This window comes from Actinia tenebrosa, unplaced genomic scaffold (assembly GCF_029948245.1).
Source record: "Actinia tenebrosa isolate PJP-AT-01 unplaced genomic scaffold, QUT_ActTen_1.0 PGA_scaffold0__85_contigs__length_37466705, whole genome shotgun sequence".
In the NCBI taxonomy this organism is placed as follows: Eukaryota; Metazoa; Cnidaria; class Anthozoa; order Actiniaria; family Actiniidae; genus Actinia; species Actinia tenebrosa.
The window spans coordinates 28,092,281-28,380,638 of NW_028292569.1; the positions used below are offsets into that span (position 1 = coordinate 28,092,281).

Consider the following 288,358-nt stretch of genomic DNA (forward strand, 5'->3'; position numbering starts at 1 on the left):
AAGAGCGGCTCCTCACGCACATGCAAGTTCATTGAAAAAATTAAAGGAAAAGTAAATATAACTATAAGGTTTCGCTTTTGAAGAAAAAAATTAGAAAAAGAATGTAAAGAGACGTGTCAAACCAATGGAGCATATGCATGTTACGTTATAACCACCATCTTGGTTGACGATAACAAAGCATTCAGCCATTAACATATCTCAAGGGATTTTTCGTCATTTTTTTTTTATGTATAAGGATAATATTTGATGTGACCAAGAAAGGGTAGGAAAGGAAGGAAAGTAGGGTAGGAAAGAAAGAGAACGACTGAAGGAAAGAAGAAGCTTAGCCTAATAAAAACCAATATATGAAGTATGACACTTTCACAATACATCCTCTTCTCTTATTGATTCAGTACTTTGTCTTTGTTTGTTTGTCGTCGTTTTTTTTCTATTCCATCTGCTAGCTACAACTGTACTCTTGTTTAGTTTATTCAGTACCGTATTTACTCGTTTAAGCGCCTAGTCTCCTTTGCAGCCGTTCTTATTGTCGGGAAGGGATGCGTTCAGAGCGAACGTCTGCAAAGGAGACTAAAGAGCGCCGCACCGGCAACCGGTCATTTAGCCATTCCTATATGAAAACACACGGCTGCAACTATATGGTAAATACATTTTTTAAACAAGCGCCAACCTTGAATAAACGGTATAAACGCCGAAATATACGCTGCCCCCGAATCAACGCCGCATATGAAACCCAAAAAATTTAATAAGCGCTTAAACGAGTTAATACGGCATTTCACCAGAACACGAGGGGATGAGATTAAGATTTATTTCGAATGCGAATGCATATTGATGAATGTCACGTAAGATGAGGCCGGAACGAACGGTGGTATTCGGGGAATGAAGAAAAGTGAGCTACTGCAAGAAAATAGCAGTTCTTATTAATCTTCCTATCTAGTGAACGTTAGGGAAGGAGTTTCTTTCGTTGTTGTTGCAGCAGCAATTCCAGGTGGTCAGCTCGCTTCATTGCAGCCTGGGAACAAAAATGACAAAGATTGGTTAATGGGCAAGTGGCACTTAAACACAGGCTTCGATGAGGATGAACTATGGCTACTTTTGGTCGAGAGATAATAAGGTAACTACGACGTTTTCTCCGCCAAACAAATTGGGATAGTCGCTCCGAGGGTGATGAAAAGACTGGGCCAACTTGACATTGCAATGCATTGTAGGACTATTTATTCTTTTATTGTTTCATATTTCCAAGACGGCGTCTATTTCGTTCCCTAAGAACAGTTCCAAAATACATTGCAATGCCAACTGTATCCAGTCTTTTATTCAACCTAGGAATCAATAATAGTCCCCTTCACAGTTCCCAGCGCCATCTTGAAAGGTAACCGTACTTGTGCATCGAAAAACCAAAAAAAAAAAAAAAAAAAATCGAGCACATCTTTAAAGATTGAAAAAAAAATCCTGCACAAAATAAATTGCCCGACCCTCCCCCCCTCAAAAATCTAATGGTCCGTCCCTTAGACAAGAAAATTCTAGAATAAGATGGCAAAAGAAACCTGCTGCTGTTCCTGTAAAGCCTTGACTGTTTCATCCTTTCGAGAGATAGCTTGTTTTACTCTGAAATCAAGACAACGAGATATCAAGGTATTAGCCAAAACCAAAGCATTATGGTGGTCGGTGTATCAGTTTCAACCTTCCATCGTGTATTATGACCCCTTTAATGCATAGTGCTGCATAGCCAGTTGACCTGAGATAAAAATTTTAGCCAATCAAAATCGAGAAATTTTGTAAAACTGAGGTGTCACTTTTCCTCTTGAATTTTTGGAATAGTCTCCTTCACAGTTCCCTGCGCCATCTTGAAAGGTAGCCGTGCCTTTGCATGATAGCGAGACGAACGGTGAGCTTGCAATGATAGAGACCTGTGAATAATTGTCTAAAGTGTTAAAAAAGGTCTCTATCAATGCAAGCTCACCGTTTGGTCTCGCTTCGATGCAAAGGCACGGCTACCTTTCAAGATGGCGCAGGGAACCGTGAAGGGGACTATTCCAGGCCACCAAATATGTGTTTTTATTTTTCGCTGGTCAATTTTGGCAGTGTGCATACCAGTTAAATTGACTGCATTCCCCAAAAGGTATTCTGGGTGTTCTGAAGGTCAACTGAGCTGGTAGTGAAGCCAGTTAGTAAAACCGGTACTCGTATGGTAATGAATATAAAAGATGGTGGAGAACCGGGGAATTCAGGTGCAGCAATAAATACATTGTCTACTCCAATCTCATTTCAGGGACTTTAAGATTTCCGGCGACGTGAACCGGAAGTGTAAATTACTGCACTTTGGGGTTTGATCGAGTCTTCAAAATCTGTCTTCCCTGTGGATGGGTTGACTTTACTAACAGTGTTTTGAATGAAATCTTCAATGAACAGAACCCCAAAAAGAAAATATTTGCATTTCCGGTTGACTTCGCCGTCGTAAATTTTAAAAATCTTAAAGTGCCTATCAACCGTACGAGGATGGGTAAGAATGGTATGACGTGATTTGGTTGATACATATCACTTTAGAAGGGACGAGGTGTCGAGTGATTTTGTATACCTTTGATGTAACTGCTCCATCTCCTGTTCTTTTTCTCTTGTGATGCGATCAGTATCCAGTCGATGCCTGGCTCGCATCTCACTGACCTCGGTTTTCAATCTCTTGTTATCTTCTTCTGTCGTGATTAGTCTAATAATATCAAAAGTATTAATGCACAGTCAATAGACATAAGTATTCGTTACTTTTGCAAAATGTGCGCGAAATTTGAAGACGCGTCTGCCCATTCAGCGCGGGAAAACTTGCAAATACAAAGCACAATATTAGTACCAATTTATTTGAATTGTAAAAGCAAAGAGTGGTATCACATGGTCTGAGATGCGCAGGTCTGAAAGCTGAACAGATCTATTGGTCTAAGACTGATCAATTCCAATCTTCTGCGCGTGGTCTGGTTCAAACATCTTTTGTCGGTTACAGATAAAAACATAAAATAAAAATAAAAAAATCTTTCATTTAAGTGTCTAGTTGTTCTAGCGCTTTCGCACTAATTGGGGACACTTTTCGCTCACACGCACTACCACTACATTCAATATTCTATGCACACAACGCTCAGCTCACATGTTGATTTTTACGGAGGGAGGAAACCGGTGAACCCGGAGAAAACCCTCGTAGCATAGGAGAGAACAGCACATAAAACAAACTCAATTCACACGTGACGTTAACTGAAAAATTGTATGGTATAATGACTGGTACCTGTCTGCGAACTCCTGCCGGATGATGTCGGCTACTTTTCCTCGCTCTTCTTGTAGTTTAGACAGCACTTTTTCCACGTCTTCTTTTTGATGAGTTATTTGTTTATGCTGACTTCGAAGCCTTGTAACTTCGCCTTCAGCTTCAAGTAGTTGTTCCTTGGAAGTAGATATATGGGACAAGGTCAAAATATTGGTCCAAAAAGGGAACCTATTTTATTGATTTATGTGGTGGGTACTACTACTAGCCTATACAAACATAATAAATAGTGGACCTACCTTGAGGGAATTACATTTCTGCTGCATGTTTGATTCTGATCTCTCGAGCTCTTTCATTTCGGATTCGTATTTATTTCTTATCCGCCTGATAAAGAACAGTTAAGATCATCATTATAATGTGCAGTGTGGACGAGAAGAAAATGACGAATAACAAACGAATGTTAAAGAGAGAGGTGGGATGGATGAAATATGAAATAAAAAGAGAATAAAACACTAACTTGATTCTATTTTCAGCAGCTCTCTCACATTCTTCCCTCGATGCAGCAGTCTCTTCCTCCAGTCGGGTAATCACCATCTCAATCTCCTGCAAAACAAAAAAAGTGAACGTTAAGCATGAAGCCCTGTGAAACGAATGGCCATACTTTAGTCTCCTTACCCTATCTCTTGCTTCTCTCACGCCTTCTTTCAGTTCTCTTTCTTTAGTCAGAAGAACCGCATCCTGAAACATCAAAGAAGAATCACGTGATATTGTCTTCCGCATGTCCTTGCAGCACACTTACGCATGAGAAACGGTACATCGGTTGTCTCGTTTCTACGGCCCATAACTTTTAGGAATGAGGAAGGAAGTAAAAAACTTACGAGAGAGGCAGGAAGACTCGAAGGAAGGAAGGAAGAAAGGGAGGAAGGAAGGAAGGAAGGAAGGAAGGAAGGAAGGAAGGAAGGGAGGAAGGAGGGGAGGAAGGAAGGAAGGAAGGAAGGAAGGAAGGAAGGAAGGAAGGAAGGAAGGAAGGAAGGAAGGAAGGAAGGAAGGAAGGAAGGAAGGGAGGGAGGGAGGGAGGGAGGGAGGGAGGGAGCGAGGGAGCGAGGGAGGGAGGAAAGACTTTTGAAAGGCAGGGAGGTAGAAACAAACGATGCAAAAAAGACTAAAAAAGTTGGTAGGGCTGCTCGCAGGGGTAGGGCTAGTACCTTAGTTATCATTATTCACTATCTCTCACCTGCTTTTTCATGTAGTTTTCTATCCACGCTTGTTTCTCTATTTCAAGTTTTTCTTTCAAGTCTCTCATTTCAAACTTATTCAAAAGAAGATGTCAATGTTAAAAAGTAGGATGGCTTGGTTTCACTGGACATCATTTCCTGTCTCGTGGGGAATGTTCATCAGCTGAATCACAAGTTTTCAATAGAATTCTTTCTGTCTGACAGCACATGGTTGTCAGTATTTGACCACCATTTGGAGCAGATAGTGAGATTCAAATATTTTTATCACCTGATTGAAAACTATTAATCATACACAGAAAATTATCGATCCAAAAAAATAGAAAAGTAAACCTTCTCTTTTACCTGGTGTTTGTTTTCAATATCGGCTATAGCTTTTTCGTGTGATCGTTGCAGCTCTGCTAGGACTGTTTTATGAGACTCCTACAAGATAACATTGGTATTACAATTTAAAAAAATCCCAGAATCCTTTTTTTCGCCTTTATCGTCAAATTTATTCTTTTGAAAATTAATTATCTTTTTAAATTGAAAAGAATAAATTTAAAGATTTGATTTGCGTTTCTTCAAGCATATATTTCTTGGGGGAAAATGTGTTTGAAGAAACACAAGTCCAATCTTAAAGAATTAATGGCTGTTGTACAAAGCTAAAATATTGTTATTCAGAAAGTTTAACTTGTTTGGAAGTGGAGATGACCGATGAACGTGGAATCAAAGTGTTAACCCAAAGCAAAAATTTTATTCGAAAATGAGGTATAGGCCTTCATTTGCTTATTTCCCATTATTTTCTATTTCACAAGCTTTTTGTGCTTTTTGCCATTATTGCTCATTATTGAAAAAAATTTCCTCTTAATACTGATAAGAATGAATTTGACGACAAAAGCGATAAATAAAGCATTGTGTTTCCAAAGATTGAACTGAACCGTGAACAGAACTTGATATAATATCGATTGCTACGTCGCTGGACTGCTATAGCAAATAGCCCGATCTCGAGTGTAATTTGGAATTGATGGTTTCAACCATTCCCAAGAGAATTAAATAACAAAAAACACGACGGCCATGTTGGACGATATAACAAAAGAATTCATTGACAATTCGTTTGTTAAATTCATCCAACATGGCCGACGTGAAAACCATCAATTGATCGGTAAGAGTGATGTTTTGAAAGTTTTAAAAAACTGGACGAGCCTTTATGCGAATTGTACGCGAAGATCATGCATTTTTTTGTTTATAATAACTCAATTGTACTCCTCTTGTCCAATCAGAATCGAGTAATATCGTTGAGTGCGTATTACAAATTGATTAATGATGGTAATTGAACTGAGTGGAGTGCAATTTGGTCTGAAATCAAACGCGCGATTACAAAATTGCACGACCGCGTAGCGGGAGTGCGATTTGTAATTGCAAGTTTGATTTCAGACCAAAATTGCACGACACGAAGTTCAGTTACCACTTAATCATATCCTTTTTGTAATCATGCACAAGAAAAAGACACAATAAAGAGTGCAGTCAATTCAATGTAGAAGAAGAACTAAATGCGAACAAAAAAAAACATCTAAAAAAATTTTTTTTTGATTTTTTTGTTTTATTTTGCTTTATTTTATTGTTAAAATTTTTTTTTTTAAAGATGCGATTAAGAGCTCCTAAGGATGCGATTTGGGAATTAATCGCACTCCTTTGAACCAATCAGATTGCAGGATTTGGTAGCGATTACAAAAAGGATATGATTAAGTAATGAATTATTTTTAGATTTTTTGGTTAAAATCTAACCTGTAACTCTGCTACGGTCTCATCCAGTTCTTGTCGCTGTCGTTGAGCCTGTGCTGCCATTCTCTCCTTTTCTTCCTGGAGATCTGAGTAAAGTCGTCGTCTTTGTTGTTGATATGCTTGCTCTTCTTGTTCCATTTGTTTCTCTAGTCTTTTATGTGATAAATTATCCAATCAGAATGGGTTCTTAGTTTCCAAAAAATCCCGATGGGTTTCCTGTGGTTTTGGCGGGAACTTCAAAACGCGTGCGCTGAAGGTGTCTTGCCAAGCTACTGTTTTCTCTAAATTATCTTCATTTAAAATTCGATAATAATTTTTCCGTGGCAAGAAAAAAATAGGGGGAAAAGATGCCACACTGAACGCTCATTAATAAATAAAACGAAGAATTCGAGTTTTAACCAACCTTTGTTGAGCCAATTCCCGTTCTTTCGTGCATGCATTTTCTTTCTCTCTTTCGAGTTGTTCTCGTAGTTCTTCTATCTGTTGAATGTACCGTCTACCTGCGCGTTCGTCTGCTTCAAGAAGCTCAGCCTGTCAATAAAAGACCACATAACGTATTGAACTTCTTCAAAGTTATTGTGTGCTTGCCTTTTACATCTCGGGTCTCTTCCTATACTCGCTATCACATGTGAGTTGAGTTTGTTAGGTTTCGTCTTTGATTTGAGGGTTTTTCTTCGTGTTCTTCGGTTTTCTTCCCTCCTCAAAATCTAAGGCCCTGGCTAAACGAGGAAACATGTTTTCTTAAATGTTTCCAAAGGTGGCAAAACTGCTATGGAACATCGGGAAACATGTTTACTCAATATCGGTTAGCGCATGCGCACTTTCAAGAGAGAGCTAACGTTGCTAAGAAACGAACTTTTTGAATGTTGACTTTCGTGGCTAAACGAGGAAACATTGGGAAACATTGTTTCCATGCGTCTTGGAAGCATGAAATGTTTCTGGCGCACAATAAAAACACTTTTGCGTCTTGGAAGCAAAATTTGTTGTTGTTTGTATTGATAAAAATAAATCCAAAAAAAAAAAAAAATTATTTGCAATATCGAAGGGATTGAATATTATTCTTTGGTTCTAGTTTACCTGGTGTGAAGATCTTAGTTTCTTGAGTTCAGCTTTATGTTTGGCAATGAGCTTCTGGATATCAGGCTCTAGTCCCTTTACTGTCACTTCCTTCAGACATGAAAATACTAAGAAGTCAGTTAAACAAAGAAGGGAGGTAGTACAGTGTACATGATTGTACATCAGACCTCTTTACCTTGACGCATTGTTTTCTCATTCCAGACCACGTGTCATTCTCTTGAGAATAATATTTATTATTGTTGCGTCTTTTTACGCGCAACCGTCAAACAAAGAAATAATACTCTAGAAAATGACACGAGGTCTGAAATGGGAAACTTGTAAAATGGTTTATAGAGAGTGACCTCTTTACCTTGGGAGTAAAGTTCTCCCATTTCAGATCACGTGTCATCCCTTGAGTATCATTTCTTTGTTGTAGTATCCGTATTCATGTATCCCTTAGGGAATGACAGGTGGTCTGAAATGGTGGTCCTCTTACATCCTACCTTAATCTGCTGCGTCTTCTCCGCTATCCATTTCTCACGACGTAGTTTCTCTGCTGCCATTATTACTTCTTTCTGCTTTTTCATCTCTACAGCATGGCTGAATATGCAATGAAGAGGGAACGGGGATATTTTATTTCAACCACAGGAAACATTCAAAGACGATATTTAAAGGTTGAAATGCAAGTTGAAATGCAAGTTGAAATGCAAAATCAGATCAAAATCAAGAACACTAGCAACTAGTTCATACAGTCAATTCAAAAAAACGTTGTCGTCGACCGGCTCAAGCCTACGCGACTGGACCGAAAGGCTAGGAATATGGGTAAGAATCACAAGCGGTTAAATATTCGTTCTGAACCAATTATTCCCGCTAGTAGTAAAGATAATAATGGCTAGAAACAATCCACTAAATGCATGTCTTTGGGCTTAGGGAGAGAAAAACAAAGTAGTTATGATTTAGTTCACAATTTCGAAAATATGAAGGCATTAAAAATACGTCTAATTCAACACTTCCCGCTCGCCTATGAAGGTTCGTGCTGCAAACCATAACTAGTCGAATAAAATTACTGCAGTCAACTCGGCTTCAATGATTACTATCCAGAGTTCCTTTCGGTCCAGTCGCGTAGGCTTGAGTTGGTCGACGACAACATTTTTTGAATTGACTGTATACAATCCTGATTGCGTCCAAAGACGAAAATACTCAAGTCCTCGAGCTGTCGAAATGTAAACACAAAATACAGTGGATGTAGCGAGTTTTAGAGCAATAAGAAAAATATATGTCTAAAAAGAATTCCGTTGCAGAAAATTTCGATTCTAGTAAAGAACTGGACAAAAAAGAAACGTAGATAGAAAAAAACTAATAGGATTTTTCTAAAGATCCTCAAAATAAAGCGATTATGAAATCCATGGCGGCTTGGGCTTCCTGTGATGCAAACGCCGGGAAGAAATGGAAAACACTCACGTCATTCTCTTGAAGGGCACCTGTGACAAAAAGATACTAAAGTAGAAACACCGTATCGTATATTTATTACACCCTTACTTTTCTTCCAGGGTTTTTATCTTGTCTGTGTACTTCTTATCAACAGTTTTCATCTTACTCAGCAGTTCTTCACATCTTTCTCCCAAGATTTTCTTATCGTCAATCAGTTGGTCGATAAACGTCAAGTGTCTTTGTATGGTCGCTTCGTATTCTTGTTTTTGAATGGCTAGCCTTTGTTTGGCGTCCTTTTCTGATTCTTTTCCTTGACGCAGAGAAAAGTCTCGCTGCTGGTTCTACAAATTAATTATCAGGAAAATAAAACTATAACAGCAGCACTAGCAACAACAACAGCAACAACAGCAACAATAGCAGCAGCAGCAACAGCAACAGCAGCAACAGTTGGAAACAACAAAAGCAGTAGCAACAACAATGATAACGAGCACCAACAACGACAGCATCAGCAGCAATAACAAGAGCAGCAACAGCAGGATGAAAAGCAGCAACGACAAAAGCAACAACAACAGCAGCAGCATCAACAGCAACAGCAACACAATAGCAGCAGCAACAAAAGCAAATACAACAGCAGCAGCAGCAATAACAGCAGCAACACACTGGCAGCAATAACAGCAGCAATAACAACAATAACAGCAACAACAACAGCAGCAGCAGAAGCGTCAGCAGCATCATAAACAAAAGCAATGACAGCAAAATCAGAATCAACAGCAGCAGTAGCAACAACAGTAGCAACGCCAGCAGCAACAACAGTAACAACAACGACAACAGCAACAACAACGACAACAACAACGACAACAGCAGCAAAAGTAGAAACGGGAGCACCTCAAGCAACAACAACAACAGCAACAACAACAAATCATCAGCGACAACAAACAAACGTAAAAAAGTAAACTGTTTGCATCATCCTTACCAGTGCTCGCTGCAGAAGTTCATTGGTTCTTTTTTTCTCTTCTAGTTCAATCTTCATCGCCATCATAGCATTAGTAACATCAGCAGCATTAGCCGACATTGATTCCAAGGCAGCCATTTCTTTCTTGACTAGTTCGGATCTCGCTTCCTCTCTTCTGGAAATTAAATAACAAAGAATATGATTATCCCACACATAACTTATAGCTAAAACTTGTTTTCTGGAGAGAAATAGCATTAAGTAACGATGCCGTTTAGAACGATAGCACCCAACGGCAAGGCATGTGCAGTGAAGATTTCTATAATTGGCTTAAATAATTATATCCAAGCTCTCTGATTGGCCGAAAAAACAGTCATTGTATTTTTTACGGAAAAACGCCGAAATAGTATCGAATTGTCATTCCATTTACCAAAGATACATCGGAGCTATTGTCCGAATTTTTTTTAGACCAATCATATGTGAGGAACACTCGGAAATCGTTCCCCACATACAATTTGTTCCAAACTCGCCTATGTTATCAATCGTTGTTTAACAAGTCTGCTCGCCAATTTACGGCAACTATACCGGACTTGTATAAGAACAAGAACGAAAATAAGTTTGAATTTGGCGCTTTTCGAATTTAAGCCAATAAGATTGAAAAATACAATTTAATTAACACTGCCGTAATCCAAATCGTAAACGGCTGCCCATGCCGCGGGCCTATTGTTCTCGATATCGTTCTAAACGGCATCGTTACTTAAAAAGATTGAATATTTTATGAAGATTTGTATGGAAAAACCTGTGGGGGCTCAAGCTCTTACAAGCTAACACTTTTCTCATACAAATCCTTTTAAAATGTACCATTTCTCCTATAGTCAACATTCAGAAACTTCACTTCCTGAACAGTATTTTACGGGATTGGCCACGTGACCTCTTGGTGCAAACAGCCTAATTGATTTAAAGCCCTACCCCCCCCCCCCCCCCCCCCACAAGTCGAGAAAAATACAAACGCAGTCATGACCTCATTCACAATGTTACTCCAAGGAAAGATCAATATTTAACTAACAAATAAAAAAAAACATGGTGTCCACGTTAGCACGAGTACCTCGGTAAACAGTCAGACAAAGCTCTCAAACATGGAAAGTATGGACCAAATTCACTTGGGCGTAATGTTTTGCCCATTTCAGACCACGTGTCATTCTCTCGAGAAAAAGATTCTTTGTCTGAGTTATATCCATATTCATGTGTCTTCTCATGCGCAACCGTTAAACAAAGAAATGACACTCTAGGGAATGACACGAGGTCTGAAATGGGAAAATAGTGGATTACATTTATTATACTTACTCTTTCTGTTTTGCTTCATCGATATTAGCACTGGGTGACGTCAGTCCTCTGGAAATGGCCTCTTCTCTCGACTAAAATTATGCAAAATAATATCACAGATGTACGAACGTCAGTAAAAATATTTAATATTCGAAATTCTGGGGAAAAAACTATTTAGTTTTAGAACCAATCTATAGCACTGTGTCCGGGTGTACGAAGCCTATCAAGCGGATAAATCCTTATCCAGTGGATAAGGTCGATGCTGTGATCCACTGGATAAGATTTATCCGTTGGATAGCGCTATCCAGGCTTCGTACAGCCTGGCCCTGACCCCTAACCGAATCTAAAGTTTCGTGTAGCTAACCTGATGGATTTCACTTAGTGTAATCTCTTCTGCCTTTTCAACCTCGTCCAGGAAGTTAATGATAGTTCTGGAGAAAGTCAAACAAAATTAAGGTGGTGTTACCCGGAGTCACTTTTTATCGCGCAACAAACTTGTGAAAAATGTTGCCAGGAACATTGCCTGGTCTAACATCACCTTCAGTGGACCATCCCTAGACGGTCGTATTGTATTGTTTTAATATGAGTAATTACCAAGCGACCGGTATATCGAGGATCTACTGGTCGTTTAAGAGAGGTTCTTACTAAGGTATGACTCCAGGTAATTACCAAGCGACCGGTATATCGAGGTTCTACTGGTCGTTTAAGAAAGGTTCTTACTAAAGTATAACTCCAGGTAGTTACCAAGCGACCGGTAAATAGAGGTTCTACTGGTCGTTTAAGAGAGGTTCTTACTACTGTATAAGTAAACTTACTGTAGTTTTTCCGCTGAAAGTGCTGCTCCATTCTCACTACAAAACAAAGTTTACACAATATTACAAAGTTATCGGAGCCATAGAAGATATGTCATTCTACAATAAAAGAATAGCTGGAATGACTTGCGTTTCTTATTATTATTCTCGTCAAGTAATGATAAAAGGGTAAATTTTACACCGTGAAAAGATGAAAAAACTTACTAAGGTGTAATCCTCTTTCTCTTTTACTCCGACGAAGGACTAGCGTCCGAAACGTCAGTATTTTTTTTCATCTTTTCACGGTGTATCATTTACCCTTTTATCAATACTGTTTCATTAGAAACACCGACGCAGCTCACACTAGTGTTTCGCTAGTTATCTCTTATTATTCTCGTCAAGTACATGGAGAATCCAGTATTTCACTGTCTCCTACCCTGTTTTAGGGGACAAGATAGGCTAAGTCTCCTAGAACAGCCCCACAATGCACTGCAGTGCCAACTCGACCAAGTTTTCTCCTCAACTTCGGATTAGCTAAAAGACTTACGTGTCTGTCTTGTTTTGTGATAGCTGGTCCAAATTCTCGGCGGAAAGATAGCGTTGCTGAAAAAGAAATATTTAAGGATGATATTTGGTCAGATTTATGAATTGTAATCTCTACAGAGATTGATCAAGAATGTTTTAGCTTAGATTGGGAAACCTATTGTTCTAGGTTTTTGTTCGACTTTATCCATTGTTATATGACTTTGACCCTGCACAGAGAAGGAAAAGTTGTTCCGTTTGTTCACAGTACTGGGAAATTAATCCTATATGATTCATATTAATTGTTTACTGAGGAAGAAATTGCCGTTGACCCTGCACAGAGAAGGAAACGTTGTTCCGTTTGTTCACAGTACTGGGAAATTAATCCTATATGATTCATATTAATTGTTTACTGATGAGGAAATTGCCTTTTTTAGTGCTTTTTTATTTATCATTCAGTAGCTTAACTGTTTCGCCGTGGAAATATTTATCCGCATGGTTTGTGGTCATCTAATGAAAGTTTTTACTTTCAAAGTGTTCATGGATGAAAATAATAAGGAAATGAGTATTTTCAGCCATACTTGCTTTGGTTCATGTGCAGGGTCAGTATCACGTAATGGTACGGTTCAACCTCAAACGCGAAACAACAGCTTTGTTCTGTGGAGTGTCCAAACCATTCCGCTCCATTAACTATGGCGGAAATTAAAAAGGGGGGTATGAAAATGGCCGCCATGCAGAAAAAGCTGGCTTCACAAAAGGGGGGTTCCAATTTCATTCAATTGAACGTAAAGAACATGATTGGCTTCACCAAAAGGAGCCCAATTTAGATAAAGGTGAATGGCGAAAATAAAATCAGAAAAAAAAAATTCATTACGTTTTAAATTCGAGGTCAAGATAATGTCCTCCGTAATGCGAAAGAGTAAAAAAATCGATAAAAAATGTTCTAGCGCCTTTGTTTTTCCTATATTAATTATATAATTATAATAGGGGAATAAAAAGTAATGAATTATTTATTTTTCCGATTTTATTTTCACCATTCACTTTTTTTTTTTTTTTTTTTTTTTTTTTTTGAACGTTTCAATTTCTGATTTTCGCTTCGTTTGATTTTTGTTTGTTTGTTTGTTTGTTTGTTTTTTCTTCTATAGCTCATAAAGACCAGATACAACTCGCAGTTTTTTTGATTTTCAAGCAATCGGACGTACAGTGAAATAAATCAAACAAAATATAACAACAAAAATCCCCCCACCGGGGAGGTTAGGAATAAAGGTCTCTTTTTATTCGTAGAAACAAAATCCAAAGTAACCATGCATAATACAGTGACCCCTGGCCGTAATGTCGACGCTTTATTGGTGGAACGAGAAACTTAATATGCGTTTATACTTGTCTGCACTCGTCTCATCTTTGGACTTGTAGACATACACTTCTTAAAGGACTCATCTGGCAACGATTTTTTCGATAGCAAATATGAAAGATAAGACACTACATCCAAGATCAGCCATGTCCACTGTCACTACTGTTTGCTCCATATGTTTTGTGCTGTTGAGCTGTGGTGAGTTTATGCGTATCGAACTCGTTATGAGACAGCAAAACACAAGAATAAACCAGTTGGAGAAGAAGATGACCCGTGCGTTTAATGACAAGATCTTCGTCAATGCCGAAGAAAGAGGTGATCATATTTACTTCGCGAGAATGGAAGACCATCGCAAATCGAATAGACGTTTTGTTCGTAGTGTGCCGAATAACAAGGAAGCAAACGAAACGACGTATAAAACTATAGACGCAAAATTAACAAAGATGATTGAAGGTAAGATAAATAAAGCCATTTCTGCGAAGAACTTCATCGCTATTCAAGGTAGAAGAGGTAGAAGAGGGCCCAGAGGACCACCAGGACCCATGGGTAAACCAGGTAGAATAGGAAAGCAAGGGATGCCTGGTTTAAAAGGCGATCCAGGACAAAATGGAGCTCCTGGTCCTCGAGGCATGCAGGGTCCCAAAGGGGACCGCGGTCCTTCGTTAGAACCTCCATCAGTCGTGATTTCACCGCCTCATTTGATCGTCAATGAAAGCAACTCCGCCATTTTTCATTGTTCTGCAAGTGGTTATCCACGGCCTGAGATTGTTTGGACTAAAGTCAACCGTCTTTTAGCAGGAAATAGGTCAGTTGTCGACAGCACTGGAAAGATACAGATAATGAACGTGTTGCCCAATGACACGGGAATTTACCAGTGTCAGGCTTCTAGCATTCTTGGTAAAGTACGAGATACAGCACGACTTGTGGTAAACTTCAGCCCGAGAATTCTTCTCGCAAACGGACCAGTCCGCGTAAAGATTGGAAACAATGCAACTTTTCCGAAGTGTCACGTGACTGGCTATCCCACACCAAAAGTCACGTGGTCCAAGTCAGTTGGTTCATTACCACGATCACGTGCTACAATGAATAATGATCAGCTTAGTCTATTAAATTCACGAATGGACGATTCTGGTGCATATTTGTGTACTGCTGAAAATGTCCTTGGAAATGCCGTTGGTGAGTCAATATTAATTGTTGTACCACTTCCTGTATTTACAATAAAGCCAGCCCCGAGCTATTATAACTTAGCTGGAACACAACTGGCCTTTAACTGCTCAGCAATTGGAAATCCTAAACCTGTTATTTCATGGCGAAAAGAAAATGGTGTTCTCCCTGTAGGACGACATGAAATAAAACAAGATGGTTCTCTTGTTATTAAAAATTTGGTTAAATCAGATTCCGGTGTGTACATTTGCACGGCTACGAGCGCTGATGTAGCTGATGTACAAGCTAGAACATTGTTAAGAGATCCATATATAGATTGCTCTGGTGTGTTGAGATCGAGTAACACAAATAGTAGTGGAGTGTATGAAATAAAACTTAACAGTCAGAGAGTCTTTCGAGTCTACTGTGACTTGACAACTGACGGAGGGGGGTGGACATTGATCGCACGGTTTTCTAACAATGATACAAAGAACTGGATGCGAGACGACGGTCTGTGGTGGTACGACCTCATGACGGGCAAAGGAAACACCACGAATACATCTGAGAACAAGGATATGATATCGCCGGCATTCTGGTCAGTTAGAGGAAGAGAGATTAAGATCACACGATCTGACGACCCTTTACACACTGCTCTACTACGAACTACAACGAACTGTCTAGGCTCTCGCACGTTTCGAGCAAAAATATCGAGTTACGGAATCTTTAAGAGAAAAGCAGTATGGTCAAATGATAAATGCCTTGGCAGATGTGATGTTGTTTATGGTGGATACTATCAAACTACCAGTGGGTTCAACCAGGCTCAGTGTTCAAGTAACCTACAGTCTAGCAATAAGATAGGATTCTGGTGTAACTGGAGACAGGGGGATGGATCAGTCATGATGATTGGTGGAGGTGGGAATTCTTGTGGGCGTGCTGATCACGGGATTGGAATAACAGAATGTAATAAGGGCTCATTTGAAGAGTGGAGTGACAAGGGTGAGTTCGATTTTGGAAATGATGCAACAGTTTCTAAAACTACTTCCCGTTCAGCAACATATTCTCTCAACTTATGGATCAAATAAACTTTTTTTCTTGGACCATTGATGTCTTATAACTAGAAATATAAAGCGAAACATTTTTTTAACATGAGGGGCACCTAGTAAACTCCACCCCTGGAAGTGAAATCCTGGATTTTTCCTCACATATCTCCAAAGGTAAATCGCAGGCATGAATAATTCAGGGTTCCCAGACATTTTGAAAATAAAAATTCCCTGTCTTTCCCCTGACTGAATAACAGTTTTCACTGACCTTGTTGAGCCGCATGGGCGAGCATGGGCCACATGCATAACTTTTACCTAGGCCCCGCTCTTATCATATTACACAGGATACCCAACATAATTAAACTGTCCGGCATAAATGATACTAAATACTTATCAGTCTATTCGAAAATTGCAAACAGTATGAGTATCACACGGATATTCATAGCTAACTTTTAAAAAAATTCCCTGACTTTTTCCTGACTTTTCCCTGACCCCTGGGAACCCTGAATATACTAGCTGTTTCTATGTATGACTATCTATTTTTGGAATATTGTTTTGACCTTGTTCATTATATCAACACCAATTACTGACCGGAAAACTCCTGCGTTGTCTGAAGACCAGTCAGTAATACTTTGATACTATAGAAGTTTCTGGTAGAAATCTTACAACATCAATAAAATACCATAGATTCCACTTAACGACTGTCTCTAAGGGACGGACCATTAGATAGTTGATGGGGGGTTGCGTAATTCCCCCCAAAAAAAATCGGGCAAGCACTTAAACCTTTAAAAAAATATCGTGCAACCTCTTCTGCTAGAAGAAAAATATCTAACTGTACGTAAAAAAATATCGTGTAACCTCTTCTGCTAGAAGAAAAATATCTAACTGTACGTAAAAAAATATCGTGCAACCTCTCCTGCTAGAAGAAAAATATCTAACTGTACGCAAAAAAATAACGTGCAACCTCTCCTGCTAGAAGAAAAATATCTAACTGTACGTAAAAAAATATCGTGCAACCTCTTCTGCTAGAAGAAAAATATCTAACTGTACGCAAAAAAATAACGTGCAACCTCTTCTGCTAGAAGAAAAATATCTAACTGTACGTAAAAAAATAACGTGCAACCTCTTCTGCTAGAAGAAAAATATCTAACTGTACGTAAAAAAATATCGTGCAACCTCTTCTGCTAGAAGAAAAATATCTAACTGTACGCAAACAAATATCGTGCAACCTCTTCTGCTAGAAGAAAAATATCTAACTGTACGTAAAAAAATATCGTGCAACCTCTTCTGCTAGAAGAAAAATATCTAACTGTACGTAAAAAAATATCGTGCAACCTCTTCTGCTAGAAGAAAAATATCTAACTGTACGCAAACAAATATCGTGCAACCTCTTCTGCTAGAAGAAAAATATCTAACTGTACGTAAAAAAATATCGTGCAACCTCTTCTGCTAGAAGAAAAATATCTAACTGTACGCAAACAAATATCGTGCAACCTCTTCTGCTAGAAGAAAAATATCTAACTGTACGTAAAAAAATATCGTGCAACCTCTTCTGCTAGAAGAAAAATATCTAACTGTACGTAAAAAAAATAACGTGCAACCTCTTCTGCTAGAAGAAAAATATCTAACTGTACGTAAAAAAATAACGTGCAACCTCTTCTGCTAGAAGAAAAATATCTAACTGTACGCAAAAAAATAACGTGCAACCTCTTCTGCTAGAAGAAAAATATCTAACTGTACGCAAAAAAATAACGTGCAACCTCTTCTGCTAGAAGAAAAATATCTAACTGTACGTAAAAAAATATCGTGCAACCTCTTCTGCTAGAAGAAAAATATCTAACTGTACGCAAACAAATATCGTGCAACCTCTTCTGCTAGAAGAAAAATATCTAACTGTACGTAAAAAAATATCGTGCAACCTCTTCTGCTAGAAGAAAAATATCTAACTGTACGTAAACAAATATCGTGCAACCTCTTCTGCTAGAAGAAAAATATCTAACTGTACGCAAACAAATATCGTGCAACCTCTTCTGCTAGAAGAAAAATATCTAACTGTACGTAAACAAATATCGTGCAACCTCTTCTGCTAGAAGAAAAATATCTAACTGTACGCAAACAAATATCGTGCAACCTCTTCTGCTAGAAGAAAAATATCTAACTGTACGTAAAAAAATATCGTGCAACCTCTTCTGCTAGAAGAAAAATATCTAACTGTACGTAAAAAAAATAACGTGCAACCTCTTCTGCTAGAAGAAAAATATCTAACTGTACGTAAAAAAATAACGTGCAACCTCTTCTGCTAGAAGAAAAATATCTAACTGTACGTAAAAAAATAACGTGCAACCTCTTCTGCTAGAAGAAAAATATCTAACTGTACGCAAAAAAATAACGTGCAACCTCTTCTGCTAGAAGAAAAATATCTAACTGTACGTAAAAAAATAACGTGCAACCTCTTCTGCTAGAAGAAAAATATCTAACTGTACGCAAACAAATATCGTGCAACCTCTTCTGCTAGAAGAAAAATATCTAACTGTACGCAAACAAATATCGTGCAACCTCTTCTGCTAGAAGAAAAATATCTAACTGTACGTAAAAAAATAACGTGCAACCTCTTCTGCTAGAAGAAAAATATCTAACTGTACGTAAAAAAATATCGTGCAACCTCTTCTGCTAGAAGAAAAATATCTAACTGTACGCAAAAAAATAACGTGCAACCTCTTCTGCTAGAAGAAAAATATCTAACTGTACGTAAAAAAATATCGTGCAACCTCTTCTGCTAGAAGAAAAATATCTAACTGTACGCAAAAAATAACGTGCAACCTCTTCTGCTAGAAGAAAAATATCTAACTGTACGTAAAAAAATATCGTGCAACCTCTTCTGCTAGAAGAAAAATATCTAACTGTACGTAAAAAAATAACGTGCAACCTCTCCTGCTAGAAGAAAAATATCTAACTGTACGTAAAAAAATATCGTGCAACCTCTTCTGCTAGAAGAAAAATATCTAACTGTACGTAAAAAAATATCGTGCAACCTCTTCTGCTAGAAGAAAAATATCTAACTGTACGCAAAAAAATAACGTGCAACCTCTTCTGCTAGAAGAAAAATATCTCACTGTACGCAAAAAAATATCGTACAACCTCTTCTGCTAGAAGAAAAATATCTAACTGTACGTAAAAAAATATCGTGCAACCTCTCCTGCTAGAAGAAAAATATCTAACTGTACGTAAAAAAATAACGTGCAACCTCTTCTGCTAGAAGAAAAATATCTCACTGTACGCAAAAACTAACGTGCAAGGGTTGAGCCAAAGAAATTAATATCATGCAACCAAAATTCCTGCAACCCCCCCATCAATCATCTAATCAGGTTCATCCCTAATCTAGCTTAGCAAGTTGTGGTACAATGTGTCGCAGACACGTTAACCAATAAAACATAGATTCATGCGCAAATACAAGTAACTTTTCTAACAATGTGTTACTAAACATTACTAAGTTTCACCATTAGAAACAGATTTGCCGAATTTTAAAATTTTATAAATTAAGACCGTTATATATACATGTAGGACCGGCCATTTTTTTTATCGCCAGTGGGAGGGGGGGAAGGGGGGGGGGGGGGTGGAGATTTATGTGTTTTAATACTCAGATGCGTTACTACGCGTTACTATTAGTTTCACCTTTAGGAACAGATTTAACGAAATTCAATATTATATAAATAAAAACCATTATATATACATGTAGGACCGGCCATTTTTTTATCGTCAGGGAGCTCGGAGGTTAAAAGGCGCTATAGCAAGTCAATTAAATTTAGGGGGGTAATAAGGTAATAAGGTAAAGCTAATTTTTTACTTCGACAACGAGGGTAGTGTTTGCCCAATTCTCCCGAGACAGGAACCCATATATAAAGCGGCGAGGGTGCGCACTTTATCCCCACAGACTATCAGTGCTCCTATTGCGAGTACTTAAATCTAAAGCTACACAGAACAGAGAGAAGTCGAAACAGACGTGGAGATCCTGAGAATTGAACTATCGATCTCTATCTCTGAAAGCCGCACACTAACATCAAAAATCCTTTTTGTATCTACACATACCATGTAAATAGAAAAATGTATCATCTACCTAATTGCTATTACAATTTAAATCTATGTACTAAGTAGCTACCTATCTAGTCTAACTTTTAAGTTATCATAGGCAGCTTGTACTTTTATGTATGTCATATTTCTCACAAATGTAAATATTTAAATATTGTGTTATATTAATAAGTACTGAACAAAATATTGATTGATTAATTGATTGATTGAAATCAAAAATACTGACCTTATTGCCATCATCCATGCGTGCAGTTAGCTGTTCCACTAAGAAAAACAGGTACCAGAGAAATAATTAGAATTCTGTACCAAACTCGTGTTTCATGAATGTGTGCAACGAAGCCACTTATGAAAATTATAGAATCACTCTTGAAACCTTTTTTTGTGTGTGGAAAGTTCAGTATGGGTGGAGTGCTCTGCTAATGTACCGATGTACCGCCTCTCATCATTGTGCCCATGGGTTCTATCCCTGGACTTGCTTTCGTATGCAAGTAGAGTTAACAAATAGACATCAGGGGTGCTTATCATTTAAACCAATCCATCCAGAAATTCATTCGCCAATGGTAATAAAAGAGCGGGAAACTTTGACTTTCGAAAAATGGTACACGCGTCTACCGAAAAAAACGAAAAGAGCGGGAAACTTTGACTTTCGAAAAATGGTACACGCGTCTGCCGGAAGAACCGAAAAGAGCGGGAAACTTTGACTTTCGAAAAATGGTACACGCGTCTACTGAAAGAACCGAAAAGAGCGGGAAAAGTGGATTACCTCAATCTGAAGACCGAGTTTTCAGGAACTCTCCGAAAGGAATGATACATACCATTTATTTTCCAACCGGAATTTCCGGTTTTTCTGGGTGTAAATGGTAAGCACCTCAGTTTTTTTATGTGCCTGTCTTCTTATTGACGATAAATTGCGTCATCACATTGTCAAAGTAGTATGAATAGTAGTGTGATCCGCATACTTCTTTGACAATGTGATGACGCAATTTATCGTCAATAAGAGGACAGACACATAAAAAAACTGATGTCTATTTGTTTTTTACAATAAAAAAAAAAAGACAAAACTTCTCATTTTTTTGCGATCAAGACAACCAACGGAAAGAGCGCGCGCTCGTTGACGTCAGCTTTATCTGTCTGTCCCCTTATTGAAGATAAAAAATAACCAATCAGCGTGCGAAAAATTTGTAAGCTATTGTAAAATTGCTTGTTGTTTTTCTCCAGTGCTTTGAGATATTTTCCTCCTTGTTGTTGTTGTTGTTTTCGTCGTTGTTGTTGTCGTTGTTATTATTGTCATTGGTGTAGTTTTCCTCCCTCCCGCAAAAACCAACCTCTGAAACAAGGTTCGCAAAGTTCTATCTTACCCCATTCATCATACTTGGATCCAGAATCAGCAGCTGACGGGTTTTCAGGTTGCTGTTCAAGCTGTTTAAGAGACTCTAACAGATCCTCAAAGGTGGATTTGCTGGCTCCCTCTGACTTGACACTAGAAAATTAACACCAATAGGCATTCACTTAAACTTGCTTGGCGTTTGTTTTATCAGATGTGTATGTTCTTAGGATGCATGTGACCTTGTAGCCGCCATGTTGGTTGACTTGAACAAAAGATTTGGTCTTGGTTTCTCTTGTTATGTCAACCAACATGGCGACCATGTCTTTTGTTATTGTGCATGTGACGTCATAGCCACCATGTTGGTTGACTTGAACAAAAGATTTGGTCTTGGTTTCTCTTGTTATGTCAACCAACATGGCGACCATGTCTTTTGTTATTGTGCATGTGACGTCATAGCCACCATGTTGGTTGACTTGAACAAAAGATTCGCTCTTGGGGTCTTTTGTTATGTCACCCAACATGGTGGCCACCTCTTTTGTCCTTTTATTCTCATGGGAAGAGATGCACGCCAGCAATAGACAAAGCATATTAATAATCAATTTTCATATTTACTTCTGAATTGTGCTTTCTGTTCGGTCTGTTTCTGGAGTATCCTCTGTGATAGCAGTACTTTTGGCTACCTGGATTGTTCGAACATCCTCCTGGAAAAGGGTCAACAAAAATCACCAGTAAAGAAATCAAGTCAGTAATACTCTTATATACAGAGTTTCATTGGACATGCAAATGACAGCCCTGGGTGAGTCTAGTAGTGGTTGATCAAATCAAGGGTGGTGGCAGTAGGGTGTTGGTAGGTTTCTAGACAGGTTATTGGTGGTCGAGGATGTCAGAAGATGTTGGTAAGGTGTCAGTAGGGTGTTTGTAGGGTGTTAGTAGGGTGTTAGCAAGGTGTAAGTAGTATATTGGTAGGGCGTCAGTAGGGCGTTGGTAAGGTGTCAGTAGGGCATTTGTCAGTTGTCAGTAGGCTGTTGGTAGTTTGTCAGTAGAGTGTTGGTAGGTTGTCAGTAAGGTGTTGTTACAGTGTCAGTAGGCTGTCAGTAGGATGTTGGTGGTATAATCTTCTGGTTGACCTTCTCCTGAATGCTCCCTAAAGGCGCTATAATATGAGACACAAAAACGTCCAACTTGTTGCGCAACATTGTTGGGGTGCAAGTTCGAAAACAATGTTGCTCGTTTTACATCCTATCTATCCAACTTGTCACGCAACAATATCTTTTGTTGCAAGTTGGGAAAACTTGTTGCGAAAAGTAGAACGTAGATCAACTTTCTGCAACAAATTTGTGATTAACTGCTTGTTTTTCATCACTCGTCCAACTTGTGACGCAACATTTTATGTGCAGAAGCGACCGCCATCTTGAATTATGTAGCTTGTAACAAATCAGCGTGCAAAATATCACCGTGATAGTCCCAACTTGCAACATTAGATTTCGTTGCGTGACAAGTTGGATAGATAGGATGTAAAACGAGCAACATTGTTTTCAAACTTGCACCGCAAGATTGTTGCAAGACAAGTTGGACGTTTTTGTGTCTCGTATTTCAGCCCCTTAAGGGAAAAAATCATTTAATCTATTGCACCTGAAACAGCTCATCTAGTTTCCGTGCAGTGCTGCTCCCGGTAGCTGGTCTGTTATCGTCCTTTTCCCTGCGACCAGCAGCAGTGGATACTCCAGGAGAATTATTTAATGCAGACTGGTTGTTATTTCTCTTAGTGCCAGTTGCTTTTGGTTTCTGTTTCGTGCTGCTCTTTTTCTTTGAAATTACTCCACTTGATTGAAGGAAAACCTAAAAAGAAAAGAAAAGAAAAACTATGAGAAATGGTAAATTATAATAATGTTCTGTTTCTACACATTTACAAGAGTCATAAGTTATTGAATGTAAGATTATGGATAAAACGTGTAGATTTTTTAAGAACATGATGTTTCAGCTATAACTAGTGACAGCCTTCATCAGAATGATGATGAAAATGTGTGAAGAGCATACATGTAAACAAAGCGTGGAAAGAGGCAATGTAATAGTGACATCTGTAATCTTACATTCTATATAATGTCTAAATGCGAAAGCCTCAAAGATACATGTACAGTCATAAGTTAGTTAACTGTAAGGTTAGTTAGCATGCTACCCTCATAGATAAAGGGTTATGATGATGTTGATGATGTTGAAGATGATGATGATGATGATGATGGTGATGATGTTGATGTTGAAGATGATGATGATGATGGTGATGATGATGGTGATGATGGTGATGATGTTGATGATGATGATGATGATGTTGATGATGATGATGATGGTGGTGATGATGGTGATGATGATGGTAATGATGATGGTGATGATGATGGTCTTGATGTCATGGTGATTCTAATGATGATGATGGTGATGATGTTGATGGTGATTCTGATGATGATGATGTTGATAATGTTGAAGATGATGATGATGATGTTGATGATGTTGAAGATGATGATGTTGATGATGTTGAAGATGATGATGATGGTGATGATGATGATGATTATTATTATCAACTTACTATTTCTTCCTCTGCTTTTCTTTGGTTTTCTTGTCTTTTTTCTTCTCTTTTGTTTTGTAGTTCTTTGATAGCTGCTTGTCTTGCTAATCTTGCTTTTTCTTCACGTCTTTTGGCTTTCTCTGCTTCTTTTGCTTCCTAGCAAATACCGCAAACATTCATTTGTAAGACAAGTTATAGAGTATGCTGCTAAGGCATCATCCTCTCAACAATTCAAGGCTTTGGTGCAAGGGGTCATGGACAATTATTCCCCTCTGGCTAAGTGATTACGGTGAATATTTACCTTGCCACTCAAAGACTTGCGGCTCAGGAAATATTCACTGATAATCCCTTTGCCTTCAGGAAATAATTGTTAAATATTATTATTATAAAATTTATTGAGATATATCCTCTTTTTTCAATTCTTACCATTGAGCCTAAATGATCAAAAGACTGTCTTTCCTTTTGAACCTTTTTTTGACCCAAAATACGTTTAACAGCAGATTTCCCTGTCTTCCGTCGGACACTCCAACCGCGGTACCATTTCTGTATCATTATTGCTGCGGCATTTTGCTTAACGCTACCGGAATCATCCTCAGATAAGTTACCAAACTTTAGCTTGGGTACTGGGCTTTCCTTCGATTCCCCTTCAATAATCCCATGGTCATTTTTATTCCCTTCGTTGGCAGGAGAATTAAGCATGTCATTTAGAGCATCAACAAGAGGATCGTGTTGCATATCTTTTGGCCAATGATTTTGGGCCGCATCATGTGGTTGATCGTCATTTAAGTTATCCCACCAATTGTAGTCTTTTTCTTCAGATGGAGAGATAAGATTATGTAAAGGAGGGACTTTTGGAACATGATTAGATCCTGGCCACCAGTCATCAATATCCTCTGTAGGTAGTTGGTCACTCTCTGGTCTACATGAGTCAAGATCAGGTGGTTTATTCTAATTTAATCAACAAAAAAACACTGTTTAGTTTTTATAAACATGTGAATAATGTTTTGATAAGGAATTTTTTCTTTTCTTTTTCTTTTAGTTTTGAGCACAAGAAGTATTTGTAGACTTTCTAAAAGTCCTTGGACCTCACTTTATTAATTGAAGTAAAATGTGTTTTTTTTGTGGGGTGGGGGGGGGGGGGGGAGGGGGGTTGGAGCATCTTCTTATCCTTGTGAATGGAGCTTTAAGTGTGACATATTGAATAGTCCAGTTTCGAATTCCAAAAAAACCACTGTCTTTCTTGATTACAGACTCATTTACTCAGGCTTAGCCTCGAATCAGTGTCTAATTACTCGCAAATACCAATGGTAAAGTAAAGAGTGCACAACTTCAACAATACAAACACTTTGAAACTTGACGGACCTTGACTGGAAAACGTGAATATTCTTCACAAAATCGAGGCTTAGCCTGAGTAAATGAGTCTGTAATCAAGAAACACAGGGGTAATTTGGAACTCAAAAAGGGTCTTTTGAAAAGCAGTTTCATAAAGATTTTTCTAATGTTTTCTTTGACAGGTTTTGGTGCCCAAAGTTATCGGTGTTTCAGGTTATATCATTGACCGATAAAAATTTCTGCCTTAGTATTTTAGTGTTTTTTGTGAGCAGTTAGACCTGGAAATATTATGTCACAACTCATAAAAGCTCTACATGTTAAAATAATTCCTACCTTTACATTGTATTGTAATACAGTAATTGTATAATCATATTGAAAAGCTCTTTTGCACTTTTACCTTAAAGACTGAAGCTAAATCTCTCTTGTGTTTTGACCTTGGTCTTCCAGAAGAGGTTTTCCCTTCTGAATACCTTGTAAATAATGGAAGAAATATAACAATATTTTTTTCCACACCAATACCAATATTCTTTGCAAATTTTCTTTCTTATTCAAATTAATATCTTTGATAAGAGTAAGACAACTTGTAATGACTGTATTGATGTCTAAGGGATTCTGATTCTTGGGGAGTCAGAATGGTGGGGTGGTAAAATGCTTGCCTCTGAGGTCCGGGGCTTGAATCCCAGCCACCCCATGTGAGCTGAGTTGGTTGGTTCTCTTTCTGACTCCAAGGGTTTTTCCGGTCCTTTGGTTTTTCCTCCCTCGTCTCAAAATCAACCCTAACTACATGTAATTCAAACTGGTTAGAGCTGTGCTCTGGGGTCATACATGGACTGTATGCATGTAGCGGCTGCCAGAGGTGCCTTCACATGCTTTCAGTTTGACCCCGTTGAACTGCACCACTGCTGTACTTGCGTTGGTGATAAGCAATGACAAGTTTGTTTTTTAAAGTTTTTTTTTTTTTTTGGTAGTGATATCATCGTATTGCACACATTGTAAAGTAATATATAAACAATTGTGCTAGATGCTTTGCCAAAAAAATAATCAAAAAAGACATTTCAATCATTCAAAATCCAAGATTTGTATAAGATCCTCTTAACATGAACTTGATAAATTCTTATTCATGGCACTGACACGAGTTAAAAATGTCTGCGCATGCTCTGAATCCGTATGCAAATTAGTCAAAACATAAGTACATGTAAATTTGACTTTCAAACATGTCTGATAATTGCCCTACTTCACTATGACGTCACATCAAAACAATATTCAACAATCTATTGTTTAAACGCAAAGGATCGTGGTCGTCTGCCGGGGTCAAATCAACGCAAACTAACTGAAAATTGTTCTAAATCCCGTATCATTCCACGAAGTGAAGTAGAATAGCCAGCAAACACTCAGAATATTTTTTAGTATATATTAACACATATTATATCTGAAAACCAGGCCATTTTAGATTAAACTGTTTTGCTAGGAGTAAATTTAGTTGAATTTTCTATTGGATTTGGCGATTCTATCCCTGACATAAACAAGCAGTGACGTCATAGTGAATTAGGTCAATTGGACTTCACAAAATGCCAAAACTTAGTGTCCATGCTTGAAACTTAAGACTAATTCTTTCATATTGTGTTTGTTAATACAGTATCTTGGTCCGACAAAAGTATACTCTCGAACTTTTTTGTATACTTGGAGAAAACAATCATTTATTTTCTTGCTCAAACTCTTCAAAATTCTTAGAAAACGTGCTGAAATGAACGCATGCGCAAATGTTTTTCTCTAGTGTCTATGGCACTTGCTATAAATGTTACCTCATGTTTCCTTGTTCATTCACATTGTACGTCTTACTTCTTGCTCCTGAGCTGCTGGTAGTTCTGTCGCTATCACTGCCAGCCATATCAGATAATGGTCTACCAGGTACACTAGATCTTACATCTATACGACAAGAACAATAGAATGTTTTCTCATTAGACCACATGTCATTCTCTAGAGTATCATTGCTTTGTTTATTAGTTTTGTATGAGAAGACACATGAATATGGATACAACTCAAAAAAAGAATGCGTAGTTACAGAATTTATCCATACCCCCTCATTCCCAATTTTTCTTTCTCTGACCCCCACTCCTAAGAAATTCCAAATGCCTCTGGGGGAGGGTAATTTCTGGAACCATACAATGTTATTCTCAGGAGAATATGTGGTACTGTATGAAAAGGGAGAACATTTATGCCCAAGCAAAAGTACATCTACACTGTATAGCACTATCGGTGACATAAGCTATTGTTGTTACTATGCCAAGCACCTATTCACTGATAACACAAAGCAACTTGACAAGATCTATTGGTGGTTTTCAACCATTCCCAATAGGATCAAAAGAAAAAGACATGCTGGCCATGCTGGTGGACTGGTACAAAAATCCCTAATGAGAAATCTTTTGTTAAAGTCCACCAGATGAGGTAATGTGAAAACAAAGAATTGTGATAATTCTTTGCACGTTACGTCATCGCGGCCATGTTGGTACCATTTAACAAAAGATTTCTCATTAGCATCCATTGTTAACGGTACCACAATGACCACCATGCTTTTGCCTTTTAACTCTCTTGGGAATGCTTGTAACCCATCAATATAGTAGGCAAATTAACATGATAATGCTAATGCACGTTATGTCATCGCGGCCATGTTGGTACCATTTAAAAAAAGATTTCTCATTAGCATCCATTGTTAACAGTACCACAATGGCTGCCATGTTTTTGTCTTTTAACTCTCTTGGGAATGCTTGCAACCCATCAATATAGTAGGCAAATTAACATGATAATGCTAATTTTTGTATACAACAACTAGCACTATTGTACTGTACATACCATTCCTGTGTTGTTCTGTTTTCTTGGCTACCTTCTTTTGGCTTCCAGTAATCGATAAGTCACTAAACTCTGAGTCCTACATAAAACAGATCAAAAAAATACAATAGATTTTAACTATTAACTTTAAATAAAACAACTTATAATAAGTCTGTCTAGCTAGAGAGCAAACAATTAATCTGTGAAACACTAATTACTAAATAGTACAAAATAGTGCTAATTGAACAATAGAAAACAATGGAATTTGCATGAAATTGTGCTATTAATTAGTATTACTAATGTTTCATGGTTATATCGTTTGCACTCTAACTAAGTAACTAACTAAAATTAGCTAAAAGCTTGTATGAAAAAAAAAACGAGAAATATTTTTAAAGTAACTTTATCTTAAAATATAAATAGTTAATTATTTTATCGTAAGCTTGATTAAGTCTATAAAATTTTAAATAGCGTTCTCAAAACATATGAAACACTTGGTTTAATAATTAAACTGTTCCCCCTATACTTTTCATGACACAATTATTATTTTCAAATTAATTTATTTTATTCTTAAAAGAGGAGAACTAAAGGAACAAACAGGTTTCCCTTAGGCTTCAAAATACAAGTTCAAAAAATTATTACACAAAGTTCGCTATTTTTCTTCTAAATTTTTTATATGTCACGTACAAATACAACCTAAACTCCGCATAAGAACATCAAATATTTATCTAACCATGGTATTTTACTCACAGCATTGCTAATATTAGAACGTGAAGATAATTTTCCCTTCGTCCCACTTGTTCGAGTTCCTTTAGCTGATGTTGGTCGAGTATTCCCAAGCGATCCAGTAGAAAAACTCTTTTTCGACGCCATTTCTCCGATACACAGTGGAAAAAAGAATAATAAGAGGATCTGTTCGAGGTATTTTTGATAAGATGTGAGGCTTTTTTAGGTTAGAAATAATAATTTAAAGTCTAAATAGTGATTTTGTTGTTTTTGGACGCCATTACTAAGGGTTACTCTGGCGCCTAGTACCCGGCGCTACGCTACCGGATTAATCCACAGGGAACCCAAGAGATAAGAAATATTGCTGGGTTTGAAATCGGCTAGCGAGCTCGCTAATCAATAGCTGCCCTATTTGCCCTAAATGTTGGCCAAACACTGACGATATCGATCATGTGCACGTAAAGTCAGCCAAAAATAATTCTGTTGAAAACTTGTAATTCCAAAGACGGTGGAACGCAGTTTTTAAAATTGTGGGGGGGAGGGGGGGGGACTGCAGTCCTGTCCTCCCCTCCCTATCCCATACACCGACCCAAAAATTAGACAAAATAAAAATGTAATTCCCGTAAGAACCGTGTACAGGCCAAACAAGCGACATTAATTCATTTAAAAATATGTTTAAATGGTTTTTTTCGCTAACCGTTCTGAAGTTCTCGATCTCTCCATTATTGATTATATTCTTCAAATATTGTCTTTTTAAATATCCAAACCAGTGAAGTAAAACTGTGAAACTCGGTTAGTAAATGGATTCAAATAATTACCAGCTCTAATTGATTACCGCGTAAAATTTGACGATATATTCATGTATATATCTTATTAACTAAAAAGACTGAAAGTCGTATTTTCCTTTAGGCTCTACTGACTCACGCGATTGAAGCCCGAATACTGCCCACTGAGTAGCTGTAAAGATACTAATAAATATCTGAATTACAATCCTAGAAACTCTTCTTCAAGCTGCGTATTTTTCCATTCCTTCTTTTCTTACTTTCCTTTCATTAGTTGTGCTAATGATTCTTTTAAAAAAAACACCAACATCATGCAAGTTTTAGAAGACACATCTTTTATTACGCTAACGCTGGGGTTTAGATATCTATTTAGATGAAATTTATATAAAATTTATTCGAGGCGGCCTTCAAACACCATCTATGCCAATCATGGTCATAAAACTACACTATTTTCATTTCATTGGAAGAGATTCGTGAAAATAGCATCCAAAACTATCCTCCATGATTGCGACATTGTACTTTGGTACAATGGTACCCTGCGTTCTAAGGCCTCGTTTTTTTCCCTTGCCTTCACTCCCATCCCATTTTACTATTTCATTTTTATAGCGCCAAGATATATTACTATTTACAACTGTGAAAATAAGTGGTTTTTCCATGTCCGTCTTATGAGTATCTACAAAAAAGCGTATTTTTAACGGAAGTTAATATATCTAAGTCCTCAGTTTTACAATGAAAAAAAAAATTGTATTTTATGAAAGTGAGGGTCTGTGTCTTTGAATTAATAATAATATTATGACAACTTGTTTGAATGAATAATACAAATATTATGACGATAAGAACATGTTAATGAACAAGGCATACCACACCCACGTTGTCACTGGCGGACTGCACCTAAAGATAAACAAATAAGTGAAATCAATAGATATATAATAATTATTAAGATGGTGATGATGATGACAATGATTAGGATGAGATATGATTAGGGTGATTAGGACAGATAATGACGATGAAAATGATAATAATTATGTTGATAATAATGATGGTGATGATGATGATGAGCTGATGATGGTGATGATGATAATGATGGTGATGATGATGGTGATGATGATGATGTGATGATGACGATGATGATGGTAGTGATGGTGGTGACGATGATGTTGATGGTTGTGATGATGATGGTGATAGTGATGATTGTGATGCTGATGATGATGACGTTGATAATTCTTAAAAATCAACATGTGAGTTGAGCATTGTGTGCATAGAATATTAAATGTAGTGGTAGTGAGAGTGAGCGAAAAGTGTCCCCAATTAATGCGAAAGCGCTAGAACGACTAGATACTTGAATGAAAATGATTGTGATGATAATGATGATAATGATAATTTCCATGAAAATGATAATAAAGATATCAAGAAGACAGATTTTTTTGTGATGAAAAAGTTGTTAATGATAATGATAATCAAAAATTTGCATAGGTGAAGAATACTTACTATTGTCTCCTGACTAATGGAATCTAGTAGTAGTCCTACACGAACCCATCCTTGAGTAAGGCCTCTGGACAGACTGAGTGCTATGATACCATTTTTTGAAATCGTTGTAGAAATGCCAAGTATTCCTAAGCCTTTCTGAGTTATCCAGGGAACTCTGTAAGACCTATGAACAATATATGAAACACAAGGATTACTATTTCTACCAATTATAAGAAAAGTGCATATGATATGACAGAGCACGGCAGGAGAGGGTATGACAAGACAGGGCGTTGCAGACAGATGGCAGTGAGGTTTTTTCTTCGGAAAGAAAGAAAGAAAGAAAGAAAGAAAAGATTCAAAAACCTATAAGATTACCACACGCCGCACAGTCCTTCCATCTCGTTCGTTCATTCATTCTTTTTTTCTTTCTTTCTTCCTCCTTTCCACCATAATTAAGTAAGCGTTACAGCCATTCTTCATACCAAGGACCCATCATTTCTAGCTAGACTTATCAAGGTTTTGAAACTGAGATCAAAAAACACTGAATAAATGCAAAAGACCTTTAAACACAACAGAGAAACGCGCAACAAAGGAAAAATCTGATAAAAAGGAAAGAATTTTTTTTTTTGCATGAGCAACTTACCTCAATACCCTGAGTGTTCTCAAAGCTCTGCGTCTGGCAGTCGTTCATCTTCCCTTCTTGCTCTTTGATCTTGTTCTCTAGTCGCTCCATCTCTATTTTATGCCTCGCAACAAACAACTGAAATGCATCCATAGTGCTGGCAAGACTTTCCTTCTCTTCTTGCAGACAAAGAACCTGTCCCCTTAGCTCTTCGCTGCCTTTCTTAAGCTTCTCTATTTGTTCGTCATCTTTGTTTACTTTTCCCTTGGAAAGACGGTAAAGATTCGCTATCTCTGATTTCTGGCTTTCAGTTTTTTGGTTGATTTCGGCTGTTTTTCCTTTCAAAGTTTTGATCTCATTTTCCAAGACAGACGTGCTCTTTAGATCAAGGTGAAGTTCTTTGCGAAGTTCATCTATCTTTGCGTTGGCTCTTTTGCATTCAGAGACAGCCTCTTGTTGTCGTCTTTCATGTTCAGCATCGCTCTGGACCTAAAACGCGTGACGAAACATAAATTGACTAAATAATTGCATGTAACTAAGGTTACATTTTTGTTGACAACAAGAACGATTCTGTGACACGCTCATTTCAGAGCGACCGCAAGCCTGCGGCAACCGTGATGGTTTCTAAAATATTGATTGACAATATATTTGTTTCGCTTTCGTGCCGCAAACTTTTCATAGTCCAGGGTCCTACAGAGTGCTATTCCCATTTCCAGCCCCAATTTGGACCAAATCTCATAGTCTTAGTCTATGTTTTGTTAAAATCTCAATCCCATTCCCATTTTTGATTGTTGTTTTGTTTGTGAATTCCATTCCAAGAACATAAAATCCCACTTTCCTAGACCAAAAAAGGCGAAGCGAAGCTCCCATTTTACCTCTCCAGGACCCTCACAGTCATACAGACACGGTGGACCCCGTTCTAAATGCTTTGACGTTTTCCTACCTTGAAATCCTCAAGCACTGAAATCCTAACTTGTGACTCCACCAACTCATTCTTTTGATAATTGATTTGAGTTTCTAGGCTCTCAATATGAACCTTCAGACGTCGAATATTGCTCTCATATTCGGCTTTTTCTTCCTCTTGCATGTGTTTCACCTCTAGCAAGCGGGTGATTTCTAGGCTCAATTCGTTCACTTGAGATGTAAGATCGTCTTTCATACGTTGCTCGTGTTCTTTTTGCTTCTTGAGTTTTCGCAGGGATTTTTCAAGGTACTCTTTTTGTTTCATTATCCTTCCTTCGCAGTCAGATATTTCCTGTTCATGTCTACGTTTTTCCTCGAGGAAGCAAGATTCCTTCGACTTTATTTCGTTCACCATGGTCTGGAGGTTCTCATTGTTGTCATTTTGATTCTTCAGGTCTTCTTGCAGTCTTGTAATTGTGTCCCTCGATGTTTGCGCACTTCTTGCTGCTTCAGATTGCAAGTCGCTGCGTTCTTCTCTTAGCCTTCGGCATTCCTCTGCAAGGCAAAAGTACATCGAATCACAATTTATGGGTGCATGGCAGTGTCAGATTCAGGACTTTTAAAAAGTGAGTTCCAAAATAGCCGCTGCACATTAAAAGCTGCCGTGATTGGCTTCACGAAATGAGGTTTCCAATTTAATTTTACTGGGTGTAAAATTACATAATCGTCTTCACGAGATCTTACAAAGGGGGTTCAATGGAACCATGCCCACCCGTGGATCTGCCATTGCATGGAAAGGGTGGCACATTGAAGGCTACGTCAAGTCTCTGGTTCAATAGAGCAGTTTTCGTATAACTGTGAAAAGCTCACGGCACGAACACGGACGTGACACGGCAAGGGATACGCCAGACCAATCACATCATTATTGCATCCAATAAAATACCCAGAACACGGTATAAACACGGCACGGACACGGTCACGCCAAGGTCATCGCACTTTCAGACCAATCACATTGCGCGAGAAAAAAAATCAGCCAATTAAAACATCACGGTAACGCACGGTACGCTTACGGCACTGGGCTTTTCACAGTCATGCGAAAACTGCTCTATAAGTGGACGCCACATTGCATGTGAATAAAGTGCGACTAATAGAAGCTTTCGCCATCACAAGACGATAGCCATGACAGGAGGAATAACAATAGTCTTTTCCCTCTGCGGGAAACTGAATTTTTTCTCAAGTAAATCAGATTAGACCAAATTCAATTGTTCCTGCCTCCTGTCAAGGCTGCCATCACGGGATGTTGCAAAGCCTCTATTTGCATTCAGAAGTGGAGCATGCGCAGACGTTTTTCACTCGTGCCTACGTAACCAATCGAAATGCAGAATGTAATCAGCTATAATTTTTTAAAAAACGTAATTTTTTCCTACCTTCAATAGTCTTGATAATTGACTTCAGTCGATCTACTTCCGTTTTAATGTCATCCTGTAACTTGAGTTCTTCTAAAACTTTCGCTTTTTCCTCACGAAGTGCCGCCTCATTTTTCACTTGATACTCCAGTTCGGTTTCCAATTTTAGCATCTTGGTCTTCAAATTTTCTAGCACCGCATTATTCTCTGATTTTAACCTCTTGATTTCAGTCTCTTTCTCTTCTTTAAGTTCTGTCTCGCGTTGCGATAACTTTTCCAGCTCTTTCGTCAACTTGGATTCCATTTTTGTCACATTTTCAGACAAAATCTTTCGTTCACCTTTTAGATTCTCAATCTCCTTCTCCTTCTCTTCCTGCAGCTTTATTTCCTTCTTGAGCTCGGTTTTTGTGTTTGTGATTTCATCTTCAAGATCATCCAATTGCTCTCTTAGCTTCGCTTCACGTTTAGATCTAAGCACGAGCTCCATGTTTAAGTTCTCTACGGCCTTTCTATATTCTTCAATGGACGCTTCCTTCTCTTGTTGCATGGTAGCAATTTGACTATTTAATTTATCGATCGCTTGCCGAAGCTCGCTCTCTGTGTCTGCGTGCTTCTGTTCAATGGCATTCGATACGAAGCTGATCTTATCCATGTAACTATTACTTGCATCTTGTCTCTCTAGACGTTCTTGCCTCAGCTGTTTTTTCAAAACATGCTTATCTTCCTTCAACTGTTCGAGGATGTTTTCCGCATGAGATAATCTCTGTAGAAGATCCTGCTCACTTTGGATGATCTTATTTACCTCTTCCTCGCGTTCCTAGGAAGTTTAGAAATAATTTCGTTCAAATTTGAAAAAGATATTTTCTAAAGGCATAACATAGCATCGCGTTTCTCTGGCGCGTTTGACGTTAAACAGTGTTGATCTGTCAAAACATTGCAAAATAAGCCAATCAACGATAAGTTCCACTACATCGCAACGACCCGCGAGAAAAGACAAGGAATAGCAGTATAAGCACGTGACTGATTGGAGCAAACAGCCTCTTTGGTTCCGCTGTAAAGGTAGGTAAGTTGGCCACCTTTCCTTTCTCTTCCCTTCCCTTCCTTTCCCTTCCCTTCCTTTCCTTTCCCTTCTCTGTCCTTTCCAACTCTTCCCTTCTCTTAGCTTCATAATTCTCATTTTTGCATCTCTAGTGAAACAAGCAACATACATACCTCAGACACCTTGCCGTGCTTCTCCAGCTTTTCTTGAAGATCTTTCTTCTCTTCTTCCATGACCGTAAGATTTGCTTTCAACTTTTCAATTTCTCCCACTAAACTCTTCAATGTTTCATTCTTTTCCCTTAAGCACTCTTCAAAGTCACGTGACTGTCTTTCGGCATCCTTTACCCGTAACTCTAGTTCCATCTCTTTAGTTTTCAGACTCTTCTCGGCTTCTTCTTTTTCTTTCTGACATTGTCCAAACTGTTGTTCTTTTGATTGCAGTAGTTCTATTAAAGAGGCCACCGATTTGACTTCTTGGCGATCTAAATTCAACGCTCTTCCACTGTTTGAATTTAACTCTGTTTCAATTCTTTCTTGTTCTTTCAAACAGTTTTCAAGTTTTTCACGTCTTTGTAAAGATGCTAGCATAGTCTGAAGGATTTTGTCAGCCTGGTATTTCTCGCCTTCAAAGCGTGCAAGTTCTTGCCTCATTAGCTCAAGTCGTTCCTTGAGATCTTTCTCTGACTCCAAACGTTCCTTCAAAGTTTGTTCCAAAAGCGAGATTTTTTCATCTGACTGTGTTTGTAACATTTCCGCATCCAAAGCGATCGCAACTCGAATATTCTCAGACGTATGAAGCTCTTGTTCAACCAATTCTTTTTCAGCTTTAAGTCTTTGCACCGTGTCTATTATCTCATCCATCTGTTTCACCACCTTCTTATCTGCTTCTCTCGTTGCTTCGACACAATATTCAATCTTTTCCTTCGCTTCCATAGAATTCAACAACGCTGTAAGCACGCTTTCAAATTCTCCTTTCTCGACTTCTAAGTTAGAAATCTTAGCCTGAAGTGTTTGTTGAGTTTGGATCAACTCAACATCCGATGTTCCAAGGCTACTCCTTAGGTCTTCGATGTTTTCACTCAAATCAACCTCATCGAATTCCTCTCCTTGTTCTTCGCATCCATAAATAAAGGCCTGTAACTCTTCTACACGTTCATTATACCTGTAGATATCTTCTGTTAGTTTCTTGACATGACGGCGCGATTCTTCGTACTCATCCTTGTACTTTTGCTTCAGATCCACATCACAATCATGCTTGCTTTTTTCTTTCCTAAGCTTGTTGACTATCGTCTCCATCTCATCGAGTTTGATATTGTAATTTTTCTCTGCATCGTCTCTGGCTTTGACGGCCTCACACAATTCTTTCTTTGCCTTTAGACTCGATACAATCGAAGAAATACTCCTACTATGCTGAACCCTTTCGCCTTCTAATAACAAAATCTTATGCTCAAGCAAGCGCTGTTTCTCTTGGAGCTCTACCTCTGAGAGACTCTTGCATTTCAGCTGATTTTCCAAGTCCTCAATCTTTGCGTCTGAAGTCTTCATTACCAACAGACTTTGCGATTCCCCTTCGTGTAACATTTTTTCTGCTTTGATCTTTTCGTCTGAGAGCTTTTTAATCTGATTCTTGAGCTCTGTTTCTCGTTTAGCACTCTCTTCAAAACGTGGGTCATCTTTGATATTCTGGCTTTGCTCTGGAGATGTGAACTGGCTTAACAATTGACGTTCCAAGTCCTCTTTTGCAAATTTCAACCTAGATAATTCACTTTTCATCTCCTCCATTTTCTGGAGAAGCTGCTTCTCCACTTCATCGTTCTTTTGAACATCTTCTTCTAGGTTCTTCTTAGCATTTAGAGCTTCTAACAAGGTTTTCATTTTGTTTTCTCTCTGAGCCTTTTCCGCATTCAACTCTGACATCCTGAGGTCCAGCGAGGAGATCTTGTTATGCATCATTGCCTCTGATTCACTGCGACCTTCAAGCTCTTTCTCCAAAGAGAGGACTTTCTCATTTGACTCCTTCAAAACAAGCATCATATCACCTTGTCTTAGCTCTTCGCTGTTCTTAATTTCTGTCAAATGATTACCAATGTCTTCCTTAGCATTCAAAGACTGCATCAGTGCTTCGATCTTCTTAACACTCTCACATTTCTCTGCTTCAAGTTGCGCGACCCTTTGGCTTAAAAATGTCGCCTTCTCTTGCATCTCCAAAGCAAAATCCTGTCTATCTTTGAGCTGCTTTTCCAAGTCATTGATAATTTCGGATGAGCTTTCTCGAATGAACTTAACCTCTGTTCTTTTCTCCTTGATTTCTTCTTTCATCTTGCGTTTTTCCTGGGTCACATATTCCAACTCCTTCTTCTGTTCCAAGTGCAAATCCTTCAGACAGGCCAATTCTTCCTGTAGAGCGTAACGGTCCTTCAGGCACTTGTCAAACTCTTTCATGCGAATTTCGAATTTTTCTGTGACCTTGGTCAATAGTTCCTTCTGTGCATCTGTTTTCTCAGACCTTGGTTCAGAAATCGATTTTCGCAGTTCCAGTTCTTGTTCTTTACATTCCTTTTTGCGTTCTTCCAATTCATTCTCTCCTTGAATTCCCTCTATTATTCCTTTCATTTGCTTTATACTTTCAGCTTTTTCATCTTCAAGTGTTGCAATCTTCTCCTCTAACAGCTTCATTGTCTTTTGAAGTTCATTCTCTGACAGATCTTTGCCCTCCAGCTCTTGTTTAAGCTTGGCTATTTGCTCATCAGAACTCTTTCTCATCATCTTTACATTTTGTCTCGACTCTTTTAAGGCCTTTAAATAATCCATTTTTTCTGTCTTGACTTGTGCCAAGAATGTTTCACACACTTCTAGCTTTTCTTTTAACTCGTCATTTTGTACTTGTGAATCGTTTGTTTTGTCAGAAGAACCAGCCATTGCACAATTGCAAAGCGGTTGACTATCCGCTTCGCCAGTACATACCGGTTTAACCAGTTTTGTATCAATAGCTTCGTTATCTACGTTTTGTCCACTGAATTTCTGTTTAAGATCTTCTTTCTCATCATTTACTGCCTTTAACTTAATAGTCAAAGATTCGATCTTTAGTTGGTGCTCAGACAACTCTTTTTTCTGTTTCTCAACTTTTTGTTGAAATGTTTGTCTCTCTGCTGTGACTTCCTGAATTTTCTTTCTCACGGTTTCGTGTTTTGCCATGTGCTCCAACACCTCCTTTACTTTCGCTTGTACTTTCTGTTGAAGCGCTTCTTTTCCAAGCTGCAAATCCTCCACCTCATTTTTCAGAGCCTGGTTATTTTCTTTACGATCCAATAAATTTTCGTTTAGAGTTTTTATTTGGACTTTCTGCTCGTCATTCTCCTCTTGCAGAACCTTGATACGATTGAGGTGTCCGCTAAGTTGAAGTTGATGAACTTCTGCATCTTTTGCCGCTAATTCCTTAACATCACCCAATAGCTGTGATAGGGAAGTATTATCGGATTGCAGTGTGGATATTTGTTGCTCCAATTCACTTAACTGTGTCTCTCTTTCATCTCTTTCATCAGCCTTTCCTGTGTCTTCTCTGCACCCTGTATTCAACTTCATCTCAAATCTTTTCTTATCAGATTTAAGATTTTTGACCTCTTGTCTCAGACCTTCAATCATTATTTCTAGTTGTCGTCGTTCCTTTGTTTCTTGTAAAACTGCTTCACTTATCTCGTTGCCACTTGGCAAATCAGGACATCCAATAGCCTTCATCAACCCAGAAACATCATAAAGTATCTTAATACCCTTTTCAATCGCTCCCATACAAGGATGGTCCGGTAATGGCTCATCACCAGCATAGAAATTATCTATACTGCTAAGAACGTCAACCAACTCATCAATCTTGTCCTGCAGTGCGGATTCTATGCGTGCAACTTCCATGGAATGTGCTGCTATTCGTTGGTCGTTCGCACGTTGATAGTTTTTCAGGTTGTTCCTTTCTTTGCTAACTTGTTGTAACAACTTTTCATTTTCTGTAGTCAATTCGTCAACCATGTTTTCCAGTTCGGTCTCTCTCCTTTCTCTGAAACGAATTCTGCTGTTGAGCGAATCTATCACAGATTTCAGTGCTGAGTTTCCTTCTGACAGCAAATGCAATTCCCGTACCAACTCGTCCACTTTATTACCATTTAACTCCATGTTATTTCTGATGTTAACTAACTCACGGTTTTTGTAAGTTATAGTCTCCTTCAGACGGCCTTCAGCCCTGGCAACATCTATTTCTAGATCTGCTACCCGATCACGAAGCTTCTTATTTTCTTCGGTTCTGTTTTTACAGATGTTTTCAAATATTTCGAATTTGGTACGTTCTTCGACTAACTGTTCCTGAAGGTCAGCTATCTCCTCACGAAGTTCTCTTAATTTCTCACCATCCATATCTTCAAGCTCATTAAGACTACTGTTGGAATAAGCCTTAGCAAGCTTGGTTTTACTCTTGGTGATCTGATCTCTGAGTTCTTCTGTCATAGCTGAGATAGAATGCATCAATGTTACTATTTCATTGGTCTCGTCCACTTTAGGTTGTTGACTAAAAACATCCACCTCTGCAAGCTCCACTGACAATGGACTCGACGTAGGCCCTCTAAGCTCACTTTCCAAAACTTCTTCTGAGGCAAGTTCTTTCGATGCCTCGGATATTTCAGAGTGTAACTTCCTCAATTCTTTCAGTATTTCCTCATTTGTCAAGTCCTTGTATTCTTGCGTGAGTTCGTTCTTTTCTCCTTCAAGGAGCTCCAGATCTACTTCCATTGTGGAGATCACATTTTTGTAGGTTCTATTTTTGTCCCGGGTCTCCATGACCTCTTTTGTCTTCTGATTAACTTCAGACTTCAATTTTAAAAGTTCCTTCTTGAGAAGAGTGTTTTCATTGGTCAAAACATGGATCATTGCTCCATCGTTCTCCATATTTGCTAATGTGCAGCTGTCCCAATTATGCTCTTCATCAGCTTGAACACAGCTCACTTCTGACAAGTTACCTTTTCTTGAAGGCAATGTTTCATCAAACGTTTCCAGAGTTCCTACTGCTTCTATGCTTTGCCGTCGCGTGAAGAGAGTTTCGCTTAAACTCTGAAATTCATTCTGCAGAAGACCATCCGTTATCCCCATCATCTGATTGATCAATTCCTTCTTTGCAGCTCTACGTCTTTGTTCCTCTGTGTCTTCATCTTTCATATCATCGGGTTCTTTCTGCAGTTGAGGTCTCTTATTGGGATCATTCGGATCGTCATCACCAGATTCTCCTGCTGTGGCATTTCGACTGCCGCTCATACCAGACGTGGTCAAACTATTTCCTCTGCGTCCAGCAGCCTGAGCGCTTTCTCTTCTAGAAGTCGCACTCGTGCTCACTGTCGCTTCTTGCTTGCTTGACTCATTGGAAGCCTGAGCGCTTTCTGTTTTAGAAGTCGCACTTGTGCTCGCTGTCGCTTCTTGCTTGCTTAACTCATTGGAAGCCTTAAGTATTCCTTCAAAAGTTTGTTTAACTTTTTTTCTCAACAGAAGGTCGGCATTGGTGTCGCCTGATGAACAAACGTCCTCTACGCTTTTCTCAGGCTTTGCTGTTGAGCTATCCTTCGTAGAACATCCTTTTGTCTGTTCTGAATCTTTTTCACCAACTCCATCAAACTTTAAAAAGCTGTCTAGTTCATTGCTTTGTCCTAAGACTCTTTCTTTCGGGTGCTGTTTTGGAGCAATAGGTGGTTTATAAGGGACATATTCTTCCTTAATTAGCGATGTAATCTTTTTTGCTACGTTCGAAGTATTGCTAGCTTGGCATTTTCTGGTATCTTCGTCAATATCAGTCTCAGCCGATAAAAGCAGCTTCTCCAGTTCAGTTACAAAAGGGTCTTCCTCTACCGATAGAAGCTTTTTTTTATCTTTATCATTTTCATATGGTATCTGCTCAAAGCCAACAAGCATTCTGCGATTCTGAATAACTTCGAATTTCGTGTTGCCTTTGTTTTGTATCTTGCCCTCATCATTCTCATTGACACTTTCGGGATCTTGTGAAAGACCAGCACAGATTTCATCCTTTATAGCGTTCAGGATATACGATTTATTTCCGTTGGATTCGCAATTATTTGCTAGGTAATCGCCATCATAATCACCTTGTAGATCTTTTCTTTCGATGTCAAAGGTATTATCTTTTGGCTCCATGTCCTCTGCCTTGTACGTCGCACTTTGTCCTGTAGTATTTCTAACATAAAACTTTGCAACGTTTATGCCAAAGAAGGAATCGTCTGAATCTTCACTTTGGTTTTTGTCAGAAACCGTGTCCTTGCCATCGCCTTCATGTGACAGGGGCAATAAGGACTTTCCTATCACTTCACTTGAAGTTTTCTGTTTGGCAGCTTGCCCACTTTCTTTTGCAGCTTTCAATGATGTTTTGACATGATTCTGCAAGACATTCTCTTCTGTGTTATTTGCTATCTCTGTGGTTGACCTGTCACTAAGGTTGTTGTTCTGTTTTGAAGAACAATCTTGTTGCTCGATGTCACTATCTTCAGCAATGCTTTCTATTTCGCAATCAGTCAAAGCAAGTTCTTCTTCTGCGTCATGCAAAGATTGGTCTTTTTTGTCGGACGATTGCGCAGGAAAATCCGCTTTTTTCTCTTCCTCTTTTTCTTCACATCGCTCCTTGCTACTTTCGCTGTAGTGACTTGATGTGAATTCATCAGATTCAGTTTCATATACAAAGTTGATATGTATCTTTGAGTTATCACTAAAGCCTCGAATACATGAAGGACCTCTCGTCTCAGTCTCATTTGGCTCGCATTTAACGACTTTACGCTCAGAACCATCCAACTCTTTTTCTTTCGATGAGTATTTTGCTCCACCATCGGCTTGTTCAGGGACACATTGAAGTCCATGGTCATTGTCGTGGACACTATCGACAATTTCTTGTTTTTCGTTCCCTTTGTCTGTCTGGCTCTGATCCTCTTTAAGGACACACTCGGGGTCAGAGTCACTTGCGGGTAGCTCGTCTGTTTCAGCTTCATACTCAGAACTTTGTGGTTCTGATCCTAAACTATTATCGCTTAGTGAACTATCAGACTCCTCCTCTTCCTCCTACGAGTAATAGTTAGGTAAATCACGCATACAACGTATTTCTAGCAAGATGGAATGCACACTAGGATGTTGTGTTGTTAAAGTGCTATCACGGCTCAAGGGGAGGGTTTAGTTATATGTATAGAGGTTTTGCACCATCACGTGCCCACGCCTATAATACAGCTTGGGCTGCCTGTGGTTAGATGGCAGAACAATAAAATTCCTTTGCTCTTGGAAAAAAATTTTGTGTGTGTGTAAAATCGATTGTATTTTTCCTGCCGTCGAATGTGGCTGCCGTCACGCGACGGAGCAAAACCTCTATTGAGAACTCTTAAAACTCCAGTATATTGGAGGAAAAAGAAGCAGAAACAAGAATAACAAAACAAGCAACTCCTGCATTCGAGGCTAGGCTAAGCCCGCATACGATGGAGTCGTCAATATATAAGATTCAGTCAGTTATTTAGCAAAAGATAGAACAAAACAGAGCAGAGCAGAGCAGAGCAGAGCAGAGCAGAGCAGAGCAGAGCAGAGTAGAATAAATATAATAAAAATCAAAAGCAATATATTGCATTTTACATACCTTTTTGACAGCCACATCAGATTTAAGCTTCTTGGGTGTTTTATTGTCGACTCTTTCCCTGATAATATATAAAAAATGCATTTCATATTCACAATATTAATGAATAAAATTACACATTACACATTACAATGTTGAAAGACATTCGAAAAAAGTTATAACGCAGTTTTAGTTATGAGAGAATTTAACTTAGTAGGAAAAAATTAAAACTCAGTAAACTTAAGAATTGAAAATATAAGAAATGCATAATATTAAGATTTGAATTAAGCTATAAATTAAGTGCAGAAGATAATTGAGCCATAACACTTACCGAGGAGGAGTTATAGTTTTCTTTTTTGATGCTGATGCGGTATTTTGTCTTTTCTTTAAAATAAATAAGAATAAAACTGTTAATAAACAAACTTGATCCGCTTCTACATTAATATTTTTAAGAATTGTAAGCTTATTTTTTCTGAAATGGTCATCACAAATTACACTTTATATTAACAATTTTGAAACGAAAAAAGCGTTTGGGCCCCTTCTCTACCTACCTTAGTGTAGTTCTGATTAAATAAAAATGTTTTAAATAAACTATTCGTTTTATAAAGTAAAGAAATAAGTCGGTTTTTCAAAACTTTTCTATCCGATCTGTATGTTTGAACAAGATGACCGCTGGTCCATTTCGTAGAGTTTCGCGTAAGCTTTCGGAAACCTTCGTTAATCTTTCGGGATAACGAACTAGGTCGACACCAAATCGATGCCTGTCGACGCTTACGTCGGTCGACGCCGATGTTCGCCGATGCTTTCTCGCTATCATATGCCAATCAAAAGTGAAATAGCCAATCAGTAATAACGGCAAACTAATTTAACCAATCAGGAGCCATGACTGAAAGGTGTGTCAATCAAACACTGGTAACCAATCAAAACCATAAAAGTTTAATGTGTCAATCAAATTATTACAACCAATGAGAAGAAATTACAAAATAAAATGACCAATCAGGAAACGCTTTGCTGCTGATGACTTAGCAACCATGATTCCTAGTTCGCTGTCTTAGCAACGGAGGCTTCATGCAGGGCGATCGATAAAAGAACTTTTATATTTCTCAATATATTTTTTATTTTTGGAAGGGAAAAACGCTTAATCTAGTCTACAAGGCCTTTATATCATTTTTTAAAATAAAGATATTGTTGAAATTAAAGTTAGTTTTGAAATCAAAAGCATTTTCTAGTCAATATTGAATTAATCCTCATAACGTTCATACAAAGCAATCGCGACTTAAAACATTTCGTTTAAAAAATATTTCTTTTATCGACTTAAAAATATCTTTAAAAAAAATTATTTGGTTGTGATTTTAATGCTTAGAATTTATTTCGAACAAAATAATTCTTAACATTTTTAGTAGCTATAGTTCTTACGTACCTTCGATGTCACTTTTTCATTGTTTACTTTGCCAAATACAGGATGCTTCGATGCCGATGTTTTGGGTGTTGTTCCTCGTCTTGGTTTTTCCTGCTCTTCCTCAGGTAAACCACTTCCCTTCTTTGCCTTTTCTCCTGTTGTTGGTGTTACTTTTGAAGTCTTGGTCGACTTCTTTTGAATGCCCCAAGACATTCGTCGTGTTCCCGATGTGCGCGTGTTGCTTCGGGCTGCGTTAAAACTGGGCGACTCTTTAATAAGTTCTTTGCGCTTCAATCCTCCTTGCAGCTTTGCTATCTCTTCTTTACCTGACGCCTTTGCTCCTGCAACTTTAGGATTGGCGCTTGAATTCTTTGAAGTAGATGATAGTTTTTGTTGCAATCCACTTCTTTGGGGTTTTTCCTCGAGTGTTCTATGTTCGGTAGAGCAGGTAACATTCTTTACCGGTACAGCTCTCGGTATTTTGCTTTTACCATATCTTTTGGCTTTCAAACTTGATTTGGCTCCATCGTCGGAATCGTCACTTGCAGAGCCACTAGAGGTGTCACTGCGGACTGGAATCTTCGACGGTCTGCCGTGGGCCGAGCTCGACGGAAGCGTCCGTCCGGCCGGTCGGGTTTCCGACTTTGCAAGTGCAGATGCCATGCCTTCAAGGCACTACATCAGTGACTCGTAGACTAAATTTTAAATTTTCAATGCTCAACTCGGCTTTTTGTCAATTATTTTCTCTATCGCATGAAATTAGCTCCTATCTCTTCCAACACAACTTTCCAACAGGTTCGAAAATCAAATTATCCTTTGTTTATGTCATCGATTACGTAACAATCGCTCGCTCTAATTAGACCATATATGGATATTCCTTACCAGTCTCTCTCAATTTCAATTTTTTCCTTTAAATAATTAATGGTAATTATTTTCAACACTGATTCATAGGCAAATCATCAAAAGATTAATTTCACGATAATGTGCTGATTTTTTATAATAGTAGTGTTTGTATGGAAATTTGCGCCATAAAAATAATAAAGCATTTTATTATATAATTACCAATGAAATATCTATTTTTCTCTATTTCGAAAAATCGATATCTTCACACGTGAAAATAACATGTTATTTTCACGCGTGAAAATAACACCATTGCGATGGCTATTCAAAAATACACGGAAAGAATTGCCTGAAAAAGCCAAAACATACTTCATTGATAATTATATAATAAACAAAATATTACATGGCCGCTTAGAGATACGAAACTTATCTTCTCGTGTTGAAAATCTCTCACTCGTTCGCTGCGCTCACTTGTGAGAGATCTTTTCAACACTCGAAGATAAATTTCGTATCTCCGCGCGCCCATGTAATATCCTCTATATCAAATCTTATGAATAGATATTCATGTACCCAGAACGAAATCTTCGATCTTTTGCAAGTAGTAACCTAGCTACGCCCAAGTTTATAGTTTCAGGGCTTTTTTCTTGTGCTGCTCCCAACCAGCCTCTTATTTCAGCGCTATATAACTATACCAAACTATTACTATCAGGGGCGCAATTACACGGAGCGATTTTCTCTGCAACTTGTCTTGCAAAGGCGTTGCGCCACAAGTTGTATGGAGCATTGCAGAGTGTAACCTACAGCGCAATTTGAAAAAACAATGTTGCGAGATAACTTGAAGGGGATCGTTGCCGAAAGTAGAATTCGTTTCTAATTTTGGCAACGATTGCGTCTTCGTTGCACCGTTTAAACCCTTTTGCAACTTGTGTCGAAACGCTGTTGGAAGAAGTGGCATGGGAATGCGTTTTTGAGATTATACAATTGCTGTTAAGAATAAATATCTATAAATTAATTAATTAATTAATTAATTATAATAAATGATCATGTTGAGCTACTACGTTGCATATTGATGGGTTGCAAACATTCCCAAGAGTCAAAAGACAAAAAATGGCGGCCATTGTGGTGCCGTTAACAATGGATGCTAATGAGAAATCTTTTGTTAAATGGCACCAACATGGCCGCGATGACGTAACGTGCAATCGAAGAATTCTACTAATAACAATTGCTGGTTTTCACATGACGTCATCAAAACATCAAAATCTAAACTATAGATCGTATAAAGGAATTTCTCAAATATGTTTTAGAAATCAGTGTTATAAGTCACAAGAAAAAATCTCGAGTCATTTCGATGTGTGGTTCCCGAGTTATGAAGGTTGAGTTTGTGTCACGCAATACCGTCACGTCTATCTAAATAGCGATGAAAATATTAAAATAATTTACTCTAGTTGAAAGATTTTCCCTTAGACACGTTGTAAAGATCTATATAAAGTATATTTAATTGAAATATAGCCAAACATATGAAATATTCCATCATTTTAAGCCTTTGGAATTTCGTCCGCCATGATGGTGTACCAACTTGGAACACCAAGATGGCCGCTCCATACATTTTAACCAAGAATTGCGTCATGTTTACTTGCCTATAGTTCCGCAACGAAATGCTTTACAGCCTTAACATTTGGCCAGTATATGTAGTTTGGACCGCTTTGCAAGAATATAAATTTTTTATTTCATTATAATGCGAATTTACGCTTTTGAAATTCATGATGACGTAGGTGAAAACCAAGAATATATTAGAATTGGATGTCGATATTTAAATAAACATAAAACAATTCAATCCAGACTCCAAGAAAAACTCCAAACAGATAATAATTAATTTAATTGTGGTATATTTAAGAACAGGCTTTTTACATCTTTACATTCTTTGTAAACTCCTTGAATGTTCTCACAGGCTTGATAATATTTGATTATTTTTTTGCATGCGCTTTTAATTGAAACCCATGAGGGACTGTTCATTAATTATGCCTCAGGGGGGGGGGGGGGGGGCTGGAGGAAAAATCGAAAGAAACCTTGGAAGAATTCACAACCCCCCCAATTCTATCTAAAGAAAATTTTTTTGACCCCCCCTCCTTGTGACCTTTTAGACATACCTTACCTAAGTCAGCAAATACTATTAAAGCCCCCCCTTTGTTGTGTGATTTTTTTTCAAAGCCCTCCTACTTTTCCTCCAGCCCCCCCCCCTCCCAAGGCATAATTAATGAACAGTCCCTAAGATTTGATTGTCAGTCATTGAAGAGTCTTCTCAAAGTATTGTTGCTTTCCCATGATCGAGGATAGCTTTAGAAGGACATATATGTATGTACAATAACCAACACTAATACTATTCAAGATTGGTCTTCTTGTAGTAGTGAGTCCAGTTCTTTACTGCGTTTTTGGTCAATAACTTCTAGTTCTCTGATTTTCTGGCGGAAGAAGCAAAGTTTTTTCATTATTTCATATTGTAGTAAATGATAAAATATATATATCAAACTCATTAATAATTCATGAGGAAAACACAACAGAAATCACGACCGTGAAGAGTGTTGTAAATCTACTACCACCCCAACTTGGGTAGGGGTGTGCCGCCAGGACCTCAAAACCCTGACCCTATCCCAGACCTAAAATTTTTATTTTACATACCCTACCCCAGACTAAAACTAAGAATTGTACACCTTATCCAAGACTAAAAGATGGAAAATACGGTTTTACCATCGATTGCAATCAACATTTACTAACATTTTTATCGTTTTTGTGTCGGCAGAAAGCGCAGCCTATTCGCCAGACAAAAACGACCAAATCGTTAACCCTATTCCAGACTAAAATGACACCCTATCCCAGACAAAATGTCAAAAAATGATACCCTACCCCAGACCCAAAAGCCGAAAAACCATACCCTATAGGGCGGCACATACCCGTATAGCAAATATAGGGGAGTACCCCCCCCGGGTGTAAATCTGATACAAAACTGTGTTCATTTGCATAAACTTTAAGTTGGATTTTCTTGGCCAAATTCACTTTAATTTTTCAAAATTTTAGTGAAACAACAAAGGAACTAACCTAGACGTTTGATAAGTCATATACAGTATTCGTGTCCATGTTGTATCAGATATACAATCACTCGGCTACGCCTCGTGGTTGTATATTTGATGCAACACGGCCACTCAGACTGTATATATTACATAATAAATAAAAACTGGTTTGCAAATATTTCCAAGACAGTCTGAAGACAAAGATCTGGCCGACATGTTACTGATATGAACGATGAAAGCTAATTAGAAACCTTTTTTTAAATACCACATGAAGTTAGGTTTAAATGGACAATAATTAAGCCGATTAAAAACAATGGAATCTATATCTTGACTATGGATTAACAGGGGCTTGATAATGAGTTTATATCTATGAATACAGGCATTATAGGTGGGTTGAAAGTTTTACACACTAACAGGGATCATTTGAAGAAAGTTAGCCAATCACAACATAGAGTGAAAATGAAGAAATCAAATATAGTGTTAAACTTGAACCAATCAGGAGCAAGCAACAAAGCCAAGATATCTGAGAAAAGAATTAAGTTATCAACAACTGTGAAAATGAGAGAAGGTGATTGGCTGAGGTCAATATGATATTGATTTTGTTCTCTCCTGATTGGCTAAAGTTCTTTAAATCTTAACTTTTGTTCAAGTTGTTCTGGTTAGTGTGTCCTCACAGTAAATAGTCAACAACAACAAACAAAAACAAAACAAAAAAATCCTGACATACTTGTGATATTTCAGTGTTGATAATAGTTTTGTATTGGTCTCCCTTTCCTGCTGCTTCCATCTCCTCTAAAAACTGTTTTCGTTCCTCAATTTCTTGAAGCACTATGAACAAAAAAGAAACCCACTTATTGTACTCATCATCATCATATCATCATATGTTGCTGTCTTGGGTGAACCACATAGCGCCAACACCAATTTCGTCCAGTGTCCTCTGTCCTGGGCTCAAATTGCCTCATCAAGCTAAGTGGTTGTATCTCCAAGACCTTGAAACACTTCACAATATATTAACAATATCAGTTTTGTTTAAAGAGGTTAACACTTGACAATAATTCAACTGATAAGCTTGTGGTCCTCTTACATGTTCAGGCCTAACCCTTTAAATACAGTAATGTATATAATTACAAAGGTAGCACCTTCTCCTCAGTTAATTTAAAACACTGAGGTTTGGTTCAGAAAACCTCCCACTGGGTGGTGGTTGTACAATCTTAAATATACACCTTGGCGTTTTGCCTATAATTAGAAAGTTTTCCAGGTGTGTCACATAAGAATAGAGAAAATATAATATAGTGCATGGATCCAGAGGGGGGGGGGGTGGGGGTGGAGGAGAAAATGGGGGGGGGGGGCTCTCATTTTTTTTAGTGGAACATGGGGACCTTGAAAGGTCAAAAGGAGGATTGGGAGGATTTTTTAAATGATTGAAGGGAGGTACCCGAAAAACATGAATGCTTTTAGGTAGGGGCCTGGAAAATGCTTTGCATCAAAAACATTTTCTCCTAGTCCTCCCTCCCCCTTCTCCCCTCCGACTTAAATAATGACTGGTCCCTAAGCGTAGATTAGTCAGGAATGACCAAGGGGCGAGGAGGGGCAGAGGGTGTATTAATATGCAGTAGAGAAATTATACAGGCTGAACGCAGGTTATAGGAGTCAGGAGTTGTTGATTTTTTTTATTCACCAATGCCCTGACTACCCAACTCACCATATAGATTATAGTCATAATATAATAATAATAATAATAATAATAATAATAATAAATAATAATAATGAAAGCTTTATTGAGTTTTCCCCCGAAATACAATAATAATAATAATAATAATAATATTATTATTATTATGTCATTGGGTCTAAAACCAATCTCCCTCCGTAGGAAATGGAACGTGCTTAACAAATTAAACCTACTAGGAGTAGCAACTATAATATAAGTACCTTCATCAAATCTATCCACTTCTTTCTTGGGTATTGATTGTTTTTTGTTTTTACTTTTTATTTTTGGGTTAACTTCCATCTTTTTGCCATATTCTCCAAATGCCATTACATTTTGAAGTTTTCTTTTGTCACTATCTGTTATCAGTTCTAAAAATATAAGAAGAAAGTGTACTACTAAAATATTCTCTTTTTGTAAGTTTTAAGAGGAAAGAAATGCAAAAAGGAAGGAAGAAAGGAAGAAAGGAAGGAAGGAAGGAAGGAAGGAAGGAAGGAAGGAAGGAAGGAAGGAAGGAAGGAAGGAAGGAAGGAAGGAAGGACGTAAGGAGGGAAGGAGGGAAGGAGGAAGGAAGGAAGGAAGGAAGAAAGAAACACTATGAGCTAAAAGGTGCTCTTTTCATTTCTGATACTCATTTTGTTACCCACAGTAAGACAAACCCCACTGTAAAAAAACAACAACAACAAACATACAAATAAATTCATTGCCCACATACTCCCTGGCGACGGCTTGTAATCCTCTTTTGGTTGTTCATCCTGCAATTGATCAATAACTTCTTTGTTTCGTTTTCCTCCAGATAAATGCCTTGCATTTAATACCATTGGAAGAGGTTTTTGAACAGGTGAATGCTTTCTTGGCTGTTGAGTTCTACTGCTTGTTGGATTTACCGTTGTTGGTAGAGGTTGGCCGCCTGTAATCAACAGATACAATCATTAAAAAAACTTTTATCGATATCCTGAAACAGTTCTTTGGGCTGATCTAGCCTCCTACGCAGGCGTCTTTTTGCTTTTTCCTCTCTTTTCCTATTCTAGGTTTCCTGTGTTGGCTGAGAGTTGACCGAGCAGGACTAGTACTCCTTTCTTTCCCTCCCTCGCTCGCCTTAGTATTCCTCATTTTCACAACAGGATACCCATCCCTCTTGAACAGCAACAAAAACCAAACCAACAAAAACCTTAACGAGTAGCCTGCGGAGGAGACTAGGTCTGATCAAAGTCAAGGCACTATCAGCTAACTGACAGATCCATTTGGAATTTAGTATGTTTTGCTGAGGAAAGAAAACCAGAAAAACCATGAGAAAATCCTTGAATCGAGGGAAAGTGGCCTAACAAACTCTTCTCACATCTGATGCCAAGTCTGGGAATTGAAGCACTACTGTACCTTCCCTGCTAGCAGAGTCTCTCCTCTTTCTCTCCCTTCTTTCAGGCGGGGAGGAAGGAGACTCTGCCGATGTAGAGCGTTTCCTTTGATACACCGCCGTCCACGATCGTGGACAAACAAAACCAGTCTTAAAACTGGTTTTTAACCAGGTACATGTAGTGCGCATGTATTGAGCAAATGTAACACACCGTGGCACCAAACACCACTTCACAAGAGCGGCTGTCAAAATCATGACACGACAGAAATAACGTCAGAAATAACGACAGAAATAACGTCCTACATCGGCAGAGTCTATTTTTCTCTCTCAACCAAAACAAAAGGAAAATAGGCTCTGCTAGCAGGGAATACTGTACCACTATTCCACCTACATGTATGAGTCTCAATGCTGCCCATGATAGAGTTAAATAGCAGGGATTCCAAATTCTGAGAGGATTGACAAAACACAAGAGAAGCATCGTACATATCTATTTAAGTGTATCTATATAAAATTAAACATATATTTGTATGTCTGCCTATTTGTAGTTCCACTTCAAAAGGGTGTCTGCCTAGAGAGGGGTGGGGTGGGGTAGAGGAGAATGGGGAGTGAGTAGGGAGGGAGGGGTAAAGATGCTGTCGGCCACATGAGACCCCGATACTTTCTCCTTTCTCCACTGCAACATCAAAGTGTCTACAAAGAATGGATAGGCTTAAGAAAGTTAATCATATTGTTAAATTATACAGTAGTGTAGCTAGCTTACTTGACAATTTTTCATTGAGTTGTCTTCGTTGGAAATTTGTGAGCTTAGATTCTTCCATCATGACTATAGTTAAAACAATAGACACAAAAATTATTACTAATGGGCAAAACAATTATGTAGAATTTATTCCGATTCGTGAATGAGTTCAGTTCACATTTGTCAACCAAGTTGTTGCTACGACAATAATATCTGGGGAAAAAACAGCCCTAAAAATCCGTATATGAAGCAGAATATGTATAAATATATAATCCTTGAGATTGAATAATTTACCTTTAAGTAAGTTTTGAGTTTCTTTGCTTACAGGAGCAGCTTGTGTGCTCCATAATCCCCCCTTAGCAACTGGCTGTCGTTTGGCCGCCATTTTGTCGCGTCCAAAAACCAGAATATGAAGGTGTCCGAATCTCATCCGAAAGCTTATGATAAAAACCCGATCACTTCCGAAGAAATTTCGAGTGAACCAAAGTATGGCGCATAATGATAAAACTCTCATATTTTTGCATGTAAAACATTATTATGTCATTTTCTTTAATAATAAAAAAATGAAGTCGAAAAGTTTTCTTACTGCTGCAAAATATTTTTTTTGACAAATTTTATTTACTGTAAAATTTCTCCGACTGATGGAAGATAAATATCCGAGGTTTTTCCGAATTTCAAGCTCACTCGAGCGCATGCGCACATTAACCTTAATGGCGATTTTGAAAAATATGGCGGTAAAAATTGTGTTCAGTAAATAAATAATTTTTCATGTCTTCAAAACGTGAGTATTACAGAATTTTTATCAAACATTTTAAACGTAGGAAGGCAACCTTGCATAGGACATTGTAATTTTACCCATTTGATTTTTCTTTGTTCACAAATTTACGAGGAAACCTTTTTGAAAAGTTGAAAGTTCTGTTGACATATTTGAGAATTTGAAGATAAAAAAATAATTTTTGTTGTTTTTTTTTGGACAGTTTGGCAACATCCTTTTGTCAACGTGCTGAAGCACTTTGGGGTCGGTGAGTGGAAAAAATGTACCAAGGAAGGAGATGTCAGTCCAATAATGGTAATATTTACGATACGTACATATCATGGCCGCCTTGTTGGTTGACGATAACAAAGAATTCCTCATTAGCTTCTCTTGCTAGATCAACCAACATGGCGGTTGTTTGAATGGTATCCTGCTATCCTTGGAGTGCATGTTAACTACATCATAGCTGATATGTTGGTTGGCAATAACAAAGCATTCCTCATTAGCTTCTCTTGCTAGATCAACCAACATGGCGGCTGTTTCATTGCTATTTTTTTCTCAAGGGATTTTGAGTCATCAGTTGCTTCTCAAAAATCCTTGGGGTGCATGTTACATCAAAGCCGCTATGTTGATTGACGGTACAAAGCATTCCTCATTAGCTTCTCTGATAGATCAACCAAGATGGTGGCTGTTTCATTGTTATTTATATTTCAAGGGATTTTGAGTCATGTGGTTGCACCCCGAGTAGTAGAGATGTTCTGATAATTCCCTGCTAGCAGAGTCTCTTCTCTTTCTCTCCCTTCTTTCAGGCGGGGAGGAAGGAGACTCTGCCGATGTAGAGCGTTTCCTTTGATACACCGCTGTCCAAGATTGTGGACGAACGAAACCAGTTTTAAAACCATTTTTTAACAGGGTTCATGTAGTGTGCATGAGCAAATGTAACACACCAAGGTGCCAAACATTGTTTGACGAGAGCGCCTGTCAAAATCATGACAGCGTTGCTAGGTTACGCCTTGCACGTGCGACAAGTATAACTTCCTACATCAGCACAGTCTATTTTTCTCACTGATCCACCAAAACAAAAGGAAAATAGGCTCGGCTAGTGGGGAATTCTGATAATTACATGTAGATTTGTTTTCAGGAGCATAATGATTGTTGATTCACCATTTTCAACAGGACAAGCAAATGAAAGGAACCATCTACAGAATCAGTGGATCAATTCCAGCCGGCAACTACATCCAGTTTCCTCGCACCACCACCCAAACTCTTGGTCTTACTGGACAATACCTTTACATCATGTTCAAGCCAATCCCTACCAAGTACTTTGTAGTTCACATAGATGTCGCTGCTAATGATGGCTCTGCCATCAGGATATCATTTTCTAACTTATTCAAAGAGTTCAAGTCTACTTCAACTTGGCTGCAGTTTCCTTTTGTGTCGAACCCGTCGCCGACTTCAGTAGAAGCAAAAACCACATCTGATATGCTTATTGCAAGTATGTGTGAATAATTTGCAGCATGTATATTAGAAAAGGAATGCCTGTATAAGTCAGTCAGACATGTGTATTTTAAAATTTGATTGACAGAAGTCTGGTAGCTCAGTGGTTAGACCATATGGCACCGGAATCACCAGGACATGGGTTCAAATCCACTTCAAGATTTTTTCTGAGTCTTTCAATTTGCAGCTGCACAAGTTGCTTCATATACTGCAAGGATCAGCTCAATTTGATAGAAATCTGGCATTCTGTCTCATTTACTAAGTTGCTTAATGCAAATGTAACCATAATAATAATGATGATGATAATAATAATGATAAAAATTCTTACAGTATAATAATTTAAGATTTATTTAATGATCCTTGTCTATTCTTAGATCTAGTTGGTACAGCCCCACAGTCAAGCCGCTGGTCTCTCCTTGTTCTAGACCTCCATTATATCCTTTCGGCTTACCTCAACCTGTCCTACGCCTACCTTAAGAACATTCGCCTTTGTGCCAATATGTTCCTCAAGGGTGTATTTACCAGTGATGTGGATTATCAACCTGGATTGACATCTTCTGAAGCAAGAAAGCTTGGTCTGATTGCTGAAGGTGTTATCCCTCTACCTAAAGAAATGGCTTTCCCTTTGCCTAAGGGAGCAGAATGGCAGACATTGTATGACTATGTAAGGTTCCCTCCAGCAAAAACTGGTACTCGCTTGGGCATTATTACCAATTTAAAAGAAAAGAAGACAGATATACATGTACACAGTAAGAGAAAACAAGCTGTTAAAGAAGATAAGAAAACTAAAGAGGGTGATGTCAAATCCAAGGTAAAATACTATTGCAAGGATTTAATTAAATTGTATTTTATCAGGGTTTAAAATAACGTTTGGTAGGTCCCTGGTCATGGTGACCAGCCAAAGTAGTTTTAACTCGGCCATACATCCTTTCTGGCTAAACGTTACTTAGTAGTCAAAATGACCATTAAGTCAAATACTTTACAAGTTCCAAATCTGGCCAGAAATTGTCCAATGTCTGGCCGTTTTTTTAAGCCATGTTTGATACCCTAAACAAAGTATCTCTCATCTCTCTTTGTGTTTGAATGTTTAGGTCTACAATCAGGATTCCAGGCCCCAAAAACTAAAGCACCCTAAAGAAACAGAGGTAATATCTGAACCATTCACAGACAGACATGTCTATGCAACTATCAAGCGACCCAGTGTCCGTAAGAAGATTCCTTCAAAGCTAGAGGTAAGTTGATGATGGAACAACACGCAAACCAATGTTCAGAGTGATTTACAATCAGGCTAACTCTGTTATGTACAGGAGTGGTATGCATGGGTTTTCAGTCAGGGAAATCTGCAGTAAGCAAGTCAAACAAAATGTTTTTTATATTAAATTTCTTCAACAAAAAAAAAAAAAAAAAAATGGAATGTCTGTGTATGTTGAATCATTGCTCCTATGTTAGGTACGTTATAGTGAATTTTTTTTGAAGGTTTTTTTTAATATCTTTTCCAGTCTTTCACATATCACCCATCCACTTTACCACAAAAACACACCACCGTTACTGCTGACTCACAGGTATGTACGTATAAATAAAATAACTATTACAAATCTCGCTGTGCTTCTCCTAACACTTCTCTCATGTTCTGCCAACCCCCGCTTGCTTTATAACTGCACACAGCATGCGTGGCGTTTTCTAATTCTTCAATACAGTAGCCCAGCCAATCAGAGCGCAGGATTTGTGATAGTCCATCAGTAGATTTATATATACTTGTCTACTAAATATAGACTATATAGTCTTGTTTCTTATTCCTGAATATCACCTGTCAATACAACTACTTCTCAATACCCAGTTGAAGAAGTTGGATGGATATCGGCAAAGCATATTGTAAATGTTATGATACTAAACTTGATTATTGCAAGACTTTCTCATTGTCGGCTCTAACTTTCAAATCATTATATTATTTCTATGGTTATCAGCAAACCATATTGTAAACATTGTGATACTAAACTTGATTATTGTAAGGCTTTCTCATTGTTGGCTTTAACTTTCAAATCATCTTATCATTTCTATTAGAGTCTTAAACCAGATCCTATTCTGTCCCTGAAGAAAATTATTGGTTTTGGGGGAGGAACTTATAAAGAGGTGAGTTGTGCTTCTCTTTGCGCTTCTTTCTTCCTTCTTTTATTTTCTTTCCTTCTGTCATTTCATGTGTGCTGTCATTAATACTGATTATAAAAAATTTGAGATATAACTTGCATGCTGATTGGTTTGCTAACTTGTTTATATCAGAGGACAGAGATATGCTTGTGCAAATTTTATAAAAGCAATATAAAATGGTTGCTTATGTCTCTGTACTGTGATATAAACACTCTGGGAGGTGAAATGTGATGTCTAGGTTTGCCGACTAGCATTTCAAAGAACATCAACCAAAGAACTGAATTAAAAGAAGAAAAAAACATGATATTTTGATGGAGATTTTGGACTGAATACTAGTAAAAGATTTTAGTTTTTAATTTAGTCCAAAATCTTACTCAAGATATTGTTTTTTATTGCAATTCTTTGATTGACGGCCGTTGAAATACCAGTCGGCAATTGAGACATGAAACTTTGCGGGTCGCACTTCAACTATGATTGTAGTTATAATCTCCTTTATAATTATAACTAGTGAATAAAACTTTTGAGACACTGAATAAAACTATTAAAGCACACCTTGAGCTTTTGATTCCACTGCAATCTTGATCACAATAAATCGCGAGTAGTTGTTACACTCTAAGAATTAATTTCCTTTATGTTGTCAGGGTCTGTGGAATGTTAATGGTACAAGTGTTCTATATCCTTGCCATGCTATCATTGTATCCATGGATATAGCTACTGGTCGACAAGAATTCTTTATGGGACACACCGACAAGGTAATGTATGTACAGTATTAAGGTTAGGGCCAAAAATAATGGCTGGTCAATGAACAATTATGTCTGGCCAAAAGTGGCACTTGTATGGCCAAATGCCCAGTCACATTGACTGGCCACATTGGCTGGTCACATTGACTGGTCACATTGACTGGACACATTGACTGGACACATTGACTGGTCACATTGACTGGTCACATTGACTGGTCACATTGACTGGACACATTGACTGGTCACATTGACTGGACACATGGACTGGTCACATTGACTGGTCACATTGACTGGACACATTGACTGGACACATTGACTGGTCACATTGACTGGACACATGGACTGGTCACATGGACTGGTCACATTGACTGGTCCCATTGACTGGTCACATGGACTGGTCACATTGACTGGTCCCATTGACTGGTCACATGGACTGGTCCCATTGACTGGTCACATGGACTGGTCACATTGACTGGTCCCATTGACTGGTCACATGGACTGGTCACATTGACTGATCACATTGACTGGACACATTGACTGGTCACATGGACTGGTCACATTGACTGGGCACATGGACTGGTCACATTGACTGGTCACATTGACTGGTCACATGGACTGGTCACATTGACTGGACACATTGACTGGTCACATTGACTGGTCCCATTGACTGGTCACATTGACTGGTCCCATTGACTGGTCACATTGACTGGACACATTGACTGGTCACATTGACTGGACACATTGACTGGACACATTGACTGGTCCCATTGACTGGTCACATTGACTGGACACATTGACTGGTCACATGGACTGGTCACATTGACTGGTCCCATTGACTGGTCACATTGACTGGTCCCATTGACTGGTCACATTGACTGGTCCCATTGACTGGTCACATGGACTGGTCACATTGACTGATCACATTGACTGGACACATTGACTGGTCACATGGACTGGTCACATTGACTGGACACATGGACTGGTCACATTGACTGGACATATTGACTGGACACATTGACTGGACACATTGACTGGTCACATGGACTGGTCACATTGACTGGACACATTGACTGGTCACATTGACTGGTCACATGGACTGGTCACATTGACTGGACACATTGACTGGTCACATTGACTGGTCCCATTGACTGGTCACATTGACTGGTCCCATTGACTGGTCACATTGACTGGACACATTGACTGGTCACATTGACTGGACACATTGACTGGACACATTGACTGGTCACATTGACTGGTCACATTGACTGGACACATTGACTGGTCACATTGACTGGTCCCATTGACTGGTCACATTGACTGGTCACATTGACTGGTCACATTGACTGGACACATTGACTGGACACATTGACTGGACACATTGACTGGACACATTGACTGGTCACATTGACTGGGCATATTGACTGGGCACATTGACTGGACACATTGACTGGACACATTGGCTGGTCACATTGACTGGGCATATTGACTGGGCACATTGACTGCACACATTAACTGGACACATGGTGATCAGTTAAATGTGGTTGGTCATCATGTTTGGCTATTGAGTAGCGACAACTTTTTGCTCTGAAGTTAGCCATGTCCATTAGACAAGTCAAGAGGTTGTTCCAGGGATCATTTTTAAAGTGGGGGGCAAATTCTAATTTGATCTTTGGGCTTTCACCTAGTTTGGAGACTAGCTCTATTGTGATTGTCCCATGCTGTGATACAACAGTGAAAGCTTTGTAGATTGTTTTTAGATTTTTTTTAGATTAACTCTCTGTTTTTCTACGTCACGGAACTCAGACTTCATTTAAGAGAAAATAGCGTGTCAATAATAAGTGGGGACCCCGACTCTGCCTTTCCTATACTAACATATCTTTTGATACTCCAGGTATCTGCTTTGGCTTTCGATGGTGCTGCTAACCTTCTAGCATCGGCTCAAGCTGGTACTCCATCCCTGATAAGAATCTGGAAATACCAGACCAGGAAATGTGCTGCTTTATTCAGAACACAAGTCTCTGATATACACTGCCTCAGGTTAGTGCACTACTCGCTGTACGATGATGAAGACATAGAATAGAGTGTATATATTATGCATATATATATACATATATATTTATGTACGTGTGTGTGTTTGTATGAATAATGTGGTTGGCAGAACACTCTAGAAGTATTGAAAAGCACTCCACCACGTATCATGCTTCTCCTAACACTTCTCTCGTGTTTTGCCAACCCCTGTGTGCTTCATAACTGCACACACCACGCGTGCACGTTTTCTATTTCTTCAATATTATTATTTATTAGTAATACTTTCCCATATCATGAGGGTTTTTCTCTGGGTTATATTTCAAATATTTATTTCATTATTTATTTGTATTCATTTTTTTGTAGTTTGTCTGTCAGTGGTAATATACTTTGTGCTGTGGGACGAGACTCGCATGGAAAACAGGTACACTAGACAGTTCTCTCAAGGTTGCGTGTGCATCCAACTTGACGGGCCACAAAATTGAAAAACGCAAATTCAGTAAAATTGAGAAGACAGTTTTGTATTTAAAAAGGAGAATAATCAATTTTTTCAATTCTTATCGAAAATCTCATAGGAATGCATAATAATACTCGTGTTCTGGTATCGTGGCCCGTCAAGTTCCTTAAATTTGGATGCGCGCGCAACCTTGAGAATACCGTCTATAGTTACATGTAAATCCTTAGATTCAATATCGTTTTCCACATATGTCGTCGCATTGTGCAACATGGGATGAAAATGCGGACAAGCCAAGCGCACAAGCTAACATACAGCTGTAAAGTTTTGTAGGACTTCTTGTTTTTTTTTCGATTCATTGAAGAACTATGGTTTTTCGATTTATATTATTTTTTCTTCCATTGTTCGCATTTCGATCCCACAAGGCTTTGCGATATCTATTGTGTTTCTCGTGTCTCGATACCTTAATGTCTTGTTTGCCTTCAAGTTTTTTTACTTCCAACTTTTTTTCAAGTTAGTTACTGTGTGGGACACGTCTCAAGCTGTCAGAGGGGGTCAAGTGTCCTTACTAGCCAAGGCTCACACAGATGTCCACATCAATCGCATGAGAATTGCTGACTTTGACGATAGCAGGTTTGAGGAGTAAACAACAACAACATGGCAAATACCAAATATGCGCTAATTAGCTTTCCTTAAATTGCTAAGAAAATCCCAAGATGCAAGATTTTCCTATTTCAGACTACGTGTCATTTCTCTATTTACTGCAATTTTTATAAACATACTCTGTGCCTGGGAGCTGCTCGCTGAAATTTAGTTTTTCGCTCCCGTCAATCAGTTGGTACCTTTCATATTTTTGACTGGGGGCAGCGAAAAAGCAAATTTCAGCGTGCAACGCGGAGAAAGAGAGTTCGCATGTCTATGGAAATTGCAGTAAATAGAGAAATGTTACTCAAGGGAATGACGCGTAGTCTGAAATAGGAAATACTTGTGCATGAGAAGCCACATGAATGTGCAATCGGCGAAAAAAATACCTTGAAACTGGATAACCCAGGAAGCCCAATTCTATTAGAAAGCAAATCTTCTCCTCCAACCCCTCCCCCTCCCCCTAAGCAATGTTGAATGTTCATGTATAACCGATCTTTAGAGGAAACGACATTGATAACGGGGAGAGAGGTTTTTAGTATCTTGGAATAAATGTTAAAATTACAAAGATTACTCCCGCATTTGAATCCTGTTTGCAAAGTTTAATGTCATTTTGCATTTACGTATGTTTTTTATTCCTAGAATGTTATCGTGTGGGAAAGAAAATATTCGCTTCTGGCGCCTGCGTAATGGCTCGTTACGATCCTGTCCGATTGAGCTTCGTCAACACTCTATGACCGAGTTCACCGACATCGTCTACGGCTTACGAGAAAGATCAAGTGCTACTCCCAACAAAATGTAAGCTCTCTCCCGCATTCCATTTTTCCTGACAGGTCCTGATCAAGAGAGCATAAATAGGAGAGGGAAACTTCTTAATAAAGCGCGCGCCATGTAAATTCAACTTGCGCGCGCGCGCTCTTTCCGTTTATTGTTTTGATCTCTAAAAACGAAATGGAAGGAGCACGCGCACAAGTTCATGACGCACGGGAGTAGGGTAAGGTGAAATTTAAACTGCATCCGGTTACTAAAAATAACACAACCGGGAATTTACATGGAGCGCGCGTTATCAAGAATTTTACCTCTCCTATTTATGCTCTCTTGTCCTGATATATTTCTGGCGATTTAAAAAAATCAGAATATGGGATAAGATTTAGGAATATCACCGCGTGACCGAAGTGCAGTCAAGTTTTTATCACGTAGTGTAAAAAAAACTTGTCCACGTGGTATGACATTGGCATCACGTGGTCCATTTGAGAGACACTACGAAGGCGATGAAAAATTATGACTGGCTCGGTCAGCTGGGAAGAGTATTAATTCAGTTGAGAACTTTATGGACTGCAACGCGGCTTACGATTATAATATCGTTGAGTTATCAACGTGACAATGTTTGGCCGCACGGCGCTGTTACGGTTCCGCAAAAACTAAAATCACTTTTATTTATTTAACTGTCTAGTCGTTCTAGCGCTTTCGCACTTATTGGGGACACTTTTCACTCACACACACTACCACTACATTAAATATTCTGTGCACACAACGCTCAACTCACATGCTGATTTTTACGGAGGGAGGAAACGGGAGAACCCGGAGAAAACCCTCGTAGCATAGGAGAGAGAACAACACATCAACAAACTCGATTCACATGTGGCGAACCAGGGCTCGAAGCAACGACCCGACCCGTTGGACTCACAGCGGTGTGAAGACGACGCGTTAGCCGCGAATGCCACCCATGCTGCCCAAATAAGAGCACGATCCCATCACAGTTTTCTTTTTTTTAAATTTCATCTAGATATTGTAGCACTACATCTGGAGCCATATACCAAATCGATTACCACAAGATAGTTCTTGACCGGGTTATCAAGCTGCTTCCTATTGGTGGTCACCATAGCAACAATCAGGTGTCAATCAATGTGTTGGTTGTCAATGAGATGTTTTGTGCTACAGGCTCGGATGATGGGTATTTGAGAATGTGGACTCCTGACTTTTCTAAGGTTTTACTCGAAGCAGGTTAGTAATAGCTGGTTGGGTCAGTGTGTTGTTGTTTTTTTGTGTGTTCTGACATTGTGTAATTATTCTTTACTTCCTTCTATTCTTTACTCATTTATTCACTCATTTCTTCAACATTCCCTCCCTTCCTTCCTTCCTTCCTTCCTTCTTTCCTCCCTCTCTCCCACCCTCCCTTCCTCCTTCATTCCTTTTTTGCTTCCCTCCTCCCTTCCTTCCCTTCTTCCTCCCTCCCTCCCTTCCTTCTTCCCTTCCTTCCTTCCTTCCTTCTCTCCTCCCTTCATTCTTTCCTTTCTTCCTTTTTCCATCCATCCTTTTTTCCATCCATCCATTCCATCCATTCACCCACCCATCCATCCATCCATCCATCCATCCATCCATTCATCCATCCATCCACCAACCCATCCATCCATCCATCCATCCATTCATCCATCCATCCATCCATCCATCCATCCATTTATCTATATCCTCATACCGTGCATCTTTTCCCAGAACACGAAGGACCTGTAACAGTTTTAAGTCCATCAAGGGACGGCAGTAATATTCTTGCCGGAACAAGCTTGGTGAGTAGTCCGATGGTTGCAAAAAATCTCAAAAATATTGTTTTATCAAATATGCAATTCACCATTTTCCATACATCGGTTCACTGGTTAAACACGAAGCATTCAGTCGAGGTTGCAAGGTACAAATTCGAATAATCCTTTAAAAGTACCTTGGCGCCTCGCTTGAGCGCTTTGTGTTTGACAAGTGAACCAATGCATGGAAAATGGTGAATTAACTGTGAAGAATAAAGTAAGAATTTATCAACCACTCCCCATGTTATCGAAGTAAAATAATTTACCTTTTTTCTCTTGATAGGGAAACTTGGGCATTCTCAACACCTACAACAAGTCATACAAGACAATCATGAGATCCCACACGGAAACCATCCACGCCATGAATATAGACCACACACGTCGGCGCATAGGAACTGTCTCAGCTGACTTCACTATACGCATCTGGGACATGGATACTTTAACTCAACTGTATGACTTCCAGGCGCCTAAAGAAGAACCCTGCGCAATCGCGTTCCATCCTTTTAATACTTGTTTTGCTTCTGGGTTCATCGATGGCACCGTGAGAGTATTCGATATACAGTCAACTAATCTTGTTGCAGAACATAAACAACACAGGGGGAGGGTGACAGGTCTTGTTTTTGCTCCTAATGGTGGTTTTCTGTTCAGTTCGGGATCACTAGGTAAGTGTGCTGTCATTTTTTATAGAAATGAGAGAAGGTGCAAATGTTGCGCGAACTGTGTCATTCCATATATTATGATTTCTTTGTTTAACGGTTGCACATAGGAAGCTGCACATGAATATGGATATAGCTCAAACAAAGAATAAGATTCTTTGGGCATGTTTTCCCATTTCAGACGTCATTCCCTAGAATATGATTTCTTTGTTTAACGGTTGCGCATGAGAAGACACATGAATATGGATACAACTCAAACAAAGAATAAGATTCTTCGGGCATGTTTTTCCATTATCAGACCACACGTTATTCCCTAGAATATGATTTCTTTGTTTAACGGTTGTAGATAAGAAGACACATGAATATGGATGCAACTCGAACAAAGAATCTTATTCTCAAGAGAATGACACGTGGTCTGAAATGGGGAATACATTAAACCGAAGCTGAATCTGCAGCTTTTCGCTGTTCAAAAGCCACCAGGAACGTCAAGAAATTGAATCGATTTCTGCTTCTGCAATGTCGTACGCGACAAATTTTATCATACGATTGCTACAACATTCCTGGCAGTTGTGGGAGGTTACTATTATTCGGAGATATTTGGTTAGCGTTCCCCTCAACCCCCATCTCAATTTTATTGATCCTAGTCAGAGTAAGGCTAACTCACAGATCGAATTAAGCGTAATGCGTTTTACCATGGGGAAAAACCCTTCAAAGTGATAGTTTTGTCGCAAGGAATCTGGTGTGTGACATTCCTGGAAAACTCTGTCTCCACCAAGTTGCGCGCAATTCTTACACCGTGCGTGTAAAAGAATACAACATATAGTAAAATAATAACTGCTGTTTATCTGTTTACAGGGGCGTACAATTCTTACACCGCGCGTGTAAAAGAATACAACATATAGTAAAATAAAAAATGCTGTATATCTGCTTACAGGGGCGTTAGCCATGTACTCTGCTGGTAACGACAGTTATGACTTGGTACGTATGCTACTGGACATGACACCAAGAAATGAGGACCTGGGACCCAATGCTCTGTCGGTCAGTCATGACAGCAAGAGACTGGCCTTTATTGGTCCTTCAGAGTACACTATTTGTGTTGTGGATGCGAGGTCATTAGATGAGGTAACTAATGTAATATTATCCTCGTTTACCTTTTTTTTTGATATTTTTTTTTTGAGGAAACGCATCATTATTTTAAGATAGTAGGTGGGTTGTACAGGGGGGTGCATTGGGTGCACGTGCACCCCCTGCAAAAACTGAAGGTCTTTTGACTCGCTCATTTCCTTTTTCCTTTTTTCATCTGCAAATAGTAGCAACGTAAAGTTATTGGATTGCTGTTTTTTTGTTCTGCAAATCTTTGGAATGTTGTACACTTCTCAAAGGAAAGGGGAGGGTTTTTTATGACCTTCTCTTAATCCATTAAGTGGTTTTATCATAAGGCAAGGTAATAGTCCCTTTCACAGTTCCCTGCGCCATTTTGAAAGGTAGCTGTGCCTTGCAATGGTAGAGACTTATGAATAATTGTCCAAGGTGTTGATAAAAAACAAGGTATCTATAATTGCAAACTCACAGTTCGTCTCGCTACGATGCAAAGGCACGGCTACCTTTCAAGATAACGCAGGGAATTGTGAAAGGAACTATTTCACGTGTGTTGATTTGTCAATTTGGGGTGCATAACTTACGGAACAGACCTTGCACTCGGTTAATAAGAGCTATATATGATCCCAACAGGTGCTGAGAGTCGATATCACTACAGTGGCATCACCAGGACGTGCTCATATAGACACAGCAACAATGGTTGCCTTCGCTACGCCAGAACTCAATCAACTGTTAGTCGTGACATCATCTAATAGGTTACTGAAGCTGAATGGTAGTAATGGACTGCTGTTGAGTGAAGTTAGTAAACATTGCAATCCGTCCGTTCATTTCATTCTTCCTTTTGTTTCTCCATCCGTCCGTACGTGTCTCATCATGTCTTCCCATTCTTCTGTCCACCCATCCTGTCATTTATCCATCCATGCATCCACCCTTTTACCTATCCATGCATTGATCCACTCACCTATCCATCCATCCATCCGTCCGTCCGTCCGTCCGTCCATCTATCCATGCATCCTTCCCTCCATCCATCCATGCATCCTTCCCTCCCTCCCTCCCTCCCTCTCTCTCTCCCTCCTTCCTTCCAATCATCCATCCCATCCATCCATCCATCCATCCCATCCATCCATCCATCCATCCATCCATCCATCCATCCATCCACCCTTTAATGTGAACCAATAATTTTCTCCACTTTCAGGTTTCTAACCTTCATCGTCATAGCTGTTCATGTTTAGACACTTCTCCTGATGGTCGTTACCTGGCAACGGCCGGGGACAATCTGATAAAAGTATGGGACTACCATATGAGACTTGATATTAACTTCCAGGTAATCTGTCAAAAGGATATGCATAAAAACTCTTTAGATTGTCTATAATAGTTATAGATGGTTTGCACCATCACGTGATGGCAGCCATGACAGGAGGCACAAGAATAGTCAAGAGTCTTTTTCTCTGGGGAGCTAGGGCTAGCCTCGATTTTGTATGGGACTATTTTGAATATTCATGTGTTCAAGTGAAGTTCCGTGGAATTTCAAAGAGTTTGTATTGTTAAAGTTGTGCATTCTTTACATTACCGTTGGTATATATTTGTGAATATTTGGACACTGAATTAAGGCTAATCCTATATAAATGACTCAACGAACACAGTGGTATTTGACTAATTCGAAAATGGTCTATTGTTTCTCATGTAAATCAGACTAGACCATTTTCAATAGATCGTTTTCTCAAGGTTGCGTGCGCATCCGAATTTAAGGAACTTGACGGGCCACGATACCAGAACACGAGTATTATCATGCATTTCTATGAATTTTTTTCCTGTAAGAATTCATAAAAAAGATTATTCTTCTCTTTAAATATAAAACTGTTTTCTCAATTTTACTGAATTTGCGTTTTTCAGTTTTTTGGCCCGTCAAGTTGGATGCGCACGCAACCTTAAAAAAAAGGCCTGTTGTTCTACCTTCTGCCATGGCTGCCATCACGTGAGGGTGCAAAGCCGCTCTTAAATGGTTTTCTATAGGCAATAGACTACCAAATAAATCGTAGATCAAATAAATCGTTAGAGTACGTTAAGGTACATGAGCACGATTTATTTGATTGACGTTGATTGATGGTAGTAATGCAAATTAACCTTCCACAACTTTTGTCTCGATCAGCACTCAGCAAAGCAGCAGCAGTAAGGGGGACTCGCGATCGATGCCGTATATTTGCGGGTTTAATCCGCGGAATTACGAAGGCGGGTACAGCAGATTTACGGGATTTCCCGCGGTGTGTCCTTACTGCTGCTGTGTTGGATACCGCAAACGGAGGTTAAAATATTTGTCGGATATACGATGCATGAATGTAAAAAGTTCACCAATGACTTCTGTATAATTTGTCTAAGATCCAAAGTTAACATACCTAAGCCCAAGGGTTTCTGGTGTTGTGGTAAGAAAATGCAAATAGAAGACGACACGTCAGCACAGTGTTACGAGTGTGGTAAGAATATTCGTAATGCCGTACCAAATGCTACCAGAGAGCAGTATTATACCAACGGAGGTCGTAAGAAAACACCTTATAAGAGAATAAAATACTTTAGAGACTGGATGAGTCATATCCAAGGTTTACACCCGGTATATTTAGACAACAAAGTAAAGAAGAAAATCATAGACCACTTAGAAGAGCCAACCCCACAAAGTCTACGAAAGACATTAAAAAAATTAAAGCTAGGGAAATATTACAAAGCTATTCCCTATTTTTTGTCTGAAATTACCGGTAAGCGTATTCCTGATGTCCCAGACATGCAGAGAGCTGAGTGGATGTTTTGTCGGCTGGATAAGGATATTCCCTATTACCCTGACGTAATCTATGAAATATTCCAGCAAATGGATCCCCAGCACCCGCTGTTAGAATGGATTCCTAGACGATGATATGTGCAGCTGAAATCCACCTACATTTCTTTGGAAGCAAATGTCTACTGAGCGAGTTTTCTTTGTAGCTCCTCTTTTGCCTCCTGGTAGATCTTTTTGCGAGATTCCTCGGAAAGATCTTTCACGATGGTTTTTTTATTGCCCGACTTTAATTCGCCGTATTTCTTTTCCTCCGCGAGGATCAAAGAGAACTCCGCGTCGTCTATGCGGCGGTCCAGCAGAGCTTGGGAGACTAAGTCGGCGATGGTGTTAGCCTTTGCTCTTGCTAGGGCTATGTGAGTGTCGTGCTTGGATATCTTACCGGACAATTGCTTTATAATGCCTGTCGTAACAGCGGAAACGATGCCGCAGACGGCCCCGACGCCGGCCAAAGGAACGCCAACGACTATTCCAGGCCCGGTGAGTGAGGTAGCAACGCCAGTGCCTGTTAACGCCACGGACATGGAGCCGGAAGTTATCGCGATTTTATGTAGTATGCTTCGGGCTCTAGCATACTTTTTCCTGACCTCCTCATAGTGTTTTGTCTGCCCCTCTAAGTAAGCCAGGATTAGATTTGCCTTATTCAAACGGAAGTTCTCGGCGTTTAATTCGTTAGGTTCCTTAGGAAGTTCAGGATAAAGTGGAGGTGCTGATGGTATGACATCCATTATATATACTAATGTACGACGCTTTTGGGAATGATATACAGGAGCAGGCACATCATGACAACAGGGATTATGCCAACTGGAGGGCCTTTAGGAAGATGTTTCCGCATGCAGACCCTAGTAAGTTCGAAAGAAGATCCGATGGGATTTACTTCAACGGCTCCAGGATGTACAGCAATGCAGACTTGGAGCAAGTAGGTGATCAGGTGCAGCAATTGACAATTGTACACCCCGTTCATAAACCAACAAAACCCGAGCATAAAGCACCCAATTTTCCTAGAAACTTATTGTTAACCACGGAAGATTACCCATTTTACGATGCTGAAGGTGGTGTAAACAACTTTGAAAAAATGGTAACGCATCTAGAGATTTTAGTGGGTAAGCAATCGTTTAACGTAGTAGTAAGGAATATCTTTAAAGAGACGATGTTGAAGCATACGTCAGGTAAAGAGGCCAGGGAATGGTTAGCAGGACCCAACATGCGGTATTGGCCACAGCAGTTAAACTTTGCTATTTGGGCTGCCACCAAAGGTTGTGGTGTTGCCGCGGACATGTTCCACATTTCATTTATGCGGTTTCACGTTGCCTTTACGGTAAGGAGGTTGTTGAAGGAGCTTAACGTACCCCTACCGGGAGATGGAGCATTTGATCCAATGAATAACCGCTACGACTCCGCAGCCCTGGAAAGGTTAATTAATGAGTTCAAACCACAGCAAAAAGATTTTCGTTATAATGAGGGTAAGACGCATGGGCTGGGTATAGTTTATGTTTGGGGTGTCAATGGTGAGAAGCCGGCCGACTACGGGCATCAGGAATATCCAAGTAATGAGTTAGAGTTCGGTGATATGGGTGGTGATAAGGGCAATAATTCATTAATTACTAGGATTCAAACAAACTACCCCGGCACTTGGGATCCGTTCGTGTTAATGAAAGGAAAAGGTCTAAGAAACCTAGCCAGGATTAACCGTAGCATAGAAGCATTCGTGTACTGCATCCTGGGAGCGCAGGTAAATACCCGCAACCCCATTGTTGGATCCCAAGGCGCTTCACAGGAAACGCAACAAGAATTCCTAACTTTATTTGAGTCTGCAATAATAGAAAATGACATATCTAAATCGGTGCAGAGATATCAATTAGCGGTGCAGCAATCTAAAGTGCGGCTGGATTACGCTTTGTCGCCTGGTTGTTGGTTAATGCCAAGTAATTTGGTTATTAACACCAATTCCGTTGTGGGTTATAACAACAAGCTGCAGCGAGCTACCAAGGACATGAAGTTTGGGGTGAACTCTGACATGACCAAGGGCATTACTCACTTCGTAGAGAAACCAAAAAAAGAGGTAGAAAAACCATTAAAAAAGGTGTACGTGCCACCAAAGAAACCAGTAAAGAAGGTTATGCCGCCTGAGGAATATGACCATAACCTACTAAAAGCCGGCTTAGCAGCTGCAAGCATTGGTCTGAGCTATTATATATGGCGATGAACAACCCCTACGTAGCTGGAGTAGATTGTGTCTATACGACTTACACAGGCGAGAAAAAATACAACCAAGCATCTTGGGTCGACGTTGAGGGCATGTCCGTGGATCTGAACTACTCAGGAAAGAAGTTAATCCTTTGCAGTATTTGCATTGGCACAGAGAGCCATGCCAACGTCGGCTTTAGGTTCCTGGATGAGAATGGCGTACTGCAGCCTATGAGAAATAAGACGAACAACAGGGAGCCTGTGCATTTCTCCGTAGAGCCGTACCCCGGCAGTGCTGAGAATCTTACGACTTGGACTTTACACATGGTTGCTGATTGCCATGGGAAGGTAAAGCTGCAAATGCGTGTAGACGATACTGGGCGCGTTTGCGTGAATAGCATAGAGGATCAAAGAGATAAGCCTTTTAACCACGCGACCATTAGCACTCTTACGGTGCTTAGTCTTTAAATATATGAACCCACACACGAAAGAGGACTGGTTTCTTCATTACCTAGAGGAAAAGGACTACACGGGCGACGAGTGGTACGACACCGGACTGTGGGTGGATGTTGGAGGGCTAGGATTAATCGTATGCACTATTAGTATGTCGGAGCGGTATTCATGTAATATTGGATTTAGGATTGTTGACGAGACCAACGCCCCGTTGTTGCCTTACAGGACGAAAAATAATAATAGGCACCCGGCCCATTTTTCATCCGAGATTAACCTATATAGCTTCGAAGACCTAGTACCATTAACTTTTCACATGATAGCCAATTGTCAATATGCAAAGCTTCAGATTCGCCCCAGCGATGCCACTGCCGTTGGCGCCAACCCCAGCATTGTCCGAATAAATGCTGCGGGTAAGGCAACCGAACCTCCGACGGATGCTACTTGGAATCATAAGCCCATTAGCACCATGAGCGTGCTGCCGCTAGTTCCGCATTATCAAGGTGGTGCGAATACCATCTTTACTTATCCGCGGTCAAGGATGCCTCGGGCGCCCGACGACGATAAGCCACCAGTAATACATAAGGATAAGATTAGCCCTTCATCTTCTTCAGGAATACCACTCCAATAGCGACGACTGATATCCAAATGTTATTCCCCACGAACTTCAACAGTTCTCCGCCGGTCTTCAGTACCAAACCTAAGGTGCTACCAAGCAAGCCCGGAATGCTTGCTGCAATTTTTTTACCCAGCGCCGTTAACCCCGCCGCAATTCCCGCGGTTGCCTTAGCCAACTCTGCGCCTATTTTCTTACTCACTTCCCCTATTTCTTTTTCTACCTTCTTACCCATTTCCCCCATTTCTTTTCCCACCTTTTTTCCCATTTTCCCTACCTTTTTTCCAAGCGCCTCTGCGCCTGAAGCCACGCCGTTAATTGCATTCATAATTCCAGCAATAGCGCCTGCGAGCGTTACGGCAAAGGCTAATGGAATGCCGTACCTCCGAAGGACCCTCAGTATTTTTTGTCTGGTGGTAAGCCCCAGCTCCCTTTCCAAGCCTTCCCTTTGCGCCTGCAACTCCGCAATCCTTTCCTCTAGGGACCCTACTTGCACCCGAGCTGCTTCTCTTTCCCCGTCGGCAAGTGTTTGATCGTCGATTATTTGCCGTTGCCGATCTATTTCATACTCCAGGTCCTCTATGGCTTGCTCTCTTTGTCTTAATTGCTCCCCCTTATTGATGATTTCCGTATTTAACCGCCGTTCTTGCATTACTGAGGCTTCCAGCTGTGCACCCAGACGTCTAAGTTCGGCGTCTCTGTCTCCAATGTCCATGACTGCGCGGTCGAATTTCCTTCTGGCAGCGTCCCTTTCTTGCAGCAACATGTTAACGCGGTGCTGAGTGTCTTCGTCTTGCGCTTCGTTGGTTTCTTGTATTTCCTGTATTGCTCTTATGTACGCCTCGTCTTTGGTATCCATATCTTGTTTTAGATCTTCGATGTATTCCGCCTGCTGCTGTAATTCAGCGTTCTTTTCCTCTAATTGCTCTGTAAGTTCGTCAAGTTGTTCTTTGTGTTTATTTATGAGTTCTTGCTGCGCATTTTCTTCCATGTCGAGTGATTCTAAAGACTGCTGCAGCTGCAGTGCGGCGCTGCTGCCCGACGGCGTACTCGTTAGCTTTTCCTCTACGTCTTCCTTGGTAGCTTGTATTTTTGCGAGCTTTCCTTGATCCTTATCCAGAATTCCGGAGATGGCATGCATTTGACTGGTAGCCTTGGGGGTCTTAAAAGCTTTGAAGAATCCCGAAGATAACCTCGTTGTTTCCTTATGTATTAAGCTGGACAGCACGGATAAGTCAGGCCTACCCAGTGCCGTCGTTATTTCCTTCGGTAAGGCATTGTTAAGTGCGTTAGACTTTTTGCTTTGATAAAAGTCATACCATTTTTCCCTGCCTATGTAACGGACTTGAATTTGACCCTTGTCACCGCGTTGGAATTCTAAGAGAGTCGAACTGGCGCTAGGATACCTCTTACGCACGTCAGCAAGTAGCTTTTGGGGTACCGTTTCGCCGATAGCTGCCATTAAAGTTGGAGGAATTCGGGGGTCGGTAAAGAACCTTCCTTTTCCATCGCGGATGACGTAAACCTTAGCGCCGCTTCTAGCAAGCCTACCCATAATTAATTCCCTGCCGTATTCGTCTTCTTCGAACATTAGCTGCGCCTTTTCAGGCATCCACTCGGGTAGTAGCTCCTGAAGCCTTTCAAAGTCGTCCGGGGGCTCTTCCATGGATTCGTCCATTTCTCGTTGGACTCTTTGCAACCATGCGTCACTGGGGGCTTCAGGAACTAATCCTAAGTCGCCCATTTGCATGTAAGATGGAAGAGATTTACCGGGGTTTTTTCCTTTGAACCTCTTTATGAGGCTACGTAAGGCATCGGGGGCATTTAGGCCGTACTTGCGACGTAGCTTTTCATAAAAGCCCGGCTTATCCGCCTCCGGCAGCAGGGTCTCATACTCATCGTCGTTAATGTCGACTTGACCTTCTTCGGTAAGGGGATCAAAATCCGTTCCTTCTACTTCCATTATATATGATAAGCTCAAAGTTAAATCCCAACGTATTACCTAAGCAGGTTGGCGGACTGAAAGCAGAACGCACCTTTCACCGGGTCACCTTTACGCCCAGCAGCGCAAAGCCGGGAGAAACGCTGTACGTAGGCGTGCCCCGCCTAACAGATAACCTAGTCTTAGTCCCTGGTACCTTGGCTTTAAGGTTTGACCTAGCGGTGCAGCCCAGCACTGTGGATGAAAGGATTATCGTTAACAACGTGGGTCGCAACATTGTTTCTAAGATGCGCGTAAAGTTCGCCGGGGAATCCTTGCTGGACTTAAATAGGTACGATCTGTATACCACGTACAAAGACTAATGGTTGACAGCCTTTGACCGCGCGCAAAGGATAGAACAAGGAATTGGTAGTGTCATTCTACGTAAGGTCCGCACACCTACGAAAACGCAACCTACTGACGGCAGCGGAGAAACCGCAGTGGCAGACGCAAAGCGAATAAAGACCGCCTATGGTAGCAAGTATGTCATACCATTAGACTTTGAAGTAATCACGAATCACGGTGTGTATTACCCAAGACAGTTATCCGAGCTACAGTTTGAAGTAACCTTAGCAGATGCTAATAACATCATTGGTGGGCTAAGCACTGCACTTACCACAACAACCCCATACTCTATTACCAACTTAGAGCTACAGTACGAAACGGTGTACAGCGAAGAGCTGGCCCGTAGCGCTGGCATGGAATATAGCGCCGGAAAGGCATTCTTATACGACCACGTAGTAATGTATAAGACGTTTAGCTTCTTGGATAAGACGGATGAGGTTATCAACCAAAGCATTAACCTCCCCCGAAGAAGTCTTACGGGGTTGATGTTGGTGTTTGCTAAGCCCTACGAGGCCGGTAAGCGTGACTCCGAAGACTTTCACAACCCCAACATTACTAACGTAGGGGTCAACATAAACGGCGTTCCAAACAAGGTCTACTCCCAGGGGATAAAGCCCGCAGACGTGTACAGAGAGGCCATGCGCAAGTTTGGCGACCAAATTAGCCCCGAGGAATTCTTTAAGGATAAGTACGCGCTGTGGATTGACATGCGCGCCATTAACGACGAAGACCTACATGGTCAGGGTTTACGTCTAGTAAATACGCAGGATGGCATAACATTGGAGATCAAACGCACCAAGAATGCCTCCGCGGGCGACGGTGATAAAATAAACTGCTACGTCTTCGTCGTCTCTGACGCGCAACTGAGCGTAGAAATGAATCAGCTAAAGAGCGTTGCCTACTAGGCTCGCGTTCCTTGAGCCAAGCGAAAGGATAAAAAATATCCCTTACGTATAATATGCTTCGCGTATTCGAAAACAACGAAACCAAACTGCAATGCATAGTGCAAGGCGAAACTTTATACTTCAAAGCAAAGGAAGTGGCTTTGGCGTTGGGCTATGAGCGCCCCAGAGATGCGATTAGAGCACATGTATCTGAGAAATACCAGAAAAAATGGGCTGATCTACAAGGGGCTGCGAATCACCGCTCCTTTACTACGCAACCAAATGCCGTGTTTATATCCGAACCTGGTCTGTACGAACTGACATTTAGCTCCAAACTACCCAAAGCCGTGGAGTTTCGCGATTGGGTCTTCGAAGAAGTCCTACCCGCGCTAAGGAAAGCGGGTAAGTATGCGATGGACAAGCGCTTCGACGGTCCAAACAAGTTAGTATTTAAGATCGAAAATGAAGCCGACCTACACGCGAAGGTAGTCGACTACATACGTAGGTTTTACCCCGATTTCATCATAGCGCCGGGTCTTGGCGAGCTTCAAGATTCAGACAGCAAGCGAATAACCTGCTGGCGAAAAGGCTACCAAGCCGGTCAACCCGACCTCTTAATCCTAAATGCGCATAAGGAATACCGCGGGTTGTGTATCGAGTTGAAAACCCCAAAAGGAAACGGCGTCTTATCCGCGAAGCAATCTAAGAAAATCTCGCAGCTTGACGTAAATGGTTACCTAACGATGGTTAGCAACGATTACGACGTTATCTGTCGTGCCTTAATAGGTTACGCGGATGGCATTCGTATTCCCTGTAGGGGCTGCGTGAAGCGGTTTAAGTCCTACGCCACTTTGAAAACGCATTTAAAGATATTCCATAGGTATAATGAAGCTCAGCTTGACTCACTGGCGTGATCTTGCCCACGGTAAAGCATACGAAATAAAAAATTACGTCGTCTTCGAAGACATCGACCGTTTACGGTTAGTCCTCAAAGACTTAGAAGGCAAGGAATATTCCCTTTGGGCGCCGGATTGCGTGCGGTACGTAATTCAGGGCGAGGAATTCACCCACTTACGCAGCTATGGTAAGGTAAATGGCCGATGGAAGTTTGACATTGAAAGAAGAGTCACTCCATCTCCTCTTTGTAGTTAAGCGCCCGCTGCGCTTTAGGATCCGCGGAGCACCAATGCCCCACAAAGGATCCTTCGGAGAATACCCTGTCGCAATGAAGGCAGGTGTATTTTTTACGCGGCTTACGAGGGGTAATGCAGTCGGCAGGTAGTTCGCAAGTAATACAGTCCATATATTGAAAGGGTGATTAGGAATCCTCCTAAGAAGGCGGCTGCGTAGGCTAGCATATACCTTTAAAAGGGGTCCTTATATTTATTAATGTTTCTTCTTTTCTTATTGAGTTCTGCATACCTTCTCCAAAAGGGGTCCTTATATTTATTAATGTATCTTCTTTTCTTCTTAATAAAGAATCAAGGAATATTAATAAATATAAGAGTGCATTTTGAGACTCTTTGCGCAAACCCTACTTTACTTACGGGCTTTCCTTACTTCCACGTTTTGAGCATGCCAATCATCAAAGCGATCCAAGTACTCCTTAAAACCACGTGGGCGATGCTGCGGGCACAAACACTGCCAGATATGATCATCTCCTTTCCTTAAGCCGCCACACGCGTCACAGGGCGCACTCCAATACTCTGCGTTCTCCCAGCGCGTACCTTCGGCGCGGTCGAACTCCGTAAAGCGTTGGTCTATTTCTTTCGAAGAGTTAACTTCCTTATGGTTTCCGCTGGGCAACATCTCGCAGCGATATCACCATGCTCCTCGCATACGACGTCCAAATCATAATTACCACGACATCTATGTTGATGCCATGCGTCCGTGAGACCTTCATCGCAGCACGCACACACATCCTTTAAACACACCCTATTTTCTTGGTGGTATTGCAACATTTGGGGCGTGCTAAAGAGCCGATTGCAATCAGCACAGCATCTTTCCTTAGACTTCAAACACACCCTTCCTTCCACGTGATATCGCAGCGCCTGTTTACTGCTAAACTGCCGGCTGCAAGTGCCACAGGTGGTGACGTTATCCACCTCTTTAAAACATACCTTCTTTTTTTGGTGATACTGCAAAGCCTGTTTGCTACTGAACTCCCTGTCGCAATCCTTACACTTCATTATATAATAAGAATTTATTAACCCTTATAAGGGATACCGCATGAAGTCCTTAACGGAATCTTTCGCCCAGCCCGCCATCGTCAAAAGCGCACCAAACCGTTCTGCGCGCTTCAGACCGCACATTTCATCGTACAATTCCTGCACGCGCTCCCGCAGCCGATCGATCTCCTCCCTTTGCATTTCTATGGTGTCTCTTTTATCTTTTGCGTCGCCGGCAATCCTTCTTACTGCGTCCACTGGGTCCATCGTATATATAATGAACCATATTCCCTGCAATGCTCTGATAGTAGGACCCACCGGCTGCGGCAAAACGCAGTTCGTCGTGGAGCAGCTATTAGGACCCTTTAGATACCGTTTCGACTACATCGTGTTATTATGTCCCACCTATGTGAATAACCGCACCTGGGAAGGCATAGGAGTGAAAGATGACGACTTCTTCGTAGATATCTTAGATCCTAATGAGTTATCCAGCCATTTGAAGTTTTGGCATAAGCAATTCCCTAAAGATACGCAAACCCTCCTCATACTGGACGACATTGCCTGCGGGGACGACGTAAAAAGGCGCACTTCGGAGTTGGTGAAGCTTGCCTTTAGCGGCAGACACGACAATATCAGCGTTTGGTTGCTCTCGCAGCAGCTTACCAGCGTCTCTAAACCCTTTAGGGAAAACATAGGTTCGCTTGTCGTATTTTATACTCCGAGCCGTAGTGATCTGGAAACCATTCTCTCTGACTACGGCGGTGAGATAAGCAAGGAACAGTTACACGAATACATGCGGCATTTAAAAACGCACCAACATTCCAAGATGATCTTCTCTTTGAGGTTTCCCTACACGGTTGGAATCTATGATTCCTAATGTATATGGACATTGAGCAGCTCTTAGATGAAGTCCCCACACAGCTAGATGAAAGTAACCTTAAGGAACAACTTAACGTCCTTGTGTCTTCTGGGAAGTGTAAAGAAATGATAGGCAAGGAACTTACCCATGAGCAAGTTAATAAGTTGTCAGAAGAGGAAGTCAAGAAGTTCCATAAGAGATACGAGGCTGCCCTTGCAAGTAAGACCACGGACGCCGTAGCAGACTCCGCTATCCGACTTGCGACTAAATTGCTTGGACTTGCACTGCCCATAGACGACGTGGAGCAACTGCGGAAGGACATAAGCGAGGACTATGTCATCGCCCAAGAACTTAAGATAACCTGCGGGTGGTTGTCTTTGAAGTGCGGTAAGTTAATGGCAGTCGCCTCCGCGGCACTTCACGTAGCTCAGCATGTCGACTTGAAGGAACTTGCGGGCACCTTTGGTGCCTCTTGGAAGGACTTCAAGAAGGACAGAGAAGTCGAAAAGGTCTTCCAGGCAGCACTTGCTGAGGTACCTAGTCAAGTACCTGCAAGTGACTTATCAAGTACTTAGTCAAGTCATTCGCGGGAATTACCCAGGTCGCCTCAAGTACCTAGTTAAGTCATCCTTAAGTACTTAGTCACTTATCAAGTCCTTCAAGTCCTTAGATATAAATGAGTGAAGCTGAATCGAAGGCGGAGGAAACCCCTCAAGTAGAAGATACCAAGATTACCAGGGCTAAATCTCCAGGCAGAGTCGCCGCGGGAAAGAAGCTCGCGGAGATGAACAAGAAGAACAAAGCAAAAAAAGAAGAAAAGGCGGAGGATGAAAGCGAATCCTTTTGGAATCCTGGGTACGTCATCGGCGCGATAGGAGTCGCTATAGCAGCAGGCAGCCTTTACTTTCAATGGCGGGCATCGAAAAAGGCGGAATTTAAGGCGCCTCCTGTCATACGCAGGGAGGAGCCCCCGGTAAGGAAATGTAGGATTCCAGAAATGGAGTAACCTTCTCTCTTTGTAATATAATGTCAACTAAATTGATTGACGCCGTCCAAGAAGCTGCTATCACAACCTCCATCATCGCCGGTATTGGCTGGGTAGGTAAGAAAGTCCTAAAGGAGGACCTTACTGAGGACCCAACTAAAAACCTGAGTAACTTTGCTAAGATGACCGCTGCCGTATGCGGGGCTATCATGCTAAGAAATTACCTGCAGAAGGAAAAATACCTACCTACGGTGTAATATATAATGGCTAGCGTGGTCGTAGGTGGAGTTATTGCAGCTTTAGCATTCACTGGAGCTAATTATGGTGGTCAATATTTGGATAGATTAGTTAGAGGCGACAAAAGCGGAGAATTAGCCGCTGAGAGGAAGAGACACGATTTGGCGCTGGAGAAATATCAAAGGGACGTGGCAGCTTGGAATGAAAAAAGACAAGCTTACAGGGATTGGTTGGACAAGAACTACCAAGACAAAATGCAGGCGGATAAGAACTTCGAAAACACAGACTACGCCTTTAAGCTCTATGCGCAGGCGCACCCCGACTTTAGGCTGAAAAGGCCTCAGTTCGAGAATTACTACCAGCCTTCTAAGAAACAAAAAGATAGCGAATTGGTCTTCGTTGGAGTCGCAGGGCTGGCGGGAGGCGTGGCCTTGGCGTATCTAATATAATGATCGTCTTTTTGGAAAGCGACAAGAATGACTTTACCACTTATCTGAATCCTCCCATCCGCGCGGAAAGGGTCCGGCTGGTTAGTTGCTCTTTGTACAATTCTTGGTATAATTTAGTCAATGGCATGGTCAACGTACTTAAGGCGCCCGGCAAATATCAAGGTGAAATGCTACCCGATGGACATTACACGCCAATCACCCTTGCTAAGGAGCTCGCCAAGCGCGGTTATACTCTCACCACGGGATTACCACACGAAATGACCTTCAAACATAATATGCCAAACTATTCAGTAACTTTTGGAAAGTCTGACCCATTGGGATCTTTATTATGTGCCTCAGGCAAAACAATTACCGACACAGCCATACCCGTGAAATGGAAAGTCGCATCCTCTTACGAAGTCTATTGCGACTTGGTCCATAGTTACAACAATGGAGAAAAGTCTTCTCTTATGTCCAAGTTTCCACCTAAGGGTAATCCATTTGACCTGGTAGAATACACTCCCATTTCTTTGAGCTATGACTTGTCTAATTTGGTAGAAAGTATAAACATCACCATTAAAGTGGACGGAGAGACGGTGGATTTTAACGGGCGAAAGATCAATCTTGTTTTGGAATTCATATAATGGGCCGCGTAGAGGATAAACTAAAAAGGATTTACTATGGGCCTGAAGGTTATTGGAAAGGAGCGTCGGCCATCAAGAAACTCGCGACCGCGGCCAGGGTATCAGAAGAAACGGCTAAGAACTGGTTAAAAAAACAAACCCTCTGGCAGGTTTATCTTCCCGTGCCTAAGTACATTCCCAGGCCCAGCTTTACCGTAAATACCCCTAATGAAGTTCATCAGGCGGATTTGCTCTTCTTACCGCACGACAAGGTGAGAAGAAAGACCTATAGATACGCTTTGACCGTAGTTGATATCGCAAGCAGATACAAGGACGCCGAACCCATAACCAGCAAGGATTTTGGGGAAGTCGCAGAAGCCCTAGGTAGGATTTATAAGCGCGTCTTGAAATGGCCTAAGCTGCTGCAAGTGGATGCGGGGACAGAGTTCATGGGCGTGGTTACTAAGACCCTGAAAGACCACGACACTAAGATTAGGAGAGCCGAAGCAGAGTACCACAGGGGTCAGAGCATCGTCGAAAGATTCAACAAGACCCTGGCCGAGCGTCTCTTTGGGTACCAGTATTGGAAAGAACTGGAAGATCCCTCCAAACGCAACAGGGAATGGACTCAGAGGCTCCCCCAGGTCGTCGCGGCTTTGAACAACGAGGCGGCCAGGGCTACGGGAATGAAACCCAAGGATGCCATAAAAAAGAAACACGTGGAGCACGAGTCCTACGTCAGAAGTTCAAGGGCGGTCGGACTGAAGGAAAAAAAGCTCCCCCGCGACATAGTGGTCCGATACCTCTATCAGCCGGGGGAACTCGAAGGTGGCAGTAAGAGAGCCACGGATCCTAACTGGTCTTTGGAAACGTATGAGATTTCAAAGTCCGTCACCAAGGAAGGGCAGCCCGTGTTGTATTACCTAGATGGCCCAAGTCGTGGATTTGTCATGGAAGAGCTGCTCATAGTTCCTAAAGACTCAGAGTAGCGCAGCACCGCGCGCCCGATTACACTCTAGGCATGTCAGCCTTACGTTGCCTCTGCAATGCCCGCGTTTATTATTTATGCGATCCACGGAGAACTGCTGATCGTCATTTGGGTCAAACCTCCATAGTAGTGGTATGTTACACTTGGCACACCTTGCCCCTTTCTTATAGACGTCGTCCACGCATAGGTCGAACGTCATATCTTTTTCTTCGTCGTGCCGCTTGTAGCGAAGGAGTTTCTTAGCAATGTTCTCTTTGGCTACGTCTTCTGGGGTCTTATCGTAGCGCAATTGCGGACCCCAGGCTCTTTTCAACTGTTTGGCATACTCCACGCGGCTTACGGCGGTGTAGATAAGGTTGCTCCAACACAGCCGCTGGTCTATGATCCATAAGGTTTCTTTTATGGTAAGCCCTTGCGCGCTGTGGACTGTCATGCAGTAACCCAAGCGCCAATCTGGATGGGAGGTAATTCTTTCCACCTTTTCTATGGGTACCCACGCTTTATCATGCGTTACTGCGTTCTGCAGTTGGATGTCGGTACCAGGTACCCAGACGTCTCTTTTTTGCATGCGGGTGTCACGCGGCTTATAGCAAACAGGTACGGGATGCGTAGGGAAGCGCTCTCGGTGTATATTTAGCAAATCCTTTTGTATGCGAGACTGTGCTGCGCGTTTGCTGCTCAGCACCAGATCCTTTGGATGCCATGCGTATAGAAAGTCCTCGTAGGACTTCGCTCGTACGCGTTTGCGCAGTGTCTTGCATTGCTCGGCGTCACTGAGGCCCCGAAGTTCTGCTTTCAGGTTTCTTACTTGATCCTTACTGCGGTAGTCGGCGTTAATTTCCTCCGCATGGTCTACCATTTCTTTTAACCATTCATGGGGCATTTCTCCGGCTATAGGAGGTGGTTGACATGGATCTCCGGCAAATACAACTTGGCACTTTCCGCGGAGGAATTCTACGAATTCTTTGAGGATTTCTAAAGGAACGGTACAAATCTCATCCCAAAGTATCACCGGAGGTATGTCGTGGATGGCTTCAGGTACCCACTTTTGGCCATTCCAACGGAAGAAGCTGTGGTACGTTTGAGCGTCGTGGCCCATTTCGCAGAGTTCTCTTTCCAAACGATGTGTTGGCGTTAGCACTTTTAAGGCCGGAAAGAGTTCCAAGACGCGCGTAGTCTTACCGCTGCCTCCCGTACCGTAAAGGTAAGAGAAGCGTTGGTAGGAAATGGGGTCCTTTACGGTTGGCATGGGCCTCATTGTGGGCATTACGACGCCCCAAGTATTTTCTCCGTGATATTCTACACGTTCTCTCCATGCTTTTATCTCCTCATCTTTAACGCGCCATTGACCACTTTCCGCCAACTCATCTTCGGTGTAGAATTCTTTCATCTTCTTTAACACTTCAGGCTTTACGTACAAGGAATCCGTAGCTACGCGCGGGATGTCCTCTTTGTCAAACCGCAGTAACATCGCAAGTAGGTTAATGTGCGCATAGGCTAACATGCTGGCACGCAGATGATAATACTGCGGTCGATGGTCTTGGTAGTAACACAAAGCATTCCATTTGTGTAGTTTATCATCTACGAGGTAATCCCATTTCTCCACGGATACCATCGTTCCTTCATCATGTGCACGCTTTATAAGGAAGCTTAGCTCTCCTTCGTCCGTTATTAAGCGTCGCTGCATATGTTTTTCACCTTCTTTTGCGCCCTGCGTGAATTTACCTATGACCACACGCGCCGTGGGGTTATGCTCTGGGAGCCATCGCGTAAAGGCGCTGTGACAAAGTATGGCTTCATGCGCTGTGTATTTTAAAAGTTTGCGCTCTTCAAAGAACTTCAATAGGGGCACCGGTATCCATTCTTTCTCCTGCAGGTGCTTCCCGTACCACGCATAGATTATTGGATGTAAGTCTTTAGCCAACTTCCAAGACGTTAACCGTACGAACCCCGTTGCTGGGGCGTCGTAGTGACCATCCAACGCAACACGAAAGAACTGCGAATCTGGATGTCCGTAACGGTCGTAATATTCCTTACAATCCCCTAGACCTTTGAAGCTTGCGGGGTAACAATGTTTCATATCCAGCGACACGTATTCGTCTTCGTCGTATTCCATGTTCCAAAGACCACCGTGACCATGCTCTACACAAGCTTTAGCTATATCTTTGAACTCCTCCGGCGTGGATTTCCAACCGTTTCTTTTCTTTGCGGCTAAGAAGTCCAAACTGCGACTGCTAAGCACTTCGTCAGAGAAGTCCTCACCAAGGGATTCACATGCACTTTGTATGCGCAGGTGTTCCATTTCCGGTCGGTATAAAGTACCATCTTGCGTCATAAATTGACACCCCTCCGCATCCATTAACCAAATAGAATTCTCGCGCATTAGTTCTGCAAGCGGTGACTTCTTGTAAACGCGCGTCTCCTTCTTTTTAGGAAACCTTAACTCTCTCCACGCATGTGCGTTGTGCTGGTAAATTACGATAGGAGCACCCCGGCCCCCATACTTGTGCGTCCCAGAGTAGATAAAACCGTCGGTGATATCCTTGACGTGTATGCGCCTTTCTAACGCGGTTTCCAACTTCTTGATGTTTTCAATGGTTCCTCCGGTTTTACGAGTAGCATGCTCCCATTTCCTGATGGCTTCTCTTCTCTTCAACGTAAGCTTACCACCGCGGGAGGAATCTTCGAAGAACTCTCTAACCAGCTTCCCTACGCAGTTACCTGGATGGCGCATTGGTTTTAACTTTTTAACATCCGGGTTCTTAATTTCATACGCACCGTAAATAACCACGGTAACCGGGTAAGCAACTTCGTAGAACAACATGTCGATGCCCTCAAGTGCTCCCGGTCGCGTGTCCTTGTTTAAAACAAACAGGTCCTTCCTGCCAGACGCCCTGATAGGATTCCTGCCCTTTTCTATTATCCACTCGCCGTCCAAATACTTTATAAACGTCAACTCCAAACGGTAGTCGCCTTCGGGTATCAAATTGATTATCCTTTCTGCTCTTTCCTCGTCCATCGTCTCGTCTGTATCTCCCTCCATAAATGTCGTGAAGGCAAAGTCGGCGTCTAAGCGGTCCAACACCTGAGTTCTGAGCTTGCGCACAGTTTTATTTCTAATGCTTTTGATGGTATCCATCTATATATAAAGGATATTTTAACCTCCGTTTGCGGTATCCAACACAGCAGCAGTAAGGACACACCGCGGGAAATCCCGTAAATCTGCTGTACCCGCCTTCGTAATTCCGCGGATTAAACCCGCAAATATACGGCATCGATCGCGAGTCCCCCTTACTGCTGCTCAGCAATGAAAACAGTGGTAATAATCGCTGACTATTTAACAAATAGACATCAGTTTTTTATGTGTCTGTCCTCTTATTGACGATAAATTGCGTCATCACATTGTCAAAGTAGTGTTGTGACAATGTGATGACGCAATGTGACAATGAGATTTATCGTCAATAAGAGGACAGACACATAAAAACTGAGGTCTATTTGTTTTTTACAAACAAACTCTCAAATAAAAACTCTTTATTTTTAGCGATCAAAATAACCAACGGAAAGAGAGCGCGCTCGTTGACGTCAGCTTTATCTGTCTGTCCTCTTATTGATGATAAAAGTAACCAATCAACGCGCGAGAAATTAAAAGACCCCTTGCATGTGATATCAAAGCAGTTCGATTTGGAGGACAAAACAAAAGAATTCCAATCTCCTAAGAATTGAAAGCCGATTGTTATTTCCTCCAAATGGAGCTGCATTCCAACGTGCCGCAAGAGGGGTCTATTGATTGGTGAAATGAAATTAATGCGGGTAATGTTTGGCTTGCTTCATTAACATACAGCTATTTCAAGAAAGGTTGAATACTAAATACTGCTTACTGAATAGTGCATTCCAAGACCAAAGGGCATTGTAGGTCATAGTGACATTGTCTAAAGTAGGATTAATAATGATTATTTATTCTATTTTTAGTGTATTCTATCTGAAACAATATACTAACTACATGTAGAGAGTTAATTGCTGTATATTTACTTTTTACTTTAAATTAATGAGACCCACAATGCCCTTTGGTCTTGAGATGCACTATTCAGTATGCAGTATTCAGTATTCAACCTTTCTTGACATAGCTGTATATAATAATTTAATGGTTCTCTATTGTGTTAAGGTATTCATTGGACATTGTGAACGTATCAAGCAGTTGCTATTCACACCCGGTAACCAGGATCTTATCAGTGCAGGAGAGGCCATCTTTATATGGGATTTCCATGGACGCAAAGCAAAGCTGCCTAAGAAACGGTAAACAATGTTGAAAGGATATTCAGAAATTTTTGACTATTTTGGGCCGTTTTGATTGAGCTTGATTAGTTTCAAAATTATTATTTAGTAATTGATGAAAGGAATGGGAGAAGGAAGGAAAAAAGAAGAAAGGAAGAAAGAAAGAAAGAAAGGAAGGAAGAAAGGAAAGAAGAAAGGAAGGGAGGGAGGGAGGGAGGGAAGGAGGGAGGGAGGAAGCAAGCAAGAAAGAAAGAAAGAAAGAAAAAAAAGAAAGAAAGAAAGAAAGGATAAAGAAAGAAGGAAAGAAAGAAAGAAAGAAAGAATAAAAAAAGAAGGAAAGAAAGAGGGAAAAAACAAAAACAAAGGTGAAATTTAATATATTGCTCTTTGCTATGGTTTTTCTCCTATATAGTTCACTTGGGACTGAAGAAAACAACATTCCCCTTTCAAAACAGCAAGGTAAGTGCTCTATCGGCTAAAACTTCACATCATATAACACGTTAATAACGCAGACACACGCTTGGTTTTAGCTACCGTTATATAGGTCTAGTAACACCCAAAGGACGCACCCAACTACAGATCTATCATCTGATACATCACTAACATCTCACGATAATCACACGATAATCACACGATAATCACACGGAAACACTGTCGTTTTTTGTTACTGTTATATAGGTCTAGGAACACCCCAAGGGGTGCACCCAACTACAGATCCAGGGTTCGTGCTACTCCTTAAATTCCTTGAAAACTCCTTGAATTTAATTCACGTTTTCAAGGGCACTTGAAAAGCTCTTGAATTTTATTAGGTTAGCGAAACTCCTTGAAAATTCCTTGGATTTTTGTTTTGATCATTACTTGCATGGTTCTGAAATAGATCTAGTCAGAAAGATTGGAAAATCTGAAAGTCGACCATGTGCAACCATCGTGCAAGACCTTGCCATATTTAACTGAACATACTCCTTGAAAATTCATTCCTTGAACATACCTTGGCACGAACCCAGAAAATCGAATGATTAAAATATCGAATAAAATGGGTCAAAATCGAATGGATTAAAATATCGAATAAAATGGGTCAAAATCGAATGAAATAAAATATCGAATAAAATGGGTCAAAATCGAATGGAATAAAATAACGAATAAAACGGGTCAAAATGGAATGAATCAAAATATCGAATAAAATGGGTCAAAATCGAATGGAATAGAATATCGAATAAAATGGGTCAAAATCGAATGGAATAAAATAACGAATAAAACGGGTCAAAATCGAATGGATGAAAATATCGAATAAAACGGGTCAAAATCGAATGGAATAAAATATCGAATAAAATGGGTCAAAATCGAATGGAATAAAATATCGAATAAAATGGGTCAAAATCGAATGGAATAAAATATCGAATAAAATGGGTCAAAATCGAATGGATTAAAATATCGAATAAAATGGGTCACAATCGAATGGAATAAAATAACGAATAAAACGGGTCAAAATCGAATGGAATAAAATATCGAATAAAACGGGTCAAAATGGAATGAATCAAAATATCGAATAAAATGGGTCAAAATCGAATGGAATAGAATATCGAATAAAATGGGTCAAAATCGAATGGAATAAAATAACGAATAAAACGGGTCAAAATCGAATGGATGAAAATATCGAATAAAATGGATCAAAATCGAAATGAATAAAATAACGAATAGAATGGGTCAAAATCGAATGGATCAAAATATCGAATAAAATGGGTCAAAATCGAATGGATCAAAATATCGAATAAAATGGGTCAAAATCGAATGGATTAAAATATCGAATAAAATGGGTCAAAATCGAATGGATGAAAATAACGAATAAAATGTGTCAAAATCGAATGGATGAAAATATCGAATAAAATGGGTCAAAATCGAATGGATGAAAATATCGAATAAAATGGGTCAAAATGGAATGGATGAAAATATCGAATAAAATGGGTCAAAATCGAATGGATTAAAATATCGAATAAAATGGGTCAAAATCGAATGGATTAAAATATCGAATAAAATAATAATTTGCATATTTAGCTGAACATACTCCTCGTAAATTCATTTTTGGGTCCTTGTATACTCCTTGAATAGTCCTTGAATTTTAAGTCGGTACCTCGTCACGAACCCTGAGATCTATCATCTGATACCTCACGATAATCTCACGATAATCTCACAATAATCAAACAGAAACACTGTCGTTTTTTGTTGCTGTTATATAGGTCTAGGAACACCCCAAGGGGTGCACCCAACTACAGATCTATCAACTGATACATCACGCATATCTCACGAAAATCACACGATAATCAAACGATAATCACGCAGAAACACTGTCGTTTTTTGTTGCTGTTATAAAGGTCTAGGAACACCCCAAAGGACGCTCCCAACTACAGATCTATCAACTGATACATCACTAACATCTCACGATAATCGCACGATAATCTCACGATAATCACGGTAATCACGATAATCACACGGTAATCACACGGAAACACTGTCCTTTTTGTTACTTGTTATATAGGTCTAGGAACACCCCAAAGGATGCACCCAACTACAGATCTATCAAACACATCAAAACCACGTGAAAGGCCTCCAGAACCTACAAGATACGAACCCCTTGATCTGGACATGAGCCCAGTGAGAGATTTGTCTAGGGATATGAGTCGTGAAGATGAAAGTCCCGAGGTTATTGCGATACCACGCCCTGAGAAAACAGACATGCATCAAGCAAAAGTTAATAAAGCACCACTCATGGAGACCTCCTTTGAACAACTTAAGGTTCAAGACAAGGTAAGACTCCGCTATGACAGAGCGGAAAAACCGGACGCATGCGCATTAGAGACTATTTTCATGAGCAATCCAATATGGCGGACGAAAGGGGGGAAAATCTGTCTCTTGGAAAATTGCTCTGAAAACGGACAAAAACGCAGCAATGACACTCAAAACTTTTCAAAACAACTCATAATTCGCCGGATCCCTTGATCTTGGTAGTTGTTTTGAAGCTTATTGTCGACTTGACGCCAAAATAATGAATTTTACGTCTTGATTCAGAAGGACTTCGATCGCATCTCCTAGTGTTCGATGACAAGTGGAAATTCTTAAAATATAAGGACAGACATGGATATATAAGCTTCATACTTCGGCAAAAGAACAATAAGTGAATGAACTTAAACATATCAAATAGCATCCGAAAAATTTTGAAACCATTTTTCAAACGAGGCATTTGAACTCGACGACACGTTGCTTTCGGCATCATCATCATCATCATCATCATCATCGACCTTTATAATCCAGCATTAAAAGTGCTAGACAGGGTCTGGACTTTGAGTAGCAGACGAGGATGGCATATGGGGCAGTTGCGAGGAGTGCGAGCAGGCATGCAGAGGACGTGGAAGAAATGCCTACAAGTCAGGGTTAGTGTGTTGTCGCCTTCGGTTCCGCTCTGCTAAATCACATGCTTTTTGTGAGTCGGTTCTCCTTCTCCCCAATCATATCCAAGTGGAAGACTTCTTTGGTCCACAGTAGCATCAAAGTAAGGTAAATAATATGGCTGTTAAAATTCATGTAAAATCAAACAATTTATCACAGTATACATAATTGTTTGTGTTCATCTGAGTTTGTAATTTAAATACTTAAACACAAATTCGTTTTACCTGGAATTTTTTTCTCCCTTGGTAGTTTTACTGTACCATCTCCACTGTTCCAAATATCCCTAAGCGGGTCAATGATGCACTCTGCAGCAAGGCAACAGAGAATAGTCCTTGTGCCTTTGTGTGAATGAATGAACTTAATTTACAAAAAAATAATACCTAAATTATAAAATATATATGGGTTCTGCTGAAACTAAAAAACTATCTTTGCTATCTTAGGTTTGGCCAAACAGCCCAGGAGCACATCGTACTGCAAACTTCTTTATTTCTTGTGTGTCATAAAGAGGATGGCCATTGTCATAATAATGCAAAGTCAGCTCTTAAAGAAATCGTCGGAACAGCTCCCTAAAGATTGGTGCTGTCACAAACATTTTTGATTTATTGAAACTGAAAGCTCAGTTGAGAAAATTCAATAAGGGTAAATATATGTATGTATATATATAGATAAAGCGATATGCAGAAATTCTGATCCAACCAAGTATGTAGTATATAACTATATAGGGGTAATAAGGGGTAATGCATTATGGGTAATAGACCAGCGGGTTCAAAGCTAAGTACCCCGGGTACCAAAGCGTTGGCTGGCCTACCGAGTGTGAACAGCGCTAAAGTCAAGAGGCTGGAACTTTGTGTTCATTTTTTAATACCTCTACACTATTAGGAAAAACTGTCATATTGTAAACGGTTTTATTGATGTAAAGTAAAACATTGGAAGTTTTGCAATGGTCGAGTTTAAAATCAGTTGTGAAATCGCTCTTCTTGGATGTGCCCTTCTAAAACAATCAAACACTCCGAGGACAGCAAAACCAAAACAGTCGGTAATATGACTTATGACAAAAGTGGTACAAAAATTGTTCATGAGCTACTCTGGATAGGATATTTTGCTTTATTCCTAGTCTACCATGTTATTGTTATTGAGCGTCAACTTAGTCAAATTTCAATTGATGAACAGGCTGAAAATAATTTCTAGATAAACGAAGGTTAATCTTACTTGAGAGAGGCATATTCTTCCACCTCACCTCTGATTACTTAGTGATTCTTTGTTGTTACTTTTTCTTTTGTTTCTCTCTCTCTCTCTCTCTTTTGGCTCAAGCTATTAAAAGCTTTGCATTTTATGCAAAATAGGTTCACTCACGAGATTGAAAGTTTGAATATTAATCATAATTGCATTAAAGCCGTTTGTATTAATTAAAATTACGTAAAATAAACAGCAGTTTATATTGAAAATAACGCCGACTGTCGAGTTATAGGCAGGGTGAAAATTCTTTTTCTGGTTGGAACAAGCGCAGTTTGTTTTGAAAGGTAACTTATCTTAAACAAAACGAGAGCCAACGCTTTGGTACTTTTAATCCCGCTTTGAATCCCGCGAGGCCATTACCCATAATGCACCCTGTGGGGATAACCAGAGGGTAAAAAACCCTCTTATTTTGCTGAAGGCTGATCAGACAATGTTGAAAATACCTTGTTTGGTATCCAAAGACAAAATGAAGAAATAAAAACCAGAAAAAGATAGAAGCTTAAATACATTTAAGGCAAATTTTAAACATTTTTTCATAAGTTGATACATTTTCTGTAAGACCAAAACTCTTCATGATCTGTACGTGCAAAAATGACTTGAATAAACTGAATAATGAAAAAATGAATAAACTGATAATCAGTATTGTACAGATAAAAGCAGGTATAGTATAAATTCAATTAAGAAACCTTCCAATTTGGGACAGTTTTTTGATTGGTTACCCCCCAAAAACACAAGGCATTATGGGGATGTGAAAGTCGAGGATTGTTTAAACACAAAGGATCTTGGTCATCGGAGGGGGTCAAATCAACACAAATTCACTGAAAATAATAATTGTTCTAAAACCCGTATCAGTCCACGAAGAGAAGTACAATAGCCAGCAAACGCTCAGAATATTTTAAGTACATATCATATCTCAAAACCAGGCCATTTTAGATTAAACTGTTTTGCTAGGAGCAAATTTTGTTGAATTTTCTATTGGATTTGGTGATTGTATCACCCACATAAAAGAGCAGTGACATCCTAGTGAAATAGGCCAATTGGAAAACCATTGTCAGGTTGGAAAGGTTGAGTGAAGCTAAGACTGAAGGGTGTTCTGGGTAGTCTATATCCTAGTTATTTGGAGCATGTTTGCATATACAGACATGTACACAAAGAGTAACAAAATTCTTTATTTGCTAACTTCAATTAGACTGTGTTCAAGAGCTGCAAACTTCAATATGCATAATATTAGCATCATTGATTGGTTACCCAGGACACCTTTCAGTCTTAGCTTAGATAATTTGACCGTTTCTGAACATGACAATTTTTTCAATTTGGTGTACCAGTATGTAAGGTCAATAAATGTATGTATGTGAATATGCATAAACATGTAAAAATTTAAATTGCCTTTAACACTATATTCTCAGTATTGATTCTGCATAAGGTGGGCTCTTTAATGGCCAAAAATAATCATATAGTTTCAGTGGTGCATTTTTGGATATATAAAAATAGGAATGCTTTCCAAATATAATTTATCTGTACTAGTGATATTTATCCTGACATCACAGTTACTGGAATATGACAAGGATAGACCTTCATTACTAAGTTCAAGACATCACTCAACTATATAATTTTTTGGGTGAACAGCTTACCTCTATATCAATATACTGAGAATATTATCAGATTGCATAGGCATTTCTCTGATTTGTTGAAGGTAAGCCTAAAAGGGGGATTTAAGTTTTTATTTCCTGTTTATTTTATTTTTACATGAGAGCTTTTGCTTCATCATGCTGTTTTCTTGTTGAAACTCCCCTACTTGATGTGCCAAATGAACATTTGCCCTTAGAAGTGAGTGGTTGTGCTCTTCCTAGTTCCGTTATCCTCTCCTGCATCTCTTTTTATCTCTCTTTTCCTGTGTCTGATTTGTTTCCTTTATTTTGCTAATCAATTTCCAAATTAATTATTTTCAGTTATATAACAATGTTCATTGCAGGTTCTATAAAAACTGTTTGAGATTAAAAGTCTTTAGGTCAATATATTATAGAAATGGTTTTACTGTAAATAAGAAAAAGCTGTCTTACTTGAGAACTTCAATAAAAGTAAAGCCCTTCAGTTTGTGTCTTTCTTTCTATTTTCTTATGTAATGGTGGTCAGGAACACATTGTCTAGACATGTTGCTGTTTTTTTACATAATTATAATAAGAAAGAAATATTAATGCTTTTCCCCATACCTTTCTCGTATTTCGTGGACAATACGAATCCATAGACGTGATGTGACTATTTTTATCGGCGTCACTCAGATGCCCAGAACATGTTTGTACCCCTTTTGGTTGGGCTTATCTCGTCAAACACTAATAGGCGCTGAGGGCAGGGACAAGTGAATCATTGCAGGTCTTTTCATGGACAAGATAACAACAGGTTTTGTTGTTTTTTTACGCTTCAAATGGTAAAAGAACACTGAAATAGAGTACTCGAAAGGACTATTAAAGGACTTGAAAAAAGGCGGGAATTTTAATGTCTTCAAGATAAATGAGGACGAATGGTCCAAGAAAATTGATGTTTATCATTAATAAAAGAACATTTCACGCTCATCAAACTCAAAATACAGTAATTTAATATTATTGAAGGGCAATAAAACAAGTTTTCCAATGGCAATGCTTGGCAAAGCAGTGTAGGTAAACTTACGTTTATTCGGCCCACGTGTCGTGAGTTCAAATGCCTCGTTTGAAAAATGGTATCAAAATTTTTAGGATGCTTTTTGATATGTTTAAGTTCATTCACGTATTGTTCTTTTGTCGAAGTATGAAGCTTATATATCCATGTCCGTCCTTATATTTGAAGATTTTCCACTTGTCATCGAACACTAGGAGATGCGATCGAAGTCCTTCTGAATCAAGTCGTAGAATTCCTTATTTTGGCGTCAAGTCGACAAAAAGCTTCAAAAAAACTACCAAGATCAAGGGCTCTGACGAATTATGAGTTGTTTTCTAAAGTTTTGAGTGTCATTGCTGCGTTTTTGTCCGTTTTCAGAGCAATTTTCCAAGAGACAGATTTTTACCGCCTCTCGTCCGCCATATTGGATTGCTCATGAAAATAGTCTCTAATGCGCATGCGTCCGGTTTTTCCGCTCTGTCCTCCGCTATGCTATCACGCGCCATATGCTACAGATAATACCGTCTTATAATATGCCATGCATGTCATACAATATTGTGCAATGTCTTTTCATACTATGCTATGCTATGCTATGCTATGCTATGCTATGCTATGCTATGCTATGCTATGCTATGCTATGCTATGCTATGCTATGCTATGCTATGCTATGCTATGCTATGCCATACTATGCTATGCTGTGCTGTGCAATGCCATGCAATACTTCACAATGTCAGGCTATGCTATACTATGCATATGTATATGCTATACTGTGCTGTGATGTACTTTGCTATGCTATGCTATACTATGTCGTGCTATACTATACTATGACATGCTATGCTATGATATACAATGCACTGCTGTGCCATGCCATGCTTTACTATGCATTGGCATACTATTCTATAAGACTTTTGCATAGTGTGTGTTGTATTTAAGTGTAAAGTTTGTAATGCAGCTTAATGGTGTTCAATGTAAAAATACAACTGATATAAATAACTCAATCTTAGGTTTCTTTCAAGGAAAGTCCAACAAAACCTCTACCATCTGTTCTTACTGACACAACCAACCCTCATAAACCTCCAAACGTATGCCGACATTTCAAAAGAAGTCCTGGTGAAGTCTCATTGATGGCCAAGTGTAGATACACAGCACTGCCTGAACAAGCTGGACTCCAACTCAAATCAGTTTTGGGTTACAATGGTGAAGGTAGAAAAAATATGGTATGGAAGTATGACACAGGTAAGTGTTAATGGTTGTTATGGAGACCTTAATTTTTATGTACCCCTGAAACAACCTCTGGGCTGATCTAAGTCAGGGCATGGCTAACTCACAGATAGAACCCTGAAACAACCTCTGGGCTGATCTAAGTCAGGGCATTACAGCCAACTCACAGATTAAACCCTGAAACAACCTCTTGGCTGATCTAAGTCAGGGCATGGCTAACTCACAGATAGAACCCTGAAACAACCTCTGGGATGATCTAAGTCAGGGCATGGCTCTCTCACAGATAGAACCCTGAAACAAACTCTGGCCTGATCTAAGTCAGGGTTTGGCTAACCCACAGATAGAACCCTGAAACAACCTCTGGGCTGATCTAAGTCAGGGCATGGCTAACTCACAGATGGAACCCTGAAACAACCTCTGGGCTGATCTAAGTCAGGGCATAATTAGCTAACAAACCCTTAAACAACAACTAAAACAGTAACTGGGCAGATCTAAATCAGAGCACAGCTAGCTCACATGTTGAATCAAAATGAGTGACGTAATAGTTCTAGTATGGGATATCATAGCGGTATGGTGCCATTATTTCCTTTTCCTAGGACTGTTTGCCTACAGCAGTGGATCGATCGTTGTAATAGAGGATTTACACACAGGCCTTCAACGTCATCTCATGGGCCACGTGGAAGAGATATCAACCATGACGTCACAGAATGATGGTCTAATACTGGCTTCAGCTTCTGGCTCATCTATCAATACCGGTAGTCAGATATGTATCTGGAATGTCAAGGATGGCTCTTGTCAAAAAGTAAAGCACAAAAAATGTTCTATTAATTTTCTTTCTCATTTAACCTTTGTTTTTTTCTTTACTTTACTTTCCCTGTTCCTTTCTCCGCCCCTTCCTCTGTCCCTTCCTCCGTCCCTTTCTCCATCCCTTCCTCCGCCCCTTCCTCGATCTCTTCCTCCACCCCTTCCTCCATCCCTTCCTCCGTCCCTTCCTCTGCTCCTTCCTCCACCCACCCACCCACCCACCCACCCATCCATAGAATCCATCGATCCATCCATCCATCCATCCACCCACCCTTACACCCATCCATCCATCCATCCACCCTTCCACCTATCCATCCATCCATCCATCCATCCCTCCCTCCCTCTCTCCCTCCCTCCATCCCTCCCTCCATCCCTCCCTCCATCCCTCCATCCACCCATCCACCATTTTATTCATTCATTTTCTCCATTCATTTTCCAGGTCTTGTCATATCACCAACACGAGGTCGTCTGTCTGTCCTACTCCAGAGATGACCGTTACCTGATATCCGTGGGTGATTACAGGGAATGTTCCATCATCGTATGGAGTGCTCAATCCTATGACCTTCTAACATCATCTTACACCAGTCAACCCATACATGAGTTAGTCTTCGATCCATTTAAGGTCAATGAGTTCGTTTCTGTCGGGCACAATGGCTCTGTTATCTTCTGGATGTTAGATGAATCGGCTTTTTCAGTAAATCTAAACGTAAGTACACTTGATTTTTGAAAGGAAGACTGTTATATAATTTTTTTTGGATCACCGGAAATAATTTTTTTGGCTTTTTCGTTCTCTTTAATTTTTCATTCTCTTTTCATTTTTTCTTTTATCTATCGTTCTTTCTATCCTTCCTTTCTTCTCTCCATTTTTTCTCATTTCCTTTTGTAATAGATTTTTTTCGGCTTGGGCAATGTTTTCCCGTTTCGGGAATATTGACTGTTTTATTTTATAAAGATATAACTAGCTAAAAACTAGTGTGAGCTGCGTCGGTGTTTCTAATGAAACAGTAATGATGAAAAGGTAAATTATACACCGTGAAAAGATGAAAAAACTTACTGACGTTTCGGACGCTAGTCCTTCGTCGGAGTAAAAGAGCAAAAGAGTAAAAGAGTGAAAGAGTGAAAGAGCTCTTTTACTCCGACGAAGGACTAGCGTCCGAAACGTCAGTAAGTTTTTTCATCTTTTCACGGTGTATAATTTACCTTTTCATCATTACTGTTTTATTTTATTCTCTTTTTATTTTTATATTTACTGTTCCATTACTCTCTTTTCGTTTTCTCTTCATCTTTCTGGGTTTTTTTTCAATCCTTCCTTTTTCCCCGTTTTTCATTTTATTTTGATTTAAAACTGTTTCAACTTTCCATTACTCTCTTTTCTCGTTTCCACCAATCTTTCTTCCATTATATCCATAATGGGATATCATCATTTATTTCCCATTTGGCGCCGATTTCGGGTCCTAGGGCGCTTCTGTCCGTGTATGGTAAAAAAAAAAAAAGAAAGAAAAAAAGAAAAGAAAAGAAAAACACTAACAACAACGACAATTAAAGTAAATGGTTTGACCCAGGCGTTGAAGTTTTGAAATGTGGTCGTCGCGTCTGGATGAGTGTAGTCTTGAGAAAAACCTGAGCGGAAGTCACCACCAACAACAGTCTTTCTCTAGACTACACTCACCCAGACGACCACATTTCACAACAAAAACAGTTAATATAGTCATGCTCATGCTTGTTGTATCGTAGATGCACGAGCCAGACGTTCCGTCAGATGTTTTCCATTCCAAGAGGGTAAGTACATGTTAGCTTGATCATTCAATTCGTAATATTTACAAAAGTCATTTTGTTATTATTTCTAGTAAATCCAGGTAAACGCATTGTTCTTTGTGTTTCGTGCAGGAAGACGAACCAGACCATTTCACAGCTGTCTGTTATGCTGATGATAACATTATGTACACAGGAACAAATGAAGGTAAATGAACCTGAAGAAGCGCCCCCGAGGTTGGGAAAAAAACTGGGCCAAGTTGGCATTGCAGTGCATTGTGAGGCTGTTTAAGGGGACGACGCCATCTTGGAAATATATATCCCACAATGCACTGCAATGCCAGCTCGACCCAGGTTTTCTCCCAACCTCGGAATGGCTAATAGAGGGTAAGACCTCTTTACTTTGAGGGTGATGTTTCCTATTTCAGACCACGTGCCATTCCCTAGAGTATCATTTCTTTGTTTAACGGTTGCACATGAGAAGACACATAAATATGGATACAACGAAAACAAAGAACCGTATTCTCTAGACGACACGTGGTCTGAAATTAATGGAAAACATAACGCCCAAAATAATAAGGTTTATAGAAATTTCTAGCGATCTTTAAAAAGTCCTTTTTTTTTTACACGAGGGTAGCACTTAATAGCCCGTGGCTAACAAACCTGTGGCCCTCATTCCGTGATCGAATTAGAATTTAGGAGTTGATTTTTGCGGAGGTAGGAAAACCGGAGAACCCGGAAAACCCTCGAAGCACAGGAAGAACCAACAAACAACTCTACTCATATACAACACCGAACCCGGCGGGACTCGAACTCGGGTCGCATTGATAAGAGGCAAGCGCCCACACCACTACGCCACCCGTGCTTCTTTGACCTTCGACCCGAATTTCGGGCTCCCTGTGTTAATATTACTACTCTCTTGTTCATCTTATGTCGTGTTTTCTCACAGGGGTTCTACTTGCTTGGGACACGCAACAGAACAAGTGCTTTATTCACTGGAAAGCTGATTCTGCTGAGATAGGTATTGATGTTGAACATTATATAAAAACTAAAGATGACAAAACGATATCTCATTTCCACAAGAAGAAAATCTCATTTCTTTTTGTTCGTTCGCTCGTTTGCTCGTTCGCTCGTTAGTTTATTTGGTTGTTTGTTTGCGCGCTTGAATTCCTTCAAAACGGAGCTATCTTCGTAAACGGAGAAGGTTTTTCTCGTCATCTGTGCGCAACAGCTTTCCCTCGCACTTTTTTCGTGCTTTCATTTAGTACTGTATCACCGAACGAAGTACGAAGTTCAGAAACGACCATCAATCTTTAAAATTCATCCAGAGCGCACTTAACATGAGCCTCGAAAATGGTGGCAAAATTTAATTCCTCTGTCTCGTCTGGAAAATGGTACTATGCGGTTATTTCAAAAAAAGATCGGCGAAGGTTTTGTTGCATGAAGAAATAGAAAACGCGCGCGTGTTGTGGGCAATTATAAAGCAGGCGGGGGTTTGCAGAACCCAAGAGAAGTGTTAGGAGAAGCACGACGCGTAGCGGAGAGCTTCTCACCACTTCATCAATAGTGTTCCACTTATCCCCAAGTGCTTGATAACTGCACTCAGTACAGCAAGCAAGTTTTATTTGTTTATTTTTGATGAAATACAAATTAGGATAACCGTTATTTTGGATACGAATGACAAAAACAGAAAGTGCGCGCGCGTGCTGTGTTCTCTTATAAATATTTGCTTTATTTCAATTTTTTTTTCCTTCATTAAAAATAATGGGCATCAGTGTTAAAAAAAATCCAAATGCGAGTTAATAATAAACAAAATGATTACAGGACTCGCAGAGAGACAGAGCGCGCGCTCTCTTTACTGAAATATGACGTCACTCAAACGGAAAATGACTTCCGGGATCACAATTAAATTAGAAGCAGGATTTTCACAGTTTGGCTTAATTTCTTTCCTTCTTACGTTGTTCGGTAGCAATAATTTCAATCCCAAATTCCAAATTTTTTACATCCATATTTCCATATTTTAATATCACGTCTTCTTTCGGATTCCCAGAATGCTTTGTTCTCCCACGTATTGTCCATTATGACGTCATTAATTAATTAAGTGACGCAATAAAAGCAGCTGATTCGATTAGTTAATCATTTTGAGTTTAGACAGTAAACATGGCGGAGCGACAAGAAACAAATTATTACAATATGAACAAACAATGCTTGATCAGTCAACTTAAGAGCTTCAAAAATGCGGTCAAGCAGAGCGTGAATGAACTCAAGCTAAAAAAGGAAGAAATCCAAGCCAAAAACCAAATGGTACGAGAGTTACAGCAAGAAAAACGGAGACTGAAGGAAGAAGTAGAAGAGCTAACACAAGCATATCACGATTTAAATGCAGAGATGTGCATAAAGAAGGTCGAAGAAAAATTGGTGAGCTATGGCTACGAGGAACTCAAGGAGGATAATGAAGAGATGAAGAATAAACTAGAATGCCAGAATGTCCAACAGAAAACACTTGAAGATGAGATCCGAATGTTGAAGGAAGAAGCTGAAAGCCAGCATGTGCAGATGGAGATAATGGTACAGGAGAACCGAAGCTTAATGCAAAAAGCCGACGACCAGGTGACCCAACGAGATTTACTAGACAAGGAGAACTAAACATTAAAGACTGAAGCGGAAAGCTTCAAAAGCCAGCATGTGCAGATGGAGATAATGGTACAGGAGAACCGAAGCTTAATGCAAAAAGCCGAAGACCAGAAGATCCAACGAGATTTACTGGACAAGGAGAACGAAACATTAAAGACCGAAGCAGAAAGCTTCAAAAACCAATGCGGAATTCTTCAAAAGGAAAAAGAAACTATAAAGAACGAGGCTGAGAGCAAAATCATCCAGCAAGAACAAACAATCAAAGAACTGACGGAGAAGCTTAACCTTCTGCAGAATGTAGAGAAGGTATCTGTGGAAGTACAAACGGTGGGAAAAGCAACAAATCCTTTCAGAAGATTCATAAGAAGGGTTCGACGAGTTCTTCGCATTAGATAAAAAAAACTGTGAAAATGGATTCCTCTGATTGGATGAATTTGTTCTGAACTAGAGACACTGAAATAGTGTTACAAATCAGCCAATCAGAGGCGATATTCCGAAGCATTTGGTAGAATTTCTTTGTAAGTTTACTTTATCCTTACAAAGATTACTGCGCTTGTAAATATTGTTACTTTTGTAAAATAATTAAATATATATATATTAAAATAATTGTAAGCATTTAGTGAATGAATAATATTAAAGTCGTTTAAAAAAAGGTTTTGCTTTGTTTTGGCGGTTTTTGTACACGGGAAGTACGTCACAACTTAAAAGCTCTATTGTTGTGTCCTTTGCTTATTTGCATTCACATCGCGTACAGTGCATTTCGGGCTTGGAATGCAACATTCAACTTAACCTTCACCAAACCAGTTTTTAAACCTGGGATGCTTACCATTCAAACCAATCCATCCGGTTGGATATTCACTCGCTAATGGAAAGAAAAGAGCGGGAAACTTTGACTTTCGAAATATGGTACACGCGTCTGCTGAAATGACCGAAAAGAGCGGGAAACTTTGACTTTCGAAAAATGGTACACGCGTCTACTGAAAGAACCGAATAGAGCGGGAAACTTTGACTTTATGAAAAAAATCAAAAAAACATGCTGTGCTGTGTGCAGTTATAAAGCACTTGTGGATTAGCAGAACACTTGAGAAGTGTTAAGACGCTCTCCGCTACGCGTCGTGCTCCTCCTAACACTTATCTCGTATTCTGCCAACCCCCGCATAACTACACACAGCACAGCAAGTCTTTTGATTTTTTGTTTTTATAAAATACAAATTAGGATAACCGTTATTTTGGATACGAATGCGAAAACAGAAAGTGCGCGCTCGTGCTGTTTTCCCTTATAAATATTTACTTTATTTCAATTTAATTTTTTTTCCTTCATTAAAAAAAACGGGCATCAGTGTTAAAAAAAACCCAAATGCGAGTTAAGGTGACTGCCTACCTTTTGGAAATTGATTTAAGCTTTTCTTAAAACTTCGATTTTCCGAATTGAAATTTAATGCTGATTCCAAATCTGTAAAGAAAAATAGGGTGTCCCGAACTCGTTTTCGAGATAATCGGCATTTAATGGGAGCCTACGCACGAGCTTTTGGAGTAAAAATTGCGGCACCGGAAGTGATTAGAAAAAAATTAAGATTAATAAGATAATAGTTATTTGCAGACTATATGATTGCACGAAGGAAAGCTAGTCAATCCTTCTACAATAATACATGGATATTTTCGGCAAAAAGACAAAGAGATACATTGATTTGTCATATTTTGTAGTTTCGGTGCTCTTAAAAAATCTCATAAAGTCGAACAAAAATCCCTACAAAAATCTATTTTTTCACGTGTTCCTGATTTAAACTTTTCCTAAAATGTTGATATAACCTAGATTTTTAGGAGTTTTTTCGAATGAGCTATCAAAAAATATAGAGTCCCGTGCACAATTTGAGGATTTTGCCCTGTTGAAGCTCAAAACGCGTATGGTTCTTCAATAAAATCTTGTAGATTTTTCAGCGGTTTTTGAGCGCGCGCACATCGTGGGCTCAAATCGAACGTTCAAAAGTAGGCAGCCACCTTAATAATAAACGAAATGATGACAGGACTCGCAGAGAGACAGAGCGCGCGCTCTCTTTACTAAAATATGACGTCACTCAAACGGAAAATGACTTCCGGGATCACTAATAAAATGGAAGCAGGATTTTCACAGTTTGGCTTAATTTCTTTCCTTCTTACGTTGTTCGGTAGCAATAATTTCAATCCCAAATTCCAAATGTTTACATCCATATTTTCAGATTTTAATATCACGTCTTCCTTTGGTTTCCCAGAATGCTTTGTTCTCCCACGTATTGTCCATTATGACGTCATTGATTAATTGAGTGACGCAATAAAAGCAGCTGATTCGATTAGTTAATCATTTTGAGTTTAGACAGCGAACATGGCGGAGCGACAAGAAACAAATTATTACAATATGAACAAACAATGCTTGATCAGTCAACTTAAGAGCTTCAAAAATGCGGTCAAGCAGAGCGTGAATGAACTCAAGCTAAAAAAGGAAGAAATCCAATCAAAAAACCAAATGGTACGAGAGTTACAGCAAGAAAAACGGAGACTGAAGGAAGAAGTAGAAGAGCTAACACAAGCATATCACGATCTAAATGCAGAGATATGCATAAAGAAGGTCGAAGAAAAATTGGTGAGCTATGGCTACGAGGAACTCAAGGAGGATAATGAAGAGATGAAGAATAAACTCGAATGCCAGAATATCCAACAGAAAACACTTGAAGATGAGATTCAAATGTTGAAGGAAGAAGCTGAAAGCCAGCATGTGCAGATGGAGATAATGGTACAGGAGAACCGAAGCTTAATGCAAAAGGGCGACGACCAGAAGATCCAACGAGATTTACTGGACAAGGAGAACCAAACATTAAAGACTGAAGCGGAAAGCTTCAAAAGCCAGCATGTGCAGATGGAGATAATGGTACAGGAGAACCGAAGCTTAATGCAAAAAGCCGAAGACCAGAAGATCCAACGAGATTTACTGGACAAGGAGAACCAAACACTAAAGAGCGAGGCAGAAAGCTTCAAAAACCAATGCGGAATTCTTCAAAAGGAAAAAGAAACTATAAAGAACGAGGCTGAGAGCAAAATCATCCAGCAAGAACAAACAATCAAAGAACTGACGGAGAAACTTTACCTTCTGCAGAACGTGGAGAAGGTATCTGTGGAAGTACAGACGGTGGGAAAAGCAACAAATCCTTTCAGAAGATTCATAAGAAGGGTTCGACGAGTTCTTCGCATTAGATAAAAAAACTGTGAAAATGGATTCCTCTGATTGGATGAATTTGTTCTGAACTAGAGACACTGAAACAGTGTTACAAATCAACCAATCAGAGGCGATATTCCGAAGCATTTGGTAGAATTTCTTTGTAAGTTCACTTTATCCTTACAAAGATTACTGCGCTTGTAAATATTGTTACTTTTGTAAAATAATTATAAATATATATATTAAAATAATTGTTAGCATTTAGTGAATAAATAATATTAAAGTCGTTTTAAAAAAAGATTTTGCTTTATTTTGGCGATTTTTGTACACGGAAGTACGTCACAACTTAAAAGCTCTATTGTTGTGACCTTTTGCTGATTTGCATTCACATCGCGCACAATGCATTTCGGGCTTGGAATGCAACATTCAACTTAACCTTCACCAACCCAGTTTTTTTAAGCCTGGGGTGCTAACCATTCAAACCAATCCAACCGGTTGGAAATGTATTCGCTAATGTAAAGAAAAGAGCGGGAAACTTTGACATCCGTTAAATGGTACACGCGTCTACTGAAAGGACCGATAAGAGCGGGAAACTTTGACTTTCGAAAAATGGTACACGCGTCTACCGAAAAAGCCGAAAGCAGCGGGAAAATAGATTAATTAAATCGGAAGACCGGTTTTCGCAACATTTCCGATAGGACTGATACATATAATACTTGTTTTCCAACAGGAATTTCCGGTTTTTCTAGGCCAACTGTCATTTTGAATTATTTTCTTATATCAATACTCCATTTGTATGCGTATTTATGTATATTTATATATTCTAGATGTATTAGTTTGTGGACAAGATCGTCTTATCACTGGTGGATATTCTGGTAGCCTAAAGCTATGGTCAGTGGCTGGGATACCAAACATTAAGAAACAAGGCGAAAACTACAGGTATAGTTTATACCAAATGGACTACATCGACGATACGGCACCCATGATACGGCAAACAAAACCAAGATGACAGAAAATATAGATTTTCGTGTGTTTGTCTCTCTTTTATGGGTAAAGGTGATCGATGTGCCGTCTTAATTCAACTCTTCGGTTTTACTCTCTTGTGGTGAACTGTATCAATCGATGTAATTACTGTAACAAAGCTTTATTTGCCTCCCTGGACGACCCATAACGCCTTGGGATCCAAGATGGCCAACGTATCGTTGAAGTAGTTCGTTGGAAAAGTCCCTTTTTTCATTCGGTAAATACCGCTGTGTTTTATAACCCAAGACTCATCTGCACAGGCTTGGCAAACCGATGTCCAAGAATCGAACCGGAAATAAGTTGCAGACCACAGGTAGCCCAGTGTCTAGTACTAAGGGTCTTGTTTTCTGTCCTCTATATTTTTTTCAGAATGAATAGCGATAGCCTTGTTATGGAGGATGAGATGACTGTCGATGGTGCCGTGGTTTCTGCCTGTTTTGATGACATATTACAAACGGTAATGGAACTCTTTAACTTGGGCTTAATGTTTCCCCATTTCAGACCACGTATCATTCTCCTGAGAATATTATCCGAGTTTTATTCGAGTGTCTTTTCATGCACAAACATCAAACAAAGAAATAATACTCTAGGGAATGACACGTGGTCTGAAATGGGATAACATGGCCAAGCCAAAAGGGTAAATTTATCCTATCTTACTTCACTTTGCTACACTTCTATCACTTTTAGCCTGGTCATAATAAGCTTGATTTATTGAATGACCTCTATATAACCTCTATATAATCTCTAATACACCTCTTTAGGTTTTACTGGTAAAGAAAAGTATCATGCTGAAGTGAATGAAATATGGCCAGAAATAGTCCATCCCTCCTTCCTCTGCTCTGCTCTGCTCTGCTCTGCTCTGCTCTCCTCTCCTCTCCTCTCCTCTCCTCTCCTCTCCTCTTCTCTCTCTCCTTGGCTAGTCTTGGATCTGGTCGCTTTTTACCACATTCCCCCTCACCATTATCATCGACAGCTAATTTCTTACATATCCTTATGGAATATCCTACTAGGATCAATCCCCTAGAAAAAAACGATATTTGCTTTACTTTTTCTTTTATATTTTACTGTAGGGCATCGTTGGTACTACTGTGGGTACCCTGTGGTATATCAACTGGAGTGAGAGGACTAGTATCAGACTGGTCAGCGGGCATACACAACAGGTAAACCAATATCAAGTTATCAAAGTTACGCTCTGTTCTGTTGCCTTCAAAAAATTGTTTCAATTCAAGGCATTTAGGTCAACAACAGACCTCTTTACCTTGTGCGTAATGTTTTCCCATTTCAGACCACGTGTCACTCTCTTGAGAATAAAATTCTTTGTATGAGTTGTATCCACATTCATGTGTCTTATTGTGTGCAACCGTTAAACAAAGAAATGATACTCTAGGGAATGACACGTGGTCTGAAATGGGAAAACATTACGCCCAAGGTAAAGAGGGTCTATGCAGTAAAAGTGTAGAAACCCAAATGCTACGAATTTTAGCCAATAGTTTGAAGGCAATAGAGCATAACTCTGATATCAGCTATTTCTATTTTACCATGGCAAAAGGTTGTATGTAAAAAATAAATAAGTAAATAAATAAAAAAAGCACGTTACAAAAAATTTTTGGGTCCCAAAAAGATATCTCTTTTGCTGTCTATTAACGTTTTTCACGCTGTCAGCACACTTAGATCAGTTTTCGTATGACTGAAAAGTTCACGGCACGAACACGGTCATGACACGGCAAGGGATACGCCAGACCTATCACAATGCACGATAATTCACTCTCCATCCAATCAAATACCCGGAACACCCGCTTGAACACGGCTTGGACACGGTCACACCAGGTAACGACACTGCCAGACCAATCACGAAAAAAATAAGCCAATTAAAATTCTAGAAAACGGCATGGTACGGCACGCGCACAGCATTTAGCTTATCACAGTCATGCAGAAGCTGCTCTACCAACCGGCCCACTTGCTCCTTCTTAGGTGATGTCTGTGGTGTTCAGTGCCACAGATGACAAGTACTTTGCTACATGTGGCTCTGATGGTGTACTTCATTTGTGGACTACAGATAATCTAGAACATCTGCAGTTCCAGGTCCTTGGGCAGGTAAGACAGATACTAACCCTTATCTATCCCATCATGCCTTGCGCAAGAACAGTAGTTTATTTGTGTTCTAAAAAAGTCTAATCGGATATTCCACTCCATGGTGGACGGAAAGCCTAACAGGTGATTGACATTATCATCATTGAAAACCTTACCCGGTGTCTGTGAATAGAGGTCTGTATAGAAGTCATGAAGCTGTCTTTTTTATGAAGAGTGTACGCTTAATAAGGGGTTCGCTAATTAGAGGTTTCCACTGAATTCAGGTTTGTTTTGTTGTAAATGTATGGGAAGAAAATTTTGGCATCCGTCCAGCTGTCCGATTATTAAAGGGTGCCCGCTTTATAAGGGTTTGCTTAGTAGAGGTGTCCGTTGAATAGAGCTTCGTATTATTACTGTAAATCTATGGAAAGAAAATTTTGGCACCCGTGCAGCTTTCTTTTGATTGGCTGTTCGCTTAATAGAAAAGTGCGATTAACAAAAGTGTCACTGTACCCGTATTTATTTATAGAGCTGTAACTGCATAGATTTTTGTCCGGTGCCGCAAATAATTTCAACTGATACGAAGTTTAACGTGTTACTGTACTCATTGCCATTGTATCCGTTTTTTATAGAGCTGTAATTGCATAGCTTTTTGTCCGGTGCCGCAAATAATTTCTTCTGATACAAAGTTTAACGTGTTACTGTACTCATTGTCATTGTATCCGTTTTTATAGAGCTGTAACTGCATAACTCCTTGTTCGGTCCGCAAATAATTTCTACAGATACAAAGTTTAACGTGTTACTGTACTTATTGTCATTGTATCAATGTTTTTATAGAGCTGTAACTGCATAGCTTTTTGTCCGGTGCCGCAAATAACAGCCACAACCAGCATCATCAACCAAGGCCAGACTGTAGCCACAGTACACCCACAGTCCACCCCTGACAAGCGTGATTTGATCAACCAAACACATTGCGTGGCTGGGTATAGTGATGGAACTGTCAGGATGTTTGATCTGGGTCGTGTAGAGATGATAATGAAGATGCAGCCACATGCTGCTTCTGTTGATCATATAGCATTCTCTCCTGATGGTAAGTATAGGCCCTTTGCAGCTAAGCAATCACGTGCTGATTAATTCACTGAGAGCAAATGAATGAACATTTTGATTCCCATGGGTGAAATTTACTGGAGAGCAAACAAATTTTCTGCACTGGCTACACATCGTTTCATTCAGTTCTTTACAAGTATCTAAAAAGAACCACCAATTTAATATAAAACATAAATTTTGCCCTCCAGTACAGACACGTGACCGTTAACTGCAAAGGGTCTATTCAGTTCTTGATATTTGACCCTTATAGAAGCTCTGCACCATTCCGTGCCGGCGCCCATAATACATCTTGGACTGCCGGTGATTAGATGGCAGAACAATAAAATCCATTTGCTCTTGGAAATTGAATTCTTTCTCATGTAAAACGATTGTATTGTTTCTGCCATCTAACGTGGCTGCTGCCACGTGATGGTGCAAAGCCTCTATAAACGCTCCTAATCTTTCTAACACTGTTAAGACGCAGACTCAGTGCAACATTACGCGCAATTTTGCATGCAGTGTTGCTGAAACCGGATCGTTTTCGACATCAGTAACATTGCGTGCAGCAAATTGCGTCGTGTGACATGGCTCGCAACACTGCGAGCAATGTTGCACCGTGTGGCCGTAACTTAGCTATGTCTTTGCGTAGTGAATTTCGGAGGATTTGGTAAGAACACTGAAAGGAAGCTCAATAATCTTATTCTTTGTTTGTTTGTTTTTGGTAGGTCGTGTAATACTCAGTGGTGCAAGTGATGGTATCATAGCAATAAGCAACCCATCTACTGGATTAACTGTACGATTACTAAATGATCATAAGGGTGCTCCTATCACTGATCTACATTCAACACTAAGGGTAAGGTCTAGAATACAAGTATACATTACCTTAACTCACCTTAACTAATCTCATCTCATCTTATCTCACTTTACCTCACCTCACCTCGCCCTACCTCATTAAAGCTTACTTGCCTTTCCTCAACTCATCTCACCTCACCTACCCATCTTATCTACCTTAACTCACCCCCTCGACTAATCTAATCTCATCTTATCTCACCTCACCTCACCTCACCTCACCTCACCTCATCTCACCCCACCTCATCTAACCTTACTTTCTTTGCTTTGCCTCAACTAAACTCATCTCAACTTTTCTCACCTTATCTACTTCACCTCAACTCCCTCCAACTTACTTCACCTGCCTTGCCTTGCCCTGCCTTGCCTTGCCCTGCCTTGCCTTGCCCTGCCTTGCCTTGCCTTGCCCTGCCCTGCCCTGCCTCACCTCACCTCTACTTGCCTTGCTCTTTCTTACATTATCTTATCGAGACTCGTGTTTTCGTAGGACCAACAGTATAGTTTTAGTGGTCCAATGTTGTGGATGGCCGCCAGTAAAGACAGTCGTGTTAGCATTTGGAGTGCCAAATGGTCTCAAGATTTCTGTGAACTGGTTGACTGGCTGTCATTCCCGACGCCTTCCATCGCACCAGACGGGAAGGCTCTCCGACGGGGAGACCCTGTAAGTAAAGTACCTCGCATTGCCATGAGAATATAATAGGCATTTGTGGGTCATAAGCAATTCCAAAATATTCGACGAAGTAATTGCCTATTTCACTATGACTACACTGCTTGTTTATGTGGGGGATAGAATCGCCAAATCCAATAGAAAATTCAACAAAATTAGCTCCTTAGCGAAACAGTTTAATCTAAAATGGCCTGGTTTTCAGATATAATATGTGTTAATATGTTCCAAAAAATTTTGTGAACCTTTGCTGGCTATTCTACTTCTCTGCGTGGATTGATGCGGGTTTTAGAACAATTTTCGGTGAATTTGCGTTGATTTGACCCCCTCCGACGACCATGATCCTTTGTATTTAAACAATAGATTGTTTTGATGTGACGTCATAGTGAAATAGGGCAATTAGCCATTCCGAATTTGAGAAAAAACCTGTGTTGAGTTAGCTTTGCAATGTATTGTGGGAATGTTTTAGTGGGCGAAATAGACGCCATCTTGAAAATATGTCCCCTAAACAGTCCCACAATGCACTGCGATGCGCAACTCGATGCAGTTTTTTCCTCGACCTCGAAATGACTAATTCCAAGCAATAGTTTTGAACTGCGCAAAGCAGTCGTCTCAGCCTTAAGTCGTATGGCTGACCTGGATCTTGCTATCATTCAAGATTTTTTAAAAACTTGTCGGAAAACGTCCAAGCTAAGTTTTATCTAAACTAGAAGCTCAGAGCGTTCACTCGTGCCTCCAAAAAATTGTTTACGGGCCCTGGTGTATTTCGCGAGTCTTTGATTTTAAGAGGTCAGCGGCAAAGCTATTTGGCGATATTCGACGGCAGAACTAGAATAGACCATTTAATACCGACCTCGTGCATTTCACAGGAAGCCCGAGAAATAAAGACAATTTCAAAGGATGTTCCAATATTCTCCATGGTTGTGATTTTTATCGTTTTAATCTCTTCTTTTGCCATTTATGGTGAAAATCCTCTAGAAGAGCGCACAAAAAACCTAGTTGAAAAACCTGATTTATGAATTCAATTTGTTCCAGGCGCAGTATGACAGATTGCCGCCCAGTCTGATTCGCTTCTCTCCTTCTGATCCAGACATCGTTATATTCACTGGATACGCAATGCAAAGAGCCGTGCAGTTCTACAGCTTATCTCAGAGAAAGGTATGGCTTGGTATCAATCAGCTGAATGTATCTGATAAATCTCTTTTCCAGCTTGCAATGGCAGGCGCGCAAACACTGCCAATCATGTGCTATCAACCAGAAAGTATTCTATTGCTTGGTATCATTCAGCTGAAAGAATCTCCTGAATCTCATTATCAGCCTACGATGACAGGCAAACACTGCCCGTCATGTGCTATCAACCAGAGAGTATTCTATTGCTAGGTATCAATCAGCTGAAAGAATCTCCTGAATCTCATTACCAGCCTACAATGACAGGCAAAGACTGTCCTCCATGCTCAATCATCACATAAAAACTTGCCATTCACCCGGTAAATATTTCAAACAAGACCGGAAATGACGTCTAGTGAAAGCAGACCTTATGTACTCTGTTCACACTTTGCCAACATTCTATTATACAAACTGATTGGTTTGTTTTAGGTTGTCCGCACAGCTGCACTGACGCAGTGGGCCACATCGATGGACATATCTCCAAAGGGTAACCTGATAGCACTTGGAACACAAGGTACTGTGCCTTGATGTTATTGGGTTGATTTGGTAGAAGTGGAGACGATACGCAGATTGTTAACCGTACATGCTGTAGGCATACGTACCCTACTTACATTATAAGATAATTCAAATAAAACGCGCGCTCTGATTGGCCAATTACGGTTGTATATTGCTGGTTTTCACGGCGGCCATGTTGGAGGAACTTAACGAAAGAATTGTTAATGAGTTCTTTTGTTATATCCTCCAACATGGCAGCCGTGTCTTTTGTTATTGAATTCTCTTGGGAATGGTTGAAAACCATCAATAACTCACCATTTACCGGGAGGGCAAGAAGAAAGAAGAAAACGCATGGATTTAAAAAAAGAAGAATGCCTGACGCGTGTGCATAAGATAAGGATGTTCGCCGGCATTGTTCGCGCGCATCCTTTCTACGCAAGCCAACGCAAGCGCAAGCGCAAGACTACACAACAAAAGCAAAGTCTTCTGTTTTCTTTCGCTTGCGTCGCTTCTTTTCACATTAAAAACATGGAGCTGCGTCTGCTTGTGTAGCTAGTTAGAACAAGACTAAATAAGTGAAAATTGGATATTGGTGAAGATGCTGGCCATGGCTCCCCCTTCTCTATCTGAGGTTTATAACGCACAACGAAGGCTGTGTGTGCTTATTTTGTTTGTTGTTGTTTTTCTTCTTTGTGCAGAGCGTCTGGTACAGTTGATGGATTACGATGAAGGAAGATTCCAGGATTTTATAGGCCATTGTGATAGTGTCAGCAGAGTGTGCTTCTCCCCATCTGGCAAGCTTCTGTACACAGCCAGTAATATGGCTGTACTAGCATGGAATGTGCTAGTCTAGAAGACAACACATAGATTCTGGTTATAAAGGAGTAAAGGATTTTATAGGCCATTGTGATAGTGTCAGCAGAGTGTGCTTCTCCCCATCTGGCAAGCTTCTGTACACAGCCAGTAATATGGCTGTACTTGCATGGAATGTGTTAGTCTAGAAGACAGCGGTAATTTGGAACTCGAAAAGGGTCTATTCCGAAGATGAGGAAAACGCTGGGTCGAGTTGGCATTGCAGTGCTTTTTGGGGTTGTTCTAGAGGAAAAAGCCGCCATATTGGAAATATGTCCAGTAAAACAGTCCCAGAATGCACTGCAAAGTTAACTCGTTCCAGTTTTTTCCTCGACCTCAGGATGGCTAATAAGGATAATCGCATACTTTTCTCAACATGGCTGCTCAGACGTCACGGCATTGAACTCGGGTGATGTAAGCCGCCACACACAGCTTTGTAAAAAAAGATTCTTGTAATAAAGATAGTTTATATATTTTAATTGTGTGTATGTGTATTTGCTTGTTTGTTTCCAACTCAACGGAAAACAATAAAAAAAGCATCTAATTCTTCAGTTTTTTTTTCTGCTTAAGGGGGGCTTCAGCCCCCTTTTGCTCCCCCTCCCCCCTCCCCCCCGATCCGCCCTTGTTAAAGGGAAACCCTCCAAAAAGACGCAAAGACGCTACAGTTGAAGGTATATGTAAAAAATATTTTTATTTCGTTTCGTTTCGTTCCGCAAAGTAACGTAAAGCTCGCATAACTCTAGTCTTAATCTCGTTTTTGCTCCAAATTTCAGTTTTGAAATCAGCAGTCTCTGATCGCCGGGGCAGCCACTTAGTCTGCGTTGCAGGCGAACAACCGCAGATTGCCGGCAACAGCAGGCTAGGCATCCATTTTGTTTCGATGGTCATCTGAACACAGGAAGCCCAAGCTTGGTTTCTGTGGTGTGTTATGGGGATTCTTCCAAAAATTTCAATAAAATCATTGAAACGTGAAATGAAGCCTCGAAATTTTACCCGATCATTGAGAAATAGCACTTCTTTCGCTCTGTGGTTATTTTTTTGAATCCCTTTTTTTATTGGTGGGGGAAAAAATCCTTAAAACGGGCTAAATTAAAAAAATAACCACGCAGAGCCAAGGAAGTGCTATTTCTCAATGATCGGGTAAAATTTCGAGGCTTTATTTCACGTTTCAATGATTTTATTGAAATTTTTGATGAATCTCCATACATTTCCTTATAACAGGATACCACAGAAACCAAGCTTTGGCTACCTGTGTGAAAAGCAGCCATTTTTAAGATATTTAAAATTTTTAAATTTAAGATCACGTGATACAAATCTCCAGAAAACGATTATTCAGCGTTATTGTCAAAGTGTTGTCGTTGAGTTCTCCTTGCTTTTCTCGCTCCAAGTAAATAAAATATTTCACTCCAGCTGTAATACCGATCAGGTAAGTGGATTTTAATAAATCTGTATCGAGAAAAGTAAGGTTTAATGATGGAAGAAGATCTACAAGAAAAATGCTTCGATCAAATATGAACGATTGCGAAGCTCTTGACAAACTGACTTAATATTCGCCACAAACAATTATTCTAGTAACCCCAGTGATTATAGATTGTAGATCTTTGTACAGCTAATATCTGCTGCCGGATCTGCCAGAAAATGACGAAATTATAGTACGAAACGTATTAACGAAGACAAGAAAGTGCAAGCCCAAAAATGCAGATTTTAAAACTACAGCCTGAGAAATTGCAGACTGCGAAAATTGCTTACTATCAATCACATGACTTTTTGTGGTTGACTTAGGGGCAACTAGTGGATGCTAAGTCAAAAAATACGTCAAAATAAGTCCTCAAACTATTGTATTTGACTATTTCTACGACTTGAAACCAAAAAACAAGAGATCAAAACAATCTCAGCTATTTCTGGAAGTGACGTCTATTGATACCAACTTATACAGACTGGGAAAATGCAGATTGCGAAATAAGGGAAAATGTAATATTTTTTCTTCTTTTTTCCCTTTTAGATCTTGTTTTAAACCTTGATGGATAATGGGAAGTGGAGAAGAAAGGTGGGTGTGCACAAAACTCAAGTTCTGAATTCCAATTCGATCTGGTTGTTTACAGTCTCCCCCACACCCGCTTTCTCCCCTGAGTAGCTGCTGCTTACCCGAGCACAACATTCCTTTCCTATTGTTGGTGTTCAACCGATCAGATAAGTGTCATTGTGTTTCAAGAACCAATCAAAATGTTTCGAATTTGACAGCTTGAAAACATTCGGGAGACAAATAATTCTAAGACGCATTTGAGTGGAAATTGGAGAAAATCTTTGGGAAATTAAAATTGAATTCGTTCTTGTTAAATGCTTAATGCCCAAAAAAAAAATTATTGGAGACGGAACTAAGTGTTTTCTTTGTTCATAAAGAAAGAAAAGATTTATATTTTTATAAGTTTAGCTATCGACATTGTTTAATCGACCGATAGTGAATTCGAGTTTGTACTTGCTATCGAGCTCGTACCAAAATATTAGAAGCAAAAAGAAACTGGAAAACTTTTTTAAAAAGCGTAATTTAGACTCATGGAAGTTAAACGAGACGACTCAAGATTTAAGAGATTGAATTCGAATATAAAGTCTGACAGTATTTTTAATAAACGAAGAAGATGAGCCGCGCAGATCACTTATTTTAAGCAACGAATGCAGTGTAAAACTAAAGAAAATCGCAAAAAGGCTAGATAACTTTTAAATCTGACACTGTCACACACTCTTGACTTCCACGGGTATTCATTGTAAACTTCTGGGTATCGCTCACAGTTCTGATATTTACTTCGCGTATACTGCGAGGATTAGCTCAAATTTGATACTGTTAGAAAAGTTGTTTTGTTTTGTGTTGTTCACACTGTTAGAAAAGTCATGAAAAGTGAACACGAATCGTTAGCTAAAGCGTTATCTTATGGCCAATCTTCTAACGTCGCGTTAGCAGTTTATATGAAATGTCAAGAACTTTGAACTTCTGTTATTCAAAAAGTCCTCGAGCTTGTCTCGAAAGAAATTACTGGGCTATGCTCTAGAGCACCAATGTTTTATTCCTTTGAGCGATTTCCCATATCCAGTAGGCAGATTTTCAAAGAAATCTTGTTTTCCTTGTAAAATCTTTTGTATAGAGTCTTTCTGATGATCATTAAACTACTTGATGCGAAATTTCTCAGCTGCTACCTCGAAGCCTTCCTCCGTGATTGGTTAATTCATAGGAAAGGAATGTTGTGCTCAGGTAAGCAGCTGCTACTCAGGGGAGAAAGCGTTGCGTGACGACACTGAAAGCGGCTGTGGGGGAGACTAGGTTGTTTAGGGATTTAGTCAAACCTTTGGTTCAGTAGACTCACAGGAGACCAAGCAATCACTTCTTGCATTATTGATTTATTTATTTACTTGAAACAAGACATCTATAAGAAAGAGTTAAATCAACTTCTGAATTTTGATAATAAAATTTATTTTCAAATTTGGTGTTTTGCAGGGATAACTACTTCAGCTTGACTCTTCTGTTGTTCCGTGTTGGGAACCAAACGTTACGAGAGTATTTCAAGACACAGTGGCCAATAGTTTACCAGCGTGTTAGACCTGGTACAGTACCACCCCCTTGGAATGACACACCACATGATGCAGCAAAAATAAACAAAATAGAACAGAGGCTGACATTCAACAGCATAGATGAAGAAACAAAGTTTAAATCAGGAAACACAAACGACTGGGACTTTTCACTTCTCACCTCAGTGCTGCGATATTCATCTTTGCAATTCGTGCTGTCTTCCAGTCCTGAAAGTAAAGCATTAGATGATCTTAAAGCAATGCGTAACAGACTTATAGAACATGCTACTGATGCAGCAATACCTAATGCGGTATTTAATACAGCATGGACAGACACCTGTGATGCATTATCATTGTTCAATGCATCTGCTATAGACTTCAAGTGTGTACAAGATGGTATGTACATGTAGTCATCAGTTGTGCTGTATTATAGATATGAATATGAATATGTTTGATATAAATATAAATGTAAATATATAGCAGTTTTGTTAATGTGACATGATTGCTTGATGAGAGTATCTAAACACTATTAGAAAACTCATTAATAATTCATGAAGGAAACACAATAGGAATCAGACCATGAAGGAGGTTTTATATCTCATATAGATTCGTCTTCATTTGCTTAAACTTTAACTTGGATTTTCTCTATCAAACTTGGTTCATTTTGTAAAGAATTCTGTACAATATGAGAACATGCATCATGAGTTTTCTAAGCCGTTTAATAAACTCGCAGATCGTGTTTTATCGGGTCTAAAACCACTCGGCTGTGCCTCGTGTTTTATACCAGACTCCTGCTCATTTATTAAACATTACAAAGTGGCATTATGATAACGATGTATGGTAATCATGTAATAATCTATGACCAGGTGACACGTGTCAGTCAACAGTTGGCTGACTGTTGGCCAATGATCGACCAATGCTTCGCCAACACTTAGCCAACACATCACCAACACTAACATTCACTCACTCACTCATACTTACAAAAGATTTTCAATCTTAGAATATCTGAATCTAAATTTATATTATGTCAAGTTTTTTATGGAATACATGTAGATTAAGATGACAGTTACTGCATTATCGATGATAAATAAAGGTTTTAAGTATACTAAATAATGTTACTCACAATTTTTGTTTTTTGATATTGTCAATTACAGATGTAAAAAAACCATGGGATGTGTTGTGCCCAATGCTGAAACAGTGTGTTAAACAAGAGAAAGAAATCAAAGATTCTGTTGACACAAGTGAGTTAAAAATTATGTTTTTGTTGAACAACAGATATTTTTCAAGCTTTTATTTACACTTATTTCAATAAAATTAGTCAACAAAAACCTAGAAAGCTGGGATCCAACAAGTAAAGCTTTTGACACAAGCTGCAGCAGTTGAGGATGCTCAGAGGAGGTTAACTTGTAACTGGTAGAAGATCTCAAGTCCACCAACAGTTATCAAGCGGTTGAAACATGTAAAATGTATCTACCCATAATCCTTGTCGGTCTCAGCTTTGTAGCTTTTAAGTTGACTAACTTTATTAAAATAAGTGTATAAAAAGCTGAGATATTATAGGCTTTACTGACAGTAAGAATGAAAATAAGTGTGCAAGATACCAAGCAGTTATCATGGTTATAATAAAACTCACCATCAGTAATGAAACTGGGCAAAGACACCTACACTGCCTTGTAGGTACATGTACCACTTGTACAGCAATAAGGGGACTATAGCAAAGTGCATGGTGTATAGAACTCAACTGATAAGATGTGCAATGATTTGTAAACAAAGCTACCCCTCACCCCAACTATATCACTATCTGAGAGATTACTGGCCAACAGGACTCATTTTTACCGAGTCTAAAATTTAATTGAAACTCATGAAAATTATAATAAATTTTTACCTAATTAATATACTGGAAAAACTCTGAATTTACTATTTAACTTTCTTGCAATAGTAATCAACAGAATAGAGCAATTATGTATACAGCAGACAGTGGAAAAGCAGCATACAACACTACAGCAAGTGGAAAAGCAGCATGAGACACTACAGCAAACAGTGGAACAGCAGCATACAGCACTACAGCAAACAGTGGAACAGCAGCAAACAGTGGAACAGCAGCATACAACACTACAGCAAACAGTGGAACAGCAGCAAAAAGTGAAACAGCAGCAAACAACACCACAGCAAAAAGTGGAACAGCAGCATACAGCACTACAGCAAACAGTGGAACAGCAGCATACAGCACTACAGCAAACAGTGGAACAGCAGCAAACAGCACTACAGCAAACAGTGGAACAGCAGCATACAGCACTACAGCAAACAGTGGAACAGCAGCAAACAGTGGAACAGCAGCAAACAGTGGAACAGCAGCAAACAGTGGAACAGCAGCAAACAGTGGAACAGCAGCAAACAACACCACAGCAAACAGTGGAACAGCAGCAAACAACACTACAGCAAACAATGGAACAGCAGCATACAGCACTACAGCAAACAGTGGAACAGCAGCAAACAGTGGAACAGCAGCAAACAGTGGAACAGCAGCAAACAGTGGAACAGCAGCAAACAGTGGAACAGCAGCAAACAACACCACAGCAAACAGTGGAACAGCAGCAAAGAACAGTGGAGCAGCAGCATACAGCACTACAGCAAACAGTGGAACAGCAGCATACAACTCTACAGCAAACAGTGGAACAGCAGCATACAGCACTACAGCAAACAGTGGAACAGCAGCATACAGCACTACAGAAAACAGTGGAACAGCAGCATACAACTCTACAGCAAACAGTGGAACAGCAGCATACAGCACTACAGCAAACAGTGGAACAGCAGCATACAACTCTACAGCAAACAGTGGAACAGCAGTATACGGCACTACAGCAAACAGTGGAACAGCAGCATACTACTCTACAGCAAATAGTAGAACAGCAGCATACAGCACTACAGCAAACAGTGGAACAGCAGCATACAACTCTACAGCAAACAGTGGAACAGCAGCATACAACACTACAGCAAACAGTGGAACAGCAGCATACAACACTACAGCAAACAGTGGAACAGCAGCATGAGACACAATTAGAAGCTGCAAGAAACATTGAAATAAAAGGTAAGACAAAATATTTTACCTTAGGTCACTCATTATTTATGTCTAGGGGAGCTGGTAAAAAAGAGGGGAAAAGGGCTGCCATGAAATATATAGAGAAAAGAAGGAGCTAGTTAGAGTATCAGTTAGAATGGTAGGACATGTATATGGCATGAAGTGGATGCTATCATGGTGACTGTAATGGTCCAGTCAGGTTATGGTGTGTAAGATGTCAGTTAGAGTGGTAGGACATGTATATGACATGAAGTGGATGGTATGGTGACTGTAATGGTCCAGTCATGTTATGGTGTGTTAGATGTCAGTTAGAGTGGTAGGACATGTATATGACATGAAGTGGATGGTATGGTGACTGTAATGGTCCAGTCAGGTTATGGTGTGTAAGATGTCAGTTAGAGTGGTAGGACATGCATATGACATGAAGTGGATGGTATGGTGACAGTGTAATGGTCCAGACAGATTATATTGTATGTAATTAGCATAATTAATATCAGTGTTTTTCCTGTCATTCTTAACAGTTGATCAAGTGTTGAGTCAAGGGCAACAAGGTCAGAAGAGGTCATCAGCTGATGTCCAGCCAGGTTGGTTTCTGAATTTGATTTGGATTTTTTGAACTGCAGTTCATAATAATATGAGTTTTTACACAGCACTTTGCAGTAAATTCTTAAAACCCTTGACATATGTTTAAATTGAACAACACTTCCAAGTTATAAAAAAGTATTGCAAGTAATCTGAAATACGAAACCATTGTGTGTCATTACCAAAAAAGCATTGTATTAGGTCCAGATTTTTTGAATTTTTATTGGTCAGATAAAGAGGAATAACATTTCAGAGTTGGGTATAAATGCAGTGAAAAAAGATATCCATTTGTGCATTTAATCCTCCACACCTATTCAAATGTAGGTGTTTTGTTGCTTATGGTGCTTCATGGTGTTTTCTTTCTTTACCACTATCTTATTAAACAAGTTGATAAGAAAAACTTTTTGACAGTGCAATAACTGTAGCCGGGGCCACTTAGACCAGTTAAATATTAGAACCAATTAAAATGTGGAATAAAAACAAATTCATTTCGACTTTGGGTAGGTGCAACCAATCAGAAACCTAGATTGTATGAGAATGGTAATTTGACTCTTATGTTATGCGTAAACAACTAGATAACCATGGTAACTTTTATCATGGAAATAATAACCATTCAAGTTCCAATGCCAAGCACTGCATTGAAGTTGCCATAGACAGCTTGTAAACAAAATGAAATTTTGTAGACCTGTGCTGCATGTCCTTGGGTCTTGGAATGTCCTATCACTTATCACCTATTACATATCTCCTTTGACTCTGACAACCTTTTTGAAAATAGGTGTACATACCATTTTAAGTCCCCAGAAGAAACTAGTTACAAACCTGTCTTATATTTCCATACACCTATAAAGGTAGTAAGAGCTAAAGGAGAGAGGAAAAGGAATTATTGTCATACATCTAAACACGAATAATCGAGGACTTAAAATAACTTTGTCTACTACAAGTAGCACTGAGTATCTCAATATTATCCTCTGTGTTCTTGAGAAGAAAAATATAAAGAAACACAAGTCATTCCAGCTATTCTTGGATCTTGGAATGACCTGTCTAATTGTCTTTGACTTCAACAACCTTTTTTGAAATAAGTGTTAACACAATAGCAAATGTGACATTCCCAAGTGGGCAAAACCATCCTCTTTATTTGTAATTTGTAAAAAGTGGTTTGTTTGTGTGTGTTTTTAGAGGAAGATGTCAAGACCAAAAAAACGAGAACTACAAGTGACAATAGAGAGAGGGATCCTGCAGAAGGTAAGCTGGCTAAAGGAATGGAAAGCCGTCAATACTGCAATAGCCTCAACGAGTTTCATACGAAACTGCGCGCGGTGGATCTGGGAGCGATCTTATTTATGCTTGCTCTGTTAGAGACTGGTGCGAATAGTATATGGATGTATATAGATTGCACTTTTTCCAACATGATTGGTTGGGTGGAAATGATAATGAATAAATTCGGACTGACTGTTTATTGTGTAGTTCCAGATAATATCCACACCCCACCATGGAGAATATTTGAAAAAAGGTCCCCCATGCCTTTGGAATTTCCACTAGAGTTTCTTCCATACAAACCTTATAATGTTGTTTTCCCCTGACCACCTACCCCTTGGGAATTTCCAATTTCCTCCAGGGTAGGGTATGGAGTTTTCTGGAACCACACATGCAAAGAAAAAAAATATTACACTTATCACCCCCACCATATAAATTGGATGTCATGAAGATTGAATGCAGCAGTGCTTAGAATATTTAAAAAATTTTTTTCTAGATTCCAAAATGCTAAAAGGGGCAATAAAAGCTAACACAGAGAACCAAACCAAACTCATGGCCGCACATGACGTTATCAGTGCAAAGACAGATGAAATCTTTACCAATCTGACAGTATATTATGCAGATAAAAAACAAGAGAAAAAAGAGCAAGCAAAAGACCTGAGTAGAAGTGAACAGCTGCAGGAATACACCAAAAGAACAGGTTGTAAAGTTGAGAAATACGAAGATATATTCATTGACATGCAAGGAGAAAATCCAAAATTACTTCTTACTGGTAAACCCGGGATAGGTAAAACTATGTTTTGTGATAAAATCATTCGAGATTGGTCTATGAATAGATTATTTCTAAACGAAGACACTCCTAATATTCAGTTCGCCTACCTGTTGAAGTTCCGTCATTTAGATGGCGACGAAGAGATTAACTTACAAGAATTACTGAATTGTTCGCCCCTTCTGGACGACAATTCAAAGATCAACGATTCATTGTTTGAACATTTGATTCAAAATCCCTCCAAGGTACTGATCATCTTGGACGGGTTTGATGAATGTTCAGAACAACACCGTAAACAAATCGCTGACGATTACGAGGGAAAATATCCAAATGATTCCAGAGAAAAGATGCCAATCCCAGCACTTTGTTCTAAATTAATCAGAGGAAAAGTTTTTAGAAATTCCGTTGTTCTGGTATCTTCAAGGCCAGGCAAGGCCGAGGAGTTGGGAAAAATCAATTTTGACAGATACGTAGAAATTTCGGGCCATGCACCTGAACAAGTAACCGAGTATGTTGACAAATATTTCAGCAAACCAGAAAAAGAACGAACAAAAAAGGCGGTACGCGAACACGTGGGAAAAAATAAAAACCTACTTAGTTTTTGTCATATTCCGCTATTTTCTTTCCTGTTGTGCTGGTGTTTAGAATGGCGAATTACTCATAAAGGAATCACAGAAAATCTACCCGCTAAAATAACCGATCTTTATGATGAGGTTGCTAAAGTCTTGGTACAAAACCTCCATGCAAATCTTAAATATTTAGCATTGCCAGAATATGCAATGAAAATAGCTCAAGAAACGCTAGATAAACTAGCAAAATTGGCGGCTATTTTGCTGAAGGAAAGTAAATATATTTTTGACGAAGATGACATGAAAAAACTAGACCTTACCGAGGACGAAATTGAAAACTTGAAAGTAAGCGGCATTCTTCATTGTGTTCCTGGAATAAGAATTTCTCCCTTTCAAACAAAAGCAGAGTTTAGTTTCACTCATTTGACTCTGCAGGAATATCTCTCTGCTTCTTTTTTTGTGAAAAATAAGGAAATCCCAAAGAAAGAGGAAGCGAGTGGGCAGACGTTTGTGTTCATGTGTGGACTTTTGTTGAGGGAAAAAGATGGAGAACTAATGAATAAATTAATCCAACAGATAACACCTAAGGATAATAATGATCATGTAAATAAACTGGTATTGTTACAGTGTCTGTATGAGTATGGAGAGCAAGAATTAACTAAACAAACCATAAATAATATGTACGATAAATACTGTAGTAGTCGTGGGGACATTGGTTTTCATGGAGTCACAGATGTTGATATGAAATACTTATCGTATTTGTTGGATATCATTCGTTCACTAAAAGAACAACATCCACAGTCATCTAGAGATTATACATTGAGAATTAGTGGTTCACCGTTAACCTCGTTTGGTGTTGGTGTTGTTTGTCGTTCACTTGTTCGTAATTCGTTTATAACTATACTTAAGCTGTCGGGTTGTAGTTTAGATGATAAATGTGTAGAACAAATGACTGACTCACTAGTGGACACTGGAATAACCGACCTAGACCTAAATAATAATAGTATATCAGACGAAGGAGCAGACAGTATTTGTAGTGTACTAACAGAAACTAAAATAACCGGTCTGAACCTAGGGAGTAACATTATAACAGACCAAGGAATAAAGAGTATTTGTAGTGTATTAACACAAACTAAAATAACCCACCTAGAGCTAGGGAGGAGTAACATAACAGATGAAGGAGCAGACAGTATTTGTAGGGTTATCATACAAGATGACTGTCATGTAAAACACTTAGTATTACTTCAAAATCTGAAAATAACTGCAGAATGTAAGAAACTTGTAAGACAACTTGTTAAAAGAAACAAACGTGGTGTTAAATTGCATATATAGATAAATGAAAAAAGAAAATTGCTCGAATATAACTATTATTATCATGCAAATTATTTTTCCATCGGCTAGTAACGTTGCATTTGTTAGCGTACAAAACAGCCAAAAGAAATTAAGAAAGAACGAAAAAAAACAAAGAACAACAGCAACAAACAAACAAAAAAAACCAGAAAATAATTTGAATGATAAATGATTGTTTATAAAACTGCAGGGCCCCGTTGTAGGAAGTGCTGGATAGCGCTATCCGACGGATATATCGTATCCAGTGGATAAATTCATTGGATAACAGCATTGACTTATCTACTGGATAAGGATTTATCCGCCGGCTAGCGCTGTCTAGGCTTCGTACAACCTAGTCTCCCTCGCATCCGTTTTTAGTGTCGGTGGAGCGTTGCGTGACGACCGACACTAAAAACGGATGCGAGGGAGACTACGTACAACCGGGCCCTGGGCCAAGGTGTATAAAGCTCTCTTAAGATAAAAAAAGCTTAAAAACACTCGTAAGTATTGTCTTAGTACAATGGCCTATTGTTTTGGAACAATACTTACGGATGCTCTTATCTTAAGAAAGCTTTATGCAACCGGGCCCTGGAGCCTATCCTATTTTTAGTTTTCATTATTCATTATTGAAATATCCTGCTTTATTCTAGTAAAATTATTGTTCGAAAAATATTTTATTGGATAATAAAGAAAAAGTATTGGAGTTTAAACTTTATTGTAATAATTTCTGTTTTCCTCAACAACAATCTACTGAAAATCAAAGATATTGATAAATGTCAAATGGTTCGATATCATATATGTAAAGCGTATGAGACCATGTATAATGCGCTATGTAAGAACCTAAGTTGGTTTGGATCAATATTTCTATTGAACAAAGGTAAAAGATACTTTTTTGTTCCAGATACTGACAAAAATACGACTTATCCCTCCCCCCCCCCCCCCCCCCCCCCAAATAAAAATATTCGACTGAGAATGAAAGACCCCTCTAATTTTCGTTATTCTACATAGATTTTCCGTTGTATTTTAATGCAGTAAGGCTAGAAACCTTGTGGTACTGAAAATGGCGGCATATGGTCGCTTGCGTCGAAGATGATTACTAAGATATATGGACAAATAGTAACGAATAATAACAGTACTAGCTGGACGAATTTTAAACCTTCAGTTCAAAAAAAAAAATTCATTCACCTATTTTATAATGACGTCACATGAAAACAAACTATTGTTTTAACGCTAGGGATCATCGTCGCTGGAGGGGGACGGAATGACAACAGCACATCTTAAATCACAATGAAATTTGGTTTACGAGCTGGTGAAGGCAAGAACAACAAAATATTACACTAAATATCTCGAAAGAAGAGAATTAAGCTTAAATTTAGCCTAAATTTCTATCCGAAGTAAACAAACCGTGACGTCATTATGAAATAGGGCAAATTGCCCTATTTCACTATGACGTCACATCAAAACAATCTATTGTTTGACGCAAAGGATCATGGTCTTCGGAGGGGGTCAAATCAACGCAAATTCACTGAAATTGTCCTAAAACCCGTATCAATCCACAAAGAGAAGTAGAATAGCCAGCAAACGCTCAGAATATTTTTTAGTACATATTAACACATATTATATCTGAAAGCCTTTCACTAGGAGCATAAACAAGCAGTGACGTCATAGTGAAATAGGGCAATTAAAGCCAAAGATAACAATAATAAGCGCGCACGGGCACACTTGGGATACTAGTTGATTGTCCTCTGGGGTGTCAGTTGATAGATTGTACTCGCTGGTGTCATCGTAAAATTTTCTCGGCCTGCATTATAAAAGTCTTGCTTCCGAAAGAGAAGTCAACTGAAACAATGTATCTTTACTAAATATTGAGTTATAAGAAGCTTTCGATACCGAGGTACATGCATAAACGATCCGGAGTCAAGTGTGCTTATTACTTAATGTGAAATGTATTGGTCCCCCATCTTGGTGCACCTCAATTGAATTTATTAGTTATGGAGGACATTGCCTAGATCTCAAATTTAAAAAATGAAAGTTGATCTTTTACCCGAATTCATTTTCACTTCTATACATGCAAAGTCTGGTTTGTTCTTGGCAAAGCTAGCTAACCCTAAGTTCCTTGCATTTGCTTTCATTGAGCTCGAAGCCTTCTCTTTTTTGTTGGTCATTTTGATCAGACGAGTACCGTGGCCGAGGGAAGACATTAGTCGTTAGTCGAAACTCGCATCTGAAGTGATCAATAAACGACTTACGAGTTACAAGTTGCCAAGTAAGAATTTGCGACCTACCACTTAGGACTTAGCACTTAGCACTTTCAACTTGCGACTTAGCACGAAGACCTCCCCTCCCCTCCCTAAAAGTTTTCGAATTTCTAGGCGAGGAGACTGGGGTGAGGACTCGTTTTCGTAACCAAAATGGCGGATCAAAAAGAAGGTTCGTACATTATTGAAGTTTTCCGTATAATCTAACAAAAAACTTTTTTTTTTTAAAGTGTACAGGTGGGCAGCACAAATGAACAACTGATCTTTCCTAAGGTTTGGTAAACTTTTTTATTTCTCCGACGCGTTTCGTCTGTAAGCAACAGACTTCTTCAGGGATAGCGCTAACCATGTGTCCCAAAAAGTATAAAATAACAAAAATTCCACTATTGCCTAGCCTATTTTACGTGCTTTCCTGCTACGACATGTTTGTATGTTTTGTAATTTCCTGTTAATAGTCCATATAAACTGTTGTAATAATATTAATCGAAGTAATATGATCATCCGGGTGGATGTAGTCCTGAGAAGGACTGTTTGATGTGACTGACGTTTCGACAACCTGAGCGGAAGTCATCTTCAGAGTCAAGTGAAGAATAAAAGTCAGATTGGTCATATTTATATTGCCAGGATAACAATAGCCTAATTACACGAAGAAGCTTAATTGGCGGCATCGGTCTAATGAGTGCGCGTCACTGTTTCGGTGTTGTAGGCGGTTTTATTGTTTCTAATAAGCCTATTATACGGAGCCGGTAAATTAATTGAGCGGTTTAGTGGATGACTGGCTCGAACTTGGTAAACCAACTCTCCAGTACAAGTCGTTGCTGCCTATTGTTGCAAAAAGAAAGGCATTCACTGGATTCCCAGTCTATCGTATGACCAGTCTTGGTATGATGGATGGTATGTGGTTGTAAAATGCGTGATATGATCTCTGACGTACCTCTGATGTATGGCAGTGAAATGAAGGCTTTTGATGCATTAGCCTTGTCATCAGGATTATTTTTAGGTCTACTAGGTTTATTAGCGTTGCTATCAATAAACGTATCACTGTAATTGTTCTTATGAAACATGCGTCTAAGATGTTGAGCTTCATTGCTTAGACTGTCCGGCTGCAGAATCACATACAAGCTGTTATAACAATACTCATTTGTAAACTCCCTGAAGAAGTCTGTTGCTTACCGACGAAACGCGTCGGAGTAATAAAAAAGTTTACAAAACCTAAGTAAAGATCAGTTGTTCATTTGTACGGAAGCCCTGGAGGGACATTCATACTTCGCACTTCTTATTTCACATATTTAAGTGGAAACTTGACACTCCATTCTTCACGCTTCACATTTCACACTTCATAATTCACACTTAAAATTTCAGTTATAAAAATTAACTTCGGACTTCATTGTGTGCATTTCAGAAAATCAGACAAGAAGCTAGAAAACCAACAGATATGGTAAGTCTATTTTTGCTAGGTAGGTCCATTTACTAGATATGTACGACTAAACTTTTTTGTTTTATTTTCTTTCTTTCTGGTTTTTTTTTAGGTCGTGATCAGGTGGTTCTTTACTATCATTTTCGTTGTATACGTTGTTGGCACCGCAGAGACACAAGTGTTGCCACGGTACACTTTTTCTCATCTCCAAGGTTATCAAAGAGAAGAAATGGGAAGAGATGACTTGATTGTCAACTATTTTAATCAAGGATATTCCTATAATGAAATAATTTTCACTTTATTAAGTGTTCCTTACATATGTGAAATAAGAAGTGCGAAGTGCGAAGTATGAATGTCCCTCCAGGGCTTCCGTAAAAAAATAATTAAAAAAAAAATTGTAAAAAAAAATTGTAAAAAAAAATTATTAAAAAAAATTGTAAAAAATTAAAAAATAAAAAATCGCCCAGTCTCCTCGCCTAGAAATTCGAAAACTTTTAGGGAGGGGAGGGGAGGTCTTTGTGCTAAGTGTTAAGTTGCAAGTTGAAAGTGCTAGGTGCTAAGTCCTAAGTGGTAAGTCGCAAGTTCTTACTTGGTAAATTGTAACTCGTAAGTCGGTTATCGATCACTTCAGATGCGAGTTTCGACTAACGACTTACGATGTCTTCCCTCGGCCACGGTAGGATCTTTGCTCTAAGTGCAGTGCAAACATAGTCTAATGAAAGATCCCTATTTGTATTTTTGAGACATTTCTATGACGACAAACCGCTTCTAGATATTAAATTTTCATATTTTAAAAATATGCTAATGAATTAATGCTGCTGTGATATCTCGTCCCCAGAGTCTGTTTCTCAGGATAGACTTTTCCACAGTCTCTCGCTCGTCCGTTCCGTCTCCACGCTTAGAGACAACCTCGTTCCCAGGGCCCTCTCGGCCTGACTCCAAAACAAAATGGCGACCGATGGCGACCATTTTGTTTTGGAGTCGGGCCGAGAGGGCCCTGGGAATGAGTTTGGCTTAGAGACTGTAACGGTACAATGACCGAAAGGACTTATGGGTCCCGAAAACTTGGACCCAGTCAAGAGAGACTGTTTAAGCACGAGTCTATTTCTCAGAACCGTGCACGTGCGGACGGCAAACTGATTAAGAGATCGCTCGTCAAAACTCTCTTTTTTTCCTCCGTGAAGCTTCCATAGCCGAGAGGAGCATCTAAACCAAGCACCATGGTAAGCATTCTTTTTCCTTTTTTCTTGTTTTAAAAGGTTTATTTCTCGTTGTATACACAAGAAAACAAAAACGTACGACATGTGCTTGAACGTTTTGTTCTTTCTCGCTCAATACAAGTTTTAGAGTATTTTTTGATTTCCCTGCCTATAAAATTTATAAAGATATCCAGTAAAAATATTCTTTTAAGCGTCAGACTCTTCATAGTTGAGTTCTATTTGCTGTAAGCATTGAAGTTTTGACAAGAAATTTGAAATACGTCTGATGAACCTTTTCAACACGTGAAGGAACGGTGAAAATTTGTTAGGAAAAAGTTAGGAACTTAAAAAAGTTAGGAACTTTGGGGCCATACTAGGTTACAATAAACTGTATATTTTGTTTATTTAAAAATGGAAACGTCTTGGACAGCTCAACTTATGGTATATTGATCAACCCTAACCTTATTTGTGAAGCCTTGACTAGGATTAAAATATTTTGACAAAATAATCATTCCATGAGTATTCATGCTTTTAGAAAATAACTGACTGATAAGGACTAGCGTCCGAAACGTCAGTAAGTTTATTCACCTTTTCACGGTGTATGATTTACCCTTTTATCATTACTGTTTCATTAGAAACACCGACCCAGCTCACACTAGTTTTTAGCTAGTTATCTCTTCTGACTTATAATTCACGTTCCTAATTGGTCTGTCTTGTGCTTTGTGATAGCATACAGCATGCAAGTGCACGTTAGTCTATCTTGTATTTTATCATAGAAAAGAAAAATTGCTTGCTGGTCTGTATGTAATAAATATATTTAATTAAAAAATAAATAAATTTATTGTAAAGCTCTTGAGGAATGACAAAACACTCATATTGATTTACAGAAATATATGAAAGCAGGGGGGCTTACCATTTGTCAAAAAAAATTGGAAATTTTTGATATTGGTATGGTCATTTTTCCAAATTTTCACTCCAGATTTCGCTTTCACTTTCACTCATATAATGCTAGAAGGAATAGGGACTTACATCTCCCCCTACCAAGGTTAACTCTTGGTATGTGAACACTAAGTGTCTAAGTCTTAGATATTCTGGGACTCTAGAATTCAATAAACTAACGAAGGAGATGAAGGAGATCATGTCCTTAACTACATTCAAACATCGTTTGAAATAGACCCGTTTCAAATTCCAAATGACCGCTGTGTTTCTTGATTACAGACTCATTTGCACAGGGTTAGCCTCGAGTTTGTGCAGAATATTCACGTGTTCCAGTCAAGGTCCATCGAGTTTCAAAGTGTTTGTAATGTTGAAGTTGTGCATTCTTTACTTTACCGTTGGTATTTGTGAATATTTAAACACTGATATGAGGCTAACCCTGTGCAAATAAGTCTGTAATCAAGGAAGACAGCAGTAATTTGGAATTTGAAACTGGTCTATTGCATTTTTTAGGTCTCTAATATCTTGATAAATTTTTAAGAACTATAATTATGCCAAATTTTACTAGTCATAATAATGTTTGAAATATCCATATTTATTCTAATTTATACTTACATATTTTGTAAATTATTTATTATATATTATATATATTATATATTATATATACCATGTTTAAATAAAGTCTTAGATTTGATTTGTGGATAACCTCTAAAGGTTGTCCTGAGATTTGAATGGAATTTCTCTTACCAAATTTCAGTTTCAGTCCTTTGCTAACAAATTGGTAGTTGAGAAAATCCATTGGTATTTCCATTACCATTAAACCTTAGTCATCCTGACCATATTTTTTCTGCTTAATGGTAAGCACCTCTGGTGTGTAAGTTTACAGGGTGACTAAAATGAAAATTGTTTCATGAGGACTAAAGATCTATTGGCTGTATTTTTACAGCTATTTTCATAAGCATGCAACCTCTGTGCTCTTGAGTTGCATGTTGAAATCTGGTTTTTCTCTCCCCCCAGTCAAAAATGTGAAACATACCAACTGATAAGGTTTGATTGATGGTAACGAAAAACCAAATTTCAGCATGCAACTCAAGAGCACGGAGGTCACATGTTTATGAAAATAGCTGTAATTGTGGGATAAATGTTGACATAACTAAATTGGAGTTTAATTTGTTGCCTGATAGAGCTCTGACGACGTTAATCCCAAGGCCTATCCTCTGGCTGAACCTCAACTTACTGTAAGTATTTTGGACTTACTACAACAAGCTGTCAACTATAAACAGCTGAGGAAAGGAGCTAACGAAGGTAATAAACCTTTTTTGTATTCGTAAAGTCAGAGTGTTCCTTGATTACAGACTCAGTTACTGTAATGTTTACAGTGAGGACCCTCTAACCATGAACACTTTGTGCTTTTTTACTACTTTCTTTAACATGCATCCCTGGAGTGAATCATAGCATGTTTGAGTTCAGTCCTACTTTTTTAGAGGATTTGAAGCAGTTAAAAGCTCAGAAAACAAAAATCTGAATAAAGTCAAGTGGTTATGGTTTGACTGTCTTCACTGTAATATTCTGCCAACTTGATACAGTAGTTACAAGCTGCTAACTGCATTTTAGTGTTTTGTTGCCATCAATGAAAATAATCTACCTTTAATGTTTTTGACTGGCACTAGTAAGGAGCCAATTTTAAAACAAGCCGTTGAAATGTCTGAGTTTGCAGAATATTGAAAATAGCAGTAATAGCCTTAATGATAGGGTAAATTATACGGTATCCGGTCTTTTCGCTACCTTGCACTTTCGCTACTTACCTAAAAGGTCGATTCGCTACTTAATCACATCCTTTTTGTAATCACTACCAAATCCTGCAATCTGATTGGTTCAAAGGAGTGCAATTAATTCCCAAATCGCATCCTTAGGAGCTCTTAATCGCATTCTAAAAAAATTTTTTTTAGCAATGAAATAAAACAAAAAAATAAAAAAAAAAGTTTTTTTAGATGTTTTTTTTTGTTCGCATTTAGTTCTTCTACTACATTAAACTGATTATTCTGCACTCTTTATTGTGCCTTTTTCTTATGTATGATTACAAAAAGGATATGATTAAGTCGTAATTGAACTTCGTGTCGTGCAATTTTGGTCTGAAATCAAACTTGCAATTACAAATCACAATCCCGCTACGCGGTCGTGTGATTTTGTAATCGCGCGTTTGATTTCAGACCAAATTGCACTCCACTCAGTTCAATTACCATTATTAATAGAAGTCGATTCGCTACTAATAGAAGTCGATTCGCTACCTTATCTCAAAATGTTGAATATCACAATATCGGGGATATATTACATAGATATTAATTTTGAGTCTATATCGATAAATTTAAATTGTGTTTTACGGCATCGAAACTTATCAATTTTCTGGTCAGATGTCGATGGAGAAATCTAAACCTAGCGAAGAGAGGATATTTACATCTCATTTACGTGCGAGTTAACGACGACTAACAGAATCTTGAGTTCACTGAAGAACTTTTATGACAAATAAAAAGTTTTAGTTCCAAAGAAGAAATCTAGTCGAGTTTTTCAGAGTTATTTTGGCTTGCTTCGTAGCAAAGTAGCGATTGGACTGTCGGCGTTGTGTGACAACAAGCAAATCGAAAACTATGAGAAACGAAGGCTTATTTTTATCCCCGCTCTTACTCGATGACTAAAAGTTTGACTTCAAAATAAAAGGGTTTATGTCAAGGAAGAATTTTAGCTAGCAAACAAGTAATCTAGTGGGTTTTTTTAGAGTTTTTTTTAGCTTCGTAGTAAAGTAGCGAACGGACTGTCGGCGTTGTGTTACAACAAACAAATCGAAAACTATGAGAAACGAAGGCTTATTTTTATCCCCGCTTTTGCTCGATGACTAAAAATTTGACTTCAAAATAAAAGGGTTTATGTCAAGGAAGAGTTTTAGTTACGAAACAAGCAATCTAATGGAGTTTTTTTTTGTTTCGTAGTATTAAGTAGCGAAAGGACTCTCGGCGTTGTGTTACGACAAACAAATCGAAAGCTATGAGAAACGAAGGCTTATTTCATCCCCGCTTTTGCTCGATGACTAAAAGTATGACTTTAAGATTTACTAGATTGCTTGCTTCGTAGCTAAAATTCTTCCTTGACATAAACCATTTTATTTTAAAGTCATACTTTTAGTCATCAAGCAAAAGCGGAGACAAAAAAAAAAGGCTTCGTTTCTCGTTTCTCATAGCTTTCTATTTGTTTGTTGTAACACAACGCCGTAAGTCCGTTCGCTACTTTACTACGAAGCTAAAAAACCTCCACTAGATTGCTTGCTTCGTAGCTAAAACTCTTCTTTGACATAAATATCTTTCAAAAAATTTCCTAAGAAATGAGCGAAAGCAAGAAACCTGTTTGATATGACAGATCACAAGACGGATATTCGGCCGACTTCTCCATACATTACGCCAAAATACGCTTTGAAATTTCTTTCTTTAAAAAAACATGAAAATAATAATGAATTACTTAAAACTACTGATAATAAACGATCCAAAATGTTATAGAGGAGGTTCACAGGCATCTTGAGATAAAGTAGCGATTGTGCTTCTTCGAGGTAGCGAATCGACTTCTATGAAGTAGCGAATCGACTTCTATTAGTAGCGAATGTGCAGTAGCGAAAGTGTAAGGTAGCGAAAAGACCGTAATTCAATTATACACAGGGAAAAGATGAAAAAACTTTTCGGACGCTAGTCTTTCGTCGGAGAGTCCTTTAGACAAAGGACTAGTGTCCAAAACGTCAGTAAGTTTTTTCATCTTTTCATGGTGTATAATTTACCTTTTTATCATTACTGTTTCTTTAGAAACACAGACGCAACTCTCACTAGTTTTTAGCCAGTTATCTCTTCAGTAATAGCCTTATTTCAGCATTTAAGAATACCAATGGCGTGGTGGTCAGGATTGTCAATAAAATTTTTGGTAGAGAGCAAACGATTAATCCGTGAAACACTAATTACTAAATAGTACAAAATAGTGCTAAATAAACAATAGAAAACAATGGAATTTGCATGAAATTGTGCTATTTAGTATTACTAAAGTTTCAGGGTTATATTGTTTGCACTCTAGGCGGTTATGAAATTGAAATAGGCAGTGATGAAAAGCACATGGTTTGGTAAACCGGAAATAACTGGAGCATGTAATCAAGGCATACTTGTCACCAGTCTCACTCTTCTCACAAAAATTCAAGATGGCGGACAACGACCGTTATAGTTTCAATTGCGCTGCAGTTTTTATAGTACAGCAACGGGGATTGGGTTAAAATTTATTTTATACACACATTTTGCTAGTTTAAAGAACTTTAATGAAGATTTACAATTACATTGGGAAGTGGCTGAGTTAGTGAGAGAATTGGGAATTGGCTGAGTAGGTGGCCGAATTAGCAAGAGTAGACGGCGGAATCTGCTGGTTGCCGGCTTCTATTGACGACCCTGGGTGGTGCTGATGTGGTGCTCAGACAATAGTAATTTTGATTGTCAGGACACTAATTTCAGTGTCTGAATTATGAACATGGTTTTTGTTAATTTCAACAGCTACCAAATGCTTAAACAGAGGAGTAGCAGAGTTTATTGTGATGGCTGCTGACACAGAACCTCTGGAGATCCTTCTTCATCTTCCATTGCTGTGTGAAGATAAGGTGAGACAAAAGGGACATCTAAGGGGGAGGGGTGGGGCAAAGATGATCAAAACTTGACAGCTACTGGTATGGGTGGTGGATAGTTGATCAAGACTTGACGTCAAGGGGGAGAAGGGCCATGCAAAGTCAATCACTACACTTAAGGTTGGGTAAAATGATTTCCCATATCAGACCCCGTACCAAGGTATTTTCTCCTGAAAACTTAAGTTGGGGTGCAGTGCCCATGAAAATGAGTATAGTCCTCCACAGCTTGTGAATTTGGCAGGTTAAATGGAATATTTTCTGCAGATAACACATTTATCATGTCAAGTCCCACAAGGATATGACAGAGATTTGAATAAGGTTCAATGGGCTGATCTAAATCAGGGCACGGCTAAATCAAAAATTGAACCCTGAAACAACCTCTGGGCTGATCTAAGTCAGGACACAGCTAACTCACAGATGTAACCTGAAACGACCTCTGGGCTGACCTAAATCAGGGCATGGCTAACTCACAGGTAGAACCCTGAAACAACCTCTCTTTTGATCTAAGTCAGGGCACAGCTAACTCCCAGATCGAACCCTGAAACAATCTCTGGGCTGATTTAAGCCAGAGCATGGCTAGTAATATAAATATTTTTTCATATCTTTCAGAATGTACCGTACGTATTTGTTCGTTCTAAGGCAGCCCTTGGTCGTGCTTGTGGAGTAACAAGACCAGTCATCGCTTGTGCAGTGACAGCCAATGAAGGCTCACAACTCATACCTCAGATCCGATCACTGCAATCATCCATCGAAAAACTTCTTTTTTAAAAGACTTTATTTTTTCACCTCTTGCTTTTTTCATAGTTAATAGAGGGGAATGGTTAGGAAACCTATTGTTATAGGTCTTTGTTCGCTTTTGATGTTGAACCGGTCTTGACCGTGCACAAGGTTTGATTTATGCTCATCCGAAATTGCAAAATAAGTAAACGTAAACTTCGTCTATGGGATTGTTGTAAGGAATATTCAAATATCTCTTGTAAATCTTTAAGTATTTAGAACTAGCAGCCAAAAGAAAGATTTTGGTCTGTTTACTCAGCCGTTGCCAACAATGGTAAAACAATGGTAAAACAAAGGATCGTGCACGGTCACGCTTGGAAAAAGTGAACAAAGACTTATAGCAAAAGGGTTTCCTAACCATTCCCCTCTATTAACTATGTATTTTAGAACTGTTTTCTTGTTTCTTCGATCTCTACTCTTCAGACATCTGGGTAATTTCTTGCTTCCTTCGTAGCGTCGCAAAGATTGACAGAAACCAAAACGCTAGAAAAGGTATAATGTCTGAATCTGATTGTGTCGCATTAGCATGTAAAGTGACAAATATGAAAAACCAATAAACAAAATCATCGAACGACTTATGTTTAGCTTCATTTGTCCATAGTTAGTACTACTAACTACATTTACATTTTATATTTACCAAATTACAAGCACGCCCTCTCTTCGAGGGTTAAGTGCTCGTGTAGGTCAGGATCAACATTAGTGTTCTAATTTACGGACCCCACTTTTAAATGCATTAACTATGATTCTTCAGGAGAAAAAACGTTGCGTGGCGACCTTACGAGGCTCTGTTTCGGCCATAGGGTGACAATGAAGTTTTGAGGAGGGAGGAAAACCGGAGATCTCGGGAGAGAAAAACTCTACTTACATCTGATGCTGAGTTCCAGGAATGGAAATGGGTGCACTACTACCACCACTAGCCAGAAAAATGGTTGTCTATGCACAAGTTTCTTAGGCTGTGTAGCACCCCCTGGTTCTGCCAATTCTGTATGACAACACCATTTGCTTTGGACTTGCAACAAATTCTAAGAACTTGCAACAAATTTAAGTGTCCAAAGAAAAATATAAGTGCTTATTAGCCTTGACCATGGTCGCAAAAAAAGTGACCACAAACAAAATATTTGTAAGTGCATGCGTTCAATATATGTTTTAACCGGGCTCCCTATTTTAATCCAGCCGTTGAATTCCTACGTGACAAAATGGCAAACCTTGCCTTAGAGAACAATTTTGTGGTCACCTGCGCCACAGGAAGCACATACAACCTTTGAGAACTATGGCGGATCCAGCCATGGGTTCAGGTGGTGCGCACCCCCTCCTGAAAGGATTTCAAGGACTTGTTTTCTAATATATCTTTTCAAAATACCCTCCGTGTTCCAGTGTATTTTCGTGTTTTTGTTGTGGTGCATCCTATCCCGAAAACAATCCTAGATCCGCCCCTGACTACGAGGATGCAGGAAAATGGCTCGACATGTGCTCCGTTCTTGGCCTCGTTTGTTTATACAGGCTAGTATAGAGGCTTTGTAAACGAACGTCTTTGTTTTGAGATAGTCAATTTTACCAGTGAGTTTTCATCTTATGCAATTATGTACGTAGATGGCAGTGGCGGATCCAGGATTTTTCAAAGGGGGGTTCCGTTTCTTAAACTGTTGGCTCTAATCGAAAAAAAATTGGCTCTAATCACCTAATTTACTATCTATACTAGTAACGGAACTTAAAGTGTATATGACACGAAAACATTTCATCGTTTAAAATGTATAGTTTGTTGATAATAATGAATATATGGTAATAAAATTTGTTTCAAAAGCTTATTTCTTGAGATATGTAAGAAAAGTTAGCCAAACTTGTGACGTCATTTTGTTGACACGTACTCTAGATTGGGTAGTAATGCACAAAATATAAATTGTAATTCGTATAAAATAACAACAAAAGGCATATTCTATTCAGCTTCATTTGATAGCTTACGTAGTACTCTTCAAATGTTGGGGAACTGAAAAGTGTACTACCTGAAATTAAGATTCTACATTCAAACATATTTCGTGTATTTGCAACTAAATCTGGAGACTTGTAAACAAAATGACGTCACAACTTGTGCTAAATTTTCTTGAGTTTCTAGAGAAATACGTTTTTGAAACAAATTCAAATGTGATATTCTTATTAATGCCAATAAAATACACATTTTTAACATTAATATTTTTTCGTGTCATATGCACTTTAAAGGTAAATTAAACATTATAACAGCAAATATTTATCATTTCGTGTTCAACATTATCCTTGTGGATACTTTTAAGCAAAATTTATAGAAGACATATTTCTATTACCTAAAAGATCAAACCTTCAAGGGGGGTTCCGTGGAACCCTTCGAACCCCCCTGGATCCGCCACTGGATGGGGCAGGCAGAAAGTCAGTAGCTTCAGTGTAATACATACCTTATCAGAAAGTATAACAATATGGGTGAAATACTGAGAAACCAAGTGGACTAAGAGCTCTTGTCGGTAAGGCTGCGTTCATAATGTACGGCAGAGGGGGGGGGGGGGGGGGGGGGGGGGCAGGTGAAATCTTCAAATGACCAAAAAATTCTTAAGACCCCCCTTGAATTCCCCCAGAAAATAACTAATCTGTCGTAGCTTCTTCTAAATTTTTTTTTCCAATGCCCCCTCAATTTCACCTGCCCCCCCCCCCCCCCCCTGCCATACATTATGAACACAGCCTTTAACTGTTCCCAAACGTTAACAGCAGTAGTGGTTTCAATTCAATAGATAATTTAATGAAAAATTAAGGGGAAAAGGAAATGATCAACAGAAAAAAAAAAAAAAGAAAGAAAAAAAAAAAAAAAAAAAAAAAGAAAAGAAAGACTGAAAAGGAACTAAAAAAAAAAGAAAAAAAAATCTTAATAAGGTGGGATTTGGACCGATAGTCCACTGACAGAAATTCAAAAAAAGATAAGAAAAAAAAACCCCCCCAAAAAAAACGACTCCACTTTGCCATACTCCCGAGACATCCGCAGAGCTGGGGCGTCGTATGGACTTCGGACCTGACGGCGATTAAATCCTTCTGCCCCTGGGTGTACGAATTACGCAAGAAAATGTTCTAGCCGAAGCATCAGGGGAGAGACCAGCCAGACCATATCGGCTAATCCCTTGCATCTCTGCCACGCACGGAATCGGTTGAAAAATACATGCTAAAAAGTCTAGTCTATTCGGTGCATGGTTTTCAACGCTATTGTTATGCTGATTCACCTGGAAACGTGGCCCAGTGGAAAAAACTTGGGCTTCAATGACACTGAGTCAAGGCCGTCTAAGCACGATCAGTACCTGGATGGGTGCACCTAAGAATATGCCTGCTCAAGCTTTTGACCAGGATCTTTTTTCTACGCTTTTTTTTTCGACTTGAAAATTAATAAAATATATATCATAGAAATAAAAAATGATTTTCTGCTTCAGAGTTCGATCTATCATATATCTGGATCAGGCCAGCGAGGTGGAGAGTATTTTAGGGTTACTTTCGATCTCCTTGGGCTTCCTGTGTTTTGGATCATCATCTACATCCGGGAAACTCTATTCATTGGCAGCCATTTTATGCATGTGGTGACTTTAATACTTTGTTCAAATAATTCCACCTTAAATCGCTTTTTATTCATTATTTCAAGACAAAATGGGACGAAAAAAGAAGAAGTCTATGAAGCCATGGTGTTGGTATCCTTTTTAAAGTGTTATTTTATTGATTAGGTATTTTTACGGTGTTTTTTGTCCAGTTTTTCAAGCATGTCATCGAAGGTAAAATGTTAGCTTGGGTAACGCAAATTCTTGTGTTTTCTCGAAAATATCCTCAACTTGATCTAAATAACGCGAAACTCGATAAGCTGGGCTTCATTTTATGCCATAGATGTCGTAATTTTCATGCTTCTTTGTCTGGTTTGGTTTTGAAATTATTTTTCTTGCGCATTGAAGTTAGTAAGAAGCCATGGTCAAAATCAAACAATAACCTCGAAGCACGTCATTAGTTATATTTTAATATTTGAATCAAGTTTTTTATTTTATTTTTGAAATACAAAGTTATTTGAGTTAAAGAGATACGTCAGTAAGCTTACTAATAGTTGTGGGATACCTGTTCTTTCTTTTTTCTTTCTATTTTTGACCAGAAAATGCAGTGTAAAAGTGCATATTTGAGAAAATGCCTCCGTTGTTTTCAATCTATCTATGTTGCTGGTTTCAATAGTCACAGACTTATTTATACAGTGTTAATGCTGATGATGATTTGATAATTTATGAATTTATATAGCACCTTTTCTATATGAATATAATCACATGCGCTTTACATTGAGTTGTGAATGACAGATTGCTTTTATGCGATTTACAAGCATGAGAGATGGTTAGTATGAAGTGTAGGCACTGAGGGTGGTCACTGCCAGGGTTTCTTTACGTCCTCAGTGGTTCTTTTACGTCCCTCTGATGTTGGTTAGTAATAATGAGAGTGGAGAGACGGAACCGCCATTTAAACTGTCCGTCCAAGCCCATTTAGCCCATTTAGTCCCATTTATATGAGTTATTGTGGAATCCTTTTCTCAATTCTGATGTGAATGGCTGTCAAATGCTTTAATCTATTGCTAAAATTTTCAGCGTAACAGATAATAATATGACAGACTTTTTTTAAGATCAAAGATTCCACCAAATTATTTGTCAAATACTTTCAGGATTCAAAACTTAGCATCAAGTGATATTTCAAATTTGATAGAATAGGTTCAATAGAAAGCTGCCCTGAAGCACTGATAAAATCTTCTAATGCTATACAGCAATAATTAACTCTTTACATGTAGTTAGTATATTGTTTCAGATAGAATACACTAAAAATAGAATAAATAATAGTTATTAATCCTACTTTAGACAATGTCACTATCACCCACAATGCACTTTGGTCTCGGAATGCACTATTTAATATACACTCTTCAACATTCAACCTTTTTTGAAATAGAGAAAATAAGAGAAAAATATCAAATGTCCTTGGCGGGAATCAAACCCACGTCTTCGGTATTCTAGTCCTATGTGTTAACCACTACTCAGTACCCTACATTTCATATTCCGGCTGTGTTACCAGCGTGGTTGGTCCTTGTAGTGTAGTGGTAGACACATCGGACTGGAATACCGAAGACGTGGGTTCGATTCCCGCCAAGGGCATTTGATATTTTTCTCTTCTTCTCTCTATTTCATTACACACACCGAACACATAATTTATTACTACTTTTTTGAAATAGCTGTATACTATTGAAAGTGGGCAGTAACAAAATTATTGTCTATTTGTGGCAACCTTATACCAGTAAACATGCTTACCTCCGGACTGCAGAGCATTTCAATGAGCAGCCTGCATGCTGCTTGTTAAAACAAACTTCAGGGGATCCGTGTAATGATAATTTTGAATTGATTGTGCTTTAACCTTAACTTCAAATCAGGTACTGTAACAGAGATTTTGATGATGAAAAAATCTTAATCCAACACCAAAAAGCAAAGCATTTCAAATGCATGATCTGTCATAAAAAGTTATATACAGGACCAGGATTGGCGATTCACTGTATGCAAGTTCACAAAGAGAATGTACCAAGTATACCTAACTCATTACCCAATAGAGGAGACCCAGAAGTAGAAATCTATGGAATGGAAGGCATTCCGGACAAAGATGTGAAAGAAAGACAGCAACAAAGGCAAGGCAAAGAAGATACAGGTGATAGAAAAAAAACTTGATGTGATTTTTTTTAGCCCCGTTCACACTGGCGATTTTTGCTGCCATTTTTGCTGCAACTTTTGTGGCAATTTTAGGAAATAAGAAATCTTTTGTCTCATCCTTCAAAGGAGACATTCGTCTAGGAAAATCTTGGTATACTGAAAAAAACTTTACAAGTAAATTCTTTACCATCGTTTATTATGGGCAAAATCACAAAAAATTGGCCACAAAAATTGCTAGTGTAAACGAGGCTTTAGGAGGCTCAACTTTTGATAATCATAGTCTTCATAGCCTGGTTTTACAGTGTAATGTGCCCAACCATGGCAGCCTAACTTATTTTTTTACTAGTTAGCCAATCAGACCGTGAGAATTTGTTCATTTGCACTTGAACTCACCAAGTGTGAACACTAAAATTTAAAGCAAATTTCGTACTCTTTGCAACAAAAACTGAAATAAATGGTTAGGAATTGGCCTATGCGATACCTATTTTGGTCCATTTGCTGGCTAACACTGGACACTTTTATTATCATTATAGATGTTTCAGATGAGCCAGCTGCGAAGAAGGCAAAAGAGGACACACCCATGCAGATGCCGATGATGGGGGCAGTCCCTGGTATGATGCCGATGATGCCAATGATGGGTGTTCCTGGTATGCCGATGCCTCCCGGCTTCCCTCCTCCAATGGGAATGCAAATGATGCCTGGACAACCTGTACGTGGTAAGTGCTATGGGTGGTACCCTTGATTTGATCTTTGTAGGGTTAATCTCAAGTAGTACCAGAAGCTCTCACCTACTTTACAACTTGTGTTTCTCTTTGTACCTTTACCAATAATAATAATGTGTAGTTCAGAACTAAGGTCAGTTCGCTACATTTGATGCCTCAAAGTGTCTCTATTTTACATGGTCATCCGAGCCACAGCAAATTTCTAACAATTTGCAGATATTTTGAGAGCAAATGCAGTACCTTCTACTTGGATATTTTAAGAACCTGATCGTAGGTCTGGCCGTGAAGGCTGAACCTCCAGCACAACAGACCAAATGAGCCAGCGGGGTGGTTGTGGTGTGTTGTCTTTCTTGCTTTCAGCACTTACTCAGTGATGTATAACTAAAAAAGGCTAAGTAAATTCCACAATGGGTTTCGCCTCTCATCAATATGACCCTAGTTAAAGTCCTGCCAGGCTCAGTTTTGTTTGTTAGTAAAGTTCCTAGTTGGTTCCCTCCTTTTCTTCAAGTTTTTTCCAAGTTCTCCCATTTTACTCCCTCCACACACACAAAAAACATGTCTAAATTCCAATTCGATCATGGAACAAGGGCCACAGGTTTGTTAACCACTGGCTATTTAAGTGCTTCCCCTTATAAAAACAAAAACAAACAAGGACAGTTTATAATGATGACTTTATCTGGAATTTTCATTACCAGGAATGCAACCAATGCCAGGCATGCCTGGACCACCAGCACCCAGACCAGGAATGAGGTAAGACATACAAATAGTGAGTACCTTTAGTAGTATCTATTGTCGTACTTGCTATGATTTAGTGTTTTTTTTCAGACTGGATATAACATGTAATCTCTTTGGACTATCAGCATCGAAACAGGCTAGTTGTAAAAACTATGTAGTTGATAAGATTCCATAATCTTCACACACTGACCCAAGATTGCATAGATATGAAACTAACCATATATCACGAAAAGATTTTCAAATTCAGATAAAATCGTTTAAAAAAATAGATCATAAACAATAATTAACTACATGTAGGAAGGAGTGTAGAAATTTTATCATAATGTCTCTAGCTGAAAGGAACTCAGAATACAATCACAGTCCCTGATAGGACATTGGAAACCATGACCTTCCCGATCCCCATAGGATGCTCAGCAGGGAGAACTTGGAAATTTTTTATTAGCCATTCAGAGGGGAAATACACCCATGAGTTTTTTTATTAGCTATTCAGAGGTTAAGGGAAAAAACTGGATCAAGTTTGCATATGCTGTATGATTGCAGTGCATTTTGGGACTGTTTTAGGGGATGAAATACAAGCCATCTTGGAATTATGCCCCCCAAAACTGCCCCAGAATGCATTGCAATGTTACCTCGACCCAAATTTTTTCCCAACCTTGGAATAGATAGTTATAATTCAAGAAACAAATATAACTTTAACTTGGAAAGGTGGTCAGGAGTAATCAAGTTGGCTTATTTTATTACCCACATACTTGCTTTCAGTTCAACCCCATTGAGCTGTGCCACTGCAATACTTGTGGTGGTAAAAGTGATAATAAGTGAGTCTTACCTTGCCTTATATTATTCAAGTTTATCTTAACAAAACTCATATACTCCATACATTTCATTTACTGAAATTTACTTAGAAAATGTATCGAGGTGATTTGCTGAGCTTGATGCGAGGTTAGGGAATGCCAATATTTAAATCTGAGATTTTTTTTAATGGACTGAGCCAAAGGTGAGGTTGGTAGATTTAAATGACCAGATCAATATCCTCATTCTGGACTGGATTCTGACAGCTTTGAGAACGAACCAGATTCCTTTATTTTCATCCACTGATGCACACCCTTCCGCCCACCCTCCCGTTCAGCATTCATTTTTAAGGTGGGATGACATAGGCGTGTGACTGAATATCAGAGGTAGTAGTTCTTGATAATACGTTCATAGCTTATTTTTAATTCCCTTAGCATGACTGCGCCAGCAGCAACATCAATGACAGTAAGTGGCAGCGCTCAGCCTCAACTGGCCCCTGGTGTTGTAGGGTCACAGGTACCTACTAGCAAACCTCTCTTCCCATCAGCACAGGTAGGTACATTGGCTGGTCTATGACCAACCATCTGTTTGGCTTTTACATGTAAGTACATTTCAGTCCATCAAGATTAATATAATCTGATGGTTTTGGCTTTTTGTCTGGATGCAAGAGTGGCATAACAGTAGTGCACTCACCTCTCACCTCTGGGGTCCCAGGTTTCATTCCTGGACTCGGCATTACATGTGAGTAGAGTTTGTTAGACCTCTGCATTGATTCCAAGGGTTTTCTTTGAGTTCTCTTAGTATACTTCCTCTGCAAAATTTTGAACACCAAATTCCAATTTGATCAGTGAATTAGCCACACCCTGACTTTGGTCAACCCAGAAGGAGTTTTCAGGTTAGAAAAAAATTGAATTTGAAGGTTTTTGTCCTTTAAGAGAGTCATCATTATCATAGCAGGACTCAAAGAAGCTTTGGCACACATTATAAGCCCAGCATTGCCTTGCTGATTTGATTGATATGCAACTTTTAAAGCTTGCCACATTTGCAGAATGTAAACATATACCTAGAATTAAAAAGGTAGGACTTGCTTTTCAGCTGGAGAAAAGGTTTGGTACTAAATACAAGACCAGTATGGTGTCCTATACTAAATGTATTGTGTTTATATAGAATGTAAATGGATCGGCAGAAACATCGAAGGCAACTGGACCTGTAGGTGCTGACTTCAAACCTTTATCCAGTAATTCATCTTCCTATTCTAGTGGTCCTACAGTATCTGGAGGTAATGGTTTTGAATAGTTTCTTTTCTCATTCCATAAATACTGCTGTGTTTTAAGACTGAAGACCCATCTCTGCAGGTTTAGCCTCTCTTAAGAGTAAAATCATTTGCAAATGTCAATTTTAATGTAAAGAATGTGCAGCTCGAACAATACCAATGTTTTGAAATCCCACAGGATTTTAATGGTATCTGTGAATAGCTGACTTATAAACAAGGCTAAGCCTGTGCAAATGAGTCTGTAATCTTCAAAAACAGCGGTATGCATTGAATGTGAAACTGGTGTTTTCTTGGACATCTTTGGTTCAGACTCCCCATATATGTATTTACCATTGCTATACCCAACCACCTTAAAGGCCTTGTTACACATTGAAACTTTAAGCTGAAACTTGTGTGCAACAGCATTTTGAGACAAGCTTCAGGGGGATGTTACACAGTGCAATTTAGGCTTGGTGAATCTTTTGTCACATGAAAGTTTCAGGAAAAGTAGAACTACTTTCTACTTGTGCAATTGAAACTTATGTCGCGAACATGTGTCAGCGCAAAATTGCGCCAGAATTGCCCTATTTCACTATGACGTCACATCAAAACAGTCTATTGTTCAAACACAAAGGATCATGGTCGTTGGAGGGGGTCAAATCAATGCAAATTCACCAAAAATTGTTCTAAAACCCGTATCAATCCATGAAGAGAAGTAGAATAGCCAGCAAACTCTCAGAATATGTTTTAGTACATATTAACACATATTATATCTGAAAACCAGGCCATTTTAGTTCAAACTGTTTCGCTAGGAGCAAATTTTGTTGAACTTTCTATTGGATTTGGCGATTCTATCCCCCACATAAACAAGCAGTGACGTCATAGTGAAATAGGACAATTGCTTATGTTGTTTTGTTTTTTGTTGTACCAAAGCTAGACCTCAATGCACCAATGTTATCGAGCCTATTGCCTATGTCATGCCTTACATTTACTTATGCCTTCTATTAATATTAATTTATTATACTAGCTTCAGGTAAACAAGTTGTTCCACCACCAACATCTGCTCCCATGGTGTCTAAACCAGCAATAATTGTGGCACCTGGTGCAACTAGTAAACTTATTCATCCAGATGAGGATATATCACTTGTAAGTTTAACATTTTATTTGAATTTTGATTCCTCGTGGCACTGCAGCTTCAGTAGACTGCTGCTTGCTTGTTAGTTCACTCTTGTGAGATTTTTGAGAGCTTTTCTTTTGGTTCTCCAGCTTTAATTCATTGAGCAGGGTCCTCTGCATGTTTCACAACAACTAAAAAAGACAAATTATTACATGTAACCAAGTGAACTTGCACAAACATTTTTCAGTGGTATTCTATACAGGGTTCGTGCTACTCCTTAAATTCCTTGAAAACTCCTTGAATTTAATTCACGTTTTCAAGAGCACTTGAAAAGCTCTTGAATTTTACTATTTTAGAAAAACTCCTTGAAAATTCCTTGAATTTCTGCTTTGATCATTACTTGCATGGTTCTGAAATAGATCTAGTCAGAAAGATTGGAAAATCTAAAAGTCGGCCATGTGCAACCACCGTGTAAAATTTTGGCATAGTTAGCTGAACATACCCCTTGAAAATTCATTTTTGGGTCCTCGTATACTCCTTAAATAGCCCTTACATTTTAAGTGGTTACCTCAGCATGATCCCGGTTATAGTTGATCGTGCGCTAGTGTGTTTTGAAAATAATGTGATTGTATCATGATGTGATTGTATCGTGACGTGATTGTTTCGTTATTTAAAGTATGCATTTTCTTGGAAGTTAAAATTATTCACCTGTTATTCACATGTTTTTCCTTGATTTTTTTAGGAAGAAAAGAGGGCATCATTACCCAAGTATGCTTCAAAAACACAAAGTTTACCTACTGCAAATATCCCCACAATGGCCGTTAATCCTTTAGTGGGAATGGCAGGGCCTCCTGGGACTGGACTTCCCACCATGCAGCAAAACCACCAACCTCTAATGAATGTCCAAGTCTCTGTACCATCTGGATACCAACCAAATGCCCGACCCCTCCTTGGCAATCACCCACCTGGCTTTCCCCCCCAGCGACCAGGAGGACCCCAGACTGGACTTTTTAACATGCCACCCAGACCTGGGGGACCTGGTCTCCTACCACAGCCCCCAGGACCCCCATTAAGTGGTACCCAAAATCCTGGGCTGAGAATGCTGCATCAAGGAGTTGGGTTTCCTGGCGGTGCGTTCATGCAACAAATAGACGGGCCCCGACCTCGTTAAACTTAAGTAACTAGGCATTTTTTACATTTCATACTTGTTATCATCTTACATATGATTTCACACACTTCAACTTTGAAAATGGGATATTGGTGTTAAGCATTCTCTAGTTCTAAGCATAGAATCTTCTCCTAAGCAATACAGCTTATAGCATGCTTATTTGATTACACAGTCCCTGAAGATTCACAATATGAATTGGAAAAACATTATGCCCAAGTCTATTGCCCTTTGCGGGGTTGCAGAAGGCATTGCGTCATGGGGTAGTCAGGGGCACTTTAATACTTTTAATTCAGGTTTTGCACCATCACATGATTGCAGGCAGCCATGACAAGCAAGAACAGTTGAATCTGGTCTAATCTGATTTACCTAAGAAAGAATTCCGTTTCCAAGGGGGAAAATACCATTGTTGTGCCTCCTCTCATGGCTGCCATCACGTGATTGTGCAAAGCCTCTATTGGGGTTTGAAAAATGATATGAAACCTTAGTCGTTGTGTCAATTTTCAAATTTCTTTCATTTTTCTTGTTGCATAAAATGTTAATTGACTGATGAAGCGTCTCTCAAAACAACCCCATAATGCAATGCAATACAACTTCGGAAAGCTCCAAATAGACCTTTATTTTTGAGGAATCCGCTTGCATTTGAATAAAGAGGTATATTAGAAGATTTCTGCTAAGCACCAATATCCTGTTGCATTAATTCAAGGTAAGTGATGTACACATGATTAGAGCAAGTTTTTTGTGAATGGGAAGCCTATATTACAATAGGATCTAAAAAATGTTTTATCGTTGCATCCATTATTCCAATATTTGGGAGTATAGAAAAATACGGTTTCATTTGGAGCCAGTATCATGATAGCCAAAAAATTCAAAGAACTGTGGGTGGATCAAAACCAAACAACTTCAATGAGTAATGAAGCAACAAGTTATACTGAATCAAAGACTTGCGATATTCATTGATCTGTCCTTGACTCAGAGTCCAATCATTGTTAGGCTGCGTTCATAATGTATGGCAGAGGGTGGGGGGGGGGGGGGGGGGGACAGGGAAAATTTCGGGGGCATCGGGGAAATTTTGGTAGGAAAAGGGGGGATGGGCAAATTTTTATCAGACAAATGGGGGGGATGCACAATTTTTGGAAGAAGCTACAAGCCTTGCTTAGAGGTGATCGTTTTTTTGAATGACTTTAAGGGGGGTGTTAAGAATTATTCTGGACATTTGAAATTTTCACCTGCCCCCCTCCCTCTGCCATACATTATGAATGCAGCCTTACTGAGTATGTTCAACAAAAAATTTTGGCATTTCGTTGAGCAAGCGCAGTAACAATAACTAGGGTTGAAAGTGGACAATGAATGACACAGGCTTCCCATACATATGAGATCAGCTCAAATACCTTACTTGGTCATTGTAAAAAGTCAATTCATGATATAAATGCGTTGATGTAATTTTTTAAAGGAATATTTACAAATTGCAAGAAATATTAAGGTAGGGTAATGATGATTAAGGTAGGCAGTTGTAACAGACGCTGAATCAGACTTTTGTTTTTCACCTTATACATAATAATTGTAACGATTGTTAAAAGTAAATTGATTCTGTGATATTAAATATTCTGACAGTGCTCAAGTTGTTTTTCAAAGTTCTTTAAATGCTAGCGATAGCTTTACAGTCAAATCGGCTCAAGCTTAGGGACTGACCATTAGATTTTTGAGGGGGGGGGGGGGGGGGGGGGGGTTGGGCAAGAACCAAAAAAAATTTCAAGCACAGCTTTAAAGAGTTAAAAAAAAAATTGTGCATAAGAAAAGTGCCAGAAAAAATTCAAAATTATGTCCAAAAAAATTCCTGCACCGGCATGAGGTGTAAAAAAAAAATTCCTGCACAAAATAAATTGCCCAACCCCCCCCCCCCTTAAAAGTCTAATGGTCCATCCCTTACCCACTAGGTTCCATTAATGGTTCTCCAGTATTGAAATTTATTATCCTTTCTGAGAATACGAAGACTCCTAAAATTCCTTAAATTCTTAACCAATTCTAAGCTCACATTCTGATTGGATTATTTTATATAAGGAACACCATAACCGAATCAGAATTTGAGTTTTGAATCTGTTATTTTGAATCAAGAGTCTTCAGAAAGAATAATTACAGGGAGGGGAGGGGGGAGGTAAACTTGAGGCATTTTGACTGTAAGACTTGGGGGGGTACAATAATCAGAACATTGCTTACCAAAACATTCCTCATTAGATTGTCTTGTTGGATAAACCAACATGGCTGCTATTTCATTGTTATTTATATATCAAGGGGTTTCGTGGTTGTATCCCAAGAATTGAATGAAACAAGAATATACTACTGATAATGAATTTGGGCTGGAGGGATATCCCACAAGGCGCTTTTTATTTATTCTTAGTAATTTCCATCAGCGGTTGGGGGGTGGTTTGCCTTGTCTCTACCTTGATTCGAGGGTTTCATCTTCGAGTTCTCGGGTTTTTTGGCTCCTTCAGGATACCATGGAATATCCCACAAGGCACTTTCCTCCAGGGGCTGGGGGTTGTTTGTCTTGTCTCTGCCTTGATTTGAGGTTTTTTCCCCGGGTTCTCAGGTTTTTGGCTCCAGGATACCATGGAATATCCCATGAGGCACTTTGCAGTAATTTTCTTCAGGGGGGGGGGGGGGGATAGTTTTCGAGCTGTAAAAACTGATCCATATTCCCTCAAAATGAGTTAAAGACATAACCAAAAACGCCATGATATTGGCAAATGCCTGTTAAGAAAAAATGCGGAAAAGGTCTGATAAAAAAGGCTAGGTGGGCTCCCTGTGGTCAACTCAGCGGAATACCTTCAAAGTCATGCGTTCTCCGAGCTTCAAAATGGCGGGTAAAATGATTTCCACGTGAAATACTTTGTTTATCTAGTGATTTTTAAGGTTTTATTTGCCTTGATTGATCCCGATGGCTCCAGTAGTGGCATCCAAAACTCCACCTTTAAGTCCTCGTAGTCCACCAAGGAAGAAAGCGAAATTTTCTCTTCGTTTGAAGGGAAAAAAGACGAAAAATGAAGAAGATGATTCAGAAGTGAAAGCCAGCAACGTGTATTCAATATTCATCTCGCCATCGCAAAAAGACGAGAATTACGATGAGAATAATTTATATAAAGAACCAGAGATCCCTGCTCTTCCTCATGCAGGGTTGTTGAACCAAGGGAATACTTGCTATGCTAATGCAGTTCTTCAGGTACTTCGATATTGTCCTGGTTTTGAGCAACTTGTTGGGCATCTTGCAAGCAAGGTAAGCTTTACCTCACACATACCATAAATAAATAACGGTCGGGGCCCCGGTTGTATGGAGCCTGGATAGCGCTATCGGACGGATAAATCTTATCCAGTGGATAAGTTTAATGGATAACAGCATCGACTTATCCAATGTAAAATAAAGTTAAGTACCTATATTTAACGTCGGTAGTTCCTTCAGTTGAAATTCAACTGCTATCAATGGAAGCCGACGGTGCGCACTTTACCCCCTCTCTCCATCAGTACTCTGTTTTAAGGGGGAGGGGGGGGGGAACTCGTTCGAATTATCAAACCACCCCTGGCGACGAGCTGTCAGAATACACAAGAGTTGGGCTCCAGCAGCCTTTACTATACTTTCTTTACATACAGTAGTTACATATATACTTTATTCTATTTTCATTCATACATCATATACATCTTTAATACTTATTGAGATCCAATTTCCATATACCCCATACCCGATGAATACAATTAAAATCAGAAATACATAACGGCCTGTGGAGTGGGAGGGCACTGTAGGACAATATAAAGGTATATACATCGCAATGTGCTGATATCAAGGCTGTCATTCTAAAGATTTTGGATCACATCTCCCGTCCTCCTGGTTAGTGCCCCAAATCTTTCAGAATAGTATTGTCATTGAACAATCTTTGGACCTATGGTGTCGTCATGACCGTTTTGTATCCATTTTTCAGAATTGAATAATTTGGGGGCTGGCAGCCCTGTAATATGACTGTGGTTAATTGGAATTGGAATTGATCTGTACTGTTTTAGGAGAAGGATGTTATGAATGATGAACAAGGCACCACTAAAAAAAAAGATGAAACAGAGGAACTTATCAGTCAGTTAGAAGAGGTATGATGTTATGCATGATTTTCATACATTGAACTATACATTTTTCTGTCATTTCCCTATTCATCCATCCATCCATCCATCCACCCACCCGACCACCCAACAACCCACCCACCCACACACCCACCCATCCATCCATCCATCCACCCACCCAACAACCCACCCACCCACCCATCCATCCATCCATCCATCCATCCATCCACCCATCCATCCATCCATCCATCCATCCATCCATCCATCCATCCATCCATCCATCCATCCATCCATCCATCCATCCATCCATCCATCCATCCATCCATCCATCCATGCAGGTTAAATCTTTATTTTGAATCTTTCAAATATTTTTTAAAAGCTTTTGAGCCAAATGTGTACTTTTGAAGAAGATTTCATACAAGATAAAGAAAACTGCATCCATCTGAGTGAGAAAGGAAACAATCTTGTCTTGGCTGCAGAAACTTATAAATTCATGGAGGCTTTCAGGTAACCATAAATAAATATTATGAAAAAATAATAAGTATTTTCTATGGTTATTAACCCTTTCACTGCTAGAGGCTAAAAGGGTCCAACACACGCTCTTCCTGGAACATAATGAGGGTGTTTTTTATTTCTCAATATCAAAATGAAAAACATATGCTCAGAAGATATTGAGGCCTTATAACACACATCAAAGCAGTTGATAGAATCTGATTGGTTAGTGATCCAAAAAACAATAGCCCATGTGTTTCAACACATAGAAATGTCCTAGGGGAGGGGCGAACGGTGAGCTTGCAATGATAGAGAGCTTTTTTAACACCTTGAACAATTATTATTCACATGTCTCTATCATTGCAAGCTCACCGTTCGTCTTGCTTCGATGCAAAGGCACAGCTACCTTTCAAGATGGTGCAGGGAACTGTGAAGGGGACTATTGAAAAGCAAAAATGTCTTTCTGCTGGCTGCTTTTGGCCACTCTAGGAAAAATGTAGCATTTCTGGTTGAAAGGGTTAAATGAGCCTTGGCTTTGTCAATCAAATTTTTGATGGGCCGAGTGCATTCCTAGTCACAAGAGACAAATATTCATGCAACTGAACAGCCATTTTCCCATGGGAAATAAGCTGTTGAGTAGCAGGAATATTCTAATATCGCTCATGATCAGAATGCACTCTGCCCATCACAAATTTGATTGACAGAGGAAGTTTTCTGGAGGTGGTCAGTTCCTAGAAACCTGGCATGGGCTGTATCTTTGTAACACTGTTTCAGTTAGGGACGGACCATTAGATATTTGAGGGGGGTAGGGGTAGGCCATTTATTTTGTGCAGGAATGTTTTTACACCTCATGGCTGTGCAGAAATGTTTTTGGACATAATTTGGGATTCGTTTCTGGCATTTTTCTTATGCACGATTTCCCCCCACCCCCCACCCCGCTCTTTAAAGCTGTACAGCAGCAGGTAGGCGGACTCGCGGAGGGGGTACCGGGAGACACGGGTATTACCCGCGCCAAACCCTATGCGTCGGCAGCGGGTATTACCCACGCGATAATTCCCTTACTGCTGCTGTGTTTACGAGAGTAGAAAAGGTAGCCGAAAATGGTTGCCGAAACAATGGGTAAAAATATACTCTTTTAACTGCTGCTGTGTTTGCGAAATCTATGTATTAAGTTAAAATATTTGTGTCGCAAACGAAGGTTAAAATATTTCCTAGATATAGATGGACAACATCGCGCGCATTCAAAACAAAACTGTACGCAAGCTGCGAACCCAGGTATTGGATCGTTTGGACGCCGACTTCGCCTTCACGACATTCACAGAAGGAGACACAGAAGAAATCATGGATGAAGAAAGAGCCGAAACGATAATAGACCTGATGCCTGAAGGTAACTACCGTTTACAGTTAACGTTTATAAAGTATTACGACGGCGACTGGGTAATAGAAAGAGGCTGTAACCCTATTCGGGCGTCTGGTAAGCAGAACCTGTTTGTCTTAAATAAGCAAACGCGCCCCGGAGCGCTGGTAGGCATCGACGCGCTGTTCTACGAGGTTGCTTACCCTGTTACGGTAGTTATCTACGGTGCGTATGAGATCAAAGAGCCAGACGTTAGGAAACTCAAGCCAATGCGACATCCCGGCAACTGCGTCGGGAAACTGGTAAGGGAATTCTTTGAAGATTCCGCCCGCGGAGGTAAGTTAACTCCGAAAAGAAAAGAAGCCATCAGGAAATGGGAAAACGCCACCTACAAAGCTGGGGCTACGATAGACAACATCAAGAAATTAGAAATTGCCTTAGGAAGGCGCATACACGTGAAAGACATCACAGACGGGTATATTTACCCTGGGACACATAAATACGGCGGCAGAGGTGCTCCTATAGTCATCTACCAGCATAACGGACACGCTTGGCGAGAACTTCGATTCCCGCGAAAGAAAGAAACCAAGGTCTACGAAACCTCCCCGTTGGTGAACTTGATTCATGAGAACTCAATATGGTTAATGGATTCGGAAGGAAGCCAGTTTATGACCCAAGACGGCACTTTGTATCGCCCGGAAATCGAACACCAGCGCATCCAAAGCGCCTGTGAAACCCTTGGGGAAGACTTCTCAGACGAGGTCCTCAGCTCTCGTAGTTTGGACTTCTTAGCCGCAAAAAGAAGGAATGGGTGGAAACCGACCCCCAAAGAATTCAAAGACATAGCCAAAGCCTGCGTAGAACACGGCCACGGCGGTCTTTGGAACGTGGAGTACGACGAGGAAGAATACGTGTCCTTAGACATGAAGCACTGCTATCCTGCGTCATTTAAAGGCCTGGGATATTGTAAGGAATATTACGACCGCTACGGCCATCCAGATTCACAGTTCTTTCGTGTGTCCTTAGACGGCAGCTACGACGCGCCAGCTACGGGGTTCGTCAGATTAACGTCTTGGAAGTTGGCTAAAGACTTGCACCCCATAATTTACGCATGGTACGGGAAGCATCTACAAGAGAAAGAATGGATACCAGTGCCATTGTTAAAGTTCTTTGAAGAGCGTAAGCTCCTGAAATACACAGCGCATGAAGCCATACTTTGCCATAGCGCCTACACGAAGTGGCTCCCAGAGCACAACCCAACCGCCCGAATTGTCATAGGCAAATTTACCCAGGGCGCTAAGGAGGGAGAGAAGCACATGCAACGGCGTTTGATAACAGACGAAGGAGAGTTAAGCTTCCTCATAAAACGTGCCCACGATCAAGGAACGATGGTGTCTGTAGAGAAATGGGATTACCTCGTAGAAGATCAGCTGCACAAATGGAATGCGCTGTGTTATTACCAGGACCATCGGCCGCAGTATTACCATCTGCGTGCCAGTATGCTCGCATATGCGCACATTAACCTTCTCGCAATGCTCTTGCGGTTTGACAAAGAAGACATTCCACGCGTAGCTACGGATTCCCTATACGTGAAACCGCACGTATTGGAAAAGATGAAGGAATTCTACACTGCCGATGAACTCGCAGAAAGTGGCCAGTGGCGAGTCAAAGATGAGGAGATAAGGTCTTGGAGGGCACGTGTAGAATATCACGGCGAGCATACCCGCGGTTCCATTACGCCGACGGAAGAGCCACTGGCCTCAGTTGCGGACCCGATATCTTACCAATGCTTTTCCTATCTGTACGGTACCGGAGGCAGCGGTAAGACGACGCGTGTTTTGGAACTCTTTCCTAAGATAAAGGTGCTAACTCCGACGCATCGTTTGGAAAGAGAACTCTGCGAAATGGGCCACGACGCACAAACCTACCACAGCTTCTTTCGCTGGAATGGTCAAAAGTGGGTACCGGAAGCTATCCACGACATTCCTCCGGCGATACTTTGGGATGAAATTTGTACTGTGCCCTTAGAAATCCTCAAAGAGTTCGTGGAATTTCTCCGTGGGAAATGTCAGGTAATATTTGCCGGAGATCCATGCCAGCCTCCTCCAATAGCCGGAGAGATGCCCCACGAATGGTTAAAAGATCTAGTAGACCATGCGGAGGAAATTAACACAGATTACCGCAGCAAGGATCAAGTAAGAAACCTGAAAGCGGAATTAAGGGGGCTCAGTGACGCCGAGCAATGCAAGACACTGCGCAAACGCGTACGAGCGAAAAAGTACGAGGACTTTCTATACGCCTGGCACCCTAAGGATCTGGTGCTAAGTAGTAAGCGCGCGGCACAATCTCGCATACAAAAAGACTTACTCAAAATACACCAAGAGCGCTTCCCTACGCATCCCGTACCCGTTTGTTATAAACCCCACGACACCCGCATGCAGCGCCGCGACGTTTACGTACCCGGTACCGACATCCAACTGCAGAACGCAGTAACGCACGATAAAGCCTGGGTGCCCATAGAAAAGGTGGAAAAAATAACCTCCCATCCAGACTGGCGCTTGGGCTATTGCATGACAGTCCACAGCGCGCAAGGGCTTACCATAAAAGAAACCTTATGGATCATAGACCAGCGGCTGTGTTGGAGCAACCTTATCTACACCGCCGTAAGCCGTGTAGAATATGCCAAACAACTAAAAAGAGCCTGGGGTCCGCAACTGCGTTACGACCGCACCCCCGAAGACGTAGCCAAAGAGAACATTGCTAAGAAACTCCTTCGCTACAAGCGGCACGACGAAGAAAAAAATATGACGTTCGACCTATGCGTGGATGACGTCTATAAGAAAGGGGCAAGGTGTGCCAAGTGTAACATACCACTACTATGGAGGTTTGACCCGAATGATGATCAGCAGTTCTCCGTGGATCGTATGAATAACAAACGCGGGCATTGCAGAGGCAACGTAAGACTGACATGCCTAGAATGCAATCGGGCGCGTGGAGCAGCACTACTCTGAGTCTTTGGGGACTATGAGCAGCTCTTCCTTGACGAATCCGCGACTTGGGCCATTTAGGTAATACAACACGGGTTGCCCTTCCTTGGTGACGGACTTCGAAATCTTATACGTTTCCAAAGACCAGTTAGGATCCGTGGCTCTCTTACTGCCACCTTCGAGTTCCCCCAGCTGATAGAGGTATCGGACCACTATGTCGCGGGGGAGCTTTTTTTCCTTCAGTCCGACTGCCCTTGAGCTTCTGACGTAGGACTTGTGTTCCACGTGTTTCTTCTTCATAGCATCCCTGGGTTTCATTCCCGTAGCCCTGGCCGCCTCGTTATTTAAAGCCGCGACGACCTGGGGGAGCCTCTGAGTCCATTCCCTGTTGCGTTTGGAGGGATCTTCCAGCTCTTTCCAATACTGGTATCCAAAGAGACGCTCGGCCAAGGTCTTATTGAATCTTTCAACGATGCTCTGACCCCTGTGGTACTCAGCTTCAGCTCTCCTAATCTTGGTGTTGTGGTCTTTCAGGGTCTTGGTAACCACGCCCATGAACTCTGTCCCCGCATCCACTTGCAGCAGCTTAGGCCATTTCAAGATGCGCTTATAAATCCTACCTAGGGCTTCTGCGACTTCCCCAGAATCCTTGCTGGTTATGGGTTCGGCGTCCTTGTATCTGCTTGCGATATCAACTACGGTCAAAGCGTATCTATAGGTCTTTCTTCTCACCTTGTCGTGCGGTAAGAAAAGCAAATCCGCCTGATGAACTTCATTGGGGGCATTTACGGTAAAGCTGGGCCTGGGAATGTACTTAGGCACGGGAAGATAGACCTGCCAGAGGGTTTGTTTTTTTAACCAGTTCTTAGCCGTTTCTTCTGATACCCTGGCCGCGGTCGCGAGTTTCTTGATGGCCGACGCTCCTCTCCAATAGCCTTCGGGCCCATAGTACATCCTCTTGAGTTTGTCCTCTATGCAGCCCATTATATGAATTCCAAAACAAGATTGATCTTACGTCCGTTGAAATCCACCATCTCTCCGTCCACTTTAATGGTGATGTTTATGCTTTCTACCAAATTAGACAAGTCATAGCTTAAAGAAATGGGGGTGTATTCTACCAGGTCAAATGGATTACCTTTGGGCAGAAACTTAGACATAAGAGAAGACTTTTTTCCATTGCTGTAACTATTGACCAAGTCGCAATAGACTTCATAAGAGGATGCAACTTTCCATTTCACAGGTATGGCTGTGTTGGTAATTTCCTTGCCTGAGACACCTAGTAAAGATCCCAATGCGTCGTATTTTCCTAGGGTTACCGAGAAATTGTTAGGAAGATTATGTTTGAAGGTCATTTCGTGCGGCAATCCTGTGGTGAGCGTATAACCGCGCTTGGCGAGCTCCTTAGCAAGGGTGATTGGTGTGTAATGTCCATCGGGTAGCATTACGCCTTGGTAATTGTTAGACCCCTTATGCACGGTGACCATGCCATTAATTAAATTATACCAAGAATTGTACAAAGAGCAACTAACCAACCGAACCTTACGGGCTTTAATGGGGGGATTTAAATAAGTGGTAAAGTCATTCTTGTTGCTTTCCAAAAAGACGATCATATATTACAGGGGACAAGTCCCCTTCTAGAAGCAAGCTACGCTTAGACTAAATACGCCAAAGCTACGCCTCCAGCCAGCCCTGCAACTCCTACAAAGACCAACTCACTATCTTTTTGTTTCTTAGAAGGCTGGTAGTAATTCTTAAACTGAGGCTTTCTCAACCCCGTCGATGCCGCGGGGTGCGCCTGTGCATAGAGCTTAAAGGCGTAGTCTGTGTTTTCGAAGTTCTTATCCGCCTGCATTTTGTCTTGGTAGTTCTTGTCCAACCAATCCCTGTAAGCTTGTCTTCTTTCATTCCAAGCTGCCACATCTCGCTGATATTTCTCCAGCGCCAAGTCGTGTCTCTTTCTTTCAGCTTCGAGACTACTTCCGCCAGTTGCCGCCTTTTCTATGTACTTACCTGCGTAACTGGCGCCAGTGAATGCTAAAGCAGCAATTAGTGAACCTCCTATCATAGCAGCCATTTATATCTTAGAAGGGATGTACTTTTCCTTCCGTAGGTAATCCTTTACCATGATAGCCCCGCCCACGGCAGCGGTCATCTTAGCAAAATTAGCAAAGCACTTGCTTGGGTCTTCAGTAAAGTCTTCTTTGAGCACTTTCTTACCTACCCAACCAATACCCGCAACGATGGAAGTAATGATAGCTGCTTCTTCAACAGTTTTCAATAACGCAGTTGACATTATATTACAAAGCGAGAAGGTTATTACTCCATCACGGGTATTTTGCTTCTAGGCTCCTGCGTCACATGCACGGGTTCTACTTTTGGCTTTGCTGCCCGCCATTGTAAGTAGAGGCTGCCTGCTGCTATAGCAACTCCTAACGCGCCGATGACGTACCCAGGATTAATAAAGGATTCCTCTTCTTTTTCCTCCACCTTTTCTTCTTTTTTGGCTTTGTTCTTCCTGTTCATCTCCGCGAGCTTCTTCCCCGCCGCGACTCTGCCTGGAGATTTAGCCTTGGTAATCTTTTGCTCCTCTTGGGGCTGCTCCTCCGCCTTTGATTCAGCTTCACTCATTTATATCTAAGGACTTGAAGGACTTGATAAGTAACTTAAGGTAACCTGGGTAAGTACTTGAGAAGGACTTGATAAGTACTTGAGAATGACTTAAGTAAGTACTTAAGAAGGACTTGAGGCGACTTGATCAGGTACCTCGGCAAGTGCCGCCTGGAAGACCTTTTCGACTTCTTTGTCCTTCTTGAAGTCCTTCCAAGACGTTGTAAGTTCTTTCAAGTCGACGTGCTGAGCTACGTGAAGTGCCGCGGAGGCGACTGCCATTAACTTACCGCACTTCAAAGACAACCACCCACAGGTTATCTTAAGTTCTTGGGCGATAACATAGTCCTCGCTTATGTCCTTCCGTAGTTGCTCCACGTCGTCTATAGGCAGCGCAAGTCCAAGCAATTTAGTTGCAAGTCGGATAGCGGAGTCTGCTACGGTATTCGTGGTCTTACTTGCAAGGGCAGCCTCATACCTCTTATGGAACTTCTTTACTTCCTCCTCTGACAGCTTATTAACTTGCTCATGGGTTAGTTCCTTGCCTATCATTTCCTTGCACTTCCCAGAAGACACAAGGATGTTAAGTTGTTCTTTGAGGTTATTTTCGTCTAACTGTGTGGGGACTTCATCTATCAACTGCTCAATCTCCATATACATTAGGAGTTAAAGATCGCAGGTCTTTATGGAATACGGAAACCTCAAAGAGAAGATCATCTTGGAATGTTGGTGCGTCTTTAGATGCCGCATGTATTCGTGTAACTGTTCCTTGGATATTTCACCGCCGTAGTCGCTTAAGATGGTTTCCAGGTCAGACTTACTTGGAGTATAAAATACGACAAGTGAACCTATGTTTTCCCTAAAAGGCTTGGAGACACTGGTAAGCTGCTGCGAGAGCAACCAAACGCTAATGTTGTCATGTCTGCCGCTAAAGGCGAGCTTCACTAATTCGGAGGTGCGCCTTTTTACGTTGTCCCCGCAGGCGATGTCATCCAATATGAGCAAGGTTTGCGTATCTTTAGGGAATTGTTTGTGCCAAAACTTAAGATGTCCAGATAGCTCGTTAGGGTCCAAAATATCTACAAAGAAGTCGTCATCTTTCGCGCCCACGCCCGTCCAGGTGCGGTTATTCACGTAGGTGGGGCAAAGTAGCACGATATAGTCGAAACGGTATCTAAAGGGTCCTAATAGCTGCTCTACCACGAACTGGGTCTTTCCGCAGCCGGTGGGTCCTACTATCAGAGCGTTACAAGGCATGTGATCTGGGTTCATTTATATCCCTTCTTTCGAAGGGAACTTGTTCCCTGATATATATGGAGGACGTTGACATACCCGTGGAGGCTATCAAGACATTAGTGAGCACCTTAGAGGAGAAGACAGAGTTGCATAAGATGGTAGAGGCCCAAAAGAAGGAGATAGACGTCTTAAATGAGCGCATCAAAGAATTAACGGATCAAATGCACATCCTTAAGCGCGCGGAACGCTTCGGGGCGTTAGTAACCATGGCGAGCTGGGCCAAAGAAAGCGTGGCTGACTTTATGCGCTACCCAATCTAATGTTAAGATATGGTTGTCATTTTGTTAAGGAAGGTCGGAAACCCTCCTAGAAACCCCCTCAGAATGTTAAATGGAGGTTAAATTATTGTTAAGCTGGGCCTAAAACTCCTTCAAAAGATGCCTCAGAATGTTAAGATATGGTTAAATTATTGTTAGGGTTACCGTCAAACTCCTCCAAAAGATGCCTCAGAATGTTAAATGGAGGTTAAAATATTGTTAAGTATATATGGACTGCTTGAAATGTGAGAAGGTATTTAGTACCAAGCAAAGACTGCAATACCATGTTTGGCATGGAGTTTGCACAAAGAAGCCAATCAGTAAGGTCTGCAATGACTGCAATAGGGAGTTCAGCACTCTTCAGAAGCTGCAGCAGCATGTCAAGAAAGGGGTTTGCCGTAGAACTACGCAGTGTAGTTACTGTGCTAAGATCCTTAGTAGCCGCCAACGTCTTCAGACACATAAAAAAAGACACGAAAGAGCATATCGATACCTTTCAAAGGGATACGATCTGGAAGGGGTGGATTGTTACCAGTGCGGCGATCTGATGAATTGTGAACATAAGGATGATTACCTAAGGAATCGAATAGACTACTTTAGGAAGATAAATAGAACGCTACCCCGTTTTGACGAGTTAGAAGGTGTCCCATGGACTAACAGGGAATATTGGAGGCAGCAGTGTGAGAGATGTGGATGTGTAAGAGAGGAGGAACACATATTCGACTGTCTCTTAACAAAGTCTTAACCTCAGCTTAACATTTTGAGGCATGTTTTCAAAAAGGTTCCAACCTCCCTTAACAAAAACTTAACCTCAGCTTAACATTCTGAGGCATCTTTTGGGAGAGTTTGATGGGTCCTTAACAATAATTTAACCGCATCTTAACATTCTGGGATGGTTTCTAGGAGGGTTTCCGACCTTCCTTAACAATAATTTAACCGCATCTTAACATTCTGGGATGGATATATGATAGCCTACGCAGCAGCATTCCTTGGAGGATTACTAATTACCCTAAGTATATATGGACTGTATTACGTGCGAACCCCCTGCTGACTGCGTTAAAAAAGAGTCGCCGACCCTCATTGTCGACGAACCCCACTTAAACGACGCACTTACCCGCATAGGACCGAAGGAAGGATGCACTTTGCGACGTCAAAGGCCCAGCGGCCATCCTTCTTACCATACGACCTCAGATGCGTAAACTCCTGTCCTTCGATGACGTAACGGACGCGATCTGGCGCCCACAGGCTGTACGTGACATCCTCATGCGCCAATAACAACCGTAGTCTGTCTTCAAAGGCTACGTAATTTTTTATTTCATACGTAACGCCCTCCTTTAAGTCTCTCCAGTGTATCTGCCTCACAGCATTAAACGCCATATATTCTATGAAATATCTTTAAGTGCGTCTTTAAAGTGTCTGTGTTCCTAAAGCGCTTGCAGCACCACCTACAAGGCAGGCGAATTCCACGCGCATACTCCGTGATGCTCCTGCAGATGTCGTCGTAGTCGTTGCTTATCAGCACCTTAAATCCATTTTCCTCGTAGCCGTCTAAGAGGCGGCGCTGATCCTCAGACAATACCCCGTTGCATTTCGGAGTCTTCAGCTCGATGCAGAATCCACGGTACCGCCTGTGAGCATTAAGGATGAGCAGATCAGGTTGACCGCGTTGATATCCTTTCTGCCAGCACTTTATGCGCTTGCCGTCGCTGTCCTGCAGTTCGCCTAGGCCGGGCGTTACGAGCATTTGAGGGTAATACTTGCGAATGTAATCCACCACCTTTTTATGCAGGTCGAATTCGTTTTCTATTTTAAATACCAACTTGTTAGGACTGTTAAAGCGCTTGTCTAATTCGTACTTACCAGTCTTCCTTAGCGCGGGTAGGACTTCCTCGAATACCCAATCCTGGAATGCCTCTGCCTTTGGCATCTTCGAACTGAATATCAATTGATACAGCCCAGGTTCGGTTACGTACACAGAATGCGGGTGAATAGTAGAAGCATAACGATTCGTTACCCTTAACTCACTCAACCTTTTTTTTGTGCTTTTCAGAGACGTGGTCTTTGATAGCCTTTTTGGTGTTCTCATAGTCCAACGCAGCAGCCACTTCCTTCGCTTTGAAGTACAAAGTTTCGCCTTGCACTATGCATTGCAGTTTGGTGTTGTTGTTTTCGAATACGCGAAGCATATTATACATAAGGAATATTTTAATTTTTCGTTCACTTTGTTCACGAAACTAGTAGGCGACGCTTTTAAGTTGGTTCATTTCTATGCTCAGTTGCGCGTCAGACACGACGAAGACGTACGCGTTTATCTTATCGCCGTCACCCGCACTGGTGTTCTTGGTGCGCTTGATTTCCAATGTTATACCATCCTGCGTATTTACTAGGCGTAAACCCTGGCCATGTAGGTCTTCATCGTTCGTCGTGCGCATGTCAATCCACAGCGCATACTTATCATTAAAGAATTCCTCAGGGCTAATTTGGTCGCCAAACTTGCGCATTGCCTCCCTGTACACGTCTGCGGGCTTTATCCCCTGGGAGTAGACCTTGTTTGGAACGCCGTTGATATTTACCCCCACGTTAGTAATGTTGGGGTTGTGAAAGGCTTCGGAGTCGCGCTTACCGGCCTCGTAGGGTTTGGCAAACACCAACATTAACCCCGTGAGACTTCTTCGGAGGAGGTTAATGCTTTGGTTGATAACCTCATCCGTCTTATCCAAGAAGCTGAACGTCTTGTACATCACTACGTGGTCGTAAAGGAATGCCTTTCCGGAGCTGTATTCCATGCCAGCGCTACGGGCCAGCTCTTCGCTGTATACCGTTTCGTACTGCAGCTCTAAGTTGGTAACAGAATAGGGATGAATGCTCCCAGAAAGTGCCGTTCCGGACGCATCCATCTGTAAGATGTTCGTGGTATCCGCTAAGGTTACTTCAAACTGTAACTCGGATAGCTGTCTGGGATAATACGCGCCATGGTTTGTAATCACCTCGAAGTCCAGCGGGATAACATACTTAATGCCATAGGCGGTCTTTACCCTCGTCGCGTCTGCTACTGCGGTTGCTCCGCTGGAGTCGGTAGGTTGTGTCTTAGTGTCGCTGCGAACCTTACGTAAGATAACGCTGCCAATTCCCTGCTCTATTCTTTGTGCGCGGTCAAAGGCCGTTAACCATAGGTCCTTATAGGTGGTGTATAAGTCGTACCTATTTAAGTCCAAAAGGGATTCCCCGGCAAACTTGATCCTCATCTTAGAGACCAAGTTGCGGCCTGCGTTATTAATGACGTAAGTTTCTATTTTCGTACCTGGTTGTATTGCTAGGTCAAACCTTAACGCCAAGGTGCCAGGAACCAATACTAGGTTATCCGTTAGGCGGGGCACGCCTACATACAAGGTTTCTCCTGGTTTTGCGCTGCTGGGGGTAAAGGTAACCCGGTGAAAGGTTCGTTCTGCCTTTAGTCCGCCAACCTGCTTAGGTAATACATTGGGGTTTAACTTTGAGCTTATCATATATAATGGAAGTAGAAGGAACGGATTTTGACCCCCTTACCGAAGAAGGTCAAGTCGACATTAACGATGAAGAATTTGATGAATGGACTAAAAACGCGGAGGCAAAGCCCCTAATGTACGACATGGCCTTGGCAAGCAAGTATGGCAGTAGGTGGAGAAGCTTCAAGGCAGCCTTGAATCGCATGTGGCAATCAAAGAACCGCGGCCCCGTTCCTGAGTACTTGGAACTTCGAAACAGAGAAGCAACCACTCGGGAAACCGTAGAGTGGGCAACGCAAGAGCTAAGGCAGCGTTATCCCCATCTCGAGGCCGACGACATAAGGCTCACAGAACGCGGAAACAGAGTCCTCATAAGCGTCCAAGACCTGAGATTTCCTGACAAAAACCGCTGGACAAAACCACAGCTCCTTTTCGACGAAAATGGTGACGTTAGGGGTGACGTGGCGAGATTAAAAGGCTTTATACTAGCTACCGGAAGTGCGTTAGGAAGGTTGGAAACCTTGAATGAAAAAATTGCGTTAGAAAAACGCGCCGAGGGGCTGCAAGAAACGTTGGAAGAAAGGGAAGCAGAATACATGAAACAAAACCGACTACTTCTCGATGCTCAAAAAAGAGAACTTGACAAAAATCAAAGAATGATAGAAATGAGAGAACAAAGAGACAATGCCCTGCGCGATAGGGACCAAGCCCAAAAGGGCTTCAATCTCGCCCTGCAAGACCTGGATATAAGCAAGGAAGAAGCTAAAAACTTGCATATCACCATAGCCGGCTCTTTGGAGGAACGGCGGCAGTTGGTTGCCGAAATCAACACTAAAGAAGAGCAAATCCGGCAAATGAGTCAGGCTATTGAAGACCTGGAGGGGCAAATAGAGCGGCAGCAGGAAACAATCAATGACCAAACTCGTCCCGAAGAGGAAAGGGAGGCAGCCCAAAGGGAAGTAGAAACCCTCGAGGTACGCCTTGCGGAATTACAGGCACAAAAGGAAAACCTGGAAAAGGAGTTGGGGCTTACCACCAAGGAAAAGGTAAAAAGAGCTCTGGTGAAATATGGTATTCCGCTGGCGTTTGCGGTCGCTATTTCAAGCGTAGTAGGGGTAATCCTATCCGCTCTTAAGGCTACGGGCGCAGGCATAAAGAAATTAGGCAATGGTTTGACGGACTTGGGAAAAAAGATGGCAGCCGGCTTGCCTGGGCTGCTTGGTAGTGTTCTTGGCCTGGCACTTAGGGCCGGCGGAGAACTGTTGAAGTTCGTGGGGAATAACATTTGGATATTAGTCGTAGCTATTGGGGTGGTCCTCCTGAAGAAGATGAAGGGTTAATCTTGTCCTTGTGTATTACTCGAGGCTTATCTTGAGGCATTCTCGACTGGGGATAAGTAAAGATAGTATTCGCGCCGCCTTGGTAATTTGGTATCAGAGGCATAGCAGTCATGGTGCTAATGGGCTTATGACTCCAAGTAGCATCTGCAGGAGAATCATACGTAGAATAAGCGGCGTTTATCCCAACAAAGCCGGCATACTTAGGATTTGCGTTAAGGGCATCGCTGGGACGAACTTGAAGCTTTGCATATTGACAATTAGCTATCATATGAAAAGTCACCGACGTTAGGTTCTCCGCGCTTTTCGTTGGGGGCTCAAATGAGAAATGAGCCGAATGCCGGGCCTTATATTTTTTCCTGTAAGGTAGCAATGGGTCGTTGGTCTCATCAACTAGCCTAAACCCCACATTGCAGCTATTCCAGCCACTAATGCTAATGGTACACATAATCAATCCCAAACCACCAACTTCTGCCCACAGGTCAGTATCATACCATTTGTCCCCATAGTGTTTCTTATCTTCTAAGTAATAGGAAAACCAATCCTCCTTTGTGTGTGGGTTCATATATTTCAGCAAACATAGTTTGCTTCTAGAGACTAACCACCGTAAGAGTGCTAATGGTTGCGTGGTTAAAAGGCTTATCTCTTTGGTCCTCTATGCTATTTACCGTAACCTTTCCCGTATCGTCTACGCGCATTTGCAGCTTTACTTTCCCATGGCAATCGGCGACCATGTGGAAAGTCCAAACCGATAGATTCTCGGCGCTGCCGGGATTGGGTTCTACGGAGAAATGCGCAGGCTCCCTGTTGTTCGTTTTCGTACGCATAGGCTGCAGTATGCCATTCTCATCTAGAAACCTAAAGCCCACGTTGGCATGGCTGCTCGTACCAATGCAAATACTACAAAGGATTAACTTCTTTCCTGAGTAGTTCAAGTCCACGGACATCCCCGTGACATCAACCCAAGATGCCTGGTTGTATTTTTTCTCGCCTGTGTAAGTCGTATAGACACAATCTACTCCAGCTACGTAGGGGTTGTTCATCGCCATATATAATAGCTCAGACCAATGCTTGCAGCTGTTAAGCCGGCTTTTAGTAAGTTATGGTCATATTCCTCAGGTATCGTAGGCAGGACCTTCTTCTTGATTACGTTTTTTGGTTTCCCTGCGGGATTCTCTACGTGCTCCTTCTTTGGCTTCTCCACGAAATGGGGAATGTTCCTAAGAGTGTCAGAGTTCACGTCATTCACCCCAAATTTCATGTCTTTGGTAGCTCGTTGAAGTTTGTTGTTGTAACCCACGACGGAATCGGCGTTGATGACCAAATTACTTGGCATTAACCAACAACCAGGACTCAAGGCATAATCCAGTCTAACCTTTGATTGCTGCACCGCAAGTTGATACCTTTGAACTGACTTAGAGATCTCGTTCTCGATAACAGCGCTTTCGAAGAGGACAAGGAATACTTGTTGCGTTTCCTGTGACGCACCACTGGCATCTACGATGGGGCTGCGAGTGCTAACCTGTGCTCCTAGAATGTAATAAACAAAGGCTTCAATGCTGCGGTTAATCCTTGCGAGATTCTTTAGACCAATGCCCTTTGCGGCAAAGAAAGGCGCCCATGGATACTTCTCTTTGCTCTGAATGAAGTAAATCTGATTACCCTTTGTTCCGCTGCCTCCTAAGTCTGAGAATTCGTAGAAACTGGGATACCCCATACCCGGCGTTTCTATGCTGGCACCAACATACGAAGCATAGGTGTAAGTCTCTCCTAAACCATGGGCGGCACCCTCTTTGTTGCGAAAATCAGGGTTGGTAAGCTTAAACTCATTCCTTAATCGCTCCCATGCGACTTTGTCATATTTGTTATCCTTTGGGTCAAAGACAGTGTCGCCCGGAAGCGGCACTCCTAACTCAAACAATATCCTGCGAATAGTAAAAGCAACGTGGAATCTTAGGAAAGGAATATGGAACATGTCCGCGGCTATGCCACATCCTTTAGTAGCAGCCCAGACAGCAAAGTTTAACTGCTGCGGCCAATACCGCATGTTGGGACCTGATAACCATTCTCTGGATTCTTTCCCTGAGGTATGTTTCATGGCAGTTTCTCTAAAGATGTCTCTGACCTTTGTTTTAAAAGTCGTAGGACCCACGGGGATTTCTAAGGAGGTAACCATCTTAGCAAAGTCTTCCGCATCTTTGTTGTCGTAAAATGGGTAATCCTCTGTTGTCGGTAATAAATTCTCCGGGAAATTAGGTTGCCTCTCTTTATGCTTAACGGTCGCCTTTGGCTCCAAGTCCGCATTGCTGTACATCCTGGAGCCGTTGAAGTAAATCCCATCGGGTCTGCGCTCGAACTTACTAGGGTCTGCATGTGGAAACATCTTCCTAAAGGCCCTCCAATTCCAGTAATCTCTGTTGTCGTGATGTGGCTGCTCCTCAATATCATTCCCAAAAGCGTCGTGCATTAGTATATATAATGGATGTTATACCATCGGCACGTCCACTTTATCCTGAACTTCCTAAGGAACCTAACAAACTAAACGCTGAAAACTTTCGTCCGAATAAGGCAAACTTAATCCTGGCTTACTTGGAAGGGCAAACAAAACACTACGAAAAAGTTAGGAAGAAATACGTTAGAGCCCGGAGTACGCTACATAAGATTTCGATAACTTCAGGGTCCATATCCGTAGTGTTGACGGGCTCCGGCGTTGCTACTTCGCTTACTGGACCCGGAATAATTGTTGGAGTTCCTTTGGCCGGCGTTGGGGCAGCCTGTGGTATTGTTTCGGCTGTTGCTACGGGCATAATGAAACAGTTGTCAAGCAAAATATCCAAGCATGACACGACAATAGCTCTGTCTAGGGCTAAAGTAAATACAATTACCGATCTTGTCTCAAAGGCTTTGCGTGACAGAAAGATAGACGACGTAGAATTCTCGCTTATTCTGGCTGAAGAGGAAAAGTACGAGAAATTAAAGTCGGACATAAGGAACAAAAAAACAGTCGTAAAAGATCTTTCCGAGGAATCTCGCAAAAAGATCTACCAAGAAGCAAAAGAGGAGCTTCAAAGAAAACTCGCTCAGTAAACATCTGCTTTGAAAAGAGCGTGACAGGATTCTATTTACATATTGAACGACAGTCTAGAAAATATGCAAATTAGAGCGTAAGACATAAATATAATAATTTTCACATACGTAAGCGTCCTGTGTGTCTGGCGTTCGCTTGTGATCGTGGACTGGGGAGGCCCAGAGTCCCGAGTTCAAGCCTCGCTGCAGACACATTTGGACCGGTTGCTGTGAGTGAAAAAAAAAGCCTCCCCCACTTACAGCAACCGTAAAAAAAAGATAAAAAATGCAATTCAAGAAAAATATATGTGTGTACTAGAGGGCCTCTGGCGCGGGATGAAATAAGCCTCGTAAGCCCAAAATGTAAAAAACCCCACTGGGGATAGCTTGGTGTCCTGCGCGATGCGTTCCCCAGTGGGGTTTCTGGCAACGCCAGTTTTGCATTTTTATCTTCTTGGAATCCATCCTAACAGGGGGTGGTTGGGGTCTATTTTGTAAAATATTTCGTAGATTACGTCAGGGTAATAAAGAATATCCTTATCCAGCCGACAAAACATCCACTCGGCTTTTGTCATATCAGAAACCTCAGGAATAGAGTCGCCGGTAATTTCAGACAAAAGATAGGGAATAGCTTTGTAATATTTCCCTAGTTTTAATTTTTTCAATGTCTTCCGTAGACTTTGTGGGGTTGGCTCTTCTAAGTGGTCTATGATTTTCTTCTTTACTTGCTCGCCAAGATATACCGGGCGTAAACCTTGGATATGACTCATCCAGTCCCTAAAGTATCTTATTCTCTTATAAGGTGTTTTCTTACGACCTCCATTGGCGTAATACTGCTCTCTGGTAGCATTTGGTACGGCATTACGAATATTCTTACCACACTCGTAACACTGTGCTGACGTGTCGTCTTCTATTTGCATTTTCTTACCACAACAAATATACTTATTTGGCTTAGTAGGTACAAACTTGGGTTTCAAGCACTTTACACAGAAATCATAAGCAAACTCTTTACATTCATGCATCGTATATAAAACAAATATTTTAACTTAGTAATGTGGGGCACCAGTAAGGCCCGTAGAGAGCTTTTTGAATCGAATTACGCAGGTAATACCCAGAACGACCTTACGGGTAATACCCGCGGCCGACGCACGTACGTGAGCGCGGGGAATACCCATGTAATTCCGGGGGGTGGCCGCGAGTCCGCCTACCTGCTGCTCTGTACTTCAAATTTTTTTGGGTTTTTTGCCCTACCCCCCCCCCCTTCTCAAAAATCTAATGGTCTGCCCCTTAGTGGGTTTGCACTGAAACTTACCAGTACTTTATTCTTTATTTCAGAGAACTTTATCCAGCTTTTGAGAGCAACCTTCAACACGATGCTCAAGAGTTCCTGTGCTCTCTAATAATGGCACTACAAGAATCTGCTACAAGCAAAGCTAAAAACAACACTAACCACACAAACTGTAGCCAGTCATTGTATCAGCCAAATAGCAACCACAGCAAAGCTATCGAATCTAAATGCAACATCCTCAATGTCTCTGACATAAACGGCTCTATACCTTGCTGCATAGAGCATATGTTCCAAGGTAAACTAGTTCACCAGACGAAATGCCTTAATTGTGAAGAGTCTAAGCTGAGGTATGAAGACTTTCAAGACGTAAGTGTCCCTGTCGTTGAAGACCAGCCTTATTTAGATGCGAGAAAAAAGCTGATGTTGTCTCCCACGCCGAAGAAAGACAAGGAAAGTGTTCATACTTTGCAATGGGCAATTGGACAGTTTGCGTCGAGTGAATGCCTTCAGGGGGACAACAAATACTTCTGTGAAAACTGCAATACTTACTGCGAAGCTGAGATCAGGACTTGTTTTGATCGACTTCCTGGTGTTTTGACTATTCATTTGAAAAGATTTACTTCTTCTGTTGGGTAAGTTTTAACCATATATTATGTATTTACATACTCTATGATACACTGTTCCTTCCCATCAGCCATTGCAGCATGGGTGTATTTTCAATGGTGTGGTATGAAATAATAGTTTTACAATGTTTTCTCGTGGCACGATGGAATATCTTACTCATCAATTGTATTTTTTTGGTAAACACACTTGTCAGTGTGTTTACTATAAATAAAGTCACCTCAGGTGATATCTTTGTTTTGATGGGGGGGGGGGGGCAATTTTGATATTAAAATCTTTGAAAGCTTGGAAGATCTTCAAGGTTTTAGTGTATCTAAATTTGTGACTTCAGGCCATAGAAGTATTAAGATTGATACTTTAAGGAATTAATTTTACATGTTTTGACTTAAAGGTTGCTAGCTGCATATTAATTGCCCCCCTGTCAACTCCAAAAAGCCACGTGATTGATATAGTAAGCAATATAGGGGATACAAGTGACATGTGCATGGTATTTTCAATGATGTGGGATATATACTAGTTATACAATGGCTTTGAGTTGTGTACCATGCGTCACTCTGAGTATACGAAGAAAATACAAGTGGTATATTCCATATTAGCATATAACAACTTGCGTACTTCCTAAGAACGTGCGCGCTCATTGGTTAATTGGAGGTGAATATTGTACGATATTCACCTCTGAATCTCGGAATATTGAGTCGGCAACAAAATGGCATCGGCCGGCAATCGTTTTGCTACAATTTCCGATGACGAAATTGGAAAAATGAAAGTAAATGCCATTCCTATCAATACTAAAAAGTCAACGAAGTATAGCCTAAAAGTTTTGCTAAACGTTTTGCGTGAATTTGTCACGCAAACTGCAAGTTTCTGTTTGTTTGTTTTTATTGAATTATTGTATATAAAAATATGTTACTCTGTACACAAGTTGGTATATGCTAAAACAATATCGCCTCAGGCTCAGTGAATATTGGGGAATGTCTACCTCGCCGCTCGAAGACTCGCGTCTCGATAAATATTCCCCGATATTCACTTCGCCTTCGGCGAATAATTGTTAAGTATACCACTCAAAACCATTGTATAACCAGTGTATATTTGTATCATCCAGATTATCATCCAAGATTACTAGCAACCTACAAACTCCTTTTGTTCTATCGGTCGAAGAGTGGTGTTCTAAGAAGTGTCAAATGGATAGCAATGTGTATGAGTTGTTTGGAATTGTGGTACACAGTGGAATGACTTCAGGTAGTGGGCACTATGAGACGTATGTACGGCTTAGTAAAGACCAAGACAGGAACTATGAACAGAAACATACTGTAAGAAGTGGAGACGTGCACGATTTGAAAGAAATGAAGCACGATTTTAATGGATCCGTTGAAGCAAGTTGTTTTGAAGAGAATAGTGACGAGAAGTGTAGCGAGAGCCATGCTTCATGCAATGGAATTAAAAATGCTCCTAAGATAGACGTTAATGGGAATTGCATTGTCGAAGAAAATGAAATCAAACCCAAATTAAGAGGAAAAAGTAAGAGAAAGAGAACTAGAAAGGCAGACGATGAGAATATGAAGATTGAAAATGGCGCTGAAGTATCCGAGAAGAGTCCCGAAGGTAGCAAAGAAGCAAAGATAAAGAAAGTAGGAGACAATACTTCGGTAGAGGCGGTAGAAAGTCCCTCAGAAAAACAAACACAAGCCCGGACATCTTGTATTTCAGTTATTACTAGATACTTCCAAAGATCAAGGAAAGTATCTTCCGGGAATCGACCGAAAAAAAGTTCTAAAAATCGAGCAAGCAATGAAAATAATTCAAACTCGGGTAAGAATATCGAAGACGAGTCAAAGGACAATGGTTCAGAAGTCGAAGAAAACGAAGAAAAGCTACAGGAAATAGCTTCGAATGAAAAACCTAAAGGCTGCGGAAGCATAGAAAGTTACTTCAAGAAAACGAGTTATAAGTCGCATGGGAAGAACACTGCAAAATCACCTGCAATTCGCAAGCTACATTTTCAAGGGAATTCTGACGAAAACCCAATTTGTAACGGCAATTCAGATTCACATAAAGAAACAGGAACGACAGAAAGCCAAAACAGTAGCTCTGACGAAGAATTTCAAAGAACTGGCAGCAGTTGTTATGATGAGAGCTTAAAAACTGGATGGGTCCATTTTGACGACTGTACTGTCGCCTCGCTATCAGAGCAAGACATCCTTTCTATCTTATCGTCATCAGACTCGTCTTTTACTTCACCTTATCTACTCTTTTATCGAAAGATTGAATTGAAAAACGAATGAGTATTTCACAAACTATTTCTAAACATCACAATAGCTATGTTGGACAAGAACAATGCAACTTTCTATTCAAAAGAAGCCGTATCTTTTTTTATTTAATTTTTGTACGGCATTTCTTGACAGTGGTTTAAAATGCCCATATTTTTTTCTAGCCAACCAAGGTTTTAGCCCATGGAACATTTTGAAACTACAGCTATTTTTTAAAAGATTGCATGGTGAAGGTTTTGTCGTATATTGTATGTTGCCGCATAGCAAGCCAGTACTGCACTATGGGTGGTGTGAATGAAATCAGCGAAAGGACGAAATAATATGGTATTTTCCCAAACTTTTTCTGCATATTTTCGGCATATTTTTTGGTTTAAGAATAATACATTTTTCAAGCTTAGAAAGCAACTTGCGAGGATTCGGCATGCAACAAAACCTTTACCAGCAATTTTTGAAACAGCTGTATTTTCTAAGATTTCCATGTACGTTCTACTAATACCAATTATAAAACAACTGTTGTGAATGTCGCGTTCTGATTGGTTTGGTGCGCGTGCTTTGTGAGAGCACATTGCACACACGCGCACTTTCCGTTGCGTCATTCCTATCTAAAATAACGTTTATCGCAATTTGTATCTTATAAAAGAAATAAAAAAACTTGCTTGCTGTGCTGTGTGCAGTTATAAAGCACTTGGGACACGTGTCCAGAAGCACTCCGCTACGCGTCGTGATTCTTCTAACACTTATCTCATGTTCTGCCAACCCCCGTGCTTTATGACTGCACACAGCACGCTTGCGCGTTTTCCGGCTATTTCTTCAATACTGTATTCCTGTTCGCAAGCTGCAGAATGCAAATACAGTAGATCGATTTTAAATAATTCAGTTATACATTCAATTGCAAAGTCATTGTCAGGTCAAAAACATAGAACATAGAAGCTGAGACCAACATGGAATATGGGAAATACGTTAATTAGAAGTATCTAGTGATACAACTCGTGGGATGTTCATCGATTGTTGCACTGAAAGAAAGAATGGAGGCTTTTAAAACATGTTTCATATCAACTGTGTATACTGCAAATGAATACATCATAATTATGTCATGTCCCAGAATACCTTGAAGTCTCAGCTTCTGTTTTCTGTGTTTTAAACCTGACAGGGTTTTGCATTTGGATGTTTATGTATATCATATTTCAATCTTAACACGTTTCAGTATAATGTCTTCATAGTGTTTATTCAATAAATAGTATTTTATTTGGTAGACTATAGCATTTGTCTAGGTAATGTATTGTATCCAAGATAAACTAAAAAGAGCAGAGTAACTATAAAGACTGTATTCCTGAGTTACAGATCCTTGTTTTCGAAGAGGTAGCTCTCCTTGGCCAATCCGAACGGTGCAATTTCGATAATTTATTTAGTTTCATCTCCATCTCTTTCACTCCTGCAGAAATAAGGTAAATAAGCATAGAGCTCTAGCAGTAAGTCTGACGTTATTCGTATGGAAAAAAACAATTTCCGGGTTCAAAACGAAAAGCAGGTCAATAAAGATTGTTCTTACTTTTACTTCATGACAGGATTTGTTTCCTCTCATTTGAATGTTTTAGACGCGAACAGGTAAATAAGACTCACTGTTCTTTTTATTTTGATGTTAATTAACGTGAGTTAATATGCAATATGGCAGAGAAACCGTTAAGGCTAGACCTTCAATGGCGACTTAACTGGTTTGAATGTCGTCAGATAATCTAAAACTGAAATTAATATTTATAGCCTACATCAATATTGATTTAACCGAGGTAGGATAATAACTTGAGCAAGATCATCTTTGGAATTTGTTTATTTAAACCTGCGGATGGACTTTATTGTGTTTTTTGTAATTTTGTGTTGGAAAAATCTAATCTCGAACTTCGCAAATTTGGAAAATATTCTATTCTGGAGGTTGCCTTGGAGTTTAGTGATTATGAAACTTTTTCCATCACATTTATCTAAGTTGTTATGAGAGGGGTAAAAAAAACGTTCAAATGATAAAGCAATTTTTAGGAGCAGAAAAGTGAGATTTACGAAAATAAGAATTTGAACTTAGTAAATTAACTAAACTACAAGGTTTTTGATCATGGACGCCCGTGGAATGCTTATACAGACATATCCTTGACAAAACAGTCTCCTTGAGTACTGGAGTGTATGATCTCTATGTTCTATAAAAATCTAAGATACGAGCGGGGGAAAATTATTAAAACCCTTTGGCAGTTTCTTAGACCTTTCAGTTAAAAGAAAACGCTCTTGAATAATATTTACAGAAATGAGAAACTACACTAAAAGTAAACAACTTTTTTTTGCACGCGTTGAATTCGAACATGCCAAGAATGACATGACATCTCAAAGTGACTTGAGAAAATGGCAAAAAGAAGCATTTTAAATCCTTTTAAATATCTACTAGATAAAATCCAGGTATATTTCTGTTATAAACAGCTGTTCTTAAACTTCATTTTGTTCTTTTACAGTATATAAGAAAGATTAAAGAAGAGCTTGAAAAATTAAGATCATAACGGCTATTTTAGATTTTATATAGTGCACTTTCTCATTCTTCCGGAAAGCAGCTGAACACTCCTTCGAATTTAAGGCAAAACATGGCAAGAAGAAGCATAGTTTTCATTTCGTTCGATCCTACTTGATAAAATCCAGGTATATTTTATAAACAGCTACTCTCAAACTTCGCATTTTTGTGCAGTAGATAAATGGATTTAAAGCAGAACTTGCGAAGATTATTGTAATGGCTATTTCGTTGTTTTCTATGGTCCATTTTTTTCTTCCGAAAGCTGCTAAACAAACTTTTGAAACTAAATAAGGAAACGAGCACACAAAGAAAAGAATAGAGATGTAAAAAGAGCTTAGAATAGTCTTTTTCAAGCTCGATAAGTTTAATTGAGGTGGCATATTTTTCACCGGTTGCTCATTTTCGCCTTTAGATTCGTCTCGAGATTCTCTTGATATAGCCTGCTTGCTTCTACTTGCATTTGTCCTTGCGTCTTTGTCGCAAGATAGTTCTGCTAATGTCCTTGAAGGAGATAATATTTCTTGTTTTTGAAGTGTTATTTGGCCTGAATTATCTTTTTCAACTTCATTTTCTATTCGTTTTAAATCAACTGTTGGCTGAATGTTGCATAGACTTTGTATTTGCCTTTGATGTCGGCGCACAATTCTGTATATGCACAGGTAGCAAATTACTACAATGATTAGCAAAATGGTTGTCGCTATAGCCGATATCGACTGAAAAAGCTCGTGGTTCCAATGATAAGTCAGCGTAAACGGGACAACAGAAATCCAGATCTTTATAATCACGAGCGAAATTCTTTTCGATGTCACAAGTTCAGCGTATCTTAGATGTAAGCACAAGCTTAGGAAGCGGTCCACGCTTATAGCGGTAATCGTAAAAACAGACACGCCAGATAAGTAAATTGAAGCGAATAAAGTAAAAGGATGGATCTTAGACTCTAGTTCATCAAGTTTTAAAAGTATAGTAGCAGTTCTTGAGATACGTAGAGGCAATGCAAACAACCCAACACAAATATCTGAAACTGCAAGACTGCAAAGAAGAAAATTCGACGGAGTTTGTAGAACAGGAGTTCTTTTTATCGCAAAAACGATACAGAAATTTCCAATTAACGCTGGAAAGACTAGAATTGAATTCAGAATTGTGATAACGAGGAAAGAGGTTTCCAGGTTGTATTGAACAACGAAAGACGAAGCTGCTGTTTCTGTAAGGTTTAAAACTTGGGTCATGATTTCGGTCTCATTTTTCGATGAAGCTGTTGAGACGTTCATTGTGAGCTCTTGCCTGCTTTGAGGTAATATTATTACTGAGGATCAAAATTAATAAGTGAGTAGTACTTAAACTGATATTGATGGACAATGTCAAGGCTTTTTTTTATGTCGTAATTAAACTATATCTTTTGAAATTGATATTTGTTACCACAAAAAACTCTAAAAACTTTATTAATTTTTACAAATATTTATCCTTGTCCACGCAAACAATGTAAAAACGAAATTGCAAAGTCGCTTCTTTTAATTTTGATTCATAAAAACACTTTTCTATATCGCCAATTTTGACCACGACTGACGTCCTCCAAATTGAGATAGAACTGAATTGAATTGTCAATCTGACTTTAAATCAAAATATGAGTTATAAGGAATAGAAAACTAAGATATTGCACAATATTTTGATTAAAGAATTTGAGGGGTTCCTTGAAAAATAAAACATATATCTCACGAAACCTTAGTTTATAAGTTTATTAGTGTTTGTAAGCCTTTATTCAGTAAACATGCTCTTTACGTCAGCAACAGCTTGAAACCATATTTTTTTATTCCACTGCGATAAAATACTTTTAGCCGAATTTGAATTCGAAACAACTGAATTAATTTTTTTGACTGTAGGCCCCATATGAAGTAATGGTTTCCCATTTCAGACCCATCTTTTATTTTAGTTTTACTGGTACTAAACAAAGTGAAGCACTAGATTGCAAAATATATATCCATGAAATAGTACTAAATAATGAAGTGAATGAAACAATTGAAAAAAAAAAAAAAGATTTTGGTTGTGAAATGTGATCGTCCGGGTGAGTCAGTGTAGCTAGTCTTGAGAAAGACTGTTGTTTGTGTGGTGACTGATGTTTCGACAACCTGAGCGGAACTCATCTTCAGAGTCCAGTTTGAAAACGTTTCTCACTCAGTGGACTCTGAAGATGAGTTCCGCTCAGGTTGTCGAAACATCAGTCACCACAAACAACAGTCTCAAGAATACACTCACCCGGACGGTCACATTTCACATCAAACCTTCAACACCTGGGTTCAAACCATTATAAGAAATAGAGTGTTTAACTCTATTTAGTTTTTGTGCTATTTCACGTTAATATGGTTTGCGCTCTAAGTGAATGACATGTTCCTTAGGATGGGAAAGCGTACCAATTCAGTAGAATTCATTCCAAAAATTCTCCAAGAAGATGAATCTCCAAAAGATGAATTTTTGAAATTTAAAAATCCTCTATTATGTTGCAAAAAATAGCATAAATTGTCGGGAAATTCCAATTACCAAAATCATATATTTTAACTGAATAACGATATCTGAGATGTTGTTTCAGCTATATCTCCTATCTTATGTGTTCTTGAATGCAGCGATCAAATTATCGGTATTTCAGAATTTCAAAATTTGTTGGCATCATTCATAACGTCATTTTCCCTCCCATCTTGTTGTCTCGACATACATTGTCATGTTGCCACAAGGGCGGATCCAGGGAGGGGGGGCAAAGGGGGAATGAAGCCCCCCCTTCAGCTGAAAAAAAAATAAAAAAATTGAAGAATTATATGCTTTTTTTATTGTTTTCCGTTGTGTTGACAGAAAAAACCCAATTAGCCCCCCCTAAACTCAATTAGCTCCCCCCTAAAATTTTGGCGGGATCCGCCCTTGTGCCATATGTTTCATTGACTAATTCAAAACTGTGAAGTTATATAGCCCCGACACCTTTGGGCTATTATGTGCCCACTGTAAAAATGATATTGTAATATCTACAAACATAACAACAATAGAAAGACTTCACACCTTGTCCAGGCCGTAGCGGTTCTAAGAAGAATGACTTGGATTGTTTACTTAACCCTTGCGTAAAAGCGCAGCTTATTCTATCGATCTGAGGTCGACTGCCTCGTGTCCGTGATACTTGCATTTACACCGTAAAAATACAAAACTTACCAACCCACCAACCCACCAACCCACCAACCCACCAACCCACCAACCCACCAACCATCCCACCCACCCACCCACCCACCCACCAACCACCCACCAACCCACCCACCCACCTCAAACAAAATGGTAGATTTTTGAACTTTGGCCTCCCCGGTCGGATAATCCTGGCTACACCTCTGCAACTCATCTATCAACCAACGAACCCATCATCAACGAACCCACTAAACCGACCGAACCGACCGGCAAACCAACCAGCTAACCAACCAAGCAACAGGGGATCAATAATACAAACGACCAAGCAACCAAGAGAACCATTGGTTGGGCTACCTGTGGTAACTGGGCTCCCTGTGTCCTTCTTCTTACGAGAACAAAATGGCGGACATTGAAGTGTTTAGAACTTCTTATCTTTCTCACTAACTTCCTACAAATTTTATATCATATTAACTCGGCAAAGACAGAATGAGTAAACTGCCACCATCCAGAAGGCCAAAGGCTGGCGCTCGAGGTCAGTGATACAATAAAATATTCCTTTTCATTTAAATTACTCGACTGTCTTAATATATGTTTTTATGAGAACTTACTTAATTTTGTACGTTGTCCACGTTAAATATTAACCTTCATAAAGCATAAAAATTATTATTTTAAAATCCATTTTATCTCCCAGAGGATAATAATATTGTATAGTTCAGGTTGTAGGATCAATTAAGGTCTACATTCATGTGAGTTGAGTTTGTTTGATGTGTTCTCTCCCTTGTCACGAGGGTTTTTCTCCTCTTGCTTGGATCTTGTCTAGCTTCTTGTGCATTCTTGGCATGGTAATGGTACGAACATGACAAGAGCCTGACAAAATTGCTGTCCCAAAACCTGGTACCTTTTATGTTCTTGACTGGCGGCAGTAATAACCAATTTAACAACAAGCCATTGAAACAGTAATGATGAAAAGGTAAATTATACACTGTGAAAAGATGATGTTTTGGACCTTTTAGTCCTTATTCCTTTTACTCCGACGAAGGACTAGCATCAGATGTCAGTAAGTTTTTTCATCTTTTCACAGTGTATAATTTACCTTTTCATCATTACTGTTTCATTAGAAACACTGACGCAGCTCACACTAGTTTTTAGCTAGTTATAGCAAGCCATTGAAATGTCTGAGTTCGCAGGATATCGAAAACTGCAGTAATAACATACTTTAAAAGGTAGATTTGCATTGGCTTAACGTCACAAGTTGAAGAGTTTATTTTCATTTTTAATACAGGTCATCTACCTACAGGAGATCTCATTGCACTTGGTAAGTTACGTCACTTATTCAACCATGGAAATTACAGATAGCTTGACTCTTGATCGAGGGCCCTCATTTAACCAACAGCTAGTTGCACAGAGCTGGAATTTTCCAAAGCAAAAAGTTTTATTTATCACATACCCTTTAATAAGTTGTTTACCTGGCATAGACCCAGTGGTGCCCACTTCCTAGAAGTACCACGTTAGCTGTATATGTGTTCACAATTACAGTAGAATTGTTGTCAGGTCTCATCCTTACCATGAGGGTTTTTCTTTGGGTTTTCCAGGTTTTTTTTCTTCGCCAACATACACTCCTTGCATGTGTCATCAAAGGAGTTCAATTTGGAGGACAACAATAGTTTTCCAATTTTCAGGAGATTCAAAATTCTCAAAATTCTTTTGTTTTGTATGCCAAATAGGCAACTTGCACTAAGAGGTCGCGTGATCAAATTGGCCACTGTGGCTGGCATTTGCAAGAAATGTGGCTAGTGCAAAAAATACCATATTTTTTCTCTTCCTGGCAAGTTAAGAGCAAATATCTGCTTTAGATATAGACTAAGAATATATTTCTTGCAAGAAAAGGGGATTTTTATCGTTATTTAGTGCGCTAACTTATCTTTTATCACCAAAAAAACTACCCGAATCCGCCATCTTTGTCCTATGTACATTCTCACATAGCTGAAATCCTGTGAATGCCAGCCACAATGGCCGATTTGATCATGTGACCTCTTAGTGCAAGTCGCCTATTGAGCTCCTTTGATGACACATGCAAGGGGTCTCTAGACCATATAGAATTCAGTGGAAAAAACTACTCGGTGTAGATATGCTAAAGCTAAATCCTATCATCATCATCACATTGTCATTAGTATAGGAAATCGCACGATCTCGAGTACAATTTGGAAAATAATAGACACTCGTAATGTTTTGAAAGTTCTTGTACAGTAATTGCACGAGCCTTTACGAGATGATCGTGCGATTTTTTGTTTATAGTTCACTCAACAAAATTTCAGTATAAAATGCGAAGCGACGCCGTTCATCTTTGTCTATTTGGCGGCCGATTTTCAGTCCATCGCGCAACTGAAATGCATAAAAAAGATTAGTTCTTACGGCTTTGAAATTTTATTTATAAGTTTTTTAAGTACAAAATGATAGAAAATAATTGTTTTGAAATCATTTTGGCCGTGTTGCCATAGCGACTTAATTCGGTACTCCTACGGAGTACAATTAACGCTATAATTGTACTCCTCTCGACCAATCAGAGTCGAGTAATTTTGTTGAGTTTACTATAAATATATTTATGTATTTATTGTATTTCTTTCTCTCTTAATGAATTAAAGGTCCCAAAAGCTCAAGAGCTGCAGACTCTGACCTCAAGCCCAACATCCAGCCTCCAAAACCTCCCCAACCACCACCCCCTAAGAAATTAAACATACCTGGAAGCATAGACAAAAAGAGAGACTCCTCTAGTCCTCTAACACCAGCTGGTACTCCAAAACGGATCAAGCTGATTGGATCTCCACCATACTCCCCTCATGTACCCAAGGCCGGGGATGGGGAGAGTTGCAGGAGGCCTAGCACAAGTGGTACCCAGTATTTTCCAACACAGATTTCACCGATCGAAGGTACATAACTATTTAAAGAATATTTAAAGTGCTACTACGACGAAAATCGACCTTTAAAGGTCCAATAATCACTATATGAAGTGTTTTCTCGATATTCTGGACGAAAGTATGATATTTTTACGATTATTTTTTGGAGTCTGTGACGTCATACACTCAACATCGAACATCGCTCCATACATTTCTTTGTAGTTTATGATCAAAATATCAGTAGTAAAGGGAGAAAGAAATACCCAAACACCCCAAAATATAAATTATAGTCACAAGTAATGTGAAATAAGCACATTAGCCACCCTTTGGGCTTCATAGGAATAAAATAAATTAAGGATTTATATACAAAGAAATATATGTAGCAATGTTTGATGTTGAGTGTATGACGTCACAGACTCCAAAAAATAATCGTAAAAATATTTGAGCGATTTTCGTCGTAGTAGCACTTTAAAGGACGTTTGAAGTGATACGAGCTGTTTTAGTTGTACTGTAAGAATCCTTGAGTTCAAATGATACTGTATTTGTAAATTTGGAGAGGAAATTGCATTTTTAGGAAGTTCATGGCCAAAAGATCCCATTGTTATTTTTTTTAATATCGCAGGATAATAGTACTCTTTACTAGAAATAAAATGAGAAAATAAAAATAGGGGTCAATAAGTTTGTTTAATCATCATGAGATTGCGTGGAAGTGCACCTAAATTGGTCTAGATGTGCTTTATACAAAAGTTAGGATGATAAGTCTAGGAACATTTTTGACTAAATTTATTGAGAGTAAATGGTTTGGACCCAGGTGTTGAAGTTTGTGGTGAAGTGTGATCGTCAGGGTGAGTGTAGTTGTTTTCCTATTGTATTCTGAAGATGACTTCTGCTCAGGTTGTCGAAACGTCAGTCACCGCCAACAACAGTCTTTCTCAAGACTACACTCACCTGGACAATCACACTTCACAACAAACTGTCAGTCACCACCAACAACAGTCTTTCTCAAGACTACACTCACCTGGAGGATCACACTTCACAACAAACTGTCAGTCACCACCAACAACAGTCTTTCTCAAGACTACACTCACCTGGACCATTACACTTCACAACAATACTGTCAGTCACCACCAACAACAGTCTTTCTCTAGACTACACTCACCTGGACCATCACACTTCACAACAAACTGTCAGTCACCACCAACAACAGTCTTTCTCAAGACTACACTCACCTGGACCATTACACTTCACAACAATACTGTCAGTCACCACCAACAACAGTCTTTCTCAAGACTACACTCACCCGGACCATCACACTTCACAACAATACTGTCAGTCACCACCAACAACAGTCTTTCTCAAGACTACACTCACCTGGATGATCACACTTCACAACAAACTGTCAGTCACCACCAACAACAGTCTTTCTCAAGACTACACTCACCTGGACCATTACACTTCACAACAATACTGTCAGTCACCACCAACAACAGTCTTTCTCTAGATTACACTCACCCGGACCATCACACTTCACAACAATACTGTCAGTCACCACCAACAACAGTCTTTCTCAAGACTACACTCACCTGGACGATCACACTTCACAACAAACTACATTTATCTCATTATTTTCAGTTAATTCCTCTGAACTGGAAAAACAGTTGCTGGAAGCAGAATTAAATGGAGACAAGACAAGAATCGATGGCTTGCTACTGGGTGCAATCAAGGGTTTGAAGTCCAATAGAGCCAAACCTGATCCTGCGTCATATCTTACACTGCTCTACCTTGCCAAGTATAAACCTGAATATTTTGATTCCAGTAGGATATTGGAGGTACAGTGTGTACTATGCATTATATCATACCTTTTTACCTTTAAAATTAGATGTAATTCTGTTGAGAATAAGATGGATTATTTGTTTGTGTTTTATCTTTTTCCATATTTATGTGTCTTCTCATGCATGACTGTTAATAAGGAAGTAGTACTCTAGGGAATGACACATGGTCTGAAATGAGAAAACAATGACTGAATGGTTCATAAACCTCTTTAGGTTGGGCGTAATGTTTTTCCCATTTCAGACCACATGTCATTCTCTTGAGAATAAGATTCTTTGTGTGATTTGGTTCTATATTTGTGTTTTCACATGCACGACTGTTAAATAAGGAAATCTATCTATCTATCTATAAAGCTTTCGCTGTTGTATCACAGTGTGGGACAATCACAACAGAGCTAGGCTACAAACTAAGTGAAAGCCCAAAGATCGAATTAGAATTTAGAAGTTGATTCTTGAGGAGGGAGGAAAACCGGAGAACCCGGATAAAAACCCTCAAAGCACAGAAGAGAACCAACAAACAACTCTACTCACATATGACATCGAGATCGGCAGGACTTGAATTCGGGGCGCATTGGTGAGAGGCGGCGCATTGGTGAGAGGCGGCGCATTAGCAGCGCATGCCACCAGTGCTTCCCATATGATACTGTATGGAAGGTAAAGAGGACTATTGTCTTCTCACAGGCACTGACATCCCTTCTGAAGAGAGACATCTCCGTCAACCTAAAGGCGAACAAAACACTGGCATCTATTATCCCAATAATGGCGGCAAACATACTTCTCTACGTCTACCAAGACATCGAAGACTGGTCTGAAAGTTTTGTGAAGGTCTATGTTGAAGATTCTTTAGGTGACCGTGTGTGGGTAGACACTGATGCTTGTCAATCATTCGTCAATAATATCCTCACAGCATTTGGTACGAAAAAGAACCCCAAGACTTTCACTAGACAAGGAAGTGATCCTGGTACAAAGACTACAGGACAGGCTGAGCCTGTACCACCTACCACAGTGTCAGGTAAATATAATCAGGATCCTTCTCCAGATTATCTTTGATACTATATTAAAGTGCCTACAAAACCTAACTCAATATCTTCAGTATTGATTCTACATAAAGTGAATAGTTGAATGGTAAAAGAATTTCATTCGAGTGATGCATCTTAGAGACATCAAGGTTTATATTTCCAATATGCGAGTGTGATGTCATCATAGGCATGATAAAGAAATACAAAACGCGTGCACGTGCTGTGTGCTGTGTGCTGTCATAAAGCACGCAGGGGTTGGCAGAACACGAGAGAAGTGTTAGGAGAAGCACGACGCATAGCAGAGTGCTTCTTGACACTTCTCGAGTGTTCTGCCAACCCCCAAGTGCTTTATGACTGCACACAGCACAGCAAGCAAGTTTTTTATTTCTTTTATAAAATACAAATTACAATAATGGATAGGAATGACGCAACGGAAAGTGTGCGCGTGTGCAATGTGTTCTCATAAAGCACACGCTCCAAACCAATCAGAACGCGACATTCATAACAGTTATTTTATAATTAAATATACAGAACTTTTCTAGGGCAACAAAAAATCCTGTATATAACATCATCGTCTTAATCAGGGTTTATAGAAAATAAATAGCAAATTTGTTTTCTCACAGTAATCAGTGTTTCAAGTTAAAAACGATGAGAAGCAAACTCAAAGTCCTATAATGACATGACACACTCATTAATATATTGGAAGTACAAACCTTGATATCTGCGATATGCATCACTCATTTCTTGTGATTTTTTTTTTACTATCCAATTATTCACTTTATGTAGAATCAATGCTGAAGATATTAAATTAGGTGGTATAGGCACTAACGTTTTGTGTGACGGAAAGCTGAAATGTCGAACCTACTTTGAATTGATTTTGCAATCAAAGAGGTGAATTTTGAGATGAGAAGCAAACTCAAAGTCCTATAATGAAATCACACTCATTAACATATTGGAAGTATAAACCTTGATATCTGCAATATGCATCACTTAAGTCATATGGGAATTTTTTATTATTCAAATGTACACTTCATGTAGAGGCAATACTGAATATATTGAGTTAAGAGGTACAGGCACTTTAACACGAAAACACAATAGACTAAGAGATTATGGGATGTCGAGGGAGCAAATATTAGAAAATTTATATACAGCACAGCTCCAGGGTGTCTTAATATACAGTCAATGTCATTAACGTTGTCCACCAAAAAAAGACATTTGCACATTTATACATTTACACATTTACGCATTTATGTATTTACACATTTACGCATTTACGCATTTACGCGTTTACACATTTAGACTAAAAAATATATTATATAAAATATAATATGTTTCCTCGAACGTTCTGGCATAAAACAAACGCTGAAATACCATTCTCCATCTTAAATCCTCACTAAATGGTCGGGGCATTCTGGATTTTCGATTCACGAGTTGAATTTTACATCTAAAGTTCAGGCTGACGCACACGAGGCAAAGAATACATAATGAAACACGTGATATTTCTTTTAGTCTAAATGTGTAAATGTATTAATGTGTAAATGTCTTTTTTTGGTGGACAACGTTAATGACATTGACTGTATGACTTTCAATGTAAAACACATTAAAAACCAATAGACTGTTTTCTCAAGTTTGCGTGTGCATCCAACTTGACAAGTCACAAGACTGATTTCAGACTTTTCTATAATTCAATTCTTAACAGCCACTTATACAACTATTATGATGCCGTCCACATCAAGGGAAGATGACGAGGTGGTGGAAGAAATGGATTTGAGTTCCAATTTAGAAGAAGATGTCATCCCTGTTTTTCCAAGGTGGGTCATGGTGAATTACCCTACAAGGGCTACTTTTGTGGGTAAAACGAAAGATCTCAAGTTTGGATACAATAGATTGAAGCTCACAAAGAATACATAGGTTTGCTTTAGGGACAGACCATTAGATTTTTGCGGCGAGGGGTGGGGGTGGGGTTGGGCAAAAACCAAAAAACTTCAAGCACAGCTTCAAAGAGTGAAAAAAAATCGTGCATGAGAAGAGTGCCAGAAAAAAAATTCCAAAGGCATAAAAAAAAATTTCTGCACATAATAAACTGCCCAACCCTCCCCCCCCTCAAAAATCTAATGGTCTGTCCCTTATATGCCAGAAGGAGCCATCACAAAGATAGCAATTGTTACATGGGAATAAGCACACAAACATAGGGGGAATAAAGGCCGGTTTAGACCATACGAGTTTTGCCTACAACTATCGTATACAACACGCTTGCGCCATCCAACATTTCGAGTCGTAGCGTGTAAATCAAGCATACAACTCGCCTACGACAGACGCGAGTGTGTTGTATACCATAGCTGTAGGCCAAAATTGTACCGTCTAAATCGGCCTTAAGGAGAGTTTTCATAAAGTTTTGAAATAACTGGACAAGACCATGAACATGCCAGAGAGTGCAAGAGAGATCAAGTGATCATTTTACAAACAACTAAGCTATTAATGGCGGTGAATTTTGCTCAGCTACTTGAGCATTCTCCATTCCCTGACCAATAATGAGAACCCTGAATAAGATATATGGGAAGAAAACAGCCATAGACCAATTATTTCACATACAGTCTGCAGGGCATTTAAGTTCCATCACTGCTGGAAGGAAGGTCGGCATTTTTCTGAGAATTAAGGCAGAATTACATGTAAGAAACTGGGACCCTTCTATGGGAGGAAGATGCATGGTAACACATGCCACGACAACATGGGATCCACATTGAGAATGTAGAGTGTTGTAAAACTGTTGTGTTTTGGACTTTGCACACTGATTTTCCCAGAGAGAACAATCATTCATTCATTCTTGGAAAGCATGGGTGGCGTAGTGGTGAGAACGCTCGCTTCTCACCAAGGTGAACTGCGTTCAAGTCCCAACGAGCTCGGTGTAGTATGTGAGTAGAGTTGTTTGTTGGTTCTCTCCTGTGTAGTATGTGAGTAGAGTTGTTTGTTGGTTCTCTCCTGTGTAGTATGTGAGTAGAGTTGTTTGTTGGTTCTCTCCTGTGTAGTATGTGAGTAGAGTTGTTTGTTGGTTCTCTCCTGTGTAGTATGTGAGTAGAGTTGTTTGTTGGTTCTCTCCTGTGTAGTATGTGAGTAGAGTTGTTTGTTGGTTCTCTCCTGTGTAGTATATGAGTAGAGTTGTTAGATGGTTCTCTCCTGTGTAGTATGTGAGTAGAGTTGTTTGTTGGTTCTCTCCTGTGTAGTGTGTGAGTAGAGTTGTTTGTTGGTTCTCTCCTGTGCTTCGAGGGTTTTCCGGGTTCTCCGGCTTTCCTCCCTCCACAAAAATCAACTTCTAAATTCCAATTGGAATTACAGTGGATGACGAGCCACTCTGTGGAAATGCCACTGCTAAATCCTATTTATTTATTTATTTTTATTTATTCATTCTGTAGATAAAGAGAAAACACACAAACAAATCACCAAACCCTGTATCAATATTCCATTGCTATCTTTTACCAACAGGTTTACCTTGTCATCTGTTGCCAACAACATTTCAACATATGTCTTGGAGCTCGTACAAGAACAGTTGACAAGACGACAACCAGTAGAAAACATTTCCAGGAACCTGTTACGCCTTTTAACGTCAACATCGGGCTACAACAAAGTTCGTTTACTTGTGTCTCAAAAGATTGAAATGTGGTTATTGAATCCAAAGGTTAGTAACATAACTCTGTATTCCTAAGGGCCAAAAAGGACCAACATTTATTTTTCAAATCTGGTATCTTGAAAATCATGTGTTTTGATTAGCTGCACCATTATCATCATCATTACTGCCATCCTCCTCCTCCTCCTCCTCCTCCTCCTCCTCCTCCTCCTCCGCCTCCTCCTCTTCCTCCTCCTCATCATTATCATCATCAGCATCATCACCACCATCCTCCTCCTCCTCTTCCTCCTCCTCCTCCTCATCATTATCATCATCAGCATCATTAGCATTAGCATCATCATCATCATCATCACTACCACCATCATCATCACCATCATCACTACCATCATCACCATCATCATCACTATCATCACTACCACCATCATCATCACCATCATCATCACCACCACCATCATCACTACCATCATCATCACCATCATCATCATCACAACCACCATCATCATCACCATCATCACTACCATCATCATCATCATCATCACCATCATCACTACCACCATCATCATCACCATCATCATCACCACCACCATCATCACTACCATCATCATCATCATCATCATCACCATCATCATCACCATCTTCATCATCATCATCATCATTGTTATTATTACTTATTGATCAATCTTTTTCAATTTATAGCTTACACGGCCAGCCCAAGAACTATTGATGTCATTGAGTATCAACTGTAACACTCATAGCCGAGACGATGTAGATGTCATCAGCAACTTGATAAGAATGAGACTCAAGACTAAACCATTAGCCAATCATTATGTGAGCTGTATCAGGTGCGCTACGATATTAATTGACCTATTTCACTATGACGTCACTGCTTGTTTATGTGGGAGATTCAACAAAATTAGCTCCTAGCGAAACAGTTTAATCTAAGATGGCCTGGTTTTCAGATATGATATGTGTTAATATGTACTAAAAAATATTCTGAGCGTTTGCTGGCTATTCTACTTCTCTTCATGGATTGATACGGGTTTTAGAACAATTTTCGGTGAATTTACGTTGATTTGACCCCCTCCGACGACCATGATCCTTTGCGTTTAAACAATAGATTGCTTTGATGTGACGTCATAGTGAAATAGGGCAATTCATTCATTCATTTTTCATTCTTTATTAATTTTTCCTTCTATTGGTTCATTTTTTGTTTCAGTTTCTCGTTCATCGTTACATTTCATCAAATTCTCAGTTTTCTTTTGTTCATTGATCATTTCATTTATTTTTGATTGAATTCATTTTTCACTATTCTAAGCCCTTCATGCTGTTATTTTTTAGAGAGTTGGTCAACCAGCATCCTGAAAATCTTGGCACTGTACTCAAGTACGTCATCTACAACGAGTTATCCACGACCCGTAACCCTAACAACATGGCCCTACTAGGGATGATGTTCCAGTACAAACCAGAAGCTGTATCTAAGGTACCTTTAGACTAAGCAAGATTAGTTACTGTCTTTTTGTTTACGAGGTTTAAAGGTTTCTTTAGACATATCATATTTCACTTAAACCAGAATTTTTTTTATAATATTTTTTTTCTTGAAGATATTGGCCATGGTGTTCCAAGACCTCTTGATGAACAAGTAAGTATTTCTCTATTGTGGTTGTGATTTTAGATTTTCAGCTTATAGTTAAAGGAAAATGCCTTATTTAACATCGTGTTCCTTCAGCTAGTAGCTGGTCTTCCAAGAAGCTGACAGTGCACACTCTAGCCCCCTCTTCCCCTAAAATTGATTATTCTCCTCTTTAAATATAAAACTGTCTTCTCAATTTTCTGAATTTGCGTTTTTTCAGTTTTGTGGCCCGTCAAGTTGAATGCGCACGCAACCTTGAGAAAACGGTCTATTTTACACATACTTTATATATGGTCTCATTGTAGTGGATGGATTCATTTTCTTGATTTTTATTTGTTTTGTTAGGGATGACTACTTGAGGGCTTGCAGAGCACTATTAAAGGAAATCGTTCGTGTCTTGAGACATGAAATGAACTTTGTTGCACTTTGCCGAGGGTTTATGCAGGAAAGAACAGACACACAGTTCAAAGAGCTTGATCCTGCTGTAAAGGTATGTTTTATTCACCTATCCATCCCATCCATCCATCCCATCCATCCATCCATCCATCCATCCATCCATCCATCCATCCATCCATCCATCCATCCATCCACCCATCCACCCACCCATCCATCCCATTCATCCCATCCATCCCATCCATCCATCCATCCATCCATCCACCGCTCACCCACCCACCCATCCACCGCTCACCCACCCACCCATCCATCCATCCATCCATCCATCCATCCATCCATCCACCCACCCACCCACCCATCCATTCATCCATTCATCCATTCATCCATTCTTCCATTCATCCATTCATCCACCCATCCACCCACTCAACCTTCAATCCATTCATCCATTCTTCCATTCATCCATCCATTCATCCATTCATCCATCCATTCAAACAATCGCAATTATTAAAGTGCATGACTTCAAAAGTAAGCGTAACACAGTCATTACAAAAACAACAACAAAGTGATCGTCATGTTTTTTCTTGCTTATTTTGAAAAAATAGGAGAGAATGTTTCTATCACTTGCTGACCTGATCACCATGACAACAATGCTCTCAATCTCACCAGTTGTCAAGGATCTTGCTATGGCCTTTGCTAGAGGAGACAAGAAAAGTATTGATTCAGAAATTCATTAGTAGATAATAATTATTAATTATTAAACGCGTGTACCATTTGACGGATGTCAAAGTTTCCCGCTCTTTTCGGTTCTTTCGGTAGACGCGTGTACCATTTGACGGGTGTCAAAGTTTCCCGCTCTTTTCGGTTCTTTCGGTAGACGCGTGTACCATTTTATTAAAGTCAAAGTTTCCCGCTCTTTTCGGTTCTTTTGGTAGACGCGTGTACCATTTGACGGATGTCAAAGTTTCCTGCTCTTTTCGGTTCTTTTGGTAGACGCGTGTACCGTTTGACGGATGTCAAAGTTTCCCGCTCTTTTCTTACCATTAACAATTGAATTTCCAACCGGATGGATTGGTTTAAATGTTAAGCACCACTGTTAAAATGGGGGACTGATGGAGAAAAGGGAGTAATAAGAACTTAAGCAGGTACTGGAATAAAACATAGGCTTTATTCTCTCACTAATAATTTTGAAATGTTTCACCATCAGATCTCACAGCACTCCATGAGTTCCAGAAGAATGTGTCAGTGATCCAGAGAGATGCAGTTTGGTGGCTTCACACTGTAGTGCCAAAGATGTTCAATCCAAATGGCAAAGACTTCCTCAATTGGTAAGACTCCTTGTCATTCTGTTAAATTGAACTTCTGATTTTATAAATTTTCCTTATTTTTCAGTTTGCAGAAAGTCCTTTATTTAGAGCCATTAGAAAGTTATTGTGCCAAAGACAACTTTCCTACGGAAGCTGATAGAAAGTTAGTAGCTTAACTTATTACATTATTGATAGGATAATGGCAATGATGGTGGTGATGGTGGTGGTGGTGGTGGTGGTGGTGATGGTGGTGATGGTGGTGGAGATGGTGGTAGTGGTAGTGGTGGTGTTGGTGGCGATGGGGATGGTGGTGGTGATGATGATGACAGTGGTAAACAGAGTAAACTGCTAAAAGACAAAAAATTGTAGTAGTAAATTAATCTATTGTTGGGTCCCATTTTTTGCAGTCTGTTTTACAACCTGGTGTCTGATGTCCCAGTGCAGGAGGACACATTAATGAGGATCATTATCATTGGACTTGGCTCAGAACTGCCGTTGAACGCTCCTGAGGCTCTGGACATTGCTGATAGGATAGTGAGACGGGCAGCAACCATCAAAACAGGTTGGTCAAATAAGCCTAAAGCCGAGCAATTTTCTCTGCAACTTGTCTCGCAAGAGCGTTGCGACACAAGTTGCAAGAGTGTCTACACGGTGCAACGGAGATGTAATCGTTGCCAAAAGTAGAAACGAATTCTGCTTTTAGCAACGATTGCTGCAATTTGCTTTTTCAAATTGCGCTTTAGGTTACACGCTGCAATGCTCCATGCAACTTGTGCCGCAACGCCATTGCAAGACAAGTTGCAGAGAAAACTGCTCCGTGTAATCGCGCCTTAAACCTCTAAAAACAAGCTCTGGGCAATTTTCAAATGCTAGTACTTCGTATCTCGACATACCGCATTTCGTATAGGAACGCTGTTGTACGCAAGTTTTAGCTAAAAGTTTCAACATGTAAATTTATAAATATATTTGATGAAGATCTACAGGTTTCATGATAAACTTGATGACGCTGCCTTTCACTTTTGATGTAGGAGTCACACCACTGAAAGTCACCCGGCTAGAGTTACTAGATGCCATGTTGAACCTGTGTGCTTACCACCATCCGAAAGACATACAGCTTCCTACTGGCTATGTTCATCCGAAGCTAGCTATATCTAATCTATACTGGAAGGCGTGGGGATTATTGACCATAGTATCTTCACTCAACCCTGATTCTATAGGTAGGGCATGCATATTAGATATATCTAATCTATACTGGAAGGCGTAGGGATTATTGACCACAGTATCTTCACTTAACCCTGATTCTATAGTTAGGGCTTGTATACTAGATATATCTAATCTATACTGGAAGGCGTGGGGATTATTGACCATAGTATCTTCACTTAACCCTGATTCTATAGGTAGGGCTTGTATACTAGATATATCTAATCTATACTGGAAGGCGTGGGGATTATCGACCATAGTATCTTCACTCAACCCTGATTCTATAGGTAGGGCATGCATATTAGATATATCTAATCTATACTGGAAGGCGAGGGATTATTGACCACAGTATCTTCACTTAACCCTGATTCTATAGGTAGGGCTTGTATACTAGATATATCTAATCTATACTGAAAGGCGTGGGGATTATTGACCATAGTATCTTCACTTAACCCTGATTCTATAGGTTGGGCTATGTCTAACCAAAATTGTCGCTTTTTCTGATCTCTTTCGTTTGATTAGGCAAATCTGGTTGGGATAACTTTCCAATGTTAAGAAGCTTAATGGAGATGATCATGACAAAGTAAGTAAAAATAATATATATATATATCTTTATTTAAGTGTCTAGTCTAGTCGTAGGCTACACATAAGTATTGAAACGATTGAAAGTATTTTATACCATAATCCTTGATCCTTCAGCAATTGTACTTTTCCACCTCCTACCATTGCCGCATCGAATGATGAGAAAGAACAGATCATTGCCCAGGATATGCAGGTATAGTAATATATACATACAACCATTCTTATGGGAAGCCATTTAAATGTTACGGCATGTCGTACCGTGTACGTGCTGTAAGTCAGTACCGTATGTTTCCCACTCATACGATAACCATTCTTATGGGAAGCCATTTAAATGTTACGGCATGTCGTACCGTGTACGTGCTGTAAGTCAGTACCGTATGTTTCCCACTCATACGATAACCATTCTTATGGGAAGCCATTTAAATGTTACGGCATGTCGTACCGTGTACGTGCTGTAAGTCAGAACCGTATGTTTCCCACTCATACGATAACCATTCTTATGGTAAACCTTTTCACTGTCACGGCTTGTCGTACGTACCTGATGTAAGCATGTTCATTCCTATGGAAAGCCATTTGAGTTTTACGTCATGACATACCGTTTATGTGCTGTAAGTCAGTACCAAATGTCAAAACATGACAACAATCTCCGTAAATCTTCTTGTTTTATTCAAAAATTTCAGTTGGTTCAGATCGAGAAAGAAGAAATCTTACAGTTCGAATCTCATCTTGCTGCTGCCACAACGGGTGTGGCTATCACAGAACAAAACAGTTTGTTGTTAAGTCAGCTGATATCTATGGACCCTGTGTAAGTACCTCTAAGAAAAAAAAAGGATTTAAAACTAGTTTGAATAGATATGCTACACTGTTCGTATACATTTTCATGGAGCAATTTTCGTATGACTGTGAAAAGCTCACGGCACCAACACGGTTGTGACACGACAAGGCATACGCCAGCCCGATCACATCGCGCGAAAATTTACTCTTCGACCAATCAGATGTCTAGAACACGGCATAAAAAAGGCGCGTACACGGTAACGCAAAGTCACATTGCGCGACAAAACAATCAGCTAATTAAAATTCTAGAAGACTTCACTGTCACGGGCAAGGCACATGTACGGCACTGAGCTTTTCACTGTTATACGAAAACTGATACGAGAAATTTACTGACTACACAATATACTCAAATGACGACAATTTTTGGTCCCCTCAATGAAGTAAGAGTCAAACATTTCAAGTATTATAACACTCATATTACTGTTTTTTTTAATGATTCTATAATTATTACTTTATCATCAGGGGCCCTGCCAGGCGTCCTCCACAGTCGTTTCTGGACGAGCTCAAGAAAACCAACAAGGCCCTCAAACTTGGTCAAAAGCTGTGCCGCAATCGATCACCAGATTTCTTACTGGACATCATCCAGAGACAAGGCACGTCACAGAGCATGCCGTGGCTAGCTGAACTGGTCCAGTCATCTGAAGGGTCTTTAGACGTCCTGCCTGTTCAGTGTCTGTGTGAGTTCTTATTGATGGAGCAACCAGCTGCAGATAACCTGGATCAACCCGTCTCCACTAAGGAAGGCCAGGAAAAGAAGATGGTAAAATAACGAATTTACGAATTCTAGATCAAAAAAAAAAAAAAAAAAAAAGTGGTAGACCCTTTCCAATTTCAGTTTCATTCTCTTGAGTATTATTTTTTGCTTGACGGTTGTGCATGAGAAGACACATGAATATGGATTTCATTTCAGACCACGTGTCAATCCCTAGAATATTATTTCTTTTTTAATGGTTTTGCATGAGAAGATATTTGAATACGGATACAATTCAAACGAAGAATCTTATTCTCAAGAGAATGACACGTGGTCTGAAATGGGAAAACAATGTGCCCAAGGTAAAGAGGTCACTTCCTATAAACCATTTTACAAGTTTCCCATTTCAGACCACGTGTCATTCCCTGGAGCATCGCTACTTTGTTTAACGGTTGCGCATGAGAAGACACATGAATATGGATTCGACTCAAACAAATAATCTAATATTCTCTAGATAGCGATACGTGGTCTGAAATATGGGTACAACTTTAATAAACCCCTTCGCAGCACGTAGCAATAGGTTTGCAATAGTCTCAGCATATTAAATTTCCTCCAAATTAAGCTCCTTTGACGACACATGCAAGTGGTCTATTAAACGAGAATTTTGTTCTCCGAGGAATGACACGTGGTCTGAATAGGAAAACATTGCGCTAAAGAGATCTGTTTGTTTTCGATTACAGAATAACCAAAAGCACGTGTTGTCACGCCTTCGTTGGCTGTTGACAGGACCTTCAGCAGATGCTGATTCTACAGTCGAAGTGATTGAGTACTTCATGCGACGATTATCATCAAGTATAACCAAAGAAAGAAACGCTGCAGCCAAGGGCCTTGAATTGGTCCTTTCACAAAGCACCGCATCAAAAGAGGACGAAGTCTCATTGGTCAGTTTCTCCGATGACGTTTCCATGTTGGCGATGTTCGAGGAGATGTCCTTCCCAGAAAGCACTTCGGCAAGCACATTGAAGAGCTCGTTGAAGTGGCTGCTTGTTAACTTACCGAGGTTACCCCACTTTGAAACGGTCAGACCAATTTGTTGTTTTGCACTAAGACAGTGCTGTCAAGTAGAAATCGTCCTTCAGCGACTTCAAGCGTACTTGGTGTTTCTTTCGGAGCACACAGGAAGCCCAGCTGACAGTGATTTTGCCGACGCGTTGCTGGAGATCTCTCAGTTGGTCATCGAGAGGCCTACTATTTTTCACCAAATGCTCGGAGATTCGCCTGCTGCGGAAGAGACATTCCAAGCTTTACTGAGAATGTATGAACGAGCTGTACAACACGCTATTGAAGCTCAAGAGAGTTCTTTCTTTGAAGTAAGTATGAACAAATACACTTGATTTGTCTTGTTGTAAAACAAGACTACAACATTCATTCTTCACCACTGTAAGTCTTAGGGGTCGCGTATTCGATTCTTCTACCGCCTCTTTTTCTTTTACTCCGACGAAGGACTAGCGTCCGAAACGTCAGTAAGTTTATTCACCTTTTCACGGTGTATAATTTACCCTTTTATCATTACTGTTTCATTAGAAACACCGACGCAGCTCACACTAGTTTTTAGCTAGTTATCTCTTCTTATTCGATTCTTATATACTCGCCATATTTGAATAGAATTTGTTTGATACAGCCCATTTAAAAGTGGGAAAGACTAAATAATACACTATAGTATTAAGCAGAGGATTTAGTTGTCAACCATTCTTTGAAGTCAAGTTTTCAATCTTAAAAAATAATTGTTTTGCTCTTCTTTCTCTCTTCCTACAAAGGTTTTCTCCGGACGGGTACTCTCAATTTCCCTCCTCGTGAGATTTCTTTTTCTTTTTTATTTCTTATCATATTTTTTTTCGTTTATTTGTTCATCATTGATAAAGGACGCGAGAGCAGTTTTCGACAAGTCCGCCATATTGGTTTGTTTGTCACCAGAAAATTCGTTGTCATTACGTCACACTTCGGTACTCTATTACGCTGCGTTCATAATATATAGCAGTGGGGGTGCGGGGTGGGGGCAGGTGAAAATTTGAAATGTCCGGAATAATTCTTAACACCCTCCCTTAAAGTCATGCAAAAAAAAAAACGATCCCCCTAAGCAAGGCTTGTAGCTTCTTCCAAAAATTGTGCATCCCCCCTTTTTTCTGATAAAATTTACCCATCCCCCCCTTTTTCCTACCAAAATGTTCCCGATCCCCCTCGATTTCACCTGCCCCCCCCCCCCCCACCCCACCCCCACCCCCTGCCATACATTATGAACGCAGCCTTAAATCATAATTTCCATTCGTTCACAGGATAACAATCAAGTCCAGTTGTTTGTGCAGTGGTCAAAAGACACAATACATGGAGGCAAAGCAGCAACACTACACGCCTTGGTCATCCAAGCATCGATCTTACTACTAACATGGCCAGAACCACAAGGTAATGGAAATAAATGTCTTTGTTTTAAGTGTCTAGTCGTTCTAGTGCTTTCGCACTAATTGGGGACACTTTTCGCTCACACACACACTACCACTACTTTCAATATTCTATGCACACAATCCTCAACTCACATGTAGCTTTAAATACCCCTAATAAGGAGCGCTGGTAGTCTGAGGGAGTGTAGTGTAGTGTAGTGTAGTGTAGTGTAGTGTAGTGTAGTGTAGTGTAGCGTAGCGTAGTTTAGTTTAGTTTAGTTTAGTTTAGTTTAGTTTAGTTTAGTTTAGTTTAGTTTAGTTTAGGGATATGGCGTGACTCAAAGTAATCTGGCGTGATTCAAAAGTCACGAATCACGCCAGATCCCTTCGTTCACAACTTAAGCCTCACATCGGTGCGAGTTTTGAATTTGGTCTATGACACCTCAGTTTTGCAGTGACGTCACTTCTACGTCACCATTTCAAATCAACTGGTGATACATAAGCCCTTGGCTCATATAATTATTTTCTCTCTGTTTCTACAGATGATCCTAGTACCTACAACGGCCTACTAGATACCTGGTGTCCCGAGAATGGACACGTTAAAGTATTCTTAACAGATACAGGTGAAGAGGCCGTGCTTCTGCCTGAATGGCTGAGACTTCGTATGATAAGAGCTGGTACACAGAGGGTAGTTGATACAGGTATTTGACCAGTGGTGCAATATAAAATTGCATATTTCTGATCTTATAGACCCCTTGCATTGGGACAAAACTCTGGGGGACAAAACAGTTGGCTGTCTTTTCAATTTTCATTTAACCACCCCTCCCCCCAATAAAAATTATGCTCCCACGTCCCTGTAAAGTCATTGAGACTTCAGAAAGTGGTATTAATTCGATGATTTTCATTTTAAGTTATGAATATTAACTGTTATTTATATATATTTTCCCCCAGCGATTTCCGATTTAATTCCATCGCAGCTGGTTTTGTTTGCACAGTCCTTTGGGATCCCTGTGTACAGCATGAGGTAAGCAATACCAAATGAATATCATTAAACATATGTGGAAGTATAGAAAATAGTTGCAAGCCCAGTTATCATTCCCCTGAGAATAATATTTGTTATCACATATATTTTTCAGTTATATTACACTAATCTCTTCAAGCTTTTCGTCTAAACTTAATAAATAATAAAGGGATGACTTGTAGTCTGAAGCGAGTGCAAGGGCGGATCCAGGGTTTTTTTGAAGGGGGGGTCTCAGGGGTAAATTTTGTGGGCAAAGGAATCCCAATCGCATTTTACCACAGGAAGCCCATTTGACCTCAGGAATGACAGGGGGTTCATGACTCCCCCGCCCCTCCCCCAGGATCCGCCCTTGGAGTGGGTCGGTTACCTTTGAAGTGATACGTAGCTGTCTTCCTTGACCAAGCTTACGTCTTAAATTTTGTTTTCTCTACGATAGACTTATCACTAGGTTATTGGCAGGTTTCACTAGCTATATTTTTGTAAAGCTATACCACCGTTTTAGGAGAATTGATAAAAAATACCACAAGCATTTTATGGAAGTGCCCTATTAAATCTCTGAAAACAAGGGTGGTATTTCCTTTTAATAATACATTTAGATAAAATACGAGTTTCTGAAGTAAAAAAAATGCTCAATCTTTTCATTTGAAACCAAAACACCATGTACAAAGTACCCGGATGTGTGCAATTAATTGATTACAAAGAATTAAGGGAAAAATCATAACAAACCAGCCAATTAGAAACGAGTATTTTGTGTAGATGTTTTATTATGACCGAAAACTTTAATCACAATGTTTATTAAAGAAGCACTAGGATGAAAATCGATGAACATTAGAAATGACTTGAAACTTGGTTATACTTATCTATATGGCCCAGATAGTAGCCAAGCAACATATCTTCTTCACAGTCAAAAGTGGCGGATAAAAATTGTCAATTTTATTCAGCATCTAAATTGTGAGTAAATGACGTCATTTGCTCAACCCTATTGGTCTTTTCGCTTTTGAGCCAAAATTACTCATCTTTAAGTGGCCCCCAGGCTAACATTTTCACTAATCTGGTTTTCATAGTCATAACTGAGTCGTATTATTTTCAAATTCTTCAATTATTCGAACTTTCAAAAATTGGGGCGTTTTCATCCAAGTGCCCCTTTAAATCACTGTCTTTCCAGCCAAATCAAGAAAACAAAGTAGTTGACTACTTGGCTGCTGCTGAATTTGAGCTTTATTTTGGACCTCATAAATTTTATATATTTTTTTTATTTTTTAGTAAACTACTACAGCAGCTTGACGTGGCTGCACAACATGATGCCTTGAGCCTCGATGAAGCTGTTCTTGACAAAGGTACTGTAACACGTGTATATCACAGTATGCTAACTTGCAGTGGACCAGAATTGAAGCTATTCCAAAAACTTGAAACGGCCATTTTATAGACAAAACAATATCTCGGCTGATGTAAGTCAGGGCATTGCTAACTCACAGATCAAACCCTGAAACAACCTCTGGGCTGATCTAAGTCAGGGCATGGCTAACTCACAGATTGAACCCTGAAACAACCTCTGGGCTGATCTAAGTCAGGGCACGGCTAACTCACAGATCAAACCCTGAAACAACCTCTGGGCTGATCTAAGTCAGGGCATGGCTAACTCACAGATTGAACCCTGAAACAACCTCTGGGCTGATCTAAGTCAGGGCACGGCTAACTCACAGATCAAACCCTGAAACAACCTCTGGGCTGATCTAAGTCAGGGCATGGCTAACTCACAGATTGAACCCTGAAACAACCTCTGGGCTGATCTAAGTCAGGGCACGGCTAACTCACATATCCAACCCTGAAACAAACTCTGGGCTGATCTAGATTGGATTCTAATTTAGCAAGTTGGGTTAAAATATTTTAATGCTCTTTATAAAATAACTGTTATAAATGTCGCGTTCTGGTTGTTTGAGAGCGCGTGCTTTATGAGAGCACACAGCATGCTCGCGCACTTTCAGTGGCGTCATTCCTATTCATAGTAACGGTTTTTATAATTTGTATTTTAAAAAGAAATAAAAAAACTTGCTTGCTGTGCTCTTATGTGTGGAGTTATATAGCACTTGGGGATTGACAGAACACTCGAGAAGTGTCGAGAAGCACTCCGTTACGCGTCGTGCTTTTCCTAACATTTCGCTCGTGTCCTGGCCATCCCCGCGTGCTTTATAATTACACACAGCACGCGCGCGCGTTTTCTATTTTCTTCGTAAATGCACCATTCTAAAAAGTATTGTGCATAAGATCCTAACATGGAAATACAAAAGAAATCACTCATGTTCTCGATGGAATTTGTGGCGTTTGTTTTGTATTTCCTCTATTATACTTCAAGCTGTTTGTTTATTCCCTAGGATACATGCTTCAATTAGTGGAGGTCCAGCAGCACAGAGGGGCTGAAGGAGGAGATATATTCTGCACCTTGCTGTCTGAGGAACCGATCAATAAATCAAATGGTAAGAATACTGCGCCACGCCTGCGAAATAACCTACCAAGTAACTCGCCATCTGTAACAACAACAACAGCAATAGCAGCAACAACAACGACAGCAACAACAGCAGCAGCAGCAGAAACAACAGTAGCAACAGCAACAACAGCAGCAGCAACAGCAGCAACAACAGCAGCAGCAACAACAGCAACAGCAGCAATAGAATTGACTACAGCAGCAGCAACAACAGCAACAGCATTAACTACAGCAGCAGCAACAGCAACAATAGCATTGACTACAGCAAAAGCAACAACAACAGCAGCAACAACAACAGCAGCAACAACAAAGTTTTAGTGAAATCTGAATTTCTTTGTCGTATTTCTAGAGTCTTCATTAATGGCAACTGAGGGTCGTCTTAGTCCTCTCATCGTCAATCTTCCCGAACCAAGAGTAACACAACCCGACGATCCTATGCAGTGAGTACCACTCAAAAGATTTGTTTGGTTATATACACCTATAGAGGTGACTTTGCACCATCACGTGCCTGCGCCCATAATACGACTTGGGCTACCTGTGGTTTGATTGCAGAACAATAGAATTCCTTTGCTCTTGGGAATTGAATTCTTTCTCATGTAAAACGATTGTATTGTTCCTGCCATCTAACATGGCTGCCGTCACGTGATGATGCAAAACCTCTATTTCAAAAAAACGTTGTCGGAGATTTGAAATCTTAGACCGAGTAGGAAGCTGCAAAATTTAATATATTCACAGCGAACAACGTAGTTTACTTTAAGATTGGAATATGAAGCATGACCTTTGAGTTAGGAATGTGATTTTTCGTATTTTAGCCAGAAAACATTCTAGTACAAAAATTCTATTCTCGACTTTCGCATCCCCATAATGCCTTGCGTCTTTTTGGGGTAACCAATCAAAAAACTGTCCCAAATTGAAAGGTTTCTTAATTGCATTTATACTATACCTGCTTTTATCTGTACAATACTGATTATCAGTTTATTCCAAGTTATTTTTGCGTGTACAGATCATCAAGAGTTTTGGTCTTAACAGAAAATGTATTGACTTACGAAAAAATGTTGAAAATTTACCTTAAACGTCTTCAAGCTTCGATCTTTTTTTGTTTTTTACTTCTTCATTTTATCTTTGGATACCAAACAAGGTATTGTCAACATTGTCTGATCAGCCTTCAGCAAAATAAGTGGGTTTTTACCCTCTGGTAAGCCCCCAAAGACGCAAAGTATTATGGGGATGTGAAAGTCGAGAATTCAGCCTTATATAGCCCCTCTCAGATCTCGGACGGACAAGGTTTTTTGAAATAGGTGTATATTTCTGGTTATGTTTTTTGGTTTGATTACATAAGAATATTCTTCGTCTTCAGAACTGATGAGAGCATTTCAAGAAAACAAGTTGAAAACACGTTATCTAAAGTTAGTATCTTTAATAACTTATTGTTGTTTTTTTGTTGTTGTTGTTGTTGTTTTGTTTTTGTTGTTTTGTTTTGTTTTTGTTTTGTTTTGTATTTTTTGTTTTGTATTTTCTATTTGTCTCAAGACCACTTTGAAAGAAGTAAATACATTACACCACCTTGAGCTCGTGGAGCTTGCTTGTAATCAAGATATATTATCAATATGTGAAGTTTTTACATGGTAGTACTTTAAGGGCACTCTCTATGCGTAAATTATGGATAACATTTCGTTTTTTGTGGTAATTGTTGCTTGATGTAGATTCTGGGATTGAACGTCGGAGCTGCAGATATTGAAGATAATGAAGATACGAAACAATTAGAAAACGAAATGAAAGGGGTGAGTGATTCCGCAAAATCAACAATCAAGCTTAACTTGACGTGAATGACGCGACTTGACTCGATGTGACTAACCTGATTACCCTGAATTGACGCGACTTGACATGACTTGACGTAACGTGACTTGACATGACTTGATGTAGCGTGACTTGATGTGACCCTTGACATGACTTGATGTAGCGTGACTTGATGTGACCCTTGACATGGCTTGACGTAACGTGACTTCATATGATCCTTGACAGGACTTGATGCGACCCTTGACATGACTTGATGTAGCGACTTTATGTGACCCTTAAAATGACTTGACATGACTGTACGTAACGTAACGTGACTTGGCTAGACTTCACTCCTTTCGACTCATCGTGACCATTATTGTAGTGGATCTGTATCTTATAAACGTTATCCCTCACCATCCAATCAAATGTTGTCTTGTAGCAATTAACAGCTGAAGTAATCCAGGCAAATAAAGGAGAAATCCCAGAATGCACTTTGTCGGACAATTTGATGAAATCCTTACTTAAGGTAAGATTTCAGCAAGAGAGGTATCTACCTCAGCAATGGAATCAATGTCGACTGAAATCATACTCGGGATTAAAAAGTTGCAATCCTGCTACGTTGTCAGACGATAACATTCCAGACCAAATTGTACACTACTCAGTTTAATTACCCATCATTAATTCTATGTATAATATGTAATATACTCCTTGCAGCACGTCGGCATGCAGCTCAATTTCGAGTACCTAACAATGGGTTTCCAATTCTCAGGAAATTGAAATTATTGTTTGTTCTCCAAATTGAGCTGCTTTGACGTCACATGGTAGAGGTCAATATACAGCGCTCCTACAACAATCCTACTTCTGTCAGCAACATTGCCTAAAATATTGCGCGCACTGTTGCACTCTTTCTCCGTATCTTAAGTCTAATATATATATATATATCAATCGAGGATGTAGTGTTGGCGGTGCCTATGGGACCATTCATTACTTACAGGCATGGGTGGGGGGGGGGGGGAGGGGGAAGCTCGTGGGATTTAGCTGGGGGGGAGGGGGGCTCTTAAAAATGTAACATTTAAATAATTTGCTAAATAAAAAATTTATTTAAGATATTATCCAGTTTTGATAGTGGGCCACGAAAAAAATCCAGTTGGGAAGGGGACATTCATGTTTTTACTTACAATTGACAAAATTACACCAGAAAAAATGAACGGTCCCTAATTTTTTTTTTCATTTTTCAGTCGTTGGATTCATCGGAGTGCAATGATGATGTGATGGATGCGATGTACAAAGAGTCAAACTTCTTTTGTGCAGTTTTGAGGTTACTGATGTCTAGACAGGTACGTAAAGTATGCAAATATCTTAATTCAAAAATGTTTCAGAGCGTTGGAGTGATGAAATTATTTTTTAAGGCGTCCGGCCCATGGCCTTATTATAACCAAAGCAATACCCCATACTCCACCCCCAAACACCCACCCAAACATCTACCCAAACATCTGCCCAAACATCCACCAAAAAACCCAACCAAACACCCTCCCAAACACCCACCCAAACACCCACCCAAACACCCACCCAAACACCCAACCAAACACCCTCCCAAACACCCACCCAAAAACCCAACCAAACACCCTCCCAAACACCCACCCAAACACCCACCCAAAAACCCAACCAAACACCCAACCAAACACCCTCCCAAACATCCTCCCAAACGCCCACCCAAACACCCACCCAAAAACACCCGCCCAAAAACCCAACCAAACACCCACCCAAACACCCACCCAAACACCCACCCAAACACCCACCCAAACACCCAACCAAACACTCAACCAAACACCCACCCAAACACCCAAACACCCACTCGAACACTCATCTAAACACCCACTTACAACTCTGGTACTCTATAGCTACGTCTCTGGCTAAGGAACCACTCCACCCTCATCACTTTGCTGTTTTTTTTGTAACCAAGTTTAGAGGCTTTTGGTTCAATCAGTTAATTGCTCTCCTTTTGCTCTTTTGTCTCACAGAATGCTCTCAAACGACATTCAAAAGCAACCTCTAGTTTCACAGAACTCATCCAAAAATTGTCTTCGAGATGTTCTAAAGGTAAGAGGCGGATCTAAGTAAGGGCAACAACCTCCGAGCTGAAAATTCAGGGCACTGATATCTAACAGATCAAACCCTGAAAAGACTTCTGGGTTGGTCTAAGTCAAGACACAGTTTACTTAAAGATCGAATAGACCTCCTCGGGTCGGGCGTAACGCTTTCCTATTCCAGACCACGTGTCATTCCCTAGAGTATCATTTCTTTGTGTAACGGTTGCACATGAGAAGCCATGAATCCATGGATAAAACTCAAACAAAGAATCTTATTCATAAAGGAATGACACGTGGTCTGACATGGGAAAACATTACGCCCTAGCCGAGGTCTATTATTTAACTTGTTGGGGTTTGCGAAGGGAGGAAAACCCGATAAATCTTACAAAAACACTCTTCTCACAAACTCTTCTCTCACATGTGATGATGCATAGACCATGAATCAAATCCAAGACCCCAGGTGGGATTACATTACCGCTACGCCACCTCTTGATTCCTTATACCATATTCTAAGTTTGAGATGAAGCCATGGGTTTTTTTAAATGTTTTCTTTTTACCTGTAGCTGGTCCGCTATCATGCATGCTACAACAGTACAAGAAACAGCTTGGAATCACAGAGACAGATGTAAAAAAATCCGGTAATGTATATAATAAATTACGTAATTCAAAGTCAGGACGTTTTGGCCGTCCTCTTTTCCTTCTCCCCTGGGGATTCCATAGCAGGGATTGTCTGGTGGTATTTGATGCTGGTTTGCGTAGTGTATGTCCCAGCCATCGCCATCTTCTTCTCCCGATTTCATCTTCCACTGGTATTTGCTTTGTTCTTAACCAAAGATCGTTGTTGGTGATCTTTTTTGGCCAGTGTATAAAAGAGGTCTTTTGGGCAGATCACCAAATGTAGTCGTGACCGTGTAGTCTTGATTATTTTTCGTTATATTTTCCATTTTCCCCAGTGACTAACATCTTAAAAGAAATCGCCCAGAATGAGGGTAGTGTTGATGAAACACAAATAAGAAAGCTTATTGAAGCTGCAAGAATACCGGGAACCCGAGCTGAACGTATTGATAAAGATATAGCTGTTAAAGGTATGACATTCGAGTGGAATTGAATTATATGATTATTGTATTGCCTTATATATCTTCGCTGTTCGGCATGACGTCATGCATGCGCTTCTCAGACGAATTTGATGACAAAGACAAATTTTATACTGCATCTGGTTACCAAAAATATCTCAACTGGGAATTTACATGGCGCGCGCGTTATTAAGAAGTTTCCCTCTCTTATTTATGCTCTCTTGGTTTGAGGCATTTCGGACGAACCACGATATCTTACGCATAAGGATGTCTATCTTTTCATGTCTTTACAGCTTGCATGGTTGTATTGTATTGTATTGTATTGTACCAAAAGTAGCTCGACCGGGAATTCGCGTGACGCGCGCGTTATTAAGAAGTATCCCTCTCTTATTTATGCTCTCTTGGTTTGAGGCATTTCGTACGAAACACGAACACTTACCCATAATGATGTCTATCTTTACATGTCTTAACAGCTTGCATGAAAGTCAAGTCAAGCAATCCTCAGTTACTAGACGATGTGTGTAAAGCTCTATTTAGCCTAATGATTTTTCAAAAGACTCGACATGAGCACGCAGACTCACCATGGAATTCTAAGCAGTCTCTCCCGCTTAAGACATGCGTGGAGATCCTCACGACCTTGTTGTCTTGCGATCCACATGGCGAGGATAGGTCGGCGTATGATCTTAGTAAAGGATTGTTTGTGGATTGGCTGGAAACTGTTGATCCTGAGATAGTTAATGTTCATCCATTAGTTCAGAGACAGCTCTTGTTCAGGTAAGATAATGGAATAAAAGCTACTACAACTACCAGAATCCTTTGCGAAGAGAATTACAAAGGTCTTAATATTTTCACGAATCAATACGCTATACGCGATGCTTCTCCTAACAGTTCTCTCGCATTCTCATCTCGCATCTCCACGTGCTTTGTAACTGCACGCTTGCGCGTATTCTATTTCATTATTGCTGGCTTTCACTTCACGTCATTTCCTGTCTCATGCAGTCCGAAGTTTGTCAAAGTTTGACCACCATTTGGAGCAGATAATGAGATTCAAAGACTTTTATCAGCTGATTGAAACCCAGCAATTCTTTCTGGTTGACAGCACATGGTGGTCAGTGTTTGACCATCATTTGGAGCAGATAATGAGATTCAAAGACTTTTATCAGCTGAGTGAAACCCAGCAATTCTTTCTGACTGACAGCACATGGTGGTCAGTGTTTGACCATCATTTGGAGCAGATAATGAGATTCAAAGACTTTTATCAGCTGATTGAAACCCAGCAATTCTTTCTGGTTGACAGCACATGGTGGTCAGTGTTTGACCATCATTTGGAGCAGATAATGAGATTCAAAGACTTTTATCAGCTGATTGAAACCCAGCAATAGAATTCTTTCTGGCTGACAGCACATGGTAGTCAGTGTTTGACCATCATTTGCAGCAGATAATGAGATTCAAAGACTTTTATCAGCTGATTGAAACCCAGCAATAGAATTCTTTCTGGTTGACAGCACATGTTGGTCAGTGTTTGACCACCATTTGCAGCAGATAATGAGATTCAAAGACTTTTATCAGCTGAGTGAAACCCAGCAATAGAATTCTTTCTGGTTGACAGCACATGGTGGTCAGTGTTTGACCACCATTTGCAGCAGATAATGAGATTCAAAGACTTTTATCAGCTGAGTGAAACCCAGCAATAGAATTCTTTCTGGTTAACAGCACATGGTAGTCGGTGTTTGACCACCATTTGGAGCAGATAATGAGATTCAAAGACTTTTATCAGCTGAGTGAAACCCAGCAATAGAATTCTTTCTGGCTGACAGCACATGGTAGTCAGTGTTTGACCATCATTTGCAGCAGATAATGAGATTCAAAGACTTTTATCAGCTGAGTGAAACCCAGCAATAGAATTCTTTCTGGTTGACAGCACATGGTGGTCAGTATTTGACCATCATTTGGAGCAGATAATGAGATTCAAAGACTTTTATCAGCTGATTGAAACCCAGCAATAGAATTCTTTCTGGTTGACAGCACATGGTGGTCAGTGTTTGACCATCATTTGGAGCAGATAATGAGATTCAAAGACTTTTATCAGCTGAGTGAAACCCAGCAATAGAATTCTTTCTGGTTGACAGCACATGGTGGTCAGTGTTTGACCATCATTTGGAGCAGATAATGAGATTCAAAGACTTTTATCAGCTGATTGAAACCCAGCAATAGAATTCTTTCTGGTTGACAGCACGTGGTGTTCAGTGTTTGAACACCATTTGGTGCAGATATGTGTGGTTCAAATACCTCCCTAAGCTATTGAAACCTAGCATTTGATTTTAAGTTGTTATCTTGCAGTGACAGACCACAGATGAGTAACGAAGAAGGCTCACTTACCTGTACTGAGAAACGTTCCGCTAATGCCTACCTACTGGCATCGCTAGCTCATAATTCCAACTATTCGTGTTTGCAAGATTGTTTGGACTGGTTGCTTGCGCAACACGAGCAGAGCAATAGGTATTTTATCCGTCCATTTATTCATATATCCCATCCTTTCCCATCCTATCCCATTACTCCTTCCATCCACTTAATCCCATGACTTAGCATACATTGTATTTGGTATTTAGGATCAACCCTGGTGCTGCTCTGGACTTTGTATGGACCTGTTTTCACATTCCAGCCAGTCACACATTCTTCCATTTGTCAAATCCCATCCCATAACTCCTTCCATCCACTTATTCCCATCCCTTGTATTCCTGTATTCAGGATCAACCCAGGTGCTGCTCTGGACTTTGTATGGACCTGTTTTCACATTCCTCGGCTCTGGCAGGGAAGAGAGCAGAAGTCCACCGCTGTTGGCACAAACACATCCGAAACGGTAAGACACGATTATGGAATACTCCAGGAATTCTCTGTTGTTCAGGGTTAGCCTCGATTATGTCCAGAATATGCATGAGTTCCAATGAATATCCATGGAATTCCAAAGTGTCTGTATTGTTGAAGTTGTACTTTCTTTACTTTACCGTTGGTATTTGTGAATATTTAGACACTCATACGAGGCTTACCCTGGTAAATGAGTCTGTAATCAAGGAACACATAAGTAATTTGGAACGCGCATGGTCTATATAATATTTTTTCGTAAGTCTGTCCCTATATTGTATGTTTAGTAATCGCTTCGTTTTGCGTTATTCCAGGCTGAATACGAAGACCCTGTACTATCTGTCACGCCGACACAGGCATGTCACGTCACGCGGCTTGTACTAGCAGAGGCAGATGCTGTGATACGGAACTTGTGCCGAAAGAAAGGTATTTTGCCCAAAAAATAACGACAAACAAGACGCTATCGTAAACGAAAATATAATGAAATAACAACAACAGCATCAAAGGATTTCTGTTTGAAAAAATATTACCGCCATTTGCATTGCTACGCGGCCACCCCAGACAAAAAACGCAACGTGCACTTTGAAATAGACTGCCGTCAATCAAACACGTTGATGTCATTTACACGCGTTTGGATCGGCCCGGATACGCAAGGTGAGTGTGGCTCATAATACTTGTTAACAATCGACAAGTTTTGGCGCCTTTTGAATCGCACACGCGTGTAAATGACGTTAACGTATTTTTCTAAATCTTATACTGATGGGATTACTGTGGATTTGGCGGGAACTTTCCCGCCAAAACGCGCGCTCGTCTTTTTATTTCTGTCACGAGAAAGCATGTTTATTTACTAATATATCGATATGCATTTGTTAGGTGTTGCGTTTGAGGATTTTGATAAATATAACAGTCAATCTAACCAGGATGGATCAGCTGTCATGGCTTCTCTAAAGTAAGTGGATAAGATTTAAATTTTTAACGGTCTTTTGCTTACATACAGCTATTTCAAAAAAGGTTGGTGAAGGTTTTGTTGCGAAATATTTTGAGAAAGTTTCGAGAGCCCATATTTTTGGAAGGCACAAACTTCAATACCTTAATTTTACAGAATTTTATAGAATCTGCTGGCTTAGCCTCACTTTTTAAATAGCAAAAAAAGGCACAAACTAGAGTAAAAATACAAGCATTCACTGGATTCAAGGCTAAGCCGCACATTCTACAAATTATGATGTCTTTAAGAGGTGTGAAGGCGATGTCATAGCCGCCATTTTGGTTGACTTTGAGAAAAATTTGGTCTTGGTGTCTTTTGTCGTGTCAACCAACATGGCGTCCATGTCTTCTATTCTTCTATTAATTTATTAATTTATTACCTTTCGCTAATTACATTCACATCGCCTATCTTGAATTTCCGGTGTACAACATGCAACAAAACTTTATCAGCCTTTTATGAAATAGCTGTATATTAATATTTTTTTTCTGCTTCAGTCTCGAGGCAAATGAGCTTATAGCAGACGTCATAAGACACCGAATGCCTCTTTTACTGCTGTGTTGTCATGGCAATGACAGCCATCTTAAGGCGACTGTGGATTACCTCATCAAGACCACAAGGTATTCTAATGATATATTTACTTCAATGAGTGACTAATATGAATTATGAGTAAGGGTCTACACCATCATCATCATCACCATCATCATCATCACCATCATCATCACCATCATCAGCACTACGATGATCATTCATCATCACCATCACCAACACTACCATTATCATCATCATCACCACGATCATCAGCACTTCTATCATCATCATTCATCATCAACACTACCATCATCATCACCATCGTCATCACCATCATCAACACTTCTAATATCATCATTCATCTTCAACAATACCATCATCATCATCATCAACACCATCATATGGTACCCTTTATCAGCATCATCTTCCATGGTTATGTCCATACTAATATACTAGCTTGTTTATTCCTAGATGGCCATCCTGGTTGAAGAGTCAGTGTCTTGCCCATATATACCTGGCTCATCCTCGTGTAGTCGTGTGGCTCCAAGATCATAAGTCTCTGTTTACATCAGGTGTATTTACGAAGGCCACTCACTGTCAGGTACGTCAAGTGGACAGACAGACACGGTGATATTACAGAGCTCCCCAAAAAAGATTTCAATCCTAAAAGTGTTTGTATTACATTCCATAGGCACATGCCCTTGAAAACATTGCGTTTTATTTTTCTTTTTCTTAGGATTATTGCTGTGATATTATAACTTAATACTGTATATATCATATTTAGGAATTACAAGGAATTATGTATTTATTTATATGTATTAATATCTATTTTAGTAATATATTTTGTAATTCTTTCTGTTAGGACCCTAGTGAAAACCACTTTGTGATCTAGGCTTCCTCTATAAAGATTAAGTTTATTATTATTATTATTATTACTATTATTATTATTATCGTTTTATTATTATCATTATTAGTATTATCATTATAATAATAATAATAATAATTATTATTATTATTATTATTATTATTATTATTATTATTACAATGTCATGGAAACACTTTGATTGACGTCCGCCAACATTCTATATTATCGCGACAGCAATATAAAACAGTTTTCCGTTTTAGATACTCTGATCTACACACGCGGGATGCTGAGAGAATGCTAGAGAAGCGTAGAAAACAACGATTAGCGATTAACAATTTTACCAAAAAAACTTCCTATCTTTCTCCCTCTTTCTGTCCGTCTGTCTGTCTGTCTGTCTGTCTGTCTGCCTCTACTTTTCTCTCGTTCCTTCTGTTTGACCCTTTTTTGATAATACGTTTCTAGCTGGATGCTCTGTGTCATCGAGTGCTTACTATCCTGGCTGACTGCAAACCTGGTCGAGAATACGAAGAAAGCGCCAACAGTTCGAGTCTGCTGTGCAGAAGTATTGCAGCAACACATCCCATGCTACTTTTACGGTATGTCTTATACATGCATCAAGAGTTTCGCGCAAGTGCTCTAAGCGCATGCTCAAGGGGTCAAAAAGTGGGATCTTGGCGTAAAACTTGCTGTAATTTAATTGTATTTTTCTTCTTTTTTTACATCATATAATCCCAGTTTTCGACCCCTTGACCTGCGATGGTACGCCACAACCGCTCACTCGTTTTTCAGAACTGTCAATGCAAATACCTGACTTAGGCTCCCTGTGTTTGTTTATAATTTTTTTTTCTTTTTTTCTTTCTTTCAGACATTTACCAATGATCGCCTGCCTGTTACGAGGTCGTGTTCATCTGACGTCAAAAGAATTCTCCAATCAGCAGCATCTTCTTCTCTTCTCTCACGTGTTGGGGATTCTAGATCTTGTTCGACCCCACGTGTTTATTGAAGACAAGGTATAATGAATGGCGCTTTTATTCTGCCACAGGTAGCCCCGCTCAGAAATAAAGTGAACGATGCGTAGCGAGATTTTCTGAACTGGGTTACCTTTGCTTCAATATTACTTGCTGTTTTATATCAAAGATCTAAAACTATTGTGTTTTACTCATGAGTTATTAATGAGCATAATAATACTCGGTAGTATATATAAAGAAATAGAAATTTCGCGCGCGTGCTGTGCGCAGTTATAAAGCACGCGGGGATTGACAGAACACGAAAGAAGTGTTAAGAAAAGTCTCGACACTTCTCGAGTGTTCTGCCAATGCCCAAATGCTTCATAACTCCACACAGCACAGCAAGCAAGCTTTTTTTAATTTCTTTTATAAAATATAAATTACAATAACCGTTATTTTAGATAGGAGTGACGCAACTGAATGTGCGCGCGTGTGCTGTGTGCTCTCATAGAGCACACGCTCCCAACCAATCAAAACGCGAGATTTATAACAGTCATTTTATAATTAATGATGGAGTTTGATTTTCTTCATGTTTTTGTTCTAGTGTATCGAAGATGGGCTTGAGGAGACATTGTTTGTTTACTTCGAACTCGTTCAGGTAAAATCCGCCATTTTGTTTTTTTTTATTTCTGTCTACCTGTCTGTCTATCCGTCTGTCGGTCTGTCTGTCTGTCTGTCTGTCAGTGTCTGTCTGTCTGTCTGTCAGTGTCTGTCTGTCTGTCTGTCTCTCTCTTTTCATTGTTTACCTATTAGTATTATTATTTTACAGTCGCCTTGTTTGGGGTTCAAAGAGGTTGCCAGTGTCCTTTCCAAGTTTACCGAGTTCTTATATCATTACTGTACAAATAAACCTGAAAAATCCTTGGCTCTACTGCAAAGCAAATCTGCCTTACTCAAGTAAGTACGTTATCCAGGGGCAGAACGATCTATTCGGTGCAAGGTATCGCTCACCTAGCTGCTGTTATTCACGAAGGAAAAAGAAAAAAACAATCGAAGCACAGGAGAGAACCGATACTCTAATCTACTATCGTATGTTGAATTAGTGTTACACTCGTCTCCTATCTCTGTGGTCTTTGGTTTAAGCCGCTTAATAAACCTAATCCACTGTTTTGCCATTTCAGACCACACGCCATTCCCTAGAGTATTATTTCTTTGTTTAAATAGAGTGAAACTTCCTTTGCAGAGGGTAAACTCTAAATAGTTTACAATACTAATAAACTCGTGGCCCTCGACGGTTTAACGGCTGCTCATGGAAAGACACATGAATATGGATACGACTCAATCAAAGAATCTTATTCTCTAGAGATTAGCACGTGGTCTGAAATAGGAAAACCATTACCCCCGAGTGGATTAGGTCCATTCCTAGATTCGATATCACATGTGAGCAGAGCTTGTAAGGTCACTCTCTTGATTCAAGGATTTTTCTCCGGTTTTTCTCTCTCCTTAAAACTTGACAACTGAACAAGCTGATTCTATTCTTTACACAGCTACAGTACTTCAAGTTTTCAGATCTATATTCTTTGCAATTCCTACCATTTTTCTTTCAGCGATTTGTTGTATGATTTTCCTGACCTGCCATCTCTCAAGTGTTTGGTCAGTGCTCTATCGGTTCCAAAAGCATCTGCTCCAATGTCGAGTACCGCTGTATCGTTACCTGCAGGCTCGTCTAAGTTTCGTACAATGATTATGCCGCTGGAAATCTCGACATGGACGCCTGCGCAACTGGCGCCAGCAGTTCAGCAGCTGTCTCCATGGAAACCCTCACAAGGTAAGCACGACAAGGAATCAGGACGAGAATCCCTATTGTTATGGTTTCACTTGACGTCATTTCCTGTCTCGTGCGGAATGTTCATCAGCTGAATCGCAGTTTTCAATAGGATTCTTTCTGTCTGACAGCATTTGGAGCAGATAATGAGATTCAAAGACTTTTATCAGCTGAGTGAAACCCAGCAATTCTGTCTGGCTGACAGCACATGGTGGTCAGTGTTTAACCATCATTTGGAGCAGATGATGAGATTCAAAGACTTTTATCAGCTGATTGAAACCCAGCAATAGAATTCTTTCTGGTTGACAGCACATGGTGGTCAGTGTTTAACCATCATTTGGAGCAGATGATGAGATTCAAAGACTTTTATCAGCTGATTGAAACCCAGCAATAGAATTCTTTCTGTCTGACAGCACACGGTAGTCAGTGCTTAACCATCATTTGGAGCAGATGATGAGATTCAAAGACTTTTATCAGCTGAGTGAAACCCAGTAATAGAATTCTTTCTGGTTGACAGCACATGGTGGTCAGTGTTTGACCATCATTTGGAGCAGATAATGAGATTCAAAGACTTTTATCAGCTGAGTGAAACCCAGCAATAGAATTCTTTCTGACTGACACCACATGGTGGTCAGTGTTTGACCATCATTTGGAGCAGATGATGAGATTCAAAGACTTTTATCAGCTGAGTGAAACCCAGCAACAGAGCGTTTCTTCCTGCACAGTTTTTGCCTAAAAATAGAGTTCAATTCCCGCAGGATAGAGCCACAGGCAGCCCAAACAAGGTTCCTGTGTATGGTTTATAAGGGAATGTATGGGAGTTATGATTAAGGTCATGAAAATAAAATGTTTCACTCAACAATTTGCCTCAAAACTTGCTGCAGTTGTTGCTTTTACTTTGTTCAGCCTCCTGGCGACGTTTCAGCGCGATTTGAGGCCGTTTAATGGTTTTTTTCAAAATCCGCTCTTCTCTACCTAAATAGTTGCCAGAAGACTGAACAAAGTAAAAGCAACGACTGCAACATGTTTTGAAGCAAATCGTTGAGTGAAACATTTTATTTTCATAACTTTATCATAACTCCCATACATTCCCTTATAAACCATACACAGGAACCTTGTTTGGGCTGCCTGTGATAGAACATGTATTGTTTTGGTACAACAAGATGGCCGCTGTGACGTCACGTGAAAACGCTTTATAAAAAGTATACAAATTTAAAACGTTTCACATTTTTATTCCCAAAATGTAGACATTCTTAAGGCACTTGTCGATCTTGATGAGACATCTAAAAGAAGAGTAGATATACTACAGCACTTTACAGTAAGTATCTTTACAATGTCTGCCATACCCCTACATGGCTCTCAGGCTATTGATTTTTTTTCTCTGAGTTCTCTGGTTTTCCTCCCTCTGTAAAACCTACTAAGCTAAATTCCAATTCCTTTTGTTAGTTAGCCGTGTTATTACTTTGATCAGCCCCGATGTTGTTTTAGGGTTGAATCTGTGAGTTAGCCATGCCCTGACTTAGATCAGTCCAGAGGTTGTTTCAGGGTTCAATCTGTGAGTTAGCCTTGCCCTGACTTTGATCAGCCCAGAGGTTGTTTCAGGGTTCTATCTGTGAGTTAGCCGTGCCCTGACTTTGATCAGCCCAGAGGTTGTTTCAGGGTTCTATCTGTGAGTTAGCCGTGCCCTGACTTTGATCAGCCCAGAGGTTGTTTCAGGGTTTTATCTGTGAGTTAGCCATGCCCTGACTTAGATCAGCCCAGAGGCTGTTTCAGGGTTTGATCTGTGAGATAGCCGTGCCCTGACTTAGATCAGCCCAGAGGTTGTTTCAGGTTTCAATCTGTGAGTTAGCCATGCCCTGACTTAGATCAGCCCAGAGGCTGTTTCAGGGTTTGATCTGTGAGTTAGCCGTGCCCTGACTTTGATCAGCCCAGAGGTTGTTTCAGGGTTGTATCTGTGAGTTAGTCGTGCCTTGACTTAGATCAGCCCAGAGGCTGTTTCAGGGTTTGATCTGTGAGTTAGTCGTGCCCTGACTTAGATCAGCCCAGAGGTTGTTTCAGGGTTGAATCTGTGAGTTAGTCGTGCCCTGACTTAGATCAGCCCAGAGGTTGTTTCAGGGTTCTATCTGTGAGTTAGCCATGCCCTGACTTAGATCAGCCCAGAGGTTGTTTCAGGGTTCAATCTGTGAGTTAGCCATGCCCTGACTTAGATCAGCACAAAGGTTGTTTCAGGGTTAGATCTGTGAGTTAGCCATGCCCTGACTTAGATCAGCCCAGAGGTTGTTTCAGGGTTCTATCTGTGAGTTAGCCATGCCCTGACTTAGATCAGCCCAGAGGTTGTTTTAGGGTTCAATCTGTGAGTTAGCCATGCCCCGACTTAGATCAGCCCAGAGGTTGTTTCAGGGTTCGATCTGTGAGTTAGCCATGCCCTGACTTAGATCAGCCCAGAGGTTGTTTTAGGGTTTGATCTGTGAGTTAGCCATGCCCTGACTTAGATCAGCCCAGAGGTTGTTTCAGGGTTCAATCTGTGAGTTAGCCATGCCCTGACTTAGATCAGCCCAGAGTTTGTTTCAGGGTTCTATCTGTGAGTTAGCCATGCCCTAATTTAGATCAGCCCAGAGGTTGTTTCAGGGTTTGATCTGTGAGATAGCCGTGCCCTGACTTAGATCAGCCCAGAGGTTGTTTCAGGGTTCAATCTGTGAGTTAGCCATGCCCTGACTTAGATCAGCCCAGAGGCTGTTTCAGGGTTTGATCTGTGAGTTAGCCTTGCCCTGACTTAGATCAGCCCAGAGGTTGTTTCAGGGTTTGATCTGTGAGTTAGTCGTGCCTTGACTTAGATCAGCCCAGAGGCTGTTTCAGGGTTTGATCTGTGAGTTAGTCGTGCCCTGACTTAGATCAGCCCAGAGGTTGTTTCAGGGTTCAATCTGTGAGTTAGTCGTGCCCTGACTTAGATCAGCCCAGAGGTTGTTTCAGGGTTCTATCTGTGAGTTAGCCATGCCCTGACTTAGATCAGCCCAGAGGTTGTTTCAGGGTTCAATCTGTGAGTTAGCCATGCCCTGACTTAGATCAGCACAAAGGTTGTTTCAGGGTTAGATCTGTGAGTTAGCCATGCCCTGACTTAGATCAGCCCAGAGGTTGTTTCAGGGTTCTATCTGTGAGTTAGCCATGCCCTTACTTAGATCAGCCCAGAGGTTGTTTTAGGGTTCAATCTGTGAGTTAGCCATGCCCCGACTTAGATCAGCCCAGAGGTTGTTTCAGGGTTCGATCTGTGAGTTAGCCATGCCCTGACTTAGATCAGCCCAGAGGTTGTTTTAGGGTTTGATCTGTGAGTTAGCCATGCCCTGACTTAGATCAGCCCAGAGGTTGTTTCAGGGTTCAATCTGTGAGTTAGCCATGCCCTGACTTAGATCAGCCCAGAGTTTGTTTCAGGGTTCTATCTGTGAGTTAGCCATGCCCTAATTTAGATCAGCCCAGAGGTTGTTTCAGGGTTTCCAAAACTTGGTGGTATTATTTTTTGTTAGCTACAACTAACATGGCGGCGATGACGTAACGTGCAAATGAAAGAAAAATTCATAAAAGTGACTTATTTGTGCACTCTTTTTTTCTAGACTGAGTTGGTTCGCCTAATGGCTAATAATGAGTGTAATCTACGGACTAAAGCACACACGTTGATACAGAGACACCTTAGACAGCACCCACGGTAAGTGATGTAAGACTGACAGTAACTTTGTGACTGACTGATACACACAGACACCTTAGACAGCACCCACGGTAAGTGATGTAAGACTGACAGTAACTATCTGACTGACTGAGACACACAGGCACCTTAGACAACATCAAGACTTACAGTGATTGTCTTATTTTCCAGTGATGCAAATAAGTTCATTGATTCATACATGGAGTGTTTGGGTTCGTCCAACCCCGATGTTTCATCCACGGCTGCCAAGTTTCTTCCAGAATTTATTCTTCTCTGTAGTGGTATGTATGGCTTTACTCGTTGGTTCGTTCGTTCGTTCGTTCGTTCCTTCCTTCCTTCGCTGGTTCGTTGGTTCGTTGGTTCGTTGGTTCGTTGGTTCCTTCGTTCGCTCGTTGGTTGGTTCGTTCGTTCGTTCGTTCGTTTGTTCGTTGGTTCGTTCTTCGTTCGTTCGTTCGTTCGTTCGTTCGTTCGTTCGTTCGTTCGTTCGTGCGTTCGTGTGTGCGTTCGTTTGTTCGTTCGTTCGCTACTTCTTTCTAACTATCTTGCTTGCAGTCTTAATCTCGTTTGTTTGTTTTTCGTTTTTATTTGATTGTTTGAGTTTCTCTATTATTTAGTCTATATGTTGAACACTCCAGTTACGAGTTCTCTGTTGCTCAGGGTTAGACTCGATTTTGTGCAGAATATCCATGTATTCCCGTGAAGGTCCGTGGAATTTCAAAGTGTCTGTATTGTTGAAGTTGTGCATTCTTTACTTTACCGTTGGTATTTGTGAATATTTAGACACTGATACGAGGCTAACCCTGAGTAAATGAGTCTGTAATCAAAGAACACAGCGGTAATTTGATATTTAGATAAGGTCTCTCACCTGCAGAAGGCCGTTTTGAGAAATATTATTCTTTATTTCTTTGTCCAGAATACTCCAGCCAGCTTCTCCAGAAGTTATTCTGCATTGCTGTATTCGATAGGAATGATGTCGTAGGTTCACTTACTAGAAGTATACAACTAATGAATCTGGAATTTAAATGTTGAGATAACTATTTCTGTCAGCAAGTAGTTTCCTTATGTAGGCAGATTTTGTTCGTTGTGCTTTGGAAAAATATATATTATTTCATATCGCAAACCATATTTTAACTGTCATTTCGGGTTTTTTTCTTTTCTTTTCTTTTGTTTTTTGTTTTTTGTTCTGTTTTGTTTTGTTTTGCTTTGCTTTGCTTTGTTTTGTCTTGTTTTGTGTTTTCGTTTTCGTTTTGTTTTGTATTGTTTGTTTTGTTTTGTTTTGTTTTGTTTTGTTTGTTTGTTTTTTGTTTTGTTTTTTGTTTTGCACTAAGGGATTCAAGGGTAGCTCAGCGGTAGTGCACTCACCTCTCACCTCTAGGGTCTCGGGTTTCATTCCTGGACTCGGCATTACATGTGACGTGAGTAGAGTTTGTTAGTTCTCTCCCAGAGGAGGATCGAGGGTTATCCCATCATGCATCGTGAGTGAGATAACAAACGGGTTGAAACCAAAGACAACAATAATAATCTCCCAAAGGCACTTGGGATAGCCCTGGGTCCTCCTCTGCGTCTCTTCCTTGATCCAAAGGGTTTTCTCCAGGTTCTCCATTTTCGTTCCATATTCGAAGTATAATCGAGAGAATTTCGATAATAGACCTAATTCGTCTCGTTGCAATATTTACCCATTTAATACAACTTATGATTCCCTGGAGAATAAGATTCGAAGAGATGGACCATTAAATATTTGAGGGGGGGGGGGGTTGCGTTGCACGATATTTATTTTTTGTAACAACCTCTGAACGCAAATTTTTCGTCTTTGTTCGACATTTCTTTTCTGAAAGGAGAGGTTGCGCGATATTTTTTCGAAGGTGAAGTGCTTGCTCGATACTTTATGGGGGATTTACGCAACTCCTCCCCCCTCAATTATTTAATGTTCTGTCCCTAAGTTCTTCAAAGATATGGTAGTAATTTCGTATAAATGGCACCCCTTTCTAACACATTACCCTTTACAGGTTTAAGGAGGCTGTGGGTAGTTTTGGTCTGGCACAACTAACCGCATTGAAACGGCTACAACTGATCGTCTTGAATAACTCGATCTGCAAGCGCTTTTCACACAATGTCAGGAAAGGATTAAAGGTTTCAAAAATGATAAATTAGTTTAAAGCGGCCTTCTCGTTATGACGTAATGGCGACATCATAGAAATCGTTTACCGCTTATTTTCTCGAAAACTAGACCTAAACTTTCAAAGCGACTTGCACCAGTCGATAGTTTTCATCAAGGCACCTAACATATTGCAATATGAAAAAAATGTATGAGAGCGTTTTCCAAATATTACGCGGTGAATATTTTCATGGACTTTTACTATTATTTCCAGCGTGTCAACTTTATACCCTCAAAATGAGGACTTTAATTTAGTGGATTCAATATTTTTAGTAGCTAGAATATAGGTACGGATATAGACACTGTCCTTATTGAGTATGAATCAAATTGTGACTTTCTTTCTAATGTTATGGATTTTTTGATATGAAGCTAAATGACCCCATTCGTTGTCAAAAGCGATAGAAAATATCGATGAAAGCGGCATTCAAAACATTGTAGAAAGATTGTTTTCTAAATGAAGTCACTCAAAGATGTATCTTTTACAAATATTCTCCTTTATTTTCATATGCATTGAAGGGTTTTAAGGCAGTCAAAAATAAGTACGCTCACAACTATTTTCGCTCACTTGTTGATTATTCACGCTTGACTTCCGTGTTATTCCTTTTCGCGTGCTGTTACGGCTGGCACTGCACCGCTTCGTTGCTGAGCCCTTTTCGTTATGACGCAATGGTGACATAGAAATCGTTTACCGCTTTAAACTAATTTATCATTTTTGAAACCTTTAATCCTTTCGTGACATTGTGTGAAAAGCGCTTGCAGATCGAGTTATTCAGGACGAAGTTGTAGCCGTTTCAATGCGGTTAGGTGTGCCAGACCAAAACTACCCACAGCCTCCTTAAAGATGAAGAAGAGTTTGAATTGAAAAAAAGGGGGGGGAGGTGATATATGAGGAAAAGATATCCTAACCGACCCTCCTTTGTACTCTTTTTGGCCTTCTAGTCTAGAACTTTCTACGAATATTCCCAAAATTTCTATTTCTTCCACCATATTGTAGGCACGTAATGCTCTCTGTAATCAATCGGCGATGATTGATATCCAATCTCTTAAGGATGCTCTCATGACCTAAAAATTTAAAAAAAGATATCGTCTCTTACTGAAATTATAATGCGCATTGCGAAGTCGAAATTGAAGGCCAAAGTAAAGAAAAGTATTCTGTATTTGTCTTACAAAATGTATTGCTTTGACTATTTAATTACAATTGATATATATCATTTCTTTTAGCCAATTATTATTCGAATTTTGCATTATTTTGGAAAATAACAGTTTACCTGTAGATCCCAAGTGATTAGATAAGTGTGTAGATATGTTTCAACCCCTAAAGTTTATTCTTTTAAAATTAATTTTAGATCATCAACATCATCCTTTATGTCTGTCGTGGCACGTAAAGAAAAATTCATTTCTTTCGCCATAAAAACACTCTGTTCTGGAATGATTCAACATTTCATTACAAGAGGGAGATGATTGATCGATGGACTATATGTCTAATTAAGCTCAAGTTACGGTATTTTGGAAGGTCCCACAATGTATATAAGTTTGTAGAAGTGTTTCAACCCCTAAAGTTTATTAATATTTGTTTTAAAATTATTTTCTTTCGCCATAAACACACTTACTCTGTTCTAGATGAAGTTAACATTTTATAAGAAGAAGTAGTTGATTGATGGATAGATCATACGTCCATTACTGAAAGCTAGAGTTTCGGTATTTTTGGAGGTTAATAGTTGTTTGGGCATGCTGATATGCTTCGTGCAAGTCATGCGATAGTTCACGGATGATGACCAATAACAAACAAATCTCTTAATCTTCTTGTGGATTTTAGGTTGATGACTTAAACACCATTTTCATATATTATTTTGGTTAACCTCGTTTGACCCTTATTGTTATTGGATGTCGTAATTAGATTTTTGAAACTGCGACGCATGACGATATTCGATTGTAGCGTCCGCTATAACTATAAACAACTGAAAACCGACTCAACGGTTAGTAAATTCATTATCAAATTCGATTCAATACATACGGGTGAATAATATTGAGTTTTACTTAAGAGTCAAGAATGGAAGGAGTTAAATGTTTCACGTGCCATCGAGAAGCTAAAAGCATGAAGGTGTTCGTGTCATCTCGTTTCGTCTGTGAAGACTGCTTAACGGTTTTGAGCAAGGACAGACGTTGTTGCTTAGATTACGAAAGTTCTCTAAAACCCTCTTCAAATAATGCTGAAGGAGTCATCACCGAATTGTGCCAAGATACTAACAACCTTAGTGGTGTTGCCCGACCGTTTTTTGAAGGCGATGTAAAGGACAGACTTCTGAATGTGCCTGTTCAAATGAAAGAGAGCAAAAGGGCTGGCGAGCGGCGTTACTATCCGGGAAAGTGCTTCGCAAGCGATTCAAATCTGCCACGGTTAGTTTATGCTGAGAATTCAATCCCAATTGATTCTATTAAGATGAGCGTCCACGAATTGAATGGTCAAACTACGAAGCCAAATGGCCAATGTGAAAAACATGATATGGAAGAAACCAAGTTTTATTGTCAGACTTGTGAGATAAGAATTTGTCGAGACTGTGCGATACTTGATCATCGCGACCACGACTTCGTCTATTACAAAGAACATCTTGAAGCTGAGGAAACACCTCAGGAAAGACTGAAAAAGCTCTTGGATTACGCAGAGCAAAAACAAGTTGTCCTTAACGAGAAGTTACAAAATCTGGATTCTCGGCTTGAGAGGAAAAGTAAGGCAATTGAAGAAGCAAGAATAGAAATCAAATCTAAGACGTTGAAAATGAAGGAATTGATATCTGAACAGGAAGATATTTTGATGTCATGTCTTGAAGGCCACCTTCTAAACGTCACTAGAAATGTGAAGAGCCAGAAGAGTGCGTTAGAGTCTGCTTTGGATGATGTAAACTACGGACTTGAAATTGCACAAGAAATGATCAAGAAAAACAGCCCAAGATCGACAAGAAAATTCCCGAATGGCTTGACGAATTTGAAGCAACGAACATCAGAAGTCAAGACAACCGTTGTTCAAATGAATGGTGTTGCTACAGAAACTGGTGACCATGGAAACCACCCTGAGAAGGAAGCGGTTAGTCAGTTTGAGTCTGAAGCTGACTTTTGTGATGATAAGTTAGAAGAAGAAGATGATGATGATGATGACGATGACGTTTTGAGCATGAGAGAAAGTGTGAAGTCCCTGAGAGGGGATAGCAGGATAGATGACAATCTCAAAGTCCCTCTTCCAAAGAATCCAACCTTCGATGTATCATTGGTATTTGGAGTTGAGGGGAGTGGCAATGGGCAATTCCGGGAACCCGTTGGGATAACCGTCTCGTCTGATGGCACCATCTTCGTAGCAGACTACGACAATGATCGTCTGCAAGTTTTCGACAAAAAAGGACAATTCCTTCGTAATATGACTCACGTCATAACTGGCACAGGACGAACAGTTAATTTTCTCTGCCCGACGGGTTTAGCTACAGACAAATCTGGTAACATTGTCGTGGCAGAGCGAGGCAGACATAGAATTACAGTTATTTCCCCTGAAGGTCACGTACAACGCAAGTTTGGGAAACTCGGTAAAGCGAGAGGACAATTTCGTGATCCACATGGCGTGTCGGTAGATAAGAGAGGTCGGATCATTGTCGCTGATACGACTAATAACCGAATCCAAGTTTTCGATCAAAAAGGTGACCTCATATTCACATTTGGACATAAAGGCGAACACGTCCTTGATTACCCGAACTATGCGATTTTCCATAAAGGGTTATTTATCGTGTCAGACACAGACAATGACTCGGTGAAGATCTTTGATAAGGAGGGACAGTTTCTACGAACATTAGGTAATGCAGAGAAAGAAGGAGAGCCCTTTGGAGCTCCATCAGGACTAGCGGTCTACAAAGATGACTACATTCTCGTGTGTGACTTCAATAACGACTGCGTGAAGATGTTCTCACTCGACGGGGAGTTTGTGACCAAGATTGGCCGTGAGGGGACCTCCCCAGGGGAATTCTCTGGACCAGAAGCCGTGGTTGTTACCTCAGATGATAAAATCATTGTGACGGACAAAAATAATAGCAGGGTACAAATGTTTGAGTTGAAAATGGATTTGAAAAGTCCAGGGTAGGGAGTATATTTAAGTGCACGTTACATCATGGCCACCATGTTGGTTGACGATAACAATGCATTCCTCATTAGCTTCTCTTGTTTGATCAACCAATATGGTGGCTGTTTGAATGGTATCCTGCTATTCTTGGGGTGCATGTTACATCATAGCAGCCATGTTGGTTGACGATAACAAAGCCTTCCTCATTAGCTTCTCTTGTTTGATCAACCAACATGGTGGCTGTTTGAATGGTATCCTGCTATACTTGGGGTGGATGTTACGTCATAGCCGCCATGTTGGTTGACGATAACAAAGCATTCCTCATTAGCTTCTCTTGTTAGATCAACCAACATGGTGGCTGTTTGAATGGCATCCTGCTATTCTTGAAAAAAAAACCTATAGAAATCCAACCACATTCGGTGTCCTAGTGCCCTTGGCTTGATCAACCAACATGGTGCTGTTTGAATGGTATCCTGCTATTCTTGGGGTGCATGTTACGTCATAGCCGCCATGTTGGTTGACGATAACAAAGCATTCCTCATTAGCTTCTCTTGTTAGATCAACCAACATGGCTTCTATTCAGCTGTTCAAAATACCATTAGACAGGGAACTAGAAAGTGAAGTAAGCCGCAAGAACTTTTAATCTAAAAGTAGAGAAACTACGAACATAAGTAGGATTAAGTAATGATTTTACCGTTATGTACATCTCTAACAACTTGACTCGAGTCTTGACTTTGTTATTAAATGATAATTTATTGTGATAAGTATTGTAAAATGTATTTATACATGTAATTTAGCAAAAAAGTGATTTCATTTTGTTATTGTCGCTGTTGCTGTTGTCATTGTTTCTTTTCCTGCTGTTCTTGTCTTTGTAACGTGATGTCAGTTGCCCCTGTTGCTGTTGTTGTTGCTGTTGCTGTTTTAAATTTAGTTGTTGCTACTGTTGCTGTGGTTCTTGCCTCTGTACCTATTAAAAAATGTACCTGTATAGTTTCCCCTGTTGCTGTTGATAAGTGTTGCTACACTTTGCTGGTGTTGGAGTCTGCTGAGGGACTGGGTGTATAATTTATTAATTAAGTATTAATATATTCATCACATGGGAGAATGCGAGGCTATGTTCCATGAGCACATGGTTGTCCAATGAGTAAGGCTCATTGAATATACATTTTATGATGTCATAAAACAATGTTTAAAGCAGAACACTTTAAGATTTTTTTGATTTTACAATATGATTTTAAGGTTTGTTTTCAGGTTGTGGTAACTGTAAATTTTAGGTAATGACATTTTTCCATATTGTGGCATTTTAGAATTTATATGATAATTTACATTTTCACCATGCTATTTTTAAGCTTGTTCTATTTTGAGTTAGATGTTTTAGGGGATCGAACAAAATGGACTTTTGAATTTGGGTCCCCCAATGCTGAACTCCAGGTATTAAACGTTTCCATTTGTTGTTTCTTTAGTTGGCTATGTTTTTTTTTAGTTGATATAGTTTTGCTGCTGTGCTTAAACCGTAAACTTATCACTGTTGTACACACCCATGAATAGTATAAGGTATGATTATTTATACTGCTACTCACACTAACCTTCACAGTGACTGTCATTTACGTCATCAGCGCACTCCCATACAATCTGCAGAAAGCCATCACCTAATATCCTTACCCACAACCTTCAGCAAGAGAACAGCCCACTGATAAATGGCAACAAGGTTAGACTCTGTCAGGTTAATCGGTAACTTTTTGCACTGTCTGACGATGATTCCCATCCTGGTAGGACAACTTCGGTTAGCACTGATAGGGCCTTGTGGGATCACTCTTAGTCTGGCCTACCCTTTGACCTGTCCGGCATGGGTGACCCTAACAGGAGTACATGACTCCAGCCGGCATAGCTCTAGGGGTCATTGGGACACGCAAACCGCCTCACCACGATAAGGTGGCAATCCCATCGAGACGGGTTAGGACCTTCTGTGAGGTATCAAGTGTGTTCCATTTTTCTGGTGTACAAATAATAAATGATAATAGTATTAGATATATGAGAGTAATTCAAAATAGTGAAGGGTTCCAGTAGATTTTGAAAAAAAATCACTAGCGGTCAATTTTATAATTAATTTCATAGGGACTGGTCTTTATTTAACGGGGGGTTCACTATTTTTTGGGGAGGGTCATGATTTTCCAAGCTCTTTTTGGGGAGGGCTAAGAATTTTGGAGTTGACTTTGGGGAGGGTCGTGAATTTATATCCACCTGTAGCTAATTTTACCTATAGCACCAAACTTCATTTTAATATTGATAAAGTGAATTATTATTTTATTCTTCACCTGGAATGTCTAGTTCTCCGCAACAGTTTAATTGTTGGAAGTTTAATAAATAAATAAATTTTAAAAATCTAGTTTATTAAAGAACATTTCTACCATATGTTTTCCTGAAAATTTCGGTTTCTCAATAACAACTTTTTAAAATAAAGTGTTCCTAAAATGTAGTGTGTAATGTATAAATGTCATACAATGTATATTTTGTACCATAAGAAAAAAATGTATGTTTTTGTTATATGATGTATTACAAATGTAAAATGTAATATTATGTTTATATTATATTGTACTACGGATCTCACTGAACTGTGGCGACATGCCAAAAATTTGTCTCGCTACCACGCCCAAAGTTGTCTACTGACACGCCTACTTTTGTCACTGTCTAGGATCTAGCACATTGCCAGTGAGGTATTCAATGTAATACATGAAAGATGGAGCGCCGACTGCTGTAATAAAAGTAGGCGTGTCAGTAGACGAATTAGGGTGTGGTAACGAGACAAATTTTTGACATGTTGCCACAGTTTGGTGAGATCTGTAGTAATCGGTATGGTAATCAGTATCAGTAATGGTAATCATGTTTTTTCTTCTAAGATATGTATTTAAAAATAATATATCTCAGTTCAGTCAAAAATTGATACTGAATTGTATTTCAGTTATGTTTTTTTGATAGAAAACACCAATTTAAAACTTAAACAATACCGCTATATAGCTATTAATGCCTATGTAAACTTGAAATTTACTTTGTACAATCAATCAATAGCTATATATACCCCGGGGGGGGGGGGGGGGGGTACTTTGCCAGAATTTTGGAAGGGGTGTTCCGCTGGGATTTTGAAAGGGGTACCCTGTTTATGACATAAAAACTCAAATTTGTAGACCCTGTTTATGACAAAAGATATAATTTATTGCAATGAGTTCCTGTTTCAATTATCATGTCATCCTGCGTATCGTTTTTTTAAGACCATAATAACCAGTTTCGGTTAATACGAAAGTAGAAACCCTGAATACGACAGGAAACTCAGGAAGAAATCGGAACTTCAGTGAAATTGCATACCCTGTTTATGACAAGAAGCTCGAAAAACCATACCCTGTTCAGCGGATCATCCCTGTATAGTCCATATATGGGAGTACCCCCCAACCCCCCGCAGCTATACTAATTCAACAATAATTTAGTCATACAAATGGTTGAGAAAGAGGTACCCGTGTGCGCATTCTTACAGCAGTCACTGGAGTCATCTGAATCATCGTCACCAACTTCAACATCATGATCAACATCAAAGACAACTTCACCACTGATATCATCATCATCACTACAGCATTGTCATTATCATCATCGTCATCACCATCATCATCATCATCAACAACCTCATCATTGTGATCATCATCATCATCACCAGCATCATCGATATCATCATCATAATCAATATCATCATCATCATCCTCATCATCATTTTTGTCTGCATAATCATTTTCAACATCATCATTATTACTACAATCATCATTATCATTACTGTTATCATCCTTATCGAAGAAAGGCTGGCAGCTCAATACATGGTGCACCTAAAGTAGCTTGACATGAAGAAGACAAAGAGAAACAAGTGCCTAGCCTTAAATTATATCTTGAGAAACACCAAACCAACTACACCCATATGGTACACTTAAACAAGACAAGATTAATTTAGTCACTGCACATATAGCAAGATCAATCGTTGCAAATATCCAAGAATGTGATACAGGAGGAAGAACTGGTAGATGAGGAAACGGATGTCATGCATAAGTAAGAAAAAATGAATAAGGCTGCATTCATAATGTATGGCAGAGGGGGGGGCAGGTGAAATTTAAGGGGGATCGAAAAAATTGTTACCAGTAAAATGGGGGGGGTTTGAATTTTTTTTTTTTTATTAAGAGAATTGGGGGGGATGCAAAATTTTTAGAAGAAGCTACAAGAGACTACCCAGAGGGGTATAGTTATTTTTTGGGGGACTTCAAGGGGGGTCTTAAGAATCTTTTTGTCATTTAAAGATTTCACCTGCCCCCCCCTCTGCCATACATTACGAACGCAGCCTAATATGTGTTATGTATACTATGTAACATACGTATACATACATATGTAATTTTTGTTACATATACATGTGAAACTAAAATTACATATTATATAATAGTTTATAAGCTTACTAAGCAATATGGGCAAGCAAGTTTATAAATCTAATATAGCAAGATATATATAATCTATGAGCCTAGAAATAATTCTTCCTGGACAAAAAACGTGCTCCTGAGTTATGTTTTTTTGATTTGTTTTTGTTTCTTTGTGTTTTGAGTATAACCAAGGAAACCCAACAAAATTATATGAAATACAGTATCATTTAAGACAGTATACATATAATGCCCAATATGATACCGTACCTTTTACGTAATTGTCAACACTTTATACATACCTTTTACCTCTTATTTACGTTCCATTTACGTCCCATTTAAGTCTTTCTTTATGGAAGTCTTGCTAAAGAAATTAAACTTTTGCGACGCCATTTTGAATCACACAGGAAGCCCAACACGATCACAGGAAGCCCAACACGACCACAGGAAGCCCGACATGATCGCAGGAAGCTCAAAATTAAGATTGACATAATGTTTGATTATTAAAGATTCTTATCATATAAATATCTCTCTATTCTCAAGCCAAACTTACAAATATAGCAGATAACAAGCAACAGTTAGATAGTCTACAGAAGAAATAACGTCCTTACTAACGGCAAATATTCCTCTTGTATTTAGTTTTTTCAAAATAAAGGTGATTCTTATTTGTACTAATTATTAGACTAGTTTTTTTTAGAGGATTTACCTTGTCCTTTTACTCATATTATTGTAATATCTAACCGCCACCCGGTTAGCTCAGTTGGTAAGAGCGTCGGTCTGTTGTGCGGGAGGTCATGGTTCAAGCCTCGGCCGGAGTACTCAGGGTCTTAAAATAACTGAGAAGAAGGTGCTGCCTTTGTAATTATATCTGCAAATAGTTAGACTTTCAAGTCTTCTCGTACAAGGACTTTAAGACCAATAGCCCAATAAGACAAATAGCCCAATAAGATGAATAGCCCAATAAGATGATGAATAGCCCAATAAGACGAATAGCCCAATAAGATGATGAATAGCCCAATCAAGATGTTGAATAGCCCAATAAGATGATGAATAGCCCAATAAGATGACGAATAGCCCAATAAGATGACGAATAGCCCAATAAGATGACGAATAGCCCAATAAGATGATGAATAGCCCAATAAGATGACGAATAGCCCGATAAGATGACGAATAGCCCAATAAGATGATGAATAGCCCAATAAGATGATGAATAGCCCAATAAGATGACGAATAGCCCAATAGGATGACGAATAGCCCAATAAGATGATGAATAGCCCAATAAGATGATGAATAGCCCAATAAGATGACGAATAGCCCAATAGGATGACGAATAGCCCAATAAGATGTTGAATAGCCCAATAAGATGTTGAATAGCCCAATAAGATGATGAATAGCCCAATAGGATGATGAATAGCCCAATAAGATGATGAATAAGATGATGAATAATAGCCCAATAAGATGTTGAATAGTCCAATAAGATGACTAATAGCCCAATAAGATGTTGAATAGCCCAATAAGATGACTAATAGCCCAATAAGATGACGGATAGCCCAATAAGATGACGAATAGCCCAATAAGATGACGAATAGCCCAATAAGATGACGAATAGCCCAATAAGATGATGAATAGCCCAATAAGATGACGAATAGCCCAATAAGATGACGAATAGCCCAATAAGATGACAAATAGCCCAATAAGATGACGAATAGCCCAATAAGATGATGAATAGCCCAATAAGATGACGAATAGCCCAATAAGATTATGAATAGCCCAATAAGACGAATAGCCCAATAAGATGACGAATAGCCCGATAAGATGATGAATAGCCCAATAAGATGAAGAATAGCCCAATAAGATGATGAATAGCCCAATAAGATGACGAATAGCCCAATAAGATGATGAATAGCCCGATAAGATGACGAATAGCCCAATAAGATTATGAATAGCCCAATAAGATGAATAGCCCAATAAGATGACGAATAGCCCAATAAGATGATGAATAGCCCAATAAGATGATGAATAGCCCAATAAGATGATGAATAGCCCAATAAGATGATGAATAGCCCAATAAGATGATGAATAGCCCAATAAGACGAATATGCACCGAACTTAATTACATCAAAGAATGCCGCCTCATTATCACCTGATATCCTGATATCTGACTAATATTCTTTTATTTGCACCAAAACGATGTGAATGACCATAAATTCCCTTAATCCGTAAAGAACACTAATAAATGATACCTTGTATTTTAATTTATCTTCTTGCATTTTAATTTATCTTTTGTAACATTATATTACCAAAGCACCTTATTTAATCTATGGAACCAAGAATTCCGTTTTAAAAGTTACCCTATCTGCTAAATTGTTCTTTTCTGTTCTTTTTAAATCATGTTTAAATCGATCCGTCATTCCGCCTTTCATACGAGCCTCAGGCTACGATAAGGTTGAGGATTTGGCCTGTTTCAACGCGAGACTTTCTTCCTTTGATGGTGACAGCAACAGGGTACCCTTTACCTGGTGTTGCACTCGAAGGAGCTGTGAACCACAGAATGAATCTACGGCTGCGGTTTTTGTAGACCTGTACCCGTTGTTTACGTCTTGTTGTGGCATAACGCTTTGGATCGTTAACAGAGACGTCAAAGGTTTCAGTTGGGCCAACGTTGAAGATCAATAGAATGACGTACATGCGTCTTCCTCTGGGAATGGTCAGTTGACCATCTTTGGCTCTGTAGACGCGAATGAGGGCAGTAGTTGCTCGGATGGTTTTTCTGGATGAGCGTTCGAAGCCGTGGCCTGCTTTGGTTCGACCTTTCATTCTGAATTTGAATGGCGTTGAAGGTGGAGTAAATGACACGACGAAATGAACTTTTGATGAGCTGCGAGGTGTCATGGCGACCGTCGTTAGTACTCTTCCGTTTCTGCTGTCGATGAGTTCAACGCTGAGCCTGTTTCTTTGGATCCTTTCAGCCCCTGCTACTGTTATGATGGCGTTGGCGCGTTGACCTACAAGTTTCAAAAAAGAAACGAATATTATACAAATTATAATATAATATGAAGAAGAAGAGGAAGTATGAGAGGAGAGAAATAAGAACAAAAGCAAGAAACAACAACAGCAGTGGAAGAAGTTGAATAACAACAACATTATCAACCACAACAACAACAGCAAGAAGTAACAGCATAAAAAAAAGATGAACAACAACAACAACAAGTCAGGCAGCAACAAAAGCAGCATCAGTAACAGCAGCAACAGCAGCAACAGCAGCAGCAGAAGTAGAAAAAGAAGAAGAAGAAGAAGAAACCAACAACAACAACAAAAACAACAAGAGCAAGAAGCCAAGCATTAGTAGCAGAAGAAGAAGGAGAAGAAAATACAAACGCTTTGTTGATGGAATTTAAACAAAACGAAAAGAACGTGGCTTTATAATAAAATTTGAGTTGTCAAAGATTTTTGTTAAGATTTCTTCAATATCCTGGGATACTTGGGATAGGACGGGCCGACCGGGGACACGCTTTTCTGTCTTTCCTTGTCTCCGCACTTAGTCCGCTATATAGCTTAGCCAATCAAAGCGTACGATTTGTAGTCCTTTAATTAGTTACTATTTTATAATTTCTGCCGAGGTTTAATCAAAATTACTTACCTGCGAGTGGCTGATTGATTGGGATGGGGTATCTTCCTTTCCGTGTTGGAAGCATTACAAAGTAGTAGTCAAAGTCGATGTTTGAGTCACTAGATCCTCTGACAAGATAGTGGTACTTGCCAGCACTCGCAGCAACTGACAGCGTCCATCGACCAGGAGTCGGGTTGATAAGCTCGTAAATAGCAGCCCGATACAGAGATATTTTTCTTCCAGTGAACCTTCTACCGGACGGATCCCTGAGGACAATTACTGGGTTGGAGTTTTGGGTGGAAACTGAAATGATCATATTCTTCACCGAATCGTCTACAAGTATAACCTTGCTTCTCGAGACTGCACGCTTTTTTCCGAAGAAGCCTCCATCATCTCCACCAGTCATACAAACGCCGGAGTTTCGCAAAGACAATTTGGTGATGCTTTCTAATTTCCTTATCTCTGACGAGCCTACCAGTCGAAGTATCATCCCACAGGTTTCTCGGGCAACTTGAACAAACGGTGCGAACGACGAGGCGGCCGAAGTAGTAAAGAAGTTGATGCTGACACCAAAATCCCTTGCGGCACCGATCAGGGTGTTGATGTTGTCCTTCGTATGGTCTTTTGCCGTTGCGTCTGTGAACACATACATTGGTGAGCCTTCTCTTGGGCCCTCTTCCATGGCATCTAACATGCCTTTGAACGTCAGTTCTGGATAATCACCTCCACCGTGGGCTCTTAACTTCTGTAACTCCTTGATGAATTCTGTACCACTATCTTTGAAAATCACGGGACCGGTTGCTGGAAATGACAAAATAATTACTTATTCTAAACAATTTAAAAAACGAATGTTAATATATATTCCTTTTATATCATTAATAGCGTGTGCCACCAACGATGGCAATCACTAACAAGAACCGAACAATAAGTAAATTAAAGGAGCAAGTATTTGGGATGGAAATGCGCTCCCTAGAAAGCCAGAGGTTCGTAGTTTGATCTGAGGTGAGCTCATGAGCTCACACTTGTTTTGACCTTTCTCAAATTATTGCTATAATCTTATTTAATATATATTTGATTATAATTACTTAGCTATAAACGTTAAGTATTTTTGGACTAGAGCACTGATAGAGCGAGTAGATAAAGTAAAGTCGGTCTGAGATCTGTAATGGATGATCTGAAACTAAACAGAATTTTTAGGTTTTTATGTTTTCTGGGCATAAAACGAAAAAGCATCTTTCTTTCTCAAAGGTCATGCTTCATATTCCAATCTAAAAGGAAACTACGTTGTTCGGCATTGAATATATTACTGACCAATTTGCAGCATGTTAGTCGGTCTCAGCTTTCAGATCTCCGAATGAAAACGTTTTGTGAAAGAGGTGTATATGAACGAAGGCACCATACTTACTAGGATCGTTGAAGACCGAAAGTATATAATTCACCGTCTTTTTTCCTGCCTGTGTCCTCACGATGGCTGAAGAAATGTCTTTCACTGCTCTAATCTCACCCCCCATACTTCCAGTGTCATCAATAGCGAATACCAGCGTCTTGTAGTCTTCAACGCCTAATAGCTCACTAAATTTTGTTTGGCCAATTTCCTTCTGGAGTTTATCCAAGAACTGCTTTGCTGATGAAGCCGAACGTTTCACTCTCGGTCCAGAACGAGTTGTGAGCGCTTTATAAAGTGCTTTCCCCAAAGTCTCCCGAGCGAATAAGAAACTTCTTTTCTTCAGGGCGATTTTGATATTATTGATCAAAGTATCCATCTTTGCTCGACTCAAGAAGTGCTTGTTCCCACTTGCCTGAGCTTCAAGGACCGATTTCTCAACTTTACTTAGAACCTCTAGGAAGCTGTTGGACGGCTTGGTGCGAGAAGGCGGTCTCGGTCTGACATATCTTCTTCGGCGGCGGCCTCCGCCCAACCAACCGCCCTGCAAAGACAGGACTGTTTATTTGCCGAATTATAATCAGCATAATTTATTTTCTTATATTTCAACATTTTCAGATACATTTTATCTATTCTTTCACTATCAACTAGTAATTTTAAAGCTTTCTTTCTTTTTCAATTCTCGCATTCAATTAATAATTTCAATTTATTTACATTGTTAGCTTCGGCTTATACACTGAATGAACATTTTGGAAATAGAAGAAAACAAAAAACAAAAAAAAAACAAAAAAAACAAAAAACAAAAAAAAATAAAAATAAAATAAAACTCGTCAGCCGTTTAGATTTCTGTGTGAATAAATCAAGTTATTCTAAAACTGGTCGAGGAAGTTTTACGTTACCCCAGGCACAGTAGGTTTGGTTGGGGTGGTCGTGGTCGTGGTCGCGGGTTTAGAAAACTTCATCATGGCTTGTCTTGCGTCATCCAGAATAGAAGGAAAAGTGAATCCATCAGCGAGATGGAACCGAAAAACCAGAGCAAGGCTTAAAACCAGTAAATAAGCAAGGGTCTTCATCACCATATCTTAAAATCTACTACTTGAACCAGACGTTATCTCCTCGGAAGTAAAGTTCAACTAATGAAAACTGAACAAAGTATGTCTCTTTTGAAGGTACGGTCATGAGATGTTGTTTACTTCAGAGACAAAAGAGACAATTTTATACTCGTTTTTTCTCGTTAAAGCGGGGCCTGTCCATGACTCCCAAGTTGTTGAATTAATTTTTCCTCTTTAAGGGATTGTGAGAAAATAAACAAGAAAAAGGAAATGAATTTGTATTTTGATATGAGAATCAAATTCAATTAAAGATTTATTTTCTTGCAAGTGGTGATGTTTTCCCTTAGAATTTATTAGAATTTATTAATTTATAGAACGATTTTTGTGGCAATTTTCGTAAATATGAAATCTTTTGTCTCAGTCATCCTTCAAAAGAGACATTCGTCTAGGAAAATCTTGGTATTCTGAAAAATAAATTACAAGTAAATTCTTTACCATTATTTATTATGGACAAAATCGCAAAAAAATAAAAAATAAAAAATAAAAAATCGCAGCAAAAATAGCCTCAAAAATCGCTACTGTAAACGGGGCTTAAAACCAATAGAAAACTTTTTTCTCTGTGTTTTCATAGCCTGATAGCAACACTCGGGGGGTTGGGAGAATTGGAGACAGTGATGCAAAACCGAGACATCTCAAAATTTACTACTCGAACAAGACGTTATTGGTTATCTCCTGCGGTAGCTAAGTTCAAGTAATTCTGAAACTGAACAGAGTATGTCTGTTTTGAAGGTACGGTCATGAGATGTTGTTTACTTCAGAGACAAAAGAAACAATTTTTTTCCGTTAAACCCGAGACGTAATCTAGGGGTTGCATAACTGTCTCGAATTTTCCCAACCTCCCCTCATGTTGCTATCAGGCTATGCAAACACGGAAAAAGTGACATATTTGCCAATGTCAAATCACATAATTTGAAGGTTACTATTTAAGTAGTTTTGTCGAACGTTTTCGAACTTAACAGTTCATCTTCAGGACTAAACTAAATTATCATAAATGCAAGTCAACTATGCTAAGACATATTTATATAAGTGATATATCAGAATTTAGTCTAACAACATTTGAATTTTTTATACATATATTTGGCTCGCAATCCCGATTTTAGTGCACCCCGAGGGTTACTCCATTTGCATAACAATAAAGCAGAAAAACAATTTAAAATGGCAACTTAACAAAGCTGACGTGGACCTAACTAAAAACTAAGAACTACTCCTAAAATTTAAAACTATTATATATAAAAGCATTTAATTTAGAGTTATATAAAATAAATATTTCCCACCCTACTTCCCTCCCATCTTCCAAACCATACTGATACAAGAAATAAGAAATAGAGTTCACGGGTACTTACCATTTAGCAGGGAAAACAAGAAATCCCGGTTGGAAAACAAATAATAAACATAATTCCAATCGGAAAGTTCCAGAAAACTCGGTTTAGTTCTCGGTTTTGTTCTCTTCTTATTTGCATAACAGAAAGCAATTTGTTTCTCTTGGAAGTGTTTGCTCTAAAACCCTACCGATAACCTGTGGTGTTCCTCAAGGCTCAGTCCTTGGACCCATCTTTTTTCTTCTATACATTAATGATATGTGCAATTCATCTACCTTGTTCTCTTTTCATTTATTTGCAGATGACAGCAATCTTTTCTATTCTAATAAAAGTTCATTGAGCCTTGAATCTACTATTAATAATGAACTAATGAATGTTTATTCATGGCTTTGTGCAAATAAGTTGTCTTTAAACATTGACAAATCCAATTTTATCATTTTTTATTCTATTCAGAAAAAGGTACATGACATATCAATCAACATGAACAACAAGTCTCTTGAGCAAAAACAGCATCTTAAATATCTTGGTGTTATGATTGACAGTTATCTTAATTGGAAACCTCATGTTGCCTATATTTCAAATAAAATCAAACGCAGCATTGGAATTATATCCAAAGCCCGTCATTATATTAACTTAGAAATTTTAATTAAATTTTAAGTCTCTATTATTCTCTAATTTATCCTTACTTAATATATGGCCTCATATTTTGGGGCCATACTTATAAATCTGTTCTTACTCCTCTGTTCATTCTTCAAAAAAAAGCATTATATTGATCACACTAGTCCACTTTTTCTTAGGTTAAATATCCTGAAATTGGAGGATCTAGTCTATCTACATACAGCTTTATTTATGTTTGATTTTTACTCAGGAAATCTCCCTAGTACCTTTGAACATTACTTCCAACCAGTGAATCAGAGACATAATTACAATACAAGATTAGCTGCAAAGTCTTCCTATTCTCTTCCTAAAGCTAGGACCAACTATGGCTTATAGGAGTAAAAATTTGGAATTCAGTTGATGAAAATTTAAAAAGAACTACCAGAAATAATTTTATTAAATCAATACGTAGCAAATTGCTAGATTCTTACATTTAAGCTCAGCACTAAATCATATATGCAATTTCATGTAAATAATAGATATCGATGATTCTTAATACATCCTTACATTAATTTTTTTTTCTGATCTATTAATATTAGTGTTTATTTATTTATTGTATATTTTCTATGATTATTTTGCTGCTTATTTATTTAATTCTTGTAATACATTTTTTTTCTTCTTATATGAATATAATTATATTGTAATTAGAATTAATATACCTCTCTCGACAATCAAATTTTATATAATTATTGTAAATATGCTAACTGCCTATCTTGGCTAACCTTTAGGTTATTATAGGTAGCTTGTGCCTGAATTCTTGTTAATTTATATATCTATGACTTGTAAATATCAAATTGAGGTACCAAATAATAAAGTATGTATGTATGTATGTATGTATGTTCTTCGATTGAGGTAATCTGCTTTTCCCGCTCTTTTCGGTTTTCCGGTAGACGCGTGTACCATTTGTTGGAAGTCAAAGTTTCCCGCTCTCTTTTTACAATTAGGGAATGAATTTCCAACCAGATGGATTGGTTTAAATGGTAAGCACCCCAGATAACAAACCCTTTGAGAAATAACCTAGCCCCAAACATATACTATAACTTCATATTCTCTTGTAGTGAGTCATTTTAGTTTAAAAAAATAGAAATTATGGGGCACGGTTTCCTAGAAACCTCTAATTAATACTTATTATATACTTAAGAAATGTTTTGCTTGTTAGTAAATGCATAATGACCAATGGAAGACGAAAAATATTTTATAAAGCTATTATGCACTTAATTTGTGTGGCTTTTTGATTATTCAGTGGTTAGTTGTTGGCGAGAATGGGCCGCTTTAAGCATCAAATTCTGTTTTATTTAAGATTGCATTTGATGGCGATTCCAATTATAACCCGAAGTCTAGATCGCAGATAGGGCTTTAACAGTGATAAAGAGTTACGGCTCCGAACGTCTGTTTTTGAAAAAAAATTTACGGCGCACTTTTCCCTGCTAGCAGAGTCTCCCTAGTTGGCCATTCTTGGCAGAGAATCGTCAACGAGGGAGGCTTTGCTAAAACCACTTAAAACCATATAAATTATATTTTTCATAATCATTCCTGCGTTTTGTATCCATTGCTGCACATCTCACAGAATAAAAATTTCCAAGACCTTTTATCTATAAAGAACATGAAAAATATGGTTTCAGTGCCATGAAATATTGTTCGATATATCAGATAATTTTTTAAAGCCTAAGAATGAAAAAATATGACGTGTCGTGAAAGTTTCCCAGCTTCGCCTAATATTTGTTTAACATATAAAACCTTTGCAGTGATTTGGCGCTATTTTTCAATTTATGTGCAATAGTTTCAAGTATCATATGTTAGTCAAATCCAACTAGTGGTTTATCATCAATGATGCATTCTGATTGGATGATTTGAAAACCAAAACATTAAAATCAACTTTAATTCAAAACTTGATTGCATCTTAATACATGACTGACAATTTGGATTTGACTAAAGCAATGAGTCCTCTCGTCGCTCCAATGCTTAATTTTTATGCTTTTCGTTTTAGAAGTCGTAAATGTGAATAAATATATTAATGAAATAATGAATTATCAGTTTAGCTAACATCAGTTTGGTTCAGTTCGTTGCTTATATGGTCTGACAAAAAAATGAATGATTCAATAGTTAAGTAATCAAGCTCAGGAGCGACGTAAATCTTATGTCCAGCTAATTTTCTGTTTTGCTGCTAACAAAGTAAGCTTATATCTATTCTATTACCTTCATTGCGGTAAAAATACTATATACAAGAACGTAAAGTTCTTCATATGGATAACCAAAAAGATTGTTAAGTAAAAGAAGAAAAGGTTCTTGCTTACCAGCCTTCATGATGATACATCTCCGTCCTGCAAAAGTTCACGAAAATCTCCAAAATTTCAAGTTAAATGAAAGACATCCATTGTAATTTTCACTAAACCTGATATCGTTCTGAATTATCTGTAGTTATATTTCATTGATCTTTCAACGAAAAATTCTCGACCATAGAGAACTTTGTAGAAGGATTTTTCAAGTACAAAACTAGCCCTGTGTTGTGGCTGGTGGTGAGTCGTGTACACGTTACAAAAATCCTGTGCGGGAGAGTAGTAAGTTCGAAATTCGTTCTCGCCCGAGTCCTACGCAGGTAGTAACCTGGACATAACATGGCAGAAAATTTCTGCACGAAAAATTCGGTCATAGAAATCTTGTAGGAAGAGCCAAGAGTTTAAAAAAAATGAATCCCCCATCGTAGGGACCATTTTGACCAAGTTTTTTGTGGAGTTCGAGGTTTAAAAGACGATGAAGTCGTGGTTTAGAGTGTGTTGTTTGTTCAAATATGGCGACTGTAGTTTCCTCCCTTTAGCAAGAGTATACAGTCAATTCAAAAAACGTTGTCGTCGACCAACTCAAGCCTACGCGACTGGACCGAAAGGAACTCTGGGTAGTAATCATTGAAGCCGAGTTGATTTTATCTGACTAGTTATGCCTGGTTTACAGCACGAACCTTCGTAGGCGTGCGGGAAGAGTTGAAGGAGACGTTTTTTTAATGACTTCATATTTTCGAAATTGTGAACTGAATCATAACTACTTTATTTTTCTTTCCCTAAACCCAAAGACATGCATTTGATGGATCGTTTCTCGCTATTATTCTCTTTACTACTAGCGGGAACAATTAATTCAGAACGAATATTTAACCGCTTCAGTGAATTTTGCCCATATTTCTTTCGGTCCAGTCGCGTAGGCTTGAGCCGGTCGACGACAACGTTTTTTGAATTGACTGTATATACTTAAGATCGACATCAGATACCATAGGGAAATTATATAGGAAAAGAAAAACGCGCGCGAAAAAAATGTTCTAGTGCATTTTTTTATCGATTTTCTTACGGAGGTCATTAACTTGACCTCGAATCAAAAAAACAAATAATTATTTAGTTTTTCCGATTTCATTTTCACCATTCACTTTAATCTAAATTAGGCTCCCTGTGGAAAAACGTTTCAAAAAAAGGGAGAGGAAAAAAAAAGGGAAAAGAATCAGTTTGAAAGTTGGATTTTAATATTTTGAATAAATAACATAACAAATAAATTACAACAAAAGTATCCCGTAAGCAACCGTTAACTCTCATGGCTGCTATCACGTGATGGTACAGAATTCTATAGGCGATGGAGAACTTCTATTGCTTACTATCAATCACGTGACGTTTTTGGAAGAGATAACTAGCTAAAAACTAGTGTGAGCTGCGTCGGTGTTTCTAATGAAACAGTAATGATAAAAGGGTAAATTCTACACCGTCAAAAGATGAAAAAACTTACTGACGTTTCGGAGGCTAGTCCTAGTAATTTTACATCGACGAAGAACTAGCGTCTGAAACGTCAGTAAGTTTTTTCATCTTTTGACGGTGTAAAATTTACATTTTGACAATTACTTCTTTGGAATTGACTGGGGTGCAATTCATATACAATTAGCAAAACATGTCAAAATAAATTTCAAATTATTGTATGTGACAATTTTTACCGCTCGAAACCAAAAATCCTCCAAGCATCTGAATGTTAATTGCCCCTCAGTCAAAACACAAATATTACCGGAAATGACGACTGTTGATAGTAACCTATAGCACTCAGTTGATGTACTGCATTCAGAAAATCTATTGTCGTTCTATTAATCATATTAAGTGCGATTTCTTTTGCCATCACTTATTGCGTATTGCCTCTCTTTCTTGTCTCCTACAACCTTCTTAGGTGTTTACAGCGAAACCTTATTAAGCGGATACCTTTTATTAGGGGGCCACCAGACAATTTGTCCCGATGGTGTCTGCCTAAAAGTGGTACTACTGTATTTGGACGAGAAAAAAGAATCCTGATGATCTTAATTAGAGGGTAAACACTATTAACATTTGTGAAACAGTAGTAAATAATTATCACTTAAGGGAGCATTCATTTGTTAGAAGGGGTACCCGGAACGGGGGAATAGCTGTTAAAATATATGCCCAATTTGTTAGCCCACCAGGCTTAGCTTTGAAATTTTAAAAGGCAACCCCAATACCAAACTGAAAAAGTTGCAAAAATGCAAGGTTCTTAGTACCAGGAAAAAAATCCCCCGCCCCTTCCCCCTATTAAAAATGAATGCTCCCTAATTTCTACTATGTAATACCAGCGAAAGAGTAGACAAATGATAGACATTGCGCTATTTTGTACTAGAGTCAAGACACTACAATAGATATCAAATAGATATGCAATAGATATCAAACTAATATACACATTAGTAGACCCTAATTCCATTGTTTTCTTGTGTCTATTTGACTATTACACTTTGACTAGAGTGATTTTAGTTGGCCCGTGAAACAATGTTGTATGCATTAGTGACTAACAGTCACACACAAGAGAATAGATTCTGTGTCTACTACTATGTATCACGCTGGCTATTCTTTCACGGGCGAATGAAAATCACACTCTATTTCGTGCAAAAAAACTTAGAACTGTTTCACAGATTAAAACAAGGCTTACGACAGCTGTTTGTACTTCACAAATGATACGAGAATCTACAGCAATATATTTGCTCAATTTGAAGTCACTTCACACGCAGTGTCATCATAAGATTACTAATATCGATCGATTCCAAAGAAACATTTCAAGTTTTTTTTCAGTGAAGCTCGCTTGGAAGTTTCTTTCTAGAGTGTCGTGATACAGTACTACTTGCAGTTAGAAAATAAGGAAGTCTTCTAAGACTTTTTTCGAAAGTTTTTCATGGTCTCTTAGTCAAGGGTTTCAAATTCGAGCTACAAGGCGTCTAGAGAGTTCTACGGACATGATAAACTAAAGAACCAAAATCTATGCAAAAACACGGTTTATCACGGACGAGTAGGCCTCTTTCGAAGTTTTATTCAACGTAGATGGTCACCAAACTGATATAAAAACCAAGCCAATATTAACATAATCATGGCTCAAATTGTCCAAAAGTCGCGTATGTATTTAGTAAATTATCTTTTGTTAACATTCCTTGCAGCAAAAAGTAGAGAAAATGGTTTAAAGGCAAATTATTTGAGAAAGACGTTGAACAGACAAAAAATGGTGGAGCACCCGGTAAAGTGGCATATCAAACAAGTTAAGTTCAAGATGGTGGTATGGATGGATGGATGGTGAATGTTTCATCGATACAATGATTAAAGCTTTAAATAGCGGAAAAATCACCAAAAAGGAATCTGTGTTCACTTCCAAAGCATTTATTATTTCCAAATGAGAGATGATGGCCGTGCAAACGAAAAATTTTTTCGCAAATTCCAAAAGCTATTGAAAAACCTAGGTGATAATAATATAACAGATAAAGGAGTCAAAAGTAAATCAGACCCTTCTAAAGGCTATGGAAAAACCTAGGTGATAATAATATAACAGATAATGGAGTCAAAAGTAAATCAGACCCTTCTAAAGGCTATTAATAAACCTAGGTGATAATAATATAACAGATGATGGAGTCAAAAGTAAATCAGACCCTTCTAAAGGCTATTAATAAACCTAGGTGATAATAATATAACAGATAATGGAGTCAAAAGTAAATCAGACCCTTTTAAAGGAATTTGAAAAACCTAGGTGATAATAATATAACAGATAATGGAGTCAAAAGTAAATCAGACCCTTCTAAAGGCTATTAATAAACCTAGGTGGTAATAATATAACAGATAATGGAGTCAAAAGTAAATCAGACCCTTCTAAAGGCTATTAATAAACCTAGGTGGTAATAATATAACAGATAATGGTGTCAAAAGTAAATCAGACCCTTCTAAAGGCTATTAATAAACCTAGGTGATAATAATATAACAGATAAAGGAGTCAAAAGTAAATCAGACCCTTCTAAAGGCTATTAATAAACCTAGGTGGTAATAATATAACAGATAATGGAGTCAAAAGTAAATCAGACCCTTCTAAAGGCTATTAAAAAACCTAGGTGGTAATAATACAACAGATAATGGAGTCAAAAGTAAATCAGACCCTTCTAAAGGCTATTAATAAACCTAGGTGGTAATAATATAACAGATAATGGAGTCAAAAGTAAATCAGACCCTTCTAAAGGCTATTAATAAACCTAGGTGGTAATAATATAACAGATAATGGAGTCAAAAGTAAATCAGACCCTTCCAAAGGCTGTTGAAAAACCTAGGTGATAATAATATAACAGATAATGGAGTCAAAAGTAAATCAGACCCTTCTAAAGGCTATTAATAAACCTAGGTGATAATAATATAACAGATAATGGAGTCAAAAGTAAATCAGACCCTTCTAAAGGCTGTTAATAAACCTAGGTGATAATAATATAACAGATAATGGAGTCAAAAGTAAATCAGACCCTTCTAAAGGCTATTAATAAACCCAGGTGGTAATAATATAACAGATAATGGAGTCAAAAGTAAATCAGACCCTTCCAAAGGCTGTTGAAAAACCTAGGTGGTAATAATATAACAGATAAAGGAGTCAAAAGTAAATCAGACCCTTCCAAAAGTTGTTGAAAAACCTAGGTGATAATAATATAACAGATAATGGAGTCAAAAGTAAATCAGACCCTTCCAAAGGCTGTTGAAAAACCTAGGTGATAATAATATAACAGATAATGGAGTTGAGAGTAAAGCAGAATTAGGAAAATCCCTGTACTGGGAAAAATCTTTTTATTTATACATGGTAGGGCTTAAAGCTATACTCTATTTGATGAACTATTACACAAGAAACATTCGTTTTCGCCAATGACAATTTTTTGGGGGAGTAATTTCATCTGCAAAACGGGTGGAAAATCCCCTGTTTTGTGAAAACATGTATCGTATTTATTAGATATTATTAGAATAAGCGCATTAGATCATATATTTTAATGAATTTTGCGCTATATAAGTAATAAAATTATTATTTTTAATACTAGAAAACAAATATTTTCCCCGAATGTGACCTAGAGTAATAATATAACATATAAAAGTAAAGTGGGAATTGGAAAATCCTTGTGTTATTTAAACACTTATCGTTACTCGATTTACTTACTCGATATACTGTAAATTTGAGCAGTTTTGAGCAAGAAATTCGCCCATTTAGTAAAGAAAATTATATTCCAATTTCCAAATATGGTAAGTACTTTCCTTATATGGTAAAATAAACGGCTCGAGCGGAACGACAACTTTTCTATGTGGAAAGTTTGATATACCAGAAAAACCCATTTCCCCGAATGTGACCAAGACAATAATAAAAAAACAGACAAAGGAGTAAAGAGTAGAGCGGGAATTAGGAAAATCCCTTTTTTGTGAAAACATGTATTGTATTTATTAGATATTATTAGAGTACTAGAAAAGCGAAATGCGACCTAGGGGAGAATAATATAACAGATAAAGGAGTAAAGAGTAACATATGACATTACCACTATAGAGATTGTTTATTTCAGAAAAAAAACGAACCATTAATAACATGAAACAACTACGTAGTTATTAACTATTAATATGAATAAAATAGGCCTTAGTCCGTATGATGACAAGAGGTACATACTAGAAGATGGCGTGGCCACTTTAGCCTACGGTCACACTAAGATTACTTTGACAGACTTCGATTTAGAATTAACAAAAAATAATAATAAAATAAAATAAACAATTCCAGGCAAATTTTTGAAAATAATTCTATACTCATTTATAACCACTTTCAATTTTAAATGTGGTTAAATGTAATTTAGGCTAAGTTAGACTCGAGGTCAATGACATCTCGCAGTAGCGTTGTCCGGACGCATACCGCTATCTCCGCTGTCAACGCATTTATTACCTCACGCGATCGTTGATCGACTCAGCTAGCAAGTTGTTTATAGCATGTCGCAATTTATTCTAGTCGATCTCTGTGGCCTGTATGAGATATGGATCATAGCTATCATTACGAAATTCGATAAGACGCTACACACGTGATCACGCTAGCTTAATGCCAACCACGCGAACCTTTATTCGCCATCGCTATCTATCGCTAGCACTTGCTATACGACGCTATTACGCTATTACGCTATTACGCTACAACACGAGTTTAATTTCCCGCCCGCCATCCCTACCACTGGTACAGGTAAGTAGAGGTAAGTATTCCATTGACTGATCGCGGTCAATGTGACAGGTGTTCGGTGGGTGGTGACAGGGTGACCATGGTTACCGCTAATTTGTGCCTGGCTCCGCCCATCCCACCGAATATGCACCTAACGCCAAGCTCATCATTAACGATGAGTTTAAATTACTGCCTTCGTACGGCAAAATCGAGAGAAATGTTGAGATGCTTTGGGATTTCGACAAAGAAATACAAACTTTTTGTGATATTATTATCTTCATTATTATTACATTTTCCAGCTGTGTATAGCAACTTAATTCACTCTATTTTTATTAGAAGTTTGAATATTATTTGTAGCAAGACTTATTGTTAAAATAACCCAGATAACCTCATTTTCACTTATACTTAATTATTCCGAAGATATCGACGTTGTTAAATTAAGTGAAGAAGAGAAGAAGTTGTTAGGGTTAACCCTATTCTTGCCGCGGGCCAATTACATCGGCCCAACAGACACTCCTAGTCTTGCCAAGGCCGATCTAATCGGCCCATTTATAACACTGTTTTTGATTGGCTAATTAAAAAAAACGACCGAATAATTTTGACCAATGAACGATATTTTTTTAATAAACAGATGACATACTTTCTTTTGTTCATGACAACAGGCATTTTGAGGACGGTTGTTAAAGAGACGAAAGACTATGGAGAAAAATGCTTACGAAACACTCAATCTAACCGTTTTCAGAAATGGAGAAAATAATTCTATCTTGCGGTATTAAGAATCGTACAACATACTCATTTATAACCACTATCAATTTTAAATTACGCAAAATCCGGCGAGAAAAATGTTGAGATGCTTTGGGATTTCGACAAAGAAATACAAACTTTTTGTGATATTATTATCCTCATTATTATTACATTTTCCAGCTGTGTATAGCAATTTAAATCACTCTATTTTTATTAGAACTTTGAATATTATTTGCAGCAAGACTTATTGTTAAAATAACCCAGATAACCTCATTTTCACTTATACTTAACTTTTCCGAAGATATCGACGTTGTTTAATCAAGTGAAGAAGAGAAGAAGTTGTTAAGAACATAATACAAACGCCTTGAAAAAACGTCAAACAAACTTTCGTAGCTTTGATGCATACAATCGGCTTTTTTTTCAGCTGTGTATAGCAACTTAATTCACTCTATTTTTATTAGAAGTTTGAATATTATTTGTAGCAAGACTTATTGTTAAAATAACCCAGATAACCTCATTTTCACTTATACTTAACTTTTCCGAAGATATCGACGTTGTTTAATCAAGTGAAGAAGAGAAGAAGTTGTTAAGAACATAATACAAACAACTTGAAAAAACGTCAAACAAACTTTCGTAGCTTTGATGCATACAATCGGCTTTTTTTTCAGCTGTGTATAGCAACTTAATTCACTCTATTTTTATTAGAAGTTTGAATATTATTTGTAGCAAGACTTATTGTTAAAATAACCCAGATAACCTCATTTTCACTTATACTTAACTTTTCCGAAGATATCGGCGTTGTTTAATCAAGTGAAAAAGAGAAGAAGTTGTTAAGAACATAATACAAACGCCTTGAAAAAACGTCAAATAAACTTTCGTAGCTTTGATGCATACAATCGGCTTTTTTTTCAGCTGTGTATAGCAACTTAATTCACTCTATTTTTATTAGAAGTTTGAATATTATTTGTAGCAAGACTTATTGTCAAAATAATCCAGATAACCTCATTTTCACTTATACTTAATTCTTCCGAAGATATCGACTTTGTTAAATTAAGTGAAGAAGAGAAGAAGAAGTTGTTAAGAACATAATACAAACAACTTGAAAAAAACGTCAAACAAACTTTTGTAGCTTTGATGCATACAATCGGCTTCTTACTATTCCGAGGTTGAGAAAAAGGCTAGTTAAGTTGGCATTGCAGTGAATCAAGGGACTGTCTAAGGTGACGAAGTAACAACATGGAAATGCGTCCCCCATACAGTCCCACAATGCCCTACTATGTTAACTCGACCCATTGCTTCCTCAACCTCGGCTAATACTTTGCTTTGAATACCTTTGTTTTGGGAATGTTAAAGAGGGGCTGCAATTAAACCCTAATAATTTTGCTAAGTTTCAAACTTATCTCTTACTTTCTTTTCTTTGGATGTTTATTTACTTGAGATATCTTGAAGTGCATATGACACGAAAAAACTTTAATGTTAAAAATGTGTATTCTATTGTCATTAATAAGAATAACACAGTTAAATTTGTTTCAAAAACGTATTTCTCTAGAAATTCAAGAAAATTTAGCACAAGTTGTGACGTCATTTTGTTTACAAGTCTCCAGATTTAGTTGCAAATACACGAAATATGTTAGAATGTAGAATCTTAATTTCAGGTAGTGCACTTTTCAGTTTCCCAACATTTGAAGAATACTACGTAAGCTATCAAATGAAATTGAATAAAATATGCCTTTTGTTGTTATTTTATACGAATTACAATTTATATTTTGTGCATTACTACTGAATCTAGAGTACGTGTCAACAAAATGACCTCACAAATTGATATTAATTTTCTCACATATCTCAAGAGATAAGCTTTTGAAACCAAATTTCATTACGATATATTTATTATTACTAACAAACTATACATTTTAAACGATGAAATGTTTTCGTGTCATATACACTTTAAGATAAAAAGATGATAAAAGAGGGTGAAGGATGCGAGAACAATTGGCCTAGCCAACGAGATCATGCATGTCTGATGACTAGCGATCATGATTTACGGACGTTTTTCTTTGAAGATGTTAAGATTTGTATACGATTCGAGACTTGTTTGTACACTTGACGAAGCTGTTTGACACCCCTATGACAGATGAATGGGATTCTTTTGTGTTCAACCTCCCAAGCATGGACAAAGAAAATTGAGAAAGAAGAGTTGGGATGCTTTGGGATACTGACGAAGCGATGTAAACTTTGTTTCATTATTGCCATTCAACAGTATTTCATTTTGTAATATTATGATTATAATTTTTTTTTCCAGCTGTGTGTAGCAACTTAATTCACTCTATTTTTATTAGAACTTTGAATATTATTTGTAGCAAGACTTATTGTTAAAATAACCCAGATAACCTCATTCTCACTTATACTTAATTCTTCCGAAGATATCGACTTTGTTAAATTAAGTGAAGAAGAGAAGAAGAAGTTGTTAAGAACATAATACAAACAACTTGAAAAAACGTCAAACAAATTTTTGTAGCTTTGATGCATACAATCGGCTTCTTACTATTCCGAGGTTGAGAAAAAGGCTAGTTAAGTTGGCATTGCAGTGAATCAAGGGACTGTCTAAGGTGACGAAGTAACAACATGGAAATGCGTCCCCCATACCTTCCCACAATGCCCACTATGTTAACTCGACCCATTGCTTCCTCAACCTCGGCTAATACTTTGCTTTGAATACCTTTGTTTTGGGAATGTTAAAGAGGGGCTGCAATTAAACCCAAATAACTTTGCTAAGTTTCAAACTTATCGCTTACTTTCTTTTCATTGGATGTTTATTTACTTGAGATCTCTTAAAACAAAAAGATGATAAAAGAGGGTGAAGGATGCGAGAACGATTGGCCTAGCCAACGAGATCATGCATGTCTGATGACTAGCGATCATGATTTATGGACGTTTTTCTTTGACGATGTTAAGAACTCCAATGATTTGTATATGATTCGAGACTTGTTTTTGTACACTTGACGAAGCTGTTTGACACCCCTATGACAGATGAATGGGATTTTTTTGTGTTCAGCCTCCCAAGCATGGACTCAGGAAACTGAGAAAGAACAGTTGGGATGCTTTAGGATTCCGACGAAGCGATGTAAACTTTGTTTCATTATTGCCATTCAACAGTATTTCATTTTGTAATATTATGATTATAATTATAATTTTAGATTTTTTTTTCAGCTGTGTGTAGCAACTTAATTCACTCTATTTTTATTAGAACTTTGAATATTATTTGTAGCAAGACTTATTGTTAAAATAACCCAGATAACCTCATTTTCACTTATACTAAATGTTTCCGAAGATATCGACGTTGTTTAATCAAGTGAAGAAGAGAAGAAGAAATTGTTAAGAACATAATAAAAACAACTTGAAAAAACGTCAAACAAACTTTTGTAGCTTTGATGCATACAATCGGCTTCTTACTATTCCGAGGTTGAGAAAAAGCTAGTTAAGTTAATGCTCGTCCCCGTACAGGGCGTGTAAGTTCTCGCATAGATGTAGCTTGTGCGCGGGACAGCACTGCTCAGCAGAGTGTAACAACAGTGGAACAGCTCGACAGAGGTCAAGGTCGCCAAGTTCCTCTCGGGAATCAGAGAAGCGAAGAAAGCGCTCTTAACCAGTGAACTATCTCTTACGCTATCTTTAGTCCCCAGGCCTGTGTTAGGGCGAACACTTGGTTTGTTTTGTTAGGAAAACAACTTTATATAATGTGCATATATTTTGTTCTACTTCGCTCAGGTGATTTGTGGTTAGGTTGTTTTGCGTTTATGTATTCGGGTCGCTGTGTTTATTCTATTATTGATAGATAGGCTATAATAGATCATAGACTACTGGCCAGGTCCCGTGGGTGCCCTCTCACACCTTCCTTCATGCAGTTGTTGTTTTTTGAGCAACAACTTGGAAATGCGTCCCCCAAACAGTCCCACAATGTTAACTCGACCCATTGCTTCCTCAACCTCGGCTAATACTTTGCTTTGAATACCTTTGTTTTAGGAATGTTAAAGAGGGGCTGCAATTAAACCCTAATAATTTTGCTAAAATCGCTTACTTTCTTTTCTTTGGATGTTTATTTACTATAGAATAATGTGATATTAGTGTAAGCTATAGCAGACCAGCTTTGTTTTAATACCTAATATTGTAGATGTGAGACACAAAACTAGTACGGCATTTCGTGACTAAGTCTTTATGTAAATATTAGAGTGTGTGACGAAATGTTCATGTAACCAGATAGTAGTTTTGTAACCAGAGATATATAGGGATATATTCTTACACACATGTACTGAGCATAGATCTCAAAGAAAGAAGCAGTAAATATAAGTTCCAGCAAAAACGTGTCAACTATTGGTTCGAACGGGATCAAAAGTACCGTGTGTAACATTTTGGCGACCCTGCCAGGACCGCTAATCGAGGAATTTCTCGTAAAAAGGCGGTTCTCGAGACCTGGAAGACGATTGACCTCGTGGTCGAAGAAGTTGATGTTGTGTTGGACGCACATGGATACGAAATTAGCGTTCCTTTGAATGCTTTCATCGCAAATAAGTCAAGCATTCCCTTCGTATGGTACTGAAGACTTGATGTACGTGGCCTAAGAGGAATTAATGTCCGTTTGGACGCCTGAAAACTTTAGAGAACGTGGTTTTGCAAGATTTGGGGGTGTGGTGTAATAACAGACCAAGCCGGCTACGATGGATTTTGATTTAGAGGCTCAGCAGTTGAGATTGGAGCAAGAAATTTTAAATTTGTCGCTAGAACGCTTGCAGGAGTTAGCAGAGCACCTCAAGGTGCCTTGTGAAGATGAAGGAAAACTAAAGTTATCGAGGAAAATACGGAGGACAGTCGAAGAAGTAATAGAGAGCTCAGAGGACAAACAGTTAGTCATTGAAGACATCGGCAAATTCACCAAGGAGAGCAACACAGCGCAGAAGGATGCTGAATACGACAAAGCGAAGAAAGAACTAGAGAAGATGCAAGAGAACTTCAAGAAGATGATGGAGGATTACCAGAAGCAAATCAACGAAGCAAACGAAAAGTTGGTATCTCTACAACCAGGTAACAAATCATCAAAACAGGAAGCAATCGAACCGGTATGTACTCTTAGTGACGTAGGCGTCGTAGATGTACGAAATGCACTCAGGCGCGATTTTCGTATCATTGGTATGATTGGAGGAGATACGCACAAAGACCGCTTGTCTCTCGTAAGTCTCTTGAGGCAAATCGAGGTTGGTCTTAAGAACAAATACAGCGAGACAGAAGTAATCGAAGGCGTGATCAGAGCGATTAGTCCATCACTTAAATTAAGATCTTATTTAGAAATGATGCCAGCGCTAACGATAGGAAAACTTGAGCAGATTCTAAAAGCACATTATAAACAGAAACCTAGTACAGAGCTTTACCAAGAATTGACAACGGCATGTCAGGCTGCGAAGGAGTCTCCGCAAGATTTTCTAATTAGAGTCATGGATTTGCGCCAACAAGTTCTCTTTGCATCACAAACGAACGAAGGAACTGTTAAGTATGACTCTGCGTTAGTAAATGGTTTATTTCGCCACGTGATCGAGACCGGCCTGCAGTCGGAATCCATACGCACAAAGCTTCGGCCACATCTGTTAAACGCTGACGCTAGTGACGAAGAGCTAATGGAGAAATTAAATGCTGCGGCGTCGGAAGAGTCTGAGCGCATGAGTAAGCTGAGTCCTGGGTCACGCAAAGCGCTCGTTAATCAAATTCACGCTCCTGTCGAACAAAACGATAGAAAAATACCAGCGCCAAAGAACTATGGCAGTGGGAAAGCACAGAGTGAAGATAGCTACATGGCAACGCTCAAGGCTCTTCAGGCTGAAATGGCTGCAATTCGATCGGATTTAAATAAACCGCGCGAAAGAAGGAAGGAAGAGAGGAATGTTCGCCGTTGCACTAAATGTGAAGAAAACAACGCTGAAAGTTGTAGTCATTGTTTTAAATGTGGATCGGGTGAACACTTCGCGCGGGGTTGCAAAACAAAGTCGGGAAACTCCCGACGGCTACGCCCGGGGGACAGGGAGTAGTCCGGGAAAACAAAGAGTCCCATGTGTGCGTGTCGTGCGGAGTACAAGGGAAACAAGAAGCAGTCATACTTTGTTCGGGATGCGAAAGTGTTAATTACTGTTCAAGTGCGTGTAAGTTTGCACATTGGAATGAGCACAAAACACTTTGCAATGCAATAGGCTATCTCACCCAGCAAGAGAATGAAGAGATGAGAGAACAAGGATTTTACCGCACACACCTCACGCCAGGACAACTCACCAAAGTTGTTAATTTGGTGGGGAAGAAATGCATGATAACTTGTTTGTTAAATGGTCGCAAAACTGATGCATTATGGGATACTGGGGCTCAGGTTTCTATCCTCCCCAAAGACTGGATTGACAAACAAATGGATGGGACTACCGTGCGTAAAATAGGGGAACTTTTAGATGGGCAAAATCTAAACCTGACAGCGGCCAACGGTACCCCTTTCCCATTTGAGGGTTGGGTCGAAATAGACTTTGAGCTTTTGTCAGGAGGAGAGGGAGCTAAAGTCAAAGTTCCTTTCTTGGTTTCACGAGACCAATTAGACACACCTATTATTGGGTACAATGTTATCGCAGAACTTGTTAAACGTGAAGGGGAAACAAAGGACGGAATAGTAGACAGTATGGCGGCGACAATGACTCATCTGAAAAGAAGCGACGTAGAAGGGCTAGTGAGTACGCTGCGCGCGGTTGATCCATACTGCGAACTTGCCGAAATTAAAACTTGCAAGCGAGACATTGTAATACCCAAAAAGCAAGCAACAATTATAAAGTGCTCAGCAAAGGTTGGTCCGACTGAGGGTAAGATTCCAGTTTTGTTTGAACCAGACCCCCAAGCCTCGTGGCCGAGTGAAATAAATGTACCAGAATCTGTAGTGACTATCTCGGGAGGCTCATCCAGTCGCGTGAAAATCAGTGTCGAAAACCACTCTGACCATGACGTACGTATTAAGGGCCACACTGTTCTCGGTAGCCTCTACCAAGTACGGTCGGTGACACCTGTCGAGGTAACACGGAGAGATCTACCATGTCAACAAGCGACACCACCCAGCGAAACGGATTTTAGCGCCGAGGAAATCTCCCACCTACCTAGCGTAGACGGCCTGACAGACGAGCAAAAGAACATCGCTCTGAGCATGCTCAAAGAAGAGGCCCACAGTTTCTCCCAAGACGACAACGACATCGGCTGTGCTGAAGAGCTGCAAATGTCTATCAACCTATCAGACACCAGACCAGTCCAGAAAACGTACACAGCAATCCCGAGACCTCTGTATCCTGAGGTAAAACAGTACGTGGAGGACCTTCTAAACCGTGGCTGGATACGACACTCGAGATCCTCTTACTCTTCACCAGTAGTGTGCGTTCGTAAGAAGGATGGCAGCCTACGTCTGTGTGTCGACTATCGTCAGCTGAACGAGCGCACAGTTCCAGACCGACACCCACTGCCGCGTGTGCAGACAACTCTAGAGAACCTTGGAGGGAACAGCTGGTTCTCGTTGTTGGACCAAGGAAAAGCCTATCACCAAGGATTCATCCATCCATCTTGTCGAAACCTTACAGCATTCGTGACTCCATGGGGCCTCTATGAATGGGTTAGAATTCCTTTTGGTTTAATGACAGCGCCTGCTGAGTTCCAACGATTCATGGAAGGCTGTCTCCACGACATGCGAGATGACTGTTGCGTCCCCTACATCGATGACGTCATCGTGTACAGTAGGACTTTTGAGGACCATGTCGAGCACATCCGACAGGTTCTACGTCGTTTACGATCCCATGGTATTAAGTTAAAACCTGCTAAGTGTAAGCTGTTTCAAAGAGAAGTCCGTTACCTGGGACAAATCGTATCCGCAGAAGGATATAAACCCGACCCATCGAACGTTGCCGCAGTACTAGTACTGAAAAACTCGCAACCCAAAACAGTCGGGGATGTAAGAAAACTTCTCGGGCTGGTCGGATATTATCGGCGATATATTCAGGACTTCTCAAGGATTGCGTTTCCTCTGTTTGAACTCCTACAAGGACGAAACGAAACTAGCACACCAGAACAGTGCAAGAAAACGTTCCGCCGTGGAAAACGGAGTCAGCCTGCCGTTTCGTCCTCGCAACCAGTAACCTGGGCAGCCAAGCATCAGGAAGCCTTAGAGAAGCTGCTGAATTGTTTGGCTACACCACCCATACTTGGTTATCCAGACTACAACACGTCGTTTGTACTGCACACAGATGCATCAAAGGAGGGATTAGGAGCCGTGCTCTATCAAAGGCAGAACGGTATTATGCGAGTGATAGGGTATGGTTCGCGGGCACTCACGAAGGCTGAGAAGAATTACAATTTACATTCAGGCAAACTAGAATTCCTAGCATTAAAATGGGCTATTTGTAACCATTTCCGCGAATATCTCTATTACGCACCGCAGTTTACCGTCTACACAGACAACAATCCCCTTACGTATGTACTGTCGACAGCTAAATTGAACGCGACCGGCCAACGTTGGGTAGCAGAACTTGCTGATTTCAGGTTTTCAATCAAGTATCGCCCAGGTAGCGTAAATGGTGACGCCGATGCTCTCTCGAGAATGCCTCTTGACATCAACACCTACATGGAATCCTGCACAACCACGACAACGAGAGAAGACGTCTCAGCGGCCTTCAATGGACTCCATGCTCAAGAGAAAGGTGAAGCCGTCTGGATAGCAGCAGTGGGTGGTACTCTAATAACTCCAGATGAAGAAATGTTGAGTGGAGTGACAATTAACGGCCTCCCAACAGATACCATTTTGGAAGCTCAACGACAAGACCCAGCAATAGGACGCGTACTAGCCATGAAGACTGAAGGACGCTGCCCCACAGTCAGAGAGATGAGGAGGGAGCAACCACAGACAAAATCTCTGGTTCGACACTGGAATAAACTACATATAGACGACTGTGGACTACTACGCCGACATATTGGAGAGTATAAACAGCTTGTACTTCCTCCACAATACCACAACTTAGTGTTCAAGGAACTCCACAAGGATATGGGACATTTAGGGGCAGAGAGGGTTGTACACCTCGCACGTGAACGAGTCTTCTGGCCAAACATGGAGAGAGACATCACTCATTTTGTATCTCACGTATGCGAATGTATCAAGCAACGCAAACCGAATCGAGAGACTCGTGCTCCTCTGCAACCCATCAGCACATCCGCGCCTTTTGAACTAATCTCTGTGGACTACCTTCATCTAGAGCGCAGCGTGGGTGGTTATGAGTACATACTGGTAGTAGTCGATCACTTCACTCGCTTTGCGCAGGCATATGCAACTAGAAACAAATCAGCAGCAACTGCAGCTGAACGACTGTACAACGACTTCTTTCTCCGATTCGGATTTCCTGGTGCAATCGTACACGATCAAGGAAAGGAATTTGAGAACAAACTCTTTCAACAACTCCAGCGTCTATCAGGAACATCTCGAGTGCGGACGACTCCATATCACCCACAGTGCAATGGGAAAGCAGAGCGCTTCAATCGGACACTGCTGTCGATGTTAAGAACTTTGCCTGAAACCGCGAAAAGTAGATGGAAAGACTCGCTAAATAAAGTAGTGCACGCGTACAATTGTACTAAAAGCAGCTCAACTGGTTACTCGCCATTTTATTTGATGTTTGGCCGGACTCCAAGACTACCGATCGACATAATTCTCGGAACATCAAACAGAAAGGGAACATCCAGCTACACCGAGTTCGCTAAGAAATGGCACACAGCAATGCAGGAAGCATACCTGAAGGCAGCGAAAAATGCTGATATCTCTACCTCTAGAGGAAAGAAGAACTATGACCAGAAGGTTCACTACACACAGTTGCAGCCAGGTGACCGCGTTTTGGTCAGGAACCTCTCTGAACGTGGAGGGCCAGGAAAGCTTAGATCACATTGGGAGGACAAGGTTCATGTGGTAGTACAAAAGAGAGAGGGAATCCCGGTATACGTTGTGAGACCGGAAGGACGCCCAATCGACGGTAAAAGAAGAATACTCCACAGGAATCTACTCCTACCATGTGACTCACTTCCACTGGGCCACACCCAGCTACAAATGGAACAAAGGCAAGCAAACCAGAATCAAGATAGACCGGCCTTGACACAACCTCAGTTTCTAACTAATGACAGTCCATCTGATGACGAGTCAGAAGAACAGTTTAGAGGGTTTTTACCAAACGAACTGAATCCAGCAACTAATGAACGTGAACATAATGAGTCAGCGGAAACAGACCCCCCGCAAGAAGACCAGGTATCCCAGCAAGACAATCTACCTCAGGAAGACTACGCAAGCCATGACCAAGCTCAGAACCTTGAGGACGCTCAACCTCAGCTCATCACTGTAGGCGAACCTGACACAGAATTAGAAGCAGTTCCTCCTACAGAACCGGAAGGCAGACCAGTCCGCGAGAGACGCCCTCCACAGACGCTAACCTACAACACTCTTGGGACACCAATGACTAACTGGTACCATGCAAATGGTATCGCAGCTTACCCTTATTACGGAGGGACGTATCACTACCCCGCTCCTGCACACGGAGGGACCTTCATCAACCCACCAGTCTTGTCTAGACAAGGACAAGTTCAACAACCTTACAACCAACCTGTATACCCATGGACAGTGTATCGCCAACAGTTTAATGGCTACAACACTTACAACCCGCAGTACTAACAGATATATTTTTAGCATATTATTCTTATAGTTTATCAAAAAAAAAAAAAAAAAAACTGGAACGGGACTGTGTCAAATACACAATGATTAGTCAGGGACTACACACGTCCTACTACACGAAACATTAGAGAGACGACGTGCCCAGCGCCGGCGGACAAGAGAAGTCATATGGACTATAGAAAACGAGACAGCAATGAACTGATTGGGCCTGATCAACCCAATTCACTTGAACTCTATAATCTGTAGATAGTCTTTGAATAGTGTACACGTCTGATTTATGTTTAGTGTTTTGTCATGTCCAGGAGGACATCATTTTAAGTGGGGGAGTATGTGAGACACAAAACTAGTACGGCATTTCGTGACTAAGTCTTTATGTAAATATTAGAGTGTGTGACGAAATGTTCATGTAACCAGATAGTAGTTTTGTAACCAGAGATATATAGGGATATATTCTTACACACATGTACTGAGCATAGATCTCAAAGAAAGAAGCAGTAAATATAAGTTCCAGCAAAAACGTGTCAACTATTGGTTCGAACGGGATCAAAAGTACCGTGTGTAACATAGACTGTAATGAAGTTGGATAATCGCCATTCAATAGTACGCCATCTTGTACAATATTGTTATATTAGTGTAAGCTATAGCAGACCAGCTTTGTCTTAATACCTAATATTGTAGACTGTAATGAAGTTGGATAATCGCCATTCAATAGTACGCCATCTTGTACAATATTGTTATATTAGTGTAAGCTATAGCAGACCAGCTTTGTCTTAATACCTAATATTGTAGACTGTAATGAAGTTGGATTATCGCCATTCAATAGTACGCCACTCATCTTGTACAATATTGTTATATTACTGTTAGCTATAGCAGACCAGCCTTGTTTTGATATCTAATATTGTAGACTGTAAATAAAGTTGGATTGTTGCCTGAATGTACCCAAAAGGAATATCGCGGAGACGGTAGAAAGTCTCGTTATTTCGATGAGCTTTTCTCAAATCACTTCGGAAACTAAAGTCTGCTTCAGACACTTTAAGGATAGCGACTTAACCCTGAACATCAAGGTAAAAGAACTTTATTTAACGTCGGTAGGCCTTTCGGCTAAGAAGTCCGGCCGTTCCTAGGAAGGCGACCCGTGGTTGTCCTTCTCTTCAAAAGAGAAAGTCTCATGATAATATAGTGAAAGAATATGTTGAATGCTAATGTACGATATGTAAGCTGATTAAGATTAGCCATAGTATTTTATTCCGCAAAACTTACGTAAAGTACTACGAGTTCGTTGTTTTAAGGAAAGGATACGGTCAATACGCCACTTCGTGGGACCATTCATTGTCTGTACAAATTTAAAGTGCATACAGTCTATAGTAATTGCTAGCGATGTAATACCAATCTCCGTTTTCTCCGTTTTAAAGACATTTAAATTTGAAGCATTTATTACTTTTTGTGAAATAATTACGAGTATAGTTTTTTTTATCAGTATTTATTATTTTGATAATTTTCCTTTGAATACGACTTCGAATTACTATTTTGCATCTTGCGTCTCGGCACCGAAATTTTATTTGGCGGGAAACTCTGAAGATGAAAACGCGTGCGCGTGTGTATTGGCGGGAAAATAGTAAATTTTGTCAAATTTGTCACCCCAACGGTCGAAACCTCGCTATGTTCATGGCATGGACTAGAGATAAAGTGAAAATTATTATCGAAAATTATCGAAATGACACTGAATTCGCATGAAGATGAGTTAATATCGTGCTGTAGATTCACTTTGATAAGCGGTTCTCGTTTGTATGACCTCCAAAAATAATATCAGTTACCAGCGTTATTTTGCCCCATTTTTTCTCTTATTATTTTCTTTTTTCTTTTCGGTGTTTTTTTTTCTTTTTTTTTTTTTGTAGAAAGAAGTATGAATAGGAGCGTTAACGTAAATTTATTTAACTACAGACAAGCCGAAAGTGTCTGAGATATAATATCCGTACATCATAACATACTAAAATTTCTCTTGTCCTTATTTTTGCTTTCCCCCCATTTTTTTTTTTTTTTTTTTAAATAAACGGACCTTTATCACACGGTGGCCATGTTTCCTCAAGAAAATAAAAAACCTTGTTTTACTCGCATAAATTAATTCTCAAGCAATGAATGCGAGGCTACGCGGAGTGGAATCTATTGTTCAAATCAACATGGCTGCCACGCGAAAAACGTCCATTTTATGTTTTTTCCGGAAGTGTCTGAGATCATTATAGGAAAAATATTATCAATTGCGTCATAAAATAATAACAAAATTCTCTATTCCATTTTTTTCTCTTCTCCCTTTTTTGTTTCTTTTTTTACATTTTTGGTTTTTTTTTTTTGTTTTTGTTTTGTTTTGTTTTGTTTGTTTGTTTGTGGTAAAAAATAAATATAAATTGGAGCCATATTTTGTCTAAAGTATTCTTAGTCAAACCTTCAGTTATTTCCTTTTCTTCTTCTTCCCGCCTTTAACCATTTTCTTTGACTTTTTGGATGGGATTTTAACACCTTGCTCGTCATCTTCTTCCTCGGCTGGTCTCTTTTTCTTTTCCATTATTTCTCGAAGTTCCTAAAAAAAAAATTTCTTTTTTGAGTTCATCATTTTCTGACAAGCGTAAAACAGTTCCCACTTTGACGCAATCGTAGGAATAGATGTACAATGGACACGCTCATATATTAAGCAAGTATAGCTTTGATAAAAGTCAACCCCACTCTCAAAGGGTTTTCGTATGAGTTAGAAACAACATGCCTAAAGTAAAGCTAGTAATAGACACTAACCCTTAAAATCTCTTTTCACATTCGAATGTGAAAACTCTTTTGAAAATATGAAGGCAAAAGTGAAAATCAGCGTTTGCCATTCCTAGGAAAACCGTTGTATGAAACGCTTTGGCAGTAATCATATGCGAGCATTCTAATTGGATGATCAGTGATCTCCTGCAATTTGATTGGTTTATAGAATTACAAGGGTTCACAAAGAGCTGGGGAAAGATTTCATGTCCTTTCCAAAAAAATTCAATCACCTCGAAATTAATTTTGAACTACGATTAACTAATGAAAGTCTGTGCTGCTCCAAATGGTGATCAAACACTGACCACCATGTGCTGTCAGCCAGAAAGAATTCTACTGTACTCAAAACTTGTGATTCAGCTGATGAACATTTCGCACAAGACAGGAAATGTCTAGAGAAACCGAGCAATACCTACCATTCTTGCAAACCGTTGTGACTCCGCAACTCTCTCGTTTAACAGCATAACTTCCTCTTCTACTGTAGGATATAATGGCAGCTTTTTGCCAATCAGTTGTTCGATTCGTTGATATAATTCTACATCATATCTGAATTAAGGAAATAATTTGATAAGTTTGTCGCTGTATTGTGGGATGCAATCGAATGACTCCAAATCCCTCGAGATATAATAAACAATGAAACAGCCACCATGTTGGTTGATCTAACAAGAGAAGCTAATGAGGAATGCTTTGTTATTGTCAACCAACATGGCGGCCATGATGTAACATGCACCCCAAGGATAGTAGGATACCATTCAAACAGCGACCATGTTGGCTGGTCTAACAAGAGAAGCTAATGAGGAATGCTTTGTTATCGTCAACCAACATGGCAGCTATGACGTAACAAGCACCCCAAGAAAAGATCTTTTACATCTGGGTCGATTAAGAGTTTTTTTAAATGCTACTTACTGTGAAACTACTACAATCGGTTCCACCTAGAAAGGAAGAACCAATCAAATTGTAGAATCAATTCGAAAACAATGCCAATCCAATGTAAAGCCAATCAGAAAACTAGACTGCACGAGAATTGTAATTTGACCCTGATGTTACGTTGTGTAAATAACAAGATAGCCATCCTCATTTTTTTTCGGAATGAAAAAATATGTTGAAAGGCTAATGTTTACTGTTGCTTTCTGATTGGCTGCACTACCCAAAGTTTAAATGTATTGTTTTCATTCTCTAATTTGATTGGTTCTTGCTGTCTAGGTGGCCCTGATTGAAGTAGTCACACTGCAACACACCAAACAACGAATCATCACTTACTGAGTGACAAATGTTAAAGAACGGCCTGACCTTCCTGCACGAGCAGTTCTTCCCACGCGATGAATATAGTCCTGTAAAAAAAGATTTGACTATCAAGATGGATTATTTTCCAGCGAAATCTCTAGATTAGAGGTATGCGATTACAACTTTGTGAATAGAGGCTTTGCAACATCACGTGATGACAGGAGGCACAACAATAGAGTCTTTCTCCCCTGGGAAACTGAATTCTTTCTAATGTAAATCAGATTAGACCAGATTCAATTGTTCCTGCCTCCTGTCATGGCTGCCATTACATGATGGTGCAAAGCCTCTATATATCTTCCTCAAAATTAGCGTGAACTATTTGGTCAGACTTTAATGTGGTTGTAATGTTTTCTCATTTCAGACCACATGTCATTCTCTTGAGAATAATAATAATTCTTTGTTTTATTTGTATCCATATTCATTTGTCTTCTCGTGCAAAACCTTTAAACAAAGAAATGATACTCTATGGAATGACATTTGGTCTGTAATGGGAAAACACTGCACCAAGATGAATTAGGTCAATGGGCCACTTAGATGATACGGCCGCCATCTTGGATCGCAAGGCATCATGGGGCATCCAGGGGGCAAATAGAGCTTTGTTTCAGTAATGACATTGCTTGATATCAACAGCTCACCACAAGAGAATACAACAAAGATGAATTAAAACGGCACATTGATCACCTTTAACCATAAAAGAAAGACAAACATATGAAACTCTATATATTTTATGTTGTACTCATTTTATTTTGCCACCTTGCAAGATGGCCGCCGTATTCTTAAAGCACTGTATTAATTTTACCTTAGAATGTGTTGGGATATCAAAATTAATAACCACATCTACATGTGGAATATCTAATCCACGACTTGCAACATCGGTAGCCACCAAGATTGATCTTGACTTGGATTTAAACTTGTTAAGTGCTCCCAGACGTTTACTCTAAATAACATTTAAAACAATTATTCCAAGAGGCTGTGTACACGAGGGCATGGACTTGAGATCTCTTACTAGTTACAGTTTTGTCTCCTGTGAGCATCCTCAAACTGCATTTTGTATCAAAAGTTTAACGTTTTTGATATGAGACCAAACAAAAAAAATAAGTGTTTCCTGTTGCATGACTGACCCTAATTTTCTTGCCGAATTTTACCGACCCTAATGCTTTTTTCATTCCCAAATGCACCACAGGGTTCCCACTAAGCTCATTTCAACTGTTGTATCAGTAAAAAAAACTGACCTACCGACCCCAATTATTTTTCTCATGCAACAGGAAACACACTTTTTTTTTTGTTTGGCCTTAGATGCTTTTATTGTTCCTTAATGTCCTTGGCTTTTTAGGGTTTTGGTAAAAATTTTGTTCGAATAGATATATTTTGTACTGTGTATATGTGTTTAGTAAAAATACACAGGTTATTATTGAAAATCTCACACCCTGATTGGTCAAGAAACTTACACTATCACACGATAATCACCTCTAGCAATAATCCAAAATGGCAGCCAGCCGCTTTGTAGCTGTTACTGGAAAAAAATGTCTTTAATCTTCTTTTTTTTCCTTTTTTTTGAAAAAATCACCTGTGTATTTATACTAAAAAGATTATTTGCCTCAGCCTCAGTGAATATCGGGGACTATGTACCTTGCTGCTCGAAGACTCGCGTCTCGGTAAATGTTCTCTGATATTCACTTGGCCTTCAGCAAATAATTGTCAAATATATGTCATATGGGGTTTAAAGCGAGTGCCATACCTGCGACATCTGTCCATGGAGTGGAACTGCATCTAAGCCTAAGTTTCTTATCATCAATGTTACCCTGAAGAGAAATGAAACGTCTACTTTTACCGAGTGTGAGCAGGGGTGAATCCAGACTAGTTCCACTAGTTAAAAGGAACTAGTCAAACTTTAAAAAAAAAAGAATAAATATTAAACGAAATTATTCTTAAAACAATCTTGATGCAATTTTTCCACCACAGGAAGCTCAAACAACTCTTTATTTGTGACAAACTCGGTATATTTCCGGTTTGTGTTTGGTAATCTTTTGTTTGAGCAAAAAAATATGTTCATGGGTAGGGTATCATGGGAATTTGCAACAGGTTCCACTCAAGTACATTTGGCGTGACGCTGCATTACATGTGGAACTAGTCAAAGTCGCCTAGATCCACCCCTGGTGCCAGACTTGGATTAGTCCAGAGGTTGTTTCAGGGTGTTGATAAAATTTAAAATTTTCAAATTTCAAGCTTTCATCTTAAACACACAAGAATCATTTTTTCATAGAATCATTTACCTTTGTACATTATTACATGTTCCACAAAACACCATGAATGAGTTGCCTGCCAGTTCATTGAGGACATAAACCAGATAACAATCCTAGGAATAAGAAAAAATATATTCACATTATTGACCATTAAAGTCAAATTACCACAAATGGAAGAGTTATTTGCCGTTTTTTTCTTTGCCCTTTGTTACTGCTGCTGTAGTCAATGCTATTGCTGTTGTAGTAGCTGCTGTAGTAAATGCTATTGCTGTTGCTGCTGTAGTTAATGCTATTGCTGTTGTTTTTGCTGCTGTAGTCAATGTTATTGCTGTTGTTGTTGCTGCTGTAGTCAATGCTGTTGCTGCTGCTGCTGTAGTCCACGCTATTGCTGTTATTGCTGCTGCTGTAGTCCATGCTATTGCTGTTGTTGTTGATACTTTAGTCAATGCTATTGCTGTAGTCAATGTTATTGCTGTTGTTGTTGCTAATGTTTTTTTGGTGATGCTTTTTCTTGCTGTTGTTGTCGCTGTTGTTGTTTAATTTTTCTAAGACATAATATAAGTAATATTGTAATACAAACCTTAAACTTAGATGGAACAAATAAATAACTTTGTTGTAACTTTTCCACAGTTTGATATCTAAAAAAATAGTATAAGAAATCAAGACAATTTTAAAATACATACATGTACCATACTATAAATAATATATATATCATAAAATTCCAGCTATAAACCTACCCCCTCCCAGCTAAATTATAGAGTGTGAAGTAATTTGAAAGAAAAATGACTTCCGGGTCCAAATTAATAATTACTTCTAAAGAGATTATTCTAATTGTTGAAGGTAAAGAATAAATCCTGGGAATAAGTTGTAGCAAGATTTTAGCGATCTTTTGTGTGATTGGACCAGGAAATACCTCACAATTTAAAAGCCCTATAACAATTTGAGTTATTTTGCATTTTTGAACTACCCCAAATGAAGGGCCTGACTGACACTTATTCAACTGGTAGTATTGTCCTAGATCGTTGTAGTATTTTGTACAGAATATCACCCATAAAAGCGGGAAAGCTTCCTCAGTAGGATTAATTCACTCACTTTGTTGCAACCTCTACTTTTACTGGATTTTGTAATGACGCTCTTTGTAATTTTTGAACCTGAGAATTAAAGAAAAAAAGTAAAATGAACATTAAAGTGCATATGACACAAAAAACATTTAATGTTAAAGTGCTACTACGACGAAAATCGCTCAAACTTGGATTCAGCTGAAACTTCCTAAGAATACTCTTTAAAGGTCCAATAATCACTGTATGAAGTGTTTTCTCGATATTCAGGACGAAACACTTTGGGCTTCATAGGAATAAAATAAATTAAGGATTTATATACAAAGAAATATATGTAGCAATGTTTGATGTTGAGTGTATGACGTCACAGACTCCAAAAAATAATCGTAAAAATATCTTACTTTCGTACTGAATATCGAGAAAACACTTCATACAGTGATTATTGGACCTTTAAAGAGTATTTTTAGGAAGTTACAGCTGAATCCAAGTTTGAGCGATTTTCGTCATAGTAGCACTTTAAAAATGTGTAGTTTATTGGCATGAATAAGAATATCATGGTAAAATTTGTTTCAAAAACGTATTTCTCTAGAAATTCAAGAAAATTTAGCACAAGTTATGACGTCGTTTCGTTTACAGTCTCCAGATTTAGTTGCAAATACACGAAATATGTTTGAATGTAGAATCTTAATTTCAGGAATTACACTTTTTAGTTTCCCAACATTTGAAAAGTACTATATAAGCTATCAAAAGAAGAAGAATAGAATATGCCTTTTGTTGTTATTTTATGCAAATTAATTACATTTTATATTTAGTGCATTACTACAGAATCTAGAGTACGTGTCAACAAAATGATGTCACAAATTGGGCTTAATTTTCTTTCCAAATTTCATTATGGTATATTTATTATTACTAACAAACAATACATTTTAAATGATGAAATGTTTTTGTGGCATATACTCTTTAATCAGTTTGGAATTTGTGAATATTTTTGACACTAATATAAGGCTAATTATATAATTAAAAGAAATAAAAATAATAAAATAATAATAATAATAAATAAATAGAATTTGACAGTTGCACTTCCACTGATTGCCTCTTCACACACCAAATTCAAATTGGAATAAGCCTGAAGCGAGATGACGTTTTACCCCCGTCTCTTGACCATAATCCTTTTCACACTGCTTTTGTTCTTTAATTATGACTATTGTTCCTGTATTCTCTAAGGAATCAAAACTTTTAATATGGAAGAATTTGAAAATTATGGTATAGAGTCGGGGGTAAAACGTCATCTTGCTTCAGGCTTATTTAGAAGTTAATTTTTGCCGAAAGAATAAAATTGGATTGCCTGGAGAAAAAGCCATTGAAGCACAGTAGAGAACCAACAAACAACTCTGCTGACAAACAACACCCAGGCAAGGAGTTGAACTCGGGTCACCTTGCAATGTGGGAGGTGATGCAATAGCAGCCCACACATCCCGTGCTCCTCAATAAAAGTAAAAGCCCAGTAGGACTTGAAACCAGGTCGTAATGATGAGAGACAAATCATTAGCAGAGCACAGTAATTGTGCTTCTCAAAGTACAGTAACTACATGTAGATATATCAACATACCTTTTTAGTCATTGTAGCAGAAAATAAACATGTTCTTCTCTCTTTTGGTATTACTTTTAATATTTTATCAACCTAAAACACAAGTATGTATTTAAATCAAAATCAAGGTCATATTTCAAGGGTTTGTAAAAGTGTCTTACTGCAAAAGCACTTGGACAGAGAACCCAGAGAAGAACCCTTGGATGAAAGTATAGATGTACAAACAACTGCTACACCACCCTTTGATTCCCAAGACTCGAAACTAAGGATAATCCCAACATACATGTACATATACTTTTCTTCATACCTCTGTTTCAAAATCCATGTTGAGTATTCTATCAGCTTCATCCATGACCTAGAGATAATTTGAGAAGCATCATGAGATTCATCGTACACTGTCAATGAATGAAGGAACGAGCGAACCAACCAACCAACGAATGATTTCATTCTTTAAACAGTAAGCCAATGTCACAATAAGTGATTTTAAAAAGGGCACTCCACATATAAGACTATTAAAATACAAGGATATTAAAAAATAAATAAAATAAAATAAAACTTTATTTAAGTGAAAATGTATTTAGTTTATGCAACTAATTGGGGACACTCAAATGAGATGAAATGAAGAAATAATCAAAGAAACATAAAGTGTTTTAAGAATCCCAACTGACAAGGAGGCAAACCTGTAGGCTATTTACAAGCATGGTCAAGAAAATGAATTTGAACTAATTAGAAATCAGGACAAATACAGTCTCAGCTAGTGGCCACAGCAGGACTCGAACTCAGCACCACCGGATTGCAATATTTTATTGAAATATAAAAGCCTAGGCTAAGTCATAGGCTAAAAATTTAATAAATAAAATAATATATAAATATAACATGTATACAAAGAAAAGAATAATAAAAATTGAACTATATGTATAGCGCCCAAACATTGAATGCATTAAAATAGAATCAAAAGACTGCCTGGCAAACATGCACTGACAATCTGCAGGCGTTTCCCAAGGCAAACTCTAATATTAACTTGGCAGCTCAGTTGGTAAGAGCATTGGTCCGTTATACACAAGATTCTTGTGGTTCAAGTTTCAGAGAACCTGGAGAAAAACCTTCAAAGCACAGGAGAGAACCAACAACCAACTCTACTCAATACATGTACGACATTGAGCCCGGTGAGACGAACTTGGTTCAACTCTACACAGGTCCCATTGGTGAGAGGTGAGCTCTGTCACTGCTATGCCAATATTGTTCCTCTTATTTCGTTATAAACTGCATGAAGTCAGTTCTGATTTGCCTTCACTCATGCTCGATGACACAACTTCATGCATATTGTTTATTTACTTTATTTAATATTGACTTTCATACTTTATGCTTTTACTAACCAGATATCGCAGTGATCTGAGACTGAAACCTTTGGTATTTTCTAAATGATCCACTAGTCGACCAGGAGTAGCTACATGTAAGATAATACGCCAAATGTTAGTATACTTCACAGAATTAGGGCAGAATACACAAGTTTCATCTTCATTTATTACACATTTAGAGTCGAAATCACTGTGATGAATAACAACAATTATATTATGAAACAATAACATGCTCTTAACACGTAAAAATCTTTATTTTATTATAAATGTCGTTTGTAATAATAAATAATAATAGGACTAACTGTGAATTCCACAGAGTGGCCCTTCTTCTACTGGATTTCAATTGGAATTTAGAAGTTGATTTTTGTGGAGGGAGGAAAGCCGGAGAACCCAAAAAACCCTCAAAGCACAGGAGAGAACCAACAAACAACTCAACTCACACACGACACCGAGCTCATCGGGAATCGAACCCGGGTCGCATTGGTGAGAGGCAAGCGCTCTCACCGCTACCCCACCCATACTTTGTATGGTTCAAATCAAATGGGATGTACAGTTAGTATTATATTTCCACGAAGTGACTCCTTGAAAATAGAATTTAGAACTGCTGGTTTTTATGCAGGAAGGAAAGCCATAAACCTGTAGAAAAAGTCTTGAAGAAAAAGAGAACCAGTCTGTATTCTACTCACAGTACAAAACAAGACAATGACTTACCAATAATAATATGCGGTTTCTTTGCCAACATTAATGACTGCGACATAATATCAATACCACCAACTATGACCGCTAAATGTAAACCACATAAAAACAATTAACTAAATTCATAACTTCACAGAATATGGAAAACTGTATTAGCTAATGCATTCTAGTGTGTTAAGTTAATAACTTCCAACGATTTATATGCAGAAATATTCTTTGGACATTGTTACTCAACTAGATTAGCTTTATAGTTATTTTGAGTAGCATTTACTTTTCTTTTGTATTAATTTTCTATTGTGCAGTGTAAATATTTATAGTATAAGTAATAAAAATGATTGATTGATTGATTGATTGAAGTTTTCCAATCTAAGGCTCAATGTCTCTCTTACTCCTTAGGGCGCTTGGCTGCCCCTGTTATATAGTATTTTATAAACACTGGTATTTCTTACCACATTTCACTCCAATCCCAGATCCAAGAGCTTCAAACTGTTCTGATATCTGGAATGCCAACTCTCTTGTTGGTGTTAAAATCAAGGCAAACAATCTCTGTGGTGAGTCAAGAAGTGCCTGTAGTATTGGGAGAGCAAAGGCTCCTGTTTTCCCTGACCCAGTCTCTGCTAAACCAATTATGTCTTTACCTGTTGGTGAGATTTAACAGATCAAAAACAGTTTTCCATTTTTGATACTCTAATCAAAACACACAGGATGGTGAGAGAACACAAGAGGAGTGTAGGAAACCATGAGGCGTAGGAGTGGTTTCCAGCTTCTCAAGTGTTCTCCCAACATCCCCATCTAATGCATCTGGAGGCGTCACCTCCCCAAGTTTTCTAGCACAACAGTTTGGTGATATCCATAGTAAACGATTGTTTGGTAACATAAAAGAAAGAAACAGTAATGATAAAAAGGTAAGTCATACACAGTGAAAAGATGAAAAAACTTACTGCCGTTTCGGACGCTAGTCCTTCATCTGAGTAAAAGTTTTTTCATCTTTTCACGGTGTATAATTTACCTTTTTATCATTACTGTTCCATTAGAAACGCCGACGCAGCTCACACTAGTTTTTAGCTAGTTATATCTTCTTAAAAGAAAGAAATAACAGTTTCCTCTTCATCTCAAACTTTTTCCTCCTATTTATAGCCAACCCACCCCCAAAATATTATAAGTCATAAGCCACCCTTCCCAAGTACGTGTAAATTGCTTCACACAAAAGCGACATCCCCAAAGCACAGCTCATTTCCACTGAATTCAATGGGATTAAACTTAAAAGAAACGTAACAGTCATTACAAAATACTGTTTTAACTGAATATTTCGGAATCTCAAATTTCGAAGTCACGTGGAAAGGCGTGGACATATTTCACATTCAAATATTGCCCTACAAATAAATATTTCGCCCCTAAAAGCAACTAAAATCAATAAAGAATTGAATAAGACAATAATTTCGGGCTTTTTTCCAGGTATTTACCTTGCAGGGCTATCGGTATAGATTCTTTTTGTATAAGTGTTGGAGTCTTCCAGCCAAGCTGTTGACACGCTTCACAGAGAGACTCTACAATTCCCTAAAAAAGACCCCAAAATACAATAAATCAAAACTTAAACTTGACAAAAAGCAACGTTGTTAATTAAACTCTTAATATGAAGGAAAATTTAAGAGTTTTTTTCAGCTTACCAGGGACTTAAACGTGATTTCTTGGAGAGCTTTGTCTTCACTCGTGTCCCTCGCCATTTTGAATTTCTAAGACCGTGTTGTATTCTGGGTAAAGTATTTTCACTTCCGGTCCTGTCTATCACCATGGTAACCTCTGAAAACCAAAATGGCGGATGGCTAGAATAAAACAACAGAAACAAGACGAACTATAAAATATAATTATTAACTACAAATTACTAATTATTGAACATTTTAATCAGGTAATATCTATAGCTCGTTTGTCATATATTCTAGGGTTGTTTTTTCAGGTGAAAATGTTGTGAAATAAAGAATGTATTTGTGTTTTATTTTGCAGGAGAGAGAGAGAAAATGTCATCAAGTCGTGTCAGTCCAAGGACGCCAAGAACGCCGAGAGAAAAAACGAAAAGACCCTCTACTCGTGAGCAAAAGAGTCCTACTAATATGAAACCAAGCCAAGATAGGGCTAAGAGATCCGAGGCGCTAATTCAAGAGCAGGTTTGTAAGAGTTTAAATATTAAAAAGCTTAATTAAAATCAGGCTTAATATATAAGCTTTAATTAGCTCAATTGGTAAATGAGTTAAGCTTCAGAATAATTAGATACTGGGTGTCAGAAACATCTGCAAGGTTTGAATAACAAATTTGAAAAGTTGTGGATATTCTTTGTTTACTTTTGAATTTGAATTTGCCCGACGCACATGAGATCATTATTGAAGCATCTAATTGAGCTGATCTGCGCAGTTTATCAAGCAACTTATGCAGCTGCTAATTATAAGACTCAGAAAAAATTCTGAGTCTTGAACGGGATTTGAACCTGTGCCTGACGATTCCAGTGCCATGCCCTAACCACTGAGCTACCAAGTCTCATATGAGATTTACAAGTCTTATATATCAAGTTTTATAATGAGCAGCTGCATTAGTTGCTTGATATACTGGGCAGATCAGCTCAATTAGATACAACATTACCACAGTACAAATATATAGTCTATATATATTCTCATATACATATATATCCTTTCTGGCTAATAAACCCACAAATATGTCGTGATCTGGCGCATGCTGATAGCTAGAATTATCTGTAGGTTCTTGACCAATGAGAATTCAGATATTGAGTACAATGTATAATAATATGCAATTATTAGATGAGGTTGAGCTCATGTTGGTTGGGCACTGGACTGCTGTTGTGCAGGAGGTTGTGGGTTCAAGCCTCAGCAGCTGGACCAACCCTTAGGGTCTTAAAATATCTGAGTAAAAGATACAGCGCTACAATTAAAAAAATTTTTTTTTGGTAATTTTAGGTTTTACTGATCAAAGACACACAAAATGCTATTGATAGGATTTTACAGGACATAGAGAGAGAATCTGAGGTAACTGAATGATTAAAATGAACTAAGTACAGTGTATCTAGTTGTAATTTTTGGCACTGCATCATTCCCTTGAGAATAATGATTCTTTGTTTGAGTCATATCCATATGCATGTGTCTTCTCACGATCGTGCAACACTGTTAAACAATTACAGTCGACTCTCCCGTAAGTGACAGCCCCGGAGCCAGGAGAAAGTGGTCGCTTACGGGAGATGGTCGCATACGAGAGAGTTAACACAGGAAGCCCAAATAATGGGAATCCCAAAACAGTAAGCCTAAACCGTTATTATAATTTGTAACTCACGTGTTAAAACTACTGTATGTTAACGATTAAACTGTTTTAGTCAAAACTTTGAATGTGCTATATGTTTAAAGTACTATAATTGTCAATGTTTCGTCGGGTTTTTAATACCTAATGACTCTTATGTTCTTAAATTGTTTATTGTTAATGGATCTGTCATTGACTGGGTCTTGGGTGGCCGCTTACGAGAGAGAAAAAACAATGAAAAATTCCAAAATTTTAACCCCAAAGGTGGTCGTGGTCGCTTACGAGAGTGGTCGCTTACGTGAGAGTTTTTGTATAGAGTTTATATGGGGAACAAAACGGGAAATTCAAAAGGTGGTTGCTTACAGGAGATGGCCGCTTACGAGAGTGGTCGTTCAAAGAGAGTCGACTCTATACTCTGGGGAATGACATGTGGTCTGAGATGGGAAAACATTGCACCAAGATGGATATAAATTCTTATTTTTCTGTACAGCAGGGAGATGTTGATAAACAAGAAGAAGAAGAATTACAGGTCCTATTGAACAAGAGTCAAGAGTTATTAGTGATGCTTCAGGTAATATTATTGATAATATTGGGAAGCATGGGTGGCATAGCAGTGAGAGCACTAAGGGGGGCATGGCCATCCTACACAGCCAAGATCCATCACAGTTTGGGCTTAAAAATAATGTCAGATTCAAAAGGCCAAAATTGCCTCCCTCCTCTACACCCTTTGGCTATATAAATACTTGCAATATAACCCTAATTCTATTCATAAAGTCTGAACTATGTAGTTCCAGAAATCATCCATACCCACCCCACAGAGGAATTTGGAATTTCTGAAGAGTAGGGGGTCAGAGAAAGAACAAAAATTACAGAGTTTGTATGGAAGAAAATTGGAATTTCCAGGGGTAGGGGGGGTGTCTTAAAAAAATTCCTCCGTGAGGGGGGTATGGATAAATTTTGGAACTAAACATTGTAAACTATGTGTTTTCACATACATAGGTGCTGATGAAGATTCGTAATGAACTAGCATATGCCAGACTTGATCTTGAGAAATCCATCAAATCTGACTATGGGGTGAGTAAAATAATATTATAACTTATCTGTGGTATTAGATTTTGTATTTACTAAATTGCTTTTTAACTTGTGAAGATTTTGAGCTACCAATCCAGTTTATATCTATGTATTTTGATTTTTATACGCTGTGATTACAATTGTTGCAGGTTGAGACAGCTAAAAAGAGAGTCAAGTGGCTCCAACAAAGACTTGAAAAGGTTCTGGGAACAACCAGGGAATATTGTCAGATGACTATTAAATGCAATGAGGAAAATGTAAGACATCATACATTGTCCATCCATACATCTGTCCTTCAATCCATCCATCCGCTATCTGTCTCTCTATCCCTTCAACCCTCCATTCAACCCTCCATTCATCCCTCCATCCTTCCCTCAATCCATCCATCCATCCATCCCACACCCCATGCATCCATCCATCCATCCATCTCTCCCTCCATCCATCCATCCATCCATCCATCCATCCATCCATCCATCCATCCATCCATCCATCCCTCCATCCTTCCCTCCATTCTATCCCTCCTTGTTTTCCCATTTTTCTTCTTATTAATTGTTGTTGTTCCTTAACATTCTACGAACTTCTCAAAGCATTACTGTAATTTGCCGTATCACTAGCTTTGTTGATAATTTCATTCCACAGATCAAAGAAAAGTCTAATATTTCAACAGAATTATGGAATAGACTAACTGAGAGCCAGCGTCAACGATATTTTGGCAAAGAGGATGATTCCCAAGGTTACAACAAGCAGTCAGCCAATGCCATTGAAGACTTTGCAAAACTAGTTATTGAACCAAGCCCAGTGCATGGAGAAAAACTAGATTTGATCCTGACAAAACAGCTTCCAGAGAGGTGCATTGAACTTTCAACATCTAAACTTCTTTCCTCCAATACCTTTCCTCCCCCCAGTCCTCCTTCTCCCTCCTTTATCACACATGGAACCCAAGCACACAAGAAAGGAAAATAAGAGAGAAACCTGCACTAGAAGAGTGAGACACACTCCACACTCTCCACCACTTTATTAAGTATCCTATGCATTGAACTCTCTGCTAACACATTTTTTACATAATTTAGCAAGAAAAAGCGAAAGAAAAAAAGAAAGAGTGATCGACCTCTAGCATCGAGTCCTCCGGCTTTGAAAGCCTTGTTCACTACAGCAGTCCCTGATGAAGATCTGTATGACGGAGGGGGAGACTCTACTCCTGAACCGCTCTCTGATGAGGAGGCTGATGAAGGTGCTACGGAATCTATTATCAGTTCGATTGGTCCAGGGTACGACCTCCAGGCGGAAGAAAAAATGTTAAATCAGCAGACTATGACACCAGGTAACGCAGTAGTGACGTGTTCAGACCTGCTAGAGTCAACCACCTTTGATGTGTGTACATAATGGTATAGGATTAAGCAGCAGAGTGCAACATTAGATAATGCACTAGTGACATGGTCGGACCTGCTAGAGTCGACCACCTTTGATGTGTGTACATAATGGTATAGGATTAAGCAACAGGGTGCAACATTAGATAATGCACTAGTGACATGGTCGGACCTGCTAGTTTTGAACTATATGAGAAACAGATCTAGAGAGCAACATTCGTTGTGGGGTGTCATCCCTTGACGTTTGCATTTCTTTTCATTTTTTTCTGTTTTTTTTTTCTTTCTTAAAAAGAAATATTAATGATTACTGACTCAAAGACAGAAGAGAAACGAGAAGTATCACATTCAAAACAAGAAGACCACGATTATGATCAAGATAGCAAGAAAGATATCAGTGAAGATAAAGATGTCTTGGATGAAGAGGAAAGAGATGAATACTGGGACATGGACCATCATAAGTTTGAATGGTCTGACTATATGCAGACACTAGACCCTCGATCATGGCACGCTCTTGGTATAGCAGTACAGGAAAGTTTTATCTCTAAAGGTAGGTTACATTCCTGGGGGAGGGGAGGGGTGGTAGACACTAGACCCTCGATCATGGCACGCTCTTGGTATAGCAGTACAGGAGAGTTTTATCTCTAGAGGTAGGTGTACATTCCTGGGGGGGAGGGGTGGTAGACACTAGACCCTCGATCATGGCACGCTCTTGGTATAGCAGTACAGGAGAGTTTTATCTCTAAAGGTAGGTGTACATTCCTGGGGGGAGGGGAGGGGTGGCAGACACTAGACCCTCAGATACCCAAGTGCACAATGGAGGCGTTTTCACATGACGTCCCAGCCACCATATTGATACACCTTTGACAATAACTGTTTTATTTACACCAATATGGCTGTTATCTCTTAGTGAAAACACTCCATAAATATAAGGATTTATCCAGCATATCAATTCCTTTCTAGAAAAACCTCTGTTCGATTCCAATCTCCCATGGAAAGAAAAACCGATGAAAGTCAACAGTGTGATTGACGTCCATGTAAGTTCTCTTTCGGATATAGGTCTCGTTTTTATGAGAAAGACTATAAACAAATATACAAGGATATTTACCCTTTTTTCCTGACAGAAAATAGCACTTGACAAGCTGTTGGTTCGTCTGCATCGCATGTATGAAGCAATAGGGCAGGCTACGCAGGCTACTATCGACCCAGTCCCCAAGGAAGAGAAGGTCCAGACGGTTATGGGGAAATACGAAGGTAGATATCCTAATGAAAATAGATAGGAATGTTCCTGAATATGTTGGGTGATCGACTCTACTTTATGTCGACGTCATATACCCTACTTCATGATGACGTTATTTATCCTACTTCATGATGACGTCATCTACTCTTCTTCATGATGACGTTATTTATCCTACTTCATGATGACGTCATCTACCCTTTTCATGATGACGTCATTTATCTTACTTCATGATGACGTCATCCACCCTTCTTCGTGATGACGTTATTTTTCCTACTTCATGATGACGTCATTTACGCCACAACTTCAACAATAGTGGTTTTTCACCATCATGTGACGGCAGCCATGTTAGATGGCAGGAACAATACAATCGTTTTACATAAGAGAGAATTCGATTACCAAGAGCAAAGGGATTTAATTGTTCTGCCATCTAACCACAGGCGGTCCAAGCTGTATTATGTGCGGGGGCACGTGATGATGCAAAACCCCTATACATGTACGGACACTCTGAAATTCCATGGACCTTCACTGGAACAAAGGGATATTCTACACAAAATCAAAGCTAACCCTAGACTAACGGAGAACTTAAAATTTAAGTATTTATGTAAAGGAAATTTTTCATTATTATTTTAGAACTCGAAACGCCTTTTGATGGAAGACCTAGTACGAACGCTATGGTGAGTATCCTGGTGCGTCGTACTTTATCTGCTAGAGGTAGAGAATATGGAATATCTTGTGCGATGTTGTGGGGAATCTAATACCCCATTCACTACAATATAATGAAACTTTGTAAAGTATTGTCAGAGTAAGACAAAGGATAGTTTACATGTATTATTTTACCAAATATTGTGCAGTGTTCGTAGATAGTTTTTCAAACCTGTTTAGTTAAACCACTTTAAAACATGTTTAAGCCTTGGTGTGAATGGGGTATAAGAGAATTGATTTTCAATACACTGGAATTTATTGATATAATGGATTTTGAAATACAGTGTAATTTTGTTTAATTAAAGGAAACAATGAATGAATAAGGTACAAACAAGTTTGAACGAACGAACGGACGGACGGACGGACGGACGGACGGACGGACGGACGGGTAATTAATTGATTAAAATGGATCTATGGGAATTACCATTTTGCATTTTAGAGATCGGCGATCCATTATAAATTTTAAAAGAAACTTTTGATTGGCAGTTGATATAGCTTGTTTATTAACACAAACCTGTCCATTCTCCAGGTCCCTGCCGATAGTGGCCTGTTGTCACGTGGTGTATCGCGTGACGTCATGCTACCTCCTCTACCAGGAACAGCAGCGACCACTAAGACTGTCACCTTTCTTCCATCACCTTCACAACATACTCCATCAAGATATACCCGCAAGGTGAATAAAACATAGTTTATGATTACTGGCAGGGGAGGGGAGGGGGGTGTGGGGGGTGGGGATGCTCCTTAAATTGAAGGTGTCAGGATACCTTCATAACACGCGCGAGCCTACTCTGCGAGTAGAATCTCCTTTCTACCTCATTTCCTACGGGGAAAATTAAAGAAGGACTTTACCGGCAGGATAGAGTGACGAGTCAACTGATTTCGCGCTGCCAAAATTACAGCGTAAAGTGGTTTCGAAGGTATCCTTATGCCTTAAGTTTTCATTCTACGTTTTATATTCAACAAGAGCAATCCAAAAAAAAAGTTTTGAGAATGTCTTCCCATGCCAAGCCCCGTTCGAAAACTTCTTTGAAAACTTACTTAACGACCGACTTTAAAACAAAAAGTTTTTCCTCAAAGCGACAGGGCCAAAGAACCCCCTCCCCACCAACCCTCCCCCCCCCCCCCTTTCCAAATAGGCCTGTTGACATTACGTTTTGGCCCTAAATAACTTGAATAAATTTGGTTTGATTTCCAGAGAACAGATAAATTTTACCCTCGTGGGTCTAAGGAATGGTGCGAAGACTATAAAAGTGGCCACGATATGCCCAAACTAGTGACCTTTAAACCACCACCAATCCACAAGAAGACTAGTAACGTTCAGGTGAGACAGTGGGTCTATTAGTTGAATGGAAGGGGTGTTCTAATCCTTGGGTGGTCAGGGATAGGTACACGGGTGCTTACTATTTACCCGGAAAAATCCGGAGATTCCGGTTGGAAAAACAAATGGTATGTATAGTTCCAGAAAACTCGGTCTTGCGATTGAGGTAATCCACTTTTCCCGCTCTTTTCGGTTCTTCCGGTAGACACGTGTACCATTTTTAGAAAGTCAAAGTTTCCCGCTCTTTTCGGTTCTTTCGGTAGACGCGTGTACCAATTTTCGGAAGTGAAAGTTTCCCGCTCTTTTCTTACCATTAGTGAATGAATTTCCAACCGGATGGATTGGTTTGAATGGTAAGCACTGCAGATGTATCCTTAAGGTACGGACAAAGGGTGCAACATTGCATGCAACATTGCACGCAACAGGACTGTTGCAGCGTGTGTCTACCCCTAAAGCTTGTTGCATGCAACAAAATCCTGAAGTTGAATCGCGCTCTACTCTTGCAATACTGCGCGCAACAAATTTCATCGTGTGAACATAGCTGCAACATTGCGTGCAACATTTTGAAATCTCCAGCCAATCAACTTGCACCAAATTTAAAACCGCTGACCAAACATCTTAGCAAAGCGCGCTGACACAAGCGATGTTGCGTGATTTCGTTGGAATATGTGTCACCCCGATTCAAATTTGTTGCTTGCAATGTTGCGTGCAGTGTTGCACCGTGTGTCAGCACCTTTAATTTTTAGGCAAGGTGTTTGCTACAGCGAAAGCCAGTTTTTTTACGAAGTCCTGTATAGTTTTAAGATGTATTGGTTCTCCTTTTATTCATTTGTAGTCAAGATATCTTGGGAAGAAAGCAGAAGTAAAACCTCTGAAGGTGAAGGAGAGCTACGATGCATTTAAAAGGTAGGTGTCTTGAACATCTGATATCCGTCATACCTGCATTTATTCTGATATATAAGCATCTTTTTCCTTTTAGAAAAGATTATGACTGGAAGCCCCAGATAGTCAAGTCACTGATAAAAATAATGAAAGGTAAAAAGGAATATGAAATTTCCGTCAAATCTGCTTCTTTAAAAATATGCAATCAGAAAATGATCAAAAAAAAATGGCCATTTCATTTGACCAATTAGAGCGCGCATTATATCGTAGTTGTTTTGATTGGATTTGATGTCGTGAACAAAGACAACGTTAATTAGAACAAAAATCTGTTCGAAGTTTGTCGTTCGATTAATTTGCTGCGCGCGCACTGAAGGTTAGAAACATTCTTTTGTCATTAAGTTGATGTATGGAGTTCGTATCACTTTCGGTCGTGGTTTGAAATTGACGTCATTCGATCAAACCAGTCACAGCAGTGTTTTTACACGAGACCATTTTTATTGCAACATTGTTGCGTTAAAAGTTGGCTTCGTGTAACATGGCGCGCGCGGCAACATAAATCGATGGCAACAATGTTGTGAGTTTTGAAGGTCGTTCAAGAACCTGAAACATGTTGCCGCAACAAAATGTCGTTTAAAATTGTAACCGCGCGCCATGTTACACGAGAACAATTTTTTACCCAACATTGTTGCGCGAGCAATCGTCGTTACGAATCGTCTCGTGTAGAACCACCTACAAACCTTTTAATCTCTTTTTTTATCTCTTCAGGAATGGAGTCATCTGAGGCTAAGAAGGAAAGGGAGGAAGATTTTGTTGATTATGATGGACCAAAATGGAGAAGACTTCAGGTCAGTTTGTTTTGTGTTTCGTTATATAGGGATACTTCACGTTTACTAGCAAAACCATTGTGGTGTTCAAAATATGCTAACAATTTTCACTTTTTTTTTCAAGTTGCTTTGTGTTGCTTTGTGCTTATTCATTCAATTTTATATTTCATTTATTTATTTTCCCTCTCTTTTATATTTTACTTCATTGTCGTTATATTTTCCAGGAACTTATCGGAGAGGAAGGACTAAAGTCTCCCAATTCCACCATTGCTATGGAAGCAGCCAGAGTACGTGTTCTGTGAAACTCACACTTACCCCATTTCCTATGCCATCACGTGATGGCAGCCATGACAGGAAGCAGGAACGATTGAATCTAGTCTAATCTGATTTACAGAAAATAATCAGACTCTCGTAGGAAACAGACTCTATTGTTGTGCATTTTGCCATAGGCTTTTTCTGAGTTCGATAAACACGAAGCATTGTGGTCTAGCTTGAGTACAAACAACACCATATAGGCATGACGAACGGAAGATGTTCGTACCCAAGCTAGACCACAATGCACCATGTTTGCTATCTCAGAAAAGTTCTATGGCTGCTATCACGTGATGGTGCAAATCCTCTATACTTAGAAACTCTTTCTTTTTAACAGACAATTGGTCAGCTTAACTGTCGTCATCCAGATATATTAGCAGCCCTCTGCTCAGCAGTAAGTTTCAAATAAGCCTGAAGCGAGATGACGTTTTACCCCCGCCTCTATAACATAATAGTTTTTAAAAAATTTTCATATTAAAATTTTTGATTCCTTAGAGAATATAGGAACAATAGTCATAATTAAAGAACAAAAGCAGTGTGAAAAGGATTATGGTCTAGAGACGGGGGTCAAACGTCATCTCGCTTCAGGCTTATTAGGTCTTCTTAAAGAATCAAGGTTGGTGGAGCGGGCCTCGCACCTCTAGGGACTCTCGTCTGATTTCTGGACTGCGCATAGCGAGTGCTTGGAGATTAGTTGGTCACTGCGAAGGAGATTTGTCAAAATTTTGAATTATTATTATGCACCTAATAACAATAATAATAATGGGATTAGCAGTGGATTCCATAGAGTGGTTCTTCTTTCACTGGATTCCATTTGGAATTTAGAAGTTGATTTTTGCGGAGGGAATAAAGCCGGAGAACCCGGAAAACCCTCGAAGCACAGGAGAGAACCAAGAAACATCTTTACTCACGTACGACACCGAGAACAGCGGGGCTCGAACACAGGTCGCACTGGTGAGAGGCAAGCGCTTTCACCGCTACACACCCGTACACCACCCGCGCTTCCCACCTATCAATGTTAAGCCCCAGGGTGGGGATGGGGGCGACCCCAAGGGAATTTGACATTTTGAAATTGAAAATTTCAAATTCCCATCCCCAGGACATCTGATGAAAGTCTCATTTCCACCCTTAGTACATATGGTTATTGTAGTTTCCGGCTTTTTCAAGATGGCGGCCATTTCCAATTCTCTACTGTGGGGGCATTGAATATGAAAAAGGGTCACTAAACGTTTTTTCTGACTGCACTTATTTTCAGATCTCAGATTCTTCTAACGAAGCTCGAGTTTGCTATGAAGCCAGTAAATCTCTTATACTCTTGGGTGAGTGGTATAATTTGCAATGAATAAATAAAGCGGCTGTTTCAAAAATAATTCAAGACGCTGAAACCAAAAAAACGTTAAGCACCAGGATTTGAAATGCATGTTCAAACTCATTTGAAATGGTTCATGAACACAACCATGAGTTTCAGATATTACATATAGTTCTTGTAGAGCCAAAGACTTGATCTATTTTAATTGAATCCTTATCCAGGTATGTGGGCTCCGGAAGCTTTGAAGGTAGTGATCAAGAATATCAAGAAAGGTAAGTAAAAGAAAATTGGATTGAATTGCTTGCTTCCTTCCTACAGTCCATCCTTACCCAACGACCTACTTATCTACCTACCTAATCAACTACACACCTAACTACCTACCTGCCTACCTACCTAACTAACTCTTTGCCTGCCTACCTACCTACCTACTACCTACCTACCTACCTACCTACCTACCTACCTACCTACCTACCTACCTACCTACCTACCTACCTACCTAACCTACCTACCTACCTAACTACCTACCTACATTACCTACCTGTCCACCTGCCCGCCTGCCCCTCTGTCCGCCGTGGTGTAGTGATGTACTGTGTGGTGGTGTTTGTCATAATTAATCATGTATTATATTCAAGGGAACGAACAAGTGGTTGCCGAGCTGTTGTACACTATGACTAAGGCTAAAAACATCCCTTTCGTAGACAAGGTTTGTAAATTTGACTTAAAGAGAATTCTTGGCAGACATGTTGTGCAACATGCTTTGCGTGCCGCGTTCACCGCTCAACTGGTGGTATGTTATCGAATACAACAGTCAATCAACGTTTTTAATCACAATTATGGGCTATTTTCAGTCTACTCCAGAGTTTCAGTCCATGGTCCACATACTAGTTGAACTAGTCAAGGTCAATTATCATGATCTATCCTTTAGAGCAGCTGTAAGCCTTGGGCGACTGTGTATAGTAGAACCAGTGTCTAAATCCTACCTTATTGACAACCTACCACATCTAACAACAGAGGAAAGAGCAGAGGTGAGTAACCATGGTAATGCCTAGATATGCTACTGCTACCTTAAATAAATATGGGCGTGAGTATTAATAAAGGCCTATTTTTTAAGAAGGAGGTCGACTGGGGCTAAAGACTCCTTGTATGTGACTTCAAAGCAGCTCAATTTGGAAGACAAAATAAAGGAATTTCAATCTCCTGAGAATTGGAAACCTATTGTTATGTCCTCCAGAAAGACGACTTGTACTAACAGGTCTCGTGACCCCACCTCCCTTAAAGAGCAGCTGTATCGAATGAACATCTGGAACAAAAAGAGCACATCTATTTAAGTAGGGTGGCGGAGTTTTAGCTCATATCAAACGAAAATCAATTATTTTATAAGAATTAGTATGGGAAAATATGCTCTTTTCCATCCAGCACATTTCCCAATACGAATCCTTACAAAATATTGCATTTTATATTTGATTTATTCTATAGTCAACATTATGAACTGAAACTTCGCCCTCTCACTAATGTTGAGCTGCTCTTTTCATTTCTAAAGTTCGTTTTCACACGACTGCTCGTTTTAAGGGAAGCAGGGTCACGTGACCTGTTAGTGTAAGTCGTCTATTGAGCTGCATTCCGACGTGCTGCACGGGCTCTATATGTATATTGACGCCTGTCCATCTTTGAAATTTCAGGCGCTATTTGTACTAATTAAACAGATGAATTGTAAAGAAAGGCCTGTCTTGGATACTTTGTTTGACCAGATAAAACACGCGCATAATTGGAAAGTAAGTATAGATGTCTAGAGTGCAATAGCATATATCCGTGAACAACTTTGTACGAACTGTACAGATTTGCTACTAAGTTCAGTAAACCTCAGTAAACCGTACACCTACAAACCTTTGCACTAATTGGTACAATTTTGTCAGTTAACGTTTTCACGGATATATGCTATGCACTCTAATATTTTTCGTTTCATCCATTGCTTGGTCCAAATCGGGGAATTGCACACATGCCCAAAACTCCAGTTACAAAGCTTCTTCTACTTAGCCTCGATTTCGTGTGGAATATTCATGTGTTTCAATGGTCCGTAGAATTTCAAAGTGCTTGTATTGTTGAAGTTGAGCATTTTTTACTTTACCGTTGGTATTTGTGAATATTTATTAGACACTGATACGAGGCTAACTCTGAGTAAATGAGTCTGTAATCAAGGAACACAGCAGCATTTTACAAATTAGAAAAAAAACTAATATTCAAATGTCAGGATGTGGGATTATTAGGCAGACAAATATTCCAGTTTTTCCTTCCCGCAAACGGCAAACGTGACCACGTTTTCATCGTATCCCTACAAGTTTCACTTTACCTTTTGCAAACCTTCTCGACAAAGACAAGTATTCTTTTGTTTGTCTACTACTTGGAGATTTTTGCGCTTCCTTTTCACCAATTTTAAAGACTTTTTTAATAGTTAACTGACGTTTCATGTTTGCCGTAAACGAGAATCTTAAACTCTCTAACACCATATCACTAGTCGCGCTAGAATCTGGAAGGAGATTTTCGAACTTTGATTATACTAAGAATAAACTTGCAAACAAGATTTCCCCTTCCAATTAACGTTGTAAAATAGCTTCAATAACTTAATACTAACATGAATCTATTTATTTTTTAATTATTTATATATTTATTCTTTCTTTCATTTCTTTCCATTTTCAGCATCGTCTAGAAGCTGCTGATTTGCTCATTTTTATTGGTAATACGTCACTTCACCATTTTCCATACATCGGTTCACTGGTCAAACACAAAGCATTCAGTCGAGGTTACAAGGTTCAAATTTGAATGATCCTTTGAAAGTACCTTGGCGCCTCACTTGAGCGCTTTGTATTTGACCAGTGAACCGACGTATGGAAAATGGTGATGCAAGGTTTTTATTTCTTTTTAAAAAACAAATTACAAAGACCTTTATTTTGGATAGGAGTTACGCAATTGAAAGTGAACGCGCATGCTCTGTGCTCTCATAAAGTACGCGCTCCCAACCAATCAGATCGCGAGATTTATAACAGTTATTTTATAATAGTTAATAGTAAATCCCCAAGAACACTTACAAACCATTGTAGAATTCTAAATTAAAAGTTGTTTGCTATACCAGGAAGAATTTATGCTGTAGCGGGGTTCCTGGCATTATTACAGTCAAACTAAGAAAACCGTGAACAACTAAAATATGTCTGGAATGTTAAACATCGTGTTCTCACCAATCACATGTCTAATTAACTGTCGCATGTGATTGGTCAGGACACGATGTTAAACATTCCAGACATGTTTCAGGCGTTCACGGTTTTCTTAGTTTGACTGTGACATCATTTTCCATCAACCGTTCGTTCGTTCGTTGATTTGTCTTCCTCGCCAATTAATATTATTCATCTATTTATCTTACTCTTATTTTTGTTGATCTGTTTATAGGACCTCGTGACTTGTTTAACATCATTGCACCAGAAAAAGTGTTTAGTATTTTGGAACCTCTGCTTTGGGATCATGCTAATAGGGTAAAATATTACTTTACAGTCTGTTGTGGGTCCTTTGAGCTAACAGTGAATATTAGCATTAACATTACGGCCAAATTAAAAAGGTCTATAAACCAAGATATTTTTCCATTTCAGACCATGTATCGTTTTCTATATTATGATTTCTTTGTTTAATGATTGCACATAGGATGCTGTACATGAATATGGATACAACTCAAACAAAGAATAAGATTCTTTGGGCATGTTTTCCCATTTCAGATCACATGTCATTCCCTAAAATATGATTTCTTTGTTTAACGGTTGCACATGAAAAGAAATATGGATATTGATACAACTCAAACAAAGAGTCTTATTCTCAAGAGAATAACACTGGCTCTGAAATGGGAAGCCATTACGCCCAAAGGCAAAGGGTTCTATAAAGCAAATCAGGGTTTAAAATAAAATGATAGAAAAAAATCTCATGAATCTCTTCTCGACGACGATAACGATAGTTTGAAATTTGGAAACTAAAATTGGGTGATTAGATATGATGTGGCTCTTGCTGCACATGTGATTCTAGAAAAGACTATTAAAGACTTTTCACGTATTTTATGATTAGGAATTACGTTATAAAATAGCTGAGACTATCAACTCTCTTGGTCTGAGGCACGCAGCTTGTTCTCTTGTTCTAAGGTATTTTTTTAAAAATTTCTTGCGAATGTTTTGTTATTCCTTCCATTCTTTCCTTACTTTCTTCTTTCCTCTCTTCCTTCCTTCGTTCCTCTTTTCCTTCGTCTCTACCTTTCTCTCTTCCTTCCTTTCCTCTTTCCTTCTTATTATCTTTCCTTTCCACGATTCTCATTTCGGTCCTTTACAATCCTACAGTAGGTTAGAGGATCCAAGTGAAGATGTACGAGCAAAAGCTGTGATTTCAATGGTGAGTCTCCCCAAACTAAACTCTTGCAAACTAAGATAGATAATATAAAATCATAACAGTAAACTGTCAGCCAAAAATTAAATACACTCGCTGGAGTAGTTAAAAGTGTCAATGTCTTCTTAGACAAGTAACAGGTGCGTGTCGAGAAAAGGCTGAAGGCGTTAGATTTTATCCAAAGGAGGGCTAGAGGAACAAAAGGATATGTTATCTATAACGTCTGTACACTTGATCAATGCTTTGCTAACAGTGTTTTTCAAAGACGCCAAAATTTATTCAAGGAAGTATACTTCTGGCAGGCTTTTTGCGTTATGAGGAAGGTCTTTATAATGATAGTGAAGATACGCAGTGCTATCATTATATAACTATCATTATAAAGTCCTTCCTTCTTTTGTATTTCTTTTTTCCTTCCTTCCTTTCTCTCTCCTCTACCTTTCCTGCATTTCCCCATTTTCTCTTTTGTCTCCACGTCCCCTGTTTTCCTTGTCTTCATTTTTCTCTACCTGTCCTGCATTTCCCCATTGTTCCTGTTGTCCCTGGTGTCTTTATGGTTCCTGTTGTTCCCATTGTCCATATTGTCTCTGTTGTCTCTATTGTCCCGTTGTCGTTCCTTGTACTTATTGCCCTTGTCTCCCCTATTGTCTCTGTTTTCCCTGGTGTTCTTATGGTCCCTGTTTTCGCCAATGTCAATATTGTGCCTGTTGTCTCCATTACTTCTGTTGTTCCCCATTTTCCCTATTGTCCTTGTCGTCCATATTGTCTCGGTTGGCTCTGTTGTGCCTGGTGTCCTTATGGTCCCTGTTGTCCCCATTGTCAATATTGTCCCTGTTGTTTCCTTTGCCTCTTTTGTTCTCATTGTTCTTATTGTTCTTGTCGTCCATATTGTCCCGGTTGTTCCTGTTGTCCCTGGTGTCCTTATGGTCCCTGTTGTCCCCATTGTCCATATTGTCCCTGTAGTCTCCATTGCTTCTTTCGTTCCCATTGTCACTATTGTCCTTCTCGTGCATATTGTCCCGGTTGTCCCTGTTGTCCCAGGTGTTCTTCTGGTCCCTGTCATTCCTAGTGTCTTTATATTCCCTGTTGTCCCCATTGTCGTCTAAGATGTCGTACTGAAAAGCATCAATATTGTCTACTGTTACAAACAGGCTACCTTAGGCATGAAAGGAGGCAGGGAAATGAAAGCACTACTGGATCTTCTTGAACTGGATTCCAGCGTTTATGTGCGAATTCAGGTTAGCCATAATATCAAATTACTCTTTACAATCATAATTTTGATAATACAGATGTTTTGCACCATCACTTGACGGCAGCCTATGGGTTTAAGACACACTCATTTTCCTCCTCATTTGCAACGTTTTTTGCAGGTTGTTCGAGCATTTAATAATTTAAAGTGGAACGATCCTAGAATACTTCGAAGCTTGCGGGAAAGAGAACGGGGAGAAACTACTTTGGCGAGGTAATATTGAAACATCATTTTTATATAATTTTTAAAACCTACTATCACTACCTTCCCCTCGTCCTCGTCCTCGCTCCAAGATTAACAACTTCTTCATTTATTTACAGCGAGGCAAGGAAAGCTATATCAAGTCTGACTAATGTAAGTTTAGATTGTTCCACAAAAAAAACACAAAAAACGAATTTCCAACTGCAGTAGTTGTTTCTCACGTCTGTAGTCTCGGGTTCGGTTCCTAGCCCTGACATCACATGTGAGTAGAATTTGTTAGGTCTCTTCCGTGAATCCAATGTTTTACGCGTTTTCTGGTTTTCATCCCTGCGCAAAACACAACAAGCTAAATTCCAATTCTATCATCGAGTTTCCCTGCTCTGAGGTTGTTTCAGGGTTTGTTAAAACCGATGTTTGGTTGGGATTAATTTATTAATTTATTTCTTTTGATAGGAAGGGAAGTAAGTCAGAATAGAAGAAACGTAACAGCAAAGATTCCCTACAACACAATCAGAATATTTTTTAAAATATTTTTATAAATGTACAATTTCTACTCATATATGGTAGTTAAAACTATAAATAAAAAATAATAGCAATCTATATTCTTCTCTTCTCTTCTCTTCTCTTCTCTTCTCTTCTCTGCTTGTCTTGCCTTTTTTTGCAAGACTATTTTCCATTGCTCTACAATAGAGTAACAGCGAATGTTTTTTAATAAAACAAGACATTATAGCTTAATTATGATAATAACTACTAACAGGTGTCGTTACCCTTATAACCGGGAGGATTTCAAGAACTTTATAGCTCAGAGTACAAGCGAGGCGAGGCTTTAGTGGTACTTGGTGTACGGTACAAACACGTGGATCACCATGGCCAAATACATTGCAGGAACGTTGTTAAAACAGCAACAAATAGGAATTAAGTAGATTTTTTATTCGATTCTAAAGCTCCCTAAATTGATTAGAATTTTCAAGATAATCTCAAATATCAATAGATTATCTACACCTGTTTTGATTAATAAAAAAAATTCCTTTCTGTTATATTTCTTTTCAAATGACAATGTTCTTACAATTAGGTGTGTTGATAGGAGCAATAATGCAGTACCATATTATACCATTAGGCAAAAAGTTTGGTTGATTTAATGCTATTCAGTTTACTACTCAACGACATCGTTTGTATTTTGACTTCTGTCCAAAAAAATTAAATACTTTTTGCATGTCAATATACTCTTGATCATCACTCACGTATAAATGAAGTATTATTTTATTCAAGGCAAGTCACGTCCAGTTTCTAGCGTTTGGCATTCGTCCATCAATGTAAGCCAAAACATATAAAATAGTTTCCAAAGGACGACAAAATTTCGTGCAGTGATTAACCTGTACGCCCGTAAAGTAATTAGGCCAAGTCCGAGAATTCTAGAACAATATCACAAGGCTTTTCGGAATAAATTATTAAAGATGAAATAGAGAATAATAGATGGACGCGCAGAGTGTTCAAGTGTTCAAAACAATATCGAATCTGATCACAAGAAATTTCAATTAGCGACATAAATTTGTCCGCGGGCCATGCTTTAGCGAACTCGCCTTAGTCCTATTTGTTTTAGGGTCCTGTTTCGTACTTTAGCGAGATGTAGCGTGAAAACGAACACGGTGACCTATCCTTTTTACTGGGATACGTGTGGTATCACAGTCTTGAAATGGCTTTTTTTTTTTTCTCTCTCCGCGATAAAATGACAAAGCTGCGCAATAGTTACCCAGGGGTCTTCAGGAACTTACCCAAGAGACCTTTGCGGGTATCTGCTATAGGTTTCCCGTCTATACTCCAATCAATTATCATGTACCAGATGTCAATCAATGTCACTATGATGTCAAGTGATTATGAGAGGGCGGAGCTAGCAGATCACGTGGCACAGGTTTATGTCTACGCATGCTCTATTTCGTTGACCGCCGTAATTCAAGACAGCCGAACTAGAAATATTAATTTATCAATTTCGTAAACAAGGATTTAAAGCCGAGAAGATAGCGATGATTTTGAAGCGATTATTTGTAAGAATCTTCAATGAACTTCATGGGCAAAAGCTTGTCTTGGTTAACTATTCATGATTCATCTACTCGAACAGTATTTTGTTTTCTGCACGAACAACTGAAGATCGATGAGGAGAACAGGGTTTCAAGAGTCAGAATAATAAGCGATAGTATTAACAAATTCATTCAGCTTGGCTCGTTATTCTCTTGAACTTGACAACATAGTTATAGCCTATTTATGTATTGATATTAACTGTTTTGGCTTCAAAGTCTATACTCACAAAGGAACATAAGGTACATAGCAATATTTATTTTAGGATCAGTCGATTTGATTTTTAAAATTAAGAAGCAAAATAAACAATTTGCTAAGCACATTCCAGGGTTTGATCTTTGCCGTTCGAAGCGTTTTGATCTCCTTTAATTTTTCTTCAAAAAAATGGTGATTCATTGAAAAATATCGATAAATTATAAAATGTTAAGCAATTATAAGAGCAAATATTAGCCTGTATTGACGTTTTAAATGATTGATTTTAAAGTTAGCCGTGCGAATGTGCATGCTTTTGAAACGTGGTTGAACAACAAGCTAATTACGTATGCCAAAATCCGGATCCCTCGGAACTGGAATTGCAGTTCCAGATTGGGTGTGATGAGTATGGCATAAACGCTCTGCCTACAAACGGTTTTTAACAGTTCGAAATTTTACAACTTATTTTTACTCCTCCTTTCGATTCTTAGAGACTCTGATACTAGTAAACCGTCCCAACCAGGGTCTGGTATGTCATTTCTTCGAGACGTCACGAAATACTCAGTACTTTACTAAATGATCAGTATTTTTGGAAGCTCAACCAGCAACTAAATACTCCATACATGTCGAAACCAGGTGCTCCAGGCATCCCAGTGTATCCTGGCAACGGGTCTTGTTTTAATTTAATTAACTTAACGTGAAACAAGGTTACTTATCACATATTGGAGTTTCAAGAACATTATCTGTCCAGATTAGTTTTTGTATATCGATAACATTTATTTAACAACGTGTTAGCAATTAACTGAGACGTGTAATCCATGGTATATAATCTTCTAAGTTGATATGTATGATCTAGTCTGTCTAATTGGTAAGACTAATCGCTTTATTTTATTTTATTTTTATTATCGGCCTTCATAGATTTCTTAAAAAATTCCTGTGTTTTTCCTATTTCCTATTATTTCTTTTTAAAATATATTTCTATATTTTATATGATTTTTTTAGAGTTGAATAATTTTAGTCAATATGGTATAGAACTGACCTTCAGAAAATAATTGTCTTACTATCTGACGTCAATCAGGTTTTTATCGGACCTTAAAAAAAGAAAAAAACTTAATAAAATTATATCCTAAACTAATTGCCTTGAACGCGGGATTATCTCCTTATAACCAGACTTATAAACAGAAATGCAAGTATCCAAGCGAGCGAGATTAACGAAGGTATTAAAGAACTAAGAGGAACGAGGGATTATCTCATATATAACCAGAAAGTTAACAGGAATTCAAATAATCCAAGGGAGCGAGATTAACGAAGGTAAAAACTGAGAGGAACGAGGGATTATCTCCTGATAACCAGTCAAATAAATAGAAATTCAAGTAATTCAAGCGAGCAAGATTAACGAAGGTAAGAACTGAGAGGTAGATGATTTGTAAACGAAAAGTTTAACCAAGTATTCAAATATTTTGAATATTTTCTGATATTTTCCAAGACAATTGATTGCCTGATTCCTGCATGGTGTTACTGTTTCTTATATTATTTGAAGGCAAAATAAGTCATTTTGCAACTCTTTTTATTAACTATCCTTTCTGTGATTTTTGTTAATGGAAGCTTATGAAAAATTAGATATTGACCCAGGAAACAGTTTTTGAAAAGTCTTAAATGTGGCAAACTTTTCTGTAAGGTTTTGCGTTTGAAGCCAAAAAAGTTCGTCCAATAGGACAAAGAAAAAAAGTTGGAAGAATAAATGTTGTCATCGAAAAAGGAGGAAGATTTTCAATGTTCTAAAACTCAAATTTTTTTTTACCACTATTTCATATTGCGTCTGTATTTTTACTGATAAACATCAAATATTCGTAACTTTTTGTAAAGCTCAATAATGCTTAAATGAACTAGGATCCATTGTGTAAGAGGTATATTTGTTCTCTAAAGTACCTGTTTTATTAATATTGCGGTATGGAACCCTTTTATACATGTAAAACGCAAAAACGAAAAAAAAGTCACTTTTTGTCAAAGCGAAAATTTTCGAGAATTTCCTATTATCTCTGTGTGGCGTATCTTTTTTTCTACAGATTGGTTTTAATTTCTTTAATTAAAGCTGTTGTTTATTGAGGTACGAAGGAAATGTTCGCTGATTGGATATCATAATTCGATCTGGCTGAGAGAGCCGGTGAAATCACCTGGAGAGAGAAGGCAAGTTTTCAAAAGCTTTCGATTAACATTCTTATCTTAGCAAAAAACTTCAAGTGCCATTAGACTGCACGCAATTAATCCGTGAAACACTCATTACTAAATAGTACAAAATAGTGCTAATTAAACAATAGAAAACAATGGAATTTGCATGAAATTGTGCTATTTAATATTACTAAAGTTTCACGGTTATATATTGTTTGCACTCTAAAAGAGACGATATTCATATAACAGTAAAATATATAACCTGGTTCATCTGAAAAGTCGGTGAGTATTTACAAGGCGTTTTAAAACATGTGAAAACATTTACAGTAAGGTGTTTTCATCCAGTTTTCAAACAACCGTTCATAAAATTTTTGAACTGCCGTTAAAATATGAAATTAACTATGAAATTCTCACAAAACATTTTACTTACATTGAAATTTATATAATGTAAAATTCAAAGACATTCACGTTGGATTGACTTAAACCTATATTCCGAGCGATTGCGACATGATTATCAACCATCTCTAAATTTTTAATTTATTTTACACTTTCTGTTTAATCAGAAAAGTCATCGAGTATTTATTTTTGCCATATCAATTTTCCAAAATGCATTTTATTACAGCTGGAAAAAAAAAAAAAAAAAAAAAATGTTCAAGGTGTTTCGTTACAATTTTCAAGCAACTGGTACAAAACATTTTTCAGCGACCGTTAATGCGGTTTTACATATTCTGTGAACTAAGACATTTCAATGGCTTGTTGTGAAATTGGTTTTTCACTGCCGCCTGCAGAGTCAAGAACATAAAAGGTACCGACTGATAATTATTTTTGATTGACGGTAAATTTCAGCGTGCAGCTAGCAAATGCCGATTTCACAGAATATGGAAAATCGCAGAAAACTATCTTATTGTACGGTAGTTGGAAAAACTGTACGGAGCATTTGAAGGAATACAGTTATTTTTTTCCTAGCACTTTTTTTCCTGGTTGGCAAAAGAAGTAGCACAAGTTTACCAAAAATCTTAAATTTAAGATTCTAAGGATTGGTCATGATGCCAGGAACACGAAAAGCTATTTCGCTTCTTCAGGTGTCGTTATTTGTCTTTAACGTGGTCGAATCTGCTGACAGTAACAACCAAGAAGCAGTTTTTCACCTCGAAAAAGGTAAAAAAGGTCATAACTTTTTTTCTGCCCAAGACTTTCCATCCAAATTTATACACAGGCTGTAATAGTACTAGATGATAAGATTCTGAAAATTTCAAAAAAAATCGTACCTGAGGATGAGGAGAAAAAACCCAAAAACTAAAAATAGCGCTGTTTGATTTTCGGCCGTAACAGGCTAAACATTTTTAAAATCTTAAAATAAAACACACTGTTAGAATCTAGGATAATCCAAGCACATTGTATGAAAAATACAGTTAAATTGACGCACTAGTTTTGCGAAGGAAACGAGAATAAAATTGTCCAAAATTTGCTCTGAATTAGTTTGGTTCCACCTTAAGAAAAGGGCTCCCAAAAGACGCCATTTTACTCTAAAACGGGGGTGCTTATGGAACAAAATACTAGGTAAACACGAAACAATAATACAATAGAAGGTTGAAGCGCCTCAATTTCGAAGACGTTGTCGCCCGCGTTGCCGTCCTGCAGCTTAAGGTCCTTTTTGTCGTTGTGCAGTTGCCCTTGTCCTTGTCCTTGTCCTTATCATTAATTTCAAAATGACTTTTTAGGCCACGCGCTAGTGAATCACGTGATCAAGACAACAATGACCCATGATGCAATCGACTGTAGTTCAGAGTGTCTCCGAACACATCTTTGCAAATCTGTCAACTACCAACACGGTAACAGCAAGAATCATCAATGTCAGCTTAACAGCAAGAGTAAAGATTCTGCGGCAAATGTGGATTATCAGGCAAATTCTGGATTTACTTACTATGAAAAGGTTAGGGGAAACCACAGACTTGAGATATTCAAAACATACAGCTACATATTGCATGCTGCATATTGCACACCAGGCTTTAAATGCATAGGTGATTTGAATGCAATCCACGAAAGGTCACGACAATATTTGAAATTTCCCCAAATTTTGTCAACGCAGAAGAAATATGTGGCTACCAAGTCACACTAGGCCTGAGGTCACGTGATGCAGAGCACGTGCGGACTGTTAGAATTGTCTAATTTTTTGTGTCAGTTTATTAGATTGTGTTTAGAATCATGTGAATGGATTTGTGCAGTCTGGAAAACGACTAAGAACAACAACTATAGTAATATATTCAAAGTGCAACAATGCTCCACAATAGAATAAATAGTGAGTTTTGGGGAAAATGCGAGACCGCGGTAGAGGGAGCAGATGGCTACTTGATTTGTCAAACTTTAAGGGAGGGAGGGTGGTAAGAAAACATGAATAAATGCCGAGAAAAAACTATGACAGGTCGCTGCCTGTCCGTTCATTTAGAAATAAGTCAATGAGGTCACCATCCTGATATGGTACACCTACTCGTGCGACCTCTGACTTCACCGATTATGCAACTATTCTTGCATTCTGCCTACTTTTATACTAATTGTTACCCATGGTTGCACATTGAATAGCTACTGAACTCATAGGTTTGAAGTGAACCGAATCACGTTCGGTTATTGTATGTACAATTGGAGTGTACTATTAAAGTGGTCGAGTTTAAAGATTGTATTTTGATCCATTCAGTGGACACAGCCAATGTGTACTGGAATAACAAAATATTCCATATTTCAGTGACCTTTCACTGATTGCATTCACATCGCTAATAGTGGATTTAAAGTTTGGTATAGAATGCAACATGCAACATGCAACAGACAACAGGCAACAAATAACATGCAACATGCAGCATACAGCATGCAACATGCAAAAAAACATCCACCAAGGTTTGTTTAAATAGCTGTTTCTAATTTTGGATTCCTGTGTCTCTATCCCTTATTTATATGCATTTTTTGTTTATCTCTAACCTGTTTCTTGTGGACTTTTTTCCAGAATCCTTGTGTCCCCAACCCTTGTTCATATGCTGGAACATGTTTAAAGGTCAATAGTGCCGAGGAATTCAACTGCACTTGTCTGCAAGGTTTCAAAGGTCGTCTCTGTGATTCAGGTGAATTAGATTTTAGCTAAACGTAACATTTGATGATTGTTGGCTGGTTGGCTGGTTGGCTGGTTGGCTGGTTGGCTGGTTGGCTTGTTGGCTTGCTGGCTTGCTGGCTTGTTGGCTTGATAACGCACTCTTTTTCATATACTTTTTTAAATTATTCATTAGAGAGGTTTGGCTGGTTCAGTAGAAACCCAGCATCATCTTGCAAAGCGATTTTAGACGCAAGTGACGGAATACATGATGGGGAATATTGGATCGACCCGGGTAACCAAGGCAGCCCCATGCGTGTGTTCTGCGACATGACAAGCAGTGGAGGTAACTATACGTTTTGATTTTGGT

The 288,358-nt window shown here is 39.3% G+C and overlaps 15 protein-coding genes, 1 long non-coding RNA gene and 1 other non-coding gene across 18 annotated transcripts in view; 12 read left to right on the forward strand and 5 right to left on the reverse strand.

Annotated features, from left to right (window-relative positions):
• Positions 1-345: 345 nt before the first annotated feature.
• LOC116307057 (centrosomal protein of 131 kDa) lies at positions 346-28,985 on the reverse strand. Its single transcript, XM_031717198.2, has 29 exons — positions 28,716-28,985; positions 27,993-28,068; positions 26,945-27,068; positions 25,540-25,612; positions 24,237-24,758; positions 23,832-23,966; positions 22,886-23,092; positions 21,866-21,954; positions 21,285-21,406; positions 20,153-20,190; positions 12,332-12,387; positions 11,809-11,844; positions 11,358-11,424; positions 11,015-11,085; positions 9,695-9,848; positions 8,830-9,062; positions 7,794-7,890; positions 7,312-7,401; positions 6,638-6,765; positions 6,238-6,385; positions 4,816-4,893; positions 4,473-4,547; positions 3,914-3,976; positions 3,756-3,841; positions 3,538-3,622; positions 3,263-3,417; positions 2,573-2,701; positions 1,542-1,602; positions 346-1,009 (listed from the first exon to the last, which is right to left on the reverse strand). The coding sequence occupies exons 1-29, from the start codon at positions 28,836-28,838 to the stop codon at positions 941-943; spliced, it is 3,390 nt and encodes a 1,129-aa protein (XP_031573058.1). The 5' UTR covers positions 28,839-28,985; the 3' UTR covers positions 346-940.
• Positions 13,651-16,955, forward strand: LOC116307058 (uncharacterized). The gene has a single exon (XM_031717199.2). The coding sequence runs from the start codon at positions 13,771-13,773 to the stop codon at positions 15,880-15,882; it is 2,112 nt and encodes a 703-aa protein (XP_031573059.1). The 5' UTR covers positions 13,651-13,770; the 3' UTR covers positions 15,883-16,955.
• Positions 28,986-46,999: 18,014 nt separating the features above from the next.
• Positions 47,000-52,048, reverse strand: LOC116307056 (UPF0193 protein EVG1 homolog). The gene is made up of 6 exons (XM_089038843.1): positions 51,927-52,048; positions 51,657-51,719; positions 50,258-50,452; positions 49,767-49,913; positions 48,565-48,665; positions 47,000-47,231 (listed from the first exon to the last, which is right to left on the reverse strand). Exons 1-6 carry the CDS (start codon positions 52,015-52,017, stop codon positions 47,154-47,156), a joined length of 675 nt encoding a protein of 224 aa, XP_088894969.1. The 5' UTR covers positions 52,018-52,048; the 3' UTR covers positions 47,000-47,153.
• A 297-nt stretch (positions 52,049-52,345) lies between these two features.
• LOC116307055 (WD repeat-containing protein 90) lies at positions 52,346-109,651 on the forward strand. Its single transcript, XM_089038852.1, has 37 exons — positions 52,346-52,413; positions 52,610-52,701; positions 53,563-53,881; positions 54,258-54,694; positions 54,975-55,115; positions 55,383-55,445; positions 55,945-56,013; positions 56,670-56,780; positions 58,660-58,805; positions 59,160-59,217; positions 59,762-59,880; positions 60,532-60,687; positions 61,676-61,893; positions 62,383-62,453; positions 62,749-63,127; positions 64,056-64,243; positions 64,853-65,017; positions 65,415-65,543; positions 83,954-84,084; positions 84,476-84,522; positions 86,597-86,865; positions 92,376-92,607; positions 93,189-93,394; positions 93,836-94,102; positions 95,131-95,175; positions 95,284-95,356; positions 96,098-96,169; positions 101,797-101,908; positions 102,362-102,449; positions 103,063-103,152; positions 103,964-104,086; positions 104,900-105,152; positions 105,874-106,001; positions 106,482-106,655; positions 107,694-107,816; positions 108,255-108,339; positions 109,019-109,651. The coding sequence occupies exons 1-37, from the start codon at positions 52,401-52,403 to the stop codon at positions 109,171-109,173; spliced, it is 5,547 nt and encodes a 1,848-aa protein (XP_088894978.1). The 5' UTR covers positions 52,346-52,400; the 3' UTR covers positions 109,174-109,651.
• On the forward strand, positions 87,472-90,755 carry LOC148914011 (uncharacterized). Its single transcript, XR_016121525.1, has 2 exons — positions 87,472-87,612; positions 87,945-90,755. It is a non-coding gene; the product is annotated as an uncharacterized LOC148914011 (long non-coding RNA).
• An 839-nt stretch (positions 109,652-110,490) lies between the features above and the next one.
• Positions 110,491-121,022, forward strand: LOC116304255 (uncharacterized). Its single transcript, XM_089038863.1, has 8 exons — positions 110,491-110,598; positions 111,175-111,219; positions 112,660-113,126; positions 113,885-113,971; positions 114,670-115,818; positions 116,331-116,393; positions 117,568-117,633; positions 118,142-121,022. The coding sequence occupies exons 2-8, from the start codon at positions 111,200-111,202 to the stop codon at positions 120,313-120,315; spliced, it is 4,026 nt and encodes a 1,341-aa protein (XP_088894989.1). The 5' UTR covers positions 110,491-110,598; positions 111,175-111,199; the 3' UTR covers positions 120,316-121,022.
• Positions 121,023-125,051: 4,029 nt separating this feature from the next.
• LOC116304264 (NHP2-like protein 1) lies at positions 125,052-132,169 on the forward strand. Its single transcript, XM_031713973.2, has 4 exons — positions 125,052-125,210; positions 127,307-127,427; positions 130,691-130,794; positions 131,428-132,169. The coding sequence occupies exons 1-4, from the start codon at positions 125,208-125,210 to the stop codon at positions 131,584-131,586; spliced, it is 387 nt and encodes a 128-aa protein (XP_031569833.1). The 5' UTR covers positions 125,052-125,207; the 3' UTR covers positions 131,587-132,169.
• Positions 132,170-135,157: 2,988 nt separating this feature from the next.
• LOC116304245 (BUB3-interacting and GLEBS motif-containing protein ZNF207) lies at positions 135,158-144,106 on the forward strand. Its single transcript, XM_031713956.2, has 8 exons — positions 135,158-135,284; positions 137,036-137,304; positions 137,840-138,022; positions 138,724-138,778; positions 139,987-140,104; positions 140,720-140,831; positions 141,832-141,950; positions 142,664-144,106. Exons 1-8 carry the CDS (start codon positions 135,244-135,246, stop codon positions 143,090-143,092), a joined length of 1,326 nt encoding a protein of 441 aa, XP_031569816.1. The 5' UTR covers positions 135,158-135,243; the 3' UTR covers positions 143,093-144,106.
• Trnas-gga (transfer RNA serine (anticodon GGA)) lies at positions 136,692-136,763 on the forward strand. Its single transcript has one exon. It is a non-coding gene; the product is annotated as a tRNA-Ser (tRNA).
• A 1,841-nt stretch (positions 144,107-145,947) lies between the features above and the next one.
• Positions 145,948-169,770, forward strand: LOC116304272 (ubiquitin carboxyl-terminal hydrolase 1). Its single transcript, XM_089038885.1, has 5 exons — positions 145,948-146,360; positions 147,137-147,217; positions 147,567-147,694; positions 165,407-165,991; positions 167,083-169,770. The coding sequence occupies exons 1-5, from the start codon at positions 146,025-146,027 to the stop codon at positions 168,260-168,262; spliced, it is 2,310 nt and encodes a 769-aa protein (XP_088895011.1). The 5' UTR covers positions 145,948-146,024; the 3' UTR covers positions 168,263-169,770.
• A 1,019-nt stretch (positions 169,771-170,789) lies between these two features.
• LOC116307136 (uncharacterized) lies at positions 170,790-172,057 on the reverse strand. The gene has a single exon (XM_031717290.2). The coding sequence runs from the start codon at positions 172,055-172,057 to the stop codon at positions 170,900-170,902; it is 1,158 nt and encodes a 385-aa protein (XP_031573150.2). The 3' UTR covers positions 170,790-170,899.
• A 2,276-nt stretch (positions 172,058-174,333) lies between these two features.
• On the forward strand, positions 174,334-213,661 carry LOC116307138 (integrator complex subunit 1). Its single transcript, XM_089038889.1, has 50 exons — positions 174,334-174,474; positions 175,225-175,257; positions 176,585-176,869; positions 178,469-178,665; positions 179,347-179,677; positions 181,384-181,495; positions 183,165-183,357; positions 184,003-184,148; positions 184,645-184,786; positions 184,908-184,945; positions 185,282-185,426; positions 185,932-186,040; positions 186,534-186,654; positions 186,719-186,796; positions 187,041-187,195; positions 187,662-187,850; positions 188,356-188,416; positions 188,533-188,608; positions 189,096-189,220; positions 189,712-190,009; positions 190,681-191,310; positions 192,274-192,400; positions 192,918-193,076; positions 193,327-193,399; positions 194,660-194,733; positions 195,769-195,870; positions 196,228-196,318; positions 197,236-197,284; positions 197,582-197,659; positions 198,094-198,180; positions 198,893-198,991; positions 199,676-199,754; positions 200,308-200,382; positions 200,698-200,829; positions 201,291-201,591; positions 203,158-203,316; positions 203,566-203,677; positions 203,994-204,105; positions 204,553-204,628; positions 205,159-205,281; positions 205,664-205,793; positions 206,520-206,653; positions 206,923-207,067; positions 207,609-207,662; positions 207,834-207,961; positions 208,612-208,832; positions 210,077-210,147; positions 212,435-212,526; positions 212,695-212,804; positions 213,437-213,661. Exons 1-50 carry the CDS (start codon positions 174,429-174,431, stop codon positions 213,550-213,552), a joined length of 6,819 nt encoding a protein of 2,272 aa, XP_088895015.1. The 5' UTR covers positions 174,334-174,428; the 3' UTR covers positions 213,553-213,661.
• A 2,596-nt stretch (positions 213,662-216,257) lies between these two features.
• On the forward strand, positions 216,258-220,239 carry LOC116307135 (uncharacterized). Its single transcript, XM_031717289.2, has one exon. The coding sequence runs from the start codon at positions 216,729-216,731 to the stop codon at positions 218,796-218,798; it is 2,070 nt and encodes a 689-aa protein (XP_031573149.1). The 5' UTR covers positions 216,258-216,728; the 3' UTR covers positions 218,799-220,239.
• A 5,210-nt stretch (positions 220,240-225,449) lies between these two features.
• LOC116307139 (von Willebrand factor A domain-containing protein 7) lies at positions 225,450-229,371 on the reverse strand. The gene is made up of 4 exons (XM_031717292.1): positions 229,110-229,371; positions 228,232-228,754; positions 226,857-227,627; positions 225,450-226,221 (listed from the first exon to the last, which is right to left on the reverse strand). Exons 1-4 carry the CDS (start codon positions 229,287-229,289, stop codon positions 225,647-225,649), a joined length of 2,049 nt encoding a protein of 682 aa, XP_031573152.1. The 5' UTR covers positions 229,290-229,371; the 3' UTR covers positions 225,450-225,646.
• Positions 229,372-234,781: 5,410 nt separating this feature from the next.
• Positions 234,782-264,027, reverse strand: LOC116301680 (putative ATP-dependent RNA helicase DDX47). 2 transcript variants are annotated; one of them, XR_016121528.1, is made up of 16 exons: positions 263,970-264,027; positions 263,766-263,859; positions 262,752-262,940; positions 262,318-262,389; positions 261,625-261,695; positions 260,556-260,603; positions 260,270-260,341; positions 258,695-258,753; positions 258,183-258,240; positions 257,633-257,715; positions 257,098-257,161; positions 256,159-256,296; positions 255,336-255,406; positions 254,492-254,621; positions 251,949-253,857; positions 234,782-244,685 (listed from the first exon to the last, which is right to left on the reverse strand). XR_016121528.1 is itself a non-coding variant. In XM_031710770.2 (15 exons), exons 1-15 carry the CDS (start codon positions 264,024-264,026, stop codon positions 253,729-253,731), a joined length of 1,335 nt encoding a protein of 444 aa, XP_031566630.1. In that variant the 5' UTR covers position 264,027; the 3' UTR covers positions 234,782-253,728. The 2 variants fall into 2 exon arrangements, 1 of the variants encoding a protein (XP_031566630.1); XM_031710770.2 differs by having other exon boundaries at positions 234,782-253,857.
• Positions 264,028-264,102: 75 nt separating this feature from the next.
• On the forward strand, positions 264,103-281,078 carry LOC116301673 (uncharacterized). Its single transcript, XM_031710764.2, has 32 exons — positions 264,103-264,208; positions 264,304-264,464; positions 265,266-265,334; positions 266,090-266,170; positions 266,599-266,673; positions 266,820-266,927; positions 267,310-267,518; positions 267,741-267,991; positions 268,330-268,584; positions 268,998-269,071; positions 269,159-269,288; positions 269,905-269,948; positions 270,506-270,649; positions 271,172-271,297; positions 272,130-272,200; positions 272,274-272,329; positions 272,942-273,021; positions 273,225-273,287; positions 273,650-273,706; positions 274,568-274,631; positions 274,843-274,893; positions 275,254-275,324; positions 275,470-275,646; positions 276,301-276,393; positions 277,316-277,352; positions 278,060-278,142; positions 278,720-278,793; positions 278,986-279,037; positions 280,180-280,266; positions 280,399-280,490; positions 280,598-280,631; positions 280,932-281,078. The coding sequence occupies exons 2-32, from the start codon at positions 264,318-264,320 to the stop codon at positions 280,941-280,943; spliced, it is 2,967 nt and encodes a 988-aa protein (XP_031566624.1). The 5' UTR covers positions 264,103-264,208; positions 264,304-264,317; the 3' UTR covers positions 280,944-281,078.
• A 4,629-nt stretch (positions 281,079-285,707) lies between these two features.
• Positions 285,708-288,358, forward strand: part of LOC116301674 (uncharacterized) — a 3,700-nt gene continuing 1,049 nt past the window's right edge. Inside the window, exons 1-4 of the mRNA XM_031710765.2 lie at positions 285,708-286,070; positions 286,634-286,845; positions 287,908-288,022; positions 288,185-288,334. Coding sequence (XP_031566625.1) covers positions 285,956-286,070; positions 286,634-286,845; positions 287,908-288,022; positions 288,185-288,334 — 592 coding nt within the window. The 5' untranslated portion in view covers positions 285,708-285,955. The remainder of the gene's footprint in view (positions 286,071-286,633; positions 286,846-287,907; positions 288,023-288,184; positions 288,335-288,358) is intronic.

Coding starts and splice junctions, on each gene's coding strand:
- LOC116307058 (XM_031717199.2), top strand. CDS start 13,771: ATGAAAGATAAGACACTACATCCAAGATCAGCCATGTCCACTGTCACT.
- LOC116307057 (XM_031717198.2), bottom strand. CDS start 28,838: ATGGCGTCGAAAAAGAGTTTTTCTACTGGATCGCTTGGGAATACTCGA. Junction 25,613..26,944: donor AATGAACAAGGAAACATGAG/GTAACATTTATA, acceptor ATTATTTACAAG/GTATTCAGAAGGGAAAACCT. Junction 23,093..23,831: donor GAAAAGCAGAGGAAGAAATA/GTAAGTTGATAA, acceptor TTTTCTTTTTAG/GTTTTCCTTCAATCAAGTGG.
- LOC116307056 (XM_089038843.1), bottom strand. CDS start 52,017: ATGGCGGCCAAACGACAGCCAGTTGCTAAGGGGGGATTATGGAGCACA. Junction 50,453..51,656: donor ACTCAATGAAAAATTGTCAA/GTAAGCTAGCTA, acceptor TGTTGATTACAG/GCGGCCAACCTCTACCAACA. Junction 47,232..48,564: donor TCAACACTGAAATATCACAA/GTATGTCAGGAT, acceptor TTCTTCCGCCAG/AAAATCAGAGAACTAGAAGT.
- LOC116307055 (XM_089038852.1), top strand. Junction 61,894..62,382: donor TAAGGTTTTACTCGAAGCAG/GTTAGTAATAGC, acceptor ATCTTTTCCCAG/AACACGAAGGACCTGTAACA. Junction 84,523..86,596: donor TCCCCTTTCAAAACAGCAAG/GTAAGTGCTCTA, acceptor CTTGTTATATAG/GTCTAGGAACACCCCAAAGG.
- LOC116304255 (XM_089038863.1), top strand. CDS start 111,200: ATGGGAAGTGGAGAAGAAAG. Junction 113,127..113,884: donor CTTCAAGTGTGTACAAGATG/GTATGTACATGT, acceptor TGTCAATTACAG/ATGTAAAAAAACCATGGGAT. Junction 117,634..118,141: donor AGAGAGGGATCCTGCAGAAG/GTAAGCTGGCTA, acceptor ATTTTTTTCTAG/ATTCCAAAATGCTAAAAGGG.
- LOC116304264 (XM_031713973.2), top strand. Junction 127,428..130,690: donor GAGGAAAGGAGCTAACGAAG/GTAATAAACCTT, acceptor TAATTTCAACAG/CTACCAAATGCTTAAACAGA. Junction 130,795..131,427: donor CATTGCTGTGTGAAGATAAG/GTGAGACAAAAG, acceptor CATATCTTTCAG/AATGTACCGTACGTATTTGT.
- LOC116304245 (XM_031713956.2), top strand. CDS start 135,244: ATGGGACGAAAAAAGAAGAAGTCTATGAAGCCATGGTGTTG. Junction 135,285..137,035: donor TCTATGAAGCCATGGTGTTG/GTATCCTTTTTA, acceptor ACTTCAAATCAG/GTACTGTAACAGAGATTTTG. Junction 141,951..142,663: donor CAGATGAGGATATATCACTT/GTAAGTTTAACA, acceptor TGATTTTTTTAG/GAAGAAAAGAGGGCATCATT.
- LOC116304272 (XM_089038885.1), top strand. CDS start 146,025: ATGGCTCCAGTAGTGGCATCCAAAACTCCACCTTTAAGTCCTCGTAGT. Junction 146,361..147,136: donor TTGGGCATCTTGCAAGCAAG/GTAAGCTTTACC, acceptor GTACTGTTTTAG/GAGAAGGATGTTATGAATGA. Junction 147,695..165,406: donor AAATTCATGGAGGCTTTCAG/GTAACCATAAAT, acceptor TCTTTATTTCAG/AGAACTTTATCCAGCTTTTG.
- LOC116307136 (XM_031717290.2), bottom strand. CDS start 172,057: ATGAACGTCTCAACAGCTTCATCGAAAAATGAGACCGAAATCATGACC.
- LOC116307138 (XM_089038889.1), top strand. CDS start 174,429: ATGAGTAAACTGCCACCATCCAGAAGGCCAAAGGCTGGCGCTCGAG. Junction 181,496..183,164: donor GTCATCCCTGTTTTTCCAAG/GTGGGTCATGGT, acceptor TTTTACCAACAG/GTTTACCTTGTCATCTGTTG. Junction 200,383..200,697: donor GACAGATGTAAAAAAATCCG/GTAATGTATATA, acceptor CATTTTCCCCAG/TGACTAACATCTTAAAAGAA.
- LOC116307135 (XM_031717289.2), top strand. CDS start 216,729: ATGGAAGGAGTTAAATGTTTCACGTGCCATCGAGAAGCTAAAAGCATG.
- LOC116307139 (XM_031717292.1), bottom strand. CDS start 229,289: ATGGTGATGAAGACCCTTGCTTATTTACTGGTTTTAAGCCTTGCTCTG. Junction 228,755..229,109: donor CCAAACCTACTGTGCCTGGG/GTAACGTAAAAC, acceptor CTGTCTTTGCAG/GGCGGTTGGTTGGGCGGAGG. Junction 226,222..226,856: donor AATCAATCAGCCACTCGCAG/GTAAGTAATTTT, acceptor TGAAACTTGTAG/GTCAACGCGCCAACGCCATC.
- LOC116301680 (XM_031710770.2), bottom strand. CDS start 264,026: ATGGCGAGGGACACGAGTGAAGACAAAGCTCTCCAAGAAATCACGTTT. Junction 260,604..261,624: donor TCAGATCACTGCGATATCTG/GTTAGTAAAAGC, acceptor AATTATCTCTAG/GTCATGGATGAAGCTGATAG. Junction 257,716..258,182: donor TTGTTCCATCTAAGTTTAAG/GTTTGTATTACA, acceptor TCTTATTCCTAG/GATTGTTATCTGGTTTATGT.
- LOC116301673 (XM_031710764.2), top strand. CDS start 264,318: ATGTCATCAAGTCGTGTCAGTCCAAGGACGCCAAGAACGCCGAGAGAA. Junction 279,038..280,179: donor CAAAAGCTGTGATTTCAATG/GTGAGTCTCCCC, acceptor TGTTACAAACAG/GCTACCTTAGGCATGAAAGG. Junction 280,267..280,398: donor GCGTTTATGTGCGAATTCAG/GTTAGCCATAAT, acceptor CGTTTTTTGCAG/GTTGTTCGAGCATTTAATAA.